This window comes from Canis lupus, chromosome 5 (genome assembly GCF_048164855.1).
Source record: "Canis lupus baileyi chromosome 5, mCanLup2.hap1, whole genome shotgun sequence".
Lineage (NCBI taxonomy): Eukaryota > Metazoa > Chordata > Mammalia > Carnivora > Canidae > Canis > Canis lupus.
This window is the reverse complement of record NC_132842.1, coordinates 48,148,103-48,436,460: the sequence shown is the minus strand read 5'-3', so window position 1 is coordinate 48,436,460 and position 288,358 is coordinate 48,148,103. Positions and strand designations below refer to the sequence as shown.

General features: G+C 36.8%; 3 protein-coding genes, 2 long non-coding RNA genes, 1 other non-coding gene and 1 pseudogene across 17 annotated transcripts; 4 read left to right on the top strand and 3 right to left on the bottom strand.

Annotated features, from left to right (window-relative positions):
- The first annotated feature begins 47,861 nt into the window (after window positions 1-47,861).
- On the top strand, window positions 47,862-53,552 carry SMIM15 (small integral membrane protein 15). 5 transcript variants are annotated; one of them, XM_072826593.1, is made up of 3 exons: window positions 47,862-48,007; window positions 49,480-49,606; window positions 50,480-53,552. In XM_072826593.1, the coding sequence occupies exons 2-3, from the start codon at window positions 49,505-49,507 to the stop codon at window positions 50,714-50,716; spliced, it is 339 nt and encodes a 112-aa protein (XP_072682694.1). In that variant the 5' UTR covers window positions 47,862-48,007; window positions 49,480-49,504; the 3' UTR covers window positions 50,717-53,552. The 5 variants fall into 5 exon arrangements, with proteins under 5 accessions (XP_072682694.1, XP_072682695.1, XP_072682693.1 ...); XM_072826594.1 differs by having other exon boundaries at window positions 47,999-48,198; XM_072826592.1 differs by lacking the exon at window positions 47,862-48,007 and adding an exon at window positions 48,189-48,330.
- Window positions 53,553-57,306: 3,754 nt separating this feature from the next.
- NDUFAF2 (NADH:ubiquinone oxidoreductase complex assembly factor 2) lies at window positions 57,307-213,235 on the bottom strand. Its single transcript, XM_072826588.1, has 4 exons — window positions 213,021-213,235; window positions 115,523-115,612; window positions 96,945-96,985; window positions 57,307-57,619 (listed from the first exon to the last, which is right to left on the bottom strand). The coding sequence occupies exons 1-4, from the start codon at window positions 213,145-213,147 to the stop codon at window positions 57,368-57,370; spliced, it is 510 nt and encodes a 169-aa protein (XP_072682689.1). The 5' UTR covers window positions 213,148-213,235; the 3' UTR covers window positions 57,307-57,367.
- LOC140633675 (uncharacterized) lies at window positions 91,924-95,216 on the top strand. Its single transcript, XR_012031256.1, has 3 exons — window positions 91,924-92,434; window positions 92,562-92,621; window positions 94,034-95,216. It is a non-coding gene; the product is annotated as an uncharacterized lncRNA (long non-coding RNA).
- LOC140634542 (small nucleolar RNA SNORA23) lies at window positions 108,246-108,381 on the top strand. Its single transcript, XR_012031982.1, has one exon. It is a non-coding gene; the product is annotated as a small nucleolar RNA SNORA23 (small nucleolar RNA).
- LOC140633100 (PRELI domain-containing protein 1, mitochondrial pseudogene) lies at window positions 128,568-136,526 on the bottom strand (annotated as a pseudogene).
- LOC140633676 (uncharacterized) lies at window positions 168,638-196,802 on the bottom strand. The gene is made up of 3 exons (XR_012031257.1): window positions 196,576-196,802; window positions 176,912-176,950; window positions 168,638-169,819 (listed from the first exon to the last, which is right to left on the bottom strand). It is a non-coding gene; the product is annotated as an uncharacterized lncRNA (long non-coding RNA).
- Window positions 213,013-270,197, top strand: ERCC8 (ERCC excision repair 8, CSA ubiquitin ligase complex subunit). 8 transcript variants are annotated; one of them, XM_072826586.1, is made up of 14 exons: window positions 213,429-213,445; window positions 223,303-223,398; window positions 224,636-224,660; window positions 228,447-228,548; window positions 232,692-232,815; window positions 243,694-243,775; window positions 244,815-244,883; window positions 246,046-246,124; window positions 247,837-247,937; window positions 249,025-249,149; window positions 249,458-249,514; window positions 257,544-257,741; window positions 262,334-262,414; window positions 268,592-270,197. In XM_072826586.1, exons 4-14 carry the CDS (start codon window positions 228,448-228,450, stop codon window positions 268,658-268,660), a joined length of 1,086 nt encoding a protein of 361 aa, XP_072682687.1. In that variant the 5' UTR covers window positions 213,429-213,445; window positions 223,303-223,398; window positions 224,636-224,660; window position 228,447; the 3' UTR covers window positions 268,661-270,197. The 8 variants fall into 8 exon arrangements, with proteins under 8 accessions (XP_072682686.1, XP_072682685.1, XP_072682680.1 ...); XM_072826579.1 differs by lacking the exon at window positions 224,636-224,660 and having other exon boundaries at window positions 213,022-213,445; XM_072826580.1 differs by lacking the exon at window positions 224,636-224,660 and having other exon boundaries at window positions 213,034-213,445; window positions 246,058-246,124.
- Window positions 270,198-288,358: the final 18,161 nt, after the last annotated feature.

Genomic DNA, 288,358 nt, shown 5'->3' with positions numbered 1-288,358 from the left:
TTATTTTTTTAAAAAACTGTTTTTTAAAAAGATTTTATTTATTTATTCATGAGAGACACAGAGAGAGAGAGAGAGGAAGAGACACAGGCAGAAGGAGAAGCAGGCTCCATGCAAGGAGCCGACGTGGGACTCGATCCTGGGTCCCCAGGATCACACCCTGGGCTGTAGGCAGTGCTAAACCGCTGCACCACCGGGGCTGCCTGAGAACATCAGTTTTAGCTGACTCTTTCATTGCAGCCTGTGGGACCCTAAGCAGAGGACTTCGTTAAACTGTGCCCAGACTTCTCACCCAATAGGTGTATTGGGCATATTTTAATCTAATAGGTAATTTGTTCTGCAGCAACAGAATACTCATATACTTACCCTTCTAACTTCTTTCTTAATGCCCTCTCAGGCTCAAAGTTACCTGTCACTCACTCTTCTCTTCCATCAGATACCAAGATTTGTCATTTATTCTTGACCAAAATCTACTGAATTAAACTACATCCCTCTATTTTATTCAATCTCCTCATTTATTCAGCAAATATTTGCTGGACAGCGTGTCTATCTCTGGATATATAATGATGAACAGCACAGGAATGGTTCCTGCCCCTATGCAAAGTAATGTTTAGTGGATAAAATGAACACTGAACATATAATTGCAAGATGCTTTGAGCCTTCTGTGGGGGACTCTAACCTAGTTTGTTTGGGGGAGGAAGCAGGGAAGGGCTTACTACCTCAAGTCTGATTATTCTGTCAGCCTTTTAGTCTGTCTCTCTCCTCACTCTTCCAGGCAGTACACACAGTGTTACTGGGTTCACCTTTCTCAAAGGTTCTGTAAACCAAATGCCCTCTGTTTGAGGACTTTCAATGGCTCCTTATAAATAGAATAAGCAAAATATTAAGGTTGTTAATTATCCCTTATCTAACAAGAACCCAGAGAGGTTTAAAGACTTGGCTGAAGCCACAGAAGTGGTAGAAACAGGACTAAATTCCCTGAGAGCTAGCTCTGAATCAAATTTTCTTTTTATACTGTTATTACTCCTTTTATATTTTAAAAATCATCTTGTTCTAAGTATGGAGCTTACAATGCTATAATCAGGTATAGTCCCTAAAGGCAAAGCACATTACCCATTTGTGGTCTCCATGCTTGAAGCTAATCTAAGATCAATATTTGGTTAGTAGGGCTGGCCTCACAAGCCTGCGACTAGACATTTTACATTTACATCTTGATTACAATGACTTGGAGACCCCCACCTGTGAAAGAGGAACACAGCTGCGGTAATGAAGCTCCACCCAGCTCCCTTTTACAGGCCATGCACCCACTACTCTAGTTTGGATTTTAATAAGGCACAGCTTCCTTTTTCTCCAAAGAATTACCCTCAGGAGCCTCTTCATTTGGAAGGCTAGTCCAAGCCTCCTCAGCCAATGACTGGCTCGTACAAAATTACAGAAGACCAACTCCTCTTGCCTCAGGGGCCAGTTGTGAGATACAATCTACCCTCCAGAGCTTTTGTGTCAGGTCTGATTGAAGCTAACCTCCCTCTAAGACCTCACTTTCGGGTAGCTGTCTTCCCCTACTCTATCTTGCTTCTCTCATGCCCTTCTCTTGAGAACTGTTCTCAAAGGAATCACTTGAATAAGAATTTCCACCTCAGGCTCTGACTTTTAGGGCACTAATTCCCAAACAATAAGTGGACTCAAAGCATCCTTCATTTGTTTCCATCAGCCACCACAGGAAGACTCTTGTGTCTACTACCTATTCTAGCTTGGCAGTCTTATGTGGGTCCACCACCTTCTCTTCTTCCATTCAGATGTCCTCATTACTGCTCAGGAATCTAGTTGAATGAACCCCACTGAGGTCTTTGCAGAAGGCTCACACTCTGAGAACAAGGATGTCCAGGCCAAGGATGCTGCTTTTCGATGTTCCTCTAGTTGCCAGGCCTCAACATGCTACAGCTGACCTGATTTCCATACTAGTTAGCAGAATAGCCCCCACCTTCACTTTCTGCACACTGGGACATGTAAGCCCCACAGCAGTTCAGCTGGTGCCAGGAGGTCTACTTTCTGACCTTTACTTCTCTAATCCTGAGGGACCAAACCCATGCTATGGGCAGGTATCATCATCACTTCACAATCATCTTGAGCCTCTGCCCCAACACATCCCTCGTGCCAGAGCTGAAAAACAAAACCCTATCATGGGCATGAGTATGTGGGAAAGGAACTGTCTACACCAGTATCTTCAGTATCTTCTGGCACCAGTTAAAAAACTTAATTTTAAATTTGATTTTTATTTTAAGCCTGTATCAAGGAAACTTCCTTCCTGAAGCCATTTTGGATAGAGAACTTCCACGAAGGAGAACAGATACAACCTGTTTTTTTTGTTTGTTTTTTTTAGATACAACCTGTTTTAAAGAAATTTTTCCATCATACAAGTTACTAAAATGTGCTTAAATACACACAGAAGAAACTTTCAAAGTGTAATTCTTCTAGCTCTTACAAACTTTGTTTAGTTTTAAATAAGGAAATTCTAGAATGAGATCCCAGGTGTCTTCCACTTCACTTTCATAGACATTTAATATTTATGATGATATTTTCTCTAATATTTTATTACCTTTTCAAGCATACAGGAAAATTGAGAGAATTTTACAGTAAATGTATCTATATTCATCATCTAGGTTTTACCATTAACTTTTTTCTATACTTACTTCACAATGTATATAATCATCTATTTTTTCTAATCATCAATCTTATGACAGCATTTAAATAATTTTTTCTAAGACATTTTATACTTTGATTTATACAATAAAGTCTAAGTGAAAATAAATTCTACTGAATATTATCTCTTCAATAAAAATATGTGAAGTGTAACCTGTTATAGTCTTAAGAGGTGATACTTGACAGAGTGGCCTACTAAAGAAATCTTAAATTATCTTAAAAAGCTGGTAGTTCTGAATGAAAATTGTTGTATTTATTTTTAAAATTATTTATTTTTAAGCATACCCCCAACATGGTCCTGAACTCACAAACCCAAGATCAAGAGCATCATGCTCTACCGACTGAGCCAGCCAGGCAGCCAAGGGAGGGAAATTGTTTTAAAGCCACTGGTATATCAGTCATGATATAAATCACATGGAAAGTTGAGCAGATTGCCAGGTAAAAGTTTAAAGTAATAATTTTCTTTTTTTTTTTTTATAGATTTTTTTTTAATTTTTATTTATTTATGATAGTCACACAGAGAGAGAGAGAGGCAGAGACACAGGCAGAGGGAGAAGCAGGCTCCATGCACCGGGAGCCCGATGTGGGATTCGATCCCGGGTCTCCAGGATCGCGCCCTGGGCCAAAGGCAGGCGCTAAACCGCAGCGCCACCCAGGGATCCCTAAAGTAATAATTTTCTAAAGCCCTGGTCTGTTAAGCCATCAATGTGGGAAGCTGTTTATATTTAATCAGTAGGTAAATGTGTCCATTCATTAACACTTGTGTATGAAGTCAGAAACTGAACTTCACTTACAATATTAATGCACTAATGGAAAATGTACTTTAACACAATGATTTACAAAGATCTCAACACTTCTCTAACATTTCCATTTATATGATCTAATCACCCCAAAAGTGTTAAAGTAGGAACAAGATATTCCATTCTGTGATGTCATTTTTGATAGGGCTCCAAGAGAAGAGACACAGAAGTATGGTTTAAAAGAAAGCAGACATGCATTTTGTTTGACTCTTGTAAAAATAAAATTTGATCATGTTGACACACCCAAGGTAGTTTTATCATTTCCAATAGAATAACTATATAGTTGATTCAAAGAGAGATTTGGCTGACTTATTTTCTGCTTAAAATTACCAGTTTCTTGAGAATGCTATAGGAGGATGGAGTGGTAGTAGAAACCAAATCCCTACATTAAAATGCAAGCCAGTCGACAGCAAAACTCAAAAGCAATGGACTACATTTACAACCAAACTTGGTGACAAAGTACCATCTCTATAAAACCCAAAATATGTGAGTGGGGACAAATCACTAATAACTGTAAGATCTGTTTGTATCTGCATCTGTGCAAGGGGAAGCATAGATAAGCTATAGGGTATCTGCCAGATATAAGAAAAGATATCAAAATTGCCTCTAGGAATTCACTGAAAGCACAGCAGGCCAACTACAAGATAGCAGCTAGAAGCGGTCTATATCCACAGTGTATGAATGCCAAGTGCACAATAGCCTCTGAAGGGGTTAGAGTCTATGAACTTTTGAAAATGACCAGCCAGAGTTCCCTTCCAGGCTAGAGCCCCACACTGTAGCAAAATGGCCGTTAATAGAATCAAACTTGAGAAGAATGTAGATGACAGAGACCATGGAAAGAGATAGTCCAGATACAAGTAGGAGAGGGAAACAAAACCAGGAAGTTTAAGAACACAAGCCCTCATATTTTGTTAATACTTTATGAAAGCTACATGAACCAAGCCTCCTAAGTTCAGGAAAACTAATTTCACATAAAAATAAGCAATATATATATATAAAAAAAAAGCAATATGAAAGTACTGAAGTCAAAGCCCACACTAAGTTATTATTTTTAAGAAGAGACTAAGAGCAGAATAACATCCCTATAGTCAATGAGAGCATGCCAGAAAGAGATGTCCACAAAACACATAGACTTTAATCTGCTATTTCAAAATGATCTACAAGAGCATCTAAAAAGTAAGAAATAAAAGAATAACATAAATCAAAATTAGAAAATGAGATGAAAGAATTCAAGAAAGAAGTAGACATAAAAGGAGAAATAATTTTAGACATGAAGGCTAAACTAGGAGCATAAGAAAGAAAAAATACGAAAAAAATGCCTTAAGTAAAAAAGAGAGACAAAAAGTATGAAAAAAAAGTAACAAATATTAGAAACAATCAAAGAAGATCTACTATATAAATAATAGAAGTTCTTAAAGAAGAAAAGCAGACAAAATAACAAATGCTAAAAACTGTAACTTAAAAAAATTCATAAAATAAACATATTTAAAGCTACATTTCAAAATCAATGGATTTTAAATAAAAACTTATTTAGGCCTCCAGACCAAAAGGAAAAGAAAATTACATTACAATCAGACATTTTGACAGTAGTGCTTAATGGCAGGAGCAAATGAAGTTCACATATATAAGACACTCAAGAAAATACATTGCTCAAAGGTATACATTGAGCAAAACCTATCTTCAGGAACCAAGGGCACAAACTACTAACGGTACATGAGAACTCAAGGTATGTTGTTCCCATGAGCGCTTCTTCAGGAATCTACTAGAGTGTAAGCTTCAAACAACAGAAATGACTCGGGAGATAGCTAAAAAAAGACTGAGAGTCAGCATTAAATATACAATTACATACAGAACTGAATACAGGTTAAAAAATATGTAACAGTTATATCCTCTGACAACAGTAAAGTGCAAGCATAAAAAAATGGGGATACTATATGCCAAAAAAGAATTGTAATTGCTTCTAGTAATCCTAATTGTTGGTGGTATTATTAGTAATATTAGTATTAATATTACTAATAAGTATCATTTATTAGCATTACTAATATTAGTAATTAGTGATATCAGTATTATTAGCATTGTTCCTCTGAGACTTTTGTATGTGCATTTGGGATAAAACAAAGGCATTATAATGGGATATTCTAATACTAGCATCTCTTATGCCCTTGAGAAGCAAAATTCATGGCGTGGAAGAAAGGAGATACCGATAAAACATAGAAGAGGGTAAGACAAACCCTTATAGTCATGAATATGAATTAAACATAGCGGTACAAAAGCAGTATCTCAAGAGATATTTTATGATTAAAAAAATACATATTTTTCCTAGCTCCCCTGAAGAGCCTAGAAACAATGACCAATCCCCCAGACTGTGGTCTTGATATACCACTTTCTACTGAAGGAAACGAGAGCTTCTTGGAAAAATGGCTGATGTCAACTGCAATAGTGTGATTTATAATAAGAAATATATATTTGGTCTTTGTCCCTGTTTCTAGTACAGAGCTTCTAAGGCCCTTGGAATTTCCTAAGTGGTAAGAGATAAAGGTGCCTTTGTTATGTTAATAAGGTGACTTTTTAGAGTGCTGCCAGGTCACCTAAAGATGGGGCTGGTTGCCAGGGGAACCAGCTCAATAACTGGAGTTGAAACTTTCAGTCCCAGCCCTCAACCTCTAGAGAGGGGAGAGGGGCTGGAGGTTGGATTGAGTGCCAATGGCTAACAATTTAATCAATCATACCTATGAAATGAAGCCTTCATAAAATCCAAAAGGAAAAGGTTTGGAGAACTTCTGGGTCTGTGAACATGTGAATGTATGAACATGGTGTGCTCCCATGGAAGCTCCCCATCCTTTTTTCATACCTTGTCCTATGTAGCTCTCTATCTGGCTGTTGATTTGTATCCTTCAGTATCTTTAGTAACAAATCAGTAAACTGGTAAATGGGTTTACCGAACTCTGTGAGCTACTCTTGCAAATTAAGTGAGCCTGCAGAAATGGTCATGGAAACCTCTGATTTATAGCCAGTTGGATCAGACACACAGCTAACAACTTGAGCTTGCTACTGGCATCTGAAGGTAGGCAAGGCAGTCTTGTGGAATCTGCTGCTATCTCTGAGCAGATATTGTCAGAGTTGAGTTGAATTATAGGACATCCAGCTAGTGTCTAGACACTTGTTTGCTGGTGTGGGGAAACCCATCCCGCACTTGCCTTGGAAATGGGTGATCAGAACACTCTACCAAGTCTGGGGCAAGAAATGTTAAAGATGAACCTGGTACATCTTGTCATACCAGAGTAAGAAAGCTAACAACACTGAGGTCATATCTAAAGGACTCAGGAGGCAACTTAAAGAGGCTTCTATTGCCTCAAATGGGACACTTTGAGATTCAATAGATATAAGAATTGCAGTGGATTAAAATCTACCAAATGCATATAAACTCATTTGCTTATAATAATATAATTATCTCCTCCAGAGGATGACAGGGAACCAATTCATTATCTTGAAAACTGATAATTTAAGGAAAATCATTTAACCTTGCCTTTCCTATATAAACTATGCTACTGAATTATCAAATAGTAGATAAAAGCATCTCTTTAAAAAAATATTCCAGATAATAAAATGAAAATGGCTAAAGTAGGATATCACCAATTTATAACCCTATGACTTAACATACCTAGACAATGACATTATTACAAAAGAGAGACAAGCAAACCAGCTGCAATCTTACTAAAGGGATCTAACCTGAGTTTGATCAAATATCTGGACCCAATTTACAAGAAATAAAGAAGAAAAAGAACATGATAAACAGCACCATGAAAAAAATCTAGACTGCTAAGAACACTGTAGCTGAAAATTGCCCAGGTCCTTCAAATTGTAAGGAAATACAAAAATATTTCATTTTTTTTTTTAATTTTTATTTATTTATGATAGTCACAGAGAGAGAAAGAGAGAGAGGCAGAGACAGGCAGAGGGAGAAGCAGGCTCCATGCACCGGGAGCCCGACGTGGGATTCGATCCCGGGTCTCCAGGATCGCGCCCTGGGCCAAAGGCAGGCGCCAAACCGCTGCGCCACCCAGGGATCCCGGAAATACAAAAATATTTCAAAAAATTCAGGCAGGTATAACCAACAGAGTCTAAAGATGAACACTTGGGTGATAACATCATAAAAACATGAGGTTACTATAAAGTCAGGAGAGTGATAACTTTTGGAGGAGAATATGGAGGCATGATAGGGTTGGAGAAACACAGTAAGGTCTATTTCTTGATATGGATAATGATTACAAGGGTATTAATGTTACAATAATTCCCTAAATGATGAGATGGAATGAGACAAGCACATAATTAAATACACCAGTCTGAAGTTCTAGGGCTCGATTTGGAAGTCAAATAAATGATATTTACATTTATGGGGATGAATAAGGTCACCTAGAAAGTGCTTCGATTTTTAAAATACCAGCAACTCCAGTATAGAGCCATGGGGAATGTCAACATTAGGATGTGAAGTAGAGAAATCAGAAAATAAGATGGACAGGTACTTGATAAGTGTGGTGTCAGGAAGCTTATGACTCCTTTACATCTTCTCAGCCCCAATGTTGACTTAAATCACTGCTGCAATGACAAGTCCCATGAGAGCTTTTTTTTAAAGATTGTTTATTTTTTCAGAGAGAGAGAATGTGGGGGGTCAGGGAGAAGGGCAGAGGGAGACAGTCTTGTGTGTGTGTATGTGTATTTCGTTTTTTTAAAATAATTTTTAAAATTATTTATTTATTTATTCATGAGAGACACACAGAGAGAGAGAGAGGCAGAGACACAGGCAGAGGGAGAAGCAGGCTCCATGCAGGGAGCCTGACGTGGGACTTGATCCCGAGTCCCCAGGATCACGCCCTGGGCCGAAGGCGGCACTAAACCGCTGAGCCACCCAGGCTGCCTGGAAGACAGTCTTAAGCAGACTCTACTGAGGAGAGCTGACATGTAGCTCGATCTCACAACCCTGAGATCATGATTTGAGCTGAAACCAAGAGCTGGATGCTTAACTGACTGCACTGCCCAGGTGTGCCCCAAGAAAGCAGTAAAGCCTTTGCAACCAGACAGGTACATCAGGTGGAAACCAGGTACCTCCCTCTTCCTACCTTGGAGCTTCTCTAGCCCATAGAATAGGAACCCATTTGGCACTTTGTGGGGACTGGTAAGATAACACATGTGAGGTCCCACCCCTGAGCTGGAGGGGAAGAGATGTGAGACACATGCTTCCTCTCTCATCCCTGAAGCAGACAGTTCTGAGGCATATTTTATAAGACTCTTCAAGGTTTTATAAATCAGAGTCTTCTAAATCAAGCACTGGCTGCATCAGTCATCTATAGCCATGGCCAACCCCAGAACACAATGTTGTTTGCTTTTTCTCCTTGTCTGTCATCCACCATGTGAGCTCCCTGGAATCTTCCCCCAAATTAACAAGTCTGCATATAAGTCTTTGTCTCAAGCTCTGCTTTTGGGAGAAGCAGTTTTTAAGGAGAAGATTCAGTTGTACTGAACACTGCCAAGAAGGTAAAGGTACACGGGATGTGACAGATGGGGTTCTTGGGGACCCTTACAAGAGCAGTTTCAAGGGAAGTGATGGTGCAGAAGACTGGTGAGGGGAGGCTGAAGCCAACAGGAGATGTGGAAATGGAGCCAGTAAAACTGTGGACCCTGGACTCTTCAGCAGCTTTCAACACAACTGACTACTCTTTCCTATTTTCAATACATCCTATTTGCCAGTGACTGGGAAGAAGAGGAACGGGCGAGGAGCTGGAGTGATATGTAGGGTCAGGGAAAGGCTTCTGAAAAACCAGGAGAGAGCAGACCATGGGGATGATGAAAATGTCCAGCAGGCAGGGAAAGAAGGGAAAGCTGCAAATGAGAATGAGGAGGATCTTGAGCCCAAGTATCAGGTTGGCCGTTAGCCAGAATAGGTACGCTTCATTCAGGGAGGTGGAAGAAAAGACAAATTTGGAGGCAGATAAGTTTGGTGGTTTAGATGGTGAGGAAATAATGGAATTCATGTCTGGTTGCTTCAAGTTCCTCAATGAATTATACTGTCAGGTCAAAAGCTGAAGGAGAGTAGAAGGGGGTTGTAGCAACTTTGAGGAAAAAAAGGGGAGTGAAATGATTTTGGCAACTAAGAACACAAACATATTAGGCAAGCGATAGCTGAGCTATACTGGGTGTCCGTTTATTTATTTCACTGAAAAGATTGCCAACTTATCTCTATAATTTGAGGGTAGTAGGCCCAGGGCTATACCCAGGTACTGTTTATTTCTAAAAACTTTTTTTTTCTTTTTAACTACTGTAATGGAATTTGAAAGAAGATTACAGGAAGAAGATCATGATAGAGATCCAGCTTCTCAAAACAAAAGTAAGGTGGTAGGTAAAGAATGGTGGCCAATGGAAGTAAATGTCAGTGGAAGGACAACTGCTCAAAGGAACATGGTCAGGGGAGGGGAGGACACATCAATTTGGGTCACACAATTGGCTGATGTTATCAACATCTATTAAAAAACATTTGCTGCCAATGCCAGATGATTTTTCAGAAACAGGATACTTTAGAATACATATACTCTTTCAAACAATACTTATACAGAATGATTCTGCTTTCCTTACTTTCTCCTCAGAAAAATAAAAGTTGCATGAATTTATTACAGAGGTGGAGGTGAGACTTATTAAATAACTGCAGGCTTCCCAAATCATGAGCCCAAATAGGGAAGTTACTAAGTACCACTCTGAGCAATGACATCATTGTTTCCCTAGTTACCCAATGTGGAGGCAGAAATGAATAAGCTAGATATAAATGCAATATCTAATAGGGTGGGAGTGTTAGAACTTTTTATGGCCATGAGGTTCGTTAGCCTTGTAATTCAAAATGTGGTCACTCAAAACATGTAACCAAAAAATGTCATGGGGCTTGTCAACTCATTGCTTATGACACTGGCAAAATATGTCCTATATTCATTTACTTTGGCGGAAGCTAAATGTAGCTAGCTGTTTCTTTGGCTATACTTAAAATCCTGAATTAGGGCTTTGTGGATATGTCAACACAAAAACATACAGATACTTTGTATTTTACACAGAGCTAGTAGATAACAAATATCTAGTAAATATCACAAGACTTGAAAATATGTAAAAGCTTATATATATAAGACACATGGTTCATTCCTTTTCCTTAAATAATACCTACTCATGTAGACACTGAAAAGTGGATACAATCCTGTTATTACCTTGAAATGAAATTCAATGTCACTTTTCCTTTGTGCTTATACTATCTCACAATCAAATAGTCCTTCTTTTGTGTTTTTCTTTTTTAAGGTGATGTCTTTGACAACCGATCACCTTAATTCCTTTTTGGAGCAACCCTAACAGGTGAGCCAGAATAATTATTCCCATTTTAGAGTTGGCAAAACAAAAGTATAAAAAGATTGAAGTTCTGTACAAACTGAATTTTTACTGTTTGTTATAAACACTTTTGTTTCAGATTGGATGTAAGATCAGTGGCCAAAGAAGGATTCTGAGTTGTGCTGTGCCTCATCCTCAGGTCTAAAATCTAGAAAGCTTTATTTCAGTGCCAAGCTTGATACATAGTAACTAGAAGACAAAACACACAGTCTATGACTAACAGACAGAACCAAAAATTCAGCCTAGGCAACTAATAAACATGCCTGAACAAAAGTACATTTTTTGTTAGAAGTGTAGAGCAGGATTTAAAAAAAAAATTTTTTTTTACAGTTTTGCAGAAATCCTCATCTTTCACAGTATTTAAGTCACATCATTTGGACAATAATTATTCTAGTTTTCAGTTTATCAAATAATATGCTTTTTAACCTTTTTTATGTAGCTTTCCCTTTTAATTAGTACAATAGCTAAGCCATCCTTTCAGCTCATAATTTCCAAATAAAAGTTTAGCCTTTTTTAGAATTTTAGTACTATGCACATATAGCCATCAATCTATAAAAATCCTTGCAGATGGACAGCACACACTTTTTAAAGTTTTTATTTTTCTCTTTCTTTCCTTGTCTTTTTCAAAATTAAAAGCAGGCACACTATGCCTTTCCCATGTGGAAAATGGCAAAGGAATTGGATGAAAGCCAAATGGTTGAAATAATAAATCAAATGATATGGTAAATATTAGGCAAAATATCTTCAAGTATTCCATTTTTCTACTATACATTTCTGATATTTTAAATTAGCTCTGATAGCTTTTAAAAACATTTAATTTTAATAAAGTTACAGATTTTATTAACAAAGGGCCAACTAGCTCTAAAAACCTAGTAATAAATATCAACTTGATTTCTCACTCCCAATCCAACACACCTCCAGTCAACCATGTTGGATTCTTGCAGCAGATTGCTATTTACTTTCTTTTCTTTTTTTTTTTTTTTTTTTGGTTTTATTTATTTATTCATGAGAGACAGAGAGAGAGAGGCAGAGACATAGGCAGAGGGAGGAGCAGGCTCCATGCAGGGAGCCTGATGTGGGACTCCATCCCGGGTCTCCAGGATCACGCCCTGGGCTGAAGGTGGCGCTAAACCTCTGAGCCACTGGGGCTGTCCCTGCTATTTACTTTCTTAGTTCCAAATATCATTTTGTGACTTTTTCACTTTAGGCATTATGCACTAATTTCCTGACATAGAAGTTGAAGATATACTTATTTATTTCCTGCTCCACTGCACAAATACACACTTTTTAAAAACAGATTGTATTTATTTATTTTAGATAGAGAGAGGGAGAGCATGAGTGGGGAGAGGGGTAGTGGGAGAGAGAGAATCTCAAACACTCACCATGCTGGGTGCAAAGCCCAACGCAGGGCTTGATCCCACACCCTGAGATCATGAACTGAGCTGAAATCAAGAGTCTGATGCTCAACCAACTGAGCCACCCAAGCGCCCCTCAAAAATATACTTTTAATCTCCAAGTTTAGCCTATCATAATTTTAGTGAGGTCATTATTCAATATTTAGATTATCCTCACCTGTGCCACACTAATAAACTATGATTATATTTCCTTTCCTACATAATTTTCTTTGTTATTGAAGCTGAGGTATACAGAATAGGATTAATGGTAATTCATGATACATGCTTCACTGGGCTATGCATGACCCTTTTTTATTTATTCAATTAGCTGTTTTTAATAATGTGATTAGCTCCCTTGAACTGACACCTGAAAAAGGAGCTTTATCTAACAATGTTCTCCACATTTACAACCAATTCATTTTTCAGTATTCCTTTATCTCAATGAACCATAGTTCTGAATCTTGTGTTGGTCATTTCCTTATTTTCATTTTTATATAATTTTGTTGCATCTACATGTATTCCTACATAGTTCATTTTAGAGGTAAATTTTGTAATCTGGACCAGTCCTTTCACTGAAAACAAGTTGAAATGCTAGAGAAAAAAACGATATATATAATATACTTAAAATTATCAGAAAGATAACAAAACAGTAAGGAATTGTGAGTTCAGGATCAGGGACAAGAAACCTTGAGAGGTGAGGCAGAAATTGGAGTTGTCTTCACCTTAGTCATCTGCTGACTTTGGAAGAGGTGATGAAGAGATTAACAAAGCTGCTGGTAGACTCATAGGGCCAAGGAGACAAAACTGAAGTTCAGTGTTCAGCAAGGAGGAGGATGTCACTCCCAGGTTTTAGATTGAGATAATTAAAACCTAAACCCTAGGGGTAAAGAGTGGACTAGAAATAGAAGATCCCTTACAGAGAATGAAGCTCACTTGAGATTTTCTCGATCCTTTAAGGGATTAAGGTGATCTAATATTGCTGATGCCTTTACAAGTCTTCTGGATACAAACTCAAATCTTCACTGGAGTGAGATGACCTTATCTTAGACCTCAAAGTATCTGTACATGCTTTCATTTAAAATGCCTGGCATTCAATCAAGGATAATCAAGTATATGACAACATAATGAAAAACCAAGATAAATAACAGACAGTAGAGGATCAAGATAAGGGAGTTACCAGATATAGACTTTAAAATAATTATGCTTAATATGTTCAAAGAAATAAAGCAAGATGGAGAATTTTGGTAAACAAATGAAGCTATCAGAAAGAATAAAAAAATTCTAAAACTTAAAAACAGTATTTTATTAAGACCCCAATGAACAAATCTAAAACAGATTAAACAAAGCTGAAAAGAGAATTAGTGAATTGAAAGAAAACTCAGATAAAAATATCCTAAATGAAATAAGGAAAAGAAAAATGAATACAATATTTTCTGCTCTTTCTTGTAAATTTCTTTTTGTAGGAAATACAGAGGACACAAGGGGGAGAAGGAAAATTGGATAGCAATAATATTTAAGTAGGTAATTATTTAAATTTTTCTAACACTAAGGACAAAGAGCAAGAGAAAAATGAAAAAAATGTCTTTAAAGGAATATTCAATAAAACAGGAGTGATGGAAGCTGTAAGACAACGAAACAACACTTTTGAAGTGCAAAAAGAAAATAAATCTCTGGGATGCCTGAGTGGCTCAGTGGTTGGGCATCTGCCTTTAGCTCAGGACGTGATCCCAGTCTGGGGATTGGTTCCCCCCCATGCCCCCTCATCGGACTCCCTGCAGGGGGCCTGGTTCTCCCTCAGCCTGTGTCTCTGCTTCTCTGTCTCTCATGAATAAATAAAATCTTAAAAAAAAAAAAGTGAGAGAAGAAAAGAAATCTCAACCTAGAATTTTATTCCCAGAAGAAAGTAATGATCAAGAAAGTAAGTAAAATAAATGTATTTCAGACAAAAACTAAGAGAATTAAAGTGTGCTCATCCCGAAGGAAAATTATTTCAGGGAAATTAGGAAATGTAAAGAGGCATGAAGAACAAAAAAAACCCCAGATAAATATGTAAGTAAACTAAGTCAATACTGATTGCCGAAAATAACATTAATGTTTCGCGGGATTAAAAACATAAAATTAAAATATATGACAACAGGGGTAAATAAGTAGGAAGGGTGATAAATGGGATTTAAGTATTCTAAAGTCTTTGAATTGCTCAGGAAAACATGAAAATCCTAATTTGTCAAGTATACAAGGTATAATCTCTAGGATAACCAGAAGAAGAAAAGTAAAAGAATATATTGAGTAATAAATAAACAGAAAGCAAGAGGATTTTTTTTTAAAGATTTGATTTATTTATTCATGAGAGACACAGAGAGAGAGAGAGAGAGGCAGAGACACAGGCAGAGGGAGAAGCAGGCTCCATGTTAGGGGCCTGACATGGGACTCCATCCTGGGTCTCCAGGATCAGGCCCTGGGCTGAAGGCAGCGCTAAACCGCTGAGCCACTGAGGCTGCCCAAAAGCAAGAGGATTTTTAAAAAATTAAAATTTTATATAAAGTACATTATGATGTATATATTTGAAAATTACTAAATTACTTTTTCATTTATGATAAAATCTTTTTTAATAAATTTTTAAAAGATTTTTTATTTTTAAGTAATCTCTACACCCAAGATGGGGCTCAAACTCAACCCTGAGATGAAGAGTCACACATTCTACTGAACCAGCCAAGTACCGCATTACTTTTTCACTTATGATGAAATCTCAGGATAAAGTTTCATTCATACATTTATTTGTTTTGACTGCTGTAAATTGTTATTCACTCTCTCACCGAAAGGCAGCTTTTGGATTATTTTGCTGAAGAGGGCTATCATGAAACTTCTTGTGCATTTCTCTTATTTTATATATTCTAACTTTCTTTTTCCACTTGAAAGAAGATTGCTGGGTCACAAAGTTTTTTTTTTTTTTTTTCTCCAACTATGGAAGGTAATGCTAAAGCATTTTAATTTTTTTAATCTCACCAGCAACACGAAAAAGATTTTATGAGTCTACATCTTATCCAACACTCGGTATTATCAGTCTTTTTTTTTTAAAGATTTTATTTATTTATTCATGAAAGACATACAGAGACAGAGAGAGAGGCAGAGACACAGGCAGAGGGAGAAGCCCAGGCTCTCTGCAAGGAGCCTGACGTGGGACTCAATCCTGGGTCTCCAGGATCACACATTGAGCTGAATGCAGCGCTGAACCACTGAGCCAACCAGGCTGCAGGTATTATCAGTCTTTTGAATTTTCATCAATGAAATGGCTGTATCATAACGGTCTTCATTTGCATTTTCCTTCTCATCAATAAGGCTGACCATCTCTTTGCATTTATTGGCTATATGAATTTCTTCTTCTGTGAAATACTTCTTCAGATTTCCTGCCCACTTTTTATTGGGTTGTTTGTAGTCTTCTTCTTTTTTTTTTTTTTTTAAATTTTTATTTATTTATGATAGTTACAGAGAGAGAGAGAGGCAGAGACACAGGCAGAGGGAGAAGCAGGCTCCATGCACCGGGAGCCCGATGTGGGATTCGATCCCGGGTCTCCAGGATCGCGCCCTGGGCCAAAGGCAGGCGCCAAACCGCTGCGCCACCCAGGGATCCCTGTTTGTAGTCTTCTTATTGATTTTTAGGAGTTCATTATATATTCTCAGTATTTGTCATTTATGTTTATTATGAATACCTCCTCAAGATTTTCACTTGTTTTTGATGAGTACAAATGCTTAATTTTATTTTATTTTATTTTTTTTAATTTTTTTTATTTATTTATGATAGTCATACAGAGAGAGAGAGAGAGGCAGAGACATAGGCAGAGGGAGAAGCAGGCTCCATGCACCGGGAGCCGGACGTGGGATTCGATCCCGGGTATCCAGGATCGCGCCCTGGGCCAAAGGCAGGCGCTAAACCGCTGCGCCACCCAGGGATCCCTTTTATTTATTTTTTTTTTAATTTTTTTTATTTATTTAAAATGCTTAATTTTAATAGGCCCTGCATAACTTTTTAGTTTTCTCTTAATTTGACAATGGTCTTTTCATAGATTTCCTTACTTCTTGATGGGCTTGTTGCTTATTTAATCCAAATCCTTCCCAAAGAGTTCAGGTTTTCTCTTGAGATACTCAAATTAGGCAATCCATCAATTTTGACTTCCTGAAGAAGTCCTTCTTGGAAACTTGTGATGTGCTTCATCCTGGACATGTCACTTTCTAGGCACAGCTGTCACCTTGAGGTCTTCAATCAATCCATCCTACAGACTCTCTTTTCTGTTTCTTGGATCCTAGGTTTTACTCCTTGTTTTGGTGGGACACATTCCCCTGTTAGCTTCCTGAGAAGGGATGCAAGGGAAATAGATTTTTGGAGATCTTCATTCTCCCCTCACACTTTGGATGGGAATGGAATTGAAATTAGAATGACTTTCCTTCAGAAGTTTGAAGACATTGTTACATTTCTTGCAGCTTCTACTGTTATATTTTGAGGAGTTTGGTGCCATTCTGATTCTTGATCTCTTTCCCCTTCCCCCTCTGGAGATTGTAGGATTTTTCTCTTTTTCCCCAGTGCTTTGAAACACCACGATAGGAGATAATGTGGGTCTATTTTAGACCACTGTGCTGGGTAAGTATGCCCAGTTCCAAGAAATTTTTTTGAATTACTTTCTATATTACTTTCTTTAATTTCCTGCCCTCTATTTTCTCTGTGTCCTCTTTCTGGAAACCCTATTATTTAGGTATTGAATTTTCTGGATTGGTTGTCTTATTTTCTTATTTTTTTCTCTTCTACTTCCTGACACATTTCCTAAATTCTACCTTCTGTATTGATCTTCTAGTTCATTCAAACTTCCTTTATATCTGCTATCTTCATTTCTAAATGCTTATTTCTTTGCTCTTTAAGTTTCTTTTTTAAACATAATACCTTGTTCTTCTTTTATCAATGTAACAACTTCTCTTATTTTCTCAACATTTCACTCACTCACAGCAGAGGCTTTCCTTGTTCTTTTGGTATTCCCTGGCTGCTTGCTCAAACCAAAAGCTGTCCACCAGTAAGCAGATTAGAAACTCTGTGCATGGGGATCCCTGGGTGGCGCAGCGGTTTAGCGCCTGCCTTTGGCCCAGGGCGCGATCCTGGAGACCCGGGATCGAATCCCACGTCGGGCTCCCGGTGCATGGAGCCTGCTTCTCCCTCTGCCTGTGTCTCTGCCTCTCTCTCTCTCTCTGTGACTATTATAAATAAATAAAAATTAAAAAAAAAAAAAAAAGAAACTCTGTGCATGTATGTGTAGCTTGTTTACTGTAGTCTTCATTATAGGGCAATCTAGCTGGGCCTATTCCTTGGGAGACTCTCAATGTCAAGATCTTAGTTCTCTTCCTTGGGGACTTCCTGATGTCAGGATCTTAGTTCTTTTCTCTCCCCCAGAGAAGATTTCTATTTTTCTGTCAGCTGCATGTTGGTTGACAGCCAGCAGTCTGAGAGCTGAGAAGGTCAGGGGAAGTTGCTGTGCAAAGTGGGAAAGGAATAAAAGAATAATTGCTTCATTAACACACTGTTAGAGAAGCCTTAACCCCATATTCACCCTTGCCTTCCAGAGATACCTGTGTCTTAGGGGATTTTGCAATGTAAATTAAGTTTCTGTTCAGCTTTCCTTACTGCCAGTTTAGGATTGCTTTCTCTAGTCTGCTAAATCAGTAACTATATGTTTTCCAGCCTTCAAAATTTGGAGGCTGTTTTCTTCCTTTTCCTCTTTATTTTAGATTTGTGCCTTTAACTGGAAATCCAACTTAAGCTTTTAAAGGATTGTCAAATCAATTCAACAAGCATACACCGAGCACCTATCATGTGCCAAGTTCACAGATTCATCACAACATTAATGGATCCATGGGCTTAGGGCTGTTATTAAATGCTGAACTGGAATGATAGATGCTTGTCAAGTCTTTATTGTTCTCTTTGCATCCACTGGGCCACTTTCTCCAGCTCTGATGTCCTTGGTTTATTCTTTTATCTCTAGGGTACCATTAATTCCCTTTCTCATCCTCTATTGACTGGAAACATCTTTTCTCATCTGAAATTTCCTTTTAGATTTAAGCACATAACCTATATCTGAGTCTGTGTCTTCTTTCTACATAAAAATGTCTCCTTTACCAATCCAAAATAAATAGAGAGGATTTTAAACTCTGCCTAGTAAGAAAAATTACTTCTAATTTGTATTCAAGCTAAAAACACATCATCATCTTTCCCACTCTTATTGGGCAGTATCATGACTCTATGCCACAGATCTGGCAATAGTGATTCAGATTATTATAGTTAATCACTTTGCACATCAAAATGGATTATTATTTACTGTGGCTCACTACGTATTAGAAATTTTCATATGTCTTGGCACTATTGCTTTCTGGAAGCACAGTAGCTAAATTCCATCTCCACCAGTTATTAGCTACATGACTTTGTATGAATTTTCTGTGTGTGCACTTCATTTCCTCATGTGTAAAATGAGGAAGATAATGGCACCTCCCTAAATACTAACACCTTTTTTAGAGTGTTGATATACCATGTGTCCACTTAAAAATGTAATTCTTTTTAGTATTATTAAGTATTTATTAATTGTCAATTATGTATTAGACAACATGGAAATTAAATGGAATAAAATGGACTCAGTCGGCGGGAACAATTTCACAAGTAAATGAGAAGAGAAAGTAGGAAATGTCCAAGTTGGGATCCCTGGATGGCTCAGTGGTTTAGTACCTGCCTTCGGTCCAGGGGGTGATTCTGGGATCCTGGGATCAAGTCCCATTTTAGGCTCCCTGCATGGAGCCTGCTTCTCCCTTTGCCTGTGTCTTTGCCTCTTTCTTTCTCTCTTTCATGAATAAATAAATAAAATCTTTAAAAAAAAAAAAAAAAGGAAATGTCCAAGTAATGGAGAAGTCTGGCACAGGCATCAAAGCCTAGGTGGGTTGAGGACGGCATCCAAAGGAGGTGTGGAGGGGTGCTGGGGAGAAGGTAGCAGCTGCAACCCGTAGTACGGTGACAGAACCCAAGTGGGATGAAGAAGGCATTCATATGGGGAAGGGGGCAAAACTGGCAAAAGAGATTGGTTACTACATAGAGGGGAGTTAATCAAATAAATAAATATAGTAAAGATAATAGGAGGCAGATTTTTCAGTGTCAGAGAAGGGGGTTATAAAATATGGAAAAGATGAAAACTAAAATCGACTTTATGGCATTGGAATTATAATAATCAGTTACTGGAATAATCAATTACTGGAATTGAGGGTAATGATGTAAACTGTAATCTGTTCAGGAAATAGTAGTTTACAACTTTCCAGAAAAGACAATCCCAAGCCCAGATGGCTTCAGGGTAAATTCTCATAAGCACTTAATGAAGAACTAATAATTCTACACAAACTACTCTAAAAAACAGAGGAGGAAATACTTCTAACTCATTCTATTAGGCCAGCAATACAATGACATCAAAAATCAAACAAAGATATTACTGTAAGAGAAAGTTAAAAACTGGGGGGCCTGAGTGGTGCAGTTAGGCATCCAACTCTCAGTTTCAGCTGAGGTTGTGATCTTGGAGTAGTGAGATCACACCCCAAGTTGGGCTCTGTGCTCAGCCAGGAGTCTGCTTGAGATTCTCTCTCCCTCTCCCTCTGTCCCTCCTGCTTGTGCTTGCTCTCTCTCTCTCTCTGAGACCAACTTTAAAGAAAAAAGAGAGAAACTTAAAAACTGATATCCCTCATGAACATAGAAACAAAAATTCTAAATAAAAAATTCTAGCAAATCAAGTCTTAAATTAAAAGGATATTAAAGGGATAGTATTAAAAGGATATTAAAAGGATATTTTAATATTAAAAGGATAGTACAGGGATCCCTGGGTGGCGCAGTGGTTTGGCGCCTGCCTTTGGCCCAGGGCGCTGATCCTGGAGACCCGGGATTGAATTCCACGTCGGGCTCCCGGTTCATGGAGCCTGCTTCTCCCTCTGCCTGTGTCTCTGCCTCTCTCTCTCTCTCTGTGACTATCATAAATAAATAAAAATTAAAAAAAAATAAAATAAAAGGATAGTACATCATAACCAAGTGGGATTTATCTCAGAAATGTAGGGTTGGCTTAACATCATAAAACCTATCACTGGAATTCATTATGTTAACAAACTCATAAAAGAAAACCATAATCATCTCAACAGATGCAGAAAAAACAGTTGACAAAATCCAACTGAGACTCTACTACCACCTTGTCAAGGGAAGCCTCTGTTGAGAATCAGTTTTAGAGGGAGTAAAATATAGATAACTGTGTTCTGTTTTTGAGGATATGCAAAAGTAGACTCATACTTATTCTTGTTACACACTGCTGGTGTATGTTCTAACTTTCAATTATCTCTAACCTAAATACATTACGCTATAGTTTAACTCAATATTTCTCAAACTCTGTTCCGTAAAACCTTAGCATCCTTTGAAATATAAGGCTCTTCCTGTACTCTCAAAATGTACATTAACATATTAAAAGTTCTAACTCCAGGGAAGAAACCATATCCAAGATTTTTTTTTCATGTGAATTTTGATCATTGCTTTTCTATCAGTAAATTATTCTATATTTGCTGCTAAAAGCATTTTATTTTGACCCACTCATCCATTCTTGCTTATATACTGTGTAATTATTCACAGAGGCTGGAAATCAGCAAGATTATAGCAGTCTGGAACAACTTCACAAAAGGGCAGATGTTCCTGACTTTGACCTGTGGCTGGACGGTCTCCTTTAAATTCCTTTAAATACCACTTTTATTATTGCATTCCTCTACTCACAGACCTCCCTACACATGCTATACCACCACAACTCTGTAACACCAACACAGACACTGGCAACTTTTAACAACTTTCCTAATTCTTTGATTTTAGAATCTTTTAATTTCATAAAATGAAATCTTACATTTGTTTTATCCCAGACGAATAAAAACAGTAAATTGTCAAAAAAATTTTGACATCACAAAGATATCAATTAAAGCCATTTTCACTTGACTCATAGGAGCACTTTAACAAAGCTTGTCCTCACATACCAGGAGAAAGCCAAGTAGTAAAAATAAAATTTTTACTGGTGTTTGCTAGCTGCTATGGTCTGAATGGTTGTATCTCCCAAATTTTGTATTTTGAAATCTTAACCCCTAAGAAGATGGTATTGGGAAGTAAGGCCTTTGGGAGGTGAGCAGGTCATGAGAGTAGAACCATATGAATGGGATTAGTGCCCTTGAGAGACCCATCTTTCTCTTTCTTTCTTTCTTTCTTTCTTTCTTTCTTTCTTTCTTTCTTTCTTTCTTTCTTTCTTTCCTTTCTTTCTTTTCCTTTCTTCTTTCTTCTTTTTTTTTAATATTTTATTTATTTATTCATGAGAGACACACAGAGAGAGAAAGAGAGAGGGAGAGACACAGGCAGAGGGAGAAGCAGGCTCCATGCAGGGAGCCCGACGTGGGACTCCATCCTGGGTCTCCAGGATCACACCCTGGGCTGAAGGCGGCGCTAAACTGCTGAGCCCCCTGGGCTGCCCAAGACCCACTTTTCTGCCACGAGAGGTGATAGCAAAAAGAAAACTGTTTATGAATGAGGAAGGAGTCCCTCACCAGACAGTGAAACTGCCAGAGCCTTGATCTTGGACTTCCCAGCCTCCAGAACTGTGAGGAGTAAATCTCTGCTGTTTATACACCTAGTTTATGATATTTCATTATAAGTAACCTGGACAGACTAAGATACTAACACACTGTTTCTTTCCATAAGCATGGAAAACACATTAAAGGGAACTGTGTCCTGTGAGAGGTGAATCTATAAAAAATCTGGGCATCAAGTCATAAACCTACCACAGAAAAACAAAATAAAACAGGAAACTCAGCAGAGCATTTTCCTTTTGTGCGCCCAGGGGATTGGTGACTTATTCTTTGTGCAAAGTACTGCACATCTTGGAAGCAAATAGTTTAAATAAGGTAGTAATATATTTAAGAGCGCCTTTTGAAAGTTACAATCCCTAAGGAAGACAAAAGAATCTTTTCATTGCAAGAAAGAATTCAAACACATCTGTTGTAGCAAAGAAGAAAAATGAATTGTGGTGTGGATTGGATGCTGAATTCACAAGCAGCAGTGTTTTCCCCCAGCCTGAACCTGGATAAGTAATTTTTAAATTAAACTGCCTTTTCCTCACCACTTAGAATAGTTCTTGGATGAGTTATAAAGTGTTTGTACTAACTGCATTAGACCAATGGTCATTTCCTATAAACAGGAACAAGACTTCAGCTAACCAAGAATAGTGTGACAAACATTTTGACTCTTCCGCTGAAGCTTTAGAATGAAACCCATAAAAACAGGAAGATACTGAAATCAATCTACCATAATCTGACCTTACTGGTGAAATCAGGACAAGCCCTAAAAGACATGCTCTGAAACTTAGGACTATCACAAGTGATTCAGTTGCATCATACTGTACTGTCTATTTTGTCTTCCATTTCGAAAGGCAAACAAAGGAACCATATTATCATTTTTAAAAAATTACCTCAGGGGATCCCTGGGTGGCTCAGTGGTTTGGCACCTGCCTTTGGCCCAGGGCACGATCCTGGAGTCCTGGGATTGAGTCCTGTGTCGGGCTCCTGGCATGGAGCCTGCTTCTCCCTCTGCCTGTGTCTCTGCCTCTCTCTCTCTCTCTCTCTCTCTCTGTCTATCATGAATGAATGAATAAATAAATAAATCTTTTAAAAAATTACCTCAGAAGTACACTAATATTAGTTGTACTTAGGACAAGTGAAGAATATAGTAGGAAAAACTATGGAGAAAGCACATTATTGCACTGACTCATCCAAACTATTATTTTCTGTTTCAGGAAAAAGGCTTTCAAAACAGAAGCAGTTTTAAGTAAAACCAACCTACTCCTGCCTCCTTTTTAGGGGCCTGTACCTTGCAAATTATACCCATTTATACAAATAATTTTACTCCAAAGACTACTTACTGAGGAAATACATATTTTGTGGGGACTTAACACCTTTTTAGCAGTGTCATGGTCTTCGTGAAGAACATAGAAGAAAGTAAGATACATTCTCTGTTCTGTTTCACCCTATTAATTTTATTATTTATTTATTTATTTTAAAGATTTTATTTATTTATTCATGATAGAGAGAGAGAGGGAGAGACACAGGCAGAGGGATAAGAAGGCTCCATGCAGGGAGCCCAATGTGGGACTCGATCCTGGGACTCCAGGATCATGACCTGGGCTGAAGGCAGGCGCCAAACCACTGAGCCACCCAGTGATCTCCACCGTGTTAATTTTAGAATCCTAGAAATAATACTAGAGGTTGTTTAAAAGCTAAAATGTTTTATTTTCTCGATGAAACATGCTTGCAGATATGAATCTTAAACAAAGGTAAAATCCTGGATACTTTATTTTTTATTTACCTGGATGGAAGTGGCCATCACTTTGTCTAGACAGTACCTACCACCCTAAAATAACCAAGTGTTTTTTTTCCTTCATTAAATTACTGGCTAGGGATCCCTGGGTGGCGCAGCGGTTTGGCGCCTGCCTTTGGCTCAGGGCGTGATCCTGGAGACCCAGGATCGAATCCCACATCGGGCTCCTGGTGCATGGAGCCTGCTTCTCCCTCTGCCTGTGTCTCTGCCTCTCTTTCTCTCTCTGTGACTATCATAAATAAATAAAAATTAAAAAAAAAAAAAAGGGTCATGTCCCCATTAAAAATAAATAAATAAATAAATAAATTACTGGCGCATTAAATTGCATTCAGAAAAAGGTAGTTTAGTTGTCCACTGTCACATCATTAATATTTACTAACTAGGACTATATCCAACAGAAATACATGTCCTATGTGCACCAAAAGATAGCCTAAGAATAGTTATATCAACACTATCTGTAGTAGGTACAAGTGCAGACAACCCAGACATCCAACACAACAGAAGAGATAAATAAACTGTGGTATGTTTACATAACAGAATACTACAAAGCAATGAAGATTAACAAACTGTAGCTACATTCAACCACATGGATAACAAATGGAAGAAGCACCAATGGAAGTATGATTCCATTTATAAAAAAGTTGCTAAACATACACTAAACTATTTAGATGTATCTAGTGCATACAGCTGCACACTCAAGTGGTAAGACTATATAGAAAAGCAAGGAAATGATTACCTAAAAAGTAAAGCTAGAGCTTTCTCAGAAGAGACAGGACAAGTATGGGGAGAAGGTTGTGACTACCAAGGGACCCACCCACAAGACCTTTAACATGCTAGTCAAATTCTTCCACTTTTTTTTTTTTTTAAACTCGTGGGTAGCAGTTGCAAGGGATGTTTATTCGTACAACCATTTATAAATTGTAGATGTCACGTTACCATTTTTAAAATAAGAATATTATACTTCATGGGGCACTTGGGTGGCTCAGTCGGTTAAGCATCTGCCTTTGGCTCAGATCATGATTGAGTCCCACATTGGGCTCCCTGCTCAGTGGGGAGCCTGATTCTCCCTCTCCATCTCCCTCTCCCTCTGCCCTCCACTTGTGCTTGCTCTCTCTCTAGGGCTCTCTCTCAAATGAATAAATAAAATCTTAAAAAAAATAAATAAAACTTATGGGATCCCTGGGTGGCTCAGCGGTTTAGCACCTGCCTTTGGCCCAGGGTGTGATCCTGGAGTCCCCGGATCAAGTTCCATGTCAGGCTCCCTGCATGGAGCCTGCTTCTCCCTCTGCCTGTGTTTCTGCTTCTCTTCCTCTGTGTGTCTCTCATGAATAAATAAATAAAATCTTTTAAAAAAGATAAATAAAACTTTAAAAAAACCCATGGAGTACTATCCTAAATATTAAATACATACAACATATGCATATATGTGCATGTATAATACACACAATACACACACTAAAGCCTATTGGTATCGAGGGGAAAAAAGCACAGTGATTCTATATGAGACTTCTCTTGTTTCCATCCTCTTCTGCTGAGCAAGTATTAAAAGAGCAAATGAACTTAGAAAATGAAAGAGACAAGGTTGAGGAGTACAGTAAAGAATACTATTCCCTATCATGAATGTTATTTGAGAATGTGAAAGACTTATGTGGTTTTTTGGCTGATGGTGGAATTGCATGCATATATTCTTAGTCTCTCCTTTGTTGATATAACTTGCTGATACAACTATGCAGAAGCAGTACCTGAGAAAAAATGAGCACCATTCTGTCCTGATAGCTCTGACAACAGAAGCAGCTGTATTTTGATCTTACACCTAATGGCCTACTCCTAAGTTTCCTGCTTCCACTAGTAATGTTGATTCTAATCTTAGAAAGTCTGCTTCTTTGAAAAACAAAAACAAAAAAACCCACACTGAATGAACTCAGCCATGTCTGCCTATAAGTTATTTGACCTGAGTTTGGCCCAAATCAACCTATTTTTCCATCATGTTCCTGAATTTGTTGAGCAATAGGTTGTTGTGCCTCTTCATCTGGCCTGGAGAAAACTTGCAACATCTAAATACTGGTGATATGATGATATCCTCAAAGCACTGATCCCAATATAAATCTTGGTTAACAGACTGACATTCTCAAACTCTGATACATCACACAAGAAAGAAAATGGTTTGATCAACTGCCCACCTCTATGCTACAGATGAATTTCCTAAAAGGAACACAGAACAACAAATAGGGCAAGTTTATTCTTCCATTTGTGATCATTATTTTTCTGTACCTCTTGGGTAGGTCAAAACTAGTTTTATATTTAAGAATACATGAATCTGATCTGTGCTCTTAGAAGTTAAATTACATTTTTCAAAGTCAAGACCACCAAGTAATGTTGTGGTAGAAACAATGTAGAGTGCAATACAGGTCACCGTTGATCTACCTAAGGTTTATCCACAGCATAGCTTTCTTCAAGCAAACAGTGAAACAAAGCTTGGTAAAATAACCAACAAAACTGCTTAAGTCACATGTGGTCAACAATCTGTCTATTTAATCTAACACTCAGAATCAATGCCTTAAAGGCAAAATAATTATTTGTCTCTCTTTCCCTGGCAAAGATAAACACGGAAGGAAAATGGGCATCTCTTTTTTGCCTAGTGCTTTATTTCCTCCTGAGTTAATACTTCCTTTCGTATGAGGCATAAATTCTGCAAGGAGGAAAGGATAAAGAGCGATAAAAGCAATCTTGTAATGAAGTTGCATTATTCTATCTAAATAGTATCTACATTATAGCCCATTACATGGCTCAAAAATAGTATGAGTCTAAGCATATCTCCCCAAATACAACTAAATACTATAAGAACATGATATAACAGAGTTATAGACCATAACTCCTGTTCCCCAACATCACTATTATGATAGAATTAGAATTCCCCAAAACCACTCATATTCAAATATAAATTCTAAAGACTTATTGCAAAACCAAATCTCATTGCGTTGCAATTCGCTAACACTTGTCTTATGTAATACCATGCTGTCCTCATTTACAATGAAATAAAAACTGATAGTACAGGATATAACTTTTTTGTGATATAGGAGAAAATATGTTCTAGGACAAAATGTAAACTTCATATATCAAGAAAGCATTTTAAAAGAGGAGGGATAAAAATATTACCTTTGTGAGTAACGAGAATTCAAATTCAGGCCTTCCGATCTCATGGCTGGTGTGCTTTCAATACAACACAGGTGTCCTTGGCTTCCTTAATAATGACTTATCCAAAATCTCCCTATAAAAAAAAATGATTTTAGAAAGTAACTGCAACAGTTCCGTCTTTTGTTTTTAATGACACACACATGTTCTCATTTATTTCTACCACCTCTCCCAAACGATTCTTTATAGAAAAATCTGAGGGGGCGCTGGATGGCTCAGTAGGTTAAGCATCTGACTTCTGATTTCGGTTCAAGTCATAATCTCAGGGTTGTGAGATGGAGTCCTATGTTGGGCTCCGTGCTGGGCATGAAGCCTGCTTAAGATTCTCTCTTTCTCTCCCTCTCTCCCCCTCTGTCCCTTCCCCAACCTCTCTTTCCCATGCTGTCTAAAAAAATAAAAATAAAATCTAAGGGGAAAAACCATGCATTTTCTTTTTTTAAAAAATTATTTATTTGACACAGAGGGAGGCAGGGAGAGATACAGAGAGTGAGTGCACAAGCAGAGGGAGCAGAAGAAGAAAGAAGAAGGAAAACCAGCTCCCCACTGAGCAGGGAGCCTGATGTGGGGCTTGATCCCAGGACTCTGGGATCATGACCTGAGCTAAAGGCAGACCTCAAATCATGCATTTTCTAAGCAAACTTTTCACCTGAAGATTTCCCTGTGGCATATGAGAAATTATTTTTATTTTTAAAAGATTTTATTTATTTATTCATTAGAAACACAGAGAGGAGAGAGAGGAAGAGACACAGGCAGAGGGAGAAGCAGACTCCATGCAGGGAGCCTCATGCGGGACTCGATCCCAGGACTCCAGGATCACGCCCTGAGCCGAAGGCGGCACTAAACCGCTGAGCCACCTGGGCTGCCCGGCATATGAGAAATTAGAAGATAACAGCCATATGCCTTCTTTTCCCACTGCACAGCAGCAGTCAGTGACCAAGCAGCAAGATAACCAAAGCAAGAATAGGATCTAGAGACTGCAGATAACATTACAGACGATTTTAATTGAACACTAGACCAGAAATTAAGTATAAACGGTTTCTAAATCAAATATGGTTTAAAATTAATTAAATACTTATAGCAAGAAGCTTACTTGTTAATTCATTAAAGTCAAGATCACACTTATTCAGATAATTTCAACCATCCAGCAGCTTCAATTGCAATTTTATTTCCTTTAATTAATCTCTCTCAAGATACATATAGGCATACAGCATAATCATTATTTTATTGGGTTACGATATTACTTTAAAATTTTATAGGCCAGCATGGTGATTTTTGTACAATTGCTGGAGTTCTGAGTTTTGTTTTTTTTTTTTGAGTTCTGAGTTTTGATAAAGAGTGTCAACCATGTAAATTCACCACTGATGAGTAAACAGTTGTTGCTATATTTAAAATTAAACTTCTCTTAGTTTTTGGACAGCCAGTGATTGCTTATACAAATAAGTAATGTGCTGTGTGTACACAGAAAATAAAATTTTAAATGCTTATCTTTATGTCAAACTCTGTCTCTTTAAGCAAGGAAAATAGATAATCATCAATGCATCCTAATTCCGCGTTAGACATTTTAAAGTTGATTAACTCAAAGAAGAAACTGTAAAGCATTCACCTAAAGCATGAAAAAATGCCACCCTGACAGACCAGAGTTTCATTAAACTAAGTGCCTAAGAAACTGTGTCTGAAAATGGAATAGAGAAATCTGACACACAAAACTCATGTTATTAAGAAACATTACAACAAATAAAAATAACTTTAAAAAATTGCAATCAGCTATTTCAAACCATCTGTGGTTTTTGATTAGTTGATTGTTGCCTTTCAATGATTGACTTCCTTCTCATTCAGTGCCTCTGCTTAAGTTCAAAGTTGACAATACTGATCGAGAACTTGGTCAGCAGAGAATCTCTCACCAACAGCTAGGAGATGAGTCTAAGGAGAAGATGCCACAGCTGTGTTTTCTTGCAATCATGTGGAAACAGACTTGTCTAGATTAGTGATTTCCAAGTTTGTCTGTACATTGGAGTCACTTGAGGAGTCAAGACACCACTGGTGCCTGTATCCCATCGCTAAAAAGTGTTATTTATCTGTGGCCTGGACTTTGGAATTTTATTTTATTTTTTAATTTTAATTTTTTTTGGACTTTGGAATTTTATTTTATTTATATTTATTTTTAAAGATTTTATTTATTTATTCATGAGAGACACAGAGAGAGACATAGACAGAGGGAAAAGCAGGCTCCCTGAAGGGAGCCCAATGCGGGACTCGATCCTGGGATGGGGATCATGCCCTGAGCCAAAGGCAGATGCTCAACCACTGAGCCACCCAGGCGTCCCTGGACTTTGGAATTTTAAAGAAATCTCTAGGTGGTGATTCTAACATGTAGACAAATTTGGAAAGAAAAAAATGGTCTATAGCCTTTTATATTTCTTTTTTTTTTAAAGATTTTATTTATTTATTCATGAGAAACACAGAGAGGGGAGAGAGAGAGGCAGAGACACAGGCAGAGGGAGAAGCAGGCTCCATGCAGGGAGCCCAATGTGGGACTTGATCCCGGGTCTCCAGGATCACGCCCTGAGCTGAAGGCAGCACTAAATCGCTGAGCCACCTGGGCTGCCCTCCTTTTATATTTCTATCTTAAAATTTTTTGACTCATTAGGTTCACGTCTTTTTTAGGATCCTTTCTTTATTAGTCTTATGCCATTTTGAGAAATCTACCAAAGCACAACTTTTTCTGGAATATTGTCAAAAGGAGAATAAAAGGAAGCGTAAGAGCAGGAATAAGCTAAATTTTATAAAATCCTTCTTCACGACAATAATTACTAGTGTATCGTTTTTTTCAAATCCAAGCCCTAAAAACTTTGTTTGCCATCCTCAAACCAGACAGAAGAATTACAGAACACTGCCTACCATAATCTGGGGTTTAAGTCACAATCTGGATTTGTATGACCTATTCCAGCTTTCTACGTTATCAGATGGAGCACCAGCAGCTGCTAGAACAAGGAAGAGGAATAAGGAATTGGGTCTTACACATGAATAAACCTGTGGAGATACTAAGTTCATTAATGTTCTTGTTGGCAGGAATCAGAATGGCTTAGAGGCAGCCAAGTTGAATTACAGGTTTGATTTACTTAAGAGATACATGTTATGTGGGCATCAGCAAATTTTTTTTTTTTTTGAACCAGCCTCAAGGCAGGCTTGAGATGAGACAAAAGTACAACCCTTCCTTTCAGAGTAAGTAAGATTCAGTAGTATTTCCCTGTGGCTTCTCTGCCTCCTGTGGGGGTATATGAGCTGTCTAGACTAGAGAAGAAAGATAATAGCTTTAAAAGTTCAAAAGTGTCAGTTTATCACTAGCAAACGGGCATAACTAGATATTTCTGCTCCTAAAAAAAAAAAAAAAAAAAAGTACCCACAACACATGAGTAGATTGAAACTGGAAAGCACGTATCACAATGTCAGGTATTCCAAATAACATGTAACTTCATTCTGATATGCGGGGTTAACATGCTTTGAGGTACTGAGCCACATACATTACTCCTTTGAACAAATGACCAATATGGTCAACTAATATTTGACAAGGAGCCAAGAGTACTCAATAGAGAAAAGACAGCTTGCTTAGAAAATGCATGATTTTTCTCTTCAATAAATGATGCTGGGATAATTGGATGTTTACATGTAAATGAACAAAACTGGACCTGTATCTTACACCACTCACAAAAATTAACTTAGAATGGATTAAAAACTTAAATGTGAGACCCAGAGCAGGGGCAGCTAGGAAACTAGTTGAAACTCCTAGAAAAAAACATAGGAATAAAGCTTTTTGGCATGGGTTTTAGTAATGATTTTTTGGATATGACACCTAAAGCACGAGCAACAGGGATCCCTGGGTGGCGCAGCGGTTTGGCGCCTGCCTTTGGCCCAGGGCGCGATCCTGGAGACCTGGGATCGAATCCCACGTCGGGCTCCCGGTGCATGGAGCCTGCTTCTCCCTCTGCCTGTGTCTCTGCCTCTCTCTCTCTCTCTGTGTGACTATCATAAGTAAATGAAAAAAAAAAAAAAAAATAAAGCACGAGCAACAAAATAAAAACAAGTGGGACTACATCAAATCAAAAAGCTTCTGCACAAAGAAACTATCAATAAAGTGAAGAGACTGGGAAAAAAATATTTGCAAACCATCTAGTTGCTAATGGGTTAATAGCCCCCAAAACTCATACAACTCAACAGCAAAAAGACCCCCAATAAACCAATTAAAACATGGGCAAAAGACCTGAATAGACTTTTCACCGAAGGAGATATATAAACGGCCAACAGGTACATGAAGAGATGCTCAACATCACTACTCATCAAGGAAATGCAAATTAAAACTACACTGAGATAGCACCTCATGCCTTTTGAGAATGTCCATCATCAGAAAATAAAAAGATAACAGGGACACCTGGGTGGCTCAGTTGGTTAAGCATCTGCCTTCAGCTCAGATCATGATCCCAGAGTCCTGGGATCAAGCCCAGCATTGGGCGCCCTGCATTGGGCTCCCTGCTCAGCAGGGAGTCTGCTTTTCTCTCTCTCACTTGTTCACTCCCTCTCTCAAATAAATAATCTTTTTTTTTTTTTTTTTTTAAAGAGAGAGATAACAAAACCTGGCATGTTTGTGAAAAAAAGGGAACCCATGTGCACTGTTGGTGGATTCTTAGTTGTTACAGCCTTGATGGAAAATATGTAGGATTAAAATTAGAACTACAACATCTGTCAGTTCCACTTGAGAATATATTCAAAAGAAACAAAAACACTAACTCAAAAAGATATTCATAGCAGTGTTATTTACAACAGCCAAGAATTGGGAACAACTTAAATGTCCATCAATGGATGAGTGGATAAAGAAGTTGTGGTATATACATACAACAGAATATTATTCAGCCATAAAAAATGGAAATCCTACCATTTTTCAGACAACACCAACAGACCTTGAATGCATTATGGTAAGTGAAATAAGTCAGAGAAAGACAAATGCTATAGGAGTTCAACTTGTAGGTGGAACCTAAAAAATAAAAACAAAACAAAACATGGAAAGAGAGATCAGATTTGTGCTTATCAGATGCAGTGGGTAGGAGGAGGGGAAAGTAGAGGAAGGTGGTCAAGATGTACAAACTTCCAGTTATAAGATAAATAAGTACTAGGGATGTACAGCATGATGGCTGTGGCTAACACTGCTGTATGAAAAATAAAGCAGTTGTTGAGAGAAAATCCCATGAGTTTTCATCACAAGAGGAAAATTTTATTTTTATTTATTTATTTATTTTTTACAAGAGGAAAACTTTAATTTTTCCTTTCTTTTCTTTATCTATAAAAGATGGGTTACCTGGACCTATTGTGGTAATCATTTCACAAAATATGTATATCAAACCATCCTATCAGCCTCAAACTTACGCAGTGATATATGTCAATCATTTCTCAATAAAACTGTGAAAAAATAACCATATCATAATGAGGATGGGACATATCACCATCCAAATCTTTCCACTTCAGGACATAATGCAACCTGATGTCAGTTCAAAATTCTAATAGTTGGGTGAACCACGGCACTCCTAACTTAAGTGGGAAGAGGGGCAAAGGCACATAGGAGAGGAGTGTGCTGTGAGGGAACTGTAGTCAGTGGACACAGATGGTGAAAAACAGCTTATGCAGGCCAATTTTAAAGGTTTCTTTAGTGAAATAGAAAACTTTCTAAAAGTCAACATAGCTAATTCTCAAGATCATTTCTGTCTTTGTGAGAGCAGACTGCATCAAAACACATGAAGACAAAACAGAAGCTATGTTCTCGATTATTTCCAAATACACGAAATAATCCCCAAGATGTGTTCTTTTGGCAAGTGACATGGCAATTTCGTTTTCATTTCTAGTGCCAACTGCAACCAGTTGTTTCTTCTGAGCTTTCAACTGAGGTCTAACACTGTTCATTTCCTTCTGTCTTCTGCTTCTGCTTCCCCCATATCTGTTGCCAAAGTTACAGTCTACCACCCACACAATTGCCAAGCCAGAACCCAGGAGTCGTCATGGGCTCCTCCCTTTGCATTTCTGTACATGCTCCCCAGTCTTACACATTATATATTCTGGTTAGCAAATTAATCCTCCCTTCTCCCCTCCATCCCATCCACCACCATTGCAGGTCACATCATCATCCTAACTGGTCTCCATAACCCTAATTTTGTGGTCTGTCAACACTCTCCCTACTCTTCCGGATCTTTCCAGCCCTGTTACTCAAATATGAACACACCACCACTCTTATTCTCTAAAAACTGTTCTTTTACTCTGGTACTCCTTTGCCTGCAATGTTTATCTCTCCACGTTTTTATTCCAGATAGTCTTTTACATTTAGCTTCAGAATAACATTTTCTTTTCAAACCTTTTCTGACTATCAGGCTGTGTTGGTGTTTCCTCTTCTGTGTTTATACCACCTTGTACTTAACTTTATTGGAATATTTGCCACATTGTTGTCATGGTTTGTTTACATGTTTGTCTTCTCTTCTGACCTATGAATGAAAAGTGAGCTCCACTTCCCATTCAATGTTACAGTTTCTTATATCTGGTACTCAAAAGGAGTTTATTAAACCAATTTACGCTGAAATCAGTGATTCTTCATCTACTCACTGGAATTACCTAGGGAACTTTTTTATTTTTTTTATTTATTTTTATTTTTATTTTTTTTTTTTTACCTAGGGAACTTTTAAGAATATGGAGGCCTGGATCCATCCCAGACCAATTCAAATTGAATCTGGGGGGTGAAGCCCAGGCACTTGTAGTTTTTAAAACTTTACTAAGTAGGGGATCCCTGGGTGGCTCAGCGGTTTAGCGCCTGCCTGTGGCCCAGGGCGCAATCCTGGAGTCCCGGGATCGAGTCCCGGGATCGAGTCCCGTGTCGGGCTCCCGGCATGGAGCCTGCTTCTCCCTCTGCCTGTGTTTCTGCCTCTCTCTCTCTCATGAATAAATAAATCTTAAATATTTTATTTATTTATTCATGAGACACACACACACACACGCACAGGCAGAGGCAGAGGCAGAAGCAGGCTCCACGCAAGGACCCCGATGCGGGACTTGATCCCCGGTCTCCAGGATCACACCCCGGGCTGCAGGCGGCACTAAACATTGTGCCACCGGGGCTGCCCTAAATAAGTAAATCTTAAAAAAAAAACTTACTAGGTAAACCTATACCAAGAAACACAAAGCTTGAGGGGCTTTTGTGATTTAATTTTTACACTGTATTAGTTACCCCTGGCTGAGTAACAAATGATCCCAATATTTAGCGACTAAAACAACCAACATTTATTATCACACACTTTCTCGTGGTCAGGAATCTGGTAGTGGGCTGAGGGCTTCTCACAAGGCTGCTTTCACAGGGTCAGCCGGACTGTCATCATCAAGGCTTGACAGAGAGGAAGAGCTTGCAGCCAAGCTCATGCACATAGTTATGGTAAGATTCAGTTCTTCACTCATTGTAGGGTAGAATCCCGCTCCAATTCTCCTGCCTCTCCATATGGTAGCTCACAACATGGCAACTGGCTTCCATTAAAGTGAGTGAGAGAGCAAGATAGGGTGAGCCAGACAGAAGCCAGAATCTTTCTGTAATCTAACCTAGAAGTCACATCTTATCACTTTTACCATGTTCTATTAATCAGAAGTATGCTATTAGATCTAGCTAAACTAAATGAGAAGGAATAAAACAAGGGTATGGATAACAGCAAGTGGGTATCACTGGGAGCCATCTTTAAAGCTGCCTACTACAGATGTTTAGTGATACTTGACTTTAAAATTAACCCACTTTAAAGGAATCTCAATCAGATTGTCTTAACATTTTGGAGAAGGCATATCATTGATTTCTTTGTAAAACCAATTGAACCTGCTTTGACAGAGATGAACCAAAAGCAAACTGAAAGGTGTACTTTATAATAAATTTATATTTTTTGTTTCATTATCTAAGTATAGATGCATTAAATTAAAGCCATTTACACAAAATAATGTCAAGGTGAGTCAGCTTGCATAACTCCAGCCTTCCCATGGCCTTACGAATTTGGCCAGTGTGCTTTTCAAAGAAGAAAAAGTGCCCCTTTCTTTTCCCAAACATTGCACCAGTTATTCAAGTTTACAAAAAAACAGGCCACTTTAAGGATTTTTTAAAAAAGATTTTATTTATTTATCTGACAGAAAGAGAGGCACAAGGACAGGGAGCAGGAGGGAGAGAAGCAGGTTCCCTGCTGAGCAGGGACGCCCCTCCCACTGCCCGCCCCCCATGCAGGCTCAATCCCAGGACCCAATCATGACCTGAGCCGAAGGCAGACACTTAACCAACTGAGACACCCAGGTGCTTCTACTTTAAGGATTTAACATATAATTTCTCTTTGGTGAAGGACAGTCAACAGCAAATCTAAAGGCAAAAAAACCAAGCAAAAGAGACAAATTTATGTATGGACCACGTTAAGGTGAAGAGACTAATAAACTTTAAGTTTACCTCTCATTTTAGAGGAAAAAGCCAATGCACTGCACAACACTAAACTCTGATCTTAATAACCAAAATTTAAGACTTCCTCAAAGATACTAGCAATACAAAAGGATCCATTTATCTTTGGACTGCTTAACCATTCAATGCTAAGGTAGAAAGCTGAAGTTGCTTGATGATATTTACCAAAACTACAAAAGTAGTAAAAGCAAAAAGAAATTGATGTTAAAGCACAAATGGCTTGCACACTTGATGTCTGAGGCTGACAGCACATTTACACAAAATCTTAAGCTCTTAGTAAGAGCTTATATTCCAATTACAAAATGTCATTTCCGCCAAATCAATCAGGTTTTGGTGTAGAAAGTGCTAGCCTCCAGATTAAGAGTACTGCATTTAATAACACCCTTTTCCTTCTATCATTTCCTAAAAAAATTTTTTTTTAAAGATTTTATTTATTTATGCATGAGAGACATACAGGCAGAGACACAGGCAGAGGGAGAAGCAGACTCCATGCAGGGAACCCAACGTGGGACTCGATCCTGGGACTCCAGGATCACGCCTTGGGCTGAAGGTGGCGCTAAACTGCTGAGCCCCCTAAAAATAGTTCTTAAAAATACTAGTAGGTCATAAAACTGGATGCAAATTTTTAAAGGATATATGTTAATACAAGGTTATAAAAGAGGTCACTGAGAAATTGTGCTTTATGTATGGGCAGAAAAAGCCTAACAATCTACTGTAGTTTGCTTTTAATAAAAGATTAAACTGCACCATCAAGGGAGATCCTTTCCTTCAGCTAAGGTGCCAGTTCTTAGTGTGATGATTATACTTGCCAAGACCTGGTGGTTAATGCCATGATCAACTACTATTACCCATCATAACAATTTCTGTGTCACCTATTGTGTTATGGTCAATATGAAGTTTGAAGCTACTACCCTGGACTGTAGCTCTAGGGCCCTTTAACAACCCCCTGGGCCATCCACGTTTCCTGGCCTATACACACTTACTTGGGGCTTTAGCTTGAATTTATTAACCTTACTTAAGAGATGACTTTCAGCTGCCAAACTGAGGGCTGGAAATGGATGGGTCACCTAAAAATTTATACATCTTCTTTTCAAAATACAATGAATTAGCAATTCTCAAACTACCTTCCATGTATTTCAGCCTTAAGCAAATTAATAAATATATTAACGATAATGGCAGCCAGGATTATTTCTGTCAAGGGAATTGCAAATAAGGAAAAGGGAAAGAATAGAAAGTAGTGACAGACTGCAACTGAAGGTATCAAAATAAACTCATGGCTTTTAATAGGTAAAAATATACAAATCTGTATATGTGTCTCTGCTGAGAGGGACTACAGCCAATGAAACACTAGCAGTATGAGCAAACCTAGCACTCGGATCCTGGTTCCTATGTATCACTGTCCATGAAAAGAAAGCAGGGCTCCTTAATGAAATGGCTGATTCCAGGGAAAGTACAAGATGAGCCTGGAATATCTGATTGTACCAAAAAATAAGAAAGGGCTCAAATTATGTTGAGTACATGACACATCTGAGACTTCTGATATACACAGGGAACATTCTGGGACTCCACTGGTCAAATATGAGGCAATTAGAACATCAAAATAAGTAATAATAGTAATGGATTTAATCTGTTAGCTAAGACTCCATCTGTTAAAAATAAATGAACAGTTAAAACACTTGCTTTTATTACGATGGCAACTAATAAATATAGATGGATTGATGGATTTAGAAAATCATTTACTCCAATAGGGACTTGGAGGAAGGGCAGGTTTAATCGTTCCATGGCCAGACATTGTCTCTACTCAGCCCAGTGACATGCCAAGAGCTGTTTCTCAATAGTTATACAATTACCTGCTGCAGATGGCATGACCTTACTCCAGAATCCCAGGGGCCTGTATTATGATTCTCCCATTGAACTTGCCATAAATTCCACACTGCATTTTTCCCCACCGACACCCCTAAAGTTTGCTGGATCACAAGGTCCAAGTGTCTGTCAAGGCTGCTTGCTCGAAACTGTCACAGAGAACTTTCCCGCTCTGGGCCCTATTCAGAGTTGGCAGCCTTCCACATTTCTTGGTATACAAGCCAGCATTATTCCTGGTTGTGGGATGCCTTGTCTCCAAAAGAAAAAGAGACCAACAAAACATTCTACTTCTTTGTGGAAGGGGCAGCAAGAGGCAGTAATTTGACTTTCACTTTGGAGGAGCTATCCTGCATTTCCATGATGATTGGATCTCCAAACTTTACTGAAGTGACTGGTCTTCTTAGTGTTTATCTCCCATCCTCTGGGGTACATGTATCCAACCAAAAACTTCAGCATAGTAGCCACTTCTTGCTCAACTGTCCAACCACATGACATTGTCAACAAAATGGGCCAGTGTAGTGTCATGAGAGGGCTATTTAGGTGGTCCCTATGTCCATATTATGACTAGATGGGAAAGTTTACATAGCCCTGAGGAAAAACTGTCTAAATGGACAGTACTGACTGCTTTTTGTGAAGGCGAACTCTTTTTTCTAATTGGACTGGATAAAACCTTTGCCAAATTAGTAACACATCATGTATCTGAGGACTTACTAATCTGTTCTAGCAATGAGTCCAGCAAAGAACAGCAGTAGTCCTAATAACTCTCCATGATCTATCCAGTTTATTTAGGAGTTGGACTGGTATATTAAACAGAATTGGGACCAGCACCCCTGTATCTTTTAGGTCTTAAATGGTGGCACTAATCTTCATTATTCCCCCCAAATACAATATTATGCCTGATTTACTATCTTGGGGGGCGGCAGTTTCAGAGGGTTCCATTTGGCAATCCCTGCTATAACTCTGACTCCACAGACCAGGGACCCAATGTGGCAGTTACTAAAATTGTCACATAAATTCTAATCATGTACTTGAGGCCACTATGAGACTAACTTGAGTCAGAATAGCTAGTCTGGTAGATGCTCATTTTAACAGGAAGGCTGTGATGTTGCTTTAAATTTCCAGATACCAACATCAACTCAAATCCTATGACCAGTAGTCCTCAAAATACCTGACTACCCTTTCTCTAGTGTAGTCATTCAGAGAGATGGCCACAAAGCCCTTCTGAAGAAACGTCATGTATTTATTTACTTTGCGGTAGGGTTCTTCTTCCTGGGACTCATCCACACACTCAGTTCTAGATCTGGAAACTATTTTAGGCCTGGAAACAAAACAAGGGATCATGCCTTTTTACTGCTGTCACTGCCTGCCATCAGCCTCCTGCTCCTCCATTCTTGCTTTTTTAGGGTAAAAGATGTTAATCAGCACCTTCACTGGACTGCCCATCTATGTTGCCTCTAGGGAGACCATGCTGTATTAACAGACACTAGAACTCCTTGTGGGTCAAGCTCTTTTGGATGCAAGAATGACCTCGCCAGTCATTATGATAATTGCAGTCTTCTAGCTTCTGGCAGTTAAGCAACACCACCTGGCTTCCCTACTTCAGAGCTCTATTATTCCCTTGGATGTTAATGAGCCAGCTTTGTCACAGCTTCTCTTACCTCCATCCCAGGCTTGCAGAGGAGAGCTACCACCCAACTTCTAAGTGATGCTGATGCCTCGCTCAACTGTGCTCTCCTGATGGTCTTGGGTGAACCATGTAGACTGTAGGCCATCTCAGGGAGTACAATCCTCCAGTGAATCTTCTGGCCTTATGCAACATATCCATTCTAGCATGGCCATTTGCTCAGCCTCTTTATTCCCTCCTCCACAGTGGGCCAGTGCAATTCAGATATTTTTCACATCACTGAGATTTAAACCAGTTATTGCCCTGGTTACTGGTTAGCTATTCACTTGGCAACTAGGAAAGGAGAAAGAGGGTAGAGGAGGGGGGCTACTGCCTTGTAAGCAAGAGGCATCTGCAGGATCTCCAGCAGAGCAAACATGCTAGTTTTTACTAAAGAACGGTTACCTTTGCAAGCCCTGAGGGTCCAAAGGGAGGGCAGGGGAGTCCATTGAGATGACTCCATCCTCTGGGGCGCCTGGGTGGTTCATCAGTTGAGTGTTCGACTCTTGATTTCAGCTCAGATCATGATTTGAGGCTTGTAGGATGGAGTCCTGATGTTGGGCTCTGTGCTTAGTGGAGATGTCTACTTTCTCCCTCCGTCCCTCCCCCTGCTGATGCTCCCTCCTTCTCTCTCTCAAATAACTAAATAAATCTTTAAAAAATGACTTCATCCCATGTTTAGGACCCTATATTTCCTCACCTTCACATTAGCAGAGCCATATTACCATTTGAAGGCTCAAATGTCTCTGGAGCTCCGTCATGCCAACATTGGCTAGTTCTCCAGCATGTGGCTCAACTGACTCTGACTTTCTGGGTGATAAAGGCTCCAGCTCTAACACTGAGCTATTCACGACTTGTTAACAGCTATCTTCTATGTTCCTTCTGTAGTACTTCAATACAGTTTAACAGTAACCAGCCTACTCTATTGTCTTTGTAGATGTTATTCCTCCCATATTTTTCAAATGTCTGCATACTGCCACAATTCTCCTTCACTGGAGATATGGACATTGTCCCAGGTCAACACTAGTGAAATCTTTAATAATTAATCTGTAGGCTATGCCAGGGGCAATGAATGCCCTACCTACCAATCACTGTGGCATCTTTAGGCCAGGACATGGATGAGCTACTTCTAAATCTAAATTTTACCACCTCATAAACCAAGATGGAATTATTCTACCATTTTTATCAGGGAAAATATGTGTGAGAGAAAATGGGGAGGGAGCCGGGAAGACTGGGTGGACTGTCACACCACAATATAAGTTTGACCCTAAATGAAAGAGAGAGGGTAGGTTGGGTGTAAGTGTTGTAGATGGACATGAAGCCTAAGGAAGGCTTGGCAAGGCAAGGGGGAAGTTCTTGAGCCCCTGATAGCTATCAGGGTAGCCATATGTCTATCAAAAACAGGCCTTAATATTTCTGCCATGCTCAGTGAGCTGCAAAAGAAACCAGTATTCACATAAACATAGTGATGGATTTCAGAACACAGCAGCTGGGATCCTTGTAGTGGGGGTCTGTGAGGTGCATTCTCATAGAAGTCTCATCATCCTAGCAAGAGAAGAGCTGGAATTCAAATTAGGTAGTTTGGTTCCAGAGCCTATACTGCAACTACTACGTTAAGAAGGCATCTCTTAGAGCTGCAGAGGACTGAAATAAATGATCTTCTATCATGCTAGAAGATTGATATGGCAGGCTGGGCCAGATTGGTAAGAATCATTAGGCTTCTCTAAAGAGTTTGCACTTTATTCTACAGACAATAGAATGGGGAGAGGGGAACATCACAGACTAATGTATATGAATATATTCCATATGCCTTGCATACACATATGAATAATTTACAGACCCATATGTAGCTTCAATTTCCTATGGTATAAAAGGGTCACCAGACTTGAAAACAGTTGCAACAAACAATGATTCCTAGACTACATATACAGTAAGATGTATCACTCTGCATATGTGGTAAGATGGTCAGAAAGTGTTGACAAATCATTCATACCATACCTTCTAGGACGTAAAAATCTGGAAGAAAAAATGGACTCAGATAAATTTATTTTCCAACACTTGCTATAAGATCCTACTATTGCACAAAGCTATCAAAAATTCATCTAATTTTTACTACTTTATTAACAGTTTTGAAGATTATATTCTACCATTTTTATGCAAAGGCACTTTTTCCACTTATACTGTGTGTCAAATAGGCATTTACAGGCTGAATGAAGAATGTAACCACTATTTATAACATAATTCCCTGGGAATCTGTGTAAGCTTTCAACAATCAATTTACAAACAAATTCTATAAAATATAACCTTCTATAAAAAGGAGACCACACAATTATTCATTAGCTAGTCAATGTTGCAAAAAAACAGGTATTCTTAATTATATTTTATGGACATGGGAATCTGGTACAGAAATAGTAAATGATTTTTTTGCTCCATCATGAAGTCAAATATGTACCTAGAACTAGAGACTAAATCAGATTCTTATATACCTATATTCATTAATAATACAAGTGTACAGCTGCAGCACAGTCCTGCAATAGAATATTAAAACCTAGAGATGAAAACAATCTCAAGAGAACTTTGGTCCGACTTTCTGTATAACGGCAGGTATGACTATTATCTCCTCATTACAAAGAATAGGAAATTAGTTGATCAAGGTCAAACCTAAAAATTAAGTCAAGCTCCAAATTCAAAGCCTCTAGAAACTCATCATACACGCCATGATTATTACTTCAAGAATACATATGTGAATCAGAATGGAGTTTTTAGATTTCAGACAGTTTCACTTCCTGACTTAAAGCCTAAAAACATAAACTGTAAACTCAGCAAGAGCAATTTATGAATTTGGGAGTAGGATATGTCTCTAAGTGATGGTTTAAGGAGCATAAACCATATATATTTATAGCCTGGCGCAAGTAAATTTTGTTGATTTTTAAAACTAGGTTCCAAATATACACATTATATTCCAAGGCCTATTAAAGGCACAAACTAGCTTTTAGCATTAGACTTTGGAATGCAGTTCCCAACAATGATTTCCTATGTTCCCTAGTTTTAAATGATACAGTTATAATACAAGATTTTAAAATAGACATAAAAATTAGAATCAGTGGAAGAATTTTACTAGCAAATAACTACTTGTTACATATCAAAAGTAAACTCTGAGTTTCAAACACCTGATAAACAGGCAACTATACAGTCCCTTATTTCACCAAGGACTTATCTTACTATATTAACATATATGATAATTACAGATAGACAATACCTGTCCTAGGAAAAATGTATTTAAAAAGAAATCCAAGTATGCAGGTCAGAATAGATGTGAAACATGAACTTCAAATTTCGTTCTTGAGCTTCCTTACAATCAAACCAAAAAGAGGCAAAACTCTCATTACCAAAAGGGGTTTCCGAAAGTTTTTTAGAATCACATTCTGAAATACCTTACATGGGAAGGCTATAAAGGGTACTCTATGACATGGAGAACAATGTCTCTGACAAGATCACTGAACATGTTTTATACAGTTAAAATGTTTTTTTTTTTAAAGATTTTTATTTTATTTACTCATGAGAGATACAAAGCAGGAGAGAGGCAGAGACACAGGCAGAGGGAGAAGCAGGCTCCATGCAGGGAGCCCGATACAGGACTCGATCCCGGATCTCCAGGATCACGCCCTGGGCTGCAGGCGGCGCCAAACCGCTATGCCATCCGGGCTGCCCCCAGTTAAAATGTTTTATACGGTTTATATGTTTAGGTGAAGGCATCAAATTAAAATTCTACCCAGTGACGGTGATATTGCTAGGGGGGTGCTTTTGCAATACACATCATTTTTACACTGAAGGATTCTTACATGGATTAGTTTTCCCAATTGGGATAGCAATTCTTATTTAATGGCTAAGAGACTCTAGCATAGAAATAAAAAGTAACTCGACATGGTTAATATAATTTCATTATTTAGGGGCAAGCCTAAAATTTGAACCTCTAGATTCAGCAGGGAAGTTTAGTATCTCACAACTTCAAAAGCACTGACTGCAACGCAAGGCTTCAGAAAGTTTCACTAATGATGCTCTCTACCTACAGGGAATTTAGTTTGCTGCATGTGCATGTACAGTACATTCTGAAGATAAAGAATTGTAAACAGTTTCAGTATTGAAAGAGCAGAAACACCTAATTTTCAGTATTTTGTGAAAAAAATTCTATAAACTAGCCAAAGCAGCTATATGTAACCACATGCAGTGACTGTACTCAATGTTTCTAAATGTATACAAGAAGCCATGAGTAGCAAGGAATAATCAATGAGAGACGTATCTGCTATTCAATCTAAGTATTTCTCCTGCAACCTGCACTGGGAATAATGAAGCTGGAAAATATCAAGAGAGCATCTAGTCTGCACATACACTTTTGCCCCATTTTCAATGATCTCTACAGAGATATCTACTCCAGGCTGTTCTTATTGTAAATCTTAGCACCCATAGTCTATGTTCCTTGTACATACTTGGAAATTATTAAGTAACTAGTATTCTTTAATTAACAAGATTATCATAATTACTTTACCTTTCTCTAAACACCTTACCTACTCATCTTCAGACCTCTTCTTATGGGCATCCATTATTACCCTGAAAACATACTACAACTGTTTGGTACTTTATTTATTTATTTGACAGAGAGACAGTGGGAGCATGAGTGGGGGAAGGAGGAGAGGGTGAGAAAGAAGCAGACTCCCTTCTGAGTAGGAAGCCCAACATGGGACTCCATCCCAGGATCCTGAGATCATGACCTGAGATGAATGCAGATGCTTAACCAACTGAGCACCACTCAGGTGCCCATTTGGTATTTTAATACAAACTTCACAAGATTTAGGTTATTTCATGATTTGTTCATACTACAAATTAAAATAAAACTAACAGTTTTATTTGTAAGTAGCAATGCTACTACATTTTGGAATCAACTATTCAAAACAATATTTTCAGGTACTGGGGTAACTGATCACATACAGCTTATCTTTTAGCAGGAAAAACAGATAACAAACTGGCAAACAAGTTCAGACTGGAGTGCTATGAAAAAAAAAATTAAGTGATGGGGTAGAGAGAGTTTTTGTGAGGAAGTAGCATCTGCCCTACAAAGGTGAAAATAATGTTCCAAGCAATTTTTAGCTAAAATTGGTTTAACTAGTTATTCTGCTACATATGCATTCCTTCTGAATTGTACAACCTTGCCCTGCTCCCTCCTGAATGTTCTTGTTCTTAATTTGAAGATTCATTCTATCTTTTAAAAGCTTTTCATGGCCTCCTTAATTGGTATATCCTATATGTTTAAGAAGCATGCTATCTAATTTAAACAAGTATTTTATAAGATTAGCTCATTGTTTTAGTATAGGTTTCTTCTAAATTATATTTAACAATGGGTGAAAATTAACAATATTTGAAAAAAATTTTTTGTGTTACTGGATAGGTCTACATAAATATCCTAAAAAACAGTAATTTTGTGATGCTTTCTAAGTAAAATAAGCTAAAAGCAAAGTAGCAGGGTAGGACCCATTCAGAAGATGAGGCTGATGGGAGAATGGAAACCACATTTAGTCACTGATGGCTTGGTCTAATAGTAGCGAAAGCCCAACAGAGAAGTTAGTTGACAGAGATCCCATATGAGGAGGCAAATCAACTGGCAAAGTTGGAGAGAATCTTTTGCACCATACTAGCTCTTTGAGACATGCTGCCACCACCTGGGCAATAGTAAATTCTAAAGTATGGAAAAATTTCAGTTGTGATTATTAGTTAATTAACAATTATAGAATAAAAAATATGCTTTCATTTTATGAAATCAGCCTTTTTCGGACAAATCTTTGGATATTAAGGAAGAACAGGGATTTTGGCCGGGTGTGTTTAGAATTCTGCTCTATTTTTCAAGTTTCTGATTCCTTATCTGTAAAATGGGTATAAGAACACTATCATTTGGGATTGTTTAGTCTCGAGATAACAGATCTGAGGCATCTAGCCCAGTATCTGGTGCATAATGAGTACTAATAGTTTTTAAGAAATTATTATTCTTTAATATGATCTTGCAAATACCAGTAAAACCTGATTATTACTTTTTAAATCAACAATTGTAATTATTAAGAAATGCATTTTTGGGGCACCTGCGTTGCTCGCTCAGTTAATCGTTCTTGATTTCGGCTCAGGTCATGATCTCAAGGTCTTGAGATAAAGCCCCATGTCCGACTCCATATCAGAGGGGAGGATGCTTCTCTCTTTCCTTCGACCCCCCCTTCCTCCAAACAATAAAATCTTTAAAAAAAAAACAAGAAATATATTTTCATTATGTTTCAATGAAAGGAAAAAAATAAAACTTAAAGAAAGCAATTTTGTCAAATAAAGTCAAATATGTGAAGTGTTAACTGCAGAGAAATAAACACAAAATCTTGAGTAGGTAGGAAAGTTCTCAAGATCATTAGTCAAGTCTAGATTTTAATAACAGAATCTTACTCTGGTTTTACTCATTCATGATGTTTTCTTTTTCATTCACAATTTTGAAGAGTCAAGGTGAAATCTAACTTTGTACCATCAGGAGAAAAATACTTTTTGAACAAATGACAGAGTAGGGCTTACCTTCTTAAGAGAGAAAAAAAGATTAAAATTTTGTAATGTTCTTTTTTTCAAGATAACTAGGGTGAATGGGGAGGGTGGTGTGATACACTACCAAGGAATTATGCCAAGATAAACTGTTCTTAATAGTGTAGGGTTCTGATAACTGGTTCAAGTTACATGAATAAGATTTCTTAATAAATACAAGCCGAGCTTATTTCCTTGTTATCCTAAGTTGGCATTCTAAAGGACATTTGTGAAAGAAAAAAAACCCAAAAGAATCTTTTCAAATAAAGAATAAGACCTTAAGAAAATTGGCTATGTTTCCACTGAGTTCCCGGTTCTGCTGCCACTTACGAAACATAAGTTAGAAAAATGGCCAAACCCAGTCCAACTGACATAATTTTAAAGCTGAAAGAACACCAGAGATAACCTGTGTACATTCCACATAAGGAAGAGGAAACAGGCTCAGAGTGACTTACCAGTGTATACAGATATACCAGTGTATACAGCAGAGACAAGGCCTGGGAACCTCAACTCACAAGCTAGGACTCCTGACTACAGAAAACAGCGCACAGTACCTGAACCTTCACACCACCTTTCTTTCTTTCTTTTTCTTTTCTTTTTCTTTTTTTAATATTTATTTATTTATTCATGAGAGACACACAGAAAGGCAGAGGCAGAGACACAAGCAGAGGGAGAAGCAGGCTCCATGCAGGGAGCCCGATGTGGGACTCGACCCCGGGTCTCCAGGATCACTCCCTGGGCCGAAGGCAGACACCTGCTGAGCCACCCAGGCGTCCCCTTCACACCACGTTTCATTAAGGCACTGCAGGTTGCATTAAGGGGCTCATCCCTGGCAACCCCTATGCTATTCCTGGGCTTGCATCCTGGCGCTGAAAACTAGGTAAGTAGTATTAGGCTGTGAAGGCAAGGTCTAGACTACAACCAGCTATAGAGCTTACTTCTTATGCATCTTTTCTTGCAGCCCAAGACTCCAATGCATTTAACAGGAGAAGCAGCAGAGCAAACTACTGGGAAGGCGGTAATTGGGTATACTGCGGATCCAAGATTAAAAAAAAATCACGCACACCTTGCCTCTGCACTGAAGGACGTTAAAATGCATTCTGACCCTGCCTGGAACTACTATTTGAGCAAGTTTTTAGAAATCACATAGTCAGTGATTTCTAGCAAGTAAAGTTTTCTGTATACACAATCCAGTGGCTGAGTCTGCTCCTTCCAGCTACTACAGGTACAGGCGGGGTCCAAGCAGCATAAGCTCTGAAACCATCACCCACGTTTCCAAACAAGAATGAGTAAGAAAACAACTGCTGCTAACACAACACACAAACATTAACGTATGCCCGACGGACAGTAGTTTAGTTTTTTTTGCCAAAAAGCCTGTTGCCTGGTAAATAATAGTTACTGCTGTTCCATCTAAACTAGTTATGCATGTCACAGCTTGCTCCTCAAAGAGAACGTTCTATAGTCTTTCAAGAATAAAAACCTGCTTTACTTGGCACATGAAAGTGAAGAGGTCTTGCAACACTCGCGAGCAAGCGGCAGAGAGAGCGAGCAGCTCAGTGCAAGCAATCACAAAACCTGGTCACCAACCAAACCAGAGTTAATCCCTCAGTTTCCTGTAGATTAGAAGACAGTGTTAAAGTGGCTCTTTCTGCTGGTTGACTTTTGCATCCCTGGATTCGTGTACTGAAAGAGCAAGCATCTCTGCCGGAACTCTACGCCCAGACGGTTCATTGGCCGAGTTCACTTTGGGGCAAGCACGGAGCATTTCGTGTGTGTGTGTGTGTGTGTGTGGTGTGAGAGGAGTTAGGGTCTCAAATTCAAAACAAACCACAAAAACCCCCTCTTCGCACAGCCTGCTTGCATTTCCCCTCAGGAACAAGGTCCAGGGGATCCACCACGGTCGGGCTCCCGGCCTGCGGTCCTGTCCAACCAGAAGAGGCAGGGGCTGGGGCGGGGTGGCCCGGGAGGACGGGCTCGCCCGGATCCTCCGACGGTCGCTCGGTGACCCTCACCTGGGCTCGGGGCGGCTTGTGGAGACCAAGCGCTACCGGTCCGGGGGGTGTTTCCAGGGGCTCCAGACCTCACCCGTCGGGGCCCTGCACCAACCGCCGGCTCCTGGCTGACCTCGGGGGCAGAGACGGACGCCCCGCGGCGCCCCGGCGCGGCTCCCGGCGTCCTCCCGCGCCTCCACCTCGCCCCTGGGCCCCCGCAGGAGGCGCCGGACTCGGGCTCCCCGCAGAGGCCTCACCCGCCGCTCGCGGCCCCGGGCGCCGCCCCGCCCCCGCGAGCCCCGCAGGCCGGGGTCCCGGGACCCGCACCGCAATGGCGCCGCCGGAAACTGGCCCCTCGACTTCCTCGGGCCCCCTGCGGGCTGGGGCCGGCCGGGGGGCGGGACGCGCCAGCCGCGGCTTCCGCCTTCCTGCTTCCGGCCTGGAGGTGAGTTGGGAGTCGGGGTCTGAGCCCGCGGTCGCGGCCGTGAGGGGGGCGCCGGGCCAGCCCGCGCGCCCGGAGGAGGCCCGAGCTGCGGCGGGACCACGCCCGGATGCCCGGGACCCGCCCGCTCTCGGATTCCCGCCGAGGCCGCTGGGCGAGCTAACGTGGCCCCCTGGGGCGGGCGGCCGGATGGGGTGAGGGAACTAGAGGGAGAAAGGACCCCACCGAGGATGGACGCGACGTGCTGACGGCGGCCACGCACCGTCAGGGCCGCGCGGGGCTGGGCGGACGTGAAGCCGGGCTCGACCCCTCACGGGGGGAGGAGAGTATGACTGACTTCTCCGAGGCGGGGGCCTCGCGGGTTTGGGTCGCGTGCAAGCGCCCGGGAGCCGTGGCGGCCTCTGGGCCGTGGCTTTTCTGTCTTAGTGGCTAGAACTTTGCCACGAGCCCGGCCCTTCACTTCCGCGTTACTCTTTTATTTTTCTTCTTCTCAAAGTTTCTTCGATTGTCACTGAATTTTGCCTTAGTCAGTTCGTGAGCGTGCTGGAGAAGTTGTGAACCAACAGATGGACCTCCGTGTGGGCCCGAGAATCCCAGGCAGGGGGCGGAGGCCAGGCCCGTTAACAGGGCCCTACCGGCACTTGAACGTTTGAGTATGAAGCGACCGGTGGAGGGATGGTAAAGCCTGTGGCACATGAGAGACAGAGAGAGAGGGGCAGAGACACAGGCTGAGGGGGAAGCAGGCTCCACGCAGGGAGCCCGATGTGGGACTCGATCCTGGGTCTCCAGGGTCACGCCCTGGGCCGAAGGCGGCGCCAAACCGCTCAGCCACCCCGGCTGCCCCTGTGGTACTTTTTTGGAGGTGAAGGGATTGTGGGTGATGATGTGTATTTTCCTTTGGTTTCTGTGAAGAACACGAATTGTGTAGTAGAGTGACCAAAAAAAAAAAGTTCAAAACCTGGGAACGGATATGCTGTAACTTATCAGTGAACTCATTTTTCTCTTTATATGTCAGTGAGCCTCATAGTTTTATTTTGAAGTAATTTAGTAAAATAGTTGTAATTATACCAGTAATTAGGATTTTCTTAGAGGGCATTTGCAGTTGTCATGGATTCTTTCTTCAAATTAGGAAGAGGGGACCCCTGGGTGCCTCAGAGGTTGGGCGTCTGCATTCAGCCCAGGGCTTGATCCTGGAGACCCGGGATCGAGCCCCATGTCGGGCTCCCTTCATGGAGCCTGCTGCTCCCTCTGCCTGTGCCTCTGCCTCTCTCTTTCTCTCTCTGTGTCTCTCGTGAATAAATAAATAAAACCTAAAAAAAAATTAGGAAAGAATAGGTTCTAATGTGTATAGTGTGCTAGGCAATTTTACATGTCATTTATAGGTTGCATAGGTAGGATTTCAAAATAGTCTATTTGAAATTTTCACAATTATCCTAAAAGTTGACTTTTTTCCCTCTTATCTGTTTTCAATACAGAATTTAAACTTTCTCTCACAAGTGTATGGTAGAACTAAAGACGACAGACAAGCAAGAGTCATCTGACACTGTAATTGGCTCACCAGTAATTCCAGGACATAGTTGGAAAGAACTACTCAAGCATAAGGTAGATGGCTTTTTATATCCCAGCCAAAATTGTGCATGTATGTACACCCATTCCTACCCAAGTATTCTTAATTTTCACCTTTGAATAGAGGTTGACCCAAACACGAAAGGTTGAAAATCAGCCTCTAGGGCAAAATAGAAAATGTCACTCAGATCCACACCATCCGTATTTACCAGATGGCCGTCCCATACCAACTCAGAGTGGAACAAAATGCTTGGCACCTGTTATGGGTAATTTTTTCATTTATTCAATTATGTCCTCAAGTAGGAATCTTTAGAGAGGAAAGAGGGCATAAGATAGCATGTCCTTTTTTTTGCTTATGTCTCTTTGCACACGAATGTGGATATTAATCATGCCTCCCATACCATCTCTCCTTTTCATCCCTGGAAACAGCCATGCATTCATTACCTTCCTCTCAACCTTTTCATGTATTCTGTGGCTTGTCCTTTTCAAACACCAAATTTGGTGAATCGTATTTTTTTGTTAATTAGTACTTAATAATACTAAGTCTGTGTCAAAAAATACCAAACACGATTCAGCTGTTTCCTGGAAGGAGCGCTTAAGACTCAGGACTCTTTTTAAAAAGTCTGTTGCTAAAGAAAATTGGCCGTTTCTGAACACAGATTCCACAAGGTTTTTACTTTTTATCTTCTATACCTTTACACTTTTAAGTGTTACCCTAGTTGAATTATTTTTCTTAACTGGAGATAACAGTCCGTATTAAAATAGTACTAATGGATGGTTTTTCAAAAACAAAAACCTAATGAGTTACAACAGAATTCTGAGTTAACTGAGTGTATGATGTAACTTTTTCAAAATTTGATTAACCACATAGTCTTTTCTCTTGTTGCCCCCCTCTTCCCTTTTCTGAAGACGGCCACAAAGATGTTTGATATAAAGGCTTGGGCTGAGTATGTTGTGGAATGGGCTGCAAAGGACCCGTATGGCTTCCTTACAACGGTTATCTTGGCCCTTACTCCATTGTTTCTAGCAAGTGCAGTACTGTCCTGGAAATTGGCCAAGATGATTGAGGCCAGGGAAAAGGAGCAAAAGAAGAAACAAAAACGTCAAGAAAATATTGCAAAAGCTAAACGACTAAAAAAGGATTGAAGGAATGAACAGGCTGTATAACCAGAGGAAAATCATTTTGAAAATTATGCAGCATTGGAAGGGCCCACAAAGGTTTCTTTTCTGGTTTTTATGGCTATAATTTGTTGTAAACAAAGTCTGAGTTCATGGAAGAATCATGTTGTCACCTCTACTGCAGCAACTTTTAGGTTTTGGTGTAGAAGTCTGATGACAGTTACTGTAAATTGGCATTTATTATGCTATAAATTCTTTATAATTGACTTAGTCACTTGCCATTTGGCAGCTTATGTTCTGAAATGAAAACATCCGGTGGTGAAGAATGACTATACATTATGAACTCTATTCAAATAATGGCTTAGAACAGGGTTCTGTTCTGGGCGAAGGGAATTGAGGATGTAATAGTCAAAACTGTCCTGAGGTGAAAAGTGTGCTTTGGCTTAAAAGCCATATATTAATTACATCTTTTATCATTATTGCTTACTTCCTGGAATAGAATCATTTCTGGCTTTCTCAAAGCCACATATTAACCAATGACTCTTTGTGTTCTGCATTTTCTCATTTTAGCCTTTGAGATAATTATCAGACATTTTGCATTTTTTAAAAATCTCATTTTATAAAGAATTCTCTTATTGGCTATGTAGAATTACCACCTACCAAGTAGAAGAATTTTTGTACTTATGAACACTGCCATTTTCGCAGAGCTGTCTTGTTGAGTAGAATAACACTTTGATTTAAAGCTTGCAGTAAAAATGCCAAAGCTTGTGGTACCTTGGAAGCAGTTTAATCTTTACTGTGCTGTGTAGAAATGTGTAGTTAATATGTCTTACTATATAACTTGCTCATTATGTAGATGCCACTTGTGTGTTTTTATTCCATTCTTCATTTTAATTTATCTAGTAGTGATGTTCTGTACTTTCTGATCAAGCAGGTTCATGGTGAAAATTAAACTTTCAGACTTCTTTTAAGGAATTTTGAAAAAGTAATAGTTAAGTCCTATTTCATAAGTGGTAAAAGTTTAACATTTGGAAAAATTTTGTTCCTCATACTAGTAATTGGGTGAAAAAGATAAATTATGTCAAAATGAGAATGTGTTAAAATTAGAAATAAAGAGCTAAAAAGATACTTCCTTCAATTAAGTAGCATAACTGGAACTTTTTACTATTAAACATGGCTTTTATAAATGCAGAGTCCAATAATTTTGTTAACTGTCAGTATCTAATAGCTTATTAACATTTTCCTCACCTCTGATAATGAATTTTAAATTACAAATAATTGTCCACCAGCTTTAATTTAAAAATGAAACTAGATATTGAAATAAATCTGATACTTTTTTATAAAGAGGTCCTGGGTTTTTTGTTTTTGTTTTTTTTAAACGGAGGGTTAGATATGTTACTGAAGTTAGACTTTTCAAAGGGTTCTGAATTTATTTATAGCTACAAGCCTACTTGTAAAAGTTCAGGGCAATGTTTCTCAACTATGAAAACCTAAGGACTCATGAGAATGCTTATAGACTGGTCTCCAGGCACTGAAATAATTCAGTGTTTTGTTAGGTTACTTACGTGATTTAGGATATCTTTATTGTCACTGAGGTTTTAATAGTTGAAATTAAAACGTAAACTGCTTCTGTGTATCTCCTAGTCCTCCTGGGTCTGCAGAGCACAGTTTAAGAAAAATTAGGCTAAGATACATGTAAAATTTGTCAATTATCTACTAAAGCTGTGCTTTCATTGATTTCTTGTATTGAAATCTGTTTTTCTATAATTTCTTTTCGAGTCTTAACACATGCCAATTTTGAATTTGTTTGACATAGGCAGTTTCTTCAGCTTTAGTTTTTTCCCAACATCTATGGAGCCTTTTTATATATGTGAGATCGACAGATTTTATAATATGTATGTCTTTACGTTTGTGTTTATGTGGGGGAAATGGGGAATGCAAAATAGAGTATTGTGAGGGTTGAGATTCTTCAGAAAAATCAGTCTTTTCTCTGCAACAAATAATACTATTGATGAAAGAATATCATTCTTACTATGCCTAATAAGGCATAAAATTTCTTTTAAAAATTGCCTTTTTATGTTGCTTCTGAAGTTTTGAGGATATAATCAATTACCTTTTTTTATTTAAAGATTTTATTTATTTATTAGAGACACGGGAGGGGGCGGCGAGAGAGAGAGAGAGAGAGAGAGAGACAGAGAGAAGAGAGATAGAGACAGGCAGAGGGAGAAGCAGGCTCCATGCAGGGAGCCTGATGCAGGACTCGATCCCGGGTCCCCAGGATCACGTCCTGGGCTGAAGGCGGCCCTAAACCACTGAGCCACCCAGGCTGCCCATCAATTAGCCTTTTATGCCTGGTTTTGGGAACAACACAGGCTGCCTATAATAGATATTTTACCCAAAAAAGAAAAAAAGGTTTGTGTGTCAAAATTTGATCCATACTATCCACGTGATAAACTTCAGCATGGTATTGCTACATCAGATACACTTTTTAGTATAGCATTTTTAACTTTTATTTCTTGAGGTTATAGTAAGCAAAGTAAGCTTTCCAAGCTGTGAGCTTGAAAACCAATGTTGAGATAAATTATAATTAACAGCTCCTGACTCATTCCTTCTTTGCTTACACATAATGTAAAGGAAAGGGGTAAGGGGCACTTTACACCTCATCTGGTATTACGTTAGAGGTAATCTGTGTCCTGTTAATGATTGTTTTTATGTTTGGAATTGGTTATAACATAACTCTGATTTACTTTATATCTGAAATATATACGTATGTATATGTATGTGCTTCTCAAATGTATTAAAATAGATTCCATGTTCAAATACCACAAGTTTGGGAAATATAAAAAACACGGGATTATTCCTATGTGATTTCTTGGAGTCTTTTAACTGTATTTAATTATTACAGACTCTTCTCACTTCTGGTTTTTCCCCCAAAGAACATAGACACCGTTTGAGAAAGCCTGTTCTATGTAAATTCCAGTTACATTTATTTTTGTTTTTGTGTTTTATTTTTTGTTTGGTGAGATCAGATCACATTTTAAATAGTGTGGTTAATGAGATAGCATTAAAAATATAATGGTATTGGTTCAGGCTGATTAAATGATAGAAATCAGTAAAAGTAGGAATGGAAAAGAATAACATAATGGGAAAAATTTTTTCCTCCATTTTTGTTGATTTTCAACTTCATATATCCAAGGCATAGCTAATAGGCTAGATTTATAGAATTAAACCCAATAGCCAACACATTTTCTGTACTTGAGCAGTCAGAAATCTGCTACATGCATGTATAGCACAGGCATGGGAAATCAAGAACAGTTTACCTCTGAGAAAGTACTTAAGGTATATATGATACTTTAATTACTTTGAAATGAACATTTTTATTTTTGGAATTAAACCTTTGCTTAGGTTTAAAGTCTGTCTTGAAAAAAATAAAGACATTTTCATTTAAAAATTTTTAAAAATTTATTTATTCATGAAAGACACAGAGGGAGAGGCAGAGACATAGGCAGAGGGAAAAGCAGGCTCTTCCCAGGAAGCCTGATGCAGGACTGGATCCCAGGACCTCGACCATGCCCTGCGCTAAAGGCAGACACACTCAACCACTGAGCCACCAACGCATCCCAAGACCTTTTCATTTTTAAAAAAAACTTGTAACTGTCCAAAATATAACTATTTAAGATATGACATATGGTGGACAAACTAATACTTTGATACTTTAATTGTGTTTGGCACGTGTCTGGCATAAAAGCCAAATATAAAAAAAGATTGCTTAGAAAGGTAAATTGAATTAGGGCAAGGTTATATAGTTCATTTTTATGTAGGACATTTAACTCTGTTCCCGTACCACCTAACAGTGCCACCAGTCATCCAAAAAATGTTAGTCTTGAGGAAAGGAGTGTGGATGAATTACTAGAAATGTCATTTTCACTTCTTGAAATCACTTTTTTAAAAAAAGATTTTATTTATTTATTAGAGCACAAGCAGGGGGAGCAGCAGAGAGAGAGGGAAAAGCAGGCTTCCTGCTGAGGGGGGAGCTTGACCTGGGGCTCAACCCCCAAGTCCCTGGGATCATGGCCTGAGCCGAAGGCAGATACCAACTGAGCCACCCAGGCACCCCTTGAAATCACTTTAAAACTTCATGCTCTAGGGGCATCTGGCTAGAGTGTACAACTCTTGATCTCAGAGTTGTAAGTTTGAGCCCCATGGTGGGTATAGAGATTACTTAAAAATAAAATCTTTTTTGAAAAAAGTGTATGCTCTACTAATAATGGTGGGCCAGTATCATAATCTTACTTCAGGTATTCTCCCACAAGGACTTCTGGTTAAGACTTCTGGTTAAGATTTTCTTTTCTGGTTATGTAAAACAGCTATTTTCATTTTATTTTTTATGCCTCATCTACTTAGTATTTATTTTTTAAGTTTTTACTTAAATTCCAGTTAGTGAACATACAGTGTAACATTAGTTTCAGGTGTAAATTTAGTGATTCAGCACTTCAATACGACACCCAGTCCTCATCACAAGTGTCCCTATAATCTCCATCACTGATTTCACCTATCCTCCCATCCTCCTCCCCACTCTGGTAGCCATCAGTTTATTCTATGTAGTTAATAAAACAAGTATTTTAAAAGGAAAACAAATTAAAAATGTAAATTGTCATGTTAAGATATTTATAGACTAAAAGGCAAACATTTATAAAAAGATATGTATAGATTTCATTTAATCTAATAGAAATATTTTAGCATGTTAGAACATTTGTATTTTTTCTCATAAACCAAGATTCAAGAAATCTTAACTTATAATCAATTGCACTATTTTATCAATTTTACCTCTTTTTCTATTGCCTAGTGGCTAGTTCCTTTTTTTGCGTGTATGGTAAAATGTAATATTCTGTAATGATACAGAGACTCAACGGTTGACCTCATATTAACAGGTGCTGGAATGATAGTATTTTCACCAAGGGTCTTTTTTTTTGTCATTCAATAAGTATGTTATGGAAATAACGTTTGATTATTTGTTTTAATATTCTGTTTTACAAAGTTGTATTTTTCTGTAATTTATTTCTTAAGCAATTAAAATTTTTACCTTCTATTAAGTAAAAATGTTAACCTATGTGTTTTTAAGAATTCAGTATTAAAACATGTAACTGGGACGCCTGGCTCAGTGGTTGAGCATCTGGTTTCTGCTCAGGGCATGAGTGAGTCCCGCACTGGGCTTCCTGCAGGGAGCCTGCGTCCCCTCTGTGTCTCTGCCTCCCTTCTGTATCTCATGAATAAATAAAAAAGGTCTTAAAAAAAAAAAAAAGAACCAAGGATTTCCTATAGAGCATTAAAATTTGAATCACTCCGTAAATATTTATTGAGCACCTATTATAATGCCATAACACTGTGAGCAGTATGTATTAGCAACAAAAACTTAGTTGTATACTTCAGAAAACATATGACCCTTCAAAAATACTTTAGTATAATAATGAGTGTTTTAACATCACCCATCTTATGTTTTTCTTAAATATACAAGTCACTGGAATTCCCATTGTCAGTGGAATTGGTGAGAGCCCTCGCCTATATTTCATTTTCCCAAAATACTGTTTTTTTTTTTTAAGGGGGGGGGAGGGGCAGAGAGAATTCCAAGCATGCTTCACACCCAGCATGGAGCCCAATTTCACAGACCTGAGATCATGACCTGAGCACAGGAGTTGAAATCAGGAGTCGGATGCTTAACTGAGCCACCCAGGTGCCTCTCTCAAAATAATTTTTTATCTTAGGGAACTCCAGTTAACATACCATTTCTCTTTACTGTCCCTTCAGACTTTGTGATGATTATCTTCTATTGGTCCTACTAATTTCTCTTTTCAAACTCCAGGCTTTTGTGGCTTTTTTTGATTTATCAACTACATTTTCTTCACCTCCACATGTTTTAATAAGAGCATGTTTAATAAGTTCATGCTTATTAATCCTTCAGAATCTTAACAGAATGCTTCTCCAGAAATGGCAGTCTTCTCATTTTTCTCTTCACTGGGTACTTTAGTAGGAGACAGCACTAATTACCATTATCTTTCATGATATACATTGGAGTTCCTAAATGATCATAAGGATTCAAAATGTACTGAGCGCATAAAGCTATAAGATACTTCACGAGGGAGAAATCCTAAAAGGGAAAACCTAAGCAAGTTCATAAATAGGATGATGACTAAAGCAAATGAAGGAGTTATACCTAAAAGAAGTTGGATTTTGAGGTGCCTGGCTCAGTTGGTAGAGTGTGCGACTCTTGATCTCAGTTGTAAGTTTGAACTCCATGTTTGGTATAGATTACTTAAAAATCTTTAAAAAATAGGCTTCTATATATAGTTCATAACCTCACATTTCTTATGCATACTAAAAATGAATTCTTGGGTAGCCCGGGTGGCTCAGCGGTTTAGCGCTGCCTTCAGCGTAGGGTGTGATCTTGGAGACCCTGGATCAGAGTCTCACATCAGGCTCCCTGCATGGAGCCTGCTGCTCCCTCTGCCTGTGTCTCTCTCTCTACTCTGTGTCTCTCATGAATAAATAAATAATAAAATCTTAAAAAAAAAAAAGCTTAATGGAACTGAGAATTACTGTATATTCAGAAAATAACAAAATAATTTTTACTTCTTTTATTGTTAAAAAAAGTTACACAAATGAAATACTACCACAGCGCATTCATTGATTTGGGTTCTTGCTGCCTTGTGGCATCCAGGATCCCGGTTGAAAGATTTTACCAGTGCTGGTGGGAGCCACGGAAGGTTCTTCCTTTCCAAAGTATGGAGCCGAGGCATGCCCTTTGATCTGAGTTTGAACTGGTTGAGCCAAGAGTTCTTCCTTGCTCCCTTTGCTAAGGAGTTTTTCTTCTTCATAAAGATGTTGACTTTTAATTTTAATATCTTCTCTTTTTTTTTCATTCTTTAGTATTTCCTGCATGTATATACAAATGGAAGACATTACTAAATTTGAGTTAGATTAAACCCAAGCTCTATTGGTTTTGTGAAAGTAAAATAAATAAATAAATATATATATATACACACACACACACATGATACTTGCTTTCAATTAAAATAAAACATAGATATGCACAGGACAAGCTTAAAAAAGTTATCTGATACTGTACCATTATAATTTGAATTAAACAGCTCTGCTGTCAATACTGTAGTAAGACGTGAAGGACCACAAAGCAAAACTATTCAATTACCCAAGAAATGAAACAAACTACTTAACATGAAACATTACACAAGAGCATAAGTCACTGTCAAAGATTTCCTAAGCTTAGCTATTTTTTGGCTCGAAATTGATCATCGGTGGTACTAGAGAGGAAGTGAAGGGTTGAGGGCCTCAGCAAGCTGCTCCCACCAGTCTAATTTTCTGTGGGAATGAAAGCATGGATGCTGCTGCCACCCCCTATAGCACCAGAACCAAGTCCCATCTACGTCCCTTTCTCTCCTGGAGTCGTGGGTGTGGCGGTGAGGAGGAGGATGAGGAGGGAATCAGTTCAGCATGCCCTGGGCGCCAGTGGCAGAGGCACTTTGCTTTTGGAAATGCTTCCTCAGATTAGTACAAGCTATTTGTGCAATGCAGTTCTGTCCCTCAGAATTGCTATTCAACCCATAAGGATCTATACTCCAAATTACTTTATTTCACTGATTACAGTGGAAACATCGAATTTAAGATGTAAGAAGCATCACTGTTACACAGTTACACAGACCACTACAAAAGGCAAACTCCACACATCCTCATTTCAGTGATGTTAAAATTTGAAAAGATGTGCACCTTAAAAACATGAAATAAAGTCATTACATCTTTTATCTTTATTGATCCCTTCTTCCTCTTTCTTTTTTTTTTTTAATTTTTATTTATTTATGATAGTCATACAGAGAGAGAGAGAGAGGCAGAGACACAGGCAGAGGGAGAAGCAGGCTCCATGCATCGGGACCCGACATGGGATTCGATCCCGGGTCTCCAGGATCGCGCCCTGGGCCAAAGGCAGGCGCCAAACCACTGCGCCACCCAGGGATCCCTTCCTCTTACTTTCAAGCAGGTAATATTTTTAAATATTTTTTGCTTGTATTTTTAAATTTTTCCTTAACATATCATTTATAATATTAAAAAAGTTGAATGTTAATGTAACTAATATTGGACAACACTGACAAGAACAAGTTCTTCCAAGTCACGTGTTTTAATTTCAACACTAAAAAAACGACCCTTAAAAGCAACCTCTACGTATCTAAATGTATGATGCAACCTTCCTGTTTCTAAAGTGGATTTCAAGTAGTATTAGCCCTTAGAAGGTAAACACTGATAATTAAAATTACATTTGATTTGAATGGTTTTTACTTAAAAAGTTTTTGGGGGGCACAGAGTGTTAATGGAATTAGTTTTAAGCACAAAGAAGGGCCCATCTAGTGCAACTTCCCCTTCAAAGCAAACATGTTTGGGAAAGACTAAATATTCATGTGATTTCTACAACAGACCAATTCCCCATGAATAGTTTAATAACCACAGTAACTGGGTTCAAGGCCAGCTATTATGAGCGAGGGTGAGACTAGTGAGGCTTTTAGGCACCCTGTAGAGTTGTCAGGTGAAGTGACCATGTGTCACAAAGGAAATCTTTGTCAATACAATACAGGAAACAGTGGAAGTAGAAAAAAATACGTTTTCCATATCCCTATACTCTTCAATACCCTCTATGCCCTTCTGTGTCTTCATGGAAGCCCTGGAGCAGAATGAAAGCTACGGAACTTTCATTGAGTTGAACTCAATGAAACTTGAGTTTCAGTTGAACTTGCAGTGGTAAACCACCCCAGGTAGCAAGATGCTACTGAGAAGTTGGTATGCACCTTGTTTGGTGTTGGTGTCAGGGGATCAGTCACATCACAACCCCTGAAGCTCCCATTCCTGCTTTATTTACCTCAGCTCTTCTGCAGTCTTACAGCTGGTGTAAACCTCTAGCTGCTGCATAAAGACAGGTGAAGGCAGAGAGCTGTTCTTTCTTTTGTTCTGTCTTCACATAAGTTCTCTATTCACCATCACTCTGCCAAATCAGTTTCTTACAACAGCCATTTAGGCAAATGAAAAACTCAATCTTCTGAATATGTTAATTATTTTAACATGAAGACTGATTAAAAATTTCAAGAGTTGAAAAACATGGAGATTATCATTTTACCTAGGAAAGAATTTCCCTTGTCTTTTCTTTTAAACTGTTACCAGACCCCTCCTAACAGCCTCCAAAAAAATTAAACAGAACATAAATCATGTATGAAAGGAAATCTAGTTTTGTAAATATTTAGAATAGATAAGATGAAAGTTAGATGGAAAAAACATGAATCTGGAGAGTTAAGTCATTTTGTAACAAAGCCTATTTTACAGTAGAAATTACCGTAAAATAAGAATTTTTCCTTTCATTTCCTTTGAACACCACCACCTTCAGTCTCAGTACGTTCATCAATAAAACTAGTATGTTTGTTTCAATGTGTAGAAATAAACTAAGAGCAAGCAAGTGGGCCTTCCTTCATATAAAATGTTTATATGTTTAATATAAATATCCTTTCATATGCTGCTTTTCTCCCTGAAAATATTCAACATAAAAAAAGAAGGTTGTATGATTTAGCATTGTACCACAATTTACTGAGTGAACACCCCTACTGTTATTTCCAAAAAGACACATTTTCTTTTTTCTTTTCTTTTTTTTTTTTAAAGATTTTATTTATTTATTCATGAAAGACACAGAGGAGAGAGGCAGAAACACAGGCAGAGGAAGAAGCAGGCTCCATGCAGGGAGCCTGATGTGGGACTCGATCCTGGGTCTCCAGGATCACACCCCAGGCCACAGGCGGCGCTAAACCGCTGCGCCACTGGGGCTGCCCCTAAAGTGACACATTTTCATTCAAAAAAAATGGCACTGTGATGATCATCCACATATTTCCTTGACTCAAACATAGTTTTTTTTTTTTTTTTTTTTTTTTAAGATTTTCTTTATTCATGAGAGACAGAGGCAGAGACACAGGCAGAGGGAGAAGCAGGCTCCATGCAGGGAGCCTGATGTGGGGCTCGATCCCGGGACTCCAGGATCACGCCCCTGGGACAAAGGCAGGTGCTAAATCACTGAGCCACCAAGGGATCCCCCAGACATAGTTTTAATGCCAAACTACCTCTTACTAGCTGTGATACCAAGAAGGTCACTTAAGTTTTTTTCAAGCTCAGTTTATCTGAAAATGGGAATAATGTGACTGTGTATGTATGAATATTTATACCTCAAATACTCACATGTATACTTGTTCACATTGTTAGGGCTTCTGAAAGTCTGTGATTAAAACCATGGGCTCTGAAGCAGGACTATCTGCATACAAATCCCAGTTTGGACATGTACCAGCTCTGTGACCCTGTCAAGAGTTGCTGAACCTCTCTGTATCTCAATTTTCTTGTGTAACGTGGAGGAAACCATGCTGTTTTCTTCCACAGGCTGTTTTGAGGACTGGGAAAGAACTAGCTGCTGGGCAGTGGTTAAGACAATAGAAGAGAGTACAGGTGAATATTTAAATAGTGGACAAACATTGAATAACTATTTGTTGTGAAAACCTTGTAAATAGCAGAATCCCCATATCAATGGCTACTCTAATGAAGAATAAAGACAAAGTTCGTGATTTTGCTGGACTGAAAAATCTTCAATATTTTAATGTGCTACAGCCTTCAATAAAGCAGCACCCATTGCCACTTGATTGAGAATAGAGGTGTTAGTAAAATAAATCTACTGGCTTGAGACCAAGATGGAGTAACTGGCACTACACTAGTCTTTCTGCCATAACAACTAGAAAGCTGGACAAAAAATACTAAACTTTTCAGGTATTAAATATTAAGTAGTGCAGCACACAAATGAAATGAGCCCTGTATTACCTCAGCTTTCTGCCTGGAGGCATAATATGGGCTGCTGCATAGGGTGGGGGAACCCAAGCAGAAGTTGTGCTAAAGAGATAGAGACATTGGTTACCAAGGCTGAGGAAGCTAGAATTTGTGGGGCAGGATACCAGAATATGCAGAAAAAAAAGTCCCAGAAATCTGCTTAGGGGACCACTTGAGTATTCAGCTGAGTATTAAGCTTATGTTGCTAGGGTGAGATGCTACAGGGCCAGGAATAACTACCAAGGAGCTGTAAACTGAACAACTGCTGGAGCGTGCATGAAGCTACAAGACATTCAAGTTCTAGTCAGCCAGAGATGCCTCACCGAATACACAAGGCATTCAGTATAAATACTTCAGAAAGATCACTCTTTAGGAGTAAGGATAAACTGGCATAAGAGTAGACGTAACTCTAGGCATGCATTGTCCAATATAGTAGCCACTAGCCACACATTTTAAATTAATTAGAATAAATTAAAAATTCAGTTTCAGGAAACTGAAACATTAAAGAAAGTACTTCAGGCTGAAAGAAAATGATACAAGATGAAAACTTGAATCTACATAACGGAAGGGCTAGTGACAGAAGGATGAGAATGGAGGACATCACTGCATAGAAAATGCTAGATTTGCAGGCACTCTGTTATGTGCCTGATGCTCTGGAACTTTATGTCACTCACTGTACGTTCCTTGAGCACATGAGTATCATCATATTGTCTATGGAAACTACTGCTATGGATTTTGAGGCTTATCATGATTGTACCCCCACCAAAAGGACTTCATAAGGTTTGCAAAGATATCAGTTATTTTGATGACAAGTATAGCCTGAAAGCAAGGGGACTGTTGGGATTATATGCAGCCCTCAAATTAATAGCACTAGCTGGGAGTCAGACAGTGCCTCACTCCCTCCCTACTCCTACCCAACACAGAGCCTCAGCCCACCAAGCCTTCCATGTCCTACACCATTGTCCTGGCTTCCCTGGCCGGACATTTGAAGCAGCAATGTCAGCAACGGTCTTTTTTTTTAAAGATTTTATTTGGGATCCCTGGGTGGCTCAGTGGTTGAACATCTGCCTTTGGCTCAGGGCATGATCCTGGAGTTCTAGGATCGAGTCCTGCATCAGGCTCTCTGCAGGGAGCCTGCTTCTACCTCTACCTATAAAAATCTTTTTTTTTTTTTTTTTTAATAAAGAGTTTATTTACTTATTCATGAGAGACACACAGAGAGAGGCAGAGACAGGCAGAGGGAGAAGCAGGCTCCTGATAAAGAGCCTGATGTGGGACTCCATCCTGGGACTCTGGGATCATGCCCTGAGCCAAAGGCAGATGCTCAAGGGAGCCACCCAGGCGTCCTAACAATGGTCTTTCTCCATCTGAGGCTGAGCCCAGTGAAGCTGACCTTCATGCATGAGGTCAATGCCATTCTAAGAAGGTCACATCCAAGAGACCCTGGGAGTGAAGTACTGAAGGATATCATTTTTAACTAAAGCTCAAGCAAGAAGAGAAAGAAACCATACTCAAAACAGAGAAAGCATGAGCTATAGCAAAATCTGTTATTTCAGAACTTTCCCTAAATATACTGTTAATGAATGACTATTCTGTGACAATCTCCCTCATTTCAACAGGCAGCAGAGTGTTCAGTTGGAGCAAATTAGCTTAGACTTTTTTTATGGAGCCTTGACACTGGGAAAAAAGACAAATTCAGTTGTAAAAAGTACTATGTTGCTATTAAATGTTTGAATTTATGTATTTTCTGTGTCATATTATACATGACCATTGTTTGTGAAGGATTACAGTGAAGACTTTTTTTTTTTAAAAAAGGAAAAGTTCTGGATGCCTTTAAAAAGCTCACCCCTGTTTTTAGCACAGTCAAGTTAATGGTTATTTATTGTATATAATTCATGAATTTGACAGTGTGAACTCAAGCCTCAAAAGGTGTAGCTCAAGCCCCTTCCAGGGCCACTTCTTGGCTGAACTCTGCTTAAGAGCCCTTTTGGTGCTGCAGTACTCTACTCAGTGTTGCAAACTAAGTGTAATGCGAAAAGACTGAAAGGTTTTTTTAGATTAATAAGATACAGACAAAAAGCTTGAAAATACAATCTTCTTCTTCTTTTTTTTTTAATATTTTATTAATTTATTTGAAAGAGAGAACAGAGGGACCGGGAGAGGGAGAAGGAGAAGCAGGCTCCCCAGTGAGCAGAGAGCCTGATGCAGGGCTTAATCCCAGGACCCTGAGATCATGACCTGAGCTGCAGGCAGATGCTCAACTGACTGAGCCACCCAGGAACCCTGAAAATGCAATCTTCTAACTTGTTGACTTATAGCACATTTGTAGACTTTAGCCATGATATAATCCCACTCGAATCATATGGTCCCTCATGCAAATTCTAGAATACAGGAATTTTTCAAGATGGTGTAGAAATCAGCTCTAATATAAGTTATACCTGTGGGAGATGCTGGGTAACAGACTGAATACTGGAAATATAAAAAGAGGTAAAACAAATGGCAGGATAGGACTAGAAATCTGTGTAATGAGGCAGAAGAGATTACAGAAGAGATTACAGAAACCGAGGCAATGTAAACTTGAACCTTGGAACTCAGTTCTAGTATCCGAGAGAAGGGAGAGAGCTGCCTACAAGTGCTCTTGACGAAGTTATCCTGGCTGCAAGAAAGTTTAGATTACTCAACAAGTACTGGAGTGAGAAGGGCTGAGAAACATCTAAGTGAGTCAAAAAAGGTTATTCAGGGGACGCTTGGGTGGCTCACAGTTGAGCGTCTGTCTTTGATTCAGGGTGTGATCCTGGAGTCCGGGGATAGAGTCCCGCATTGGGCTCCCTGCATGGAGCCTGCTTCTCTCTCTGCCTGTATCTCTTCCTCTCTCTCTCTCTCTGCCTCTCATGAATAAATAAAATCTTAAAAAAAAAATTTTTTTTTAAAAGGTTACTCAAGATTTTTCAGGTATCCACTGCATTCTGCATCTTTGGGGCCACGCGTGGACCAGACATATGGGAATGAACAATTTGGAGTCTATTTTATTAAATAGAATTGAATATTTGGATACAGATCTAAGCATATACAAAAACATCTTGGAAGTATCGTGTTTTTACACATATATCTAGTAAACAAGGTAAATACAAATTACCCATTATTACAAATTTAAGATACATAAAATGCCACGAGTATTTTTTTAAAGATTTTATTAACCTATTTGAGAGAGAAAGTGAGAGAGAGCACAAGCAGGGGGAGTGGCAGGCAGAGGGAGCAGAGGGAGAGAGAGAGAAGCAGGGCTCCTGGGATCATGACCTGAGCCAAAGGCAGATGCTTAACTGACTGAGCCACCAAGCTGCCCCTCACTAGTACTTTTAAATTTCTTTGTAGTGCCATATGTATAAATAAAAGCAAATGATGGTTTCACAATATAATTCAAGATCCTAATCCCCTAACCCTATTTCAAATGAGAATTCTTCTATCAAGGAGTATTTCAGTAGTACTCTCTTATATACATATATATGATGATGATGGTGTGACATGCATGTTAAACATGAAATTCCATGATAATACATTTTAAAATTATTTGATAATTTTCATATAAATGGATCTAGAAATGGAACAGAGCTAATGGTATGTCCTTTATTAGGGAATTATAATGATTGTTTTAAAAGTGCTATGAATCCAGCTAGGAAAAAAGGCAGGCACGATACACATGTACATATATATTACAACCCAATGCTTCTTTGATGTTCTGGTTCCATGCTTCTTTGGAGTTTAGCATTTATAAATGGTCTCCATTTGGTTTTAAGTACTTGTGAATTCCAAGTACACCATACATAACTATGTTCAAACAAGTACAAAACACATCTCAAGATAAAATCTAAATATGGTTTGAAGAAAATTAAACAGTTCTTTACTGTTAGAAAGTTTATTAAATTCAAGAGCAAGCAAAGATGTAGGAGTCAGTCTTATGCATAATGATAAAATTGGCCATGTCAGTAGATTTTTTTTTGAAAGTCTGTGGGAATAAAACCATGGCCATTTCATAATGATCAAGTTATACTACATATGAAAAAGAAAGACACTGAAGTCTTTACAAGTTTTAATTTGAAATTATAAATTAGCAACATATTTGTGGCAAAAGCTTAATGTAAATCTAACTTTAATAACTACTGGATCTAGATATATGCTTTTCAAAGTGCATGTAAGATAAAGATACGATGAAAGTTTTGGTCTTAAAGATCAATTTTCTAAAATAATTAAATTACTAAGTACATTTCCCCACTTCATACATTTTTTCACCTTTTGTCACACTTGTGCTATATTTATTATAAATACATTTGACTTTGATAGCTCCATGAATTTCTTTCCATAATTTAAACTATACATACTATTTTTTATTTTAATGAATATTAAAAGTCTTAAAGAATGAGCATACTGCCTTTGGTCAATTTAAGAAAAAAGATTCTCAAAAAAAAAAAAAAAAGAAAAAGAAAAAAAACATTCTCTGAAGAATACAAAAGATTTAGTAAATACATTGTAAGTGAAAATTTGGCAGAAAGCATGTTCCAGGTCCCCAAATCATACACATTTGGTTACTATACAATGGTCTCATCCAGAAAGTAGCCTTCCAGAATATACCCTGGCCCCCCACCCCACAATCAACATTGCTATAATGGGAATTTGGTGTACAACTATTTCAAAATGTTCTAAGTCGGATATGCTTTTTACATTGTCATTTTTGTAACATACCAAAAAATGATTCTAGGCCTAACAAATAACGATAGCAATGCTTAAGTTTGAAAATGTTGCCAAATTGTTGCTTTAAACTATATTTTCTAGTTGGATAAGTTGAACTGCCAGGATGAAATAAAATTAATAGATCACCTTTTTTCAATATATGAAAGAGAGGGGAGGAAAAGCAGGGAGATGCATAGGTCACCAAAAGGTACTCTGTGTTCAGATCCAAGGCAATGCCTGCTAGATTGTAATCAAAAACGAACTCAATCTTGGCTGGATGGGATACGAAACCAAAAGAGTAAATAAATGACAACGCTTAGGTTAGTAAAACAGCACCAGGTTGCTAAGAAATCTATTAGAATGAGACAACGAGCAAGCAAGTTCTCCAGCAGTAGAAGCTGCTCTTGCTATGTACTCTTGCCAATCACTAGTGTGCCTCTGCCAAATCAATGTCACATTTAATTTATTCACATTCGAATCTATTGCAAACAGACTTTGATCAATTACAATCATGAAAATGCAGACTGAGTTTTGTTGTTTTGACATGCTTTCTTGAACTTCTCTCCTGCATTTTTAAAAAACATAATTGCAAGAAGTTGATCTCAATGATTTTTGTTATTTGAGGGGACAATTGTTAAGATTTGTTTATATTCCTTGCTGGCTAGGAATTTCTGGCATTGAGTTTTCTGTCTTTGAACTTGAGCCAGATTAATTATTACATCTCAAAATGTTACTAAAATGAACTAATCACAGAGCTCAAGTCATTAACAGTTTTGCAGGTGGTATTTCTTTTAATAAAATAAATGAACTTCCATCTATATGAAAAAAAAAGACCTTTGAGCATAAAGATACAATTACTTAATTGAAAAAGAAATATGGCAGTTAAACATTAATAAAAAAATAATTAGAGTCATTTAACTTTAGTCCTATTTAATTGCACTGCCCTGGTGGGAGACAAAGAAAACCTTGCTCCCCTGTGGGAGAAGTGGGGAAGCCCATTATCCCTGGGAGAGAAGCGATGTCAGGTCCCTGTGGCTTTTCAGGCCTGGGCTCCTAGAGTGGGAAAGAAAGGGCAGAGGCTGGAGCCCTGGAGGAAGAAGGAGGCTCCATCTGTGAATGACTGCTAACACTTAAAGAGCTGTTACATGCCAGCTGCTGTAGGGAGAAAACAGTTCTCTCGTAGGTTGAGAGAGGGAAGGAAAGGAGCTGGGAGGAACAATCAAACTTGTTGTGGTCATGGAGGGAGGTTACCTTCCCAGGTCCTAATGCAGAGGCCCTGTCCTTTGATGCAAGGAACAATAAACTTGTGGCCCTGCATACTCATTCATTCATGCATTTTTCGTTCTTTCTTTCATTGAATGAATTTACACAAGCACCTCCAATTCAGGGGCCTGGGGATTCAGAGAACAAAACCTGGCTTCCACTCTAGGAGCTTCCTTGGGGGTTGAGGGGAAAACAAACAAAGGAGGTTCCTGCTGCGACGCAGACTTATCCAGGAGTCAAGGCAGGGAAGAGCTCCGTGAACACCAATGATCACTTTTGCGGCTGCTGCTTATAGGGCTCTTTTCTACTTTCTCATTTGCTCATTCACTGGTTCATTTAGATACTGAGAGCCCACACAGTGAGAAGACACAGCCTTTCGCCTAAACTCCAGGAACTCACAATCTCAGGAAGAGAGACAGGTTAAAAAATTAATCAAATTACAAGATGACAGATTCTGAAATAATATTAAGCAAAGAATGTTTTGAGACTGCAGGAGAAAAGCTGGCGTTTCTATTATTATCCACGGAGTGGGCAGGAGGGGGTCAGAAATGACTTCCCCGAGGGAGTGAGGTCTAAGTCTTAACAACAGAAATGACTTCCCTGAGGGGATGAGGTCTGAGTCTTGACAAGAGAGAACTGAGAAGAGAAGACGCATGCTGGGAAGGGGTGAGGACTTGCAGGGGTGAGAACGTGCTAAATCTTACAATGCAATGTTAGGACATTAAGCTTTTATCCTGAAAGCCATGGTGAAATATTTTGACTGTGAAGCAAGAGTAGGATTTCCGTATAAAAGAGAAGAATGCTTAGTTAATTTGGATTTCAAATAAACAAATTGTTTTGTATACGTGGTTCTTCTATATTGTATGGTATATACTTACCCTTATAATTATCCATTGTTTGTGTGAAACTTGAATTTAACTAGGTGCTCTGTATTTTTATTTGCAAAATCTGGCAACCATTAGCAGGAGACTTATGTGTTTATACCACATTAAGAAAAAATGATTTTGGCAACTGTAAAAATTAGATTGGAGGAGAGTGAGACTGGAATAGAGAAATCAGATAGGATGCTACTACAGAAATGGAAGTGAGACGTTATTAGGGCAGGAACCAAGACAGGTAGTGAGATGGAGAGGAAAAGACAGATTGTGATGATAGTCAAGATGAGAAAGGTCTTGGTCACCAAATGTGGAGGTGAACCAGACCAGAACAATCCCCAAGTCTCTGATGATGACGATGGAGTGATGATGGGTAACGCTATGAACCATGGGAGGAAACAGGGAAGAAGAATTCTTTTGGAGACACACTGAATTTGAGATGTCTATAACAGACCCAAATACTATGCATCAAACTGTTAGTTCCTTCTTAGCTGAACCTCCAAATAACTGAAGTGCTTCAGGACTCTCTTCGAGGTCCTCCCCTTTTTCTATATACTCTTTGCCTAAGTAAGCATTTCCAATCTTACGAGTTTAAACACTGTCTATATATGCTGAAAAATCTCAAATTTATACTTTTTTTTTAAAAAAAGATTTTATTTATTTATTCATGAGAGACACAGAAAGAGAGAGAGGCAGAGGGAGAAGCAGGCTCCATGCAGGGAACCCGATGTGGGACTCGATCCCAGGTCTCCAGGATCATGCCCTGGGCCGAAGGCAGGCGCTAAACCACTGGGCCACCGGGGCTGCCCTCAAATTTATACTTTTTGATCTGACTGCTTTCCAAGCTCCAGAATTATATGCTATCCAACTATCTTAACTGATGTTTTAACTTGGACATTTTAACTTAAGCACCTCCAAGACCAATGAGGCTCAGAGGGCCAGCTCAGGGTCACACAATTAGCCTAGACTTAAGGCAGAAGCACCTGCTTCCACCACATTCCTTCCACACTCATTACTGCCCTACAGTTCTCAGCAAGCCCCACACCAGGCTCCGCATACCGCTGGCCTCAGGATAGTGCTGCCTGACTAAGGTGTTGCCTTGAGCTCCTGCAGCTTTGCTTTGCTTAGCTTCAGTTGGGCCTCATCCTGTTTCCCTTTCTTCATATGCTAAGACAAGACAAACCCCAAGGATACACTACCGCACTGCACATGTACCTAGAGAGGAAGCCAGCTACCTAGGTGGTGGCCCATGCTCTCCAAGTAGCCTCCATGACATACCGAATGCACACCAGTGGGCAGGATCTGGAGAGGATGAGGAGGCTACTGGGAGGTCCTTGTGCTGGGAAGTAGCGCGCACATCAGCCAGCAGCAGCTGAATTGGCCTCCCTTATACGGTTGTGCACGTTTAGTATAACTATTCCTATGCTCCCCTTGCCTCTTACCTCCACCCAGCCCTACATCTTATCAATTCTTTCTCCAAAGTGTATCTTGAGCCATGCAGATGTGGCTCTCCACATCCCTTACCAAAAGCATTTCTTGCCTAGATCAGTCTCCTAACTGGTGTCCTTGGTCCTCTAGGATTCAGTGTCCAGAGCAACCACTGACCTTTCAGGTCACTTCCTGCTAACAACACTTGAATGTGTCCTTAGGACAAAACCCGAACTTGCCCATGGCAGCTTTGGAGATACCCTAACCAGTTCCCACTTCAAGACAAGATTTGCTTCCCAGCTACAGAGAATGTGCTGAGCAGACTACCTCCATTGAGCGGCATATTATGGCTTATTATTATTATTAAGATTTTATTTTTATTTATTCATGACAGACACAGAGAGAGAAAGAGAGAGAGAGGGGCAGAGACACAGGCAGAGGGAGAAGCAGGCTCCATGCAGGGAGCCCGACATGGGACTTGATCCCGGGTCTCCAGGATCACACCTCGGGCTAAAGGTGGCGCTAAACCGCTGAGCCACCTGGGCTGCTCCATATTATAGCTTATTAACAGACAGTGGATTCTTTCTACCCTTTCGATATGCCATATTCATTACTGCTATTACAAATAGCCCTGTGAATTATGATAAATTACTTATTTCACCAGATAATTTTGAGTAGATTTCTAGAAGTTAGATTGCTACAGCAGAGGGCAAATGCATTTATATTTTGCTGTCTGTAAGGGAATGGGTTTTTGACTGTCCTTTACCTCCCTTCTCCCCTCTTTCTCCCACACTCAGTGACTAAAATGATGCCTAGTATGCAATAGATGCTCAATATCTATCTGTGGAATGAATCAATTTGGCTCTGTATATGCACTTTATTCACTAATGAATAAACAGATTAACTGCAATTTGTAACTGTCTTATAAAGTCAAATCTAAATTTAAATAGCTAGGAATCAAAGATAAACCATGTTCCATTATTAATAAAATAAATTTTTATTTGGACTTAAAGCCCTTCTCTTCATAATGTTGCAGAAGCCTCAGTAACTTCAAAAGTGAGAAAAGACAGGTACACATTTATTTATATCCTAGGAAGCTTATACTAGTTTTTAAAAAATCAACATGAGGGCACTAGCTCTCAGTTTGACTATCGCGGCGTTCTATCGTCAGGCGGCATTGGAGATGCCCTGAGCCAGCAATGTTGGGCCCCAAGGGGACCTAGGCATGATGGTGAAGATGGGTGCAGAAGACAAGGATGATGGCTTTGGAGAAGCAGAACTCCACGTTGGACCAGGTCAGCTCCGGACTACCTGGAGAATAACGCCCACCTCCAGGAGCTGCTTGAGTACATCTGGCAGGCATACCTTGAGTTCCAGCAGCTCGAGGAGGCCCTTAGTGATGCTAGTCCCTAGGCTCTTGGAGCCCCCAGCTAGCCCCAACCCTGCCTCCCTGAGCTAGGCTTTGACCTGAGTACTTACCACCTGGTTTAGATACCTTTTCAAAGGCTGGCCTACAGGTCCCTCTGATGGGTCTGCCTGCCTGGCCACCCTTCTGGTACCCTCCTTGGTGTACCTGGGCCAGCCCCTGCTCCTCGACATCCTCTCCAGGATTCAGGTGTGGGCCTACAAACCACCCACCTTACCTGCCTGCCCAATTCCAGGACACTCCTCACTCTGCCCAGGCCTTGAGCAGCCACATTAAACAGGCCAATAAATGAATAAATGAATGAATGAATAAAACCAATGTGGTAAAGATAACTCAGTCTGCCTGTTTCTTTTTTTTTTTTTTAAAGATTTATTTATTTATTTGAGAGAGAGTGTATAAGCAAGCATGGTGTGGGGAGGGCCAGAGCGGGGGAGAGAGTCCTAAGCAGATTTGGCGCTGAGCTTGGAGCCCTACGCAGGGCTCCATCTCACCACCCTGAGAGCATAACCTGAGCTGAAGCCAAGAGTCAGATGCTTAACCAACTGTGCCATCCAGGTGCCCCTCAGTCTGTCCTTTTGAAAATTCAGAAAAAATGATTTTTCCTTTGTGTACCTTTCACTTGTCAACCACTAAGAATTTGACTTAAAATATATCACTACCCAAATACAAAAATCCCTAACTTTGGAAGGCATCCAGGTAAGAAAATTTCATAATGAATCAGTTATTTTGGAACTAAAATATCCCCCCCCCCCAAGAAATAGTATTACAGTGATATTTGTATTCCTTGCCTAGGATACAATTTAGCCACAGTGTAACACATATGCAATAAAAATATGGGGTAGAACTGCAATACGTCATCCATAGCATCTGTGACTAAAACTTGAAAACAGACTGCTGGCATCTCAGTGGGGCTGCTGGTGCTGCCTCCCAAAAAAGACAAAGGTACTATGGGAAGGCAGATGGGTAAGCAACCCTCAGATACTTCAAATGGAACCCAGGGCTCTACTCTTCCCAAATCCAAAGATAAAGATAGTCTAAGCACTTCCCTTCCCATTATGGGATGGGAGAAGGTAGAGGAAATAGGAAGATGGGCTTGGGAAAGGATGGGTAGGGGTGGAAAGAGGTGACCATGTGGCCAACTAGAATTGCACACTCACATAAACCACCACTACACCAGCAGTCACAGTAACATCCACTTCACACAGTTTGAGTAACACCAACAGACAGGACTGGCTACAGCAATTCTACTGGGAGGGGCGTAGAATTCTCCAGACAGTAGTAGGTGATGAAACTAACCAAAATGACACTGAGAGAGGGAGGGACAGTAAAAGGGAGGAACCACAGTAACATCTTTTGTCCTAAGAGTAAATAAATGAAAAGGCTAGACTATTAATTAGGGTTGCAGAGTGAGTTTTAAAGGTCAGGCAATCGGGTGAGCTAGCAAATGTAAGCTCACGTGGGCATCTGTGGTGGCCTGGGAGCCAGGCTTCCTTTAGGTTTGGTGCCAGGAGAAAAAGAGAGGCTCAGGGATCTCCAGCAGTGGTGGGGACAGGACAATGAAGAAATAAGGCGAGAGAATTCTCATGGGAACTACCGGTGGGGGGAGAGCAGCGAAACGATCACTAAGAAATTAGACCAAAGGCAAAAGGAAATCAAGAACGGACAGAGGAGGAACTGGGCTTCCCAAGGCTCTCCGCAAGAGACAGGCTAGAGCCCTCTCTTTGACTTTTTCACATAGTTATTCGATACTATTGAGCATCTACTCTGTGCCAGGCACTGTTCTAGATAAAACAGGGAACAAAACTTAGTCCCTGCTCCCATGAGGCTTGACTTCTAGTAGGAAGAGACAAATGACAGACCAACAAATAACACCGCTACTGGATGTAAGTGAACGGGTGACTGCCTATTGCTATATCCTCCTCATTTAATCAGCTGGCCCTTTTGGATTTACTAAGAAACAGGAGACTTGAACCAGTGTGGGAGTATTTGCAAAGGAGTAAACAGAACTTTCTTAGCTCCTTTCAAATGTTACTTTCTCAAAATGAATTTTTTTTTTCCTACAAAAGTAATGCATCTGGAAACAAACACGGAAATTTAAACAGAAATCCATAAAGTTGAAAAATGTAAATCTCTCATAATTTCATATCCAGTGTTAAAACATCTGGAGTATATTATTACAGACTTCTCTTTAAACATACAAACACATTTATAATATGAGTATAATGTATCTCATTTACAAATCCATGCTTATAATTATCAGTAAGGTATAAGAAGGTATGTATAATGCATATTGTTCCATAAAATGCTTTTCACTTAATATTTTCCAGACATCTTTCTGTGTGAATATATAGATGTATATTATCCTTTTTAATGGCTGAAAGTAGCTAGTATTCCATTACACAAAGGTAACCTAATTTATTCACTCAATTCCCTACAGATGGATGTTTAGTGTGCATCATATTTTACAATACTACAAACATCCTTGTATAAAATTTTTACAGATTTGCCAATCAGTCCTTAAGATATCTTCTTAGAAGTGGGTAGGAAATATCAGAAAGGGAAACAGAACATAAAGACTCCTAACTCTGGGAAATGAACTAGGGGTGGTGGAAGGGGAGGAGGGCAGGCGGTGGGGGTGAATGGGTGACAGGCACTGAAGGGGACACTTGATGGGATGAGCACTGGGTGTTATTCTGTATGTTGGCAAATTGAACACCAATAAAAAAATAAATTTATTATTAAAAAATAAAAAAGATATCTTCTTAGAACCGCAATCAAAAGGTTCCCATATATTTGGAAAACTGCTCTCTAAAAGTAACCATCACCCTGCACCCGTACCTATGGTGAATGAGAATAGGTGTTTTCCCACATGTCAATACAACAACAACAAAAAACCCTTAGTTGTCTTATATTTTAACACCTCCCCCCAGTCTTTAGTTTCTCTTTTAACTTTTTTTTTTTTTTTTAGTTTCTCTTTTAACTTTGTCTAGGGTTTTGTTTTTACAAAAAAGTAAAAACTTCTTATGCTGTTAAATTTGTCAATTTTTCCATTATGGTATCTGGTTTAAGTGTCATATCCTTCATTCTTTGGCTTCCCTGTTCCTTTTTATCCTTCAGGTGTCAGCCTAAATATTACCTCCACAGAGTAGCTTCTCTAAATGTTCATTTAAAGAAAGCTGTCCCTGTTATGTTTTCCTAGAATCTTTTATTCCTTCGGAGTTCTTTTCACAACTTGTAATGGTCCATTTTTGGCATTTGTAACGTGTCTGTCTTTCCCACTAGAGTATAAACTCCATGAGATCTACAATGTCCCTGGGTCATCTGCCTATCTTCCACACCTCCAACATCTGCCATAGATTAGATACTCCTAGATTATTTTGTGAACAAATTTTAGTTTCTTCCTTTCTGGGGCGTATTGTTAGTTTTCTCTTGACAGTGTTCCTTCTAAACGATTAAATGAATAGTTAAGGCTGTCAAACTAACCCTTCACTAAAAAGTAATTTAGAAAATCTCATTCACCACTTTCTCAAAAAGAAATGCGTCAAGATCAGACATCACTGTACCCAGACTGGTCAGGAAATCTTGGACTGGGATTAACTGAACACTATAGTGTGGCTCAAGGACATGCAATATTGCTTTCATGACATCCAAGGGTGAATCCACATACTGTATCTTGAGGATTTTGATGGTTTCAAAATCTATTAGTTTACCTTGAAAACGAAGACATGTTATGTTACTAATTTAGTATAAAAGGGAAGAGTCTTATGATGCCAGAGCACCCAAAAAGTTAGGAAGTTTGTAACTTAGTTTCTATAGATATCCTCCATGACAGCAATTAATCACTTATTTTTATTTTTTCTTTAAATATCTTATTTATTTATTCATGAGACAGAAAGAGAGAGAGAGAGAGAGAGAGAGAGAGAGAGAAAGAGAGAAAGAGAGAGAGAGGCAGAGACACAGGCAGAAGGAGAAGCAGGCTCTACGCAGGGAGCCTGATGCAGGACTCGATTTCGGGATTCCAGGATCACGCCCTGAGCCAAAGGCAGACACTCAACCGCTGAGGCACCCAGGCGTCCCTAAGCACTTATTTTTAAAAAGTAGTATTTAGGCACAAGCTTCAGCAGTAGTGACAGTCAATTCCTTGAATAGTGTCAGTTAATAAGTACACAAACTGAAGGGTTAGGATAGCATGTTTTGCCACCTGCTAGATAAGAGAGTTCACTTTAGAGGTATCAGGGTTGGTCCCTTTTCATTCTCACAATAAAAAGCTCTGTGATATTCAGATTAGACGAGCACTTTTTTGGGGGTAATTCTTAGGAATGCCTCCTTTTTAGAGGAAGGTATCTTTTAAATTGTGTTAGAAATTAGGAAAGTTTCTATCTGGGAATTTTTCTTACAAATACCTGTAAATAAGGATTTTTAAGTCTAATAAATTTAAGCGGAACAAAAGCTGAGTTCTATTTTCATTGTATAGGTAAAAATATTTACATTCTACCATATCATCTACTTGTAAATACTTTTCCTTCTTAAATTGAGAGGCAATGTGATGTTTTCTTAGGTGAAGCCATGCAATGTACTAACCTTCACTGAATATATCACTGGGACTTATTACATGCAAAATATTTTTGCAATACACAAATGAATCTTGTTAACAAATAACACTCTAGTGTGATAATATGCCAGGGCTTTTAGAATTATTGTATTTAAATTACTATGCAGTTTAGGGTGCCTGGGCTGATTAGTCAGTTAAGTGTCTGCCTTCATCTCAGGTCATGATCCTGGGGCTTGGGGATCGAGCCCCACCTCGGGCTCCTTGCTTGGCGGGGGAGCTTGCTTCTTCCATTGCCTGCTGCTCCCCCCTTCTCTGTGTCAAATAAATAAATAAAATAGTAAAAAAAATAGTATGTAATGTAAATTTCTTGGCAAAAATATCTACCTGGTGATGAAAAGTTGGAATTCATTCAATAGAAAATCTTATTAATAAGGTTATTTTCAACAAACATGTGATAAACTATCTTGTAAATTGGTGACTGTAGATAATGCAATTAGTCTAACTTTGTGGGGGGACAATTACTAAACTGTTATGTTTATCAGTCCTCGCTAATACCATTTCTCTGTGTAAAGAAGAGAAACTATCAAAACAGATAATTCTAGAAAAGCTAGAAACAGTTTGAAAGAAGACAGGATAAACCCTTATTCTTCAGCATTTCACCTTATATCTACTCAGAAACATTCAGAATACATTTATTACTATGTATCAAGAACTTCATACATGAAAGATGAAAAGCAATTATTTAACCTAATGTTTTCCATAATTTGATACAAATAAAACAGAAACACATGACTTTTTAATAAAAAAGAAATTTATTTTAGTTAATTCAAATTATAATAGCCGCACGGTACTAAATTGCTACTGTATTAGACTAAAGACAGTCTACATTGATAGGTCTAGACCGTCTAAATCAAAGATAGGGAATATTACTAATTATTTAGAGAAAATTAAGAGTGAAAGATTTATAAATTCTAACAATAAAAACAAAAATTGAAAACCATCACAAGAGAGTAATATGTCCAAAATAGAAATTTTTTGATAATTTGACATTTGAATAAAAATCTTCAGAAACTAGAAACAAGTCATTCAAAGACATAGATACAGAAAAATAAGTATATAAAAAGATAATGCAAGAAAAAGTAAAAGTTAATTTATATAAACAGTTTTGCTAGATTAACACAGGAAAAATGTTAACCACCTGATAAAGAGAATATGGTGGCACTTTATAAATATTTGTTGAACTGAAATGACTTTAGTGGTGGTACCAAAGAGTACTTGTTACCTGAGGCTACAAATAAAACAACCTCACGATTTTAGGTAAATAACGCATGAGAGACAAGTATTAAGTTAAGGAAGTCAAGGCACAATCCCAGTGGTCAAAGGTGGGTATTATGGTGGGCTCTTCCTTATTGTATTTTGTACCACCTGCCAAATCACTGGAAACCACTGAGCTAGCATTCTTAATTTTCTTTTTAAAAGTTAAATATTTTCTGATTATAGAGAAATATTTCCTTTATGTAGCAAATACATAAAATACATAAAGGCATAAAGAAGAAAATCATTTCATCATCCAAGTAATTTGTATTTACATTATTTACATTTCCTTTTTTCTCTCCCCCTGCCCCCCACCCCCCAGACTCTCTTACTTAAAAGATAACAGGGTCTGGAAGATATGGTATATTTTATAGTTTTCTTTTTTAAAAAGGTTTTATTTATTTGACAGAGAGAGAGATAGAGTGAGCACAAGCAGGGGGAATGGCAGGCAGAGGGAGGGGAGAAGCAGGCTTCCCGCTGCGAAGAGAGCCCCCGTGGGAGGATCAATCCCAGGATTCTGGGATCATGACCTGAGCCAAAGGCAGACGCTTAACTGACTGAGCCACCCAGGTGCCCCTATAATTTTCTTTTTAAAATTAATTCTCATACAATGTGTTTATAAAGGCAAAGTATATGAACATCACATTGAGAAAAAGGCTAACTGACTAATTAGATTCACATTTACACCTTCATTGCTAATTGTGATAACCTGTTTGAAGTAAGGTCTCCAATGGTTAATTAGCCAGCAGCATTTATCAGTAAAAGATAGTATACTTAAATTTTACAAATATGCGCAAATTTGTAAGTCTTTCATTTCCCAATAAGAATCTGAACTCCAGAAAAATATTCTCATATTGGTAGTTGTATTAAAGACTAGAATCCTACTTAAGTTGAGAAATAATTGTCTTGGAAAACAGAGGTACAAATAAAACATCAATTAATGTGCTAATTGTTGTTTCTTGTTTAAGGAAATTCTATATGGTAAAATATGCCAATAACTAGAAAAAAAAACAGAATAAAAGACTGATTCAAATTATCATGGCCCAAATAGTAGTACCTAAACGACTAATCATATTCTTGTGAGTAGAATTTTTTTCACTGGGTCATAGTCATACTTTCTTGGCAAGGAATTTAAAGATCAAAATTCCTGAGCATCCAAAATCCAGTGTTTTTTTTTTTTTTTAATTTTTTACTTAGATAAATTTATTTCAAAAGAAAGTTTACTTAAACATTTCTCTTTACTTGAATGTAGCTGACACGCAATGTTACATTAGTTTCAGGTAAAAATCCAATGGATTTTTTTTTTTTTTTGCTTTTATTTTTTTAATTTTTTATTTAAAAAAATTTATTTACATTCAACTTGCTAACATATGTAACCCAATGGATTTTAAACAAAAGATACAACTGAAAACTAGTTATCAAAATATAAGCACTAATTATCGTCTGTGATAGTATTTTTTTTTAATTTTTATTTATTTGTTCATGAGAGACACAGGGAGAGAGGAAGAGACATAGGCAGAAGGAGAAGCAGGCTCCCTGCGGGGAGCCCGACTGATGCAGGACTCAATCCCAGGATCACGACTTGAGCCAAAGGCAGATGCTCAACCACTGAGCCACCCAGGTGCCCCGTGATGGTTTTATGTGTCAATTTGACTAAGCCACAGGACCCGGTTATTCGATTAAACACTAACTTAGATGTTGCTGTGAAGATATTTTGTAAAAGCAGTCAACATCTATGATCCATGATTCTAGGTAAAGGAGCTACCCTTTGTAATTTGGGTGACTCTCAACTATTCACTTGAGAGGCCTTAAAAGCAAAACTGAGAGTCTTTTGAGGAAGAAGAATTTGTGTCTCAAGACTGCAGGATGAGCTCTTGCTCAAGAATTTTCAACCTGCCTTATAAATATCCGACTTGCCAGCTCCTACAATCATGTAAGCCAACTCTCTGAAATAAATAAATCTCTTAATAAAGAATCTTCATCTATCCTCTTTTGTTCCTCCCTTCCCTCCCTCTCTCCCATCACTTCGACAGAGAAATGCCTCCTGCCTTTTTCTGTGAGTAATCTCTATGCTCTATGGCTCCCTACTATCACTGGAAAGTCAAGTCCATTGCAACTATGCCACTGTAGTCCTGAAATCTGCATACTGACCATCTGAAAAGTACCACAGATTAGCACATTTAACAGAGTAAACTCATACATTTCTCTCCCTAGCCAGAATGTATTCAGTCAGGGAATCTATGGATTCTGTTTTTAAGGAGTAAAAGAAAGTTGTTAAGGAGATGTTAAAAAAAAAAAAAGTAAAAGAAGTAAAAGAAAGTTGTTAAGAAAGTCCAACCATGGGGAAAAGGATAAAAGATATGTGGTGTTATATTAACAAGTGTTCATATAGTTGCTGGGATTTAGCAATTACCTTTTAGTCCCAACTTCCTAATAGGCAGGGCAAAAAGTTAAATTATATAATTCTTTTTACTTAATAAAAGGAAACATTTATTTATTTATTTATTTAATTTTTAAAAAGAGTTTTTATTTATTTATTCATGAGAGACACACACAGAGAGAGAGAGGCAGAGACACAGACAGAGGGAGAAGCAGGCTCCATGCAGAGAGCCCGACGTGGGACTTGATCCCAGGTCTCCAGGATTAGGCCCTGGGCTGAAGGTGGCACTAAACCGCTGAGCCACCTGGGCTGCCCAACATTTATTCTTTTAGAGAGAAAAAACTTTTTTTGGTAGACACCTCTACGAAGAATTTGTTTTTGGGGCTCCTGAGTGGCTTAGTCAGTTAAGCATCTGTCTTTGGCTCAGGTCCTGATACCAGGGTCCTGGGATGGAGCCCCACGTCTGGTTCCCTGCTCAGTGGGGAGTCTGCCTCTCCCTCTGCTCCTCCCCACCACTCATGTGTGCATGCTCGAGCTCTCTCTCAAATAAATACAATCTTAAGAAAAAAATTTGTTTTCAAGAATTTTTAAATAAGAGATAAAGAGCAAAATAACCTACATCTTCAGTAATCGCTTTCAAACAGATGCAGAAGTGATTCTCTTCTAGGCTTTTCACTTGCTAATCAAAGGCCCAAAACATAAAAGCTAGAACTTAATGAGGGAGGAGCTATATGTCTGATGATCTCACTTGATACAGTAGGTGGCTAGTATATCCCTTAGATCTTCATTGTTCAATGCGGTCACTGGCCACAGGAGGCTTTGACAGCCTGAAATATGGCTAGTCTGAATTAAGATATGCTATAAGATGGGGCTCCTGGGAGGCCCAGTCGTTTAAGCATCTGACTCTTGGTTTCAACTCAGGTCATGATCTCAGGGTCCTGAAATTGAGCCTCACATGTTGGGGGGGTGGGGGTGTCTCCACTCAGCATGGAGGCTGCTTGTCTCCCTCCCTCACTGCCCCTCCCCTCCTCCTGAGCACATGTGTGTGGCACATGCAGGGGCTCTCGCGCACTCCCTCTCAAATAAATAAATAAATCTTTAAAAAAAAGATCTGCTGGGGATCCCTGGGTGGCGCAGCGGTTTGGCGCCTGCCTTTGGCCCAGGGCGCGATCCTGGAGACCCGGGATCAATCCCACGTCGGGCTCCCGGTGCATGGAGCCTGCTTCTCCCTCTGCCTAGGTCTCTGCCCCTCTCTCTCTCTCTCTCTGTGACTATCATAAATAAATAAAAATTAAAAAAAATAAAAAAAATAAAAAAGATATGCTGTAAGTATAAAATAAACACTGGATTTCAAAGATTAGTAATAAAAATATAAAATACGTCCATAATTTTTACATGACTTACATGCTGAAATAATATTTTGATATGCTAGGTTAAATATAATACATTATTAAAATTAATTTCACCTATTTCTTTTTACTTTTTCTAGTGGGACTCCTAGAAAATTTCTACTGCGCACCATTTTTTTCCAACAGGAAGCAAGTGGCCAATGGAGGACTAACAGCATCAATATTGTGAGAACATCATTATATGGCTCTGGCTCACCAGCAGGGTAGCTAGCTCTACCCTAGATCTTCTTTATTTTTTATTTTATTTATTTATTTATTTTTTCCTAGATCTTCTTTAGATATAATTTCCCTAAGCCACACTTTTGAAAGGATCAAGCTGTTAGACAGCCTAAGGCATACTTCTGCAAAATGTCAGTTTCTTAGCAGTGTTCCATGTAGAGAGGAGGTGCCTGCTTCTAAACTCCGATGGGCAGCAGTAAAATAGCCACTCTATTATCAAACTACAAAAGTACAATCAGGATTCTTACTAGGAAGCAAAATCACTGGACTCCTGCATGAGTTAAGCTTCAGTTATGGGTATAGACCAAGTCAAAGTGTTCTTGAAAAATTCTTAGGATCTCTCAAGTACCTGGGCAAGAACTGAGTGACACCCCAGAATTTTATCCCACTAAGATGATTCTGGTCACAAAATTTTCAAGTACATCTGATGGACCTACACACACACATTTTCTTTTTAATATTTCTTTTTTTTTCTCTTTAATATTTCTAAGGAACCTATCATTTTGTGCCAACAGAACCAATGTGCACTTAAGTTACAAAATCAGTTGGCCTGATTAATTTAATTACTAGGTACTGACCATTTCCATTTTGGGCTCAATTTTGTCTACTAAAGATAACAATTTTAATTCTGATAAATCTGATGCTGAACAAGTGATCCCAGGGAAAAGGATCAAGATACTGGAAAGAGTGAAAACAGGGTAGAAAGCCAAATCAGAGGTATGCTTTGGACCTGGTCAGTGCTCTGGACACTGGGCCCAATTCCTGTGGAACCTTTTGAATGTGTTGCATTGTCTTAATATGCTTGACCTGTCTGCCCAAAGGGCAGAAAGGGAGCATTTATCCATTAGCTTATAATTAGGATTATAAATAATTAGGATTTAACTCATCCCCCATGGATCAAGGGTTACCTGGTGTGATTATTCCTCTCACATTTCCAGGTTGATTCCCCTCTGGTGTCCCATGCTACAATGTCAAAGCAGGAAGCTAAAGCTAGTCAGCAGAGCCTTAGTAAGGTGTCACATATGATAGATGGTAGCTGCAGCTAGGCTGGAGTAAAGTAGGACAAGAGGATGTGACGGAGGGTTCAAGAGGCATGTGATACTAGGTTCTTTTATGCCCGTCCCTTATTGCTTTGAGATTAAGAATTTAAATCACCTTGAACTACGGAGAAGCAGTATCTTTTCAAAAATTCAAATATATTAAACTGTTCTGAATATTATGGTGAAAAAAATGCAGGCAGCTCTTAGGCCATAAAAATGGGGAGAGGGAAACAAAGCAGAAAATTTCACAATAATTTCTATAAAGCAAACATTCAAAATACCACAACATTATTCTCAAACAGATTAATCTCTTTAAAAAGATAGTTTAAATAAGTATAGAACTTAGAAATATAGTTCTATGTAACTTCATATCAAATTAGGATTCTTATGGACCATTTTTTTCTTAAGATTTTATTTATTTATTTATTCATGAGAGACACACACACACACACAGAGGCAGAAACACAGGCAGAGAGAGAAGCAGGCTCCATGCAGGCAGCCCGATGTGGCACTCGATCCTGGGTCTCCAGGATCACGCCCTAGGCTGAAGGCGGCGCTAAACTGCTGAGCCACCTGGGCTGCCCTCTTATGGACTTTAAATAATAATGAGTAGAAATAATAAAACAATAGCAGCTATCACTTGTTTAATACCTATTTTGAGCTAGGCATTGGCTAAGCATTTTGCATATACCAGTTCACTAGGTTAAAAAACTACTCTCAGGATTAATGATTTTCAACTTTTTATACTATGACCTTTAGTATGTATATTAGGTTTCTCAGAAGAAACAGAACCAATAAGATGTGTATGAATGGGTATGTAATTTTACACACATATATATGTATATATGTATAGTAGGAATATATATATATATAGGAACTGATTAATTTTAAGGAATTGACTCACATAATTGTGGAGGTTTGAAGTCCAAATCTTCATGGTAGACTAGCAGGTTGGAGATCAGGGAAAAGTTGATGCTGCCTGAGTCTAAAAGGAATCTACAGGAAGAATCCACTCTTCCTCAGAGGATGTCCATCTTTTTTCTCTTATGGTTTTCAACTAATTGGAAGAGGCTCAGCCATATTATGGAGGGTAGTCTGCTCTACTCAAAGTCTACTGATTTAAATGTCCTTATTACCTAAAAAATTCCTTCACAGCAGAATCTACAGTGTTTGACCAAATATCTGGGGTTATGGCCTAGTCGATACATAAAAATTAACCATCACAGTAACACATTTTACATTACAACCGGCACACAAACATATATATGTATGTATGTATGTGAAACAAGAATTTCAGAAAACAATACCCATGTTAGTTAGTAAGGTTTTATATGCTGGTATTTCCTACGCCATTTCCCCCCCTATTTTATTAAAAAGAAAAAATACTTATAACTGACTAAATTGATTTCACAACACTCTAATGTAGCACATAAATTGAAAAACCCTGCCCTAGATGACACATTCATTTGCTCATGTTTTAGAATACTGGTAAAAAAAAATGCATCACAGTGGCAACAGAATGTGATATTTGAGAAGGAAATTAAGTATATTTGAATACATAAAGCACAATGAACATATGTATATCAGAAAAATTATATAAAATGCCCAATTTCTTATTACCATAGCAATAACATACACATAGCAAATTAGTGTAGTATTTTATCACTGTCATAATAAATATTTGAGAATAAAATCTGGCATACCTAACTGTGACAGTCAACTGTGGCTTGGTATCCTGGAGGGTACATCACTAATCCAGTCTTCCTAAACCCCATTATTCTCCCCATTTAAAGAAATCTAGTCACATCTGATAAAAGTGATCAGTCGCAATTTTTTTTTGAAATCTGGATTGTGAAAAAAATCATTACTTCTTCAATGTGGAAGAATAAGAGGAAAATCACAAGAAATTGTTTTTGTAAGATAACAGAAAGAGTGTGGATTTAAAAGAAAACCCTGACCTCATTTTAACTCCCTTAACCTTTTTCATTCTGGATGTAAGCCCAGTTTTAAAACCTAAATGGGACTTGTCTTAGTGACTGATGATATGACTCAGAAGGTTAACTATTCAGAACTAATTCCATATATTTTTTAATATGCACCTAGTAAGTTATGATGAATCTCAGAAGAAACTGCATATGCACATCTAAAAATAACAAATAATAGCACTTTATATACATATTTAAAAAAAACCTTTTATGTTCTGCTCCTTAAAAATCAGACAAAAGATCAAAATAGAAGAAAAAATGTGCTAAGGATAAACTAAGCTCAAACTCAAATCTCAGTTTTGTATACAGGCATATAAGAAGTAATCCTTTTCAAATGAGAAAGGTGGAATGCTTGAAATTTGAGATATTTTTTTAGCAAGACCTACCTAAAATCAGAAAGACAACATAAAGTAGTATAAAAATTTCTTGCATAATAGATAAATACCTACAGTTAGGGAGACAGAGTAGCTTATGGTTGAGTATAGACCCTGAGGAGCTCAAAATGCTCAAGTAATTTACTTTCATACCCTACCACAGTTTTCTATAAAAGCATGGCAATTTTTTAAAAAAGATTTTATTTATTTATTCATGAGAGACACAGAGAGAGAGAGAGAGATAGAGAGAGAGAGAGAGGCAGAGACACAGAAAGAGGGAGAAGCAGGCTCCATTGAGGGAGCCTGACGTGGGACTCGATCCCAGATCTCCAGGATCATGCCCTGGACTGAAGGCAGCGCTAAACCACTGAGCCACCCGGGCTGCCCAAGCATGGCAAATTTTATATCATCTTAGCTTTTACAAAGCTTGTGGTCAATATCAAAAAAGGTATGTAAATGTTATGCTATTGTGTTTCAAGTGTTTGTTTTTATTCTTTTATTATAATAGTTAAGTGAAAACATCAGAATACAAAATAATAAAAGTATATCAAATTACAGTAATATACCAATATATGAATAATTTGTTAAAGTGGCTTGTGCAATCAGCCATAGGATTTGGGATAATTTACTATTTCTGTTTTTAAAATTGTTATATTAATTTTTTAATCAAACAAAGGAAAAAAAAAACAAGTAAAATCATAGCTCTGGCCACACCAGGGTCACAGAAGTGCCAGTAATTACACTGGCAGAGATAAACTGCAGAGCTTCAGGTGCTCCTGAATGGGGAGAAGCCGCCGGCCACTTTGCCTGGTCAAATACAGACATAACGGGTCAGGCATCAGGCAGGTCAAATGACTGGTATAACTCCACCAACAGGAACTTTTCATTGTGGACGGTGGCAAACCCATCCAGACACATCTCCTTTGCGGAGGAAGAAATGCTAGTAGGTGAATAAAGAATGGGATGTTGATCAAGCTCAAGAATATATCCTTTCAAAAAAAAAAAAAGAATAAGAATATATCCTTTCTAGTCTTAGAAACCGGAGATCCCAGAATGACTGCATAACAGAAGACATAATGCTCCTATGTAAACTTTCAATAAGATCTAATTTCTGAAAGCAATATGTGAATGTTTTTCCCTTGCAATCTTAAAGATTAATCAGACTAATTTGCTTTCACAGAGGAAAAAGAAGAGATACTAAAAAACAGAATATACACATAATTTAACAGAATTATGCTATCTAGGACAGGTTGGTATGTACAAAAGAAATCTACAAGGAAATTATGTTAGCTATTAAGCACATACCAGGTGCTTGATAAGTAACTGAATGAATAATAGAAATATATAAACATTAAGGCTTTAACAAGGAATTCTAAAAACAAAGCCATGCTGATTTTCTTTTAAGATTTTATTTATTTGAGAGAGAATGAGAGAGATAGCACAAAAGGGAGGACAGGGGAGAGGGACAGAGGGGGAGAGAGAAACGGATGCCCCGTTGAGCAGGGAGCCTGATACAGGGCTCAATACCAGGAGCCAGGCATCATGATCCAAGCTGAAGGCTGATGCTTAACCAAGTGAGCCTCCCAGGCACCCCAACACACTGATTATTTCTTATGCATATTGCTATGATAATTATTAAGTGCCTTTGGTATTTTAGAATTTCAAGGATTTCAGTTTTCAGTTTATTTTAAATATCTTATTTTTGTATTAGGGACCCAACAGGTTCTCTTAAAAAATATGATTACAAGGTTTCTTTGGATTTTTGTTTAATATTTCAAGTGTATAAATATAGTTAATAATATTATAGACACCCATGTTACCACCATCCAGCTTAAGAAACAAAACACTAAAACAAATAAGCAAAAGAAACAAAAACACTACAACTATAACCAACTTAAATAAAACACTACAGATAAGACCGTCAACCCGCTTAAGAAATAGAACACCACAGATATGATCAATAAAATACTGTGACCCCTGGGCAGCCCCCGTGGCGCAGTGGTTTGGCGCCGCCTGCAGCCTGGGGTGTGATCCTGAGACTCAGGATCGAGTCCCACATCGGGCTCCCTGCATGGAGCCTGCTTCTCCCTCTGTCTGTATCTCTGCCTCCCTCTCTCTCTCTCTCTCTCTCTGTCATGAATAAATAAAATCTTTAAAAAAAAAAAACCACTGTGACCTCTCCCCCCAACATTCTCCTTCCTCAGAGGTAATAGCTACCCTTGATTTCTTGTCTCTCATTTTCATGGATGCTTTTAATATTTACTATATCTTTATACATCCATAGACAACAGTAGTAGTGATTTCCTAAATTTTTTTGCACACATATCTCTTAAGACTTCTGAAAACTATGTACTCATCTTGCACTTTTAAGTTCACACTTAAATAATGGCAAAGGATGTATTTTCCAGTTTGTTGCATACTGAATGCATCCTTTAAGCACACTTTTGCCAAAGCTTTGGAACTGCAGTTTAACTTATTCAATCTGGGGAAAATACAACGATATAACTTAATTGACAAAGCCGGTCTTCATTGTCAAACCCAATCAGCCATATCTGATTTACTCTTTGTCACAGAAAGTCTAACTTAATTTTTAAATTCGAATAAATGTATCATCATGGGTCCCCATGACAATTTTCTCACTTGTGGATTTTAATTTCAAGAGAGATAAATGGCTAGCTCGCTAGGTAGACAGAGAAACAATAAGGTGTGGATCCTTGCCATGAGTTTATCACCTGGCTGAAATAATGTGTTGTCCCTTCAGTAATTTTTACGGAAGCTTTCTCTGCTTTAGTCTCAAGAGATTGTCCCTCAGGAGATATTCATTCTCCACTTGTCTCTGTTCGGTGTCCTGGAGATTTTTAAACCCCAAGGCAATGCACCCTAGTAAGAGTTAGCTTGGACAGACAGGGGTAAGCTTTTCTTTTGAAAAGTGGGAGACAGATGATTATGAAAGACGTCAGAAAGGAGAACTGGCAGGCCAGAAAGAGTTCTCAGGCAGATCAGTTTTTGGAAAGATGACATATGGAAAGAGAGAATATGGAAATTAATTTCCTTAAAGCTGTCCTACCTGCATATCCCACCGAAAGTCTTGGTGTTCTCAGAGGTACAGGGATCCCAATTTGGAAACCACTAATCAACAGCAAGGCTTGGCAAACCAGGATCAACCCGCCACCTGTTTTGTAACCAGAGTTATGCCGCCCGGCCCTGCTCGCTCATTCTGTAACTGCTGTCATGCGACCACCGCAGAGTTCAACAGGAGCAATGAGACTGGGGCTCACAACACCTGAAATATTTACTCTCTGGCACTCTGAGGGAGACTTAGCTACCTCTCATCTGAGCCCGGGTGGCTCAGTGGTTGAGCGCTTGCCTTTCGGCCCAGGGCATGACCCTGGAGGCCTGGGATTGAGTCCCACGTCGGGCTCCCTGCATGGAGCCTGCTTCTCCCTCTGCCTGTGTCTCTGCCTCTCTGTGTGTGTCTCTCATGAATAAATAAATAAAATCTTAAAAAAAATAAAAAATGTTTCTCTTTAAATCAAAATTATATATTCACATAATTTGTACAGCCACATTGTTCTATAAAGCTTATTATGAAAAACAGCTCTCTACTCAAAAAACTACTTAAATGTTTTCACCTGACGTTTATGGTTATGGCAGAGGCCAAACACGGGAGTCACGAAAATGTCTGACAGCCATAAAGGAGACTCTGCTCCTAACCCCTCCATAATATCTAAATAATATTTGTATGTTATTACTTCTTTATTTTTTCAATTTTAAGCACTGTATATAAACTTGTTATTGAAAATGAGGATTTACCTATCCTTCTTGAGACTTAATACTCTCAATACAGTTGTATATCAATATTCAATAATTATATGATTATGAATATACTCTATAACAAGTTAGTTATCTACTGTACCAGGATTATTTTTCTTTTTCCTATCTAAGCTTTGTTTTCCTTGGAAATAATAAGTTAATTATTTGCATTTTCCATGTACTTATCTATAATTCCACCTCACTGTTAAGTTCAGTAAACGTATGTCCATTTAGTCACTCTATTTTCAGACTGGTACCTCTTCCCTCAAATTTGTCTGGATATTATTTTCCCTTTTCCACATGTAAACTCCCAGTTCTCATTTGGGTAGAGAAGTTGCTGGGTTTTCAGACTCTCACAAAGAGAATTTAAGAGCATCCTTCTCTTTTCTTCAGGAAACTTAACCCCGAGATAGTACTATTATTAAATATATGGTTCATGTTCAAGCTTTACTAATTACCCCAATACTGTCCTTTATAGCTAAGTTTTCCCCCCAAATCCAGGGTCCCATATTACATTTAGTTGTCATGTTGATCAGTCTTTCTTTGTTGTTTGTAACACTGACCTCACCTGTCTGGTGTTTAATGAAATATGTTCCAATTTAGGTTTTCTCATTCTTTCCTCATGATCAGATAAAGATTGTGCATTTTAAGAAATATGACATGAATAATGCTGTCAGATTCTCAGTGCATCTTACAAGGACACACACATGATGTCAAGTCTGTTCTGTGTGGTACAACTTTTGACCACTCAGTTAAGGTGGTATCCATTAGATTTATCTATTATAAATGCATCTTTTCCCCTCCTTTGTAATTAATAAGTATTCTCCAGGGAAATACCTTGAGATCATGTAAATATCCTGTTTCCCAACAAAATCTGTCCCAATAGTTTTAGTATACACTAATGATTTCCCCCTGAATAAGCTATTATAATGATCACTGAAAAATGTTGATTTTTCCAACTCTACTATTTTACCACAATTTATTGGCTAGCATTTAATTGCTTCTTAAGCAGATTTTCAACCAGGTTATTGTTTTTAGCACCAGCCTCAGCTCCACTTTTAGAATTTCCTGGTACTGCCAAATACTGAGCATTCTGGGGTTCTGTGATGTAAACCTGGTTGCTTCTGGGCTTTCTTCTCTGCCAGATTAGAAGACATTCTCAATTTTGCTAAATCTGTTACCACCTGTTCATCTGCTTTCTAGCTTCCAAAACAATGTTGCAGTTTTTGCCTCTTTTAATTTCTTTGACCTTGTAGAATTATGTTTTTTAAAATAAATCCCTTGGCTGTCCTTTTTTTTAAGCTTGAAAAGAAAAAGTAAATTCATAGTTTAACATGCTAATAACTTTGCTTGAAGGTCCGTTCATCTTTCCTTGCTTTCAAACTTTATATAAATGGTATCATACTGTATGAAATTTTCTGTAACTTGCTCTTTTTGTTTGACATCATGTTTCCGAGATATATCCCCACTGTTACATGCAGCTCTAGGTCATTCACTTTTAATGAATGATGCTGCAAACTCCATAGGAGCATGCTGCAATTTTCTTATCCGTTTCCACTGTATAATCAGAAGTGATAGTGTGAGGTTTGAGGTAGGGGTCTGTTTTTTGCTAGAACATACACTCCATCTTTGCAATTTAAAGCAAAAGGAAAGTGAGGTTATGTATGCAAAAATATCCATTTTAAGACATTTCAGTTCTGTAACTTATAAAATGAAGTTAATAATACTGGGCACTGAGAACTCAATCAGTAAGTGTCGGTTACTTGGAGACAATGGTGAAATGGGCCTCAAGAATTGAGAAATAAGATTCCTCACTGCAAGTTAAACTGTAAGATCAACACATTAAAGGCCAGAACAGAGATGTGAAAAGAATAAATGAAAGAACAGAAAAGAATAAATGAAAGAACAGCAACATTTGATCATAATATAACCACTGAAAGAGCCAAAGAAATAATATGTCAGTCAGAATGGGGAAGCAAAGAAAAAAAGACAATCATAGAGACAAATGCTGGCAATCCATACAAATAGTGTGTCCCTGAAAGCAAAAGCCTCAACCAGCATGTAGCAATTTTTTCTATTCTAAATCATAAGGTTACTCCTAGGATGGAGACAGATGCTGGGAACTGTGGCCAATTCTATTTAAATATTTCCATTCCTGGGATCCCTAGGTGGCGCAGCGGTTTGGCGCCTGCCTTTGGCCTAGGGCGCGATCCTGGAGACCCAGGATCGAATCCCACATCGGGCTCCCGGTGCATGGAGCCCGCTTCTCCCTCTGCCTGTGTCTCTGCCTCTCTCTCTCTCTCTCTCTCTGTGACTATCATAAATAAATAAAATTTAAAAAAAAAAAAAATAAATAAATATTTCCATTCCTATGGGTCAGATTATCCCTATTGTGAGATGGACAGAACAGGCGGTTTTAGGCCTGATGCAATTAAACATTTATTTTTCTTAATTCCCCTTATATAATGCTATACTCAACCAGGTAACCTACTGCTTTTTTCCTGCGCCAGCTGAATTTCTATTGTAAATTAAAAAACTGAAATTCTGGCAACTCTTTCAAACTCACATGTTTTTTAGTCAGTGTGATACCTTTTAGAGCCAAATTATCTTGGACGTGGACAAAAGTGAGTTTATAGCTTCTAGCTCAGATCTAAGAACACGGTCAAGTAAACAAGTTACTGTGAAGTATTATCCTACCTAGCTACCCAAATCTTTTGTTTGACTACAGCATCACCATCTCCAACTCCATTTTCTACTGGTTTCTAGAATTTCCTCTTGCTATCTTATGGAGCATATGTATTAAAAATGAAGTAGGTGAGGTCTATTATTACAGCATTCTTCATATGTATTAAAAATGAAGTAGGTGAGGTCTATTATTACAGCATTCTTCTACTGTCTGTAAACCTATCGCTGAATCATGTATTTTGTGAAAACTTGGCAATATGTTTATACATTTTTTTTAAATGGAAAACTTTATTTTGTTTTCTACAGTTTTGTCAGTATGAAGGGAGAAGCAATATTTAAAAATATTTGCTATATGTGATTTCTAGTGGAATATAGTCACCACTAGGAAAAGTCTACCTCATTAATTTTTTATTTATTTATTTATTTTTTTTAAATTAATTTTTTTTTTTAAATTTTTATTTATTTATGATAGTCACACAGAGAGAGAGAGAGAGGCAGAGACATAGGCAGAGGGAGAAGCAGGCTCCATGCTCCGGGAGCCCGACGTGGGATTCGATCCCGGGTCTCCAGGATCGCGCCCTGGGCCAAAGGCAGGCACCAAACCGCTGCGCCACCCAGGGATCCCTACCTCATTAATTTTGTGAAACGTTAATTCAACTTGTACCATGCTGATGAACAGGTGCTGTACTATACTGGAAACCTGCAGTGAAATGTGGATTGCTAGCATAGCAGTACAGGCAATGCTCACCTTCATAATATGTTCAATTTTATAGGATCATTTTATAGTTGGTTGTCAGAAACTCGAACTCTGTCATGGAAACCATGTAGTACACTGACATGGCACTGAGAGTTCTAATTCTGTCAACAAAAGCCTATCTAATAATGAATCAGGCTCTGTGTTAGGTGCCGATGACATACAAATGAATGAGACATTATCCTTGTGCCACAGAGCTCACAATATAGTCAGAAAGATGGACAACTAAAACAAAGATACAATACAGAATTCAAAGGGTATACAGCTGTACAAGGCAGTAATTAACTCTATGAGATAAAAAGTTGAGAAAACAGTTGAGGAAAGCATCAAAGAATTTTAAAGGTAATTAAGCATGAGCAGAACTGTGCCAGCTGATGAGAAAGGGAAAAGACAGTAAACCTGAGAAACAGCAAGGTGTAATAAGCAGAAGGAAGAAAGTAAGAAAATTGGACTGGGCACATATCAGGAGGCCTTGCCATGGCCTGCCAAGCAATTAGACCTTCTTTTGGATAGAGCTTCCCAAGAAGTATGCCTAAAACTTTATTCCTTCAAGGCTTCAAAGAGACCAGGAGAAAAAAAATGTGGGGTCACAGGGTAGGTATGTATTTGATTTTGTAATAAACAGTCAGTTTTTGAATGTGGCTGTATTATTTTCACAACAACCAGCACTGCATGAAAAGTATGGGTGCTTTAGTTACAGTTATTGTTAATCTTTTGAATTTTAGCTTTTCATGGGTGTGCAGTGTTGTGGCATCTCATTGTGGTTTCCCTGATGACTAGAGATGGTGAGTATCTTTTCATATGCTTAGTGATCATTCTTGTATCTTATGAAGTGACTGTTTAAGATTTTTACCCAAATTTATTAGCTTTGTCTTTTTTTTTCTTTCAAATCATTGAGTTGAGGTGTTCTTTATGTAGTCTAGATACAAGTCCTTTGTCAAATACATGGACTGTGATTATTGCATCCTAGTTTACTGCTTTCCTAATGTTCCCTTTTGATAAGCAGAGTTTTTAACTTTGGTTAAGTTTAATTTGTCAATGTTTCTCCCTTCTGGATAGTGATTTCTATGTTCTGCCTATCGCAAAGTTGTGAAGGTATTCCACTATGTTTCCTTCTAGAGGCATTATAAGTTTTAGCCTTTATGCTCAGTCTATGCTCCATCTTGCATTAATACTGACACATGATGTCAGGTAGGGATCAACGTTTATTTTGTTCCAAATGGACATTATTATTCTAGCACCATCTGTTGAAAAGACTTTCCTTTAAAAAACAAAACAAAACAAAACAAAAAACTTTCCATTTATAATTGTGTTCCTTTGGTGCTACTGTCAAAAGCCAACTGGCTGTATAGTGCCTACTTCTGGATTCTCTATTCTTTTCCATTCACTTATTTATATATCCTTATGCCACTACCACACTGTCTTATTATAGTAATTACTACAGAGTAACTCCTTTTTTTTTTTTTTTTTTTACTTTTTTTTTTACAGAGTAACTCCTAATGCCAGACAGTGTAAGCCCTCTAACTTTTGTCTCCTTTTTCATGTTTGCTTTCGGCTACTTTGGAGCCTCTGCATCTTCCAATACAGTTTAGAATTCATATATATCTTGATTTCTACAAGTCTGATGGGATTTTAATTGGATTTTATATTTGATTGACTCTCTACATCAGTGGTTCACGAAGTATGGACCAGTAGCATCAGCACAACCAAGGAACTTGTTCTAAATGAAAATATTCAGGCCTTATCCCAGACCTAGTGGATCAAAAACTCCAGGGCTGGGACCCTGCAGCCTGTGTTTTAACAAGTCTTCCTAGTGATTCTGATGCATGATAAAGTATAAGAATTACTGCTGTGGATCAATTTGGAAGAATTAACATTTCAGCAATATTAAATATTCCAACTCATGAACAGATATTTCTCTCCATTAATTTAGGTCTTCTTCAATTTCTCTCACCAGCACTCTGTAGTTTTAAGTGTACATGTCTTGCATATATTTTGCTTAATTTATATCAGGGTATTTTATGTTTTCTGATGCTACTGTAAATGGCATTTTAACCATTACTGGCTGGCCTTTAGCCATAGTGTAAAGGTGAAAGGGACAAGAGTCTCTTTGGGGTGGGAGCTCACTAAGAGACGTGAAAAAAAGTAGAGAGCTCGAATGATTGGTAATGTCTTGAAAACTAACTACTTTTAACAGGCATGCAAGATTAGGAGGTTGTTTCCGATGAATTGATACAGGCATTAAGCAAAAGCAACTGTGAAGATCACAAAAAGAGAGAAAACCAGGTGTGTTCTGCCATAGTCTTGTCAAACATTTTCTACAGTCTTGACAAAAAGATCAAACATGAGTGTCCAGCCTCTAGGTCCAGCTGCCTAATGGAAAGACAGAAGAGATAGGAACCTACTGAACTAGATGAGGAACACAAAATTGACAAAATCTAAACTGTGGCAAGCTCTATAGGTCAAATGGGCTGGGTTTTTCAACAGACAAATTGAGAAGAAAAAAAAAGAGGAGGAGAACCACACAGATTGACAGAGATTTAAATCAAATATGAATTTTTAATAAAATGGACAACTCTAAACTATAATGGACATTGGGCGGTCAAATTATTTAAAACTGTGAGAAAATGAAAACCTGTAAAGTCAGGTTCAGGGTTTCTTTTGGAGGAGGTTGTATTGAGACAGGGCATATGATTCTGGAGCAGCTGACAAAGTTGTTTCTGACCTGTGTGGAATTCACCTTATAATAATCCATTAAGCTATACATTTAATTCTTGTGGTTTTCTGTATACTTGTCTTATTTTACATTAAGTAGATTTTATTCTCTTAATATGACATGTAGAATCTGGAACTTAAGAGTTTACAAGTTTTAGTGGTAGAATGGTGTTTGGTGATAAGAACTAAGGTGTGGCTGTGGAAGTGGTTGTTCACTTGAGGTAGGGATATTTAGTGTGGAAGAAATTATAAAAAAAACAACACAAAACTGAATGGGAAGATTTGGGAAGGCCTGAAGGAGAAATCTGTTTAGTTCTTTTTTTTTCTTTAAGATTTTTAACTTATTTATTCATGAGAGACACAGAGAGAGAGAGAGAGGCAGAGACATAGGCAGAGAGAGAAGCAGGCTCCATGCAGGGGGACCGATGTGGGACTCGATCCCAGGTCTCCAGGATCATGCCCTGGGCCAAAGGCAGGCGCTCAACCACTGAGCCACCCAGGGATCCCTCTAAGTTTGGTTCTCATCTCTACCATCACTGTGGGGAGTGGCCCAGAGGTTGGTGAGGCAAAAAGTATAAACAGGTGGATAAAAGTATACTTAGATTGCAAAGTTACTTACTATGCTCCCCTGGGCCCACAAAGTAAAAGAATATTTTTGGACATGATTAGGGACAGAAAGAGGTACTTTTTTATTAAACCCACTTTCTTTTTGCGGGTTGTGGTAAAATGAGCATGAAGAGGCTCACTATCTTTCAGACCGCAGGCAGATTTCAGTTGAGGCTTTGTGGTAGGGAAAGTTCCTAATATTAAAGGTGAAGGGTAATTTGCTAACAAAGAAAGAAATTCCTGAAACACAATGGAAAAGATCAGAGGGAGGGAAAGGTGTATGTGTGTATGTGTGTGTGTGTGTGTGTGTATGCTGGGAGGGTACAGAAGAGCATAAAGAAGGATAAGACTGATAGAACTTCAGAAAAGAGGCAAGGGAAGGCTCCTTTTTAGATACTCAAGAATGTGAGCACCATGGACAGAATGACTTGGTCTCATTGTTCTGATTCGAGCTTGTTTGAAATGTTGGGATTACCTGAAATTTACAGGGGTGCTGTTTTAGGCCTGATTGTTGCAGGTTTCTCCATCTAATTACTTTGCATATCAATGTTTCCATGGAATTAGACTTTGAAAGTTCTAAGGATAGAAGAAACATTTTTAGTTTTGAGAACAGGAGCTCTTATTATGGCCAAGAGAAGGGGACTTTGGAGGGCTCCTTAATGATACTTATACTGTAAACCACTGGGGATGCTTCTGAATCTTGGATCACAATGACTTTTCTTCCTTTTTATTCCAAGGTTCACTGATATTAGAAAGAAGGATCTGAGAAGAGTAGGGCAGGGCCAAAGTGGAAGCAACACGCACAGTTGAAATGGGCTTAGGGATGCACTCATTCAGACCCTGGCCTGACAAACACTGATGGAGTCAGTAAAGGAGAAATGGAGCATAAGTATGCTAATTTATGGGTCATCGTGAATTCTGCCCTAGAGTACCCTACCTCTCAACAAATAGGGCTTGAGTATTGGAGCTCATTTCTGTCGTCAGCAGGGTTATAGTAATGATGGAAGAGGGAAAAGAAAACAGGAAGGGAGTCTTAAATAGAAGAAAAGGAAATGACGGTACACTAATGAATTTGGAAATTCTCCTCTTACGAAATACATTTCTTACAAAATAATTTAGAACACTTTATACTGTTGTTTTAAAATAAAAATTATGAAATAACCATGTTTTAAAAATACATACACTGCAGCATTGCTATACTTTTTATTCTGCATACTACCAAAACTGTTTTTAAAGTATAAAATAAAAATTCAACTATTAATTACTGAGTGTTACATGTCATATGCTAATTATATATTTTAAAGTTTCTTCAGATATTTGATAGAGTTAAATATATGTAAAATTATAAAATTTTACATTTGCCATAAAGTTAAGGGCAAAATAAGCAGACATGACTTGGACGGGACCATGAGATTCAGTGTTTCTCAGATTTTCCACCAAACACCCATATCAGAACACAGTTCCCAGGAACCAGGCCAAACATCCTGATGCAAGTTGCTCTAAGTCTAAACTTTCTAAAATGTATTTTTATTTTGTATTGCATTTTTCTTATTTCATTTAAACATGAAATACGAATTTCACGTTATATTCCATAACTTGTGCATTTATTTTATTATAAAGATGTTTTAAATTGTTTTCTGTGGAGTAAAATAAACACTCTGGGAAGATGCATAATATTTTTTTTTAAGATGCATAATATTTATTCCAATGCTTTATGTAAACTCTCAGTTGAGAAACACAGTAGTATAAAAACATGCTATTTGAATACTTTGATTGTGTATTCTTACCTCCATAGTAGGTGGAGTCTTTCTTGTTTTTCTAATCCAAGCTAGAAAGAAAAATGATACTAAATGTAAGTTTCTGATAATTTGCACAAACATTTTATTCATTCACGCATGAAACAAATACTTATTAGCACCTGTTTGTGAGACCCAGGAAATTTAACAAAAATCCCCTACCCCTGGACAAGCAGAGCAGGACTAACTCCATTTTGTGCTGCACCCACCACTTCCTGTATGATCCCCACATGACCTGCTTATTGCTTAAGGCGCTGCCCCCCCCTAGTCAAGCCGCTGGGCACACCCTAATCGGAAATCGGCTCATAACAATATAACCCCACCTTGTGCCCGCCAAAACTGCTCGCCAATTCTGACCAAAATAATAGGCCAGCTCAAATGGATACTATAGGGTAAGATGTAATTCAATTGGCCACCTGCGTGTGGACTGACATGACTGTGCAACTTTCTGCGTATGTTACAATCCCATTGGCCACTGGCCCCTATAAAGCTCCTACGCCTCTTAGCCTCGGGGTCCAAGTCCCTGCTCTGCTGTGTCGGGTACACTTGGACCCAAGCTCGAGCTTGTAAATAAACCCTCGTGTGTTTGCATCAATGTCGGCTCCTTGGTGGTTGGTGGTTTCTTGGATTCGCAATCGGGCACAACACCGTTACATGTTGTTTTAGGTGCTGGGCATACAAGAAGGAACCAAACATGAATTTCTTCCTCTCCTGCAGCATTCATACTAGTGAAGGGGAACAGAAAACAAACACACAAACATATGATGTCAGGCGCAGCCCAGGTGACTCAACGGGTTTAGCGCTGCCTTCAGCCCAGGGCCTGATCCTGGAGACCCGGGACTGAGTCCCACATTGGGCTCCCTGCATGGAGCCTGCTTCTCCCTCTGCCTGTGTCTCTGCCTCTCTCTCATGAATAAATAAATAAAATCTTAAAAAAAAAATGATGTCATGATTTGTGTACTAAAAAAAATACAATGGCATAGGGAGCTTATTAAAGAATGGAGAGTTCCTTATCTAAAATCAGACCTCATAATCGTCTGAATTCAAGTGAGTACCTGATGCTTTACAGCAATAGGAAGTCAGGCAGGTGCCTCTAGGGAAGTGCATCAGAATCACATGGAAGACATACACTACGATGTTTAGGAGAATACAATCAGATGTTCTGGGTTCAAATCCCAACTTCATAGCTTACTAGCTATGTCACCTGGGGGAAGCTATTTAATTTCCTACAAATCAGATTTCCCATCTGTAAAATACAAATTATAACAGTATCTACATTTTAGAGTTGTTGTGAAAGTTATATGAAATGGTATCTATAAATTCTTACATACAGTAGGCATACAGAAAGCATTAAGTCTAATTTAATACTATCATTACCACTGTTATTCCAGAAACCTATACGTCTTTTATAACAGACAAAAAAAAAAAAAAAAAAAAAAAACCCCACAAAAAACTAAGACCAATAATAGCTACTTGGCCAATGGGGATAGAAAGATTACTGTGAAAAAATATACTTTATGAATTTGGTCTTTAAAATGTAGAAAACTGTTCAATTGCTTTAGTTGATTTAAGTTTTCATTACAAAATTATGAAGTATCCTTATTTAATAGAGAAATCAAATAACTTTTTCAAATTTATACATTAAGTGGTAATGGTGGCATTTGAGTCCAGATTTGACCTTGTCTCTAGCTCCAAAAGCTATCCATGTTCTACTAAGCAGCCTCTCAAATTTCAGTAAGCAACAAGCAAAGAACACAAAACTAGAAAGAGGAAGAGGTTGTAACATGTCAGAAAATAAGATTTTTTGACCCCATTTCACCGATTGGGAACCTGAGGTTCACAAAGGTGAAGCAATCTACCTAAACTCAGATAATTATTAAGTAATATCCTGGGAATCAAACCCTTGTTCAACTGGCTTTAAAACCTGACCTCTGTCTGGTTACCAGCTATTTTCTCTTCAGATCAGCTCCACCACCTTGCCTTCTGTCATCCAAGCCATAGCACCAGGAACTGTCCTTGTGACAAGGCCAGTACTGAATGGCTGTTGGGGTACAGATGGCAACATTCAACTGTATGCCTTGCACTAATCACACAGATGTATTTTTAATACAGTCCCAGCATTTTAAACTTATCTACTCCTACTTCTGAGTTGCTACCCTTGTTGCTCTTTCCTGCATTCTGTTTCTCCTTGGCTTCTACTCCCATTTGGTCCATTTCTAGCCACAACTTGTACAGATTTTATATTCCTTGTTAGGCTTGTAATGTTGTCAGGGGCAAGATACATCTATGGGATATTTATGTGTCTATTGCCTAAATGCCTCCAAACAGCAGGTATTTAATACAGTTGTTGAATGAATACATCCACTATGAAATACTTCCAATATATGAATATTTGTCATAATGAGACTGCCTGTGTTAGAAAATCCAGCTTAGCAATAGACTCCTCTGTGCAATCAAGGAAATAAGTGCTTTATGGAATTTTCAACTGCCTCTTTATGGTTAAAATAAAAGTTACTTAACTTTATTTATGGACTTTTTTTCTAGGACAGAGACTTTTTTAAAAATAATTCAACACAAGCCATATATCTCTAAAAGGTTTTAAGCAGTAAATCTTTATTTTTAAATTAGATTAGAAAACTAATTCAGAAAAATCAACTGTGAGGGTGAGGTCGGAAAACTACACAGCCTGCAAGCCAAATTCAACCCACAGCTTGTTTTTACATTTTTAAATGGTTGAAAAAAAAATAGCAAATGAAGAACAATATTTTATGACACATGAAAATTACATAGAATTCAAATTTCAGTGTCAGTAAATAAGGTTTTATTGGAACACAGCCACACTTAGTTGTTTACATATCATCTATGGCTGCTCTTGTGCTACACCAGCAGTGTTGAGTAATTGTAACAGAAACAGTAGAACCCACAAAGCCCAAAATATTTATCATTTGGCCCTTTAAAGAAAGTTTGCCAACCCTTGTACTAGGGCTACCAAGAAGTAAAGCCTTGTAGCAAGATATCCACTTTGATTCAAAAACACTTTCATATTATCTGAAATAAAAATCATTATTAACTATTATACTTTTTACTAATGAATACCATGTATTTGAGAGTCTGTGAACACATACTACTGGCATGAGATCAAGCTGAAATATATAAGAGCACAAGGCATACTTACTATTACCATGAGAAAAACAACTTAACAACCCATCTTATCGATGAGTCTATAAAACAGCATTTTCAGCTTTTTGGTAAGGTTAGAAAAATACTTCAATAGAATCTAAATAATTTTTTTAAATACTAAGGTAAATTAATAGATTGAGTAAACTCTGATTATGTGTTTTCTGAAGTTTACTGGTTTTGTATAAGTTTATAAAATTCACGCACGGAAGAATGCAAAATAACTCAGATAATGTATTAAGAACTGCCTAGAATAGTGACCCTCAGGGGACACACTACTCTCTCAGGAAAGATATAGGACTCCTTAGCTTTGTTTTAAATGGCTCAAGGAAAAAGATCTCTGTTTTATATAGATAAATAAATGCAATTGCTGAGATAAATTTGTATAATTCTACAATAACCAGATACTTGAAATGTTCTTGAGATGATGGTTGATGCCCATATACTGCTATGTATCCAATAACGGTTACAGCTGGAAATATTCAGTGTGATCACTCATTTATATAATCATCCCTAACTTTCCCAATCACTCTACGCAACAAAGGAAATATCCTACTGAAGGTTGGCAAAGGTTAGGAAGAGGAAGGAATAAAAATAAGCATTAATATCAAACCATTACATTTCTTTTTTTTATCCTCATAACAATCTGGAACTGAACCTCTATCCAATTATGAATTATATAATGATTTTGCCATTGCTAATTATATCTGTACGGTGGATTCTGTATCAGTCTTCATTATAATGTAACCATTGTTTGAATAGAATTTAGCAAGATAACTGGACAGTTTATGCTTTAAGATCCTAGCATTCTTTCATCAGTGTTCATTTGCATTCTCATCAGTATGCATGAGATTTTCATTGAACTTTAATACTCTTATTGGAACATAACACACTATAATAAGCGTAAAAGTGAGCATGCAAATTAAAGTTCCCATTAATCACTGAAAGAGACTAGAAGAAGCAGGCAAGAAAATACTTCATGAAGCATAGATTCTTCATATTTCCATAAACACTGAAAATGACTAATACACTTTTAGAAGCATGCCAATAGGGGTTAAGATAAATGAGACATTTATCACTAGATCCAGTAAGGTGACCATTCAGAACTAAAATTATGGAAAGCTGGTCAGAAATCTGCATCCAAAAGATATTATATTAGAAATATGTGTTGTTTACTTCACTCAAGGAAAAGACAACACTATAATAAAGCATCATCTTTCAAAAAATGATCTTTGCCATTTTTGGGTGTGTATACATTATTAAAAAAACTATAAAAATAATCCATATTTTTAATTGTGAAAATTCTTCAAATGATACATAATGAAATGAGTCACTTTCTGATTACTGACCCTTGGGTATATCTTAAGGATTTTATTAGATTTAGTTGGCACATTTAAGATAAATATTTTGAGATGCTCATGATTATTACCTCTCTTTTTTTTCTTAGTCCACTTTATTGATATAATTTATAAACAATATAGTGACACCATTTCAAGTGTGCAATTCCATTAATTCCGAAAAATGTATACAATCTTCTAATCAGCACCCAATCAGTATAGAACATTGTTCTATATATAGAACATTTCCATCACTCCCATAAATTGCCTAATGTCTAGCCACATGCAAACCCCCACCGAAATCCATCTACAGCCCCTAATTAGTGCTACACTTTCTGTCCCCGTTGATTAGCCCCGCCTTATCTACAATTTCATATAAATGGAATTTTACAGTATGTACTCTTTTGTATCCAACTTATTTTACTCAATATAATGTTGTTAAAGTTCATCCACATAACTGTGTCTGGAGAACACAGTCCTCCAGATAGGCTCCACAACCCCCATCTCTTGAGGTCCACACCTATGGGGTGGGTCTCTTCCCCTTGAGTGAAGGGGAAGGTCTCTTCCCCTTGAGTAAAGGCAGGCCCTGTGACTCACTTCTATGATAGCAGGGCAAAGGTGATGGGAGGTCTACGAATTAATGATTACATGAAGTAAGATTTCAGCAACTATTTTGCTGGAGTCTCTCCCTTGCTGGCTTTAAGGGAAAAGGTGACCATGTTGGAGGATCCCATATGGCAAGAAACTGCCAGTGGCCTCTGGGAGCTTAGGGTGGCCTCTGGACAGCATCAAGTAAAGAGCTGAAGCTCACAATCCTACAATTGCAAAGAAATGAATGCTGCAAATAACCACAAATATGGGAAAGTGTATCCTTCCACAATCACACTTTCAGATGAGAAAGCAGCCCTGGCTGACAGCTTGATTGCAGCCTTGTGAGACCCTCAGTAGAGAACTCATCTAGGCTGTGCCTGGATTTGTGACCACAGGAAATGGGAGATGATAAATATGCAATGTTTTAAACTAAGTGTGTGGTAATACTGATACGGAGCAATAAAAAGCAAATACAGTAAGCATAGCAGCAGCTCATTCTTTTTTATTGCTGCATAGTATTCTACTGTCTAGAAAAAAAAATGAGTGTGTTTATCCACTCACTTTTTGTCGGGTGTTTGGGCAACTCTGAATTTCGGGTTTTTATACATAAAACTGCTATGTAAACTTGGGGTACAAGTGTTTGGGTAGACCTATGTTTTATATCTCTGGCTTAATATCCAGCAGAATTTCTAGATTATAGGGTATGTGTACATTTAAATTGATAAAGAATAAACTATTTTCCAAAGTAGTTGTACCATTTACATGAGCCAAATATTTATGAAAGTTTCAGGTACTTTACATCCTCATTGACACTTTGTATCATCATTCTTTTAAATTCTAATTAGTCAGTGTTATGTAGTGGTATTTCACTATAATTTTAATTTGTATCCCTTGATAACTACTGATGTTACATATACTTTTTAAATCCTGATGTTTGTCCTATTATTGGGTTGTGAGAGTTTTTTACATATTCTGGATACAAGGTCTATGTCAGATATGCATTACAAATTTTCTATTCACCTTTCTTTTCATTTGCTAAATGTTATCTTTAAAAAAGAGAACTTAAAAATTTTGGTGGAGTCCAATTTATCATTTTTTCTTTTACATTTCTTTTCTTTTTTTTTTTTTTTTTTTTTTTTTAAATATTTTTTTTTTTAATTTTTATTTATTTATGATAGTCACACAGAGAGAGAGAGAGAGGCAGAGACATAGGCAGAGGGAGAAGCAGGCTCCATGCACCGGGAGCCCGACGTGGGATTCGATCCCGGGTCTCCAGGATCGCGCCCTGGGCCAAAGGCAGGCACCAAACCGCTGCGCCACCCAGGGATCCCTACATTTCTTTTCTTTTACATCTAATTCTATGACTATCTCATGATAGAAAGATTTTGTCCAATGTTTCTTCTAAAAGTTTTAACTTTCACATTTAGGTCTGAGATCAGTTTCAAGTTGAGTTTTTGGAGAAGATGTGAGGTAAAGATCATACAGATATATAACTATTTAACACTAGTTGTTGAAAAGAATTTCCTTTTTCCATTGAAAACTTAACAGACCATATAAGGGTAGGAATACTTCTGAACTCTCAGTCTGATTCCATCCTTATATGGGTATTAAACTTTCTTGAAAGAATGTAGCTTTTCATTTTATTTATTTTTAAAAAAATATTTAATTTATTTATTCATGAGAAACACACAGAGAGAGAAAGAGGCAGAGACACAGGCAGGGGCAGAAGCAGGCTCCACGTAGGGAGCCTGATGCGGGACTCGATCCTGGGACTCCAGGGCTGAAGGCAGGTGCTAAACCGCTGAGCCACACAGGAATCCCTGAAAAATGTAGCTTTTTAAAGTTAAAATCCTCCAACCTTGTTCTTCTTTCTAAAAATTGTTTTAGACAGTATGGAGTTTCCTCAAAAAGCTAAAAAAAGAACTACCCTATGATTTGGCAATTGCACTGCTGCATATTTACCGAACGGATATAAAAACAGTGATTCAAAGGGACACATGTATCCCAAATGTTTATGGCAGTATTAACAAAATAGCCAAATTATAGAAGGAGCCCAAATGTCCACTGACGGATAAGATGTGGAATATATATACGTAGCGGAATATTACTCAGCCATAAAAAGAATGAAATCTTGACATTTGCCACAACGTGAATGAAGCTACAGAGGATTATGCTAAGTAAAATAAGTCAGTCAGAGGAAGACAAATACTATATGATTTCATTCATATGTGAAATTTAGGAAACAAACAAAGGGAAAAAAAATAGAAAGACAAACCAAGAAAGAGATTTTTTTTTCCCCAAGAGATTCTTAACCACAGAGAACAAACTGATGGTTATTGGAAGGGAGGTGGGTAGGGGGATGGATCAAATAGTTGATGGGGGGACGCCTGGGTGGCTTAGTGGTTGAGCATCTGCCTTTGACTCAGGGCCTGATCCCAGGGTTGGGGATCAAGTCCCACATCAGGCTCCTGCAGAGAGCCTGCTTCTTCCTCTGCCTGTGTCTCTGCCTCTCTCTCCGTCTCTCATGAATAAATAAATAAAATCTTAAAAAAAAAAAAAACAAAAAAACAAATAGTTGATGGGGATTAAGGAGTGCTCTTGCTGTGATGAGCACCTGATGCTGATGTTGTATGTAAGTGATGAATCACTAAATTCTATACCTGAAACTAATATTACACTGAATGCTAACTAACTGGAATTTATTTATTTATTTAAAAAGATTTTATTATTTATTTATTCATGAGAGACACAGAGAGAGAGAGAGAGAGGCAGAGGGAGAAGCAGGCTCCATGCAGGGAGCCTGACATGGGACTCGATCCCGGGTCTCCAGGATCATGCCCTGGGCTGAAGGCGGCGCTAAACCGCTGAGCCACCTGGGCTGCCCCTAACTGGAATTTAAATGAAAACTTGTAAAGAAAAAAAGAAGTGTTTTAGATATCCTAGATCCTTTGTATTTTAATATAAAATTTAGGATAATTATAAAAAGGAAAAGCCCACTAGTATTTTGACTGGGGGATGCATTAAATCTACAGATCAATTTGAGGTAAATAACTTATTTATTTATTTATTTATTTAAGATACAGAGAGAGCACAAGCAGGGGAGGGGCAGAGGGAGAAGCAGGCTTCCCACTGAGCAGGGAGCCGGATGTGGGGCTGGATTCCGGGACCCCGGGATCATGACCCGAGGCAAAGGCAGAAGCTTAACCCACTGAGCCACCCAGGCGCCCCAATAACATCTTTTAAATATTGACTTCTGAACCATGAAAATTATATATCTCTCCATTTATCTGGGGTTCCTTTAATTTCTCTTAGGAATTTCTCTTTACATTTTTCAAGGTACAGGTTGTAGAGACATATTTTTGTAAATTTATTCCTAAATTTTTAATGCTTTGATTGGTATTTTAAAAATTTTATTTAGCAACTGTTTGGCAGGAGAATATAGATAAATGACTTCAGCATATTGCCCAGATATCTTGAAAACTTACTAAATTCATTCCTTAATTTTGTAGATTTTTTTTGTAGATTGTTTACATGTACAATTATGTCATCTATGAAAAGAATTTTGTCTCATCTGTATTTATTTTATTTCTTCTTTTTTTCCTTATTGCACATACTTGAATATTCCAGGATAATATGAAATAAAAACTAGTGAGAGGATATTCTTATTTTCTCTATTTTAGGGGGAAAGTGTTCTTTCACCATTGAATATGAGGTTACACATAAGGTTTTTTTTTTCCCCTCTTAATGCTCTTATTAGTTAAAGGAACTCTATTATTAAAGTGTGCAGGCAGTTTTTAATTATGAATGTATGATGAATTTTGTTAAGTATTTTTTCTGTACCAATTGGAATTAGCCTATGGTTTTTCTCCTTTGTTAAAAATTGAATATAAATGCAAATGAAATCCACATTTAGATACCATCTCATACCTGTTAGGACAGTTATTATAAAAAAGACAAAGGGTAACAAGTGTTGGTGAGGATATGGAGTAGAGGGAACCATCACATACTGTTGTTGGAATATAAATTGACATAGCCAGTATGGAAAACAGTATGGAGGTACCTCAAAAAATTAAAAACTAGAACTACCATATGTTCTAGCAATCCCTCTTCTGGGTATATATCCACAGGAAATGAAATCACTATCTCGAAGAGATATCTGTACTCCCGTGTTCTCTGCAGCATTACTGACAATAGCCAAGATATGGAAAACAACATAAGTGTCCATTCACAGATGAAATGAATAAGGAAATTGTGGTACACACACACACATACACACACACACACACACACACACACACACGTATTTACAATGGAATATTATTCAACCTTAAAAAGAAGAAAATCCTGCTATTTGTGACAATATCAGATGATCCTGGAAGATATGGTAAATGAAATACACTAGACACAGAAAGCAAATACTGCATAATTTATTTTTATGTGGAATATAAAACAGTTGCATTCATAGAAGCACAAAGTAGAATAGTGGTTACCACGTGTGGGAGGTGGGGAACATGGGGAGATGTTGATCTTTAAATATTAAACCAACCTGTATTACCGGGATAAATCTCACATGGTCATGGTATATTGCCCTTTTTATATTTTGCTGGATGCAGTTTGTTGTGGATATCTGTCAATGATTTCTATTATTTTGTGGGCTATTGGTTTATAGTATTCTTTATTGTCTCTGACAAGAGTTGGTATCAGGTAAACTTGGCCTCACACATTAAGTATATAAGGAAGTATTTCCTCCTTTGACATTTTTGGCTAGAGTGTGTGGCCCATCCAGGTAAATAAAATGAAAAAAAAAATCTGTATTCTGCAATTTCTCAGTGTAATGTTCTATAACTGTCAGCTAGGTTAAATTGTTTGACATACATAGCTTTTGGGGCACCTTGGTGGCTCAGTCAGTTAAGTATCTGACTTTCAATCTTAGCTCAGGTCTTGATCTCAAGGTTGTGGGCTCAAACTCCATGATGAGCTCCACACTAGGCATGGAGCCTATTTAAAACAAAACAAAAACAAGATATAAATACTTGTCTTCTATATCATTCTGACAATTTCTACCCTTTACATGGAGTTTTAAAACCACTTATGTTTACCACAATTATTTATACAATTAGGTTGAAACCTATAAATATTTGTACAGCCATGTTCACAACATTATTTAACAGCTATAAAGTGGAAACAACCCAAATGTCCACTGATGAATAGATAAATAAATGTGGTATATACAGGAAATAGAACATTATCCATCTTGAAAAAAGAATGAAATTCTGATATGTGGTATAGCATGAATAAACCTTGAAGGCATTGTTAAGTGAAATAAGCCAGATACAAAACAGTAAGTACTGTATGATTCTATTTAGATGAGAGACCTAGAATAGTCCAGTTCATAGACACAGAAAGTAGAATAGTGTTGTCAGGCATTGTGGTGGGAGGGAGGAGGCAATGGGAAGTTACTGTTTCATGGGTAAGGAATTTCAGTTTTAGGAAGATGGGAAAAGTGCTGGAGGTGGTGTTGATATTATACAACACTGCAAATGTGCCTAATGCCATTGACTTGTGCACTTAAAAAAGGAGTTTTTTATGTTATATATCTTTTATCACAATAAAAAATGAGAGTTAATAAAGAGAAATTCAATCAATGTAATCAACAATATTAAAAGAATGAAGGAGAATAGCCCTAAAAATCAGCTCAATAAATGCAGAAAAGACATGACAAAATCCAACATCATTCATGATACAAACTCCCAGCAATCTAGGAAGAAAAGAGAGCTCTATTGGTCTAATGGAAGGCAACTACATAAAAACCTACAGCTAACATCAAATTTAGTAGTGAGAAACTGAATGTTTCCCCCTAAGATTGAGAACAAGGCAAGACTGTTCACTTTCAGTATTTCTCATCATCTATGTCATGGAGGTCTTTGCCAGGACAGGAAGGCAAGAAAAAAAACAACAACAACAGTGGAATAGAGGAAAGAAAGAATAAAAATTGTTTATGTAGACAACATCCCAAAATCTACATTAAACCGAAGTTAATAAGTGAGTTTATTAGCAAAGTTGTAAAAAGTACATGGTTGATACAAAAATAAATTCTATTTCTATGTGCTACCAATGAATAATTTGAAATTGAAATAAAAAACAATTAGCAATAGCCCCTAAAAATTAACAAACTTTTAGGAATACTGCTATGATGTGTGCAGCTTTCATCTGTGTCTGATAGCAGTGTTTATGTTTTGCAATCAGATCTTGCTACTCCCATAAACATGCAGCCAAAGAGTAAGTTGGAATAATAGTGTAGTGTTATTTTATTTGAAATAAAGTGATTTCCTATGTGCTTTAGTGAATGTTAAGTTTTCTAGTATCAAAAAGAAACACTCAAGTTGTGTTTCAAAAGGATTTATTTAGTTTAGAGAGAAAGAGAAGGGAGAGAAAGTATGGAGGGAGGGGAAGAGGGAGAAAATCCTCAAACAGACTCTCTGCTAAATGAGGAGCCCCATGTGGGGCTTGATCCCATAACCTAGAGGTCATGATGTGAGCTGAAATCAAGAGCTGGCCACTTAACAGACTAAGCCACCCAGGTGACCCAATACTTAGATTTTAAATTAATAAAATATAGCCTGATCTGTAAGCTAAAAACTATAGATGAAAAAATGAAGGAAAGACCTAAGAAAATGGAGAGAATATGGTGTGTTCAAAGAAAACTCAATACTCTTTAAACTGATCTATAAATTCAATGCATTCCCAAAGTCCTGAAAGAGTTTTTTGGTAATAACTGATAAGCAGATACTAAAAATCATATATAATGACAAAAGGCTTGAATTAATTAAGGTTTTTTAAAAGATATTATTTATTTATTCATGAGAGACACAGAGACACAGAGAAAGGTTGAGACATAGGCAGAGGGAGAAGCAGGCTCCCTGTGGGGAGCCTGATATGAGATTTGTTCCTAGGACCCCAGGATCATGACCAGAGCCAAAGACAGATGCTCAACCACTGTGCCACCCAGGTGCCCCAGGCCTGAATTAAAACAACTGTGAAAAAGATTGGAGGATTCAAATTACCTATTTCAAGACTTAGTACAAAGTATCAGTAATCAAGGAAGTATGGCATAGGGAAAAGGACAGACAGATCCACAGGGAGAATAGAGAACACAGACATAGCCACACCTATATGGCCAAGTGATGTTTCACAAAGGTGCAAAAACCGAGAGAAACATATGGTCATTTCAAGATTTTATCTATTTATTCATAAGAGACACAGAGAAAGAGGCAGAGACATAGGCAAAGGGAGAAGCAGGCTCCATGCAGGGAGCCCGATGCGGGACTTGATCCCAGGACTCCAGGATTACACTCTGAGCCCAAGACAGATGCTCAACTGCTGAGCCACCCAGGCATCCCCGAATGATCATCTCAGAAATAGTTCTGGGAGAGTAGTCAAAATCATAAAGACAAAGTATAATGATGGGATGCCAGGGCATGGGAAAGGGTAAGGAAAAATGGAGAATTATTATTTAATGTTTTGCAAGATGAAAAGACTTAAAGGGATAGATGGTAGGGATGACTACACAATAAAGTCAATGTATTTAATGCCACTGAACTGTACACTTACATATGGTTAAGACAGTAAATTTTATCTTATGTGTATTTTAACACAATACAAAAATAGTACTAGAAAAAACTGGATATTCAAATAAATGACATGGTACCTACACTATACATAAAAATAGATTAAAAATGGATCATAGATATAAATCTACAATCTCAAACTGTAAAATTTCTAAAAGAAATCATAGGAGAAAATTTTCATGACCTTGGGTTAAGCAAAAATTTCTTACAACACCAAGATCATGATACGTAAGAGAAAAAAAAATGATAAATTGGACTTCATTAAAATCATAGATGTGTGCTCTCCAAGAGGCACCGTCAAAAGAATGGAAAAATTAGCCATAGACTGGGGGAAAAAAGTTGCAAATCACATATATGGTAGAGGAACTGTACTGAACATAAATAAGGAACCCTCAAAAATAAACAATTTGGGAAAAACCCCAACCAAATAAAAAGCTTCTGGGCAAAAAGAGAAGAATAGACAATAGAGTTAAGAAGATATAAAAATGGCAAATAAGGTCATGAAAAGATGATCAGCATGACTAAGCACTAGAGAAATAAAAATCAAAACTACATTGAGACACTATAACATATTTATTCCAATGGATCTAATTGACATTGACAACCCCAACAGCTAGTGAAGACAAGGAGCAGCTTTAACTCTCCATATAGTACTAATGGGAAAGCTAAATCGTAGAGACATGTTAAAAACCAGTTTAGCAGTTTAAGTTGAATCTCTTCTTACCACATGATCTAGAAATGCTGCTTCAAGATAGTTACCAGAAGGAAATGAAATTTTATGTTCATATATTTATACCTGAAGAGAAATACGGATTTATAGAGTGGCTCCACCTATAAGTGCTATAAAGTGTAAATAAGCCAAATGTTCTGCAGCTGGTGAATGGACAAACTGGTATATCAGTATGATAAAATCCTACTCAGCAATAAAAAAGGAATAAACTGATTCATGCAAACACAAAAATGAATTTCAAATGCATTAAACAAATTGAAAGAAAGCTGCTTTCTTCTAGCCAACATGCAGCAACATGGACAAATTACATGAAACAATTATTTTCAAGATAGTGGACATCAAGTAGAGAAATACAGTGATCCCTTCAGAATGGTAAAACCAAAACCAAAACCAAAACAATGCCTCACTTAGTGCTTTGAGAGTTTCCAGACTTTGACATGGGGAGAGGATACTGCTAAAGTCCACCATATGGAGCTGGGAGTCTAGGGAGACCAAGGTGACTAAAATTCACAGAACAGACTATCAGACATGAGACAGCTACAAAGACAGAAAACTGTGGAGATTGGCAGGAGGCTGCTATCAAGTATTCAGCAGAGCACTAATGAGTTCATGTAAGTAAGAAACTCTTAAGACCAGGAAAAGAATCACCTGAAAGGGTCAGAAGGAACAGTCCTCACATTTTACATAGGGGCAAGAGTAATATTAATTTCCACCACCCACAATTGAAAACCTCATGACTGATGGAACAGAGGAGAGTACTCAGCCATGATTTGAATCAGCCGTGCAGAATTATTCTAAATTAAACTCTGTTCCAGTCCCAACTAACAAATCTTAAAAGCAATCCCTGAAAGGATCAAAGTGTTCCCAAGTCATTTAGCTGTGTCTCAGAACAAAGCTTAACAATATAAAAATATCCAGTATCCAACTAGGCAATAATTTAAAACGTCTGACATCCAATCAGAAATTGTGAAGGCAACAAAGAAGCAAAAAAATACTTCCCATATTCAGGAGAAAAAAAAATCAACTAACCAAAATCAACTAAAAACAGACACAGATGGTAGAATTAACAGATAAGAACATTAAAACAGTTATAACTATACTCCATATGTTCAGAAAGCTAGAGGACAGATTGAACAGGTTAGGCAGAGGCATGGAAGATATAAAACAGATGAAAGCTACAATGTCTGAAATGAGGTATACTCTGGATGGACTGGTAGGAATTTGACACTGTAAAAGAAAACATTACTGAACTTGAAAATACAGCAAGAAAAACTATACAGAATGAAACTCAAAGAGAATAAACTTCACAAATGAACAGAGTGTTAGTGAACTGTGAGACAACTTCAAACAGCCTAAAATTGTAAATGTAATTACTAAAAGGAAGGACAGAAAGGGACTCAGAGAAAAGTATTTGAAGAAACAACGTCCAAAATATTTCTAAAACTGATTGAAACTATAAATCCAAAGGTCTAAGAAACTTCCAGCACAAGAGACTATATGATGGTACATCATGATCAAATTGCTGAAGACCAGTTAAAAAAAAATAACTTTAAAATAGCCAAAAGAAAAATATATACATTACATAAAAAGGGACAGAGCAAAGCATGACAATAGATTTCCTGAGAGAAACCATGTAAAGTATCTTTAAAGTACTGAAAGGGAAAAAACCAAACTCTACAAACCTAGAATACTCTAGCCAGAGAAATATCTTTATATTTCAGACAGGGGTGCCTGGGTGGCTTGGTCATTTAAGGGTCTTATTCTTGATTTTGGCTCAGGTCATCATCTCAGGATTGTGAGACTGAGCCATGGTTGGTGTCTGTGGTGGGTGTGAAACCTGCTTTAGATTCTTTCCCTCCCTCTCCTTCTGCCCCTCACCAAGGGACAGATATATTTCAGACATATCAAAGCTGAAAAGTACAATGCCAACAGACTCACGTTTAAAGAAATGTTAAAGGAAGTCTTAGACACTAAAGGAAAATGATCATAGATGGAAATCTAGATCTACAAAAAGGAATGAAGAGCATTATATATGGTAACAATCTGAATAAATATGTCATATATTCTTATTGATTAAACCTCTCTAGGGCAGCCAGGGTGGCTCAGCGGTTTAGCACCGCCTTCCAACTGTGGCGTGATCCTGGAATCCGGGGATTGAGTCCCACATCGAGCTCCCTGCATGGAGCCTGCTTTTCCCTCTGCCTGTGTGTCTGCCTCTCTCCCTGTGTTTCTCATGAATAAATAAGTAAATTTTTTTAAAAAAAATAAACCTCTCTAAATCCTAGCTCGCTATTTAAGTAAAAGTAATGATACAGAGTATATTGTAACAAATACAACTAAAATATATGACAATAACAGAAATGTTAAGAGGAAAAAATGGAAGTACACCTTTGTAAGGTTCTTGTATCTATATGAAGTGGAAACATCACAGAAATAAAGAGTTTGATATGTTGAAGATGTAGTTTATAAAAACAAAAACACTCAATGGAGATACACCTGATAACTGACAATAGGAAATAAAACTGAATCATAAACAATACTCAATACTAATGTATTAGTTTGCTAAGGCTGCTATAATAAAGTAAGGTGCCAAACATTCAGTGGTTTAAACAACAGAAGTTAATTTTTTACAATTCTGGAAGGTAGAAGTCTAAGATCAAAAACAGATGAAACAGATGAAAGCTACCTTGTTGGCAAGGTCCATTTCTTCTAAGATTTCTCACCTCAGCTGGTAGACGGTTGTGTTCTCCCTGTGTCTTCTTCCTTCTGTGTCCTAATCTCCTCTTTTTATAAGGACACCAGTCATACTAGATTAAGACCCATCCTAATAATCTTATTTTAACTTGATTACTTCTTTAAAGATCCAATTTTCAAATACAGTCTCCAAATTCAGAGGTGCTAAGGTAAAGAAGACTTCAACATAGATTTTGGGGGAACACAACTCAGTCATAAAAACTAGTAATGAGAGAGGTGATATCACTACAGATCCTAAAGATATTAAGATGATAATAAGAAAATATTATGATCAGTATCATGCAAAAAAATTTGGAAACTTGGGGCACCTGGGTGGTGGGCACCTCAGTGGTTGGGCTTCTGCCTTTGGCTCAAGGCATGATCCCAGAGTCTTGGGATCAAGTCCTGCATCAGGCTCCCAAGGGGGAGCCTATTTCTCCCTCTGCCTATGTCTCTGCCTCTCTCTCTCTCTGTGTCTCTCATGAATAAATAAATAATATCTTAAAATAAATTGGAAACTTAGATGAAATGGACAGACTCTTTGAAATGAACAAGCTACCAAAGGTCACTCAAGAAGATATAGATAACCTGAGTATCCTAAATCTTTTTTTTTTTTTTTTGAGAATCCTAAATCTAATAAAGAAATTTAATTTGTAGTTCAAAACTCCAGGCCCAGATGGCTTCACTAGTAAAGTCTATCAAATATTAAAAAAGTAATTTTACTTCTACATAAAGTTTTACAGGATATCAAAAAAGGAATATACCCAAATTCATTTAATGAGGTGAGCTTACACTGACATGAAACCCAAGCAAAGACATTGTAAGAAAAAGAAGCTACTAACCAATATACCTCAAGATAAAAATATTAAATAAAATTTTAGATAAGCCAATTAACAATGTACAGAAAGAGTAATACATCAGGACAAGGCAACGATGTTCATTCTCATTTCTTCCAATCAACAATATACTGTAAGTTCTAGTCCATGCAAACAGGTAAGATTAAAAAAGCTAAGGGCATCCAGGTTGGAAAGAAGAAAATGTCGGTTCAAAGACAACATGATCTTCTAAGAAAAAGAAAAAAATCTGATGAAATTGACAAAAAAGCTACTATAATTAACAACTGAGCTCAGCAGAGTCATAGCATATAAGATCAATATGCAAATACCTACTACATATTTATGATAGTAATGAATAAAAAATTAACACTGAAAAAATTATCATTTACAGTAGCATCAAAAATATGACTACTTATGAATCATTCTGACAAAAGATGTGCAACATCTGTATGATGAAAATTACAAACTTTGGTAAGATAAATTAAAGGCTTAAATTAGATAAAGTGAAATATAACGTCCGAGGGTCAGAAAATACTTATTGTTAGGATGTCAGTTCTTGCAAAGTGATTTATATGCTCACCACAATCCCACCAAAAATTCCAGGAGGCACTTTTTGTAAAAATTAACATTATTCTAAAATCCATTTAAAAGTGCTGGATTTCATGTATTCACTATATACTTACTGAGCACTTAGTATGTGCCAGGTGCGAGGCAAAGAACTGATAAGGAAAAGGGAAATTTATAACAAGGATATGGGGTGGCACTAGCACTCAATGGCAGATATGCATCTGAACTTCATTAAGAAAGAAATGGAACAGAGAACAAGAAACTTCCTGGAAATCTAGGAAATATTTTGTCTCACTATATACTTATTGCAGACTGGTTTCCATTTTCTTTTTAGTAGATCAGCTTTTTCTGCAACAAAGCTTAGACAGCTGATTGAAGATAACTACCCACAATCATATGTCATTGTTCCAGCCATACTGAAAGACTGACTGCTACTGTTTTATCTCACTTTGATCTCTAACCTTAATTCCAAAGTCCTGATAGGGATCAAGTGTCCATCCTTGTCTTAACAGGGGGTCAGCCACTGGGGTCATTTTAAGTTGAGCAAATATTCCAGATGGTTACAGCAAGTACTGTCTGCAATTTGTACTGAGAAGTATGAATTTACTTTCCCAAGTTCATGTGGGTAGTTAGTGCCAGAAATGACATTTAAACTCTGGTTTAATGCAACTATGCAGTCAGCGTATGAAAGTGAGTGCCTCCTTCAATCTGTATTGTAGGAGCTCCCCTCTGCTCACTCTCGTGCCAGCTCTGCTAATGTTTAAAAGTTCCTCTCACTATACATATGTTCCTGTACTAAAGTGTGACATCTTCACAACTTTCAAAGAAATGCAACTTTAAAAAAAATTTCTTAGATTCAGATTACCAAAGTTTTCGTAAGAAGAATAAACACCTAATTATACCTGCTCCTGTTAATTTTGTATAAACAATTTGGCTTCCAGAAGAGATATTACTAAAAACACAAACTTACCTTCCCATTCTGATGGAATATCTCCGACTTCATAGTCAACTTCTTTTTTATTTGCTGCTTCTACAATTCTTTTCTCTCGAATAGTTTGTCCTATAAGACAAAAGCAATTATTTTATTTTTAAATAAAGTTATGACACTACAAGAGTAATATTTTCTTTTTGGATATTGCACATCTTCTCATATGGTCAAAGAATTATCAGGAGAAAGAACAGATTCCATTAGAATTAGGTAAGTTACAAAAAGCAAATTCTAAACTTACTACAAAAATTTAAAATTTCCTGCCATAGTATGCGAACTTAATTTTGGTAGGAAAAAAAAAATCTAGATGCTGTGAAAAAAAAAAAAAGGCAACCAATTAGTCTTAGGGCACCAATGGCAAGAAAAAAATACATAAAATAACCAACTGCCACCCCCCCATTTTAATAATCAAGTGTTCAATACTGCAAATATGGATATTAGAGGTTCCTGTGGCTGCTGCTGTTGCCCAAGGAAATCGTTATTCATGGCCTCTACTAAGTAGGTAATGGACTACAAGATCCTACTGCCATTCTGTCTTCACATTACATTGGCAAACCCAAGGGAACCAAATAATGGGTTGGATTCTATGATCCATCTGAGTGACTACCTCTCCCTTGATCTAAAGGTTGAGGGCAAACACTGGTGAGTTATGGGTACTATGCTTCAGGTGTGAGATCAACACTGGTGCAGGATGGTAGCATTGTAGAAACATGAAAGCAGAGGTAGCAGTAAAGAAACAGGTGTAGCTGGGTTGGGGATGGGATGGGAACACAATAGGCTTACTTTTTCAATAATAAAAAATATTGATTAGCCGGTATTTTAAGTTCATATAAAAGACATAAAACTATTTGGTATTTTCTTCTGTTTCCACAAAGTCTCAATCATTTCCTTCAAAGCAACTTTGTCAAAATGGTGGTTTCAAAACAGAATCCTTTGTCATTGAGCCTGTGAGCCTGGGAAAACCAGGTAAGCTTACTACTTCCCAAAAGTCAGCAAGTGTGCCTGCCTACTCAGAGAATGCAAGCTGAGAAAAGAAGACAGTGGTGAAAAACTATGAGGGGAGGAGAGTGGCTTAACAATGATCACACCAGTCAGTGAGAGAAATTTGGGCCTTACAAAATACTACTACTCTTCCCACTCCTGGACCAAACTTATACCATGCTAAATAGACTGAGTGACATAATTAAACAAAATGACCTTGTTGCAAATCTCTCTCTCACATTTCCTGAAATTCTACCATCTAAAATTTCCTTCAACTGCAGACCAAGGTAATTTCTGGGGTCATTATGTAAGAGAAAGGAAGCCACACAAGGGCAGTCCAGGAAGAATGAGTGGCTGGTTTTATTTCCTTTGCTTTAGTAAGAAAAAGTGAAAGGTTGGGATTTCATGGACAAGCCATCAATGGTTAGGGAAATTCTGCATTTCATTATGGACTCAATGAATCAAGCTCATTTAATCCACACAGAGGTTTCCCAAGTTTTAAAAAGAGGAGTTACCCTTTGCTTATCTTCTCCAAATAAATTTACAGTAGGTCAAGGTATTAGTAGTAAAGTCCCTAGGTTGTAGGGATGATTCAGGGTAAAAGGAGCCTATAACAATGACAGCTATGTTAGTCTCATAGCAGAGGCTCAAAATATATATGTGTCTTTACTAGAATACTACTTATATCCACATACATAAATTCATCATAACAAATGTTATAAAGTTACCATATACTAAACTATGTTTACATGAAAATTTTATAAATGTTTGAAAGAATCAAAATACTTGTGCCTTCTTATCTAAATGCCAAGATGTATGCCCTTTTAGTAATAACAAGTACAGAAATGAAAACTATCATCTAAAACACAAAATGCTAACAAATGGGCTTCTGAAAGTAGGTGTATGTTCTCTAAGCTTTTAAATGGAGATTAAAAATGTGAGTATGGGAATTTGAGAGAAACATCTATCAATCCCAGTAGCACCAAATATATATTACATGTATATTTAAATGTCTGTGACACAAAAATTAGCATCTTATTCCTACCCTTAAGTCTATAAAATTAATTTAAGGCCTCCCAAGATTTTTAAAAATAAAAAAATCATACCTATTTGTGTAAAAATGAAAAGACAGAAAGGGTAATACATGACTTAGTTTAAATAATTCTTTCGACAATCACTGAAAAAAATCTTGTTTACAAATAGATGACATCAAAGATGTATAAAAAGTGTACACATACAGAATAAGGCAATTAGTTTACTGAATAAATTTTTTATAATCAGATATAGGTTCCTCCCCCCAAATAAATTGTTTTAAAACTACTCCATTCTTTGTTATAAGTTCTACTTGTATAATTTTTAAGAACTGGGAATAAAGTCTATTCTTCCCATTGAGTAAGAAATTATGAACAAACTGTACACTTACTCATACTAATATGCTTCCATACAATAGTTGTAAAGACAATCCTACTTATCATAGCAAAAAATTTCCATCCTTGCAAATAGAGCAAATTTAAGTACCTACTTAGGTGTCAAAAATTTAGGGTCGAATTTACATTTAAAAATTATTTTGATAACAAAAAAATTAAGCTAACATATATATAGGCTTAATAAGTCCTAATACAACAATAAACAATTGACATTGGTGTACCCAATGAGCATTATTATGTAAAACAATGCACAGTTTTTTCATTTAATAGTAAAACAACAGTAGATGTAGTTAAAACAGTCAAAACAAAAAGTTTGAACTCAAGTAGATCAATGGTATATGGATTTAAAGACTGCAGAAGTAACAATATTATTTTACTATTTAAAAAACTTTAAAGCTACTGCCCTGGATTTAAAGCTAATTGCCCTAGGATAGCAGATTTCCTAGTCCCTGTTTAGAAAAATATAAAACCTAGTTAGTTAAAACAAAAGAAAAAAATGGGAGATCCCCAGGTATTAGATGGCTGACAGGCTTAGGTAAAAGAAAGATTTCATCTGTTGTGCTTTTAGAATAGGATATGGGAACCCAGGACACAAAAAGGGCAGGAATAATCTAGATTAGAGAGCCTCAAATGTCAGACATTCAATTTTCATTCAATCCAGCTTTGTTTTTTGTCACACTTCATAGCATTATATTCTTAATATTTTTCTTTAATTTGGCTTGTTTTTTTTTTCCTTTCAATATTCACTTTTACTTTACCTTTAAAAATATCATGAAATGCTTGACTTGATATACTATAGTTGACCCCTGAACAAGGTGGGCGGTAGAGTCACCAACCCCTCCCGTCAAAAACCTAATGTTAACTCCACTGAAATTAAAATAAAATGATAATTAAAAAAAAGAAAGAAAATCCACCTAAAACTTTCAGCTAACTCCTAATAGCGTACTGTAAAAACTTAACTTCTAATAACATAAACAGCCAATTAACATGCATTTTATATGCTATATGTATTTTATATTGTATTCTTACAATAAGATAAGCCAAAAAAGAGAATGCTATTAAGAAAATCATAAGGAAGAAAAAGACACTTATAGTACTGTATTTATTTATTCAAAAAAGTCCATGAATAAGTAGACCTGTAAAGTTCAAACCTGTGCTGTTCAAGTATCAATAGCAGTTGTATTTTTTTGTTTAAACATACATAAAATAAATACATATCTTATAATTTTAATGGATTGTCTTTGTATCACCTAAAGTCATCTTGCAGCTCACACTTGGGAAACCACACTGTTCTACAGAGACAGGCCCAGCAATATACATGGTGATACAGGGCACAGGAACCAACATAAACAATAAGAAATTAATGGATGGGAAATGGCTGATAAATACCAAGTCTAGCCAGGAGAAACTTCATGTCTTTTCCTTGTTCTACTAGGAGCCAGAGAAAAGGGCTAACTCTAGGCCTAGAGCAGAATGGGTTCAAGATGAGTCTGGAACATCTTGGTATGCCAGAAAGTCAAAAGTTCCCCAAAAGATAAATGAGTAAAAGCGGGGCTTTTCACGAGGACTTAAGAGCCTGCTCACAAGGGCCAATAGTTGCCAAATCTGGGATAAATCTGAACACCAAAATAACTAAGGAATTACAGACCAGCTATTCTCAAATTCTTATGGGGAACTCTGTAGGGTGCCTATAATCCTTTTAAGGGGACCGCGAGGCCAACCCTATTTTAATAATAATACTAAGAATGTTATCTGCCTTTTTCATTTCCATTCTTTCATGAATGTACAGTGAAGTTTTCCAGAGGCTACATGTGATACAGCAACAGACTGAATAAGGAAGCAGATATGAAGAACTCCAGCTGTCTTTTATTAAGCTAGACATCAGGGAGATTTGTAAAACATAAAGCAACGCTACTCTTTTCTCTAAATGTTTCTGTTTGGGAAAGTATAGTTATTTCTGATAAAAAAAAATATACTCTTTATGTAAACAACAAAAATATTTTATGTGATTGTTTTACTAGTTTTATTTTTTTTAAAGATTTATTTTTGAGAGAGAGGGAGAACGAGTGGGAGGACAGGCAGAAGGAGAGAATCTTTAAGCAGATTTCCCGCTGTGCGTGCAGCCTGACACTAGGGCTTGATCTCATGACCTATGAAAGCATGACCTGAGCTGAAACTAGGAGTTGGGTGCTCAACCGAATGAGCTACTTAGGTGTCTTGTACTAGTTTTATTTTTAAAGAATTAATAAGCATTTAAAATTTGGTTTTAGTTTCAAAATGATAAATATAAATGCATATCTCATAAACAAAGCTCTTTCAATACTTGTGAGAAGTTTAAAGAGATCCTGAAACTAAAATGCTTGAGAACTAAATATGCTACTAGAAGAAAGAAAAAAAGGAATCCATAAAGGCAAACTGCTAAAAGACAGAGATAAATAGATGGATAAATAAATTGGGGAGATAAAAGGGCTCTTGCTTACCACAGTAGCGAACAGTAACTGTGGAAGAAGTGCCAGAGCTGAAATACCATCATTTTTTAACGGTTATGATAAAGACCAGTTCTGTAAGAATCAATAATGGAAGGGGATTTTGTTTTTGTTTTTATTTGGAAGTAATTTCCCTTTCCTCTGAATATAGGGTGTTCTTACATATTTGAAAGGTGAATAAAGCTTACATACTGAAAGATGGTTGGGTTAGGAACTGTGAAGTTTCTAATTTGGTACCTATAAATACTGCCTTCCTGTGGTCTTAGTAACCCCATAGTTAAGACCTTTGAGAGGCACCGGTCATAGGCAGGTGACATCAACAGTTCTGAAAAATGAGACAGCAGACTTATGCATCTCTCCTTCTCTAGGCACTGCTCCTTCCCTAATCCAAGGAAGAAGTTTGGGCAGCCTTTAATCTTTAAATTTTGGACCTTCGGAACTCACAAGGTATCTATCACAGTGAAGGAGGGATTTTCTTCCACCATTACTAAATCAAAGCTGGAGGCCTACATTGGTTGTGATCTATCGGGACATATAATCCTTGGTGATGTTTCCAACCAGCTGCCTACTTCCAGCCCAAAATTTCTCACTGGTGGGGTAGTGTGAGGGGTGAATACATTGGGAGGTGACTTTAGGGTGGAAAAAGAGTTTGGGTTGAGTGAGGTGACACATTTCTAAGATATCTATGGCCCTGTAAATAAGCAAGATTGATGCCTGACAGGAACCCCTGGTTTGGAGAAATGGTGGTAGAATGGCCAGGGTTAAGGTCCTTTCTGTCTGGCTGATATCTGGCCTTTACCCCACTGGCAGGGATCAGTGCAACCAGGTGATAATTTTATTTTATTTATTTATTTATTTTTTAAAATTTTTATTTATTTATGATAGTCACAGAGAGAGAGAGAGGCAGAGACACAGGCAGAGGGAGAAGCAGGCTCCATGCACCGGGAGCCTGACGTGGGATTCGATCCTGGGTCTCCAGGATCGCGCCCTGGGCCAAAGGCAGGCGCCAAACCGCTGCGCCACCCAGGGATCCCCAGGTGATAATTTTAAATCAGTTTGTCTGGTGATATATAAAAGACTGAATTTTGCATACGAAAGGAGGCTTGGAAGTGTTGGTGCATAATACATGAAAATAAGGACTACTGAAAGCCAAGACCCGCACAGTTCATCCATTGGTTAGATTTGGAGACTTTTTTAAAAAAAATATTTTATTTATTTATTCATGAGCAACAGAGAGAGGCAGACACAGGCGGAGGGAGAAGCAGGCTCCATGCAGGGAGCCCGATGTGGGACTCGATCCTGGGACTCCAGGATCACACCCTGGGCAGAAGGCAGGTGCTAAACCGCTGAGCCACCCGGGCTGCCCAGATTTGGAGACTTTTAATCTTGTTATAGTGAAGTATCATAAATTTAAAAAAAGAACATTAAGAGTACTAAAATAAGAATTCTTATACTGAAAGCCATTTCCACATATGACTTAAAGGATAATTTGATTGAAGTTACTCAGATGTAATGTCTATTTATTAACAGCCTGCTATGTAGCAGGCAGTGTTTAGGTGTTTTCCATATATCATCTCTTGTCTTTAAAACATCTTTTATAGATGAGGAAAAAAAGGCATAGGATGATCAGCTTATCCAAATGTGCATAGCCAAGTAATACAGCCAGCATTTGAACCTAAGCATTTTTATTGACTTCCACCCCTAAGCACTTCCCATTTAAGATTTTAAAATTAGCATTTACAAAGTTTGCATACAGTATCATTACAGATATCCAATTAAAAACTAACATTTTATTTATAGTTATAAACTATTATTTTCCCATAGTGATCAGATGAGGCATATCTGCTTGAAAATGTGATGGTTTTATAATTTGACATATTCTACATATATTTATATGAGCATGGATGACTATCTCAGCAGGTCTCAGCAGGTAGTACCTTTTTTATAAAGCAATTAAAGAGGCCATCCAGATAAGCTTTCAGAATTTTTAAGATGGCCAATGAGTTCAATGGATTACCTAAAATCTTATTAGTTTCTTCATACTTATAGGTTTCCCATAAGGAATCTCTGCGTCTATCTTACAAAATCCAAAATTAACTCTGTTTAAATCATTAATTTTTTAAAAGCCATAAATATAATTTGCAAAACTAAAGTCTGAAAGAACATGTGAAGAATATCATAATTTAAGAAAAAAGATGAATGTACTACAAATTTGTGCCTGTGGTTTCCACTTGGACAATAAACTCTTATTCATTGTTTATTTTTTAAGTTCATAGTAATCTTAAATGCAAACAAAAACTTAAAGTTCTAAAAATATGTTATTTAGCCAACAAATATGTATTGAATAGTCCATTATATTAATCCAGGAAGATTTATAGTCAAAAGTTATATAGGTTTTCTGAATGCATTTCCAAATCAAGGATGGGGGTCCTAGAAATGTCTAGTATTTTACTGCATTTGTTTCCTGTTTCTATAGAAATCAAACATTTTTTGTGTAAAAATCATTTATTTTCCAAACTGCAAGGAATTTTCAACCCTTAGAAAAAGTATAATTACACTTGCTCCCCCACTCCCAAAAGGAGGTAAACATGAAAGACTCATTGCTATTTAGTCCATGTAATAATGTGTTCACTCTAAAGAAATAAAACAGAAGCAGCCATTTCAGGTTTTGATTGACACGCAGGTAATCAGTTATTGGAAGTACTTTTATTCATCTAATACATTCTACAATTCTTTGTTAGGCTAAATTGCCTCCAATGTATAAAATATATTTATAATTGAGATCTGAACATTTAAGAAAACAACACAAGAAAACTAACATTCAGTGATCCTGCTATGACTATATCTGAATCATGACATAGGAGTTAAAATGTTTTAAATATGTATACTAAGGAAAGGAATAAAAGGTGCTAAATTTTTTTAGCTAAATTAAATAGGCTTTAAGTTATGCAATCCTAGGTTTTAAAAAGGGTATTGGGGATCCCTGGGTGGTTCACTGGTTTAGAGCCTGCCTTTGGCCCAGGGTGTGATCCTGGAGTCTCAAGATCAAGTCCCACATTGGGCTCCCTGCATGAAGCCTGCTTCTCTGCCTCTCTCTCTCTGTGTCTCTCGTGAATAAATAAATAAAATCTTTAAAAAAAAAATACTAAAAAGGGTATTTTACAGTAAGGAAATTTATGACTGAAAAATCTACATTTTATTTTTAGTGACAATCACAAGCAAATTCCAATCCTTAATATAAAAAGGAATATTTTCCCCTCTCAAAATAGTATAGTATCAACTAATATAATCAAGATTTTGATTTTTCACTTTGGGAGTCTAACTTGAACAATCGGGGCTATCAAGAGAGAAGTAAAGAGAGTAACTGGAGGAATAAAGAAACAGTAGCAAATACTACCAGAATTTAGAGAATTAGAAAATAATGCCATTTTTCAGCTTGGACTTTGCCCAAACTTTATTTTCAGATTTGAAATGTAGAAGATATGGCTGACTATTTGATTGATTTCTAGATCCAAATAGCTTTATAAAAATCGAGAAGTGGGACGCCTGGGTGGCTCAGTGGTTAAGCATCTGGCTTTGGCTCAGGTCGTGATCCTGGAGTCCTGGGATCGAGTCCCACATCAGGCTCCCTTCATGGAGCCTGCTTCTCCCTCTGCCTATGTCTCTGCCTCTCTCTCTCTGTGTCTCTCATGAATAAATAAAATAAAATTAAAAAAAAATCGAGAAGTACTTGGTCATTTTACCAAAGATCAAAGAAGAGTTGAAGACTGCACTATTAGCTACCGTTATTAATTCACAGAATATATGACAGTTTTAAATGTGAATAATTTAGTGAAAATAAATAGAGTACATTTTGTGGTGCATTAGTCTTAATTTTTAAAAATATATATTTATTTATTTATCCATGAAATTACTAATACCCTTCATTAATCTATTTAATTTAGTTACCATCAGGCACTACTTATCATTAATGAATAGAAATCTATTTTGATATAGAAAGAAATCACATAATCATCTAATGAACTGTGATAGTCGTCAGCTTAAAAGGAACTATTCTAGTATTTGTGAACCAGATGCCTGAGTATAATATCGGGCTCAGCTGTTAAAAGGTTGAGGTGTCAATAATTTTCAAACTCTTTTCTTTGAAAACATCTTCAATAGGGGTTGAATTTATGAAACCGTTCAAAGCAGAGCTTCCAGAGTTGAGGCAGGGGTCCACAACACCACTTCACCTTTTGCCCCCCCCTTCCCTGGAGGCAACCTTCTCACACTCTGGAGCTCCAACAAGCCCTGTGAATATCACAGATTCAAATCAAGTATCGTATTTTCCAGACTGCAAAACACATTCAAGAACAGGTGTTGGTTCCCTACACAAAATCAAGATCTTGTGAATGGCAGAAAGAGCATCATGTATTTTCCTCCTCCCTACCTTTCACAGACTTCTTCAAGCAATCTGACAGACTCCTGAGTAATCAGGTGGAAGACAAAGAAGGGTTTCCCCAGCAGTCCCACAGTTCAAGGCAATACAAGGTCTACTGAAGACATGGAGCTGTGATTTAAGGCTGAGGCATGGCTGCAGGCCTGCTTCTGGTGTTTAGACCAGAAGAGTTCCATGAGAAATCATTCTCTCACTTGGGAGCAAGAAGTCCTTAGGAAGAGATAAAAACATCCAGATAGCAAAGACGGAGAAATGACTCTTGGGTTCCCAAGGAAGCAGGCCTTCACTGGAGAGGCATTGGCAACATTTCCTTCAGCACCTCAGACCTAGAGGATCTAGTGAAGAGGAAGAAAATGGGGGTAGTCTAAGGCCAACCGGAGTGATGAAAAGACAGGAAAGGAAAGAAACTCTAGGAAGAGTAATTTATTTATAGTATCTCATTATTTTAGTCATTAGTTTTAACTTTCTCTACAATAAAATTTTACCTTGGCTAATAACTAATAAAACTGGAAAACATAAATCTTACTACATTCTCTACTCTAGTTCACCGGCAGAGAGCAAGGCTAATTAATTAATAAATTGTGACTTCACCAAAAGGAAGCCTGTGGAGGCATGAAAAGTAAAGGCTAGTTCCACGTTGCTTGTGAAGTTTGCAATAAAGAGCATTCATCCTGCTATTTTTCCCTACTTATTAACTATTTTCCATTGATGTTCAAAAAGTTTAAGACAATAGTCACAAATAGTGAAGGTCTGTAAAACAGTTAATATTACTTTAAGACAAGTATCTCCAAATATATTCTGCACAAATGCAGACTACCTCTACTAAAGGGTGTACTTGGTAATGCATAGCAGGATATTTACCTACAAAAGAATCAAATAATGAGTCTTAAGAATTCATTCTTAGTAATATATATTAAAGCTTAACATTTTTCCTACTTCTTGCTACTTCTTTATAAGATTCCAGGGTCCAGAGATCATGTATTTTAGCTTAATTTTGCAAAATAACAATAACATTAGGTTAATGTAGTTTATTAATTTTATCTAATTCAGGAGATGAAGATAATCATATTTTAAAAAAAGATTATTTATTTATTTATTCATGTGAGACCAAGAGAGAGAGGCAGAAACACAGGCTAAGGGAGAAGCAGGCCCCATGCTGGAAGCCCAATGTGGGACTCGATCCCAGGACCTCAGGACCATGGCCCCGGCCAAAGGCAGGCGCCAAACCCTGAGCCACACAGGGATCCCCCAAACATAATTATATTTATTGACCAACAATTATGTGTGTGGTACCTAATAGGCACTTTTTATTTTCTTGTTTAATTCTCACAACAATCTTATTTTATAATTGAGTAAAGCTCAAAGAAAATGGATGAGAAAATGTATGTTTTCAATTCTCTAATTTTTACACAGAGATTTAAGAAAATGTACTAGTACAGTCATCTCCTCTGCTACAAAACCTGATGTATCAACATCATCCACACATAATCAAGCTCATACCGCCTCACTTATTTTTTTCTGTCCTTCTTTTACAACCCAGTTTAAAACCACTTTGCATATACTTCCCACATCCTCCCTTTGTTTTGAGAACTGAGAGCAACCTAACTATTGTATGACAACGGCACCACCTATCGGCTGCAAAGGGACAGGGATAATGTAAAATAGCACCTGCTTCTGTACCCTTCAGAAAGACTAATGTGTTGTAATTTGAGTTCTCCTTATCTTCTGCCTTTTATTACACCAATTTGAAAAAAGATTCAGCTGAGTTAAGCCCACTTGAAAACAAATTTTTCCTCATGTATGTTCATTTTTTTCTCCATCTCTTCTTTTAAAAACCTGCAGACTTATTGTGTCTCTCTTGATTCTGATGTTATCCAGTATGTGCTTTTGCTAATATGCAGCAATTCAGATGAACTGTGGATTAAAAGGAATGTGAATTATTCTGGAAATTGAACTACCATTTATAACACAATTTCAATGGAAAAATGCGTTGAATTTAAACAAGCTGCTTACATGTAATTTTTGGCATTCAAGTAATTTGTAGGTTGGAAACTTGTTATAATACTAAAACATGTAAAAGTGTGAAGTCTTTTACTGAGGTTTCCAAGGCAAATAAAGGAATAGGGTTGTAAAACAAAGCAGTACTGCATATATTCCACTCCCCTCTTCAGAGTTGATAAACATCTGCTTTGTCCTGTGGAATTTGAATCTTGCAATACACAGAGTGGAACACTGAAATATTTGTTGATAATGATGAGGTCCACTGCTATTTTGCAGTGGCTCATTAAAGTTACACCAATGATACAGGGGGAAACAGCTCTCAATATTCTGACTTTTATCTCTGTGATGAAAACTACCAGGATAACATATTTCACTCTAATCACTTAATGAGCTCTCATCATGAACTTTTGTTTAAAGCAATGCTCTACTTGGAAGACCCTACATTTCTGTGACAGAGAGTTCTATATCTTCCATGTCTTAAGTATCTAATCCTTGAAGTCCTATCTTTATGGTAAACCCCGTGAATTCCCATCTGAGGACATTCTGTGCTGAAACAGGAGAAACATGTAAGATTGCTCAAGCAAATTGGTTATTATGAAGTCACTTTCATTGCTGGTACCAATCAAGTAGCAACGCATTTTTGTCCCTTTGTCTATGTCCTGCATCCCAGTCCTGGAAACCTCCTGAAATTCTAATTTGAGTTCAATTCTTTTAAGCAGGAAAATTCTGCCACTGCCCATAAATATTATAACCCCAAGTGTTCTCATCTGCCTAGACAGAGCCTATTCCCTTACACTGAGACCTGCCTATGGCCTAATCCTGATGTCCAATGCCCAGGTGTATGGCCTTCTGCTTCCTGTAAGCTATATTCCTGCCTTGCAAATCACCTGCCCAGCATCATTTTATTGGCTCCCCAAAACTCTGGAAACCTATGGTGTTGGCTGTTTCATCAGTAATTATGACATCCATCCCACCCTAATTTCCCATTGCTTTTCTTTTTTAAAATCAAAGTTTTTTTTTTTTTAAAGATTTTATTTATTCACGACACACACACATACACACATGCAGAGACACAGGCAGAGGGAGAAACAGGCTCCATGCAGGGAGCCTGACGTGGGACTCAATCTCGGGTCTCTAGGACCAGGCCCTGGGCTGAAGGCGGCGGCACTAAACCACTGAGCCACCCAGGCTGCCCCTCCCCACTGCTTTTCCTTTCAAATATCTCAAATCCTTTGATAGCACTATCATTTTCCTCATTTCCTAATTCAAAAACTTCAGTTGTTCTTATAATATGAATATACTTAACACTACATTTTTATAGTTAGGTTGACAAATACTGTTATTATTTTATTTTATTTTATTTTATTTTATTTTATTTTATTTTATTTTTTTAAAGATTTTATTTATTTATTCATAGAGACAGAGAGGGAGAGGCAGAGACACAGGCAGAGGGAGAAGCAGGCATCATACAAAGAGCCTGATGCGGGACTCGATCCAGGGTTTCCAGGATCACACCCTGGGCTGTAGGCGGCGCTAAACCGCTGCGCCACCGGGGCTGCCCTGTTATTATTTTTTAACCACAAGTGAAATTTTGTTTGGAAGTTGACTTTTAATAATAAAGTACAAGGTGTAAAGGGCAGAAGGATTTGAGCCAAGTGGTCAGGTGTCCTACACCACACCGGGGCCTGGGTGAGCTACATAAACTGCTACTGTTGCTGCTGCTTGCTGGCTGGTCTCCCTTGCTGGCAAGGTCCTTGGCCTTCTCTGAGGCTGCCAATGCCTTCTCCTTTGCCTTCTCTGTGGCTTCCTGGGCTTTCTCAACAAGAGTTTTGGAAAGGTCCCTCACCTTGCAGCTTTGCCAAGATGTATTCAAAGGCCTTCATAGTCTTGGTCAAACTGCTTTGAACAGGGTGAGGCCAAACTTCAGGACAGGACACAAAATAAGCTAGAGGAGACCCAGGCTTCCTGGTGTATTTCCGCCCTACTGCTGTTGCCAGAGTTCACACAGTAAATGCATCGTTCCTCCACCATCATCAGCTGGGTGGGGTTGATGTTTCAGGTGAAGGTGGTCATGGTCTGCTTCTGGTGGGTCCAGAATGAAATCCTCTAGGATGTGCACTGACTGAACCACAATGGCAGGAAACAGTGGTTAGGCCTCACAGGGCACCCTGCTGGTCTTGGTCAGGAGACCTCAGATAGGAGCTTCTGGTGAGGGGTCACCTTTCAGTGCACTGTGTCTTCTGTCAAGATACATTGCTATAGGGATCTGGGCACCAAGACCTGGTCCCAGGCACTCGGGAGCACGCTCAGGCCCAGGAAATACTTCACCTCCAGCAGGGCATTGGGCTTAATGCAGCAGCATGTGGTGGGGGTGGGAAATGGGGGGTGGGAAGTGGGGGATATGGATGGGGGGTTAGGGGTGCGCCTGCCAGGCAGCAGCTTACTCCCCTCTGTGCCACACCGATGCAGCTGCCACCACCCTGAGGATAGTTGTTGGCTACAACTAAAAATTTTAAAACCTTTTTTTAAAAACATCAATTGATTTTACTACTAGATTTTTTACCCTCCCCAATAAGGCCAACCTTTCAACAACAAAAATAAAATAATGTAAAAAAAAAAAATATATATATATATATAATGTTCCTCTGACTTATTCCTTTTATTTTATTTTATTTTTTAATTTTTTAAAATTTTTTATTTATTTATGATAGTCACACACACAGAGAGAGAGAGAGAGAGGCAGAGACATAGGCAGAGGGAGAAGCAGGCTCCACGCACCGGAAGCCCGACGTGGGATTCGATTCCTGGTCTCCAGGATCGCGCCCTGGGCCAAAGGCAGGCACTAAACTGCTGCGCCACCCAGGGATCCCTGTTCCTTTTATTTTAATGTTTTACATCACCACTCTCATCCAGGCTCCTCTTATTTCATGCTCATATTAATTGAAAAACCTTTCTAACCATACTGCATTCTGGTTGTCTATTCTTTATTGTTCAGAAGTCCTTTCTTAAAAAAAAAAAAAAAAAAAAAAAAAAAGTCCTTTCTTTAGGGAACCATTCACTATTTCATTCCTTTTTTATTTATTTTATTTTTATGTTATGTTATTTATTTATTTATTTATTTATTATTTATTATTTATTTTTGTTTTATTTCATTCCTTTTGATCCTGCTCTGTCCACTGAGGTTGGGGGGGAGGCTATTACCCCTCTATCCAAGAGGGAGGATTGTGAACTAAATTTGGCCATAGTATTACAAACCTTTAGCCACAAAAACTATTTCAGGGATGGACATATGACACCAGCTTGGCCAATCAGCATTTCCTTAAAAATTTTGCTGGAGCATCCAGGAAAGACTTATAACCTCTATGATCATGAGTTATAAAGACCACAGAGATCTGAAACTGCTGGGGCCATGTATCTCACATTGCAGAGAAAAACCTAACTATGAATGAAACTAATTTGGAGGAAGATACAGCCATGTGATAGTGAAAACATATCCTCATGATATTGAGCTCTTGAATCTAGTTCAACTTCTGTTCAGTTATATTTTCTAAAATACTCTATTAGTTATGGTGGGCTAAGCTGTGGTTAGCAAATGGACTCTAAAAATAAAGTAGCTTAAATAAGAAGTATATCTCTTTCTTATGTAACTGTCCTGGGTGGATGTTCAGGTAGGCCAGCTAGTCATTTAAGGATCCACGTAGTCATTTAAGGATCCAGACTGATGGCTATCCAGCCATCTTCAACACATGATTTCCAAGGTTTCCCTGAGCACTGCTATTTCATTCAGCCAGAAAGAACAAAGAGCACTGAGAAACAAAGGGAGATTGTTAATGGTGAGGCCAGGAAGTGACTCAGTTCACTTCCAGTTACAATGCACTAGAGAAAACTTGGTCATCTAACCATACCTAGTTTTAAAGGAAACTGGTAAATATTGTCTACCTGTATGTCCAGGAAGAAGAAGAAAGTGGATTTTGGTGGAAAAATTAGTGGTCTTTACAAATATACTCCTGATTAATCTAAATCAACAAAGACACTGAATACCAGGCCATATCAACATTGCCCCAGAAAGACTGTTACTGAAATAAAAAGTCTGGTAAAATATTATTAGCCATATTTCAGTGCTATAATAAAAAATACTTGAAACATAACAAATCTATCAAAAGATGTTGTCAAGGATACTCGTTCATTACACTGCCTAAAGTCTACTTATTAAAAGCATGAGAAAAGCTCATATTAAATATCAGTACTAAATGATAGAAAAATAATATCATTTTTCTCTTGTAGGACTAAGATTAGCAACACTGACCCAATGTTACTGAGGGTACAGAAAATTAGCAAGTTTTTATACTGTTTGGAATGTAAATTAGTCAGTATGAATTATGTTACCAAATGTTTCCTTTTCTGGACTACTAAGAAGTTAGGAGTGTGGCCAAAAATTATCTCTAGTGGGGGTATTTACACGAGGTTTTGTACTTTCTTTATTGGTTGATTTTTTAATAAGAAATGTGTACTTTTTTTCAGAATAAAAGCAAAATGAGGTTATGTTTATTTTTGGAAGACAAAAAAATAATCATAGTCTTTCAAAATAGTTGTTTAGATGACTGATGTCATACCCATTGTGAAGTTCTGACCAGAAACCTGACCCTTTTTGAGTTGGTTGCTATGAAGCTCAGAGATGCATTTGCAGTTCTGAGAAAATGTGCAGGTAACTGGAGTTTATATTACAGCCTCATATCTGGCTCCACTTTTTTTTTTTCCTTCACCCTGATTTTACTTTCTCCCTTCAATGCAATGTTATAGCTCTATCTTTGAGTCTTTAATCTCGTATTTCTTCTGGAATGAAGAGAGATTCTATAACACACTTTTATTGTATCACAACTCTATCACTCCTCCTATACAAATCTTAAAATTCCACAATTCATATATTTTTCTTAAAATGAAAATCCAGTTTCTTCACCGTAGTGTTTATTCATTTTAAAAAATACAAAATCTGGGGATCCCTGGGTGGCGCAGCGGTTTGGCGCCTGCCTTTGGCCCAGGGCGCGATCCTAGAGACCTGGGATCGAGTCCCACGTTGGGCTCAAGGTGCATGGAGCCTGCTTCTCCCTCTGCCTGTGTCTCTGCCTCTCTCTCTCTCTCTGTGACTATCATAAATTAAAAAAAAAAATCTTAAAACACATTTTAAAAATACAGTAAGTATTTATTTACATAAACTCATACATAAACACGTACACTGAACACCTAGGTCTAACACTGTTCTATACATGGGAGAAAGAGTAAGAAGGCTCAAGTCACTCACAGTCTGGTTCAATGGTCCCAGTATCCTTTTTTTTTTTTTTCCAGGATGACTCATATCAGAAAACCTAATGGCCTCACATTCCCAGAGGCATACCAACATGTATGTACAAATATTTAAAGATTCCCAAGGCCAAGGGCTACCGCACCAAGAGTTGTGGCTAGTCTCAGCCACTGACTGCATTAAAACCTCAGACAAGTTTGACAACATAAAAATGAATAAAATACTAAAATAACTCTTTAAATGTGGTGTTATAAGAAAAGTACTTTATGGTTACACTAAGGCAGGAGATTATGTGCAGGATATATTTTACTACAACCAGCACCATAGATTAAAATCATATATAAAAGGCAACAAGCCTGTGATTCAGGGCTCCTCTCACCTGGCAAACAATTACTTACTTACCAGGCCTGCAAGGTCAAAGAGATTAGAGAGATGGTGGAATCAGATCTCAGAAAGCCCAAGAACACCAAGACAAGGTGCTTGGACTTTTTCCTTGGCACAATAGGGAATCACTGGCAAGTTGAATAGAGCAGGACACTAACAGGTTCAAAGATATGTTTTATTTATATATTAAAAAATTTTTTAAGACCTTATTTATTTATTTGAGAGAGAAAGAGACAGAGACAGAGCATGAACAGGGAGGAGGAGGCAGACGGAGAGGGAGAAGCAGACTCCCCACCAAGCAGGGAGCCTAACGTGGGGTTCGATCCCAGGACCCTGAGATCATGACCCGAGCTGAAGGCAGACATGTAACCAAATGAGCTACCCCAGATGTCCCCAAAGATGTGTTTTAAAAGTAACACTTTGGTGACCACTTTGAGGATGAACTGAAAGACAAGACTGGAATACCAGACTACCACAATAATCCAGAGAGAGGTTTATAAAGTGGAATAGATCAAATTTTGGGATTAAAGAGATAGAGTTTAAGACATAGTACTAGGGGCGTTTCTTAAATTATTCCCTTTAATCTCCACTTTGAAACCTAGTACTATTATTTGCATTTTACAGAATAACAAACAGAGGCTTGTCCCAAAATAAACTTGGGTCAAGGTGACACAATTACTTGGTAGAGAAAGTGAAATTTAAATTTCGGTCTATATGATTTCAAAGCCTGTGCATTTTCTACTACCCTGTCATGCCAACCAATATACAACCAAAAATACTTAAATTGCTTTATATAACAAAAATGGTAGTCTGGGGTGAGGGACAGGCTAAATAGGGGTCCTGGTGATGAGCACTGTGTTGTAAGTGATAAATTACTGATTACTACTCCAGAAACCAATACTAACTACACTGTATGTTAACTAACAAAATTTAAATAAAAAAAAAATAAGTTTGGGTATAGTATTTTTCATCAACAGTATATGGAAGATAAAAATCCATGTCTTATTCCTTAAATAACTTTTTAGTACTTGATGAGATCTTAAATTACATGCACTAAAACCAATTTTTACCTGGAAGTATTTTTTTTTTTAATATGGTCTTATTAAAGGAAACTTTTTATACCAAGTAAGGCTGAGCTTATAAAAAAATTACTGTGTCCTTTTGTAATCTATTTATATCACTTTTAATAAAAGGTTACATGACTCTATTGACTCAAATAGCATGTAATTAGAGGCCAAAATCCACATGGATATATTCGATTTTTAAAGTTGCCATGTTAAAATTATATATATATATATATATATATATATATATATATATATATATATATGGCATACACACACACATATTACAAGAATACAAAACTGATGTAAATACAAGATATGTAATTTAGGAGGTTAATGTATATTGGTTTTTAATATACTTTGGCTTCCACAGAGAGATGATAGAGATGAATGGTTTTACCATGTATGTTGTGTCAAAAACAACTTGAAACACATCCACAAAGCTTGACAAAACAGCCCCAATTGTTAGTGTTCTTCTGCCACTATTCACCTCTCACATCACCCATTTTAATTCACTATGGTCAAACTTTATCTCAAAGATAATATTCTGTACTGCCTGATTGCTTCTAACAAAAAGATGAGAGTAATGTATAACTCACAAAGAAGAATAAGGAATGACACTTCTCTATTATAATCTCATCAAGAATAAAAAAATAAAGGTTATGGGGAAAATTCTTATTGAGGGGTTAAGATTAAGATCAACTTTGCTGAGATTGGGAAATAAGGTGATCAGCCCAGGTATAATGGCTTCAAGAGAGTTAGCCACCTAGGGAATAGCTTTTGACAACTCTATCCTCTCAGTGCAAATTATTAAGTATTTCCATTACCCCTATCCTTAGGCAAACTTGCTTATTCAACAAGAATCTTAATTTTATAACTCTGATGCTTCATTCATCACTTCCCATAAAAACAAAAACTATCCATGCCTTTGAAACTATTCGAGGTAACCTATCTGATTAAAGACCATCCACATTTTAAACTCAATCTCCTCTTCAAAAAGTTTAATCTGAGTAAGCACCAACCCCAGGATACAAAAATAATTTGACAACGGAGTTATTTGCCAAGAAATGATATGAATATTTATCTGTTTTTTTTCTTGATTTAAAATGGATAAACAAGCAAACATAACTCCTCAGTGAAAGCTTTATCCAAATGTAATTGTAAAACTCTCCAAATTGCAAAAAGAAGGAAGAGCCAAGGGAATGAAATTTTTTTTGAGGGGGGGTGAATTTTTAAACTTTGTTCCAGTATATATTAGCACTTAAAAAAATTAGACATTGGGTCTTATTCAGAGATACACTTTGAATTCCTGATTTGAAAGAGAAACGAATTCATTTGTCAAAAATAAGAAGGCAATTTTAAAGGGAAAAATATGATACGAAACAAGACTCTCTTGATTTTCCTCACTTTATGTTTAATAAATTGCTCTGGAAATAAACTTTCTTTGTTCCTTTACTCCATCTGCCATGAAGTAAAGATGATAAAATCATTGACCCATGGCTAGGAAGGCTTTCTTTTCACCATAGTGACAGTGTATACCCTTAGATGAAGGCCACTTAAGCTAATTCTAGCATTCATGGCATCACCCAAATACTCTATTTTACTTCTTTTATTTTTCCCAGTTTTAAATATCTCAGCAAGAAACCCTACCTGGATAAGATGTTATTCTGGGATGAATTGGGTTGATTCATATCTAGGTGGTGGGCTCTGTGGTAGGTTATAATCCTACTGACAAAGACAGGATTCTTGTATTTAAACATGAAACATCAGAGAGGAAAATGGTTACTGCCCAACACTAAGGTCCATAAGCAGTGTGCACCTAGGGTAAACCATGAGATGGTTCAGAAATGGCTGAGGTCAACTCAACCTCCAAGAGTTAAGGTACTGTCTTGCTTCACATGTCACTACAAACAGGTGAGATTATCCTGGAATCCTATGCCACCAGCTAAGTGGAAAAACAAATGTTGAATAAACTTCAGATATTTTTTTAACTGCATAGGCAATTAGTTAAGAGCACAGACTATGGAAGGAGACCCCCTGAGTCTGAACTTTACTGGCTTATATTCTTTAGTATTATATAACTTCCTTGTACTCCTATTTCCCTACCTATAAAATAGGGATAATAAAATATCATCATTGGATAAACTTAGTTACTGCATGTAAACTGCTAATAGTGCCTACCACTTACTCAGTATTACATATATTAGCTGTTACTATTATTATAAACTATTCTGTTGGTTGACTACCATTTAAAAGTCATACTACAGGGACGCCTGGGTGGCTCAGTGGTTGAGCATCTGCCTTTGTCTCCCGGTGTGATCCTGGAGTCCCGGGATCCGGTCCCACATCGGGCTTCCTACATGGAGCCTGCTTTTCCCTCTGCCTATGTATGTCTCTACCTCTCTCTCTCTATGTGTGTGTCTCTCGTGAATGAATAAATAGAATCTTAAAAAAAAAAAAGTCATACTACAACTAAACAGAGTATTTAATACTGAACTTAAAGAGAGAACACTCAGGTTATCACATGAAGCATTAAAACAAAAGCAACACAGCAATTTGTACACTGTTCTCCCTTGGGTTCTATGAAGCTAGTGGGAGTTGAAGAGTTATCATATGTCAGGTTTTGATCACAGAGTATAAGATTATGTTTCAGAACTGGCAGTTTTGCTGCTGGCAGGAGAGGGTGGGCAAAGGCAACTCCTGCTACTCAATGTCCAGATTAGCCTGGCACCCTGCACTGAAGTCATACTTCTGCCTGCAAAGCTCTAGTGACTTCAGGATCAAAGGAAGAGCTCAAAAAAGTTGGTAGGAAAGTCAAAGGGGAAATAATTGTGGAGGTAGGGAGAGGGAAATGAATGCAATTTAGGGCTAATTAACTTTGGCAACACTATTACCTTCCCAAGCATGGCGAGTGCTCTCTTACCTGGGATGCAATTAAAGTGCAAAGCAGAATAGAGAAGACCGTTATGTTGTTCACTCTCGATGACCAAAGCACAGCCCAAATATGAATGGTGTATTTTGCCAGGTGTGCTGCAGGGATGCTCACTTCACTTTGGTTTTATAAATTATTTAGCCAAAAGGTGATCTTGAATTGTGGTAAATTCTAGTTCCTTCACAAAACACACATCCAGATTATGTCTTCCAGAAGAGATGTTATAATAGGTAAGAAAACAAATAGCAAAATGGCTATCAGAGACTATGGTTAAATAGCAAGTGTGAGAAGTCACAATGTGCAAAGGAACCCACAAAACAATATAAGCAACTCTTATGTTCTTGGGATGTTTTATTTGAACTTTAAAATTCAGATATAAAGTGACAGGAGTGGATTATAAAAATAATCCTAAGGCCTTTCTATAGATGATAGGAAACCCAGAAACTTTAAAGAAAAGGGTTTTTTTTTTTTTTAAAGAAAAGGGTTTTATAATTTTCTTCATAAAAGTAAAATCAAGGGGAGCAAAAAAAAAATATCATTAAACAAAGTCAAAAGACCAAGTGAAAAAACTGCAGAAAAAAAAGATGTTTAGCCAAATGAAAGGCAAAGGGCTGAATGTTCCTAATATACAAACAGGTTGAACAAAAAGTGAGAACCAATGAAACAATGGATGAAGGCTGTTAATGCTTTTTATATAGGAGAGAAATATATAAATAGGCAAAAAAAGAGATGCACAACCTCACTAATAATTAAAGAAATGTACATTAAAAAGACTTGCTGATCTGTTAGATGAAAATACAGAGCACAGTACAAAAAGAAAACCAGGCAATAATACTGTGATAGGGATTCCTATGGTTCATCCATAGTATGTGCTCTTCTCTACTTCCTCGTACCCTTGAAGATGGGCCTCTGGCAATGGGCTGTGAACTGAAGTAAAACATCTCAGTGCTATTCCAAAATATGTCATTGCTAGTAAAAATAAGCTCTTAAAGCTCTTCTCCTCTATCAAAGTAAAAATGAGGCCACATGTTGCTGTTACAACAGGGTGGAATCTCTCCATCAGTCTGAAACTGTCAACACCCCCACCCTTAACCTGCAGCAGACAAGTGAGAAAGAAACTTGTCATGTTAATCCACCGGAATTTCATGGTTATTTTGTTATCACAGTCCAGCTACCCATCCTGACTCATAAATATACTCCCATTTGCAAAGTGGTTATTTCAGGAGGGGTGAGTAAGTATTATGGTGGACTTCGGCTGTCTGTGTAAAATATTTCTATAATCTTGTATTACTTTTATGACTAGGAAAAAAATTAAAAGGTAAAAAAAATAAGAATAAAATGCTGACATCCAAAGTATAAACACTGGTAACCATTTCCCCAGATTTGCACTACTAGACTTGCAGAAATATTCATTTAGGTTAATATATCAGTCCCTGAAGATTACGCACAGGGAAGCCATATTCCCATTCATAAATGGCTTTTAGTTGGGCCATTTTGAATTTATTATTAATATTCAGGCCCCAAGAAAATTATTACCACACAACACACAGAATTGGGATAGGATACAGGAATAATGTTAAAAAATCAAAAAGAAAGGCCACATGTTTTAGTAGACAAGGAGATAACCTTCATAAGGAAAATAAGTTCAGATAAAAAAATTTCCAAATTGCTGGTAATCAAAATTACTATCCTAAAAAGGTAAAAAGCTCTACAACGATCCTCCTAATAAGGTTTTCTAGAGTCAACCTAACTTCTATCAATTTCATTTTTCTGAAAATAATAATGGAAGTCAAATTAAACCTAAAGCATTCCATGAAAATAGTCTAAGGAATGCCTTGGGAGGGACAAGGTTCCAGGGAAACCCCTTCCTTCTTCCATCAAACCCTGCAATTCAACCTAAAGAGCTTCACTTTTATTATTTTTATTTTTTTATTGGAGTTCAATTTGCCAACATATAGCATAACACCCAGTGCTCATCTCGCCAAGTGCCCCCCTCAGTGCCCATCACCCAGTCGCTCCAACCCCCCTCACCTCCCCTTCCACTACCCCTTGTTCATTTCCCAGAACAAAACGTTTTGTCACCCTCACTGATATTTTCACTCATTTTCTCTACTTTCCCTTTATTCTCTTTCACTAATTTTTATATTCCCCAAATGAATGAGACTATATAATGTTTGTCCTTTTCCGACTGACTTATTTCACTCAGCATAATACCCTCCAGGTCCATCCACGTCGAAGCAAATGGTGGGTATTTGTCATTTCTAATGGCTGAGTAATATTCCATTGTCACTTTTAGGTTTTTGCCACTGTTATTGTCAAATGATATTTTTTGTTAGATTTGTTTATTTTAGAGAGAGAGAGAGAGAGTTTGCAAGCAGGGATGGGGCAGAGGGAGAGAGAATCCTGAAGCCGAGTCCTGGCTGAGCATGAAACCCTAAGATTCAGGGCTTTATCCCAGGACCCTGAGATTGTGACCTGAGCCACCTAGGCATCCCTCACATGAGATTTTGTGTGAAAAAATGACCTGGAGCTGAAAGATAGAAAAACTTTCACCTACAATTGTGATTGTAGGAAGATATAAAGTATTAAACCCCACGAAAGAAAGAAGTTATCACATTAGGGTGTCTGCCTTTTGAATAGCTAGTGGTTAAAATCTAGAAAAGGACTCTAATCACTGCAAAGCATACATCATTGTAAAAGGTCAAACAAATAAGTACATGAACATACTACCTATGACATATCTGCATCCAAGCCTCTGAAATAGAGTGGTATATCTGCTGAGACAAGGTCATTTAATCTATAAGTCTATCTAACTACTTCACAACAGGGAAATCTAGACGTTTTATGGCTCAATTCATCTGCATTTGAGGGTAGAAAATCAGATTTACAGATGAACTCAGAATGGAACTCAAAGACAGATGCTGGGAAGAAAGAAATTGCTAGAAGGTCGTGTGTTTCAGATAGGAAAGGGTTACATAGGAGGTATATTTTATCAAATCTCACAATAAAATAGATCCCATTGTGGAAAAACAGCCTCAGGGAACAGGTGAGCAAATCTTCTGGAATAAAACCCCCACCCTGTAGGGCAGTGATCTACTTAGAATATTTCCAGCCCAATGGCAGAGCAGCAAGTTTAAATGGTTGGTAGCTTTCAGTAGTTTGACAAAATTATCCCAAATGCTAATAAAATTGTAACCAGAGCTAATCACACCAATTTAGAGCATTCATTTTCATATCTGAGCTTGAGTTTTTACAAAGCACAACAATAATTAAAGAACAACTGGAGAAAGGTAACTAGGAAACTAGGATGATATGAAACTTACAAGCTACACCTTCTTCAAAAAAGTTGGAAGAAGCACAAAATTAATTTACTAACTAGAAGACTCTGAAATGAAATTAGTCATATCATGATTCAAAGAGACAGTACATAGAGCCCTCTTGTAAAATGAGTTATGTTTTTGTAATGTAACTACTACAGACTTTTAGGAGGCTGTCATTTTGTCCTTAAACTTTTTTTGGTGGCTTCAGGAATGTCCAGTGTGGCAAGTTACACGTAACAGTTGCTCTACATATTTTCTTGATTAATTCCTATCAATCCCTAAATGTAACTGTTTTTAAAGTTGGTTTCCACTTGCTGGGTTTTTCTTAAAGCAGAATTCACCAGCATTCTTTTAAAAACACAATATTTTTCCTATCTATCTGGCTTATTCATATGGTTCAAACATAAAGTATAAAATGGTATACAATGAAAAAACTCCCTTCAATGCCTATGTGCTTTCTGCTGAGTTCCTATCTCTGCACCCACATACAACTGGTAACCCTTCTTGATTAGTTTATCCTTCCAGAAATTATTATGCGCAAGGAAGTCAATATAAATGTATGTACATACACACAGACATATAATTTCCCCTTTTGTTTTTCCACAAATCACTTACTCTATAAACTGTTTTTGCGATTTTCCTTTGTATTTAGTAATATATATTAGATTTTTTCATATTAATAAATAAAGCAAATCATTATTTTTTATAGATGATCTGTTGTGTATATATATGTACCATACATCCATACTTGGTACTCTATTAATGAGCACTTGAAGAGAAACTTAAATCACAATCATGGAATTATTTGTTTATAAAGGACCAACAAATTTCAAACAAAAGATAGATAATCTCCTATAGGTAAAAGACTGTTACCATGTTTACTGGGCTCATTTGGGGTATCTAGAATAATAAGTCTAAAAGTCCAAATACAGGGGCACCTACCTGGGTGTTGGTTAAGCTTGACTCTTGGTTTCAGCTCAGGTCATGATCTCAGGGTCATGGCAGGGAGACTGCTGTCAGGCTCTGTGCTCAGTGCCCTTAGTCTGTTTGAGATTCCCTATCTTCCTTTCCCTCTGTCCTTCCCCTCCCTAGTGCTCTCTGTCTCTTAAATAAAATAAATTTTATTAAATAAATCTCTCTCAAACAAGTCAAATATATATTTTTTTAAAGTCCAAATACATTTACAAAAAAAGATTTCAGCACATAAGTGGCAAATGTACGTGCTCATACCTGGATTTTTAATTGAGTTTATTATGGATAATTTTACCCATATGATTTACTCATCTGATATGTCAGGAAAACTGTCAGGCTTCAAGAAGCATATGTGGTTTGCCCATGGCTGCCACAGGGATTTTAATTTAGATTCATGGCATGTGAAAAAATTTTTTTTGGAAAGCAGAAAAAAAATAATTATCAAGTAGCCTTTAAAATCATCACTTTCCTCTAGGACACAATGTAAACAAAAGTCTGGAAAGGATGTCCTCTACTAACAAAAAGCAATGATTCTTTCCTCCTTACTAGTAGAAGATAATCTGAATATCTGACCACGGACATATAAAGACTTAACCATTACAAATGAAGTTTATTCACCTGGTTGGATAAACTAAAATGAGCTTATAATGCATAATTCATGAGTTTATGTAACTAAAAGAGTCATATATTTAAGTCTTCACCATGTTTTAAATCTGGCATTCTCTTATTCTGGTACTGGTCCATTTCCCATAATAAGTTAAATGATTAATATTTCTTCCCTACAGTCTAAGAAGGGGGAGAACTTCATATACAAAGATGGGGAATCTTTGTATATTAAAATTCAGGAAAAAAGCTGGAAAAGGTGAAAACAATCTACAATGACCTCAAATAGTCATTAATGCTTTTATTGGCAATATTTCAACTCATGGGTAAGAAATATTCAAAGGCACAATTTAAAACCTCTTCTAATTAAAGAGAGATAAAAATACGAGTAAATGGAGAATATATTTAAACTGAGACACAGGAATGCCATTTAATGATTATTTTTCATAGTTCTGAAATTTAGGCTATAATTTTTCTTTAAGATTTAAGATGTAAATTTTTATATATCCACTTAGATGTTATTTTTGAGCATCAATTCTTCATAAAACACCGTTACCTTAAATTACATTTTTAGTCTTTTTACAAAAATGTTCATCTTTATAAATGATCTGTGCTTTAGACAGAATTTTGAAACTTAAGCAATCATTTATTTTCAGCTGTGCTCTATAACGTCAGAGCAAAATTGTGACAAACTGAATATTCTATACAGAATTCAGATGGGAAGGCCTTTAGAAATTTCGTTTACTTTAAAACTCACTTCAGATCCTATCTTTCACACAAATCAGATATAAAAGTGGTAGTAATAATGTAATATTATACTGTATGTTAATTAACTGAAATTTAAACAAAAACTTAAAAAAATAAAAACTTTGTTTTATATATTATACATTAATAAACATATGCATTTCAATCTTGAATCACTTTTGTACTCAATAATTTTGGCCTTCAGATATGTGTGAGTATACAAATACATCTATAATAGTTTTATTTTAATTATGACTTCATTTTTGTAAGTGTTCATATGGAATATCATTGATAACTACTTTTATTTTAGCATTGATGTACAATATTAATTTCCTATGTCTTTTTTTAATGACACAGAATAACATCCAATGTTGAAAAGTGATTTAAATTACTTAAATATAGTATTACTAAGAGGTACCTAGATGGCTTAGTCAGTTTAGCAGCTAACTCTTGGCTTCAGCTTGGGTCATGGTCTTGGGGTCCTGGGATCAAGCCATGAGTTGGGCTCTGAGCACAGCAGGGAGTCTGTTTGAGGAACCTCCCTCTCGCTATCCCTCTGCCCTCCCCTCCTTACCCACCACCCCCATTCATGTAGGCATGCTCTCACTGAAATAAATATATCCTTAAAAATACATACATACATATATACAGTATGACTAAAACAAAAAGTGGTGGTGATAGTTAACATATCTTGCTAACCTAAGCCTAGTAATTATCTATAATCTTTCTATATGGAATATCCTTAAGGTTATTTATATTCTATTATTCCTCAAATATGCAAATTTAATAAAAACTAACATGTTTGTTCATGAAGAACACATCTGGGAACCTTAAAAAATAAGTGTGTTCACAGTTATTTGATAATAAATATTTGGGGGATACTAAAGATTGTTTACTATGGATGAGTATGATGTGGTTCTGCCCCTGAGGACTTCACAGTTTGGTGGATAAAACAATATGTCAAAATAAGATGTAGTACATAAGTTTATGGAAGAATGTTTAGGAATACTGACTCTCTTGGTTTCCTAGGGCTGCCATAACAAAGTACCACAAACTGGGTAGCCGAAAACAATAGAAATTTATTCTCTCGCAGTTCTGTAGAATTCCATAATCAAGGTATAGGCCATGCTTCCTTTGACGACTCCAGGGGACACCCTGTCTTTGTGTCTTCCAGTGGTGCTGGCAGTCCTTCGTGTTCCTAAGCTTGGAGCTGTATCACTCCAATCTCGGTGTTCATCTTCCTGTGGCCTTCTTCCCTGTGACTCTGTCTTCTCTTCTTGTAAAGACACTAGTCATTGGATTTTGGGACTATTCTAATCCAATAGCATTCTATTCTAACTAATCACTTATGCAAAGAGCCTAATTCCAAAAGGTTCTGAGATGCTGAGCAGACATGAACTTTTGGGAGACATATGCAATCTACTATATTGACCATGTATGAAGAAAAAAAGCAGAAAAAAAGCAAAACAAAACAAACAAAACTTGTCAGACTATAAACTTCAGATTGAAGTGTTTTACAACTTGTGTTTTATCATTAAAGCCAGAGGAAGGGCACAACTTAGCCACTTCTAAATGGTCTTGAAGTATTCAGTTAGGGGTTGTACAAATCCTCAGTTCTGAAATGATTTAACAGAATGTCCTCAAAGATCAAAAAAGTTATTTTGTATTTTTTAAAAAAAGATTTTATTTATTTATTCATGAGACAGAGAGACAGAGATATAGGCAGAGGGAGAAGCAGGCTCCCCATAAGGAGCCCAATGTAGGACTCGATCCTGAACCATGGGATCATGCCCTGAGCCAAAGGCACTGGTGAGCCACCCAGGCGTCCCAGGAGTTATTGTATCTTGTATATCAGTGTATGAAATTTCACCCATGTACTATTAAAAATAACAAACTAAAGAGGACTGTTCTTCACTCCTGCTTGTAGCAGATCTCGAGATACTCTTTTCTTATTAAATAAAGTTATTCATACTTGCGAAAAAGAACAGAAATACAGCTATAATCACTAAAATCAAAGACAGTTATCCCACCTGAGGGCTTCTTAAAGACACCAGACATCTCCCAAATCACAATCTGACAATTAATGATCTGAGTTAATTGGCAGAACAAAGATGAAATAGACACCTTTACCTATAGTGTTTACCAAACAGTATTTCTCTGGCATAAAATGGTAAAATTATTCACCAACATTTGGTTTGAAATTTGGCTTTAATTACTAATTTCTAGGAAGCAGATATATTTTAGTTTTAGGATATATATAAAAAAAAAGATTTATAACATAACATTCAGTTTCCAGTTCTTCTTGAGAAGAACTTTTATGTATTTTTTTTGTGTGCTTTACAAAATGTCTGATAGCTGTTATACCTTCTTCAAAAACCTGATTCTTCAGAAAATGAATTTTTTAATATGCTTTGCTACAAATATGGTCTCCTTATCTCTTTCTTCAACAGTACCTTAAATAATGCAAGTACAAATGCCACTTCTTTAAATATCTGATGGGTCCTCAGCACCCTGGCATGTGGTAGCTTTGTCCCCAAGCCTTTTTTTTTTTTTTTGGCCTGTCAGCTGTGAGAAACAGTTTTCTACCAATTACTGTCACAATATGAATAAATTCAAAACTGAAAATATAAGCACTGAATATTTTCAGTACATTTATCCTCAAACCACATTAAAATAGGAATTTAGCATGTAAACAAGGAATTTAGCAAGTAATAAAGAAGCATCACACTGTACTTTGTCTTCTATAAATAAAAACACAATATAAGAAGATAAAGAAAAAAGCATTCATGCACAGAAGAGAAATGGGCAAACGACAGCAAGCTTATGAAATGAAAAGAAAAAAAAGTTACAGCTGCAATGAGAATACCAATTAAGATATATGAGTCCCCAAAATAATGTTACAGAGTTGTTGCTGGGCTTTTCCCTTTCAAAAGATTAATTTTGACTTAATAACAAATATCTTTTGAAGATTTATATAATATTCCTCTTCGTCCAACACCAGTTGTTTCCTTTAGGATGTGGCTCCAAATACACATTAGGCCAGGAGCTGGCTGCTAATATGATTTTGGTTTGAAGCATATTAAGAACATGCGATAAGAATGAGCAATGTTCTTAGGTAATTACTGTTAATACAACCTCAAATAAACAAGATACAGTTGGCTCTTACCCTAAACTGGTTCTGTGCCAAAATCCTTTTTCAGGGGGAAGGGAATGAAAAAATTATAAATTTATAGGTATGACCAATAAATACACAGTATAAACTGGCTATGTATATATACTCCCTGTGGTCTGGTCCATCAACCTTGTTTGGCCAGAACTCTGCTCTCTGAATCACAATCGGTTTTGACACCATGCTGATGATACTCAATTATTTCTAGGACACATTCTTTTAAACTCATTTCCAGAAAAGGCATTATGTTGCCCTGTATGTACTGTCACTCAAACTTCTCAAATGCCTTTTTTATACCTTATTCTTAATGTCCTGTGTACATTATTGAGTGCAGTTTAACCAACACACAGTATGGGAATATATGGGCCTAAAAGTCCTAGTTTGTGTCATTTGTGACACCTGCTGCCCTTCCTCCCTCCTCTGCATGACTTTCCCTTCCCTCCTGCTTATCACCCATATTGGTTCAGTCACCTAGTCAATTCTTTCCTAACGCCCCTCCCAAGTGTGCATTTTTTACAGCCCACTATCACCCCTGACTTCAGATTAGCAAGCACTATGTGCCTGCATTATTGCAGGAGCAGTAGGCTTCACATCATCCTCTTCCATCTGCACTCCAATCCATCACTGCCAGGTGAATCTCCCTAAAATATCCTTTTGTTCATGTCATAAGTCTTACAACTATTCAAAGGCTTCCCATTACCTATGAAAGCATTTCCCAGATCATGGTTCCTAGAATACTAGAGTTTCACAAATTTTAAAATATTTTAGTTAAAAAAAAAAAAAAGGAAGAGGGTAGATTTTCTTGTCAAACATGGCTTAACAGAAAAAGAGGGTCTCCGTACAGCAAGATTTTTTAGATCTATTAATATGTTAAACACATGTTATACATATCCAACGGTGGGAAAGTACACATTTCCCAAATTTATTTCACTGCAGAATCCTTTAACCACAAAACACCTTGTAACCTCTCCCAGAAAACTATGATTTTAAAAAGCACAAATTCTTCAGTTTGCTCTTCATGATTTTCTAAAGTCTGACCTCAAACTATCTCTGAACTTGTCTTTAACTTTTCTATGAATTGCCACCTTCGACTACACTCTACTCTCACCGTACCTTGAGCAAGTTATGTTTATGTATTACTTTGTCCTTCCTCTTGTCTATAAAAACTCTGTCAACCCATTCATAGCCAAATTATGGTTCCTTCAAAAGCCTTCCTTAACCATTCAAGAGCGCAAAAATCTCTTCCTCTTCTGAACTACACCACTAATGCCTCATCGAATGCTCCATGTGGCACTCAATCACAGCTTGAACACAGATCTTCTGGAGACTGGCCATTCCACCTTCCTACCTTGTTAGAAGCGGAAAACCCTTCTCTCTGTAGTGTTCCAGCTGTTCTCTCTTTAAATCTCAGGTCAAATTTGTAGGTTTTCAGGATGATATGAAAGTAATCTAGGTAAGTTGGCGGGGCCAGGTTGAGTTGAGGCACCTACTCCTCTGCCATCCTGCCTCCCACCCCCCGGAGACTTGTCTTTGAATTTAGTTTTTGTTTGTGATTTCTTCTCCCTTACTAGATAGCAAGGTCCTTGAAGGAAAAGGTATGTCTTTTGTATATACCTTATACTACTTACAACTTTGCAGTAATAGGGCCTCAAAAATACTCGCCAAAGAGATAAAAAAATCTTTTTTCGGATAGTGTGCTTTTTACCCTCCAAATGTCTCCACCTTTCTGTCATCTGCCCCATAAAACTGACCTCTATCAATACATAAACAGGTTCCTTGCTCTCTGGCTTCCACTGGAATTCAGAGAATAATAGGGAATACCAATGGGAGACTAGAAGGAAGGAAAAGAATAAGGTCAGAGAACTATTTTGCTGGCTCACTCCTTGTGAGGTCAAATGGGCTGGCTGTCTCCCTTAGCTCGAGGTCACAACTTGAGGTCTCAGACACCACTTCTTCCCCTCGCCCTTTCAGGCTTGGAGGTGGGAGACCTCTGCTGTTAGACCTCCAGTATTGGACTTGTGGTTTCCTACACCATGAGATTTCTCTCTGAGACCCTGCCCACACAATCATACAGTACCTTTATTACCTAATTGGAATATACCATCTGTTTCTTACCTGAGTCCTAACAGATACAGATGGTAGATACAACTCATTTGGCTGTTTTAAAAATATTTATTAGTCTCATAATACTAAGAATAAGCAATGGATTTGTTTTGAGAATATGAAACTAAAAACAAGCAGTAGTCCACAATAAGTCTTGGATTATGATCCACTGGAGAGAAGAAATCATGACTTACTCATCTTTCTATCTACCGCTGTGACTGGAAAAGCCACAGGCACACTGTTTGCAATAAACATCATCTAATCTAATTGAATCTAATCATCTGTGGCAGACACAGTTACTGCTCACCAAACCTGCATGAACTCCTCTACATCTTCTAGGATCCCTTGCAGTTAGGGGGCAGCCATATGGCTAGGTTGCGGTCATTGGAATATGGGTGGAAGTGATATATGCCTCTTCAAGGTCTTGCCCTTAAAATTATCCCAAGCGAGACTTCAGCTCTTTTTTCCCTTAGTCAACCTTGAAGATTTTTTCCAAGTGACAAAATATAAATGAGAGTTACCTGATTCAGAAATCAACATTCATGTTAACCCACTGAATTTTATGGTTTATTTATTAAATACTTATTACAGAATATAAGTATTTCCCACATATAAAAACTTTGCATTTTAAATAATACTTCCGATTTTTAATGCCTATTTAGATATTGTAGCTTTCTTATGCAAACTTTCAATATTTCAAGTTCTGGACTATATAAGGAGTGAAAATACATGTCTTAACAATAACATTATTGACAAACAGAAAAAAAAAAACACCTAAAGGCATCCTTTTTATTTATTTAGCACTAATCTGAGGAGTTCCACCTCCAGACAAGATCCTAGCAGCAGGCTCATGTCTTGTGCCTCTTGCTGCAGCAGTAAGGACAAGGAGAGAAGGGGCTATCATGTGGTTGAAAAAACAAGATAGAAAAAATGTTGTGCCCAGAAATTTAGGCCATTTTTAGATTTGCTGAGTATTTTGTGTCCCCTCTTGCCCGAGCTTATTTTAGATTTTCAGCTTAAAAGCATTTCTCTTCAAAAAGTAAGAGTAAAAGAAAGGAATACAGATGTCATACTCTGTTGTCCATTAAAAATATACTGTCTTCTCAAGCAGTGGATTAAGCTTTTGAAATTTTTAAAGATTTATTTATTTGAGGTAAGTGTAGAGGGACAGAAAGAGTCTTGAGCAGACTCCCTCCTGAGCACATAGCCTAATGTGGGGCTCAATCTCACAATCCTGAGATCAAGACCTGAGCGGAAACCAAGCATTGGATGTTTACCCCAACTATGCCACCTGGGCAACCCAATCTTTTGAAATTTTTATGCTTCAAATATTTTTAGCCTTTTTGTGGATATTTAATACTGATATTTACACTGTGGCATATTACCAAATAAGAACATATTTGATATCTACAAATATTTACTTAGGAAAAATCAAATATACACACACATATAAATTCCTACACAAAGGTAGACAGCTATTTTGTATTCTTTGAGAGTTTTAAAAATCTCATCTCCCTTTTTTGAGATTTAGTCTTTTTAGTATATGTTGTACTGAGTTGAGCAATGTCCTCGGCTTTTTGTTCCATTCACAGTTTAAATATGCCATTTTGTTAGAACTTGTTTTTAAATGCCTTAGACAATTATTATGTACATAATGTGTCACAAAATTGGTATGTGTTTAATGACTATGTGGGAACACATCAGGCCCCTATCTTGCTGCCATCACATTTCTTGTGGCTATAGTTACAGATATTTTTTGTAGTTGCCCTTTTAAAACTCTAGTTATAACACTCCTTATGAGAGAGTTTCTATCCTTTCATCAGCACCATTAACAGATACAGTGTCAGAACTGTTTTTGTATTGTTCTGTTGATCTTTCTATTCTCCTTAAAACAAAACCTATTTTTCCGGCAGTATTCTGAAGCTTCTAAACTTCTAATGCATACAACAGGATACATATGTAACTCACCAAACACTACTTTCCTCGGCTATCATAAACCCTAAAATTATATATTGAATGCTCTCTAGTTTCTATTTTACTAATAAATTTTCTCCTTGATGATCGGGATTAGGGGAGAAGGCTCACTCTCTGTTTTATACAACAAATGAGAACCTACACCGTTGATTTAAAATATGAAACAGGTGTCTGTATGTGTGTGCATATGTGTACACATTTATGTATTGTTTTTCCCCATAGAGTTAAATATAAAAGCATTCTTTCTGTATAATCTCTGTTTATTTCTTTTTTGCAGGAAGTTACAACTCCATCTAAGTGGTCTTAGTATAGCTCTGATATATATCTGCTCTGACTTTTAAAAATATATATGAACCCAAACACTTCCCAAGAAAGAATGAATTCTATCAAACAAGAGTTTAGGATAATCATGGCCAGAACATGAATTTCCATTGAACAAATATGGACATAAATGTATTTGTATGTATAAAGGAATTTTCCATACTTATCATACAAGAAGTGTCCTATCTAGTTCTAGGTTTACTAATTACAGGTCTCAGTAAATGAAAATGTAAACAATTCTATGATAAAAACTAAATATCACAAAGTATGTATTATATGGAATAATATAAAACAGATTTATATCATGAGGGGTTACATATAATAAAGCCTCTACCTTCAATGATCCCTTTAATATTTTCCACATTAAAAAATATATTTTCCACAGTAAAATAACTTATTATGTACTGGCATAGAAAGATGACATTAAAAAATCTGTATGACTATCTTCACATACTATAACCAGTAAGGTGAAAAAAGAAACCCTATATAAACCTAATATCTGGGACACCAGGGAGGCTCAGCGGCTGAGCATCTGCCTTTGGCTCAGGGCATAATCCCGGGTCCTGGGTTCAAGTCCTGCATCAGGCTCCCTGCAAGGAGCCTGCTTCTCCCTCTGTCTGTGTCTCTGCCTAGCTCTGTGTCTCATATGAATAAATAAATCTTAAAAAAAATAAACCTAATATCTTACAAGTTATCTATGTGAAAATATAGTGGCAATTTGATGGATGTTGAGTGCCAAAGAACTTGCAACCCATATCCTAGATTGTTACATGAGATGATGGAGATTTTAAAGGAGTTGATACAAAACTAAGTTTAAAAGAGCAGCCAAAGGAACTAACCAGAAGAGCTGATGGTGATATGGTAGGGCAGTCAGGGAAAGGACTTAAGGAGATAGAGAAATGGTAATACCTAAGGTAAAAAACTATGGTAACTAAAGATAAAAGGGGTATTTGATAGAAGTAGGTTCAGGGAAAATCTTAATGTTCTAGTTTAAAATAAAAAGGTTATATTATGTAAACTGCTTGGCCTTTTGCTACAATAAGAGACTCATCAGTTATCTGGGGAATTAGAAGTAATCCTCAAATATGGTATAAGTATTAAAGAAAAAAAGGAAAAGAGGAGGAGAAGAAAAAATACAAAATAACCTGTTAAACCATCTAAATGTCATACGATATTCTTTACTTCTGAATTTTATCTCTTAGGCTTTCAATAAAATAGACTGAGAAACACTTCAAGATTTGAAAATCCTAAGAAAGAAAACAGTTAAGGTAAAACAAAACTAATTGGAGACCATAATTTTACTTTACACATAGAAAAATCTAAATTAAGAAGTTGGAATCTTAAGAAGAAAACTGGTCCAACATAAATGGTAAGACTCAATAAAGGATCTAAGAGCTGAGGTCTGTTATTGACATCAGAACTTGGAAGAGTTTGATTCCAGGTTTCAGTCTCTAAAGCAAAATATGAATCTCTACCAGTAGAAGAGCAGTACTTACTCAGATCATATTAAAATGGTAAGAACGAATAAGACAGGGAACGGGAAAAGAGGGAATAGGAAAGTGAAACAGAATTGGCAACTCTGTATAAAACAACTCCAGGCTTAGTTTGAAGAAGTGATAAAAGTTCCCTACTTGTCATTTCCATTCTGCCTATATTCTCAAAACTTTGTGAGAAGTCCCTTGAGTTAATCAATATGCTCTCCCTAATTACTTACCAGTAACTGTATGGCATATCCCCTAAGATTCCTATATATGCCAAATTACTAAAACCATCTCCTTAGGCCTTCACGCTTGTCTTACATTAAGACCTTGAAATACCGTCTGGCTCTTTGCACTTGTGAAGAATGAATAATCTTTTAGATTCACCATTTAAAGGCATGATCTCTGTGTCAAGCAGGGCTTAATCAGGATCACACGTTCCCTTTTCTCTAGGGACCAGCTGCTAAGGCAGACGACATTTATGGTCACTCATGCTCTTGCTGGGTCGCCATAGCTCCCAGCTCTCATGAAGAATAAATAACGGCAGAAACCAAGATATACTATAAACATTACCTTTTGGATTGGTGGCTGTGAAAAAAAGGTTGGGTTAGCTGATAGCAAAGGGACATTTCAACATTAAGATTCTAAAATAGAGAGAGTGGTTGAGTTTAGGGATGAACTTTGTTTACACTTTAAATCTGAAAATCTGAATATACTTTTAAATGGTTGTAACAAACAGCTCGGTAAATGACAAACAGCTTTTGCCTTGCCTGACCTCAGTTCATTGGTACACAGCACATACCAGGGTAAAAACACTTGCCCAGTAAAATGTCAACAATGTTATTTCAAAAAATCTCAGAGGACAGGCCTAAAATATGTATATGATTTCAGATCCAGAAAAAAGGCAGAGAAGCCAGCAACAATTTGACAGATATAATAACTATGCCCCAATCAAGTGATGTAAAATATAAGAAAACTACATGCTTAAATCCCAAATAGTATATAAAAAAAATAGTATGTTTGACTTTTCCAGTAATAACTTTTATTTTATTATTTTTTTTTTTATTGGTGTTCAATTTACTAACATACAGAATAACACCCAGTGCCCGTCACCCATTCACTCCCACCCCCCGCCCTCCTCCCCTTCTACCACCCCTAGTTCGTTTCCCAGAGTTAGCAGTCTTTACGTTCTGTCTCCCTTTCTGATATTTCCCACACATTTCTTCTCCCTTCCCTTATTTTCCCTTTCACTATTATTTATATTCCCCAAATGAATGAGAACATATAATGTTTGTCCTTCTCCGACTGACTTACTTCACTCAGCATAATACCCTCCAGTTCCATCCACGTTGAAGCAAATGGTGGGTATTTGTCATTTCTAATAGCTGAGTAATATTCCATTGTATACATAAACCACATCTTCTTTATCCATTCATCTTTCGTTGGACACCGAGGCTCCTTCCACAGTTTGGCTATAGTGGCCATTGCTGCTAGAAACATCGGGGTGCAGGTGTCCCGGCGTTTCATTGCATTTGTATCTTTGGGGTAAATCCCCAACGGTGCAATTGCTGGGTCGTAGGGCAGGTATATTTTTAACTGTTTGAGGAACCTCCACACAGTTTTCCAGAGTGGCTGCACCAGTTCACATTCCCACCAACAGTGTAGGAGGGTTCCCTTTTCTCCGCATCCTCTCCAACATTTGTGGTTTCCTGCCTTGTTAATTTTCCCCATTCTCACTGGTGTGAGGTGGTATCTCATTGTAGTTTTGATTTGTATTTCCCTGATGGCAAGTGATGCAGAGCATTTTCTCATATGCATGTTGGCCATGTCTATGTCTTCCTCTGTGAGATTTCTGTTCATGTCTTTTGCCCATTTCATGATTGGATTGTTTGTTTCTTTGGTGTTGAGTTTAAGAAGTTCTTTATAGATCTTGGAAACTAGCCCTTTATCTGATATGTCATTTGCAAATATCTTCTCCCATTCTGTAGGTTGTCTTTGAGTTTTGTTGACTGTATCCTTTGCTGTGCAAAAGCTTCTTATCTTGATGAAGTCCCAATAGTTCATTTTTGCTTTTGTTTCTTTTGCCTTCGTGGATGTATCTTGCAAGAAGTTACTATGGCCGAGTTCAAAAAGGGTGTTGCCTGTGTTCTTCTCTAGGATTTTGATGGAATCTTGTCTCACATTTAGATCTTTCATCCATTTTGAGTTTATCTTTGTGTATGGTGAAAGAGAGTGGTCTAGTTTCATTCTTCTGCATGTGGATGTCCAATTTTCCCAGCACCATTTATTGAAGAGACTGTCTTTCTTCCAATGGATAGTCTTTCCTCCTTTATAGAATATTAGTTGCCCATAAAGTTCAGGGTCCACTTCTGGATTCTCTATTCTGTTCCACTGATCTATGTGTCTGTTTTTGTGCCAGTACCACACTGTCTTGATGACCACAGCTTTGTAGTACAACCTGAAATCTGGCATTGTGATGCCCCCAGATATGGTTTTCTTTTTTAAAATTCCCCTGGATATTCGGGGTCTTTTCTGATTCCACACAAATCTTAAAATAATTTGTTCTAACTCTCTGAAGAAAGTCCATGGTATTTTGATAGGGATTGCATTAAACGTGTATATTGCCCTGGGTAACATTGACATTTTCACAATATTAATTCTGCCAATCCATGAGCATGGAATATTTTTCCATCTCTTTGTGTCTTCCTCAATTTCTTTCAGAAGTGTTCTATAGTTTTGAGGGTATAGATCCTTTACATCTTTGGTGAGGTTTATTCCTAGGTATCTTATGCTTTTGGGTGCAATTGTAAATGGGATTGACTCCTTAATTTCTCTTTCTTCAGTCTCATTGTTAGTGTATAGAAATGCCACTGACTTCTGGGCATTGATTTTGTATCCTGCCACGCTACCGAATTGCTGTATGAGTTCTAGCAATCTTGGGGTGGAGACTTTTGGGTTTTCTATGTAGAGTATCATGTCATCGGCGAAGAGAGAGAGTTTGACTTCTTCTTTGCCAATTTGAATGCCTTTAATGTCTTTTTGTTGTCTGATTGCTGAGGCTAGGACTTCCAGTACTATGTTGAACAGCAGTGGTGAGAGTGGACATCCCTGTCTTGTTCCTGATCTTAGGGGAAAGGCTCCCAGTGCTTCCCCATTGAGAATGATATTTGCTGTGGGCTTTTCATAGATGGCTTTTAAGATGTCGAGGAATGTTCCCTCTATCCCTACACTCTGAAGAGTTTTAATCAGGAATGGATGCTGTATTTTGTCAAATGCTTTCTCTGCATCCAATGAGAGGATCATATGGTTCTTGGTTTTTCTCTTGCTGATATGATGAATCACATTGATTGTTTTACGGGTGTTGAACCAGCCTTGTGTCCCAGGGATAAATCCTACTTGGTCATGGTGAATAATTTTCTTAATGTACTCTTGGATCCTATTGGCCAGTATCTTGTTGAGAATTTTTGCATCCATGTTCATCAGGGATATTGGTCTGTAATTCTCCTTTTTGGCGGGGTCTTTGTCTGGCTTTGGAATTAAGGTGATGCTGGCTTCATAGAACGAATTTGGAAGTACTCCATCTCTTTCTATCTTTCCAAACAGCTTTAGGAGAATAGGTATGATTTCTTCTTTAAACGTTTGATAAAATTCTCCTGGGAAGCCATCTGGCCCTGGACTCTTGTGTCTTGGGAGGTTTTTGATGACTGCTTCAATTTCCTCCCTGGTTATTGGCCTGTTCAGGTTTTCTATTTCTTCCTGTTCCAGTTTTGGTAGTTTGTGGCTTTCCAGGAATGCGTCCATTTCTTCTAGATTGCCTAATTTATTGGCGTATAGCTGTTCATAATATGTTTTTAAAATCGTTTGTATTTCCTTGGTGTTGGTAGTGATCTCTCCTTTCTCATTCATGATTTTATTAATTTGAGTCTTCTCTCTCTTCTTTTTAATAAGGCTGGCTAATGGTTTATCTATCTTATTAATTCTTTCAAAGAACCAACTCCTGGTTCTGTTGATCTGTTCCACAGTTCTTCTGGTCTCGATTTCGTTGAGTTCTGCTCGAATCTTTATTAACTCCCTTCTTCTCTTGGGTGTAGGATCTATTTGCTGTTTTTTCTCTAGCTCCTTTATGTGTAAGGTTAGCTTTTGTATTTGAGTTCTTTCCAGTTTTTGAATGGATGCTTGTATTGCGATGTATTTCCCCCTTAGGACTGCTTTTGCTGCATCCCAAAGATTTTGAACGGTTGTATCTTCATTCTCATTAGTTTCCATGAATCTTTTTAATTCTTCCTTAATTTCCTGGTTGACCCTTTTATCTTTTAGCAGGATGGTCCTTAACCTCCATGTGTTTGAGGTCCTTCCAAACTTCTTGTTGTGATTTAGTTCTAATTTCAAGGCATTATGGTCCGAGAATATGCAGGGGACAATCCCAATCTTTTGGTATCGGTTCAGACCCGATTTGTGACCCAATATGTGGTCTATTCTGGAGAAAGTTCCATGTGCGCTTGAGAAGAATGTGTATTCAGTTGAGTTTGGATGTAAAGTTCTGTAGATATCTGTGAAATCCATCTGGTCCAGTGTATCATTTAAAGCTCTCGTTTCTTTGGAGATGTTTTGCTTAGAAGACCTATCGAGTATAGAAAGAGCTAGATTGAAGTCACCAAGTATAAGTGTATTATTATCTAAGTATTTCTTCACTTTGGTTAATAATTGATTTATATATTTGGCAGCTCCCACATTCGGAGCATATATATTGAGGATTGTTAAGTCCTCTTGTTGAATAGATCCTTTAAGTATGATATAGTGTCCCTCTTCATCTCTCACTACAGTCTTTGGGGTAAATTTTAGTTTATCTGATATAAGGATGGCTACCCCTGCTTTCTTTTGAGGACCATTCGAATGGTAAATGGTTCTCCAACCTTTTATTTTCAGGCTGTAGGTGTCCTTCTGTCTAAAATGAGTCTCTTGTAGACAGCAAATAGATGGGTCCTGCTTTTTTATCCAGTCTGAAACCCTGCGCCTTTTGATGGGGTCATTAAGCCCGTTCACATTCAGAGTTACTATTGAGAGATATGAGTTTAGTGTCATCATGATATCTATTCAGTCTTTGTTTTTGTGGACTGTTCCACTGAACTTCTTCTTAAAGGGGAATTTTAAGAGGCCCCCTTAAAATTTCTTGCAGAGCTGGTTTGGAGGTCACATATTCTTTTAGTTGCTGCCTGTCTTGGAAGCTCTTTATCTCTCCTTCCATTTTGAATGAGAGCCTTGCTGGATAAAGTATTCTTGGTTGCATGTTCTTCTCATTTAGGACCCTGAATATATCCTGCCAGCCCTTTCTGGCCTGCCAGGTCTCTGTGGAGAGGTCTGCTGTTACCCTAATACTCCTCCCCATAAAAGTCAGGGATTTCTTGTCTCTTGCTGCTTTAAGGATCTTCTCCTTATCTTTGGAATTTGCAAGCTTCACAATTAAATGTCGAGGTGTTGAACGGTTTTTATTGATTTTAGGGGGGGATCTCTCTATTTCCTGGATCTGAATGCCTGTTTCCCTTCCCAGATTAGGAAAGTTTTCAGCTAGAATTTGTTCAAATACATATTCTGGCCCTCTGTCCCTTTCGGCGCCCTCGGGAACCCCAATTAAACGTAGGTTTTTCTTCCTCAGGCTGTCGTTTATTTCCCTTAATCTATCTTCATGGTCTTTTAATTGTTTGTCTCTTTTTTCCTCAGTTTCCCTCTTTGCTATCAACTTGTCTTCTAGGTCACTCACTCGTTCTTCCACCTCGTTAACCCTCGTCGTTAGGACTTCTAGTTTGGATTGCATCTCATTCAATTGATTTTTAATTTCTGCCTGATTAGCTCTAAATTCTGCAGTCATGAAGTCTCTTGAGTCCTTTATACTTTTTTCTAGAGCCACCAGTAGCTGTATAATAGTGCTTCTGAATTGGCTTTCTGACATTGAATTGTAATCCAGATTTTGTAACTCTGTGGGAGAGAGGACTGTTTCTGATTCTTTCTTTTGAGGTGAGGTTTTCCTTCTAGTCATTTTGCTCAGTGCAGAGTGGCCAAAAGCAAGTTGTATTGGGAAAAAGAGAAAAAGAGAGGAGAGAAAGATGGAAAGAAAAGAGAAAGAGAAAAAAAAAGGGAAGAAAAAGAAAAAAAAAAAGAAAAAAAAAAAAAGAAGAAAAAGAGAAAGAAAAAGAAAGGAGAAAAAAAAGGGGGTGGGGGAAGGAAACCAATCAAAAAGCAAAACAAAACAAAAACAAAAACAAAAACAAAAACAAACAAACAAAAAAAGAACCACCGGGGAGTATCTTCTGATTCTGTGTACTTTAAGTCCCTTGGCTTCTCCTGGAAGTTGTCAGTCTAGCTGGTCTTCTGGGGGAGGGGCCTGTTGTGCTGATTTTCAGGTGTTAGCAGTTGGGGGAGCTGCTGTGCCCCTGCCTGGTGCAGGGCTCGGTGGGTGTTGTTTACCCCGTGAGGCCGCAGGAGGAACAGCCCCAGTGGCGGGGCAGCTCTGGAGCCCTGGATTCAGCTCCGGCAGTAACTCCGTCTGCAGGGCCTGGAGGCTCCGGGCGGGGCCGCTGATCTGCTCAGCTGGGGCAGGAGCGTCCTCGCTGTCCTGGGCCCTCCCGGCCTCTGCCTGTCCCGGGGGAGGCCGGATCCTGGGCTGTGTCCCGGCGCCCTGTGCTCCGGGGCCTGCGCTGGTGGATTCGCGCTCCCGGGCCGCGCAGCCCCCTCCGCGGAGCCGCCGCCCGAGCCCCTCCGAGCTGCTCCTGGAACCGCGCAGCCCCCTCCGCACGGAGCCTCTTCCTCTGCCCGAGCCCCTCCGAGCTGCTCCCGGGGCCGCGCAGCCCCCTCCGCGGAGCCGCCGCCCGAGCCCCTTCAGCTGCTCCGGGTCCCGCTGGGTCCCGCCGTGCGCGCTGCAGCCCTTAGGGAGCTCGGCGCACTCTCCTGGGCGCGCAGTTGCTGTTACTGTCCCCGGGAGCCCGAGGGCATCCCCGCCCTCCTGGGTCCTGCTCCAGCTCCCCGCGAGCCCCTTTCCGCCCGGGAAGGTCGGTGCAGCTCCTGCGTCTCCGGGACGGGGCTCTCCTGTCCTGGGGACTCTCGCCCCGGCCTCAGCCCGGCTCCTCGCGGGGCCCCTCCCCCTTGGAGGCCTTTGTGTCTTTATTTCTTTTTCCCCGTCTTCCTACCTTGATAGAAGCGCGAACTCTTCTCACTGTAGCGTTCCAGCTGGTCTCTCTTTAAATCTCAGGCCGAATTCATAGATTTTCAGGATAATTTGAAGGTTTTCTAGGTAGTTTGGTGGAGACAGGTGATTTGGAGACCCTACTCCTCCGCCATCTTGCTCCTCCCCCCAGTAATAACTTTTAAATGTAATGAACTCTTACCTGCCCCCTGATAAATCAATGGTACAGGTAATCCAACATGCCTGGCAACCAAAATATCTTGTATATTTGGTTTTGAAAGCAAGTATTTACCCAGACTGCCCTCCTACAGTGTGCCAGGCCTTGTGTTACTAAAGTTTTAGGGGTCAGAGGGTCAGAGGAACCCTTAACCATGCATTAAAACAAAGCCTGGTAAATTGCTAAAAAACTGGTCTATATGTTTTTTTTCTTTTTTTAAAAGATTTTATTTATTCCTGAGAGACACAGAGAGAGAGGCAGAGACATAGGCAGAGGGAGAAGCAGGCTCCATGCAGGAAGCCCGATGCAGGACTCGATCCCAGGACCCCAGGGTCACGAGCTGAGCCAAAGGCAAGATGCTCAACCCCTAAGGCACTCAGGCATCCCTTTATGTTCTCTTAAGAGCAGTGTTTCATTGTTCCAAAGTGCATAGATTCACAAACTGAACCTCAGAGAGAGATGACAGATGGTTTAAAAATGGTGAAGAAAGAATTAAAAACAGAAGAATCAACCGAATAACTACTTGAAAAGTATTTAGAGCTCCAAATCACCTCATTGCTTCAGCTCAGTAGCTGGCTGCCATGTCTATTCTCACCCTAGCAGAAGTTTGGGGTTTTCCTCTCTGGAGAGGTCTCTGAACTCAGAATGCCAGGTACATACCCTAAATCTATCACTAACCCTAACTTTACCACTAACCCCTAAACTTAACTCTAATCCTAACCCTCTGCAGAGGTCATTGAACTGCAGGATATCAAGTTCATACCCTAACCCTAACTATAGCCCTAACCTTAGATCTGAGGGAGAAAAAAAAAAAAGATGTGGTATAATATATAAAACTGAATATTACTCAGCCATTAAAAAGAATGAAATCTTGCCATTTGCAAGGACATGGATGGAGCTACAGAGTATTACGCTAAGTGAAATAACTATGTCAGAGAAAGACGAATACCCTAAGATTTCACTCATGTATGCAATTTAAGAAACAAAACAAACTAGGGGCTCCTGGGTGGCTTACTCGGTTAAGCATCTGCCTTTGGCTCAGGTCATGATCACAGGGTCCTGGGATCAAGTCCTGCATCGGGCTCCATGGGGAGCCTGCCTCTCCCTCTCCCTCTGCTTCCCACTCCCCTACCTGCCACTCCCCCTGCTTGTGCTCTCTCTGTCAAATAAATAAGTAAAATCTAAAAAAAACAAAACAAATGAGCAAAGGGAAAAAAAGGAAAAGGCAAAGCAAGAAATAGACTCTTCACTAGAGAGAAATGATGATTATGGGGGTGGTGGGGGAGATGGGTGAACTAGATGATGGGGATTAAGGAGGGTACTGGCTGATTTATGTATGGAAGCACTAAAACACTACACTGTACACTTGAAACTACTATTATGCTGTATATTAACTAACTTAACTAACTTAACTTTAAAAAATCAGCCAAAGGAAACAGACAAACATACTACAAAGTTGCCCGGTGCTAGTAAGACTGTGAAGAAGAGGAAACTCACCTACATTGCCGGTGACCATATAAAGTGTTAAGACCTTCTCAGTAAGTACTCTGATAGTATTTATTAATGAAAAATTGCACATACCCTTTGCCACAGCAATGACATTTCTGGGAATGTATCTTAAAGATGTAGAAGCATGAGTAGGAAAGTATATTTGTATAGGATGTTTACTGGAGCGTTTTTAGTGGTTAGCAGGAAAGAAACTGCTAGCAACTCAAATCCCATCAGTGTATTAATCAAAGGTTAAACAAACTGTGGTATATCCATATTACAGAAATATTCAACTAATTAAAGAAGTGCATTAGGTCTGTCTTCTAACTAAATGATGATCTTCATTTACTGTTTTTTTTTTTAAAGATTTTATTTATTTATTCATGAGAGACACAGAGAGAGAGGCAGAGACATAGGCAGAGGGAGAAGCAGGCACTCCATGGGGAGTCTTATGCGGGACTTGATCCCAGGCCCCTGGGATCACAACCTGAGCCAAAGGCAGACACTCAATCACTGAGCTACACAGGTGCCCTCTTCATTTACTGTTAAGTAAGAAGGACAAGTGGCAGGGAAAGGTAAATATAACAGTGCCACTTTTGTAAAAAAATAAAATAAACAATACTCCCGTGCAATTTGGGTCATGCTGTATAAAGAAAAATTAAGTAGAACTCTTTTAATCTGCTCATTCCCTCACTTAATTGTTTTTTTCAAATGGCACATTCTCAGAGAGATCTTTCTGGAACTTACTAAATTGTCACCCTATCCCCATTCTGTAATATTCTTGCCCATTACCTGGCTTTATAGTTTTTCATATTTCTACATGACATTATATTACATATTCATTTATTTATTATCTATATCTCTCTAAAATAAAAACTCCATGCAGGTGGAAAAGGAGCTTTGTGTTGTTTGCTATTGTGTCCCTAGCGCCTAAAATAGTCTCTGAACCATAGATATTAGTCAATATATATTTGCTGAATAAAGAATAGATTACACCTCATGTATAAAAACTGAAAATACACATGGGCAGGGACAAGAAACTAAAATAGCAAATAAAAATATTGATTTGATTGGGTGATGGAACTGACAGCAACTTAAAACAAACAAACAAAAGCTTCCTTTTAATAAGCGGTAATTTGTTAAGCTCCTCTACTGTTGAACACTGGGAATAGTAAGTCCTCAAATCCGGAAGACAGAGAGGGAGAGGAAGAAAGACAGGGAAGTCTAAACTGTGTATGCCTGAGTGATGCTATGAAGAAACGGCACAAATGAGAAAATAGTTTTTCCAAATACCTATAAACTACATATGTTGGATATAGTGGTATTTCACAAAATAGCTTTGCCTTGGTATGTAAACAAATGCACAAGAAATGAAAATATATTTCAATGGCAGATTCTGGTAACAGAATAAAATAATTGCAAGTGATGTTGGAAAAGGCAAGCATCACAGACTCCTAGCAGAGTAAGAACACTCTTGTGATCTAACCTGAAGATGCTTATTTAACCCATAACTCAAATTCTTTAACTCTGAAAAATGTCTATGTGCATATTTAAAGCACAGATACCAGACATACATACTGTTCTTCTAAAACTAGGATAGTTAACAGGATAGATATATTAAAGGTTCTCAAAAATAATTACATATAACAAAACTAATTGGAATCCATTTCTATGTTCTTATACTCTTAGAAAATCTTATATGTTAAAAAAATAAAGGCTAACAATTATGTATATATTTTCTGGATAATAGTCTCACTTTTTATATTTAACTGTATAATGTTTAACAAAATGTAATTTTTTTTCTCAGTAAGGGCACTGTTTTTACATACAGTTGTGCAAATATTAATTTTCAAATAAAGCCATCTGAGGGTATCCTGTTAAAGGATAAAGCACACACCATCCACAGAGACAAAGAATTCTGTAAGAACAATGAACACGTTCTTAATCCTTTAGTTCACCCACAATCCATGAATATTTTAAAATCATATACAATATGAAATCTCTACAAGATAAGCATTAAACAAAAGAAATAACTTTTGTCGATTTTGCTCAAAAAACACTTTAAAATGAGAATAAAATAATTTCCGTGAAAAAGCAACTTGTTATCTGTGACTGTTACTTGGTTGTTCACTCAAGAAATATTTTAATACTGTAAATAATGAGCTAGTATTCCCAAAAAGTGAATTGTAGGTTATTTGCAAAAACATGAAATGATTTTTCAATATTACAGAAAACAAGCTTGTATTGTGTTCCTATAACACTCATCTTCCATCCTGAGAGGCTCTTATGAAAATAACCTACACGATAAAACCTATAACCTCACGAGCTACCTTCTTTTTCTTGTTTAAATAGTAAAGATGAATAAACTGACTTTTAGGTACATATTACATTTTCTACATATGACTAAACACATATTTAGATATCAAATGTAGACATATTTAGTTAAAATCAATTAAACTGAGAAGTCCTTCCCTTCTGGCTGTCTATATTTTTCTTTAATCCTGGTCAGTGTAAACCCTTATTACCAGTAATTTGCCACTATAACGCTGAGGAAAAATGCTAGCCTCACGATTTTTGTCATTTTTCCCCCCTCTTCCCCTGCAGGCTGCTACTGTTGATGGCCTTTATGGAAATATAAATTCAATCAGCAGCTGCAAATTTCATGAGACGTCCATCTTCATGCTGAATTTCTAACTGAGTGTCAAAACAATCTGTGGATTTCTCCCTGATGAAACACACATTGAATTGTAAATTTCTGCAATTTCCTCATGTTTGAATTTCAGCTGCAGTAAAATAGTGCTAGCCTAGATACATTGCCTATCAGACTGAAATAAGTAATTTTCTCTTCTTATCCCCTTCATGCCATTTAAAGAGTTAAATTTTTAAACCCATGGAAGAAAATATTTCCTCCAAATTAAACAATTACATTTTCAACACAATTATAAGAAAATTAGGATATAAAAACCAGTAATATATTTGATATGTTTTTAAAAGACTTTTGCTCTAAGAGACTTACTTGTTCTATATGGTTATCTGATTAATTACTTATTCATTTTGTATTTGGGGGTGAATAATGCTAAGAGCTTTTATAAAATTAATATTTCTATATATAATGTCAAGACAGTATATAAATGAAATGCAGCCACAAAATAATTACTAGTAACTCAAGTTAAATGAGATAGATTTTCATTAAGTATCGCCAAAAGTAAAAATATTGAAACAAAAAAATTACAGCAGCTAGACTAGGCATTTTTCATCATACTTAAAACTTAGTTAATTTTTTCACCAAAGAATCACCTTTAACTGAATAGCCAACAGAACTGCTTTTAAATAAAGCACTTTTATGAAGCCTATGGTAATTTTATAACTAAATAAGCAAAACTATTGTGTTAAAAAGGATACCTTAAGAAACTAAGTGACTTGCATTCTTGTTCTTACAAACATCTTTTCATTAATGTTGCTTACAAAATAATTCTGAATGCTATTTAAAAATTCACCAGCACACTGTACTAAGCAAACCTTACAGATGGTTTGTAAAACAAGTCATGAGGGGTACCTGGGTGGCTCAGTGGTTGGTTGAGCATCTGCCTTTGGCTCAGGTCATGATCCCAGAGTCCTGGGATCAAGTCCCATATCAGGCTTCCCACAGGGAGCCTGCTTCTCCCTCTGCTTCTCTCTCTGTTTCTCATGAATAAATAAATAAAATCTTGGGGGAAAAAAAAGTCATGAAATGACAATAATTCATTCAACAAACATTTTTTGAGTATCTCCTATATATCAGGTAGTTTTAACGAGGCCATAGGGAAACAAAACTGTACAGAACACAGACCTTTACCTCAGGAAAGTAGACTAGTTGAGAGCAAAGAAAATAATTTTTTAAAACTTAGTGAAATAAGTGCTATACATGGGTACATTAAAGGAGGACAAATTTAGGAGAGTACTAAGAGAGACTATTATCTCATGAGCAGTATAGAAGCTTTCCAAAAGAGTCCTAGTTTCTAAGCTTTGTTTCTGCTATAGACATATAGAAATGATAGATAAAATACCTTTAAAAATAATACATTGCTAATCTTTTTAAAAGGAAAATTCTTCAAGTGCTAGAAACAAACAGACATCAAAGCCAGAACCCTAAGCTTGAGCTTGACAATGGCAATACATATGGTTTCAGAACCATCTCTAGGCCCTAAGGGCTGAGGCCATGGAAGTATAATTTTAAAATCCCTTATCTGGGAAAAACCACACCTTTAGCTGGTGAGCATCTGTATAAAACTCACAGTACCAGAGAAACGAGCTACTAATGAAAAAGTAAAAGTAGAAAAACTGTGCCCAAAAACTCTGCAAAGGAGCAAAGAAGGCAATCATTCGTTTAAGGACTGGAATGGGATTGGAGAAATCTCACCAGTAAAAAATAATTCTAGAGGAGTATCCTATATATATGAAGTTTTCAAATTTATACAGTTTACATGATGTGAACATCATAAATTTAAAAATAAGATAAAATCTGACTGGACCTCTGAAATCCTTAAGGACCCAGAAGACATAAATGTAAATAGCCCTGGAAGAATAATCACATACTACATTGGACTGCCAGAGAGGGAATAATCCCTACCAAAGAGAAGTTCATAATAAAAAAGTGACAACTTCCAAGAAGTCACCATGAGGGGAGAGTTTTAGCTGATGCAATAAACAAATTAGCCTCCAGAAACTTACAAATACAGTAATCTGAAAGTGGCTATAGCCACAAGATTTTAAAAAGGAGAAAAAGAAGTCACAATGTAAAACGTGGTCATATGATATATGAACTAAAATATTCTTAAAAGAACTAAAGACAGGGGCACCTGGGTGACTCAGTGGTTGAGCAACTGCCTGTGGCTCAGGCCATGATCCCAGGGTCCTGGGATCAAGTCCTGCATCAGGCTCCCTGCAGGTAGCCTGCTTCTCCCTCTGCCTAGGACTCTGCTTCCCTCTCTGTGTCTCTCATGAATAAATTAAAAAATCTAAAAAATTAAATTAAATTAAAAAATAAAAGAACCAAAGAGAAACTCAATAGTCACTGAGGAATAAAAGAAAACCTCAAGGGATATGGAGAGAATGACCTATATCTCTCTTTTTTTTTATTTCTTTTTTTTTTAAGATTTTATTTATTTATTCATGAGAGACACAGAGACAGAGAGAGAGGCAGAGACAGAAGCAGACTCCATACAGGGAGCCTGATGTGGGACTCGATCCCGGGTCTCCAGGATCACGCCCTGGGCTGAAGGCAGCGCTAAACCGCTAAGTCACCAGGGCTGCCCGACAATCTATATCTCTACTAATAGACATTCCAGAAGGAAACGGAAAGAAGGGGTAAAGGCACAATATTTGAAAAGATAGTAATAGCAGATAGTTTTCCAAAACTGATGAGCCACAGGAACCCTTTCCCAGATGCAGGAAAAACAAAAATCAGGAAAAATTAAAAAACCTATAGCTATATAAACTGCAATGAAAACACAGAAATCAAAGACAGAGGATTCTAAAAAGCAATCAGCAAAAAAAGAGCAAGAGAAGGAGGAAGAGAAACAACATATAATGCTGAAAACAGTAAAGGGGTTACAGAAGGCTAGGGAAGGGGTTATAAGTTTATCAATCAGAACTGGTAGAGATAGAAAAAGGTAAAAGTATGATTAAGAGAAAATGTGAATAAAGTGATAGAAATAAGTCCAAATATATCATAAAATTTGAAATAATAAATAATAAAAAGATTATACTCATCTCTCAAAGGGCTGAATACTCTCAGAATGTTTTAAAAATCCACAGGTTTTAGAGGGTTTTTTTTCTTCTAAGTTTTACATAAATTCTAGTTAGTTAACATACAGTGTAATATTAGTCTCAGGTATACAATTCAGTGATTCGACAAATCCATACAATGTCTGGTACTTATCACAAATGCACTCCTTAATCTCCATCACCTATTTAACCATCATCCTTCCACCCACCTCCTTTCTGGTAACCCTAAGTTTGTTCTCTACAGTGAAGAGTCTGTTTCTTGGTTTGCCTCTCTCTTTCCCTTATGATCATTTGTTTTGTTTCATAAATTTCACATATGAGTGAAATCATATGGTATTTCTTTCTCTGACTTATTTTTCACTTAACATGTTTTCTAGCTCCATTCATGTCATGGCTAATGCCAAGATTTCATTCACTTTTTTAATGGCTGAGCAATATATCATTGCATATAGATACCACATCTTCTTTATCCAATTCATCAGTCAAGGGACATTTGAGTTCTTTCCATAATTTGGCTATTGTTGATAATGCTGCTATAAACATCAGGGTTCGTGTATCCCTTGGAATCAGTATTTTTGTATCCTTTGGCTAAATACCTAGTAGTGCAATTACCCCATCACAGGGTAGTTATGTTTTTAACTTTTTGAGGAACCTCCATACTGTTTTCCAGAGTGGATGCATCAGTTTGCATTCCTGCCAACAATGTGGAAGTTTCTCCTTTCTTCACATCCTCACCAACACCTGTTGTTTCCTGTGTTTTTTATTTTAGCCATTCTGACTGGTATGAGGTAGTATCTCATTATACCTTTGATTTGTATTTCCCCAACGGTGAGTAATGTTGAGTATCTTTTCTTTTTTTTTTTTTTTTAAAGATTTTTATTTATTTATTCATGAGAGACACACACACACACAGAGGCAGAGACATAGGCAGAGGGAGAGAAGCAGGCTCCATGCAGGGAGCCCGATGTGTTGAGCATCTTTTCATGTCTATTTGCCATCTGCACATAGAAGCAGAGGTTTGAGAGCCAAAGAGACCTGAAGATGGAGGAAGGAGTCACAAGTCAAGAAACACAAGTGGTCACTAGAAGCTAGAAAACAGAAGAAAACAGATTCTCCTCTAGATCTTCTAAAAGGAACAAAGCCTAACACCTTGATTTTAGCCCAGAGAGAATAATTCTGGACCTGACACTAAGAACTATAAAATAATAAATTTGTTTTAAGTCACTAAATTTGTGGTAATTTATTACAACAGGTATAGGAAACTATACTTGCCATAAAGTTAGAAATAAGAAAATTCATAGAAGGAATACCAAACCAAGTTTCCTAATATATTTAGGAATTCTTTAAAAAGCTCAAAATAATTCATAGGTCAAAGAAGAATTTATAGTGGAAATTATAAGGTAGTTAAAACTTTATCAGATCCAATATATGAAGTACTGAGAGAAGTATCCTAATTATTATTTGTGGGGAAAAAAATCTATCCCAAATATCAGGAAAGAACACTAAAAGTTAATTAACATTTAATTTAATTAATTCTGAAAACAATACCAATAGGAGGGAAAAACAAAAGAAAGCAAAATACATGAAATAACAAGAGGAGAATTAATGTTTAATGAAATAGAATAAGAAGAAACTACAAAATTAAAAGCTGGATCTTTCTTATTAATTGGTTAAGTTTTAAAGATTTTATTTATCTATTTATTTATTTAGGGAGAGAGCATGAGTGAGAGCCAACAGAGGGAGAGGTACAAGCCGACTCTGAGCATGATGTAGGAGTCAATCTCCTGACCCTGAGAAAGAAGATGTGGTGCATATATATACAAAGGAATATTACTCAGCCATCAGAAGAGATGAATACCCAACATTTGCTTCAACGTAGATGCAACTGGAGGGTATTATGCTGAGTGAAATAAGTCAATTGGAGATGGAAAATCATCATATGGTTTCACTCATATATGGAATATAAGAAGTAGTGAAAGAGATTATAAGAGAAAGGAGGGGAACTGAGTGGGAAAAATTAGGAGGGAAACAAACCATGAGAGACTCCTAACTGTAGGAACCGAAGTGTTGTGGAAGGGGAGGTGGATGGGGGGATGGGGTAACTGGGCGATGGGCAACGAGGAGAGCACTTGATGGAATCAGCACTGGGTGTTATACAATATGTTGGCAAATTGAATTTAAATTTTAAAAATGCAAAAAAAAAAAAAAGTCACTTAAAAAGAAAAAGAGAATCAGAGGCTTAACTGACCAAGCCATCAGGTGCCCCTGTTGGTTAAGTTTTAAAAGGCTAGGGCAGCCCCGGTGGCGCAGCAGTTTAGCACCGCCTGCAGCCCAGGGCATGATCCTGGAGACCCTGGATTGAGTCCCACGTCAGGCTCTCTGTATGATGCCTGCTTCTTCCTCTGCCTGTGTCTCTGCCTCTCTCTCTCTCTCTCTGTCTCTATGAATAAATAAATAAAATCTTAAAAAAATAATTAAAAAAATACTTTAAAAAAAGTTTTAAAAGGCTAGTATAAACAATATTGAAAATCTACAAATATATGTAGAAGTATCAGAATACTATGAACAATTTTATGTCAATAAAGGTGAAAATTTAAGCCAAACATTTTCCCAACACACAGAAATTATAAAAATGGATCAAAGAAGAACTAGAGATACTAAATAGAAGCTGCAACTATCAAAGAAATTGAATTAATAGTCAAAAATCTTACTGCAAAAAACACCACTGAGCCCCAAAAGTCTACCAAGTACATTTTCCAGGATGCACAGGGATAGATAATCCATTTTACAATCTATTCAAGAGAACACAGAAAGAGGAAAATGCCTCCGTTCTTTTTAAGAGGCTAGCATAATCTGATAACAAAATCAGAGGAGGTCAGTTCAAGAAAGGAGAAAAAGCCAACCTCATTTAAGATATGTAAAAATCGTTTATTAAAAAAACAACAAAAACAAAACAAAACAAAAAAAACATTGGTGTCGGTATCCTCTCTGGTATTTTCCTTACTCTCTTGATAGATAAGGCAGACTTTTTTTAAGAAGTTATATTTTATTCAGCACTACTGAATTTTTGTAGCAGGAGACTTTTTGAGGTTTTAGTCTGTCTTGTTGCTGGAAAAAGGCATCTAAGAGACTTTAAAGCTCTTCTTAATTTGCTATAAACTTACTAAAGTGTATTGCACCTTTAAACTTACTGAAGTAAACACCTATAAACTTACTGAAGTGTACTGCTATTCTACTTGTTCAGAAGAAAAATGGTGGCCGTTTGGTAGGAACTGGGTATACCTTCACCATCAACCCTCCGGGGAAAGAAAAGAGACAAAAGGAAGAGCAAGGTAGGGTAAGGAAGAAAGTGGACGTAAGAAAAAGGTGGGGTAAAGGGGATGAGAATAGAATAGCAGCTAATATTTATACAGCTCGAACTTTGTCCCAGAAATTCTCTTAAACACTATCAAATTTACTTCCTGGATCTCCAAAAATAACAGTATGAGGACAGGTACTATCATTATCCCCATTGCACAGAGAAAGAAACGAGTAAAAGAGATCAACTACAATCATTGCAATTTTCTTTGTGGGATTAGGTAACTAAGAGGACTCATAAACAGCAGTGAAAAATAAATCTCTATGAAGGAAAGGTAATGTTTTGATCAATCATCTTTTCCACCTTAAAGATTATGTAGTATAATCTCCTTATTTTATGGATGAGAAAATGGAGACTTTTTAAGGGAAAGAGAATTACACAGGCAAGGTAACCAAACCCTAAAGTTACAGAGTCAGGACAAGAAAACCAATCTTCATACTCTTTTCATTTGTATTGATACTTTCTTTGGATAAAATTTAGTGACAAATTAGGGGAACTTGGCTGGCTTAGTCAGTGGAGCACATGACTTTCGATCTTGGAATTGTTGGTTTGAGTCCCACATTGGGTGAAGAGATTCCTTAAAAATAAAAAAAAAATGTATATTAAAAAAAAAACTTAGTGATGAACTAAAAATACTTTCACAGTATACTGCTCATGATATTCTAACCAGACAACATGAGATATGCAATAGTGTCATTAAACTCAATAGATAAACACCATGTAGTTTGCTGAAGTTCCTTCTTTTTTATTTTACTTGTTCCAAGTAAAAGGTCTTAAAGTATTCCAAAAGGCACTGGAAATTATGTCATACAGTAATTCTTAGGCCTGGCTGATGATTAGTACCAACAGGGAAGATTGATAAAATGCTGGTTCTTAAGCCATCCAAAAATCGAAGGAATCACAATCTCTAGCACACAGCTTATGTTTTTGATGTCATTGTTTTTAAGGTTTCTGTTACTCTGATCAGTCATTTAGAGAACTTCTACTAAGAACAACGAGAGGCTGACAGGATATTAAAATTAAAAAAAACTACAAGTTAGCTTTTATTGTAAATAAAATTTAAGAAAAAAAGGTAGTTTTCTTTTTATAAATGCATAAGTATATCTCATGTTCTGGTAAGCAACTGATACTGGATTAATAAAAATACATTTTATTGCTACTTATGTAACCTTAATTTAAAGCACTTAGGTTAAATCCTGATTTAACAAAAAAATTAATGAGGTTTGATGAATTTAAACCTGCAGTCTGCTGGTAAATGTTTATCAACTGGCTCTCTGAGTGTAATTCCATGAATGTTGACTGGATTATAGTTTTTGAATCTTGAAAGAATATTTCCTCAATTTTTGTGCCATTCAAAATACAGTGACTATAGATACAATGTGCATTATTAAAATTTTCTCCATCACTTTAAGTGCAATCAATAAAATAATATATCAAGCCCTCATGTGTAGCATTTGTCAATTTCTCTGGAATTAATACTCCACCATGACCAAGTTCAAGCCACTAACATGATATCACTGAAAGCAGACTTAGGAAGAGATGCACAGTAGCCCACCACTGTATAGGATTTCAACCATATAGATACAACAGGCATAAATAATATCAGGAGCATAGAAAATAGTAAACCGTAGTCAATTAGTTAGTAATGAATTTTGAGTATTTGTTTTTAATATAAGTTAATTATAAGTTCATATGATTTAATTTTGAATAAGTTTGTATTGAACCAGCATGTGAAATTCCTAAAATGTTAAAATCCCTTTCATAAGCCAATGAAAGCTTGCTCCAGTACACCCCTGAAAACCCTGTAAATACTATGGCTGTTTCTGAAACTTCACATAAAATCACACATCTATTTTAGTCTAAGAAATTCTACAGTTTTTGCTTTAGCAAAAGTCAATCATAACAAATTTCCAATATGCTCAAAGAAAATACAAATCAATAATCTATTCAATTACATTTTAATTCAAAATTTCTACAAAGATTTTTATTTTATATTATGTTCATACAGAAAGGACTCCCAAGTTTAACTCTCTGGGTATGAGGTTTTTATTTTGCCCCAAAACACACTGTCAATATAACATTAATATGAATTTGTGCTATTCCAAATTAAGTTTATTAGGACATAATCAATTCTTAGTGAACCTACTATTTTATTATAGGTTATTTCATACACCCTACACCTTACTGAAAAGTAAAAAAGGAAGGGCTACAAATAGAGAAAAGATACTGATGATCTAAGGCAAATATTGATCTCTAAACAACAAAAGGGGGACATAGAGGAGAAAATTAAGTACTTTCTTTGGGATAATCCTGACTCTTATCAAGAGTGGCCAGGCACTCAGGTGCTAGACATCCCAGATACATTAGAGGTGTACTAAGAGGTACAGGCTATCCAGGCACAGGCAACCTACCAACTTTTTAAAAGACATACAGCTAAGAGCCAACATCATTCTTTACCTTTCCAACACAATATTGGCCCCTAAACTCAAACCCCCTTATTACAATATGGGCTCATAAGTCACTGTTCAAATCTAAAACTGTAAGCTTCAGCCACATAGGTGATATTTAGATGATTAAAAATCAAAATAACATTTGTCTTGGGATCCTTTGGCTTTGGGGTAAGAAATGTCCCAGAGACTCCTACCATGATAGCTGGGGAAACCATGGTAACGGTTGAAACATTTATCTCCACCATAAGAAATACACCACACATCAAGACAGAATGTTTCAATGTGGCAGAATGCAAAATGAGCCAAAAAAGAACAAAGCTTCAAACTCCCTCCTGACAGTTAATCTATAGTTTTCCCACCACATAGTTATTTGCTTCTAGCTTTCATGCTACTTGGCTGCCACCTACCAGAAATGTCATTATATAATTTCAATATGCATGCAACCACAGCAATCAGAATTCTGTTGAAATCGGTTCTTTTCCCCCAAAAGATAGTTATGTAATTCTAGACTTTTCCTTCTCCAACCTGCGTAACATCTCACTCTCTACCTTTGCTGCCTTTTGTCTTTTTCTACCTTTTAAAAAAGATTTTATTTATTTACGAGAGAGAGAGAGAGAGAGAGCGCACATGTTGAAGGAGGGGCAGAGAGAGAGGGAGAGAGAAATCTCAAACAGATTCCATACTGAGTGCAGAGCTAGATCCCGACCGGATCATGACCTGAGTCAAAACCACGAGTCAGACGCTTAACTGACTGAGCAACTCAAGTGCCCCTGTATTTTTCTACCTCAGTGTAAAAAAGAGAACCTTATTGAATCCCCAAAGTGAATTATTTTTACCTTTGTATGAATCATTAAAAAAAGTACTGTTAGCGATATATTTAATTATTAAAATATAATCCATAGTTACTGTAGTTGTTTAACCCCTCAGATTTTAAATCTTTTAAATAAAGCTTAGAAATTTATAGCACACTGACTGCTAGTCTGACATGTAGAATTTGCTGTATGGTAATGTGGAAAGATTTCCAAGTTACCTGAGAAGGCAAAAAAAAATTAAATAATCATCTTGTTTCCATGACTCTCCTGTTAAATATAGAAATACAAGAAATTGGGTGTCATATTTAGTAACATTTTAAAGTCATTAAAAGTAAAAATGTCAGGTAAGTATATATTGGTTCAGTCAATTTTAAAAAAAAATTCTATCATTAGTAATTACATACGTCAAGTTCACACCTGAGCATATTTATGTAGAACAAAGTCAGAAAATGTCCTAAAAATCAGCCTTGTTTGGGGCACCTGGGTGGCTCAATCAGTTAAACATCTGCCTTCAGCTCTGGTCATGATCCCAAGGTCCTGGGATTGAACCCCATGGTGGGCTCCCTGCTTAGCGGGGAGTCTGCTTCTCCCTCTCCCTCAGCCCCTCGCCCCTGCTGGTGCTCTCTCTCACTCTCTTTTGATACCTATATATAAAATTATATATATACATATATATATATAAAATATAAACAAAATATTATATATATATGAATATTTTTTAAAAAAACAGCCTTGTATGTGATATAGTTCTTCTCTTTTACTTCAATTTGGTTTCAGTAGGTAATGAACAAGAAACTCAAGACAAAGAATCTGCAGTCTTATTTATTTATTTTTAAAGATTTTATTTATTTATTCATGAGAAATACAGGGAGAGAAGCAGAGACATAGACAGAGAAGCAGGCTCCCTATAGAGAGTCCAATGCAGGACTTGATCCCAGGATCCTGGGAGCATGTCCCGGGGCCAAAGGCAGATGCTCAACCAGTGAGCCACCTAGGAGTCCCTGTAGTCTTATTTAATATCTATATCATGGATGTTCAATAAATATAAAACACATGCAAAAAAAAGTTCTCCCTGTAGATGTTTAACATTACCCTAAAACTGATAAAACCTAAGTTCTGTTATATGGGTAATTAACAGTGGTAGGAAGTATATCAGCTTTGACATTTCCAAAATAGACTCAATTAAGAATGACAATTGCGCCAAATAAAGATTGAAAAATGGCCTACAATCAAATTGACCAATCTCCATTTGCAAGGGTCGCAAAGTCAGGTGTATAAAACAGAATACCTAATAAAGATGCTTTGTACATGACATACATATAAATTATACAAATAGCATAGAAACTTCTAGGTATATTTTCAAATTTCTAGTTTTCTTTTTTTTTTTTTTAAGATTTTATTTATTTATTCATGAGAGACACACAGAGGAAGAGACATAGGCAGAGAGAAGCAGGCTCCATGCAGGGAGCCCGACGTGGGACTCAATCCCGGGTCTCCAGGATCACGCCCTGGGCCGAAGGCAGGCGCTAAACTGCTGAGCTACCCGGGCTGCCCGGATTTTATTTTCTTTAAACTACTCCTGTGAATGCTGATTTTACCCTCATGAAATCCTAATTCTACAAAAGGAGGAGATACACTTGGGAACAATCAAGAACAAAAGATACCTTCACTGGGTGATGTACAAGCAACAGTCCATAGAATACACGACTATACAAGGATATTCAATGTCATGATATTCACAGCAATGAATTTAAAAACTGGCTTCATTCAGAATCTTCAAATATTCAAGGAGATTTACAATAGAAAAGAATAACTAGTTAGACCAGTTAGAAATAAATCCATTAGTTTTAATATAATCCAAGTTACAAGGCACACAGCATTATATCAATATATCAACAAAGGGAACTCTTAGAATAACTTATTTTAAGAGAGTTGAAAGAAATTATTATAAAGGGAAAAATTTCTTTTTATGTACCTTTGAACAAAAGTCATTAAACAAAATTAAAATCCAAAAACACTATTGTTCTTCCATAAATTAAATGTTTGAAAAAAATCTAATTAAGCTTAAGGGTTTCAAATGAATGAAATTACACTAACATATTTTTATGCATTAGTTATTTTCCTGGGTTATTAATTATAAAAAGCTACCTAGTAAATTTCAATAATTTTAACAACTTCCCTGTGTGAATGTTTGTAACATTAACAACCAATTTTTATTTGTTTATGCAGCTTAATAATTTTCCAGTATGAAGATGTTTTTCTTACAAGGTAACTGAATTGCTGAAGAAGCTTCTAACTGAAACTGCCCTGTCACACTATTTACAAAATTGTTACTCAGAGAATTCAAGGAAAATACAAATTTGGTTAAAGCAAATTACTGTTATGACTTTCAAAACACTTAATTGAAAATGTCAAAATGAATTAAGCCATATTATAGGTGAAATTTTAACATAAAAAATAAATATGACTAAGTTTGACTATTTTTTCAATTATGTTCCATTTCTTTTTATGTTTTGTATCACATTTTTCTGAAAACTAAATCTTTTCAAAGTAGAATAAGTATCTTAAAGTTCTATTAAATAAAAATGGTTAATTAAAATTGCTTAAATGTAATTAAAATGATTTATCAAGGTAGACAAATACAGATGGCAAATGTATTCTACAACTTATGTCTATTCAACATGCAATATTAATATATATTATTTTTGTGTCTATATTCAATATTAAAGTCCTGGTACTAAATAGAATTTTGGAAGTTATAAACAGTCTTATTTGTACAATAATATAAAAATAGAAAGTACTAGGCTAAGGAAAAAATCTGAGAACAAATTTTAACTGTGAATTTATACATGCATATTAACTTAATTTCAACTAATTTGCTGAGAATTAGATTAAACAAATGATTTAGATAATAACCGTATCTATAATACCCATCTACAAAGGAGGTACAACAACATTTGTTTAATTTCAGACATGTAGGGCACATTGGATTTGAGAAGTTTGTGGGACACCCAAACAGAGAGATCCTGAATAGGCAGATGGATATAGTGTTTGAAGCTCAAAAGGTTAAGGTTTGGAAATCATCATCATCAGGTATAGTAATTGATTCCATAGAAGTAGGTGAGCTCAAGAAAGAATTCTAGGGGAACCACAGGATATAAGAGCTGGCAGATAAAAAGAAATAGCTTCAGAAACCTGAAGAAAAATAGTCAGAAGGATAAATGAGAACCAGCAAGGAATACTGTGATCAAGTCTTTAAAGAAGTTAATCAAGCTAGAGTGAAAAAAGTATCCAATGGATTTGCAAAATAGAATACCCGAAGTCTTCTGACAAATAGTGATTTCAGTCGATTAATGGAGCTAAAGTGAAATTGCTAGGGTAGTAAGAAAGTTAAGATCAGAGGCATGGATTCCTCATTTATTAAAAAAAAAAAAAAAATCCTGAGCACCAATTTAATATGCCAGGAAGTAAGCTGGGATATATTGAGATGGTAGGTACTGTGAGGATATGCTGATGTGAAGACTGCTGTCACAGCATTTACAATCCACTAGGAAAGACGAATCATGACTCCTTCAGTCAAGGATATTAACATGCAATATAAACCTTTACTTAAACCTGAAAGAAAATGTTAGATAGTTCACAGAATTGCTGGGAAGCTGAAGAAATGGGCTCAAAAACTCTGTAATGAGGGAAGAAACCAGAGAAAGTGATGTCACGGAACTAGTCCAGTGAAAAAGACCTCCAGGCTGCCACCAGCAAGCATTAACTGTGACAATTGGCAGTACCTATCTCACTGATACTAAACAAGAGATGGCACCTCCAGCCTGAATGGTCTATTGCTACTTGCCTCCAAAAGTCCTATCTAACCATGACCATTACCAGCAAGGATTTGCTGCTGTCTCTATTTGTTGGCATCACTTATTCATACATTCAAAAGTGGGGAAAATGCTTTGCACTGGTTGAATCATGGTCATACATCCATAGTCCAGCTATGAGGGAAGCTGTAGCGGTGAGTACAAAGCTCTCCTACTGTAAAAGGGCTCTGCCTCTTAGTAAGGCTTATAAGGTACAGAACTATCCAAATACAAGAAGTTCATGTGAAGAATAGCTATATCAGAGAGTAAAAACACATACAGAAGTTAAGTAAATAACACTAGCTTACACAAGATGGAGCATATTTTTCTCTCACACAAAGTCAACGTGGAAGCCAGGAGTCCAGGGCTGATGATGGTAATAAAGTGCAGTCATAAGGAGGTCAGGCCTCTTCTATGTGGCTGCTCTTTTGTCTTCAGTGCCATCTCATGATGCAGTATGGCTACTCAAGGGGCCAGTCAGCACATTCACATGTTAGTCAATGGAAAAAGAAAGGGCGGGGGGCATCTTCCCTTTAAGTTACATTCAACTTACATCTCATTTCTCAAGACTTCATCACAAGGCCAAACTTGTCTGTAAAAGGAAAAGAGAGAATGTAGTTGTTTGCTGTGTAGCAATGTGCCCAGTTAAAAATGAGAGCTTTTGCTCTAAGAAAGAAGGGATCAATGTATACGGAAGGTAAATAGCAGTATCAACTATAATGAAAAGCAATCACTATAACAAAATAGGTGATAACAATGAAGAGTGGTGAGGGAAATACAAAAAAGATACAGCATAAGATTCTTACCTGATCTAGAAAGTAAGGAAGATCTCCTTGGGGAACATGTATTTGAACAGAAAGTAAACAATGAGTAGTCAACTAGATGGAAAGTGTAGAAGGAGAAAGGACAGAAGGGGAGGAAGGCAGTGAGAGGCAAGAGAAACATGTCTAAAGGCTTGGCATGATCCACAGAGAAGGAATGCAAAAATTTCAAGTGTAGAAATCAGAGAGCAAGGGAACGAGTGGCATGAGCTAATGCTCATCAGGGAGGCAGGGCCCTGATCCTAGGACATGCCTCTTAAACCAGGCAGGTTGGATTTAATCCTAAGGGTGGTATGAAGTCACCAATTAAAACACAGTGATACATTTGAAGCTTGGAAATATCAGAAAGACTGTAGTATGGAGCTGGGATTAGAGAAGAACAAGGTTAGAGGTAGAAAATCAAAAGGCAATTGCAGTTTATGAGAGAAGGGACAGAGGGCTAGACTAGGTTAGAGGTATTAGTGATAGAACTGGAAGGATTCAAGAGCCAATCAGAAAATATAATTGGTTTGTAACTGAAGGGGATATTGGGAGTAAGGTAGCAGAGTTATGCCTGATTCTTAGGTTTCTGATTTGAACATCTAGGTCCGGGATAGGCCTCACTTACTAACACAAGGTTCATGAAAGAAGCAGAAGGGGTTTTCTCATTTTTTTTTTCTTTTGAAGAAGGGAATAATTAGTTTCAGTTTTACCATGGGAAGTCTGAGGTCTCATGAAACATCTGATTGGAGTTGTTAAAAAACCTATTATTTCTAAGCATCTAGAATGAGAAAATAGGAGGAATGAACTGAGTATGTTTCAGAGCAATGGAGCACTTACAGCATGGGAGTGAATGCCAGAATTTTAAGATGATGTATAGTAAGACTAGTAGATAGTTAAGAACAGAGCTCCAATTAGCTCAACTGTTGATGAGATGGGAAAAGAAAAACTAAGAGATGTTTTATACCACTTCCCCAAAATTTTGTTTAAGAAGACAGAGGGATGACCTAGGAATCTTGGAATTTAAAGCACCCTAACAAATACTGATATAATAGGTCCAGAGTTTTCAGATAATCATTGCTGTAGATATCTTTATTTCAAAAAAATTAATCTCTATGGACAGAGGGAAAGGACTCTTTGGTTAAATTAGTTGAGGGGAATATATATATATATATATATATATATATATATATATATATATATATATATATCCTGCCCACTTTACACAAACTTCCCTCTTGGAGATTCCCAGTGTGCAATGGCAGTAAAAAGCTTCAAGAAATTCTGCATTTTGCTAGATAATTTAAGTAACCCTATTGAACAAATTGTTCCCCAAATTTATTGGCTTCAGAATACAACTATATTATAACACCCAAAAATATATCACAATCTAAGGGTGCCTGGGTGGCTCAGTTAGTTAAGAGTCTGGTTTTGGCTCATAGGTCATGAGATCAAGCCCTGTGCTGGGCTCCATGCTCAGTGGGGAGTCTGCTTGAGGATTCTCTCTCTCCCTCTCCCTCTGCCCCTCCCCCCATGCTCATTTGCTCTCTCTGTTTCTATCTAAAATAAATATTTTTTAAAGGATTTTATTTATTTGAGAAAGACAAAGAGAGAGAGAGAGAGCATGAGGGGTGGGGGGGATGCACAAAAGGAGATGGAAAAGCATCGCTTCTTGGCCTTTTGGCTAAGATCAAGTGTGGAGATGGAGAAGCAGGCTTCCTGCTGAGCAGGGGGCCCAACATGGGGCTCAATCCCAGGACCCCGCAGATGCTTAACCAACTGAGCCATCTAGGTGCCCCAAATAAACAGATCTTGAAAAAACATTGGTTTAAATAAAATAAATCTGAACTGCTAGAAACTATTAACAAAATATAAGGATTTACTATAAGCCACAATGATAATGATAATAGACACAGATAACCAGTAAAAACCAGAGTAAAAGATAAATATGATACCTAGAAATTATAATGTATAAAGACACAGCTTTAAGATAGGTGGAATCATCCACATTTTATAGATAATGAAACAAGGCTCAGTGAATTTGGCAATTTTTCTAAGATCTTGAGAGGTTGTTTTGAACATCAAGAGGAATAAGGCTAAAGGAAGTATTCCAAAGGCTAGAAAGCACCATACAAACTTAAGGTGTCATCAAATAAAAGCATATATAAATACCTCTGCTATCTGTAAAAACATGTTAATTTTTCTTAGTTTTCTAGAAGGTCAGACAGAAAATACACTTAGAAAAATAAGTAATAAAATTGGAAAAACTGATGAGAAACACGGAAAACAGTTCACATAAAAAATATTATATGTTACAAATGCAACCCATCTTTCAATGCTATTTTCATGGCTATTTTCTTTACAGTTTGTTTGTTTATTTATTTAAAAGATTTTATTTATTTATTCACGAGAGACACACACAGAGAGAGGCAGAGACACATGCAGAGGGAGAAGCAAGCTCCATGCAAGGAGCCTGATGTGGGACTTGATCCCGGGTCTCCAGGATCCCGGGTCTCCCAGGGCTGCCCCTTTACAGAGTTTATAATATGATTTGCCTCTATGGAAGTGTTAACAGTAGAGAGACTAACATGAATTCTGGAATTAGAAAGATGCACATTCACATGCTGATTGTGTTACTTACTAGCTAAGGCAGCAAGCCAATATGTGCCTCAAATGTTTGATAATCATAATTATGAAGGTGATAATAATCATACTGACTACCATTTATTGGTCACTTGCTACATACTAAGCCCTTTACATACTCCCTTACTGCTCACAATGTTTCCAGAAAGGTGGAATCATACTCATTACTCAGAATCAGGTAATGAAAAAAAGGTTCAATTTAAAAAAAATTAAAATTTAAGTAATTTTTCTGATTTTAAGAAATCATTCTGAACATTAGGAGGAATAAGGTTTGAATGAAGTATTCTGAAAGCCATAAAGTGTCATACAAATTTTAGAGTTAACTAAAAAATGTATATAAATCTTTCTTACAAAGACTGCTCTTAGTAGTACCAGTTATTAAGGTATGAAAAATGAAAACATCAATTCCTTAGGAACTAAACACTGATTGACAGCTTTTTTTACTGTATTGTTTGAAAATGAGAGAATTAGTGTTTTTAGTATTTTTGGAAGCTCTGATGAGTCAAATGCTTTGACCAAAATAATCACTGAATTGAATAGTAGGTCATGATTCTATTAAAATGCTAACTAACTAGATGGTAATACCTATACCCTAGTAAATTCTCTAGACATATCCCTAGCAATGATCAAATATGTGTTAAATACAGTTTTCTAATGAAAAGAATAAAATGTACAAGGCTACTGGATGCAAAGGACATTTTATAGCCATATGGGAGTAGTATTCTAGTGTCTGGAATGAGGCTGACATAGGGGCTTAACTGGACTATTTTCAGTTTAGTGATATGGGTAATACATATCAGAAAATCTTTAAGTTCTTATATATGTGTCATTGGTTCAAAACGGCTCTTTGCATATCATGTCTCCATGACCAGTGGTATCTGATTGCTCAGACCCTATGTGATCTTTGGTAGGCATAGTTATTCACCCATAAAACTGCCAGTTACCAAGCTCAAGTACTGGGGATACAAAGAAAATTACATGTAACATCTATCTTCAAGGAACACTCAGTCCATTATGGAAGTCACTATCACCACTGAGATTAGTAGTCAGTATCAATTTTATTTTGTTTTTACTTGTCTAAATTAAACAAAAAAGTCAAATAGTATATAACTCATTCCCTACTTCCAGTTTGGACATCAAATTTTACAAAACAAAAAGCCTATTTCTAAAAGATTAAAAAGCTTAAAGATAAATCATAATCAGATATCCCTGCTTCTTTTCTTTTCAGATTTTATTTATTTATTTATTTATTTATTTATTTGAGAGAGAGAACAAGCAATGGGAAGGAGCAGAGGGAGAGAGAAAGAGACAGGGAAGTAGACTCCCCATTGAACAGGAAGCCTGATGCAATGCTCAATTCCAGGACCCAGGATCATGGCCTGAGATGAAGGCAGATGCTTAACCAACTGAGCCACACACGTGCCCCAGGTCCCCCTGCTTAAAATAGCTTTGAAATATATTGAGAATGAAAATCAAATTTGTGACCATAATCAATGAGTTCTTCTTGATTTGGCCTCAGACTACCTCTGACTTCACTGAATATGACTCTCCCCTTAGCTCACTAGAATCCAGCTATAAGTCTTTTTTCTTTCTAAAAACAGAAAACTATTCATGTCTAAGTGCCCTTTCTGATCATTCAACCAAAAGCAAAATTCACATGGCCCTGTTCCTCCCTTATTTATCACATATTTCAGGTTATGGCATTTCTCATTATCTGACAAAATATTATTCATATAATTATTTTCTGTCTCTTTCTACTAAAATTAGAATGCTATGACACCTCATACCTGTTAGAATGGGTATTATCAAAATGATAAGAAATAACAAGTTTTGGCAAGGATGTGGAGAAAAAGGAAGACTCATGCACTGTTGGTAAAAACTTAAATTGGTGCAGCTACTGTGGAAACTAGTATGGAAGCTTCTCAAAAAATTAAAACTAGAACTACCGTAAGATCTGGCACTCCCACTTCGAGTATATACCCGAAGGAAATAAAATCAGTGCTGCAAAGAGCTATCAATTATTCATAATTGCCAAAATATGGAAACAACTGAAGTGTCCATTGACAGATAAAGGGATAAAGCACATTGATATATATACTCAATGGAATACTAGAAAGCCATGAGAAAGAAAGAAATCTTGCCACTGGAAACAACATGGATGGACCTTGAGGGCATTGTCTAAGTGAAATAAGTCAGACAGAGAGAGACAAATACTGCATGATCTCATTTATATGTAGAATTTAAAAAAGCTGAACTCATAGGAATAGCAGAATGGCAGTTGCCAGGGAGTAGGGGATGGGGGAAATGTTGGTTAGAGGGTACTAATTTCCTGTTACAAAATGAGGAAGTTCTGCGAGTCTAATGTACCACATGGTGACTACAATTAACAATACGGTATTATATACATGAAAATTCCTAAGACAATAGATCTTCGATGTTCTCACCACATACAAAAATAAAAAGGTAATTATGTGAGGTGATGGAAGTGTTAACTAACCCTACTGAAGTAATAATTTCCTAATACATATGGGTATCAAATTATCATGTTGTACATATTAAGTTTATACAATGTTGGATGTCAATTATATCACAATTGAAGTAAGGGAAATACTAGAATGCCAGGAGAGAACATGTACCTTTTATATTTTTATCACAGTATCCCAACACTTAGAATAATACCTGGCATGTAGGAGATGCTCCATAATTATTTGTGAGTCAACCAAAGAAACAATTAGTGGTTGAGCTAAGATTCAAATCCAGGTCTGACGGGCTACTCACCCTTAGGATTTGTCAGCTATGTCACTCAGCTTGTGAGGGCAGAGTTGAATTTGACTTCCTTTTGTATTCCCCATATTCACTGCTATATGTAAAATGTTAGCAACACATACTTACTGAATAGAAAAACATTTTAGACTTCATACTAAAAGGTTTTAGGTACGGGATAACAAAAAACAGTATATGACTATCTGTAAGTACAGAACCAATTCATGCCATTCCTTCTTCTAAAATACTTCCACAAGGCCACTCTCCTTCTTCTGTTTAAAAAATTCCTCCCTTGCTTTCAAGAACAAGACCTTGTTTATGTTATTGTTTTCCTCAGCACTGAAGGAAATGGTTCATACAACTTCTGAACTCTCCTAGCACTTCCTTCTTACCCTTACCATACAACCGATTTTTTCCCAAAGACTGTGAGCTAAAGCAGGAACTGGCCTCCAACTTTTCCCTCCTTCTTTACTTTCTTCCTTTTCCCCCTCTTTTTCTCTCTCCCTCTCTCTCTCTACTTCTTCCCTCCTTTCCTTTCTGTTCTTTTTTAGGTGATTAAGGAGAGAAGTGTAAAATGGTTTCAAATAGGGGTGCCTGGGTGGCTCAGTCGGTTAAGTGTCCAAATCTTGATTTCGGCTCAGGTCATGACCTCAGGGTCCTGGAATGGAGCCCAGCATCAGGCTCCATGCTCAGTGGGGAGTCTGCTTTTTCCTCTCCTTCTGCCTTCCCCCGCTCATGTTATCTCTCAAATAAATAACTAAAATCTTTAAAATAAATACATAAATAAAATAAAATGCTTTTATAACATAAGCATCTGTAGTCCTGGGATTATAATAAATTTGAATCCCTTAAACAATGTGAGTATGCTTCAAATGTTATCTAGTTACATGTCCCCAAGAAAACTGTGTGTAGGGGCAAACTATGACAAGTTAGAGCACTCCAATGAAGCTCAGACACGAATAGCAATTTAACAGGAGAATTTCTAAGATTAAGTGATCTCATATACTTCAAATATGAGATTTAAATTTACTCAGCCTGCCACAAAGTATACAAATGTGTATTTTCTTATTAATACAGCTAAAACACTTTTAAGACCTGGAATCTTTTAGTTCTGATGTTTAACACTCTCAAGAGTGCTCTTTACTCCCATATGTGATATTCCAATGGATCTCACAATCACAGCTTTTGAAATACTCCATATATTGAGTGGTCTATAGTTGGTCATCCGTTATATCAAAGACTACATATCATTAAAAAAAATCAGTTTCAGTTTTAAAGTATTATTCTTTACAATGGGTAGCATACAATATTATTAAAATGTAATTCTCTAACTTACTGATTTGATACAAAGGAATTCATGTTTGCCATAGGAAGGTACATAAAACATACATAGGTGAAAAATATACCTGTAAGCCACCAGAAGAAAAGGGAAAAACAAAACACAATAAGGACACAAAACCTCAGTGAGCACAGACATTTAAGAAAAATAATATAGATGCAACTAGCCTAGTATACCTCAAAAAGGCTACAAAGGCATAAATATTTTGCTTTTCTTATAGAGAGGGAGAGAGGGAGAGGAGGGACTGAGGGAAAGGCAAAGAGCAAATCCTAAATAGGCTCTATGCCCAGCACAGGGCCCAATGTGGGGCTCAAACTCACAACACCCTGAGATTATGACCTGAACCAAAATCAAGAGACAGATGCTTAACCTGGCACAAATATTATACAGGATACAAAAATGATGGTCATTACTGTAATGTAACTATCATATAATCTCTTCAAGAGAACAAGAAAGGGTACAGGATATCAGAGATTTTTATTACAAGTGTAGACATTTCAAAGAAATCCAGTAATCTACAATAATATTTTTTGTGGGTGTAGCATAGCTAAAGTTTTAGTATATAGCTATGTCTTTTTTCCATTGCTATGAAAATCAGTCAGTTTAATCTATCATGCTGCTCCAAGGATATAACCCTTCATTTGAGGGATAGGGCTTTGTTTAATTTGTTGTCCTAAAATTCTTACCTGGCCCAAAAATAGAAAGGTGGTGTTGGTTTTTGTTTTTTTTTCTAATTTAAGTTAGAGTATAAACAAAAAGAAAGAAAGAGAAAGAAAGAAAGAAAGAAAGAAAGAAAGAAAGAAAGAAAGAAAGAAAGGAAGGAAGGAAGGAAGGAAGGAAGGAAGGAAGGAAGGAATCTTTCTGCCATTTCAGCAACAAAATCTATTTAAGGTAATATTCTTAGTTCTTTAAATAGTTAAAAACTTTAGAGACAGTATATTCCAAAGGCCTCCTTAGCCACTTTTCTAAAGTACAGAATGATCAATAAAAATCAGCCTGTAACTGTACCTTCCAAACGTCAATTGGAAAGAGTCTGCATTCAATGGAATGCCAAATAGTACTGGCAGACATTTACTCTTATAGAAAGAGAATGCTATGTTTGCATTGTTCTGTTAATAGCATACTAACAAGTATGTTTCCTGTAGGGTCACTAATGGATAGAAAAAAATACACAATAAAGCAGTGAATAGTGGACAGCCATTCACGCTCTATTGGTCTACAGTTACTAGAGAGAAGAAAGAGTAAGTTCTATAATCTTAGGCAGCTCTAAAAAAGAATACTCTCTTGTTAAAGCTCAAGAGAATATGAAGAGGAAATAAAAGAGAAAAAAGTCAGACAGATTATGCTGTCAATTTTAGTTGTCATAATGTGCTTCAGAGATAAAACATTCCTCTGAATGGCAATTGAACAGATGGAAATTTTCATTTTTGGTTAACTGGATGGAAGAATTGGACCAGTACCTAAAATGACATTGAAATGAAGCTCAAACCCCCTCCCACAAGAAAGAAACAGATGCATCACTCCAGATACAAAATAAATTATTGAACAGTGCATATATTATATTGGCATCATTGTATCCAACTGTACATCTGCACAATGTTTTAGTCTCCTGGTGAGAGAACAGACATTTCTGAAAGGGAAAATAGGCAACTATTGAAGTGAATCAGATAACTATACCATTTGGGTAAGAAAAGCCAAACAACACTTCACTGAATTTGAAGTTATTCACGCTGAGATGAAAAGAGAACCATAAATTATACTGATTCCAATGCCCTTGAACTTACACATTGATTTAAATGTGGTAGATTCTGAAATATAAAACCACATTTTCAAGATTTTTGTAATCTTAAATAAGAGTGAACAAAAAAATATGACTACTTAGGACTCTGAAGGAGTTAGGGTTGAATAGCCTCTTTGCTTGAGCTGACAGAGGAGTGAGTGATATATTAAACTAAAACTACATTCCTCAGCTTATGCTATGATTGGAGAGGACTCATAAAATAGGTAACTAAAAGGAAACCTATTTGATAGCTTAAAGTTAATAATTGATCTTATGAGTTGTGAACTAAGGAAATGGGGCTGAGATGAACTCCTTTTTAAAAGTAAGTTCCAATCCACTTGCTGACAATACGGTCCTGGTGGGTACTTTGCCATGGCTCTCCTAGCCAGCTCTAGCTCACTGCTGAGCTGATCCATTATATCATAATATACTTCTACCTCAAGTCTTCCTAGTAACCCTTTCAACTCTTTCCCAACTCACTAAATCCTTAGTCTAGCTGCAGAGAAAGCATGAAGATACCAGCCCTAGACAGTCAGTAAACAAGCAGGGTTTGTATTTTGTTTTGTTTTAAGCCATCATCTTGGTTTGCATTGGGCCAGCAATACCCCTGTGGTACAAGGTAACTGCATAAGATGTAAGAATATGATGTCTGAGGATGTCAGCAGAATAAATTCTGAGGTTAGTACCTAACAGAGAAATATCTCTTACATAAAGAGATTTTATAGTCAAATAATAGAAATTCTGATTTTTAAATTCATCACAATGTAATGAGATTTTAGTAAATATCTCAAGTGACAGAATATTTTATCAGATATGACTTCCAATCAAACCATACTTAATAAGGATTCATTATTTTGAAGACCAACTGAATTGTCTCATAAGACTATTAGAACAGCACAGGTGGGAAATCTATGTTCACTGAAACCCTACAAAATATTAATGGAGAGTGAATATCATGGGCACAATGAATTACTAGTCCATACTGGTGCAGTCTTCACAATGGTATTCCCTTCAGAAATAAAGTTGCATGGGGAAGTCATTCTTTGCATTCTCCCTATCATTTTTAAACACAGGCAAATGTGAAACAGAGCTCATTAAAGATATAGAAAGACAAATATAACCTAAAAGTAAAAGTATAAGGAGGTTGGGCCCATCTGGACTTATTAGACAGAGAAAAGCCTTGAGGGGAATAGCTAGGAATGTGGGATAGGAGAAATAGTTAGAAGGTAATTGGGAAAGGGGAACTCGAGTTGGCTCCCTCCCTGGGGTGTTTCTGCCAAGGAAGGAGAATAAGAATAGAACCTTCAGGAATAGTATCATGTGGTGGCTGGATGCCCAAAGAGAGTCTGTTGCTAGAAAAAGGCCATGGTATATAATATGGTAATGATTCACAGAAAAATAAGAGAAAGAAGTGGACCAGAAATCATATTTTGTCCCTCTGACTCATTCTGATGCTCTCTCTTATTTAAACATAAGCTGTTCTATGGTTTCCAGCCACTTTATTACCCACTCTTTGCTGGTGGTATTTCTCATTGTCATTCTGTAATCATTCCTATATTAACTAGTGTAAATTTAATTTATTAGGTAACCTAAAACAAATGATTTAACAAAACATTTTATGTATTCAGGTGTTTCATCTCCAGGGGTCACGGGTATCAGGTTCAACAGAGGAAGCTGATGCACCATCACCAAGGAGTCAGGTGAAAATTTCTAATCTACAAGACAAGAAAGCAGGTAGGAGTCCCAAATCTTCCTAAGTGAGGACAGAAAGAGAGTAAAAAAAGAGTATCCTGAAAGAAACAGTGTGTTTTCCTTTAGGTACACCTTTAACAGTGTATTTTCCTGTTAGGTACACCTTTAACTGCATTTTTAAAAAGTAGGCTCCAAGCTCAACATGGAACTTGAACTCATGATCCCAAGCTCAAGAGTCACATGCTCTACAAATAAGCCAGCCAAGCACTGCCCCACCCTTTTAAAAAAAAGTACACCTCTAATTGCATTTCATTTTCATCTGAGATAGTTAAGATTCTTATTTTGATATCTTTATGTTTTCTTATCAAACACAACACCAGCAAAACATTTATTAACTTTAATTATGAAATAACCTACTTTATGAATAAAGCATTTCTTCACCTGTTTTAGGTTTAGAAGGTGTTGAAAGATAACCTTAGACAGTACATGTGGAAACTGGCAAGTCTGATGGGAGGCTGGATTCACCTCCCTAAGTGTAAAGCCTCAAATGGGCAGAGAAAAGCTGAATTGCTATTAATGAAACCATATGTGGCAAATGAACTTTAAATCTACTCAGCCCGCATTGAAAAGGACCACTAGAGACTAAAGCTTTTAATCCCTTTGTTCATCGTTGAGCAGATGATTAGCACACTTTCAAGGCTGACACATTACATACTCTTTTAAGCATTGGATTCTTCAACACTATGAAGATTTTATTATACTCTTAGTAATCATTTATAACAATTTAAATATTTTCTTCTATCATGTTGTCTTCTAACATTTTTAATTTCCTATCAAAATAATTATGCAAATGCCAGCCAAAAAAGGAAAACAATTCTTTCATGGGGTGCCTTGGTGACTCAGTCAGTTAAGCAAGCATGTCTGCCTTCAGCTCAGGTCATGATCCCAGGGTCCTAGGATGCAGCCCCACAACCAGCTCCCTGCTCAGCAGGAAGCATGCTTCTCCCTCTCCCCTTGCTTGCCCCTCTGTCTGCCACTCTGCCTACTTGTACACACATGCTCTGACAAATAAATAAATAAAATCTTTATTAAAAAAGTTAGTTCTTTCAATACGGAATTCTAAACAGTTTTTCTGATTTGTAAAAGGTAAAAAAACAAAACCAAACCCCACACACTACAATAGAATAGGACATCTAGTTTTTTGAGTAATTTCTCCAAATAGTTTCAGAATAAAGTACTCTGACTCCACAGAAAACATTTTCCAAAATGCACTGCATATGAAGATGCTGATGTTGATAACATTCTCTCTGCATACTAGTGCAAGTAGTTATACTTTTTTAAAAAATAGAGGTGAAATTCACATAAGATAAACACTTTAAAGTCCAAAATTCAATGGCTTTAAGTACGTTTGAAAGATTGTGGGACCACCCTCTCCATCTACTTTCAAAATATTTCATCGTCCCAAAGAAATACCCCATAGCCATCACTTACTTGCTGTCCTCTCTTCTTCCTAGCCCCAGCAATCTTCAATGGATTTATCTATTCTGGTTACTTCATATAAATGGAACCATACAATATGTGAACTTTCATGTCTGCCTTCTTTTATATAGCATATTAATATGTTCACAGGTTTATCCACGTTGTAGGAAGTATCAGGACTTCGTTCCTTTACATGGCTGAGTAATATTCCATTGTGTGGATATACCACAATTTGTTTCTTTTTCATTCATTTCCTGATGAACATTTGGGTTGTTTTCGCCTTTTAGTTAGTGTGAATAGTGCTATTAACACTCATGTGCAAGTATTTGAGTATCAGTTGTTTTGGTTATATACTTTAGGAATAGAATTGCTGGGTCATATGGTAATTTTATATTTAGCTTTTTGAGGAACCACTAAACTCTTTTCCAGAGCAGCTGTACCCTTTTACATACCCACCAGCAATGTAGGAGGGTTCTACTTCTTCCTATCTTTGCCATCACTTTTTCTTTTTTCTTTTGCTTATAGCCATCCTTGTGGGTGTGAAGTGGTAACTCATTGTTTTATTCGCACTTCTCAATGACTAATGATGTTAGGCATCCATTCATGTGCCTGTTAGTCATTTGTATATCTTCTTTGGAGGAATGTCTACTATTCAAATCACTTGACCATTTTAAAATTCAGTTATTATGTTTTTGTCATCTCTTTTGGATACTAGACCCTTATTAGATACGTGACTTGCAAATATTTTCTTCCATTCTGTAGGTTGCCTTTTCACTTTGATAATATCACTTAATAAACAAAGTTTATAATTTTGATGATGTCCAATTTATTTTTTTCTTTTTGTTAACTATGCTTTTGATGTCACATCTTAGAATCCACTGCCAAATCCAACAGCATGATTTATCCCTGTTTTCTTCCAGGAATTTTCTATTTTAGTTCTTATATATAGATGGCCAATCCATTTTGAGTTAATTTTTGTATGTGGGATGAGGTGGCAGTCCAATTGCATTTTTTGCACGTGGACAGCTAATTGTCTCAGGACGCTTTGTTGAAGAGACTCTGTTTCCCTCACTGAATCGTTTTAGCACCTCTGTTGAAAACCAATTGGCCAATGGATGTACGAAATTATTTCTGAACTCCCAGTTTTGTTCAGTTGGTCTACAGTTATTCATTTAAACTATATATTTTTTTAAGTGCTGAAAGCAGGAGTGCAAAGGAGTTTGGGTAAGAAACACTAAGATCTTTAGTTTGATCTAATGGTTCCCACTAGACTAGTGATATGCTTTCTCAATAGCAACCACATCACCACTGGGAGCAGAAGGGCAGTAAAGGAAGAAAAAAGTGAGAAGAAGGCAGTATAGGCTTCTATTCTCAGGAGATCTTTATTACTTGTTAGCAATATCTAATAAACTTGAGCCAAGTGACCAAGAAACCAGTTTACCACATCCACAAAGACATCTGCAATCAGTACTAGTAACCCAACAGATGCGAAGGCTGCCAAGATTTCATCAGAAATTGTCTGGGGGCACCTGGGTGCTCCAGGTGGTTAAGTGTCTGACTCTTGATTTTAGCACATGTCATGATCTCAGGGTCATGAGATGGAGCCCTGCATGAGGCTCCATGCTCAGCGTGGAGTCTGCTTGTTTCCCTCTCTCTCTCTCTCTCAAATAAATAAATAAATAAATAAATAAATAAATAAATAAAATCTTAAAGAAGTTATAATAACACTTGGTGTTTTCTGCAAATGACATTCATGTACTCTGATTTATTAATTCAGGAAATAGTGCATGGAAATGGACAAATGAAAGAAGGGATAGGATAGAGTACCATTTTATGTTAGTTCCAAAGACGTTTTTTTGAAGCTATTTGCAAGATTCATTTTCAAGATAGTTTTAAAAAAGAAAACTCTTAGGAATTATTTTTTATACCCATATTTCAAAAAGATTAGGAAATTATTTTTTCCTTGTTTTAGTTTACTTTCAGTAATCTTCTAGTAGCTGAAATATAACCTAGCTAGCCCTCACCTACCAGGTCCACTGTTCTCAACAACAAACACCATTAATGGATTTATTTGCAACTTACAGTATAGTGACATTAAAAGGTAGGCAAGGGTCATAAATTTTAAGTGTGGTATGATCATGAAAATATCCATCATTTTTACTTTTAAGAGGGAGGGGACAGCCTCTTTGGTGCCAAAAATGCCATTAGAATTAGATGCTGCTTGAAATTTACTCATGAGATATCAGATGTCTGCTTCTTTCCTCATATCAGCCAGAGAAGCAGAACACTTAACCACAGAAGAATTAGTCATCTGGCTGAAAGCTGCCAGCCCTTCTATTAGGTACTGTAAGAATAGTATCAGGCAAATGCTTTGCCCCAGAGTGTCCCAGGATCCAATAATTTCACTTCCTTACATGAGAGGCCCTCTAAGGTTATGAAGAATATCTTCTGAAGGATGTATATAAGAAAATCTGCCATCTGATAAATCATAAGGTAGATGATGAGGGTCCTGTAAGAGGGAAACTTGACTTACTTCACCAACCTCTTTTTAGTGGTACACTACTTAGCACAACTTCTTTTCTTTTTCTTCATGTCTCAACAGGGAAGTATCAATAGTATACAACACTGAGCTGAAAAACAGTCCAGAGTAGCTGAGATCAAGTTAAAGGAATGAAGGGAGTAAGGGAGGGACGGGAGAAGGAGAAGGAGGGTAATGTGGGGAGTAGAAGGGCTGCTACCTAAACTAACCAAGCCTGCTGAACTCATATATCAGTCACTTGCAACAGTGATTCCCAAACTGTAATGTGCCACTGAAAGGCCTGTGGATCTTGTGAAAATGGAAGCTCTGACACAGTAGGTCCAAGATGGGCCCTGGGACCCTGTGAGGACATGTAGAAGATTGTTTGTTAAAGAGAAAGGTGATTGTCAGGATGACACCACTAGGATTCTGAACAAAACTGAAAGGTCTACCTTGAACATTCCCCTTCCTTTTCCCAAATGCCTCCTTAATTTTATAGCTCCTCATTCCATTAACAAGTTTTCTACCTCATAGAGGTTAAGCCTCAAGAGCAAGAAAAGAAGCTCTCTCCTCTGCCCTTAATCTTCTAAATCAACTCTCTATCTTAACTGCACTTTAATACTGTTAAAGTGGTTAATGGTTAAAGTGATCTAGACTAAAGTGAGAATGAACAAAGCTTTACTCCTTCAAAGGGACACTGTATTTTACAAGATCATTTCATCAATCTACATTATTATCTACTGGGGTCCACACAGACTGCCATTTGAAAAATATTTTTGAGATCCTCTGTTCCTTACCCATATGCCATTATTCTACTCAACTTCAATCTGTCTACTAGCATTTTATTTATTTAAAACTTTTTTTCTTTTAAGATTTTATTTATTTGAGAGAGAGAGAGAGATTGAGAAAAAGCAGATGGAGAGGGAGAGGGACAAGCCAATTCCCTGATGAGTGCAGAACCCAATGCAGGCTTGATCCCAGGGCCCTGAAATCATGACCTGGGCTGAAATCTGATGCTTAGCCAACTGAGCCACCCGGGGATCCCTAGAGTTTTAAATACATAGAATCTATATTAAGAACATGTAGCCTTAAAGCCACCAATTCCACTTCTTCTACCATGATAAGTAGCTTTGAACTTTAGAGTATGCTGAAAACATAAGTTGATATAGTGTACTTAAATATTTAAAATGTTAAATCATAAATATCTGAATACTGGAAATCTCATCTTAACAATAAATTATCTAGCAAAAAGAGAAAATCAAGAGACTTATGAAGGTTTGTCAGGTTATGCTATGGGAAGGAAGCCAGGGAAGGGTGTAACCTATTACGTGGAATACTACTAGAAGGAGAGAAAAATGGGATCACAGAGATGAGGTTTGAGTCACAGAATCCTCTACCTTGGACGGAACTCATGACTCAAACATTGTCAAATTTTTATGGTTTACTCATTAATAGACAAAGCCTCTGTGAAGTCTCTGATTCCAACATTCACGCCTATTCATAGGGCAAAAATGTTTTCAGCATATTGAGAGAAAACAAAATTTTATGTCTATTCCGCATATTTATTAAGCAAAAGAAACATTTTTTTTAAAGGTCACCAAACTACTAAAAGTACCAAAACAGCAATGATTTCTTATTGCTAAAACAACTTATTTGGAGGTTTTGCATATCCTATTTCATTATTGTCAGTCAATAGATATAAGAATAATCCTCCAAAATGATATATACTAGAAATAAAAAAAAGATCATTTAATTGTTTTGTTCCTTCAGTATCAGTTTCTTAAATGTTACTGTAAAATGTTAATGATTACAATTGCCCTTATTAAAATTAAAACTTTAGATTTGTTGGTTTATTTCTTCATTCATCCAAGTTTATAGTTGCCCAAAATATTCCTGTATATCTTTTTGACAAATTAAGCAGTAGCTACACATATAATTCTGCTGGCTCCAAATCTGACCCAGGCTCATTGCTGAGACTCCTAGAGTTAGAAAATTTGACAATTTTATATTCCCAAAAAAGATACGGATGGGTGCCATTTATTGACTGAAAATCATATTAAGTACTTGATTGCCAATAATTTAGTAGGAGACTTGGCAGGTGGCCAGAAAACAAACCTTTCTCCAAGATGCTAATACCTAATTTAGAGGCTGCTATTTCAGACATTTTCAAAATTTTGTTCCTACATGGGCATGCAATTAAAAAACATAAGGAGGAAGGAATCCAAGAACAATAAAGGTTAGAATGGAAAAGGAGATCCTGAAAATATTTTATTTACTAATAGGTGTAAAATAGTGCCCATTAAAATAATTCTGAAAAAGGAAAAATAAAATCTTATTAGTTATAAATAATTGTGCTTAATTCTTTATTTTCTAATTAAACTCTAATGTCATATCAGCAGATTTATCAAGATTTATCATCAAGCTTATGAAACAAAAGTAAGTTACCCAAGTAGAGCTCAATTAAGTTTTTTAACTCCTATGTTGGCAGCCCTTTCATCATATACAATCTAAACAGGACAAATGGGCTACACAGCTGACAAAAATGTGACACTGGCTTTGACCCATTTTCCTTTCTTACAGCTTAACCAATTGTTTTTACAGTATTTCCAGTGTTTCAGTTATTTTTCTCATTTGGCTATCCTGCCTAAATGAAAACAGCTTAGTGAAGTCATACACAATTCTAGAAATACTGCACATCAGGACCATACACACTTTTTATGAGTTTCAAAGAGATTGATTGGAAACTATATACTGCAATCACCAATCCTTTGTGCTGATGAACATGTGCCACATAGTTACAACACAGTACTGGGCTACAACTGCTGGTGTGTGTCAATGCTTCCATCATAAAACCTTGCTGCTTTCATGATTTCATGAACTAGCTATAAAGCTTGATTTGGTTCTGATAAAGAGAAGATTATTTTCAAAAGAAAGATAAAAAGCTATAAATTTGCAGACACATGAAATATGTGTACACATGTGTATACACAATGTAAATTTATATATATTTATATTTCATACACAAATATGTTTTATAAATATACACACACACACACGATGGCACTAAAAGTTTAACTGGTATAGAGACTAAAAGTATTTATTGTGTGGTGCACACTGATAAAAAGTTGGCATACTACAAAATCAGTTTAAAGATCATTTTTGTTAAACTATACTGGAAAAATACAGTCTGTGTTCTTAGGAGCTCTGGACTAGTAACAATCTGTTTCAGTCCCCAGTTCCTTCATCTATAAATGAATAAAAGTAGCCATTCAAAAGGCCCTCCATTTACAATTCGTATCTGGAAGGAAATTACAGTGTCTTTCAGTCAGACTCACATACACAGAGACAAACAAGGTTAAAAATTCAAATGACTTAATGATTTCTTTATCCTTCTTATTCAAGTTGCTCATGTGGTTTCTGATATAATAAAATTAGAATAAAAACATTTTGACTCCAATTTACTACTAGAGTAACTTTCAATGTTTAACAAAGATAGAAATGAAATTATTTAACTTAAAAATATTTTTTGATAATAAATTATGCTAGATTATTTTTATTTTATTTATTCTTTGAATGCCAGATTTTTTAAAAAGTTGCTCTTTGGAAATTACAAATGCAAAGTCAATGCTTTCATGTGGAAAACTTAGAGATCAAGCAAGTGAATCTAAGATTCAGAGGGAAAAAATACTTATGTAAGAGTCATAGAGGAAAAATATAACGTGTCTCCAATAAGAATGGATTTAGAGATGAGTATGCCATTTTACCAGCAACCACTCTTTTGTTCAGATGGTTAAGTGGTCAAAAGAAGTTGTGAGAGCAAGAGTATTTCAGGAAATATAAAAAATACATGAGAGATAAACGCTTACTGATTATGTGTTCCAAGTATCATTTGTAAGGCATCATTCCATAATTCATATAATTAACAAATTACAATTACCTGAGAAAGTCTGCTTAACAAAAGCACATCTCCTGCATCTGCATAAGTTTTACTATAGATTTGAAGTATTTTGCATGTATTTTCGCTTTGATAAAACTTGGTTATTTTATTTTATTTTATTTTATTTATTTATTTATTTTTTTAAATTTATTTATTCATGATAGTCACACGGAGAGAAAGAGAGAGGCAGAGACACAGGCAGAGGGAGAAGCAGGCTCCAAGCACCGGGAGCCCGATGTGGGATTCAATCCCAGGTCTCCAGGATCGCGCCCTGGGCCAAAGGCAGGCGCCAAACCGCTGCGCCACCCAGGGATCCCAAACTTGGTTATTTTAAAAGTTAAAGTGTACATAACATTTAAGTACCCCACTTCTACACTGAATATCTTCTCAATGGTTCATAATGTTACTTTTGACCTTCAATGACAATATGTACTAATCTCTAATAACACAGGAAAAGTATTTTCAACTTCAAAAATGCCTGTATTTGATTAAATTATACTGTTTTATTTATTGTGATCTTGATCATTAACTAAAGTACTTGGCATATTTCATTCAATAATTTGTGAAAATATTTCTGAAAAATAAAGTCTATTAATTTTAAAAACACACATACTTCTAGCACACAATGTTCAACAACTATTAAAGAGATGGCTGAAAGTGGCAGAAAGGGGTCCTACTTATGATGCATTGTCCATTTCTTCTTCTCTTATACCATCTGCCTCCCTAGATACAGCACACAGGCTTAAAACAATAAATCTGATTCCTAAAAAAACAGAAATGAAAAGAAAAAAAAAAGGCACTGCTGGAAACAGTCACTAAATGTAGGTTCACTTCAGATTCCAAAAGGAAGGTCTCAGAAATAACATCTTAAAAAAAGAAAGTCAAATTTTAGAGGTAAAATGACAAGGAAATCTTTTAGATTTAAAGTGAAACCATCTCAAGGGCTTTTATATTCTCAAAGGGACTATGTTTCTCTTTATTCTTCTGCTACTTAACAGAGAGAAGCATCAGAAGCACTGCAAGAAAGGAAATGAGATAAGGTAAGCCAAAGTCTACCCCTGTGGAGTCTATTTCCTTCAATTTAACAGACACTAATGAAATATCTAGTGTATGTTAGGCACTAGCACAAGTGCTGAGGATAACTCCCTATTTCATTCAGAGTAAAAGCTAATCTACACTGCTACTCCATCTGGCCAGTATGCTCCGTCACAAATATCCACTGGGCTAATTTCCTCACTCCCTTCAAGCCTTTGTTCATAATGTTACCTTCTCAAGGGGTGCCTGGGTGGCTGCCTTGGGCTCTGGTCACGATCTCAGGGTCTTGGGATTGAGCCTGGTGTAGGGCTCTCTGCTCAGTGGGGAGTTGGCTTCTCCCTCTGCCTTTGTGATCTCTCTCTCTGTCTCTCAAATTAAGGAAAAAAGTTTTTTAAAAAACCAACCAAACAAAATGTTACCTTCTCTATGAAGATATCCTACCCATTCCATTTAAAATTTCAACCCACTCCCTACCAGTACTCCCGATTCCTTTCATCTGATTTACTTTCTTTTTCCCTAAGCACTTACCACACTGGAACAATTATGTAATTCGATCACTATATATGTTTTTGTCATCTGATGCCCTTAGCTACAAAGTAAAATCAATTATGGGCATGGATTTTTTAGTATTGTATTTATTGATATATCTCTAATGTCTAGAACTGTGCCTGCCACATAGCAGATATTCAATAACTGACCATCTAATGGGTAAATTCACTTTTCTGAACATCTGATACAATCTGGACACAGTCCAGAAAACCAGAGAGTCAGGGACACAGCTACAAAAATGATCACCTACAACACAGTGGGGGCACAAAGTACAAAAGTAAACACCTAGAGAACAGTGAATTCTAGATTACAGGTAAAGTAAGTACATTGTGTTTTCAAAAATCTTGCCAGTGAGGGGAAAGCAAACTGCAGAAGTATTTCAGTCCCAGAGTTGCTCAGTGATTGTATATTTATTAACAAAGTAACTACAGTTTCCAGTACACGTAAGAAAGCAAAAGTTACATAAATAAAAATCCTCACTATAAAACTTATAATGTTGGTCCACATTTAAAGAACTACTCAATATTTGAATTTCTATTCACCCTCCAAGGCAACCTCTTCACTTGTATGTTGATTTCTCTAATTTTCCAATGTTTACAAATACGTTAGTTGAATTCAAAAGGAAACTGCAAATCTTGAACCAGTTTCATGAAGTCTATGAAAGTGATATAAAATCACAAAAAAATAATTTCTAATTGAAGGTGGCCGAAGTAGACTAGAAAGGATTACAACATTAAAGGCGATTCAAAAGATAATGAGTATTAATCAAAGATTAATAAGAATCCTTAGAAAATTTGATTGAGACCTCAAATTTTGCAAAAAGAATACTTTTCTTAATCCTATTAGAAGAGACACATGTGAAATGAAAGCTATCACAATTTCTTCAGAAAAACCTTGTTAAAAAATCAGTATTGATGACTTATCAATTCCATTAATTAGCTTACAGTTGAAATTATATAGTAAATTTTGTTGAAGAATTTAGATTTCATTTTTCAACATAAAAGGCTAATCAAACTTTTCCCTGTCTCGTACCCACACATACCACCACTACCACCATCACAATAGCTCTTTTCCTACAACATTTCATTTTTAAACAGGTCATTTCAAGTGGTTTCTTTTGAGTGCCTTTTGTCTCCTTTAGGGTAAAAATAAATAAATAAATAGAAAGATGGAAGATCCATGGAGAGAGAAAATAATTTTCAGAGCAAAGCCCTAGAGGGAAAACTGGATCAATGTCTTTTTAATAAAAGTCATGCTTTTAGGAACGCACTGATAATAATATAATAATAGTAGGGGACTTTAACACCCCACTTAAATCAATGGACAGATCATCTAAGCAAAAAATCAACGAGGAAACAATGGCTTTGAATGACATACTAGACCAGATGGACTTAACAGATATATTCAGAACATTTCATCCTACGGCAGCACAATACATTCTTTTCAAGTCCACATGGAACATTCTCCAGAATAGATCACATTCTAGGTCACAAATCAGGCCTCAACAAGTACAAAAAGATTGAGATCATAGCAGGCATATTTTCCGACCACAATGCTATGAAACTTGTAATCAACCCCAAGAAAAAATTTGGAAAGATCGCAAATACATGGAGGTTAAAGAACATGCTACTTAAAGAAAGAATGGGTCAACCAGGAAATTTAAAAAGAAATAAAAAAATACATGGAAACAAATAAAAATGAAAACATGATGGTACTAAATCTTTGGGATGCAGCAAAAGCAGTCGTAAGAGGGAAGTATATAGCAATACAGGCCTATCCCAAGAAGCAAAAAACAAAACAAAAAAAACCTCAAACAAACAACCTAACCTTACACCTAAAGGAGCTAGAAAAATTAGAACAAACAAAGCCTAAAGCCAGCAAAAGAGGGGAAATAATAAAGATTAGAGCAGAAATAAATGATACAGAAACTTAAAAATGAGTAGAGCAGATCAATGAAACCAGGAGCTGGTTCTTGGAAAAAATGAATAAAACTGATACACTCCTAGACAGACTTTTTTTTTTTATCAAAAAGAAAAGAGAAAGGACTCATATAAATAAAATCACAAATGAGAGAGGAGAAATAACAACCAAAACCACAAGAATACAATTATAAGAGAATATTAAGAAAAATTATATGACAACAAATTGGACAATCTGAAAGAAAATGGATCAATTCCTAGAAACATATACACGACCAAAACTGAAATAGGAAGAAACAGAAAACTTGAACATAACTAGCAAAAAACTTCAATTGGTAATCAAAAATCTCCCAAGAAACAAAAGTTGAGGGCCAATGGCTTCTTGGGGGAACTTCTTGTTTCTTGTTTTTATTATTATCAAAACATTTAAAGAAGAGTTAATATCTATTCTTCTCAAATCATTCCAAAAAAATATAAATGGAAGGAAAACTTCTAAACTCATTCTATGAGGCCAACATTAACCTGATCTCAAAACCAGACAAAGATTCCACTAAAAAAGAGAACTACAGGCCAATATCCCAGATGAATACTGTTGCAAAAATTCTCAACAAAATATTGGCAAATCGAATCCAACAGTATATTAAAAGAATCATTCACCACAATCAAGTGGGATTTATTCCTGGGTTGCAAGAGTGGTTCAATATTTGTAAATCAATCAACATGATAGAAAATATTAATAAAAGAAGAATAAGAACCATATGATCCTCTCAAAAATGAAGAAAAAGCATTTGACAAAGTACAACATCTATTCATGATAAAAACCCTCAACAACGTAGATTTAGGGGGAACATACCTCAACCTCAAAAAGGCCATATATGAAAAACCCACAGCTAATATCATCCTCAATGGGAAAAAACTTAAGAGCTTTTCTGCTATGATCAGGAACAAGACAGGGATGTCCACTCTCACTATTATTTAACATTGTACTGGAAGTCCTAACCTCAGCAATCAGAAAACCTAAAGAAATAAAATGCTTCCAAATCAGCAAGGAAGAAGTCAAACTTTCACTCTTCACAGATGACATCATATTCTATGTAGAAAACCCAAAAGACTCCACCAAAAAATTATTAGAACTGAAACATGAACTCAGTAAAGTTGTAGGATACAAAATCAACATACATAAATCTGTGGCATTTCTATTCACCAATAATGAAGCAGCAGAACAAGAGATCAGGAATCGATTCCACTTACAGTTACACCAAAAACAGTAAGATGCCTAGAAATAAGCTTAACCAAAGAGGTAAAATATCTGTACTCTGAAAATTAAAGAACATTTATGAAAGAGACTGAAGATGACACAAGAAATGAGAAAACATTCCATGCCCGTGGATTAGAATAATATTGTTAAAATGTCTATATTACCCAAAGCAATCTACAAATTTCATGCAATCCCTATCAAAAAAACACCAGTATTTTTCACAGAGCTAGAACACAACAATCCTAAAATTTGTATGGAACCACAAAAGACCCTGACTAGCCAAAGCGATCTTCAAAAAGAAAAGCAAAGCTGGAGGCATCATGATTCCTGACTTCAAGTTACATTACAAAGCAGTAGTGATCAAGACAGTATGGTACTGGCACAAAAACAGACACAAAGATCAAGGGAACAGAATAGAAAACTCAGAAATGAACCCACAATTCTATGGTCAGCTAATCTTCGACAAAGCAGGAAAGAATATCCAATGGAAAAAAGATAGTCTCTTTAACAAATGGTATTGGAAAAACTGGACAGCAACATGCAGAATGAAAGTGGACCACTTTCTTACCCTATAATACAAAGATAAATTCAAAATGGATGAAAGACCTAAATGTGAGATAAGAAACCATCAAAATCCTAGAGGAGAACACAGCAACCTCTTTAAAAGTTTTTTTTTTTTAATTTTTATTTATTTATGATAGTCACAGAGAGAGAGAGAGAGAGAGAGAGAGAGAGAGAGAGGCAGAGACACAGGCAGAGGGAGAAGCAGGCTCCATGCACCGGGAGCCCGACGTGGGATTCGATCCCGGGTCTCCAGGATCGCGCCCTGGGCCAAAGGCAGGCGCTAAACCACTGCGCCACCCAGGGATCCCCCAGCAACCTCTTTAACATCGGCTGTTGCAACTTCTTACTAGATATGTCTCCAGAAGCAAAGGAAACAAAAGCCAAAATGAACTATTGGGACTTCATCAAGATAAAAAGTTTTGCACAGCAAAGGAAACAATCAAACAGAACTAAAAGGCAACCTTTGGAATGGGAGAAGATATTTGCAAATGACATATCTGACAAAGTGTTTCTATAAAAAATCTATAAAGAACTTACCAAACTCAATACCCCAAAAAACAAGTAATCCAGGTAAAAAACGGGTAGAAGAGATGAACAGACATTTTTCCAAAGACATCCAGATGGCTAACAGAGACATGAAATGATGCTCAACATCACTCACCATTGGTAAAATACAATGAGATACTACCTCAAATCTGTCAGAATAGCTAAAATTAACAACACAGGAAACAACAGATGTTAGTGAGGATGCAGCAAAAGGGGAATCTTCCTACACTGTTGGTGGAAATGCAAACTGGTGTACCCACTCTGAAAAACAATATGAGGGTTCCTCAAAAAATTAAAAATAGAACTACCTTATGATTGGGTGCCTGGATGGCTCAGTGGGTTAAGTGTCTGTCTTTGACTCTGGTCATGATCCCAAGGTCCTGGGATTGAGTCCCGCACTGGGCTCCCTGCTCAAAAGGGAGTCTTCCTCTCCCTCTACCCCTGCCCCCCACTTCTGATCTTTCTTTCTCCCTCAAATAAATATGGAATATTACTCAGCCATAAAAAAGAATGAAATCTTGCCATTTGCAACAATATGCATGGAGCTAGAGAGCATTATGCTAAGTGAAATAAGTCTGTCAGAGAAAGACAAATACCATATGATTTCACTCTTATGTGGAATTTAGGAAATGAAACAGATGAACATGGGAGGGAGGAGAGGCAAAGCAGAAAAATAAGATAAAAATAGAAAGGAGGCAAATCATAAGACTGCTAACTACAGAAAATGAACTGAGAGTTGCTGGAGGGAAGGAGAGATGGGGGATGGGCTAAATGGGTGATGGGTGTTAAGGAGGGCACTTACTGAGTGGAGAACTGTGTTTTATGTGTAATTGATGAATCACTAAATTTTGCTTCTGAAATCAGTCTTACACTATCTGTTAACTAACTGGAATTTAAATAAAAGCTTGAAAAAAAAGAGTTATACTCTTAATAAACAAAGCACAGAAAATAACTTTAAAAGATATACTCAAGTGAGGGGGGGAAAAAGCTTAATGAGAATCTCTGGCAAAGGGTGCAATTTGTCACTTTGACCACAAGATGGAGGCACCAGTCAACTCAAAGGCAATAAAGATGAAAGAAATATTTTCCTCTGTGTTAAAATTACAAAACTACTATTTATTTATCTATTTATTAAAATATTTTATTTTTCATGAGAGACACACACAGAGAGGCAGAAACATAGGCAGAAGGAGAAGCAGGCTTCTTTCCACAAGGAGCCAGATGTGGGACTCGATCCCCCATCCAGAGATCACGCCCTGAGCCAAAGGCAGATGCTCAACCACTGAGCCACCCAGGTGTCCCCAAAACTACTTTTTAGACAAAGTTATATATATATTCCTAAGTCATTTTTTAAAAATGCAAATTTATTCTAACAATGATATAATGAAGTCTGTACTATGATTCTGAAAATAACTATACAATCCTATTGTCAACTCTCAAAAGCAAGCGTGTCAACTCAATTTTATAATTAATTCTTGCAGAGAAACTCTTAGAAAGTTTTAAAATAGCTGAAATGGGGATCCCTGGGTGGCGCAGTGGTTTAGCGCCTGCCTTTGGCCCAGGGCGCGATCCTGGAGACCCGGGATCGAATCCCACATCGGGCTCCCGGTGCATGGAGCCTGCTTCTCCCTCTGCCTGTGTCTCTGCCTCTCTCGCTCTCTCTGTGTAACTATCATAAATAAATAAAAATTTAAAAAATAAATAAATAAAATAGCTGAAATGAATTGAACTGAGTAGCACTCTGAAAAGGGAGAGGCCCAAGTAAGAAAAGTAACAGTTCCATCTGATTTACAGATACAGAGAAATTGAATTCAACACAAATATGTTAATACGATTGGAGTTTATCACTAAATACCTTAACAAATCAACAAAAGATGTATTATTTTTCTTATGTGTTATAATTCTTCCACAAGTACAGTGAATCATCACAAGTGCAAGAAATAGTACCTAACTCACAGTATTCAATACTAATTATCATTATTGTCATTACTGTAAAGCAATTATAAAATCCTCAAAGCAAAAAAGGGCAAGTGATTCTTTTACATATTTTCAGCTTCACTTAGAAACAGATATAATATAGCCTAGTCACTCTTTTATTATTAGTTTCCATTTTGATTAAAAAAATACTGTATTTCCCTGTCAGGGAAAAGAAAAATTCAAGATTAAGGACACTTAAGTTCATTTTAAAGCCAGTATAAAGGATTGACAGGTAATCACTGTGACATTTCATCCTCCTGGTCTTCTTTTAGATGAAAGTATGACACAGATGTGGTTTACTGGTATGAGATGGGGATGCAATCAAATACTACAGGGAAAATATTGGAATTCTCTATTCACCAAAATACAATTCAGTGTTCAAGTACATGCATGCATACATGTGCAAAAGTAGGGAATTCGGTAAGCATCTGAAATCATTTCAGAAGAAAACAGAATTAAGAAGTGTAATATTGGGGCACCTGAGTGACTCAGTGGTTGAGTGCCTGCCTTTGGCTCAGGTCATGATCCCGGGGTCCTGGTATTGAGTCCCACGTTGGGCTCCCCATGGGGAGCCTGCGTCTCTGGGCTGCCTGTGCCTCTGCCTCTCTATCTCTCTCTCTCATGAATAAATAAATAAAATCTTTCTTAAAAAAAAAAAAGAGTGAAATATCAAAATGAAGATCAGAGGGGGACCTGGGTGGATCAGTTGGTTAAGCATCTGCCTTCAGCTCAAGTCATGATCCCGGAGTCCTGGGATCAAGCCCCTCTCCCTTTGCCGCTCCCCCTGCTTATGTTCTTCTGCACTCTCTTTTTCTTAAAAATAAATTCTTAAAAAAATAAAATAAAATGAAGATCAGAAAATTAAAAATACAACCTTCAGACCACCCGAAACAATCTATATAAAAGTTTATAATTATTATTTTGTATTTGACAAAGTTTTTTAAAATAAGTTCAACTTCTTCTAGATATCCCCAAATGAAAAGCTTATTTTAGCTAAGACCATTTTAGGATATTCTGTCAATTTGATAATGTCCATGGTAATGATTACATTGTGATCTCTGACAACTCAAGACACAATATTGCCTACTGTTCTAAAAATTACATGTATTATGTTTTTAATTTTTGGTCAATTCTTCAAAATATAATTGCCACTTATATCATTGTTCATTACTGACTAGGGAAGATCCATAGTGTCATTTAAGAATCTTTGTCTGAGGAGTTAGCAGTTTATTTTTTTAAGATTTTATGTATTTATTTGGGAGTGAGAGAGAGCACGAGCTTGGGGGAGAAGCAGAGAGAGAGGGAGAAAGAGGCCCCACTGAGCAAGGAGCCCCAGGAGGGCTTGATCCCAAGACCCTGGGATCATGACCCAAGCAGAAGGCAGACACCCAACTGACTGAGCCCCCGCCCCCCAGGTGCCTCTTAAGAGTTAGCAATTTATAAAGCAGTAGTGCAGGGTTTATTCTGAGGGAAAAATATAAACCCAATTATTTTTTTTAAAGACAGATTATCTATCTATCTATCTATCTATCTATCTATCTATCTATCTATCTATCTATCTATGACAGGGGGAATAGTGAGGAGGAGAGGGACAAGCAAGCTCCCTGAGAGCACAGAGCCAGACACAGGGCTCCATCCCAGTACCCTGAGATCATGATCTGAGATGAAATCAAGAGTCAGATGCTTAACCCACTGAGGAGCCAGGTACCCCTAAATCCAATTATTTTAGAGAAAAGATTCTTCTTTCAAATCAGCGCAAAAAATGTTTAATAAACTGGCAACCTACAATTATTTTAAACAATGCTGCCACCTGCTGGAAAAATCTGAAATGTCTTCATTATTTCCCAAATGTCAGATTATCAGAGTAAAGAGCTGTATCATGATCTTCCAATTACCTATTGAATCAAGACCCATCTCATTTAATAATTCTGACCATGTGATTTGTCTGGTTCTTAATAACAACATCTTAATCAAATATTAATTTATTATAGTTTTTAGTATATTTAAATACTAAGTACAAACAAGTTGAGAAAACATCATCGGAAACAATACAACTTTATAATTATAGATAACAGCAGATGATGCAGGTTTTGGATTATCAGATGATGCTATATTCACCCTTGAAGGAATAAAATAAGACTGGTATCTTAATAGAAGTTTGAGTCAACAATAAAACTAAGTTCTGAAGGTCACTGACTAAGCTAAGCCCAAATTGGAGCCACAGTAGAAAAGTTATGGAAAAGATACTCGTTCTAATTAGAGCATCAAAGACCCTGAAGAATAACTTGACAATTTATCATAAATAAAAAAACATAGATACTTCAATCACCTGTTTTAAGATTTTGTAAAACTTCATTATTTTCTGTGGTTTTTAAAATCTTGCTTTGTTTTTCTAATTCTGGATCCATAAATATCTCAATTCACTGAACGGCTGTTTTGTGAGTACCTACTATGTACCTAGGCATGTATACATGAAGCTTATTTAAGTATTCAGAAATGAAACAATCACCTTATGTTTAAAACGAGGATAATCCCTAGTTATATGGGCGTTGTAAAGATATGAAATAGAGTTGCCACTTGACAAATGGTAGTTATTAATGTGACCATTACTAAAATGACTGGAGGCTATGGTAAGTTGAAAACAAAATAGAGGGAAAAACTTTAGTTTAAAATAGCCTTTGATTGGGGTACCTGATTGGCTCAGTCAGTGGAGTGTGCCACTCTTAATCTTGGGGTTGTAGTTTATAGTCCCACATTGGGTGTAGATTAGTTAAAAATAAAATCTGCAAAAAATAATAATAAAGTGGCCATTGATTTATGTTTGTTTACCTCATTTATCTTTCAAAATATAAGCGGGGAATGAAGCTACACTGGAAAACAGCAGAAGCTACCATTTAAAGGCCACAAACCGAGGCAAATAGATCTGAAATATATAAAACAGGTATGTTTTGCATAAAGCAATGCTGAACAAATATTTACTACATGAGAAATTAATGAATGGTACAGGATTAGTTGGAAGGCAAATTTAGGAATGCTGACTTGCCTATGAACTAGCAGACATACAGGCTACACTGGGAGAATTTCTATGAGTTTTCCCAAAAAAGAAGCTCTGAGAGAATCCCAAACTTAGAGCAACAGGACTGAGAGTACAGGGGAAAAAATGGTTTAAAAAAAAATAGTAAGCAGCAGGCCTGAGATCAAAGTCAAAGGTCAAAAAGAAAATCTAACCTGATATTGGCATTCTTAAGATTCCTACTTGCAGAGGCTAAAAGTGAAGCATCCTAAGTAATGAGTATAGTTCTCCCAGAAAAATTTGGCCAGAGTCCTACAGAAAGCCACACGCATATTGCATTCATACAGTTATCTCTTGGTACAATCACTTTCAAGTAAAATGAAGTATATGTTGCAAAAGTCATCTAAGGAGGGTACTCAGGAATAAGAAAATATAACCAACAGAAAGCATAAAAATTAAGATGACTAAAGTAAAATTAAATAAACTATTTACTACAACAAATATAAATGGATTAATACCATCATTTTAAAAAGTTACTTTTTTTTCAACATCCACTCCCCAAAAAAGTAGGGGTCTATATGTGAAAAGGGGGGGGGAACAACATAAAAAGAGAACCTACAAATTTCAAGAGACTTAAAAACATATTAGCAATCATAAAGATTTTGTTTGGAGCTCAATTTATACAGACTGCAAAAATAAGCCAACAAATCAATCAATAAGTAAGATCAGGGCAATCAGAGAAATGTGACAAAAAGGCTATTTGATGATGTTAAGAAATTGTTGATTTTTTTTGAAATTGTGGATTTCTATATGAGATGATCACTGTCACATTTAAAAAGAAGAGTTTTGTGTTTCAGAGACATATACTAAGATGTTTACAAGTAAACTGACATCATAGTATTTACTTAGTATTTACATAGTATTTACTTCAAAATAAGAGGAAAGATTAATGGAGTCCAGATAAATAAAATATTTTTTTAAAAAGCTTGAAATATAAAATTCAGGAAATATTATTATAAATAAATATAAATATTATAAATAATGTGTTGGCACACTGATAATCCAAATACATGTGAGTCTAAATATACTCATATAAATTAGAAAGTATACAAGATATAATCTGGCAGTAAGTGCTTTCATGAAAACAGCACAGATTTTTCTTTGCTCACAATTCTTATAAATGTACAAATAATGCTTCATTAAAAGACTGAGAACAAAATGAAAAAATCCTTTAGAATATAAGATTTTTTTTTTTCAATTTTTATTTATTTATGATGGTCACAGAGAGAGAGAGAGAGAGAGAGAGAGAGAGGCAGAGACATAGGCAGAGGGAGAAGCAGGCTCCATGCACCGGGAGCCCGATGTGGGATTTGATCCCCGGTCTCCAGGATCGCGCCCTGGGCCAAAGGCAGGCGCCAAACCGCTGTGCCACCCAGGGATCCCTAGAATATAAGATTTTCTAATAAAATGTTGGAACAGATTTATTTCATAATTATTTAAAACATGACAATTTGAAAATCATTGCTAGTAGCCTAGTATAAACAATTCACTATACAAAAAGCCTTAATGAGGGTTACATAGTTTTAAAAAATGTATTCCAAAAATAAATCTACCATGTTTGTTTGTTTGTTTTTTAAAGATACTATTGATTCATTCATGAGAGACAAAGAGAGAGCATCAGAGACATAAGCACAGACATAAGCTCCTGTAGGGAGCCTGATGCAGGACTCAGTTCTAGGACCCCGGAATCACAACCTGAGCCAAAGGCTGACGCTTAACCACTGAGCCACCGAGGCATCCCTATCTACCATGTTTGATGAAACATTTATCCTGGATTCTAAAAGAAGGCGTCACTGTTATTTACTGTCCGTTGCTGTCCCTACCTTGTCCCCAACCAATTGTTTTGGGAATATCACCTGAAGCTCAGTATCATGAAAAGCAAAAGTCTAGATACAACTCCTAAATAGCTGCATCCAATCAATCTTTATTTTTTTTCTGAATGCTGAAAATTAAATAACTAGTATCTCTGGTAAAAATCATGTAAGCTTTCAAGTTCAATTTCTAATAGCATAAATATGCTTTTTACAAATTAATCTAAAGATTATATTATAAACAAGTAACACTTTCAGGATGGACTCAAAGGTCATGAATGTTAGTTAGCCAGGTAGTTTGGATTTATGCATCCTTGAATGAGAAGCCACTGAAATGACAGGGCTCCTATATCTCTGCCTCTTAATCTCATCTTACCATTACTCTTCCCTACTTGAATTCAAATATTCCTACAGCTTTACGGATCACCTACATAAAGGTGGCTTCCAAATTTGTATTTTAACCACTAACATCTTTGGAACTGCAGATCTGAGTATACAATTGCCTGGTTATACAATTGTCCTATTATAACAAATTCCACTTACTCTTTACCAACTCACCCTAAAGCCTACTTCTCTATTTGCATTTGTCCCTCTTAGCCTTTATTTGCATGAATCTATACTCAATCCACTGGCTCTCCAGAATAGAAACAAAATCACCTTTGGCCTCTCATCTTTTCTTTCCCCTTCCACCAATCTAATTATCAAGTTCAAAAATTTTGCTAAACCAAACTTTTCTCTCCATTCCCATCACTTGAGTCTATCATCTCTTTCCAGGATAGCAGTTAATCTAGCAATGCTTTCACCAAGTACTATTTCAGCTCCTCCCTCTCCTAGCTAGCTCACCTTCTACAAGTGCTTCCTGAACCATTTCTTTAACAGTTTTGATCATGTTACAAGCTTTTCAACCACTACCTACCTGGTAGAGAATAAAGTGCAAACTTCTAACTTAACGGTATTCAAGGCCCTTTAGCATCTGACTCTATCCATTCTCTCACTAAAACAGCATTCTCTAGCTCTTCTCAACTAAAGCCCACCAGCATGGGACTACCCTCTAATCTTTGTGGTATTTCCTACTTCTTCCTAGCCCTGTTCAGGAATGCTCTTCAATCACTCTTTCTGAAATCATATTTATCATTCAAGGTGCTGATCAAACATGTCCAGCTCCTTACCTCCCTAAATTCTCTTGGTTACAATTAAACACAAGGCACTCTCTTCCTTTTCTAGCACAGTTCTAACAGTCTGAAAGTGGTTTCTTTAAAAAAGGTAAACATTTCCCCTCTGACCTAAGTTCTGATTTGAAGGGCTGCATATGTGAACCTAATGCTTTTCTATACAACAATCTTCCCAATACCTGAAGCTGCCCACATTTGTACATTCACAATGTCTATTAGGAAATTAACAACTCCTAATAGTCTATTAGTAATAAACGTGTTAGCTTTAACTGGGTGTAGTGGTTAAACGAATGTGCAAAAAATAAAGGTGAAAATAATAAAATACAGTTCAAAGAAGTTCTAGTCAGAATCAAGTATACACGAATTTACCTTAGAAATGAAGGGAACTTGTTTTGAAACATGAGATAAGTGAAACCAGATGGATAAAAACTCAGAGATACTATAAATAAGAAGGGTGCAATATCAGAGGAAATTTCTGGACAGTTTATTTGGGGAATCTTTTATTAAGTAATTTTCCATTAAAAAAAGTAATCTTCCATAGAGCAAGCAAACTTTCAATAATAATATGGTGACTAACACCTTTTCATTAAAAAAGCCAACTAGGGGTGCCTGGGTGGCTCAGTTGGTTAAGGTTAGGTGGCTGCCTTCAGCTCAGATCATGATCCAGACCCTGGGATCGAGCCCCGCTCTGGCTCCCTACTTCTCCTTCTCCCTCTGCCCTCCTACTTGTGCTTGCTCTATCTCTCTAGTGCTTTATCTCAAATAAATAAATAAAATCTTTAAAAAACTAAAAATAAAAACGCCAACTAATGCTATATTCACAATCTTCTTATCCTGAAATACCATTATTTTTTTTTAAAGTCAAAATTTCAACAATCTTAAACTTAAATTCAGCTGAATGGACAATACTCCAAAGATCTATTTTAAATTGCATAACTATCTTTGCTGTCATTAAATAATATCCTATGTGGAAAGTATAGTAGTTCATTAATGACCCGCGCCACACTAATTAACTGAATTAAAAGAAAAATTCATTTCCTCTAAAGAGTTCTTAAAAACTCTTCAATGATGGTGTTAAATGCTCAACAATTCATTCAATTCAAAGAAAACTCAAGGAGATCTCTAAAGAACCACGTACTAAGGAAATAAAGTTAGAGGACTCATTTTTGGAAATCTTGCATTAAAACAAACTAAAGATATTTCCCCTATACATGGTGAAAGGCTTAGGAAATGTGTAAGAGCATTTACAGGATGTAATATGTATCTGTGCCACAGGCTTCAATTATCTAAGAACTGAGCAATACAGGTGTATTATATAGCAGCATACAATGATTCTCCTACATCATCAATAAAAGGTTCATTTTCTCACAGCCAAGAGTAGATAAATTCCAAATATCAAGCTGATAGAAGTATAGACTTATAATCATTTTGGAAAACAATTTGGTATTATAATAAGATTAAAGACTAACATATCCTTTGACTCACAAATTATGTTGTTTTAGAATACACATGATTTTGTTAATATAAATCTTTCTTCGATCATACTATATTTTATTGAAATGATACAATAAAGTTGGTCCAAAGTTATATATATTTTTAAAGATTTTATTTATTTATTCATGAGAGACAGAGAGAGAGAGAGAGATGCAGAGACACAGGCAGAGGGAGAAGCAGGCTCCCTGCAGGTAGCCTGATGTGGGACTGGATCCTGGATCTCCAGGATGAGGCCCTGGGCTGAAGGCAGGTGCTAAACCGCTGAGCCACCCAGACTGCCCCAAAATTATTTTTAATGGTTGAAAGTTTTGGATAGATATTTCACCAAAAATTTGTGGATGGCCAATAAGCACATAAAAAGATTCTCAACATTCTCAGTCATTAGCAAAGTGAAAATCAAAACCACCACGAGACACCACTATACAACTAAAGGAATGGCTAAAATCAACAACTGCAACAACAACAACAACAACAACAAAAAACAAGAACCTGACAACACCAAGTGCTGGGGAGGATGTGTAATTAGAAATTTTCTTAACATTTCTGGCAGGAATGCAAAATGGCATAGCCAATCTGGAAGTGTGGGGTAATTTCTTATAAAGTTACAATACATATGTACATAGCCCAGCAATCTCACTCCTAAGAATTTACCCAAGAGAAATGGAAAAAGATGCACACAAAATCCTGCATGGGAATGTTTGCAGAAGCTTTCTTCACAATCACTAAAAACTAGAAACAACCCAAAGCTCTTCAGCTAGTGAATGGATAAGCTGTGGTAAAGGCATAAATGAAATACTACCTAGCAATAAAAAGGAACAACTACAGACACATAGATGAATCTTAACTGCATTATGCTGTGCAAAATAAGCCTTACCTTAAAGACTGAATCCTCTATAATTTCATAGATATTGTATTTTGGAAAAGGCAAGATTGTAGGGATCACTGGCTGCCAATGCCTAGTTATGACGTAAGGGAGCGAGCTACTAAGGGGGTAGAGGGAATTTTGGGAGTGATGGAACCTTTCTGTTATCTGGATTGTGTGGTATTTACAGGACTATGCATTTGTAAAAAATCATAAAACTATACACCAAAAAGGATATGTGTTACTGTATGTAAGTTATACTTCAATAATAATAATAAGAAGAAGTCAAATGACATTTTGCATATTTTTGATTGCTACTGACAACTTATGGAAAAGAAACAACCTTCCTTCTGGTTGCGATTTGTGAAGAAGCACCATCTACATGCTAGATTCTTTGTGGGCTTTAAAAAAAAAAAAAAAAAAAAAGGACATATTCCCGGCCCTGACAAGAGTTTAGAAGCTCATTTCAATGGAAACAAGTCTTAGATACTAAGTTACAGGAAAAGGCGAGGCAAAACAATTTTCAGTTAAAAGCGTATAAATAAATAATACGCCGGTAAATCACTGGATACACTTTACATGCGCTCCAAGTAAGAGTCCTTCTCTTTGACTAGAGCTGCCGGAAATGATTTCCACGATTTTGGAAAGATCTCGGTGCTTCTCAATATAACTTATTATCATCATCTCTGACTTCCAAGTCAGCAGACCTTGAGACTCGGGAGGGCTAATACGTTGTCAAGTTTTCCCCTCATCTGTTGGATGTCAGAGCTGAAATTCCAACGCAACCCCTTTCTGATCCCAAAGCCTGAGACCTTTTGCATCGCGGCGGTGGGACGACATCCGAGGGGTTAGGACGGCGGCTGCCACGTGCTGCGACTTCAAGGGACAGGCACGCCCCCCACGTCCCCGGACGCCACTACCTCGCGGGGAGCTCGGGCGACGCCGCGACGGCAGCGAGGGTCTTCCAAGCGCGCCCCGCGGGGTCCGGGCGAGCCAATTCGTGGCAGAGGGAACGTCAAGCCTGGGGAGGGTCTCTCCTCCCCCCCGGTGCACCCCTCCATCTAACAGCGGGACGAAGGGGACCCGCGCGGCCAGCGCCGGAGCTCAAACACCCAGAAAGAGCCAAGCGGAGGCGCTCCCCAGCCCGCTCACTGCCTCCGCAGTCCCCCAAAGGAGGGCACCTCCCGGGGGTCCCTGTCGGTGTCGCCCGATGCCCAGGACCAGCGCCGACGCCGCGTCCTCCCGCCGGCCCCGGACGCGGGGGGCGGAGGGAGCGCTGCGGGGGCGGGTCGCTGCAGCCCCGGGCCCGGCCGCCGCGCACGAAGTCCGCTCGCCGCCCGCCCCTCCCCCCGGTGACGTCACCGCCGTCGCACCCCGCGTCGGCTCACGCCGCGCTCTCCCTTCCCTCTTCTTCCCTGACGCCGCCGCCGCTGCGCTCGCGGTCGCCTCACCTCTCCAATTCTTGTATTCCGGGACAGAGTAGTAGTTGTTCCCAAAGCGGTCCGTGCCCACGTGCTGCTTCGCTTCCTTTGACAGCGCCCTCCGCAAGGCGCCGACCAAACCCCGAGCCCAAGCCATGCGCGCCGCCCGGGTTCGCAGCGCGAATCGCAGCGGGATCCGCCACCACCGCTATACACACGCTCTCCAGCCGCGGGCCCCGCCCACTACCCCCTAGTAACGGCGCTCACCATTGGTCGGATGGCATCCGGCTCAACCAATGGGAGGCTCCGCTGTTGCTGCCCGGCCTCCGAGCTCTGTCATGGCGGCGCCCTGTTTCCCGGCCGGCGTGAAGTGACGGGATGTTAGGATTTTTGTCAGCGAGACAAGCCGGCTTGGACCACCCTCTTCGCCTCCGGAGGGCGGAGTCCACGCGGAGGTAAAGAAGTAGATTACCTTTTTTTTTTTTTCTTTCTCAAACAGGCCGAATATTAAAACTGGACCAGCGTCTGTATCGGTCTTGCTTCCCACTTTCCCGCTTCGTTTTCACTTTACTTCCACCAAACTGGACTTCAATTTTTTTCTACTTTGTGGGTCACGAAAATAAGATCCTTTTACATACGTGTAGGCCGGTGGGTGCTCAGGCGGTTTCTGGTGTGGATACCTTGGTTTTGCCGTATTCCTTCTCCCTCCCCACTCCCCAGTGATCACTGCTCTTCAAGAGCTCCTTCATTCAGCCGACAGATTTAGTGAGCTCCTCCTGGTTGCCAAGCATTGTGATACGGGCAGGGCATAGGCCAGGAATTTTTTTTTTTTAAGATTTCATTTATTTTTATTCACGAGACCTAGGCAGAGAGAGGAGACTCCCCGCTGGGAGTCAATGCCAAGACCCCAGTCGAGTTGGACTCGATGCCAAGACCCCAGGATGACGACCTGAGCCAAAGGCAGATGCTCAGTCGCTGAGCCACCCGGGGGCCCCAGAGGCCAGGCATTGACCAAGGTTTAGCATGACCGGAACAGACCAGGGGGCCGTTGACAAGAGATGAAGCTGGAGATGTAGTTCCCGGGTAGGAGAGGAACAGCTCGTGTATGCTTGGTGAAGAGATACGAAGATGAGAATAAGGTGATGACCATTGGATTTTGTCATCTGCTTGGAGAATGGACTGAAGTTCAGAGCAAGAGAGCCAAGGGGTCAAGTTAGGTAACTGTGGCAGTTGTCTAGAAGAGAGAAGATGGAAGCCTGGACCAGGGCAATAAATGGTGGTTGGGCCGGAAAGAGTGAAGATAACTAAAAAAGTATTTAAGAAACAGAATCAGCCATCTATGTAAATTGTTTGAATACAGTGAATGATGGAAAGAGAGGAGTCCACAATGATTCTCCGATAATGTGCTTTGTATAGAGCAAGGTGAATGATAGGGATGTTCTTTTAGACAAAGTTTTCCAAAGAGGGAACAAGTTGTACCACAATTTTGCCCATACTGAATTACTCCATATTACTTTGTCCCCCCCCCCCTTTTTTTCCCCTAAGATTTTATGTACCCATTTGAGAGAGAAAGAGCAGGAACAGGGAGGAGGGCCAGATGGAGAAGGACAAGCGGACTTCCCGGGGTGCAGGGAGCCTTACCCTGGGCTGGATCCTAAGACCTTGAGATCATGACCTGAGCCGAAGTCAGAGGCTTCGCCGGCTGAGCCACCCAGGTGCCCCTTCCCATATTGCTTTCAAAGAACCTGTAAAGATTTTCACTTGGAGAGAGGAGGCTGCCGTTGAATTTACATATTTGATGTTCAGAAGAAACTGAGATATCTTTAATGGGAAATGATATGTGAAGTGAGGTGGAGATGAGATCATCCAGGCACTATGTGTAGAGTAAGAAAAGCAGTTCAATGACCAAAAAAATCTGAGAAATATCAACATTTAAAGTTAGACAGAAAAAGAGACTACAAATGAACCGAAAAGGAGTTACCAGAGAGATTGCAGGAAAACCAGAGCAACGAAGCATCTCATATACTGAAAGAAGACTATTTAAGGAGGAAGCCATCATATCTGTCATTTGTTGGCCCCAGCCTGCTTCTTTGCTCTCAGTGGTTTTCCCTCCTATTACTCTGCTTTATTTTCTGTATTCAGTTTATTACTATCGAAATAGCATTGTATATGTATTTTCTTATTAGTTTATTCATAACCCCTATGAGAAAAGAGACCTAGGAGAGTTTCTGTTAAGTGAATGGCATACATTCAAGAAGTATGAGGAATAAAGGAAGAATTAAAAGCATGCATTCTATTTAACCAACAGGATGATCACTGATGGCCTTGGGAAGAGCATTTTCAGGAGAATCATGGAAATAAAAATAAGATTTCAGTGAGTTGGAGAATGACAGAGAGGAAAGGAAGTAGGAACTGCCAGCCTTGATGGCTTTTTAGAGAAACTTAAGAAGAGGAAAGCAGAGTACAGTTGCTTATTGAAAAACTTACGGGGAAGCCTGGGTGGCTCAGCGGTTGAGTGCCTGCCTTCAGCTCAGGTCATGATCCCAGAGTCGGAGGATCAAGTCCCCACATCAGGCTCCCTGAATGGAGGCTGCTTCTCCCTCTTGCCTGTGTCTCTGCCTCTGTGTGTGTGTGTCTAATAAATAAATAAATAAAATATTAAAGAAAAGCTTATGGAAATTATTTTTTCTATTATCCCAAAAGAAGAACTCACCTGTATTACTTATTACTGGATGGGTAACAAAGTACCTCAAGCATAAGTTATCAGTGAATGGGTAACAAAGTACCCCCCAAAACCTAGCAGCTTAAAACAACAGAAGATTTATTATCTCACAGATTCTAGAGCTCAGGGATCTGTGTGTCTTAACTGGCTCTTCTGGCTCAGAGTTTCTCAGAAAGCTGCAATAAAGATAGTGGCTGGGACTATAGTCATTTCAATACTTGACTCTGGAAAGATCCACTTCCAAGCTCTTGTAAGACAGTATTTAGTTCTTCCCTGACTTTGGTCCAGAGGTCTCCTTCATTTCCGGTTATTTTTCACATAGGCCTCTTGAATCGCAACATGACAACTGGCTTCCATTAAAGCAAGAAAGTAAGCAAGAGAGGGCAAGCAAGATGGAAGCTAGACTCCTCATAATCTGATCTCAGAAATGATATCTCATTAGTTTTGTTGTATTCTGTTCATGAGAAGTGAGTCATTGGGTCTAGCTTACTCTCAAGGAAAGGAAATTACCTACAGGTGTGAATACCAGGAGGTAGAGACAGTGGATGTCCCCTTCTAGGCTCCCTACCACAATTACAAATAGACAAAAATAGTAAATTATTGTAATCTCTTTTCAGCAAGCATTATGTGTTATTTTGTGTTCTAAAATGTTGCATCAGTTTTACATTTAGTAATACTAAATGGGCAAATATGTTGCAGATCTTGCATTTAATTTTAATTAAATAGTAAACATTAAATTTTTTAAACTGCATTTTGATCAGTTTTAAACATGGTTAGGTGTGCATCTACTGTTGTCCCCCCGTCCCCACCTCCAGTCATTGCGGAGTTGGCAGTAATTCCCATTCAGCTTAGTGATCCACTCCAATAAAAGCATAAGGGCATATCCAGAGGTTTTTATTTCAATGATTGCAAAAACTCAAAATTTATTTTTATCAAAATTTACCTCCTCTGATAATTTGGCTTGTTTCCACCAAGTAGTTCTGCAGTTCTTCCATTATGATCAGCAAATTACACGGTGGAAAGTGAATGAACTTGCCTGTGAGACCTCTAATTTTAGTGAAAATAGCTGTACTTCTTTTTAAAAGAATCAGGTTTATTTTTTCTCTAGTAAATTCAGAAGTCTTATGATATCAGTAATAGTTTAAATTATGTGAGCTACTAATGGCCTAAAACACTGGATTTCTCCAGACTCTTTTAATTCCAAATACTCCTTGATCTGAGAAAGCAACTAAATTTTGCTCTTTGTTAAAATGCAATGACCTAAACCTCTTTGTTAGGAAAAAGTAAAGATTTGAAATAGTGTCTCCTGACTAGATCACCAGATTAATCCATCTAGGAACGGATTTCATTTCCTGTGATGCTGGTTCTCCCATCATACTTAACACTTGTGGCTAAAAACCTGTAATGTAGTAATCCCATGCACATCTCTCCTACCAGTTGCTGTATATGCTTATCAAAAATTAGTATTTGTCCCTAATCCTGATAAGGCCAGTTTTATTATTCTGATTATGCCATTTTAATAAGAGCTAATGAAGTACAAAATCAAAAAGAATTATTCTTAGAAAAACTAAATGGGCCATTTTGAAGTAATCCAAACAAATGGCTTAAAATAAAATGCTGTTCAGTGAGGTATGATTGAGAAAATCATTATGAAAGACTGGAGGAAAATAAAAAAAAAGAACAGGTTTCCACAACTTTGCCATTATATTGGAATAATATAAGGTGATTTGGAAAAAACACTGTGGAAAAAGTATTCATGCCAAAGTTCCAACTCCAGAGATTCTGATTTAATTGGTCAAGGACACTGGAAATTCTGTATTAAGTTCTCTAGGTGATTATAATGTGGAGCCAGGGATGACAACCTTTGCTTGAGAAAGATTCCACCTTCATTTGCTTTTCATGTCTGAGATTCCATATTCATTTGCTTGGCATATGCATTAATTGTTTACTCCACTAAAAAAGTTAAATAAAACATTTTTATTTAATTTAATTTAATTTAATTTTTTTTTATTGAGAGAGAGTATGCACTCACGCACACACACTTGCAAGCAGGGGAGGGGCAGGAGGAGAGGGAGAGAATCTTAAACAGAATCTGTGCCCAGCACAGAGCCTGACACAGGGCTCCATCTCCCGACCCTGAGATCATGATGTAGGTCAAAATCAAGAATCAGATACTCAGCTACCTTAGTCACCCCAGCTCCTCAAATAAAACATTTTTGAAAATCCCTGAAAATCATAGAATACATATAGTTATTGTTATGGTTTGTAAAAGAAAAATGATTTGGCACTCTCTTCAGCACATTTAATTCTACTTCAAGCAATTGTCATATAAACATTCGGACAGTCCTTGCTTTGTGTAATATTACACATCTATAAAACTAATTGTGCCAGCCAAAATCTATGGAAAGTAATTTTAATTATCACTGTAGAAAATTATCATTGTTCTGTGATATTTAATATTTCTTTGTCAAACAGTAAACCTTTATTGTTAGTCGTCAATATACAAGAAATGAAAAAATAGGGATGCCTCGGTAGCTCAGCAGTTGGGCATCTGCCTTCGGCTCAGGGCATGATCCTGGGATGCCTGGGTCCGGTCCCCTGTCGGGCTGTCTGCATAGACCCTGCTTCTCCTCCCTCTTCCTATGTCTCTGCCTCTCTCTGTGTGTCTCTCATGAATAAATAAATAAAATCTAAAAAAAAAATTGAAAAAATAATAAAGCTAATATTTAGTACACTGTAATGTAAATGTACTTTCCAATGTAAAACATTGGAAATGATAACTACAGTTATTTCTTTGTTTTAAAAAACCCAACAAATCAAGAGTAGTTTGAGTGGCACTGATCTTCTCTCGTATAACTTCTAATGCAAGTTGAGTATATCTTCTATATTCTGGCTAATTATCATTCTCCTTTCTCTATGTCATTCAATTATCATTCTCTCTTATTCTCTATGTCTGAATCTGATTCCAGCATTTTATCCTTTGCATTTAAATGTCATGAAATATTTCTGAGTTTTTTTAATGTGAAGGTTTTTGCCAGTGTCATTTCCTCTGAGACATCTTGAGCCTTTTCATCACGACCACTTTTCCTCATTTATTTGGGTAAGTTTACTCACCTGCATTGATTTCCTCACTCTGCATCTCTAGAGATTCTCAAATGGCCACAGTATCACATTTCTACAGTCAGCTATTCCTTCTGTAATCCCGTTTACATTCCATTTTAGTTTTACTTCAGCATTATTACTTAGCATATTTTTGGTGCACTTCCATTTTGTTGTCCAATTCCTTCTTTTAATTATCCATTTTTCTAGAATTTCTTACAGGTTTATCTCAGAAGCACAGAACTTTGCAGGCTGTACATAAATGAATAACAAATTCCAGTAACCAATCATCTATAAAATTTGAAAGAAGTCATGTAAATTGGTCACAAAATATGATGTATGTGTTAATTTTATAGTGATTTGAGGACCCAAAAAGTAGTAGCCAGCTTTGTGCTTTATGCTACTAGTCACAGTTAATATACCATGGAAACTGAATTTTGAACCATATTATTGGGAGGTCTGGCATTTAACTAAATCACGGTAACTTGCATTCTGTGTTTAGTTTGCAAACTGCAAAGTGAGGACTGTTTATATTTAATTTAAAGTATTTAAGGTAGTGTTCCTTTTTTTTTTTTTTTAATTTTTTTTTTTTATTTATTTATGATAGTCACAGAGAGAGAGAGAGAGAGAGAGGCAGAGACATAGGCAGAGGGAGAAGCAGGCTCCATGCGCCGGGAGCCTGATGTGGGATTCGATCCCGGGTCTCCAGGATCGCGCCCTGGGCCAAAGGCAGGCGCCAAACTGCTGCACCACCCAGGGATCCCCTGTTCCTTTTTTTTAAAGATTCACTGCATTAAGTGATATCTTTGCTTAACTAAACAACTACACAGTCCTGTTTTATTTAAGGAAGATGTCTACTCAATAGTTTGCCCCAAGTCCCTCCTTGTCAGTGATTAAGGCAAAAGCATAAACACTGATAGGCAAAGTTTACAATTCTTACCCCTTCTTTTTACAGCTTTCTTGAGGTGCTATTGACATATAATACGTTGCACATTAAACAGTTGGATGAGTTTTGACATTCATAAATGCTTTTAAAACCATCACCATCGAAATAACAAATATCCATAAGCCAAAAATTTCATCCTAACTCTTTGTAATCCTTCTTTTCTTCCCCTGCTTTATCCTGTTTTACTCCAGGAAACAACTCCTCTGCTTTCTGCCAGCACAGATTACTTGCATATTCCAGAATTTTGTGTAAATAAAATCATGCTTTGTCTGGCTCTTTTCATTCAGCGTAATTATTTTTGAAATTTCTCCTCTTGATTCTTTTTTACTGCTGAGGAATTTTCTATTCTGTGGATATATCACAATTTATTCATCCATTCACTTGTTGATGGACTTTTAAATCTTTCTAATTTTAGGCTATTACGTATGAACGTTCATGTACAAGTCTTTGTGTGGATATGTGCTTTCCTTTCTCTTGGCTGCACGCCTAACAGTGGAATAAGTAGAGCCTGTGTTTCACTTTCTAAGACTGGTAGTTTTCTAGAAGCTTACCATTCCCACCAGTGATGGATGAGAGTGCTGGTTGCTCTATGTTTTTGTTTTCTTTTTTTTTTTTTCCCTTTCAAGCTTATTTGAAAAGTTATATCCCATGTTAATTTATCTCTTGTGACATCTCATTATATGTTTTTGGTGGTTACTCTAGGAATTATAAAATACCCATTTTTCATTTTCTGCTTAGAAATCATTATTTTCATTTGGCACATAGAAACTTTTATCTTTACGCTCCATGGTACACATTGTCCCACATGTTACATTTACATCATTGTAAACTCCATCAGATAATGTTTTCATTTTGTTTTCAGCTATCAAGCATACTTGAATGAGAAGAATTGTCAATTATATTTGCCTAGATATTTACCATTTCCATTGCTCTCTCTTTAATCCTAATATCCTAAGTTTTCTTCTTATATCATTTCCCTTCCATCTGAAGGACTTTGTTTATCTCTTCTTTCAGTGCATGAACCATAACTTGTAGCATGCACACGTATGTACATAACATGTACCAAAATTCCAGACTCCCAGAAGGAAAGCAGGTATTTATCACAAAGCACCTTGTTTGCTCCACATAGTTTAAGCACAGTGAACTATTTTTATCCAGGAATGATAGCGACCCTCCTGAAATCGCAGAAGCAGACAAAGGCCAATCTTACAAGTGGGCCTTTCCACGGATAACAGTCTCTGACCTGCTATATTAACTCATTTTTGCACATGTTGCCTCCTTCCACACACACCCTGCCCTTGTTTCCCTATCCTATTACCCTCCTACTTTCCTTCACTTAGCCCCTCTTAGTTCCCCTAAATATTCAGTCCTAAAGTCTTTAGGTTGGGCAAGGTAGGCTTCCATACACAGGCTGGGATTAGATTGGCTTAGAGTGATATCGCAGACCTTGAGCAGGTTGAGGTAGTCTACTTGGGACTGACAAGCCTAGATGACAGGGGTGTTAGGGGAGGCAAAAACCAAAGGCCGAGCCTGGTGAGCAATTTTCTTGTTGGTGATGGGGATGATGTTGGTGATGGGAGATTGGTTACATAGAGTCGTGATCAAAAATAAACATATTAATGATAATGGTAACCATATTCTCACTATTTAGAGAAAGAAACTGAAGGAAGGGGTGATTACCTTTGTCCATGTTTGTATGATATTTTACTGGTTACAAGAAGCCCACATTACTATTTGAAAAATCATCAAGTAGGGGTGCCTTGGTGGCTCAGGTAAGCGTCTGACTCTTGATTTCACCTCAGGTCAGGGTCTCAGAGTTGTGAGATCCATCCCCATGTTGGGGCTTACAGTTCTCACTCTCCTTCTCCCTCAGCCTCTCCTCACTTGCTCATGCATGCTCTTTCTCTTTCTCAAAAAAGTAAAGTAAAATAAAATAAAAATGAAAAATCATGAAATAGAAAACTATTTTAAGAAGAAAAAATGGAATTTCACTGGAAAATGTGAAAAATTATTTTCTGGTGAAATACTGAAGCTCAGAGATGGCAGAAGAGCCTGATAGTCTGGAGTGAAAGTATGAGAGTTCAGATCCAAGTTCAGCCAATTGTTAGATATGTGACCCTGGACAGATTACTTACGTCTTAGTTTTATAATCAGGAAAAGCAGTTACTAATATAACCTAACACCTAGGAAATCCACCACTTCGGATGACCACTCATACACTTATCACCACTAATTACAGTGTCGGCAAATAGTAGGCCCTTAATACTAGCTGTTACTGTTCTTGATCAAGGTCAGAAAAGGAGTTAGGGGTTAGACTAGATATTTGAACCTAAGGCTAAACTGTTCAAGAAGACAAAGGCACGTGTATATCTTTAAATCAAACATTTGAAGGACACCTGGGTGGCTCAGTGATGGAGCACCTGCCTTTGGCTCAGGGGGATGGGGTCCCCCATCAGGCTCCCTGCATGGAGCCTGCTTCTCCCTCTGCCTGTGTCTCTGCCTCTCTCTCTCTCTCTCTCTCTCATGAATAAATAAATAAAATCTTTAAAATAAATAAACATTTGATATGCTAAAATGATTACTAAAACATTTATAATTACTAATACTGCTACCGTGAGTACATTAGAAGTATCAGTTTGTGTCTTTTCTAGCACTATGCATTGTTATTTTTTAAAAATAAAACTGACAAATAGGCTAAAAATTTTCCTATAGATTAGCATCATGTTGGTCAGTATTGAATTTAGAAATTATTTTAGTTAAATTAATTTCAATGCTCTTTAACATCCAACAAATGAAGAAAAATTCTTTTTTTTAAAATTCTTATAGTTAACATTCAGTGGGCACTTAGTATGTGCTAATCATTGTAATGAGCATTTTTCATGTATTAAATCATTTAATCTTAATATCCTCTCCAGAATAATGATGGTTTACAGTTATGCAATATCAGAAATATCATTCATCTTATTTTAAGAGTGCTTGTTAATCATTTTTTTATATATACTTAATTAGCTTTTTAAAAATGTGCTTAATTTTTTTTTCTTTAAATGTGCTTAATTGTTAAATTGAACGTACTCCTTGTGTTTCTACCTAAGGTATAAGAAACACTAAAGGGAAATTTTTTTTGGGGGGGTGGGGGGGCGGGGATTTTTTTAAGTACTGTAATTTAAGCTTTTGTCCACTAGGTGTCCTCAGTTGAGTTTAAGATAGAAGAATTTAACCTTTGGTTCATGAAATTTATTTCAGTCTCTAAATATCTTAATAAAAACTTAATAAACTACCTCTTTCAAAGGAAGTTTAAGATAATGCTTCAAAGAAATTCTTTACATGTAATTGTTAGTATTGTTGGTATTTTTGAAATTCATATAAGATCTTTAAAAATTTATAAATACCTCTGAATGTATGGTAGAAGATTTAAGTGTTACTTGTAATTTTTCTACTAAATGTAATTTTGGTGAAGTAAGGATGTTTTTAATGCTTAAATTGCTTTTTTATTGTTTAGTTTTATCTTTATTTTCCTCCCTTTCCATTTTTAAATTTTTTTCAAGGGTTTTGGGACTAGAGTTAAACAAAGACAGAGATGTTGAAAGGATCCATGGCAGTGGAGTTAACACCCTGGACATTGAACCTGTTGAAGCAAGATAGTAAGTTCATTATACAGTCTTTTTTTTTTCAAAATGATATGCAGTAAAATCTTGCTTTCAGATTACTTATGTAAAAGTTCATAAAAAGTAGTAAAAGTTCTAAATTGTAGCATTTTAAATCTGACATTACTAATTTAAATAAATACATAACATCACACTCTTAAAATATTGCCAGGCAAACATTTCCCAACTACTATATATAAATATATTCCTTGTGAAATCAGCAGACATTGAACCTCTTTGGATGCAGAGGGCTTTTAAGTGCTGGGGTGTGTGCTTTTTAGCTATCATTTTAACACAGAGTTGCTACTCTGAAGGAGTCTAATGGGAATATAGATAGAATATAAAAAGTAATGGTATATGTTGGAGAATTCAGTTGAAGAAGTCCAGACCACTATTTGAGCTCTTCCTAGGCTTTACCACTTAACAGCTAAGTGACCTTGAGCAGATGACCTAACCCTTTTTTAATTCTCCGTTACCTTAGCTTTGCAATGCCAGCAATAACAGCTACCTGACAAGTTTGTTGTAATTTGAGATTATACGTGTAATGTATAATTAGCATAGGACCTGGCATATCATAAATGGTTGCCCTCACTCCTGTTAATCCAAAGCATTATCACCTATACTTTTACTCCTTTCAGTCCATTCTCCATACAACAGTTCGAGTGTTTTGAAAATTGTGAATATGAACATGCCTCACACCCACTTAAAATATCTTGATCGGGATCCCTGGGTGGTACAGCGGTTTGGCGCCTGCCTTTGGCCCAGGGCGTGATCCTGGAGACCCGGGATCGAATCCCACATCGGGCTCCCGGTGCGTGGAGCCTGCTTCTCCCTCTGCCTATGTCTCTGCCTCTCTCTCTCTCTCTCTCTCTGTGACTATCATTAAAAAAAAAAAAAAAAAAAAAAAAAATCTTGATCCCGTATTACTCTTACAAGAAAGTTCAAAAAGCTCCATGTGGTTTGTGGTTAGAACAAGTATAGAAGTAACTAAAGTTTATTGTATCATGTATGTTTAGCAGAGTTTTTGTATTATAATAAAGAGTTATTATTATTTACATTAAAATAAACCAGACAGGTTTGATAGAATTGTGTTTTTAATTTTCAGCCACTGTCATAGTCCCACGTAGCAGTATATAGGAAACATATACAGTGAACACATTCTCACTTCAACACATGGTCATATCTAAAAGGTGATTAGTGATATAATTCTTTTCTGTGTTCTGAACTTTTCCAGATGCAACATAGCACCTCCCATTCAGGTCAGCTGTGGTCCATTTGCCTGTAAAATAATGACATGAACAGGAAGGAATAGCTGATTTCTTTTACTCATGGGTGCTTATGGAAAAGATAATCAGTACTGCTTCTCCAGCCAGCCATTTGGAATAGAGATCATTTGTCTAACCTGTGAAATACATGAAGCCAGTAAGCTACCAGTTGTCAGAGTCAATGAAAAATATGAGAAATCACAGATTATATGTGAATAAAATATGTGTGAGAAATACAGGCTGAGGAGTCTTTTCGCAGAGCATACTGAGAAATGTCGATTCTTACTATGGTGGTTTCCTCCATTGCATGGTAAAATCTGTAACTATTTCACTTGTTTGCCAAAACTTGCATTTTGCATTTGGCAGCAAAGAGAGTAATAAAAAGAAAAATAGATGTTTAATGGAAAAGTAAATATTAATGTTTTTCTTAAGAAAATAAGTGGCCATATAATTTGCTCAAAATACTTTTTAATATTTATCAACCACCATGAGAGTTATAGTGATATCACTGAAATCATAATAGAAGCTAGAATGTGCACATCTGGTAATGAAGCACTTATTTCCAAAGTTAGAATTTTTATTAAGTAGTCTCCCTGAAAATAATATTTTAACAAGTGCATTTTCATAAAGTACATTTGCATATCATTCTGTGAAGCTTGAATTTTCTTTGATATCTTTTAAATTCTTCTAAGTTAATGTTATTCATCTTTAATACCAGGTTTTCTTGTTCATATAAAAACATGAAACTATATCTCTTACTGTCATTACTCTATGAGCGGAATAATAACCTCACAGTTAAATAATGTCATTGTCAACAGATCCTTCGAAAACAAAATCATTTAATTCCAATAGTGGTTCAATTGTTTCAACCAATTAATAGAATCCAAGGAAATCTTTTGGAAATCATTCTGGCAAAGATGAAACGTCTGACATAACTGCAAATACAATTTAAATTCAGTTAAAATGTTTACCTTTGAATATAATTTTTTGTTTTTGCATTGAGAATACATGTAGTGCCATGTGTAAAAAAAAAAAGTATTTCACAAAATTCAAATAGGAAGCAAAAATATTTTCAGAATTGATTTTGGTGTCCAGGTAACTCACAGGTGTGTCCAAACAAGCTGCAAGATTCTGTCAATGAAAATAAGAATTGTAGTTGTTAAAATTTCTAAATATTTTCCTATGTACACTTAGTTAACTACAAAAGTTAACTAAAAAAAATGAACACTTTAGCATGGCATTACTTGCTATCTTTCTTTACTACCCATCATCAATCAGATTCAGCAAAGAACTTTGGAGAGCTACTTTTAAATTAACCTTATTGTTCTACAAATTGGTATTGAATTTTTCTTAAAACAAGTCTATAAAAAAAAAAAAAAACAAGTCTATAAATCAGTGCTACTTGGACATGCTGCTGGTTCATGAACCCTTTGTAACTGGTTAACAACAAGATAAGGAGCTTGTGCCAGAATGTAAGTCTAGTCCATCACTAAGCACACAATTTAGATGAACTGAGATTTTTTTTATAGACAAGACTTTCTCAGTAAAGAATTGTTTTCATTTCTGGCAGAAGCTCTTTATCTTGCATTTTGAATAACAAAAAAACTAAAGAGGGTGATTATAAAAAATGAATGTATAACACTTATAACAAGTGTAAGTGATCACATATCACACAAACCACAAAATATGGTTGAGTGGGAACAAATCACGATAATTACAAGATATATGTGGTATCAGCGTCTGTATCAGAAGAGGCAATGGAAACCAGTGGAGCATTCTAGTAGACCTTCTAACTCTGAAATAATCGTTACTTGAAAGTTCAGCAAGCTAACCTGACAACAGTGGATGTCTCTTGGGAGAGGATGACATGCTCCCAATTATTGAGGTATTTACAGTAAGATTGAAAGGGTCTGGAGCAGTCTAGATCCTATAATCTCTCCAGCTAATCAACTTAAGATCTCCCAAAAGCAAAGCCCTATAATGAGGAGAAACTACTTGGAATAGAATCCAAATTGAGCAGTATAGGAACAATAGAAATAAAGGAAAAAAATGGCCCAGAAAAAAATTGGGGAGCTGAACAGAACCAAGAAAAATCTCTGAAAGTGAGCTTCCATAGTATTAAACATCTTATGAAAAAAAAAAGATATTCTAGAGATACAAAATTTAAATATTATTCTAAACCAAGACTCCTTTTTAAAGTTTAAGAAAATTAATTTTATAGAAATATGAGCAAAATAATAGAATTAAAATCAGAGTCCATTCAAAATTAGTATAAGAACAAAGAGACTAAGTAATGCCCCTTTAGACAGTGTAGCTGTGCCAAAAAGACATACCCACAAAATAGTTGAGAACTCTATATCTAATATTTCAAAACCTAGCTAAAGGTTATTTTAAAAAGATACAAGATCTAGAAGAATAACAGAAGTTGAAATTAAGAAAACTCAGAAATGAGATGAGCAAACTCAAGAAAAGATTAGAAAAAAAAAAAGATTAGAAATAAAAGGCAGGTGTAAGGAATAAAGCAAATGAATATAAGAGGTAATACCTTAGAAATAGAAGGTAGAAAGGAGAAAATTTTAAAAAAAGAAATGGAGAAAGGTAAGGAATTCAAGATACAGAGACATACGTCAAAGATATATGCAAAGAAGATTCAGCATACATTTAATAGGAATTCCCAAACAAGAAACCCAAAGGAGCAGAACAGAGTCAATATTAAAGCTATAATTCAAGAAAAGTTGCCTAATATAAGTGAGATCTGAAACTATATATAAGGCAAAGGAAATCCTATTTTAACTAAACTTATTTGGGAGTTTATTCCCAAAGAAAGGATGTTTCTTATCTCAGATGTTCAAGGAATTAAAATATGAGTCAAGGATTATATATATATATCCAGACTGATTTTCAAGTACAAAAGAACAGGCAAATTGTCAATAGCACATAAGAATTCAGGGACTGTTTCTCTCATTAGCCCTTCCTTAGGAATTTACCGAAGAATAAAATCAGAGAACCCGAATGAGTTGAGAGACAGCAACATGAGGTTTGACTATGAGCAGTAAGACTAACAAATAGCAATACTTCATCTAGATATAAATTCATAGATCTGTTTTTCTTTCCTGCCAGATTGTAGACTTGGAAAGACAGGAACTATGCCAGTCTTGTTCACAGAGTTTTATTAGCAGAGTACATAGCACATTTCTGGTGCTCAAAGTTAAAATGAGTAAATGTGGTTTTAATAATGGAAGGAATCTAACGTTTATTGATCCCTTTTTTTGTATGAGGCAGTATAAAACTCACTTGCATATAACTTTTATCTTTACATCATCTTTATGATTTAGGAAAATGTACCCTTTTTCACAAATGTTTAAAGGCTTAGGCAGGTGAAGTAACTTGCCCAGAGTCAGATAGCAGGCTAACATCAGTAGCAGCTGGTCTGTCTGATTCCATTTTCATTTAGCACAATTTTTATTAGGACATTAAGAATGATTTCATAATATTTTACTTTCTTAATGAACATAGATATTTTGCCATCTTGTTTCTACTGTCCTTTTTGGAATTATAAAGGTAAACTTTAAATGGTCACAGATTGAATCTTTATATATTATTCTGCAAATATTAGATTGAGAAATTTTAGTTTATTAAAAATCTATATTATTGAAGATTTACTGTGTATTTGTGGGCATAATACATTTGGGTATTTGTAGATGAGTAATTTTCAGAAATATGTAATAAGTAAATGAAGTACATAAAACGATAAATTAATGTGAACTTTTTTATTATTAGCATGTTATCAGGTGGTTCAGATGGTGTGATTGTACTTTATGATCTTGAGAACTCCAGCAGACAACCTTATTACACATGTAAAGCAGTGTGTTCCGTTGGCAGGTGTGTATTAAAAATGTAATTCATGAATTTATAAACATTTTAGTACTTTTTGTGTCAGATGCAAAATATGAAAATAGCAGTCATATGATGATCTCAAGTAAATTGTTCAGATGTCACATTTCACGTGGATATCCCTTGACATTTTCTTGAAAATAAAAACCTTTGGTTATGTCCTTTTTGTTGTTCACCTACATAGCACACCACAGTAACTAATTATAGTTTTTAGTACCACTTAGTATAAGATTTATTTATAAGCCTTTCAGCTAATTATAAGCACAAATTATATTTTTAACCGATATTAATATAACAGAAAGATTAATGGCTAGAAGCAGTAAATGTACTGACAATCCCTCACCAAACACACACACGTAACATACCGACACACAACCATCTTATCTCTCTACTTACTCAAACTGCCTAACTTAACATACCTCTGTCTTGTCTCCAGTTTTTTTTGCATTTTTTTAAGTTTAAATTCAGTTAATTAACATATAGTATATTAACTAGTTTCAGAGGTAGAAGTCAGTGATTCATCAGTCTTCTATAATACCCAGTGCTCATTGTATCCTGTGCCCTCTTTGATGTTCACTTACCCCATCCCATCACATACCCCATCTCCAGCAACCCTCAGTTTGTTTCCTATGACTAAGAGTCTCTTCTGGTTTTTCTCCCTCTCTGATTTTATCTTATTTTTTTCTTCCTTTTTCCAATTATCCTCTGTTTTGTCTCTTAAATTCTGTATATGAATGAGATCATATGATAATTGTCTTTCTCTGATTGACTTATTTTGCATAGCATAATATCCTCTAGTTCCATCCATATTATTACAAATGGCAAGATTTAATTTTTTTTTTTTTTTTGGTGACTGAGTAATATTCCATTGTATATATGCACCACATCTTCTTTATCCATTCATCTGTTGATGGACATCTGAGCTCTTTCCATAGTTTGGTTTCTGTGGACACAGGTGCAGGTGCCTGTTCAGATCACTACATTTGTATCTTTGGGGCAAATCCCTAGTAGTACAATTGCTGGAATGTAGGGTAGCTCTATTTTCAACTCTTTGAGGAACCTCCATACTGTTTTCCAGAGTGGCTGCACCAGCTTGCATTTCTACCAACAGTGTGAGAGTTCCCCTTTCTTACATCCTTGCCAACATTCATCTCCTGACTATTCTCTACCAGCTTTCTAGTCTTGTGAGAATTTTTTTTAAGAGTCTAGAAAGATGTTCTTTGATTGTTGTAGTTTGTCTGTAATGTCTACTTAATTCTTGTCACCTGTATCCAATCCAATACTGAGCGCAGCTTTGAATTAACAGTGGAAAAGGGTTATGGGAAAATGCTTTCAAGAGGAAAAACTTCATACTATTAATGTCAACAACCACTCTATATTAAAGCTGTTCCCAAAGCACTAGAATAGGTACTAAGTCCATGGAATATTTAGGAGGAGATTTGTGATTGTTTCTTGGCTCTGGTAAGTCTTAAATGAAATATTATCTTTTAAAAAGCATGTTAAAAACTGTAAGTCCACTCACTGTAAAGCAATATAATTATAGGGACATTTGGTACAAAATAAGATAACACTTCAAATAGTTTGAAACTTGGTTTCTAACGGCTTGCACCATTTTGTATTCTCACTCCACTTGTACCAAAAAAAAAACCCCTAAATTCTAAAGTGTAAGGTAGTCTATTCATTTTCTTTTATCTTAGTTAACATTTTAAGTTGTTTAATTCGTTATATATCAAAATAGTATGTTCATATATAGCACATGCTATCTAACATTATTCCTGAGGAACTGTGATCTGCTTCTGTGGTATGTTAAGTAAATGCTTAGTATGTCAGTCCTTTGTTTTACCATGATGTTCTTCTTGGATTCTCTCTCTGTCTTTAAAAGCACAACTTTAGATGTAAATGATCATACACTGAGCATGTTTGCAAAATTAGTTAAGGTGCATTTTTATATCTGACGACTTTATAATATAACTTGACAAAATAACCACTAAAAATTTTTATTAAGTTAATATGGCTTAGACTTTGCCGATATTTATTTTTGCCTTACTTAATGTGTATGTTCTTAGACACCAAAAAGATTGCCTTTCTATACCAAAATTCTCCTTAAAATGTGAATGAGAATAACAGGTCAAACATAAAAGATAATAGTATAATATTTTGTCCTATTCTGAACTTTAAATTTAAAATATAAATCAGCTTTTATTTTTAATTACGACATTAAAAATTTGTTTTATTATAACTGGAAAATCTTGGTATACATCAAGATTCTTAGAAGCAAATAGAAATCAGTTTTCCTTGTTTTAAGCAGAAATTTATTGGAAAGATATTTAGTTTCTCATATAACTGGCAGGAAGATAAGAGAAAGGTGTAGAAATGAGCAGAAAGTTAAAAGAAACTAAGACAAAGACACACCACTGGAACAGTTTTGTTTGGATTCTGCAAACATGTCACCAACACAGACTTTTAACTCCATGACTATGAATAATGTTAAATATCCCTGGGTTTTGCATTACTAGCTAGAATTTTAAGAGTTCCAGACAGGTTTGAGGAGGCGTAGGACATAGGTCCATGCCCTTACTGCCAAGGGAGAGGGAAGGAGAATGTCTGGAGTCCCTAGCTTTCTGTAACAAGAGGCAATTAAATAAAGGAGTTGTTCCCCAAATGGGAGGAGTTTGGATCCAACTTAAAAAAAAAAAAGTTCATAGTATCCAAACCACAACCAAAAAGGATGTATTCACGATACAACCAAAATATAATCATTCCTTTCCCAAAAGTCTACTTTGTTACCACATCCAGCTCTGGGTCAAGATAATGTCCATGTTTCTACTTAGTTTACAAAGATCTTCGATCAAATTATGCAACCTGTGGACTCAAATTTGTAGTTAACCTGTATAAAATAAGGGAGGGAAGAGAGATGAAAGAAAAGGGAAATCAGTTAAAATATGTAAATTATACATGACATAGAAAGGAATTAGGGGTAGACACTATAGTCCTTTTTGCAGCCAGAACTAACACTTTAAGGCTTTCCTTCATGTTCTCATTCATTCATTCGCTTAATGTCCTTCACCCTGTATTGTGATCCACACCTTCACCTTAAGGAATTAGAACTCATGCTCGTCCTATCTAGGTAGGATTCTAGTAGTCTTCTGTTAAATTTTGTTATGGAAAATTTTCAGCATAGACAAAAGAAGAGAATAGTATAATGAACTATGTACCCATCACCTAGCTTCAGCAACTATCAATCATAACCAATCTTGTTTAATATCTAACTCTGCTTCTCCCCCTGAAGATTATTTTGAAGCAAATCCCCAAAGTATTTTATTCATTATTGTTTATATGACTAAAAAATAAAGATTTTATAAACTTAACCATGGTACTATTATCTCACACAGTACTTCCTAATATTAAATATCCACTCGGTGTTCAAATTTCCATCTTCTTCTCATAAACGTTACTTAATAGCCAGTTTGTGTGATTTAAGATTTAGTAAAGTGACACATATACTATATTTATCACTGGTTCAGAGTATATACTGCTTCCTTTAGGACAGCATATCTCCCTTACAAGGTAGTGTATTATAGCTGATAACATAACTGAGTCTTCAACAGATCATGTTTCTATAGGTGGTGGGTTACATAAGTATGGTGCCTTGGACATCTACCGATTGCATTCTTTTGTCATTGAGTAAGTTCCTTGATCAGAAACAATATTGTGTGGGATACCCTGCAACTATGTGAGGCATTCAACAATTTTCAGAATGATTATACTGTTAAAATGGTATTTGGGAAAAACAAATCCAAAACCAGAAAAGATATCTCTTACAGTAAGGAAAAATCATTGCCCCCCTCTATTAACAGGTCCACTGTAGCTGGCTAATTCCTCCAGGTTCAAATGTAGAAATAGGAAGTTTCCCATTCTATGAGCCTTGGTAGGAAGCAGGCCTCCATATTAGCTACAGAAACCTGAAACTAAAGGTGCCTGGACTTTCTCCTCTGGCCAGCTGGGATGCAGGCCTGTGATCTAGGTTTAACCATTCATATTCTGCTGCTTGAGAGTGCTACTTATTAATATGGTATCCATTTTGAAACTCACATAAGTCAAGTATTTCTAAATACGATTGCTGTTTTGTAGAAACCATCCTGATGTTCACAAATATAGTGTGGAGACTGTACAGTGGTATCCTCATGACACTGGCATGTTCACATCAAGCTCATTTGATAAAACTCTGAAGGTGTGGGATACAAATACATTACAAGTAAGTATATTAAAACCTTTCCAAATAGCACTATAGGGTGAAGAAGAAGTACCCTAAGGTATTTTAGTATGATCATTTGCTAAGATGTTATATATGTGGTGGTTGAGGAGAGCTAGACTGCTGGAGTCCCTGTCTTGGCTCTGCTGCTCACTAGCTCTGTGACATTATAGAAGTGCCTGCACTTCTGTATGTTTCAGTTTCCTCACTTGAAAATGGGGGTAGTGATTTTACCCTATAGAATGACTAAATATGTTGATACACGTAAAGTACCTAGAATAGTGGTTAGCATATGGTAAGTGTTCAAAAAACATTAGTTATTATTATCTTTATTATTTGAAACTTATTGTCTAGTGATTTAAGGAAAAAATTACATTTGTCTTCTATTGACTTAAAATCTTAAAGGAAAAGAAAGCTACTAATATTGCTTAGTATAGGTAGATACTAAATAACAAAGATAGATAATAAAAGATAGTTTTTATGATATTTGGTTAAATTTATATTTCTAGTGCTAATCCTTTCTCTGAGCTTAGTCCCATATTTCCTTACCTGTCTACTGAACCTCTCTTACTTTTAAAGTAGGGTAATCTCCTCAAATATAACATGTTCCAAACGGAACATGACCACTCCTCACATCCATTTAGTCCTCAAATCTTAGCAATTCTTTTTTTAAACTCTCCCATATTTTCTCTTCAATTTCTCTCTCCAACAGTGTACATCTAGACTATTACTAAAAACTTTTAAGTGCTATTCTTGCATTACTTTGCTTCCTATATTTTCCATAGTAAGTTCTACTCCAGAATAAAATTTATATAAAGTGGTTTCATTTTGTCTCTACCCAAAACCTCTAGGGACTTCCATTGTCTAAATTCAGCCTGGTGTTCTAATTCTCCCAACCTTAAGCCTTACTCCCTCAACCTTAGCTTCTAACTCTTTTCCACCTAAATTATTTGCTGTCTCTAATTTGACCTCCTTTTGTCTTCTGATCACATCTTGATTGTATTATATTTCTTGTCTCAAGTTGCTTTCCCTGCATAATTTTTTTCTTCTCTTAATTGTCTAAGTTTTGTACCCTTTAACCAACATCTCCACATTCTGCATTCCCCCTCACCCCACATTTTGCGTTCCCCCTCACCCCACCAGCCCCTGGTAACCATTTTATTCTGTTTATTCTGTTTCTATGAGTTTGACTTTTGTAGATTTCACATATAAAGTGATATCATACAATAGTTGTCATCTCTGACTTGTTTCACTTAGTGTAATGCCCATGGGGTCTATCCATGTTGTCAGAAGTGACAAGATATCCTCCTGTCTTGTGGCTGAATACTATTTCATTGTGCAAAAATACCTCATCTTCTTTGTCTCTTCATATAGTTATGGATACTTAGATTGTTTCTGCAACTTGGCTATAATAAAAATAAAATAAATAATGATGCAATGAACAAGGGGGTGAAGATATCTCTCCAAGATAGTGATTTCATTTCCCTTGGTTATATATCCAGAAGTGGGGTTGCTGGATCATAAGGTAGTTCTGTTTTTAATTTTTTGGGAAACCTCTATACCAGTTTCCACAGTGGCTATACCAATTCACATTCCCACCAACAGTGCACAAGGGTTCTCTTTTCTCCACATCCTCACCAATACCTGTTATCTCTTGTCTTTTTTTAAATTAGCCATTCTAATAGGTGCGAGGTAATAGCTCACTGTGGTTCTATTTGCATTTTCCTGATGATTAGTGATACTGAACACTTTTTCACGGACCTGTTGGCCATTTGTATGTCTTCTTTGGAAAAATGCCTATTCACTTCCTCTGCCCACTTTTGAATTAGATTGTTTGTGGTCTTTGGCTGTTGAGTTGTATGTGTTCTTTATGTATTTTTAGGTATTAACCTCCTATCAGGTAAATGATTTGCAAATTTTTTCTTCCATTTAGTAAGTTGTCTTTTTGTCTTGATGGTTTCCTTTGCTGTGCAGAAGATTTTGAGTTTGATGTGTAGTTCTACTTTTTTTTTTTTTTTTTTTTTTTTTTTTTAAGATTTTATCTATTTATTCATGAGAGACACAGAGAGAGAGGCAGAGAAGCAGGATCCATGCCGGGAGCCCAACATGGGACTCGATCCCGGGTCTCCAGGTGCAGGCCCTGGGCTGAAGGTGGCGCTAAACCACTTAGCCACCGGGCTGCCCTAGTTCTACTTGTTTATTTTTGCTTTTGTTCCCTTTGTTTTTGGAGTCAAATCCAAAAAATCATCACCCGAAGAAGATTGGTAATAGGGAGCTTACTGCTTTTGTTTTCTTTTAGGAGTCTTATGGTTTCAGGTCTTCCATTCAAATCTTTAATCCAGCTTTTTTTTTTAAAAGATTTTATTTATTTATTCATGAGAGAGAGAGAGAGGCAGAGACACAGGGAGAGGGAGAGAAGCAGGCTCCATGCAGGGAGCCTGACGCGGGGACTTGATCCCAGGTCTCCAGGATCACACCCCGGGCCAAAGGCAGCGCCAAACCGCTGGGCCACCAGGGCTTCCCTAATCCAGCTTTTAATGAATTATTTGGAGCCCACTGTGGGCCTTGAACTCACAACCATGAGATCAAGAGTTGGACACTTCACCAAATGAGCTACCCAAGCACTCCTCATGTCTTTAATCTATTTTGTAATTTATTTTTGCATATGGTGTAAGAAAATGGTCCAATTTGCTTGTTGCTCTCTAGTTTTCCCAATATCCTTTCATGAAGAGACTATCCTTTCCGCGTTTTATATTCTTGGCTCCTCTTTCACAAATTTATTCACCATATATGCATGGGTTTGTTTCTGGGCTCTCCATTCTGTTCTTTTGATTAGTGTGTCTGTTTTTATGCCAATGCCATATTGTTTTGATTACTATAGCTTTGTGAGATAGTTTGAAATCAGGAAGTATGATACCTATAGCTTTTCTTCTTTCTCAAGATTGCTTTAGCTATTTGGAATTTTGTGGTTCCATACAAATTTTAAGATTTTTCTTCTATTTTGTAAAAATGCCATTGGAATTTTTATAGTACTTGCACTGAATCTGCAGATGACTTTGGGTGGAATGTAAATTTTAAGTGTTTGCTTTCTACCCCTGAGCATGGAATATCCTTTCGTTTATTTGTATCTTCAGTTTCTTTCATGAACATCTGATAGTTTACAGTTTACATATCATTTACCTACTTCGTTCATTTTATTTCTTGGTATTCTATTCTTTTTGATGCAGCTGTAAATAGAATTATTTTCTTAATCTCTCTGATAGTTCATTATTAGTATATAGAAACACAACATATTTTTATAGCCTTCAACTTTATTGAATTTGTTTATTCAAAGAATTTTTTGGTGGAGCCTTTGGGGTTTTCTGCATATAATATGTAATCCGCAAATAGAGACAGTTTAAATTCTTCCTTTCCAATTTTTGTACTTTTTCCCTTTTTTCCCTTGTTTCATCACCCTGGCTAGGGCTCTTTTTTTTTTTTTTTTTTTTTTTTTTAAAGATTTACTTACTTATTTTAGAGAGTGAGAGAGCATGAATGGAAGGGCCAGAGGAAGGGAAGAGAGAATCTTCAAGCAGACTGCACACTGATCACAGAGCCCAGTGCAGGGCTCCACCCCACCACCCTGAAATCATGACCTGAGCCAAAACCTAGAGTTGCACATTTAACCAACTATGCCACCCAGGCACCCCCAGCTAGGACTTATAATACTGTGTTGAATAAGCCTGGTAAGATTAGTCAACCTTCTCTTGTTCCTGATTTTAGAGGAAAAACTTTCAGCTTTTCATTGTTGAACATGAGATTAGCTGGTAGGCTTATTATTTATCTGTGTGTGTGTGTGTGTGTGTGTGTGTGTGTGTGTGTGTATTCTTTATTATGTTGAGATACTTTGCCTCTATATTTGGTTTGTTGAAAAAAATGCATCATACTTTATGGTAAAACTCAATCTTCTTTCCTGATTGTTTAAAAAATCTTAACATACTAGGAATAGAAGGGAAATTCCTTAATTTGGTAAGGAGTATTTTTTTTAAACATACCTTAAGCAAACATTTTAGTTGTTGGTAAATTGTTGAAAGCTTTCCCTTTGAGTTAACTCTGTTATTCCCTCTGTTCAATATTACAGTGGAAGTCCTAGCTAGTACAATAAGACAAAAAAAAAAAAAAAAAAAAAAAAGAAATGAAAGGAATTTAAATTATTATTCGCGGATGATATTGTGAGTATAGAAAATCCAAAAGAATCTCTAGCCAATTATTAAAATTAATATGAGTAAACTTAGGGTTACTGGATATAAGATCATTTTTGTTTCTGATTTTTAAGTACTATGAATTTTGAAAGTAGTATCATTGACAATTGCATCATATTCCTAGTAAGAAATTGTAAAGTGTACAAGACCACTCAACAAGACACAAAAAATTATAGAATATTAATGACACAAATTAAGATTTAAATAAATGGTGGGATATACCATATTCAAGAATTAGAAGGCTCAGTTTTGTCAAGTTACTAGTTTTACCCAGAGTAATCTGTAGAATCAATATATTTCTAATCAAAAGTTGACTGGCTAAGACTTACTATACATTAATTACACTAATTAAGGAGGTGTGAGATCAGTACAAGTTAAAAAAAAAAAAAAACAGTGGAACAGGATAATCAAGAAACACACCCATACATGTACCATCATTTGAGTTATGACATAAGTAACAATGCAGTGCTTTGGGGAAATGATAGCTTTTTCTATATTGTGCTAGATCAGCTAGGTTTCCCTATTAAAAAAAAATTACCCCACAATAGACAGAAAAGAAATCTACCAATTTCAGTTAGATTACAGATATAAAAATATAAATGAAAGTAATAAAGCGTATCAGAAAAAAACAGGAGAATATTTTCATGGCTCGAGATAGGTAAAAGCACAAAAGTTTAAACCAAAAAGAGAAAGATTGAACTACATTAAGGTTAGGAAGCTCTATTCATCAAAAAACATTTAAGAGTAAAAGAGTAAGCCGTGAAGTGGGAAATAATATAGGTGACACATGCATACATTTGAAAAAAGAAATACACAAATTATATTAAAAAAATTAAAAGATTGAAATGAAAGCCCTATAGAGAACTATGCAAAACTTTTTTAAAAAGATTTTATTTATTTATTTATTTATTTATTTATTTATTTATTTGAGAAAGAGACAGAGAGCAAGAGGTGCAGAGGGAAAAGGACAACCAGACTCCAGGCTGAGCCCTGACCCCAAAGCAGGGCTCAATCCCAAGACCCTGAGATCATGACCTAAGCCGAAATCAAGAACAGATGCTCAACTGACTAAGCCACTGAGGCACCCTGCAGCAAAACATTTGCTTAGACACTTAACAAAAGAGGATATCTAAATAGCCAATAAATAAATGCATTCAGTGTTATTAATTGAGAGCCTGGGTATTAAGTCCACAATGAGGTACCTCTCTATATCCTCCGGAATGGCTAAAATTAAAAGGTCTGATAACAATAACAAGTGTATCTGTTGCTGATAAAATTACAGTTGATACACATATTTGATATTAACTGAGGCCAAATATGTGGATTCTTATTACCCAGAAGATACACTTTAGAGTATGTAAATGCATACATATATGTACCAAGGGATGTTTACAAGAATGTTCTTAGCAGCACTATTTATGATAACCAAAAACTAGAAATATCCCAAATGTCCATTAACAGTCAAAGAAATCTGGCAAATTTTACATTGAAATACTATCCAGCAATGACAAAGGAGCACTTCTATGTCAACAAAATGTATGAATTTTACATAATATAGAAAATAACCAGACACAAGTACTTAATATCTAATTCCTCTTCAAAAATAGACAAAACTAGGGACATCTGGGTGGCTTAGTTGGTTAAGCCTCTACCTTCAGCTCAGGTCATAATCCCAGGGTCCTGGGATCAAGCCACACATCCATCTCCCTACTCAGTGGGGAATCTGCTTCTCCCTCTCCCTCTGCCATTCCCCCTGCTTTTGCCTTTGGCTCTATCTCTTTATCAAATAAGTAAATAAAATCTTTTAAATATATGTATACATAGAAGTAACCTAGAATGATAGAGGTCTTTATGGTGGTTATCTTTCTTAGTGACGGTTGAAAGGGGACCTAGGAAGCTTTCTGGGAGTTAGTAATGTGATGTTTATAATGTTCTATATTATAATGAAGGTGGTGGTTACTTTGTGAAAATTCTTTGAACTGTACACTTTTCTATGTTTGTTACTTATACTTAAAAGTCTAGTTTAAAAATTAATAAGCCATACATTTGCATTTTCTCTCATTAACTGATCTCCTTTTAAGACTATAAGAAAAGACATCTTGATTTTAAATTTTCTTTAGAACATAAATGTTTGGAGCAACTGGGTAGCTTAGTCATGAGGCATCTGCCTTCAGCTTAGGTCATGATCCCAGGGTCCTGGAATTGAACCCTGCATTGGGCTCCCTGCTTATTGGGGAGCTCCTCCCACTCCCTTGCTCCCTCTGCTGTCTAGTTCTCTCTCTCTGTCAAATAAATAAATAAAATCTTTAAGGAAAAAAAAAAGAACATAAATGTTTTTGCCAACCCAAAATAGTATTTTGCGAGGGCATCTGGCTGGCTCAGCTGGTAAAGCATGCTGCTTTCAATCTTGGAGTTGTGAGTTTGAGCCCCAGGTTGGGTGGAGAGATTACTTTAAAAAAAATAGTATTTAATGAATTCATAATTCTACCTGAAATAGAACATTTTATTGATAAGAACTTTGAAAGTATTCAATACGAAATGATTGCTTGTGCATCTGTTAGATACAAAGAAAAATAAGGAAAGATATTGTCCTTTTCCACATCCTCTATCCCTGTCACTAATTTTTCCTATTAGTGTACATATTATATATCTCTCATACTTTTACTTCATCTAAGTTTTCATAAGTATGTTTTTATAGCTTGAGCATATGATATGGCTTTGGCTTAAAGGAGTATCTTCTCTAGAGACTTCTGTTACACTTTAGGGTAAAGAACAACCTTTTCTCCTTCTGAGTGTTCTTAGAATTTTGCATAATGAAACATAAATCAGAAAATACAAATATTGGTATCCAGGCCACGTTCTTTAGAAACGAATAAGATTCTTGAATATATTCAACAGTATGTACTCAATTTTTGTTACACGTTAAAACTTGGGATTCAATGGCAAGCAAAATAAGCATCGTCCCTACCTTATGGCAAGGAGTTTCAGTTTAGCAAGAAAAACAAATGATTAAACAAGAAATAACAGTAAAGTCTAAAAGGGACTATAATAGTCAAAGTGTACAGTGTCTTTAGCATGGTCACCTAACCTATGGAGAATTCAGGAAAGGCTTTCCAGAACAAGTAGTGCTCTGGCTTTTGGCTGAGATGAAGGGTGAGGAGTAGAAATTGGCCAAATCCATAGGAGGATGAGAGTTCTAGTTAGAGGGAACAACATGAGAAAACTCTTGGTGGTAACGCCACATTTAAAAAACTGAAAAGCACTCCGTATGGCTAGAGTGCCAAAGGACAGTAGCCAGAGATAAAGGCAGAAAGGTAAGCAGTATCTGTATCATGAGAGATCTTGTCAAGTTTATTAAGTAGGTTGAATATTTTCCTAGGAGAAAAAGCAAGCTTTTGAAGAATCTAAGCAGTGGCCCAAAATGAAAACATCAAATTGCCATTTTAGACAAAATAGTCTAGATATGTTGCCAATAGGTTGGAAGGTGGCAAGAAGAGAGTCAAAGCGATTAGAGAGGAGGTTGTAGTAATCCAGGCAGGAGTCAGTAGATCCTGGCTTTTCTGGAGTAATGGCAATGGGATAAATAGATATGAGAGGATAACAGAGGAGTTGCAAGTTGATTAACTGTCGGGAATAGTGAAAAATCAAGAATTTCAGGGAAATGCAAGTCAAAACCACTGTGAGATAACCATTCGTACTTACTAGGATTGCTATAATGAAAAAGAAAACAAATGTAGAGTAGGATGCAGATAAACTGGAACCCTCATAAATTATTGGTGGGGATGTAAAATGGTACAGCTGTTTTGGAAAACAGTTTCTGAAAAGTTAAACATAGATTTAGTATATGACCCAGCAGTTCCACTCCTGTGTATATACCCTAAGCAAAGTGAAAACATAACTTTACACAAACGTTGTACACAAAAGTTCATAGTGGCATTATTCAAAATAACCAAAAGGTGAAAACAAATGAAATGTTCATTAATTAATGAAAGGGTAGCCATAAAATGGACTGTTACTCAGCCATAAAAAGAAGTGAAGTACTGATACTTGCTCCAGGTAGATGAACCTTAAAAACATGTTAAATGAAGTGAAAAAAAGGAAGAAAAAATATGATATTAAATGAAAGACTGAAAAGATGATAGAGTATAATTCCATCTCTATGAAATATCAAGAAGTAGACTAATCTATAGAGACAGAAAGTAGATTAGTGGTTTCCCAGAGAGGATAGGGGAAAATGGGGAGTACTTGCTGATGGGAATGGGCTTTCTTTTTTCGGGTAATAAATATGTTCTAAAATTGATTTTAGTGATGATTGCACAACTCTATGAATATACTAGAAACCATTGAAGTACATACTTTGAATAAGTGAATTGTATGGTAGGTCAACTATAGCTCAATAAAGCTATTACTTAAAAAGAACAAGAATTATTCCCACGTTCTCTAATTTGGGCAGTTGAGGAGAATATATTGTTATTTGCTAAGATAGGGAAAGGTTAGGGGGGTATTGAGTCCAGTTTTAGATTTGTTACATTTGAAGGATTCATAGGAAATCTAAATGAAGATAATCCAGGAATTGAGCTATACATATCTGGTATTGAGGAATGTTGTCTACACAGATAATACAGGCTTGTGTCATTACCATGTAAGTGGCAGTTGAAGAGAAGGGTGCATAGAACAGAACCGTGAGGTGGACCAAGATTAATAGGACAGGAAAAGGAACAACAAAGCCTGCAAAAGACAACAATGAGAAATAGAATAAGAGGAAAATCAAGACTATGCAATGTAGAGGAAGCCAGTGAAAGAGATTGTTTTAAGGAAGATGGAGTAATCAGCTGTGTTGAGTGTTCTGAAAATTTAGGTAGATGACGATTATACTTGATGACAGCCAGTGTCAGTGATACTGGAAGAGTAGTGTGAATGGGAGTAGTGGAGATAAAAATTTGTGGTGAGTTGAGAAATATGTGGATTTGAAGAGGAAGAAAGATTAATTAGGAATATAGGATGAAAGGTTTTTGTTTTCTTGTCTTGAGAGGGTTGCTGTTATAAGATGAAAGAAACATGAACATTTTTTAATGCTGATGGGAATGAGCCAGTAGGGAGGGGGACTTTGTAGGTATCCTGGAGTTAGAGGAGATAATGTGTGGCGTGAGATTTTTGACAGTGCTTAGGAGGATCTGAACACAGGTAGGGATATTAACTTTAAATATGAGGAAGGATGATTTTTCCATGATTACAGGAAGGAAGAAGGAAGAAGGATAAATGGAAGCAAATGTGTTTGTAGGTTTGTTGATAAGACATTCAGGGAATTCTCATTGAATGACTTCCTGGTTTCTCTTTGTAATAAAAGATCAAAACGCCCATTATGATCAAGTGGCAATGTTTGTAGAGAGTGGAAAAGTTTGAAATAGCTGTGAATATTGCAGAGAATAATAGTAAAATATAATAGGACTGGCACTCAATACTGAAAGCCCATTTGGGATGAATGATCTTTCATAGTGATGCCAGTTTGCCTTACTGCAAGATTTTCTTTTGGGTAGAGCAGAGATCAGCTTACTAAGCAGTCCATAGGCTAAGTCTGGGCCCATGGTCTCTTTTCGCAAATACAATGTTATTTCTTGTCTGTGGCTGCTGTGACACTACAGTGGCAGAAATAAGTAGTTGGAAATGACAGAAATGAGTAGTAGTCCTCAAAGCCTAAAATATTTATAGTCTTACCCATCACAGAAAAAGTTGGCTGACCTCTAGTGTAGATCAACCTGGATACAGGTGCAGAGAAGGCAGACACTTGGAGTTATCCAGTGTTGAAGTCTTGACAGAGTCAAGGATTAATGACAAAATAGTTGAAGATACTGGGGGATGAAGTATTGAACCTCGGAATCCAGGCTGAAGAAAGGGGAAAAGAAAAAAAAAAAACAGAAACAGGAGGAACTAATAGGAGTTCCAGATTTTATTTGGATGTTTTGGAAGTAGTTGGGGAAAACTATGCTGAAAATGGTAGGAGATTGTGGTTATGGATTACATACATGAATTCTATGATTTTGAAGGAAGAGCAAGTCTGGGTGATGAGAGTGCTGGAATGTGGTAGCTGAAGTTGAATGGGACCAAGAGGCAGACTGCTGGCTAGATCACCTTTGTAGATGGTGAAGTTCCTCCAGTCTGGAGTGGAAAGAAAGATGGTGAGCCAGGTGGTTGTCTTTTATTTATCTGTAATTTATTAGGGAAAAGTTATTCCTCTTACAAAAGGGACAAGAGTGTTAAAACTAACAAAGGATTTGAGGTGCCTCCATGGCTCAGTCAGTTAAGTGTCTGCCTTCTGCTCAGGTCATGACCTCAATGTCCTGGGATCTAGCCCCAGTTCGGCCTTTCTGCTCAGCAAGGAGCCTGCTTCTCCTTCTCACTTTCCCTCTGAGCTCTCCCTCCCTCTTTCTCTCTCAAATAAATAAATATAATTTTTTAAAAATTAACTCCGAATTTAAAATTAAGAAGTTTTTGAGGATATCACATTCCCATGTATCAGTCAAATAAATTGTTAACAGTCATTTAAAAATTGGTAACAATGTGGAGATAAGTAAATAGAAAGTTTACTGCTTTTGTGATTATAATTAGAACTTATACTTTTTAAATGTCTTTTGATTATCAGACTGCAGATGTATTTAATTTTGAAGAAACCGTTTATAGTCATCATATGTCTCCAGTTGCCACCAAGCACTGTTTGGTAGCAGGTTTGTACCTGTACTCTTTTGCTTTTCAACATATTGAAACTTGCTCCCTTTTAATACCTAGTTAGTTTTGATAGACATTTTAACCCAGATCAATATCACAATTCCTTTAAAAAAAAAAAAAGCTCAACTGTATACTACTATTTAAAACATCCAGTTTTATTGGTATTGTGCAAGTCGAGCACTGCCTAGTGGCTAGGATTCAAAGATTAAAAAAGTGCATTTCTGTTCCCTAGGGAGTTAATTTTCAGCCACCAAAATTTCAGAGATTTTACATGAACCAAATTTGGCAACTTTTTCAATTCAACACAGTAAAAAAATGGAAATTATTTCCTTTTCTCTAAGATTGTATTATTCAAATTAAACATTTTTATGAAAGCATCTGCAACAAGAGTTTTCATATGTGAAGAAAAAAAAAATGTTTTCCTGGTATCAGGTCCCTATGATTCCATTATTTGAGTGGCACTGCAATGAACATCTTCACCTCCAGATACTAGTCAGCTGCATCATCTGTAAGAAGAGTTGGCCACTAACTTGCCCTTGAAGTCCACTCATTCTGTGTCCAGAGTCTTTGATTGGAAGTTTATCATTAGTATGGAAAGGCTGAGGTATTAAATAAAATCATTTGCTGTAATAAAATAGCAGAGAATTATGCATACACATTGCAGCAGTACAGATTTCCTGGTTTTGGTACTGTGGTATAGTTACTTAACCTAACAACCATTAGGACAACATGGGTGAAAGGTGCACAGGGTCTTTCTGTACTATCTTTGCAACTTTGGGTGAATCTATAATTATTTCAAAATTAAATGTTAAAAAGTAATGCAATAATAGACCTCTCTTAGTACTAAGGTATGACTGCAATTAAATTTTCTACTTATAACATTAAAAATGATTTGAAGTATATTTTTGGCATACGTTTTTTATATTTCTACATGGATGCAGAGAAGATACCATGAATCATAAAGATAGTTTCTTGTTTCCTTTTGGTGATGATTCATAATAAAATTATCTTAAACCATTTTTGTTTTTGTTTTTACAGTCGGTACTAGAGGGCCCAAAGTACAGCTTTGTGACTTAAAGTCTGGATCCTGCTCCCACATTTTACAGGGTATTTTTTTTTTATTTGAAACAACAACTACTTTGAGTGAACCATTCAATAAAAAGAAACGTTACTAACAATGTATTCTTTGTAACTGACATGACTGATGTATTTTGTGCTAGTTGTTAAAAGTCAACAGGGAAATAAAGATCCTTCTGTGCATTATTCTTATAAAACTGAACTATTGAGCAGGCATTTATATAAACAATAGCCATAGGATAAACTCAAAGGATATGGAAAGTCTAGCTGAACACCTCTTATTTCTACATTTAAAAAAAGTTTTTTATGAAACTTAACATTGATTCACTTGTCTTACAAACATTGTTTAATATTGTTCTGGCTAAGTAAACATTCTTAATATTTAGGTGCTTTTTTTTCCCTGAGTGCAAATATTTTAGAAAAAGGTACTAGAATAATATTTTAGCTAAGATATGTTAATTTAAGTATTTTTGCTACTTTGTTATCAGTATTAGGCCATCCGATTCGAGACAATGGAAAGATGGGTTATAATCCAGAAATTTACATTTTTATTCATTTCTGAGAAACACATAATATATGGAGAGAACTTGGTGAAATGGATAGCATTTGTTTTACATTGTCATGAATCTCTAATAACATAAGTTACATAGATGAAAATATCTAAATAATCCATTTAGGCAAAAGTGAATTAAAATGCTGAATTATCTATGAACTTATATAAACCTGTGCTTTGTAGAAAAAAATGTATCCAAATGCTTTCTATAATCATGAATTTTAAGACAGTTTTTATTATAACTTTCTAAAAAGTTAGAAACCATTTTTATTCTATACAATGTTTCACTTGTATGATTTGTTGCAGTGGGTTTTTTGTGGTAGATGTAGGTAAATGAGATTGAACTATATTACTTCAATGGATTGACTTTTTCATCTAACAGCTTTATTAAAAAAGAAAGACTCACTTGCTCTGACCATTCTTTCCAAGGCAAAACCAGGCCATTTATAATAAGATAACATGTGGGAGAAATGCACCACAGACTTCATACTATATTTAAACATAGATTATTATAAATGTGAAAAGGGGATGATTATATCAATTTATTTTTTAATATTTAGTCTTCACTTTCTTCAAAATGTTATGTTTAATTACATTGTATCTTTTTATTTTTCAAGTATTTTACAAGACTTCATACAGTTATATTTGCAGGTCACAGACAAGAAATATTGGCAGTTTCCTGGTCACCACGTTGTGAATATGTCTTGGCAACTGCAAGGTAACATGCAAATTATTTGGTTTTCAAGTTAATAATTAATGGTAAAAATTTGGAAAGCACTATTTTTATAAGATGCATATTTAGTTATTAATTAGGCCATTTAAATAATTGAGTTACAGTTTTTAAGTCCTATCATCAAAAGAAATCTTTCTTTGTATCATAATCCTAATCCTGACTATATATCTTGAAAGTGCTCACCTTTTAAAACAGAGAAAACAAGACAATCTCTGTAGCAATGCAAATCTGCTAGTACTACCCATTGAAAAAACTGTCTTGTGTCTTTTTTTCTACCCAAGTATAAGACTTAATTTTAAAATAGTAGCATTTCTTTTTGTTTTCTTTAATACAGAGGTTCTGAATCTAATTCAACATTTATTCATTGATTCAATTTACTAATATTTAATGACTGCCTACCATGAGCCAAGCAGTTTAGTCCTCAGAGAAGCTTCTGTTAATAGTTTACAGAATGTGATATTGAGATCTGTGCTTTCTGGAGTAGAACAAGTCTAGAATGTAGCTGTAGGAAGGCTGGCGAAAGAAGTGTGAAGGTGAGAAGCTGAGTGCTGGTTGTGTGTCCATGATAGGGCATATTTTATTGTTCATGCCTAACTTGGTTTTCCTCAAATCATGGGGGAGCTAAGAGGTTTTAGTTCTCAGAGTACCCTAGGAATTTGAATCAATATAAGAATGGATCTAGTAATCAACGTTAGGAATCAGATATGTCCAAATCTTATGTTTCAGAAAGTACTTAAGTCCTCAGACTCATGCCATTGGAAACTTCTTCCCCAGCTGGAAAGAAAGAAGATCATTTTGAAAATAGGAAATGCTAGCTTTTTGCTTGCTATTCTAATTAACTGGGCTTGATAGTGACCTGTGAAAAGAATCAAGATTATAGGAAGAGATAAGTCCTGTATCTATGTAAAAGATATGTAAGTTAGAAATGGGCTTATAAAAATGCATTGTATTGCTTTTTCTAATTAAAGGGGCTTAGATAAACCCAATGTGTTAGAATATTGTTAAGACCCTTTTTGAGAATGTGATAGCATCAATTAAACTGATTTATATTTTCTTTAGGAGTAGTTTAGAAGCTGGAACTGATATGTGGTCATGGGTTTTTTGTGGGTTTTTTTGCCTTTATTTTTTTCACTTACTTGAGATAAAATAAAAATAAATGTCAGATTTCCAAGAAACATTAAATTTATTAAATTTAGTTCTTGTATATCTGGCAAAGATTGATTTGAATATAGGAAACCTAATATAAATGTATTGTCCTCATTATTCACCTTAATTTTTTCATATTAAAAGAAATACCAAATTCATGCCAAATGAATTCTTAAAGTAAAATTAACTGCTTGATTGTCTAGAAAACATTTGAATAACAAACAATAGAAACGATGTAGTAACAAACTTGCTCTTGAGCAAGTGCCAAAGCTAACTAGTTTTGGGGAAGGAACGTGCTAATGTTATTAAGAACCAGCAGAATTCTGTCCATATGATCTAAAAATGGTTACCTTTTTTTCAATTATTTTCACTGCTTTTTGCTACTGACTTTGAATATTTGATGAAAAGGCAAAAGTACAATGACCCAAATGTACAAATATATTTACACTAATATACTAAGACCTCTGTGTGCTATAATACTGGAAAGGTAGGTGAAGAGTACAGTCACGGTCATAGCTATATATGTCAGTGTAATATTTATTTCTTCTTAGTGCTGACAGTAGAGTAAAATTATGGGATGTGAGAAGAGCATCAGGATGTTTAATTACTCTTGATCAGCATAATGGAAAAAAGTCACAAGCTGTTGAATCAGGTAATGAAGAATACATTACTATGGAAATATGCCAACAATAGTATTTTTTTATATTGAAAATTTTTAATTGAAACCCAGTAATTAATGTATATTGACAAGTGGCAAATTTTATGATTTAAAAAATGACATTTATAATAAATTGATTTCTAAACATACATACCATATTGTGGTCATATTATGAAAATGTGCAAGTTGTCTTAAATGTCTCAGCTGCTATCCAGGTGACAAAGTACCTCAGTTGCATTTTTAAATAGAATTTATTTTTTTTTAAGATTTTATTTATGTATTTGAGAGAGAGAACACGTGAGCACATGCATATACATGCAGATATTGGTCAGAGGGAAAGAGGAAATCCTAAGCAGACTCCAGGCTGATGGCAGAGCCTGAAGCAGAGCTCCATAGCAGGACCCTGAGATCATGACCTGAGTGAAATCAAGAGTCAGATGCTTAACTGACTGAGCCATCTGGACACCCCTAGAATTTAAGTTCTGTATAGGCTAAGATTCTGATTTATAATTAATTGTGGACCAGAAAAATCTTAGGATGAACTACATACAGTTTTATTACTGTTTTAATCATCTGTTTAAATTAATCCGGCTTTTTGAAAATTATACTTTCTCAAACTTGATCGTTTTGAAAATAATACAAATTTTGATTGAAACTAGAACAGTTATTCTTTCCCTATTGAAGGTTTTTTTTAATACTGAATAATAGTATTACTGATTTTTAATAGTCCATAGAATGGTTTTTAGATTAAAGATAGAAATAGTATATGAGAAATTTGGAAGGTATTTATTAATTTAAAATTTTAGTGGACATGCATTCAATTGAGTTTGATTGCACAGCTTACTCTGAAAACTTGTATTTAGCAAAATTTCTTTCTCTTTTATTTTTCTGTTTTTCTCTATTTTTATGGTTCTAATATATATAGCTTATTATATTCAAATAATCCAAATATAATCAACTTGTTTATTTTAAGTAATTCAGATAGTTGTCCTTAATAAAGTAAGTTTAAATAACTATTATCAAGCATTAAGTGTGTGCTGAATACAAGAGTAGATTAACTGAATTGTATTTTTCATTGCAGCAAACACTGCTCATAATGGGAAAGTTAATGGCTTATGTTTTACAAATGATGGGCTTCATCTCCTTACTGTTGGTACGGATAATCGGATGAGGCTCTGGAATAGTTCCAGTGGAGAAAATACACTAGTAAGAAATTTTAAGTATCTCCATTTTTTTTTAAGTAATCTACACCCAGTGTGAGGCTTGAACTTACAACCCCAAGATCAAAAGTCACATATTCTACCAATTGAACCAGCCAGGTGGCCCTCTAACCTTTTGAATATATATTTAAAAAATGGATCTATAAAATACACTTGGTGTTCTTCTGTAGATTTAACTCTTTTCTTTTGTCTGTATCCCAGTTTTCTTTTTGTATTTTTCCATTATGTGAAGTAATAACTCTCAGCATAGGACAACCTACCCTACTGTACCCCCACCACATTCTCCCCACTTAGGAGAATTACTGCTCTACTGAGCCACTGTGCATGATGCGAGTGTACCATATCTCTCAGGTATGTTGATTATAAAGTTAAATAGTTAAATTTTATACTATATATGACTTATAAACAAAATCTAAGATGAATGTTACAATACCAGAATATAGTACTTTAATACTGGAATAAATGTGTTTTAAATGTACTAGATTCTAATGTATTTAATTTCTAACACTTTAAAAATTTACGTGATGGTCTTTACCAGCCATACCTGTGGTTTAGGAACATTCAGAATAAGCTAGTAAGTTTGTAATTTGGTGGTAATAGTAATAGCTAATATTTATTAAGAGCTTATGTATCAGATACTGTTTTAATAAAAATTAACATATAACATGTGCCAAAGCATATAGAGTCTTATTTAATCATCAAATCAATACTGTGAAAGTAGTTACTGTTACAATACCAATTTAACATATGAGGAAATAAGAAAATGGTTAATTTGCCTGAGTTAAAACAGCTGAAAAGCAACTATAGATTCCACTTTTTGACTATAGATTCCACTTTAACCACAATGGTAATTATACCAAACCCCTTATAGCATTTATTTAATGCTTTAAAGTAGGTATTGATATTAATCATCTTTCTTTTTTTTTTTTTAAGATTTCATTTATTTATTCATGAGAGACACAGAGAGAGAGAGAGAGAGAGAGAGGAGGGAAAGGTAGAGACACAGGCAGAGGGAGAAGCAGGCTCCATGCAGTGAGCCTGATGTGGGACTTGATCTCGGAACTCCAGGATCACACCCTGGACCAAAGGCAGGAGCTAAACCGCTGAGCCACCCAGGGATCCCCTCTTCTTTTTTTTTTTAAGTTTATTTATTTATTAACTTAAGTAATCTCTATACCCAGCATGGGCCTCAAACTCAAAATGCCTAGATCAAGAATTGCTATCTCTTCTGACTAAGCCAGCCAGGTGCCCCATTTCATATTCCTTTCTTTAACCTCCTTTCTAGCTAATTCTCTTTTAGGTACTTTAAATATCACTTCTTTTATTAAATTCTAATATTACTGTAAGGCCAAAATTGTTTATACTAGATTACTTTAGAGTTGCTAATCTTTTATGTATTTTATGAAGTGCTTCTCCATCATATCTCAGACTAGAAACTCAGGCATTGCAAACTAATTTAGAATCTTCCATTCATTATATTGGTATCATGTTTCTAATCAGGTCACACCTTTCTTTTCTCATTTCATTCATTTGTCAAATAAGTATTTATTGAGCACTTCCTGTTTTCCAGACAGTATTATATAGCAGCAGACAAAACAGATAAGTCCTCTCTTCACATTACCTCCCTAGAATGTAAGTGAATGTACTTACATTCTAGGGAGAGGAAGAAAGCCATCCATCCATCAGTCAATAAATAGATGGATGGATAAAATTTATTTTATTTTATTTTATTTTATTTTGTTTTGTTTTGTTTTGTTTTGTTTTATTTTATTTTATTTTATTATTTTATTTTAAGATTTCATTTATTTTTATTCATGAGGGACACAGAAAGAGAGAGAGAGAGATAGGCAGAGGGAGAAGCAGGCTTTCTGCAGGGAGCCCAATGCAGGATTCGATCGCAGGATCCCGGGATCACAACGTGACCAAAGGCAGATCCTCAACCACTGAGCCACCAGGTCCTCTGATAAAATATATTTTAGATGTAGCAAGTGCTATGAAGAAAAGTAAGGAAAGTAGCGTAGAAAATATTGGGAAGTTGGAATTGCATTTTTGCATAGGGCTGTCAGGGTATGTTTCATTGAGAAGACGATATTTGGCCTGAAGGAAATGAAGGAGAGGGCCATCAGGTATCTGGAAAGGGGAGCATTCCAGGCAGAGGAAGGAAGCAGAAAGATCCTGAGGCAGGATCTTGGGATATCCAGGGAATATCCAAGAGGCTCTTATGTTGAAATAGAAGAAGCAAGGGAGAGAGAAATAGGAGGTGAGGAACAGAAGGAAAGGACAACAGAGGATACAGGCTAGGCCTCTGTGTAAGGGCTTAGGCTTTTTCTCTGGGTGAAATGGAAAACCGCTAAAGGCCTTTGAGTAGTAATATGACAGGGTCACTTTGGAAAGGTAGGTTGGCATGTGCATCAAAGGTGAATGTGATAAGTATAAACAGTATTGACTTAAAAAAAATTAACAGTATTGACTATATATATAAATTGTTAGTGTGATTTTCCATTTTTCTCTCCTTGAAGGTGATACTCATACCTTATGGGTTTGTGTTAGTAGTAAGTCCATTTCTTGAATAGTGTGTTTAGAACAGATAATACATTTTAAAATTGACTTTATCTAAGTAAAAGTCATTCATGTAAAGATGACTAGAGTAGCCCAGAAACTCACCTCCAGAGGACACTTAAAAGAACTGGAGACATCAATCCCAGAAAAAGAAACTCTCAGTGGAAACACACAGTCTTCAAATACCTAGAGCACTGTCAGAATTGGAAACTGATTCCAGTCCTGCCATTTATTAATTTGCGACCTTAGTCAGTTTATTTAAGATGACATTATGAAGGACTATGGTAGGAGTTTTAATGTCTCCATCTTTATAAATTGGGGTTATTATGTACCTAAACAGTAATTTTAAGGATATAATGGAAGTATGAAAAGGGTAGTAAATAATTAAATACCTGTTAAATAATAGGTGTACCATAAATAACTTTTTATTGTGTGACGTTGCCTTATTGGTAGCACCCTTGTTAGTTTTTTTTTTTTTTTTTTTTAAGATTTTATTTATTTGAGATGGAGAGAGAAAGAGCGCATGTTCATGCTTGAGTGGTAGGGGGTGGGGGGTAGAGAGAGAAGGCAAAGTAGGCTCCCCACTGAGTGGGGAGCCTGATGCAGGCGAGATCCCAGGACCTTGAGACCATGACCTGAGCCAAAGGCAGACGCTTAACCAACTGAGCCTCCCAGGCACCCCTAGTTAGTTTTAAAAAGGTGTGTATGGAGGGTGTCCATTGGCAACAATAGAATTTGTACCATTGACTTACTTTGATAGTACTCTGTGGTATAACCTTTTCTCCCATTTTATGCTTCTCTTACTGTTTTTTCTTATGCTTCCTTTTTGCTTTTAAGAGGGCTTCATCTAAAAAAAAAAAAAAAAAAAAAAAAAAAAAAAAAAAAAAAAAAAAAAAAAAAAAAAGAGGGCTTCATCTTTTACATCTCCTTTTCCTCTTCAGTAGAAACTTCTAAATTTTAAAAACAAGTATCAAGAAAAATACATAAGTTAAATAAGAAAACTTTAATCCTAACCTTAAAGTTGTAAATATATTTGTTTTCTTTGCAAATTCTGAAGCCTTTTTATTATGTTCTCTTTGAGTAATTTTCTTTTTGTTTGATCTGGTAGTTAGATATTCTCGTTCTTCAGAGATACTTCTCTTTCTCTTCCTTATTTTAAACTAACGGTTCTGGACCTACCTCAGTAGCTTTTGCTGCTTGTTGTTTTGTAATGTGGTTGCTTGGTTGGTTGGTTTGTTGGTTTATTTATGTATTTATTTATAAAAAAGATTTTATTTATTCATTAAAGACACAGAGGAGAGAGAGACCGAGACACAGGCAGAGGGAGAAGCATGTAATGTGGTATATTTATAAAAGCAACATTGCCACATTTCCCAAACACTCTTTCAATCCAGCTATGATTAACATTTTGGAGAAGTAATTCCTGTGATAAATTAGAAGCAGTATTAAATGTAAGGATTTTAAGAAAGTAAATAAATTTTTACTTGGAATATTAAAAATAAAATTAAATAAATTTTAAAAAGTGTAAGTGCATACTTCTAATGGGTGTATAATTATTTGTAAGTTATATACAAATACTGTTGTGAACCTATGTGTAAAGATTAATTTCTTATTTTTTAAGTAAAAATGAGATCAAAAAATAGAATTCTTATGTTTTCTTCTCACACCTTACTAGATTATCTTGCAGGGTCCTCGTGGTGTGTGAACTGCACTCTAGGGACCATTACCTTAGAGAACATAACAAGTACGTGCAGGAAAAATGCACAGAGAGACAGCTTTTGGTACAACAAAAGAACAAAAAAATTATAGTACCTATTCTGGTGTTGGTTGTTTTAGTTACTGCTGTTATCATTCACTGTGACTGATATCTAGAAATTGGAAGTTTATCCTTTATTCTTCCTTGCCCCTTATCCCTTGTATTAAATGAATTACACGTCCTCTTAATTCTTTCTTAATTTTTTTCATATCCGTCTTCCCTTCCAGCCTCACTCTGGGTTCTCATGATCTATTTAATTAGTTTAATATTCTAACTTTTCCTAAACTGATCTCCCAGTGGAAGTCTCTCACTGTTTCCTCAACACTTCTAGGTAATTAAAACCAATGCTTTTGCCTATTGCACACTGAGCCTTCATAAGCTGTATCTTATAATTCACCGGCTTTATGTCTTGTCACTTTACCTTATTTTTCTCTGTCATTACTGAACTACTTAGAGGTTTTGAAAAATACTGTGCTCTCTTGCCCTTCCTTTTGCTGCACAGACTCCTGCCTTTGCTTTGAAATAGTGTAGTTCTCCTTCCTGTCCTAGATGCTTCTCAGCTTTCAAGGTTCATCTCAGACACAACCTCTGTAATTCCTCTCGTCTGGCTTAAATGCTTCCAAGTACCCAGTGCTTACTTGGAGAAGAATGTCCTGTGATCATCAGGTCATGGAATGAAGGAAAAATCATTTGCCACAATGTAGCATTGTGGTTTTTGATTAGTACAGTTGAGATTTAGCTTTTCATTCTGTCATTTGCTACCCCAAAGACCTCAACTAAAATACTTAACCTTTCTAAATGTTTTCTTTTTGCATAATAATGCTATCTCATAGCACTGTTTTAAGTATTACATGAAATAACCCTTGTAAAACATTAAGCACTTTGATATTTACAGCAAATGTTGTCAGTAAATGCTACCTGTCTTTATTATCATTATGCTGATCATTGTTTGACAATAAAATAAGCTGCCTTGTGATGGAATCTCTGTCACTGTAGGTATTCATTTGGTGATTAAATGTATGTATTTCCTGGAAAAATAAAGGGATTCATCCTATCCAAAGTCTCATATCTTCCTCTCCTATCAAAATCTTTTTTTTTTTTAAGGTTTTATGTATTTATTTATTCATGAGAGACACAGAGGGAGAGGCAGACATGGGGAGAGGGAGAAGCAGGCCCCCTGCCGGGAGCCTGATGCAGGACTCAATCCCAGATCACAACCTGAGATGAAGGCAGTTGCTCAACCACTGGGCCCCCCAGGTGCCCCTCAAAACCTTTTAAAAGCCTGTACATGCCACCTTTAAGACATCATAGCCAAAAGGAGCCTCCCCTCTACAGTACTTTTATAATAATACACATCATGCTATTTATCATACATTGGTAAGCATACATTGTCATAAAATGGGAACCTTAAACAATCATCTAGTATAATGTATGACACATAGTGAGCATTGGTGAATGATCCTTCCTTTCCTTAATCCATTATTAGAACTTTATTCCATAGGTATTGAAAAGATACTGATGATTTTGAGTCCACGAGTGATTTGATCACAGCAGTGATTTACAAAGATTAATAGGACCATAAGTTGCAGGATGGTTTGGACTAGGGGTGCCTAAGGACAAAAACAAGAGTTAGATAACTAGTTCAATATTCGTACCTCATCTAACACTTTCCAGTTCATATTTGGGAAAGAATGTAGTAGAGTGGGAAGAACTCAGGCCTTATAGCTAGATCCTCTGATAAATGTAAATAAGGCCATCACAGGGATCCCTGGGTGGCGTAGCGGTTTAGCGCCTGCCCTTGGCCCAGGGCGCGATCCTGAAGACCCGGGATCAAATCCCACGTCGGGCATGGAGCCTGCTTCTCCCTCTACCTATGTCTCTGCCTCTCTCTCTCTCTCTCTCTCTGTGACTATCATAAATAAATAAAAATTAAAAAAAAAAATAAGGCCATCACAGTCTAGCAGTTCAAAATTTTTCTAGCAGGAGCAGGGAATTTCTAGTTGACATGTGTGTTTTTTTCTCCATTCTCCTTCCCCACTGTTCTACAAATATTTACACATACAGGATCAAAAGATGCAAATGAATTATACTTTTAAATATATATAGGAATTAATAAATCTAGTGACATACTGAATACCTTTATGTTCTGGGTCTCTCATACACATTATTTCATCTGATTTTTCACATTAACTGTTAAATGATCCTATTTCTATTTAACAGATTAGAAAAATGAAACTCAGAGGCTAAGTCATTCAGTACTTATAAGAGGTAAAAGAAAAGAAAAAGGTGGGTGGGGAGTAGAATGGATTTCTACAAACCAAGTCTACTGAATGTTAGTTTAATATTTTAATGTTTCATTCTACCCCTGCTGCAGTGGGATAACTGAATACATATTCCCATTTCAGTCAGATGTTAACCTGAAGGGTGGGTAAGGCAAGCGTAGTATCCATAGATTATCAGTATATGTCCATTTGGGCCTCAGTATTTATTATATATCTTTAAAATATATACAAATGTATATATACATTTGTATATATTTTAAAGATTTCATTTATTTTAGCGAGATGACACAAACAGGGAAAGGAAGAGAGAATCTTTTTTTTTTTTTTTTTTTAAGAGAGAGAGAATCTTAAGCCGACTCTGCTGAGTGCAGAGCCCAGTGCAGGCCACTGAGATCACGACCTGAGCCAAAATCAAGAGTCAGGTGCTTAACCAACTGAGCCACCCAGGCACCCCTGTTTCTATGTATTTATACATACACACACACACACACACACTCTCTCTCTCTCTCCTCCCTCTCCCAACTAACCTTTACAAAAAGAGGAAAAGATAAATCACTGTCAAAACTCTAGTGTTAGCCATAGTATTGGGAGTCTTTGGTGATCTCCATGCTCATAATTCTCAAATGTTTAGCTACTGGTTTTACACCTACCCTAAACCACTTAATCTAAATTATCAGCAGGAAATAAACCTCACTGTCCATTTCTTTAGCCCAAAGCTTCTCAACTTTGATGAGCCTTTAGATAACCTAGGGATCTGGTTAAAATGTAGATTCTAGTTGAGTGGGATTGGGATAGAACCTGGAATTTTGCTTTTTGAACTGCTGAGACGATGCTGACGTTGGGCTTGTGCCTTTGGCATACAGGCACAGAATTTTTATTTTTGTCCTAAATATGTAGTTATATAAAGTTGCAGTTATATACACACTATTTGTGTTCTCTGCTTTTTTTATACTTAGTTTTTAATCCTTATTTCCTGCATAGTTTTCATAATTATGATTTTTAATTACTATATAAACTAAGTTGTAACATTATTAGGAATTTACATCTATTTTTAGTTATTTTGCCATTCTAGATAATGCTTCATCAAATTCCTCTGGGCATACAGCTTTTTGCTGTTTAATTCCCTAAGATAAATTCTCAGGAGTAATTAGTAGGTCAAGGAGTAAGAATAACTTTCTTGTGTAGTAGGTACAGAGTTTCAGTTCTTCAGGATGAAGAGAGTTCTAGAGGTTGATGATGATGGCACAACAATGTGAATATGATGTCACTTAATGGTACACTTAAATATAGTTAAGATGGCAAATTTTATGCTGTATGTATTTTACCACAATTAAAAATGTTTTAAAATAAAAAGTTATACACCCCCCCCAAAAAAGAACGTCTTTGTATTTTGTTGCATAATAAATCATTTGGCCTTTTAGAAGCAATGACCAAATTACAGTGTCACCAACATGTTACTTCACTTGTAGCAGTATTCACTGTCCCAGGGTTTCTTGAAATTTTTGCTAAATGGTCTAAAGCAATAATTTAAGTTACCTTAATTCGCATTTTATTTCTACTTTAAATGTAAACATTTGCTTTTGTGAATTTTTTTGTACTATTTGTATTTTCCTCTTATGTGAAATTAATTCTTTCTATTAGGACCTTGATCATTTTCTTTAGACTTGGTACAGCCCTTTCCATAGTATGATGCAATATTTTAAGTAAATGTTTTTTCTAGTCTTTGTTGTCTTTTTAATTCAGATTTAAGAAATGAGTAATGTTACAATTTTACATCCTACAGGTAAACTATGGAAAAGTTTGTAATGACAGCAGAAAAGGATTGAAATTCACTGTCTCCTATGGCTGCAGTTCAGAATTTGTTTTTGTACCATATGGTAGCACCATTGCTGTTTATACAATTTACTCAGGAGAACAGATAACTATGCTTAAGGGACATTATAAAAGTGTTGACTGCTGTGTGTTCCAGTCTAATTTCCAGGTAAGAATGATCCTTAAAGGAATTGAAAATGTTCAGGTAGCTAGCTTGTCAGAGTAGTTGTATATGAAAGAGTAAATTGTGATTTCAGTCTGAGGAATTATACTTTTAATCCACATTTGAGCTAGGATTTCTTAAATAGAGGATTATACAGTATAGAGTTTTAGATAGTATAGAATATTTGTATGAATCAATATAATACTGTGCAACTTGACTGAGATAAATTCTTTCTTTTGCATATGGGCTTCATTTATTTACCAGATGAAAATCTCTAGCAAATTAAAATGATGTCTTGTAGTCAATATTTTGGGAAAAGTTGGAATACATGTGTCTAATCTCAAAGTACAGTTTTTGTTGATTTATGTATGTGCAAGTCTGTCTCATTTTGATTCCTCTCTGTTTTCTGCCAGTGGCTGATCAGTTTAATTTTGAGTGTTGTAACTTACATGATTTCTTAAATACTTACGGTTTTTGTTCGTTTGTTTGTTTTTTATAGAGGCACTTTGGGACTCTGTGACTATCCCACTCCTCGTTTTACCAACAGAGCAGATTATTTTTTTTTTCAGAGAATATTGGCACAAATTACCTCATGTATTCCTTTAAATAAATCTCTAATATAGCAAGACTGTTGGTATTTTCTGTATTTTGTAGGTAAAGAAAATGAGGCTCATAAGACTTAAATACTGATAGGATGAAAATTCCATATTATAAGAACTAGGAAGGAGTTCATCACCTGGTGAAGTTCTTTATCATTTATTCGTTAATGCTAATTACTTAATTTGTGTCTGATACTACAGTAAGATATACAGCGCTTATTTTTCAGCCAGCACACATCTGTATGGCAATAGCTATTATTAAAATATTCAAATACATATATTACTGTTTGTTAAATAGGTGTTGCACTACGGCCCTTAAGTGACCTGTAGCTTCACCCCCTTTTCTGAGGCTTCCTAGATTATACCTCAACCCAGGACCTAGGAGGGACCTTCTTGATCCTGCTCCCACTCTATGGCTATTACCTCTTCTGATTGGTCAGTATCCTGATGTACTAGTTGTTAAATATTTTTAGAATAACTTCTGGGCAAAGAAGACTAAAACATCAGAGAAGTGACATCATGTGGTTTGTACAGAGCGTGGTTATCTATTCAAAGAAATTCTTGAAATATTTCATCTCTTATGCAGAGTCACTCAGAGACACAGCCAAGATTTTAAACCAGATATCCCGACTATAAATTACTGCTTTCCACCAAATCAGAACTTTGTAACAGGTGTGCCGAGAGGAGATTAAAAGAATGCCAAGATACTGATTTCCATCGGTCCCTGGAATAGTTGAGACAAGCCAACCACAGCCAGAAACCTGAGCCAGTTGCCTCCTGACTAATACCAGATCTGTAGGTGCTACGTACTTGGATTTTGAATCACTGCACAACATCAGACAGCTTCCAACTCTTATCCCATTAGATCCATTATGATTTTTTTTTAAAGATTTTGTTTATTCATGAGAGACAGAGAGAGAGAGAGAGGCAGAGACATAGGCAGAGGGAGAAGGAGAAGCAGGCTCCATGCAGGGAGCCTGATGTGGGACCCAATCCCGGGTCTCCAGGATCACACCCTGGGCTGAAGGCAGCGCTAAACCACTGAGCCACCGGGGCTGCCCCCATTATGATTTTTAAAAAGGGAAAATAATTCTAAGTCTCAAAAGTGAAATAGAATAGTACTTTGCATCCACTTACCGGTAGAACCCTTTTCCAAATTAAATATTATATAGAATTCACAATCTGAAAACAAAATTGATAGTTATGGTAATTTTAAGTATAAAAATCTAACAAGATAACCTACCATAGAAATAAATAATGAAAAAAAAAGAAATAAATGATGATAATAATGGATTATAACCCACTGACTAAAATAGGGATCCATGAATCCATTCAGGTATAAGTAAATAAACTAATAAATTGTAAGTCTAATGAGGAGTGGGTTATTTACAGAGTCCCAAAGTGCGTCTCTACAAAACACTAATTATAAATGTAAAATGTGTAATTTTTCCTTGAAGAAGCCTGGCATACATCACTTTAATCAAATGATCAAAGTTAACATCCAGTTATGTGATATTCCTTCAGTGATAGTCGTGGCACAGATGCATCACCTGAGTTTAATCATGAAGAAATAGGAAAATTTGAAGGACATTCTACAAAATAACTGGTGTGTATCTTCAAATTGTCATGGTTCCAGATTGAAGGAAGTTAGGAGACATGGCAACTAAATGCAGCTGTATGATTTTAATCTGGACGCTTTTGCTGTAAAAGACATTTATTCAGAACAGTTTGTGAAACTTCAATGGAATTTAAGAATTAGCAATTAGCTGAAAGTAGTATATCATTGTGAATTTTTTTATTATGTTGGATGCACCATAATTGTATGAGAATGTCCTAGGTCAAAGGAAGTATACACTCAACCATTAAAGAGTAACAGGACTCATGATGTCAACTTATCAACTTAGTCTCCTATGTTGAAATTTTTAAAGTCTAATTTCCTAAATGAACACTTACACTTAACCCCAAGACTTTATTTATTATTTTTTTTTAAATTTTTATTTATTTATGATAGTCACAGAGAGAGAGAGAGGCAGAGACACAGGCAGAGGGAGAAGCAGGCTCCATGCACCAGGAGCCCGACATGGGATTTGATCCCGAGTCTCCAGGATCGCGCCCTGGGCCAAAGGCAGGCACCAAACCGCTGCGCCACCCAGGGATCCAACCCCAAGACTTTAATACTCAATTCAGAACCCTCCATTTACCTGAAGTCCTTATTAGTTGTTGTAATTTAAGTGCTGTCTCTTGTAAGTTCTCTTTGTTGAACGTCTGCAGAATTTCCTTTGTCCCCATCAGTGTGGCAATACTTAACCATAAATTGCCTTGTAAGCTTGTCTGACCAAGCTGTCTTGGAGGTAGGTGTGTAGGTGTGTGTGTGTGTGTGTGTATCTTAAGAAATTCAATTACTCAAATGCACTGAACATTTGAAAATATCTTTGCATCATCCACAGTTAGCATAACTATATATTCAACATTAAACAATACAGTCTATAGAATTTTGTTCCCTACAGAAACTTTGATAATGTATAACTAAATCAAGTTTACTTTAATATTTTTATATCTATGTTTCCTATAAATAACTTTATAATCTTAATTCCCCTTTATCTAGAACTCTTTTTTTAAAAAAAAATACTAATTGTACCATACTTCAAACTTTTTGAGATGAACAATAATAAAAAATAAATAATTGCAAAGCAGAGCAAGAAAAACATTCACTATTAGAAATGTTTGGGGGCTCCTGGGTGGCTCAGTCAGCTCAACTCTTGATCTGGGCTCAGGTCTTAATCTCAGGGTTGTACATTGAAGCCCCATGTTGAACATGTTGAAAAAAAAATATTTGTGTAGAAATACAGAAATAAATTTGTGTAAAAAAACTACTTAGTCATTCAGAGTTTTATAACCACTTAACATTTTGCTGGTTTTTTCTTCTTTTTTCTTTTTAGACCTTTTTCCATTACATAACTTTTTTTTTTTTTTAACCTAGGATTTTACATCCTGCTTTTTTCCCTTCGCATGATGACTTTGATTTATAGCCTTCTCTTTTCTCTTGACAATGAATATTTTCCCATATCATTAAATATTCTTTAAAAACAAATTTAATCGTTATCTTATGCTGTGAATGGCACATAAATTTACATGTAAATCATTATCCTCCTTTTGGACAATTATTTCCATATTTTGTTATTTTAAATATAAGACTGCTGATATCCTTGAATTTCATGTCTTTGGCATGATTTAGGAATGTTTACAAAAACTTTTGACCTGTATTGAGATTCTATTCTGTAAAAAGATTATACCAATTTTTATACCCTTTTTATGTGAGAGTATCTATTTCACTGACCCATAGGAATGTTTTTAATACTAGACAGTATAACATATTCCTTAAGTTTTATTGAGGACAGAAATGAACATTGTTCATCTGTGTGTAAACAGCATATTCATAAAGACTTTGACATAGATTGTGCATCAACCCAAGCTTCCCCTTATTAAATAAACTTCTCAGTAGGCATGGCATATGGGTCTTAATGCTCTTCTGTTGAATAGCAGCCAGTTAGACAGCTGTGAGCTAAATAATATTTTTTGTGAAGTTCTGGCCTATTTTAGCTAGAAATTAATGTTTTCTTTATTGATGTCTTTATTACAACTCAGTTATTGACAGAGAAGGACAGACTCTTGATCCCATTTTTTTCTCTGCTCTGACATTTAAATTAAATGGATACCATGATTAATTTAAAAAAACCACTAAGTTGTTGAATCTTTCTTTAAAACTTTCAGGTTAGCAAGCTCTGATATATCCTAATGATATTTTAAAATACAAAACAAAACTTTACTGCATCTTAAACAAGCAAACAAAAAGCATCAGCTCAGTTTCTTTGGGGAATAGAAATAGAATTAATCTAATTGATCTAGCCTAAGAATTAGTCCTTTAAATGCTGTATTCATTTCAAACTGACATCAGCTTTAAATTGACCCACAATCACATCTCTATTTTCTGTGTTATAGGAACTTTATAGTGGCAGCAGAGACTGCAATATACTTGCTTGGGTACCATCCTTATATGAACCAGTTCCAGATGATGATGAGGTAAATATTACTTAAACAAATTATATAGTGACTTCTAAATCATAAAGAAAATAGTTTTATTAATGTACTTCATATGAGACCTTTTTTTTTTTTCAAAGATTTTATTTATTCATTTGAGAGAGAGAAAGAGAGAGCACTAGTGGTGGAGTACAGAGAGGGAGAGGGAGACCCCACTGAGCAGGGAGCCTGATTCACGGCTTGATCCCAGGACTCAGAGATCATGACTTGAGCTGGAGGCAGACGCTTAACTATCTGAGCAAACCATCAGGCACCCCATGAGAGAGACTTTTAAAACATGTCTTGCTGTTTCCATATTTTGAAAATAATTTGCCTGTTATAACACATTTGGAAAATCCAGAAAAATATTGAAAGAACAACATAAATTTTTAAAGTTGAATTACTTTTTTTTTTAATTTTTATTTATTTATGATAATCACAGAGAGAGAGAGAGAGAGGCAGAGACATAGGCAGAGGAAGAAGCAGGCTCCATGCACCGGGAGCCCGACATGGGATTCGATTCCGGGTCTCCAGGATCGCGCCCTGGGCCAAAGGCGCCAAACCGCTGCGCCACCCAGGGATCCCAAGTTGAATTACTATTAACACTTTAATTTACTTCATGTTTTTTCTTATGTATATATGGTTGTTTAAACATAGTTAATATATGCTGAGACACATAACTTGGCATCCTACTTTATTAACTTAATAAATTTTTTTCACTGGTTTAATAATTTTGTAAATTTGTTTTTAACAACATAGCATGCTATCATTTATGTATCACAATTTAGTTAAATATATACCTATTTGGAGACATTTCTTTTGATTACTATAACCAAATCAAGGTAAATACCTGTTTATAAGTTGTTTATGTTTCTGATTGCTTATTTGGATAGATTCCTAGAAGTAGATTTTATCCCTTGAATTGTCATGTCTGACATATCTAAGGTTTTTATTCACACTCTCAAATTTTACCAATTTACATTCCTACCAGCAGTCTGTTAGTGCCTATCTTAGAGCATAAATTGATACAAATATGACCTATGGCAATGGGAATAAAGAGCCTTAAAAATGTGGTAGGTAAACAAAGATGAGTAAGACATGCCCCCTGGCCTTAAGTAGTAGCCTCTATATTTTTTTTTACTTCTATGTTACACTGTCTAAAGGTGCTATCATTCCCACCAAAAATTATTTTACTAAACACTGTTAATCATCCCTGTTTATCTTAATTTCTAGGATATGAAAAGTCAAATGTCTAAAACCCAATGTTTATATATAATGTTTTAAAGTTGGAAATAAAATAATGCAGTTAGAAACACAAGTTAATCTTACCCAAGTCTTGGTATAAAAATGAGTTAATCTCACCCAAGTCTTGGTATAAAACAAAGCATCTTAAATGGAGATAAAAAGTATTAGTAGAGCAAGTTTAAAATTCTAAAAACATTTCTCACGTATTTAGTTCCTTTGTGAAAACATGACTGTCCAAAACCACATAGAAATGAGTTTTTATGGGGGTGGTTGGTACCGTTTAGCAGTTATGACAAAATCTATTTCATACCTACATTCGCAACTGCTGTGATTTACTATAGTATAAAGCCTATCACTTACTTTCTTTTGCCCCAATCCAAATAAAAGAGAGAAAAAACACAGTGGTAAATTTTCAAGCAGCTAGCCAACCGCTGTATGAAGATTTTCAGATTTCATCATATGTCTAATTTAGTTTATTATGGTTTTGATTAGTTTTAGTGTACAGCTGCTTTAAATGATTGAATATATTCTTTTATAGAAAGCTTAGTATGAAAAAAAAAAAAGAAAGCTTAGTATGGCCAAATACCTCGGCTCAGCCATTTTTTTGCATTATTTAATTACTGTGTCCTCCTGTTTAGGAATTATTATATGCAGTAAATCCAAGTTAAAACTATAAAAAAAGAAACCCCCCAAAAAGAGAAAATACCAGTCGAGTCTATGTTAGAAGGTAAAGCAATAACTTACCAAATGAAAACAATAAAAATAAAAGTAAATCTATGATTTACATATGGAAAAAGGATAGAGAAAAACTAAATTGCTTAACTTATATAGTCTGTAACTGATACTTTATTTTGTACAATGTTGTTACAGTCATAGTTTGAGCTTCTCATCTAGAAGAATTTTTGCAAATGGGAAATTAAACTGAACAAGTAGAAAAGCAAATAGAGATATGCAAAAAACAAGTTAGCTTTATATTTAAATTTTAGAGCTAAAAAACCTTATATTTTAAAATATACTGTTTATACACCACTTTAAGATAGCATCATTTTCATAAAATGGTATGTGCTAAAATTTTCACAAAACTGTAGTTTGAAAGATTCCTGTGAATGTAGGTAGAACATGAATGTGATCATGGTATAGATCTGAGGAGAGAAGTCTATCTGCACCAGACCCTACTCTTTGCATGCATGTACATTTACTATTTAACTCATATTTAAAAGTGTTTTTCTCTCACTTGTCAAATAAATGATGCTGCAGTTTCCCAGAAATAACACACTTAAAACAAAACATGCACATTTATATACACTTATTCAGTCTTCAGTTTCAGATAAACTAAATAATAATCATAATGGTAACTGGGTTTGAATCCCTGTTCTGCCATCCTTTATGGACTGAGGACAAGTTTATGATATCTCCAAATATCAGAACCGTCAAGCTAAATTGTTCTTTAGTCTCCTTTCAAATCCACCATTGAGATAAGATTACTTCCCCATCAACCAAAATATAATCTTTTAGTGGTATTTCCTCTGGTATCCAAGACAGAGGGGGAATTTAGTTCTACTTTAAGAAATTGAAGGGCATTGAGTGATAAGAAAAAGTTTTATGGTCTTTAGCATAAATCTATGTATTCCTTAATTGGCAGTCTGTTTTATTATTATTCTGAGGACTCTGCCTTCCTTTTCCCCTCTTTTCCTAAAACTTGGTCATGGTCAAGGCGAGCCTATATAACTCTAATCATTTTTTCCTTCCTAAATCTATAGGGCAGCTACATTATAGTTTAAATCTGACCTGTCACCAAGAATCATACTTTATTTTGATAGTCACACAATACATAGCTGTTTTATTTATCACTGGGTAGATACGTACAGTTGACCCTTAAAAATGAAGAGGGTTGGGATGCTGACACCTACCCCCATGCAATCAAAAATCTTTGTGTAATTTTCAACTCCTCTGTAACTACTCATAGTCTACTATTGACAGGAAGCCTTACCCATAACATAGCCAATTAACATCTATTCTGTATATGTGTCATGTACTGTATTTTATAATAAATTTTTTATAATAAATAATAAAGTAAGCTAGAGAAAAGAAATGTTATTAAAATCATAAGGAAAAGAAAATAAATTTATAATACCGTACTATATTTATCAAAAAAAAGAAATTGCATATAAGTGGATCCATGTAGTTCAAAGCCCTGTTTGAGGCCAGCTGTAATCATTTGCCAACACAGACAGCCCTATATTGCGCCCGTAGAGACTTTCCAATAATACCAGTAAGAAATTTAGAATATACCAAGATGTATATGTGGTAGATATGAGGGTTGGTTTTGTTCTTCCATTATTTGGACTTGAACTAGATCCCTTCTAAATCATGCTTCTCTATCTCCATAACATTTACAACTGTCTGTCAATAGAACAGGCAGCCTGGTGAGGTTCAAGCATAAAAAGGATGTCCACTAGGAGGAGTCGTTATGGAGAAAAGTAATAGATGGTAGTTAAACTTCATCAATGGGTCTCAAACAGTAATGTGGGTACTACATCCATATACAACATTCTTACTATAGCTTTTAATTACAAGTAGGTTTTATTTGTGATTTTTTTAGCAATAAAATCTAACTGTAAGAATAGTACTATAATGCATTTATATTGTTATCCTTTATTACTATAAACACTAAAATTTATAGTATTTGTGTATTAGTATAGTATTTATCAAAATTTATGAATATTTCATTTCAATTTTCACAATCTTGATTTATTTACTCATAACAATAATTTACAATAAAATATAATTTTGCTTTTCTCTTGAGTTTTCAAATGAAATTTAAATGTTTAATATTGGACTTCCAGGGAAGCCCCAGTGGCTCAGCGGTTTAGCCCCTCCTTCAGCCCAGGGTGTGATCCTGGAGACCCAGGATCGAGTCCTTTGTTGGGCTCCCTGCCTGGAGCCTGCTTCTCCCTCTGCCTGTGTCTCTGCCTCTCTCTCTCTCTCTCTGTCTGTCATGAATAAATAAATAAAATCTTAAAAAAAAATAATGATTGGACTTCCATAGTGAAGTTAGGAAGCGTGACCTTTGTGTGGCTTATCCACTGAGGGACATTTTTGAGAGATTTCTAAGGCAGAGTTAAAGGCTTCTAAAGGTAGAGTAGGAGAGAGGACTCACCTAATCCCCAGGGACAAAACATCTTTATTTATTTTTTTAGTTTGAATTCCAGTATAATTAACATACAGTGTTATGGTAGTTTTAGGTGAACAGTATAGTGATTCAGTAATTCTGTGCATTACTCAGTACTCAGCAGATGGTGTACTTTAATCCCCTTCACCTATTTCACCCGTGTTCATCCCAACCCTATAACCATCAGTTTGTTCTCTATGGTTAAGAAATACACATCTTTCAATAAACTCTCACTAAATAACCTAATTTAGTAGTTAAATTATAAACCCAGGAAGACAGGAAATTCAGTAAACATTTGGATGAAAAAATAAACTTTAGTATGGTACAAAAAATCAGTAGACTGCTAGAAAGAAGTGAATAATTAGCTGAGGTTTGGTAATAGTTTTTTTTTTAATCTGGACATTTGAGATATCATAGAATTTGGTTTGTACAACTAAGTGATGATAGTCAACATTAAGTTTAATAATGGTGCCAGTAGTGGGCATTAGGCTTAAGTGATAGATTCTGATCTGTAGCTTTAACAGCCATGAAGAATACTTAAATTATTATGTCTTTTTCCAACTATCCTGGATGATATTGGGGAATTTACTAGAAGTTCACACTTTCTCTTACTGTTACCACTGTTTAAATTTTAAGATTCTAAGTCATATCAAAAAGCAGTGAACATGCATAGACATGTTAAGGGGTTCCTCTTAACATAAAACATTGCTGTGTAGTGTAAAAGGCAGTACCTAAGATAATAAAGGAGTACTTTTGATGCTAATACGTTGTTGGATTTGAGGTCTGAACACACTTGTAGTAAATGTAAAAGCTTAGAATAAGAAGCAAACCTGGCTCATAATGACCAGATACTCAAAAAAATGAGTCCATCTTTAAAGTCCTTTAGTCATTTGCCAGAGAATAAGAAGGTAGCCATCCAAAAAGTTTTCTCAGAAAGTAAATTGATTTGAAATGCCACAGATCATTAAAATTCCTCAAGTTGCTGATTATTTTTATTAGGGGGGGGCTCTAAAGTTGTAAGAATACTGTGATGTTTTGTTGTTTTAAATAAACACCATCCAAATGCATGATATCTTTCAAAGAAATCTCCCTGGAAAACCTATGAGCTAATGACAAACCTGTTACCAGTTTTGACGAATTATTCATGCACTTGAGAACTGTCTTACCAGCTATGAAAAAAATAAGTAAATCTCAGTACTTAATGACCCATATTAGTTTTTGGACCAAAAATGGTGTTACTCAGTTTGATTGAACACTTTATCCCCACATATGGTGTTTGTGTATTTGTAAAGTCTGGTCCATCGAAACAATAAAAAGTTGCCAACATTAATATCTTGGGCTGTCAGGTCAGATTATAGACCTGAGTCCAATCTTAGCCACATGTATGTTAATGTGCAACCTTCTCCAGATAATTCATCAGTGTTGCAGAAATGCCATAAGCAATAGCAACATCATAGCGTGTGCACGCACACAAGTGTGTGTGTGTGTGTGTGTGTGTGTGTGTGTATGTAGATGAATTTATATATACGTTTTGAGGTAATAACTTTGAAGGAAATATTGGTAATTTAGATAAATTCTGGCTTGTCTATTTAAAATGAAGTTACATTGCCTTACATTGTATGTGGGATATTACGTTACTTTAACTTTGAATTAACAATTATTATTTTCAAAATAATGTAATTGCTCTTCATTTGATATGTAACTATATTGTGAACCTAAAATTATGAGTTAAAACAATCAAATTTTCCTTTTTTCTTTTTTAGCCTACAACCAAATCACAGTTAAATCCAGCATTTGAAGACGCATGGAGTAGCAGTGATGAGGAAGGATGACTCTCAATCCTGAGTACTTTTGTGTCTCTATTGATGAAACTTTTTGTTTTGTTTGAAAGATTTTATTTATTTGAGAGAGAGAGACAAAGATAGCAAAGGAGAGAGCAGGAGCTGGAGGAGAGGGAGAATCAGGCTCCCCGGCTGAGCAGGGGCTTGATCCCTGGACCCTGGGATCATGGCCTGAGCTGAAGGCCACCCAAGTGCCCCTGTATTGATGAAATTTTTAAAATAGGACTGTTTTTGTTGCTATTGTTTTCCTCCTATATGGTGACAGCTAAATTAGCCCTGAATTTGGGTGATTTTTTCACCCATATTTTAAAGTGAGGGTAGTATTTGCATGAAATCCTGAAGCCAACTTTTATGTAGTTTATATAATCAAAACGTATTTCCTTGATCCCTGTTGCTATGGCCTGGGGCAGCCCTTGTTGTTATAGTATACTCTCTATACTGAATCCTCTCTGTTGAGACACATCCTGGCAATCCCCAGGCCCTCATGTGGGACTTTGAGCACATTGTGTGAAGTATAAGATGCAGTGTCAGAGGATGAGCAAGTAAAGATTATCAGCACTGATTTTCTCCTACTAACTGTACCATCACCTTGTTCATTTTCACTTCCAATGATGCTTTTACTGCAGACAATCATAACAAAAATGATAGTTGAAAAGTTAACATCCAGTTCTTTAATCTTTTTTTTTCATACATTCAGTTTTTACAACGATTTCATTTAATCAACCATTGTATAGCTTTTAGTTAAATATTTTTGGACTCAGTCCAAAAAGTATGCATCACAGAAGGTTTTTAACTTGGAGGAAATCCCATGTTTCCTTTATTTTAATGTACACCTTGTACTCATGCTTGAACTCCCTTTCTGTGAATCTCATTAAGCGTGACCAAGTCCTGTTTCATTCATTAAAGCAGGAAATGCCCTGGTGGGAAATCTGGCTCAACATGAAATATTGTCATAAAATTTTTATTTTCTATTCTTCTTTTGTTTGATTCTTCTTTTGTAATAACCCACAAGTGATTATCATGAAGTTAATCTTACTCTCCTTGTTTCTGATTCTTAACAGCAGGAGACTAGGAAAAGGGGTTTTTATAGCTTGAATAACAATTGTACAGTCATTGAGTTTTTAAGTGTGGATTAGGCCTCATATCAGACCTTCCTGGCCAAATGTTTAACATATATTTACTTTATAGTTGATTTTCTCAAGCTCTGACCATTATACTATCACTTTTCCTCCTCTTGGAAAGAGGATGGTGAGGATGCTTATGACTTTGAGAATGTTATTGAAACTGGAAATGTTTTTTTAAACTTAAAAAGAAGTCTTCCGGGGGGATCCCTGGGTGGCTCAGAGGTTTAGCGCCTGCCTTCGGCCCAGGACATGATCCTGGAGTCCCAGGATTTAGTCCCACATTGGGCTCCCTGCATGGAACCTGCTTCTCCCTCTGCCTGTGTCTCTGCCTCTCTCTCTCTCTCTCTCTGTCTCTCATGAATAAATAAAATATTTTTAAAAAAGGTCTTCCTTTAAGCTGCAAATGACTATATTTCTTCTTTCTAGTTATATAAATATATATAGTGATTGTAAATAATTCAAATAACATTAAAGCTTACAATAGTCACTTGAAATCATATCACCCTAAGGTAACTGCTGCTATCATTTTGGTGGCCATTCTTCCATGCATCTTTTTATGGCACATATATAATTTTACATAATAGGATGTTTGGCATGCTGCTGCTGTCATGAAAATTCCTCTCCCCCCACATCAGCACCTCCCGCCCCATCCGACAATCCACATTACTAACCACATATGCAACAATCCACATTATTAACCAAGTATGTATTCCTTCACATTACAATCCTATATGGACCTACGTAGATGTCGATGGAGAAGTATTTTTATTTTGCAAATATGAGATATATCCAGTTCTTTCTTGATTTTTTTTCCAGTTATAGTTCATAGGAATCTCTGTCATTTGGTATAAGTGTGCTGTCTATACTTTTATTTTTGTATTCTTGATACTCTGGCCTTTGGAGTCTTGATCATGGTGACACTGCCCCCTCCTAGAACTAGCTAATTCCTGAGGTAACAGAAGACTCCCTTGGGAGCATACATTTGATATACAAACCAACCAATCCAGAGTCCATACCCCCAATCCTCATACACCAAGGCAATATTCCCCCTGCCCTGCCCTAACTCACCCCAGAGCTACCCCTATATGCCAGAGTTTACTGGAATTATTCAAACTATCCAGTGCTAAAATAACTTAGTGTACTTACCTTGCTGCCTCACTCAATCCTTCCCATAAAAACTCCAATAAAGGCTCTGGGCCATGCTCTGCCCTTTCCTTTGAGAGGTAGTGTTCTGACCAACCATGGTCCTTCCCCTGTGGCCCTGAATAGCATGATATGCCATGTCTTCTGGTTTTAGGAATTTGTGAGTATAAACTTATTCCTTCATGACAATCATTTCTGTGTCTGCATGTCTTACTGTACCTGATGAGAACAATTCCAGTTGAAAATCTTAACACAGTTGGCACAGCAAGCTGGGTGGTTTAACACCAAATGGAAATGGTATGTCCTTAAACTTCTCTTAGTGTACTAACTCTGTCTTAATAGTCAGTGGCCACTGCCTGAAAGAGCATCCCTGATTTTGGTACACTTGGTCTTCGGCGACTACTGCACTGTGTTGTTTTGTTGTTGCTGTTGTTGAGTATTGCCTTGATTTCCTGATCTAAAGGGGGCAGTTGACATATTTCCCCGCAATGATGGACCACCCAGCGTCCAGAACAGAACCTGTGGGGGTGTATAGGTAATTGGCTACATCTTGAAAAGTTCCCTCCAAAGTGGATGAGAAGTGACTACCCTCCTAGTGCATGGGAGTTGAATCCACTAACTGGTAGCAGTGACAAGCGGGGAGGCTATCTGAGTCATGGAGATGAAAGTACCTACTGTCTGGGACATTACAGGCTGTTTCTGCTTGCTACTGTCTCAAGTGACTTGTTCCCCAAACAACTGGGGTCTAAGAAGTCCCATCTCTGGAGATCAGTGGCACAGTGTTTAATGAAAAGGAGAAGAAAGGAGCATCTGGTTCTAGCTCCCACTGAAAATCCTGAAGAGGTGATCCAATTAATGTTTAAAAATGTGGAACACCTAAGCAGCTCTCTTAAGAGCTGCTGCTTATCACCATGCAAAGGGTCTCATGCTCAGGAGAAAAAAAATGTGAAACATAAATCTGATACCACCATTGCTCTCCCAAATGTGGAATGTAGCTCATCTAAGGTTGATTGGGACATCCTAGAAAAGGATGTGTGGTTCTCCTGTGAGCAACAGACACCACTCAGGACCATTAGGAGCTTATTAGGCAAACATCTAAAAGATTTTTAAAAAGAAGACGAAAAGGAAAAAGTTCAGCTGCCCAGAAATACAAGCCCTTCTAAAAGATTCTGTTCTTTAGAAAGCAGGAGTATGAGAAAGGGACTGAATATTTTGTGGACTGGGCCATCCCAGGGAGAGATTGCCTGGAGTCATCTGGACCTCTGCTTTCCTCTTACCAGCCAGAAAAAGAAAGTAAAGACTGAGCCTTCAAGGGGTAAAAGCCTGAAACAGGGAGAAAACGAGGAAAAAGGACTGCCACCATCACTAGCCACAAGCCCAGGGGGAAAAACAGAGCTTTAAATCTTAGATACTAACCAGATACCACTCTAGCAAACAGAGTGCTGGTCCTAGATTATTTACTGATTTAAAAATAAAAACAAAAAGAGAAAGACTTTAGATATAGGGGGAGAAAGTAAAAGATAATTAAGTAATATATACATATATAACATAATATATACATATGTGTAACACATATAATATTAAAGTTTTATAATCTAACTGGAAATTAGATTTATATACTAAATTTATATACTAGGGCAGCCCCGGTGGCGCAGTGGTTTAGCGCCGCCTGCAGCCCAAGGTGTGATCCTGGAGACCCTGGATCGAGTCCCACGTCAGGCTCTGCATGGTGCCTGCTTCTCCCTCTGCCTCTCTCTCTCTCTCTGGGTCTCTATGAATAAAAAAAATAAATGAATAACCTTATTTTAAAAAAATAAAAAATAAAAATTTATATACTAAATTTGTTTATAATTTAGTATATGATTTATATACTAAATAATATATACTAATATTATATACTAAGTAATATATGCTAGTTATATACTAAATATATACTAATTATATGCTAAATAATATATACTAATATAATTTATATACTAAAATTAATATACTAAAGAATTTATATAACAAAAGTATAAAGGGGGCACTTTATGGTGGATTACTACAAACATTAATGCCGTGGTCCCATCCATTAGCTTCCCCATACCCAATATCAAATATTAGGATTACTGATTCTGTTCAAACAACTGGTAAATATTTTGCTGCTGTAGCTATGGCTCATGTGTTCTGTTTAGTGCCTATTTCAGCAGCCTCTCAGCTGCAGTTTGCTGTAACCTCACAGGGACACAGGTATGACATTACATTGATGACATCCTTTTCCAAGGAGACTCATTTGATAATACTCATTTAGGATAAACAGTTCCAACATCTTTTAGTACTTTTGAGTTTCTGATAGCAACATATTCTTTATTTATGAATTTTACTTCCAAATTAAAATCAACAGGGACTCCCATTAGTGCCATCAAGGACTCCATTTAAGAGACTTTGACAACCTCTTCTGATGCATCCTGGAGTCTCTGGACCTTTAGGATAGCCATAAGTTGCCCAAGGGCTTCTGATACAAGAAACTGCCACCCTCAGCTTTGTACTATACCCCATTAAGACAACAAGTAAAATATATGTGAGGCTCTCTGGAAATAGAGGCTCTCACAGAGTCTGTGACCTTTCATACCCGGTACCCTATTAAGTTTTAGGTCACGAAAATAGCCCAATCGGACTCAGTCCAACTACCAACGCCTCCTTGAGATAGAATGGAGCCAAACCTGGGCTCTCTGTTATATTGCACCTGCAGGAGGAAGTGGCTTCCTCTATCCTCAGTCCTTTGCTGGATGCCATGGTGCTAGGGGATGTCACCCTTCCCCTTAATCATTTGGCTGCCTGGGAAGACTCCTGGAATTAACGGAATGAACAGCAATGAGAATACCCAGACTATGCAAATGGCACTGCTAGCCATCATACATGATGGAGCTCAGTGGAAGGTTGCTGCTTTCCACCTCTTACTAAGATGTTCCTAATGAAGGACAGGACCCAAGAAACAATGCACTTGGCCAAAATTTATGCAGTTATCCTAGTGCTCCATGCCCTAGCCAGTAAGTAGCTTCATCTTTACATTAATTATAAGCTATTGGGCCATTGCCTAAAAATTGGCCTTTTCAGGGAGAAACAAATGAGCAAACTGGGACTCTCTTTCCTCACAGATACCCCAAATCTAAATCAAAATTACACATCTCCAGCTATATTAAGGTCACAATACAATACCTTGCCTGGACAATTCATACTACTTTCGGAGTTATAGACTTGTAATAAGCAAGACACACATTTTACTTCTCAAAATACACAGTGCTAATCTTTTGGAAAAAGTAGTCAATAGAACTTTCATGTCTCTATTTGGTCCCAAATAACTAGTTCAATTGATATAATAGCCTTCTCAAAGAACTCGTTTTTGAGTTCTTTTCAGATAAATGGACCCCTGAAGGGTCTCTTGTTATACACCTTTTCTTAATTCAAGGCCCTTTTGCCAAATTACACCTCACATCAATTTTAAAGCTTTTCCATTGCCCTTTCCTATATTTAAAGGGAGAATGTATATAAACATTATTTATAGGACCCTTTTTATAATGCTTTTCCCTGTCTTTATAAATTGTTTATCATTCCTCGATTCCAGAAGGGCTGGAGGCCATACCAAGGGTACATACTCTTCTGGAACCTTTTATCCAGATTGTCCATGGATCAGACAGCTATTCATCTAACATACGACTCATTTGAGCCTAAACTTCCATCAAAAAACAAAAACCCTATCAGATACAGCCACATAACTTTCTGTTGACTGTTGGTCTTATTACCACTGGTCTGCATAATTCCATTAATTTACAATCTGGAGACCCAAACCCTCTAAATAAGCCATTGTTTCAACCAAACATGGCAAATGCTGAGACGCATGTCATCTCAAGTGGGTACCCCTTGGAAAGGATACTCCAGTTCCACATCCCAGATGGCACTGCCCCAGGCCAAGACCACACCATTTGGAGGTGACTTAACGTCAGATGCTAAAACCTGAACCCCACAGGTGCCTATGAGCTGCTTCTCCTAAAGCACAAATTGGATACAGGACATTTTTGCTTTTCTTTGATAGTAGAAATCCCATTATGTTTTTTTTTTTTCCCATTATGTTTTTGAGCTTACTGTCTGCTTAGCCCGTGATCCAGCTACAGTCTTTATTCCCTGCCAAAAGGCACACTCCTACCCTCCCATGCCCATACATATATCTCATAGAAGTTACTTCGATCTGCCATTCTAAATATTAATGGAGATTATTGCTTTTTCCTGAGGCACCTGCTTCATATCAGTAAAATCCTTCAACCCTCTGGGAAGAGAACAATATACTTCCCAAGATGTTTTCCTCCTCTCATTTTGATCTCCCACCATGACCACCACAACCATTCTTTTCCTCTTGGTTATACATGATGTCACTAATCTTTACATACACTTTACTAACTTACCACACTACATACCCTACAACAAAATAACCGCTGGACCTGCCACCTTGATATATACATATACTCTCATACTTTTAATATACTTTACAACTCCATGATACTGTTAAAGACCCTAAGAAGTTCAGATCTATTTCCCTGGCTAATCCCACATAAATTGAAAATCTAGTTAATAGCTGACCTATAAGAACTCCTTATACCTCTATTTATGTTCTTTTATACAAGCATGGTAAAGTGTTTTCTACACTGGTCAGAGTATCTTATGCCATTCTCCCCACTAGCTTCACCTTGAAGTTCCTTGATATGATGTAATAGTATTGATTACATTTTCTTATTTTCTGTATTCTTGATACTCTGGCATTTGTGGCTTTCATCCTGGCAATACTGCCCCTTCCAGGACTAATTCCCAGAGATAGCAAATAACTCCCCTGGAAGTGAGTCTTTGATATACAAACCAATCAATCCAGAGTCTACACCTGCAGCCATCTCCTTTATCAAACTCATTGTGATCAAACTCGTGGCAACGCAGTATTCCTACTGCTCTAAATCACCTCGGCCAGGAACCAGACAACTAGAGACCACCCCAATAGCCCAGAGACCACCAAAACTATTCAAACTGTCCAAACCTAAATTTATTTAGTGTACCTACCTGCTTCATCCATTCCTTGCCACAAAACCCCAGCAAAGGCACTGGGCCATGCTCTGTCCTCCCTTTCTACCTCCTAACTAGCCATGGTCCTACTCCATGTGGCCCTGTATGGCATGGTGTGCCCTGACTCCTGGTTCTGGGGATTTGTGGGTATAAACTTTCTCCGGCATGACAATCATTTCCCTGTCTTTGTGTCTTAGAACAAATCCTATGTACAAAATTGAATGCACTAAGTCGTTCTTTTTATTAACTGCTCAATATTCCATCTAGTGAATGTTCCACAATTTCTTTAGCCAGTCCCCTGTTTAGGGCCACATGTACAGTTGCAAAGACTGTGAACTATCTATTTTCCTTAGGTAACGTACTTGGGTGATATCTGTAGTTATTAAATATCTTATTTTCCTCTGGGAGAGGAAATGATCATTTTGCTGGGTGTACGACTGTTGGGTTGCAGGCCTTTCTTAGTGTGTAACGATTATGTCTACTTTCTTCTGGACTCTTTTATTGCAAATGAGAACTCCAAAACCGCTTTGATTTTTTCCCTTTCTTGGGAACTCATTCTTTATAGCTGGAAGCTTGTCATCTGTGAGATTTTTTTCCTCCTTATCCTTAGAGTGCCATCATTTTATCAAAATTTCTGATAAGTCTTCCCCCACCTTTGTCTAAGTTATAAGTTTTGTAAACAAATACATTGATTACTTTCTATTTAAAATTTTTTTCTCTATATTGAGATGCTATATACTGAGCCTGAATTTAAAAAACTTTTGAGTATCATTAGAGCAATCAACTTAAAAATCAGCTGAACCATGCCAGAAATGAAACTGGTAAAAAGCCTGGCCAGCTTACTGTTTTGCCTTTCAAAAAGTATAGCAGGGAAAGATAATTACACAAAGGAAAATAATCACTTTGCTTTGTATTGTGATGAAGTTTCCAGGGGATCCCTGGGTGCCTTATCGGTTTAGCACCTGCCTGCAGCCTGGGCGTGATCTTGGGAGTCCCAGATCGAGTCCCACATCAGGCTCCCTGCATGGAGCCTGCTTCTCCCTCTGCCTGTGTCTCTGCTTCTCTCTCTCTCTTTCTCTCTGTCTCTGTCTCTCATGAATAAATAAATAGAATCTTAAAAAAAAAAGTTTCCGGTTATCTGAAGATTAATTCCAGTGCTAGGATAGAATTGGTTCTTCTGTTTTAACTCTGGAAAAATACTAAATTCAGGAGACCTATCTAACAAAGCTCAGTCATGAATATGGCTTTTCATTTTTGCAAAGAAATATATACAGTCCTGTGCTGCCTAAAATCATGGTACTAAACATTGGGGCCTGGAATTTATTACAAGTCATTTATTGTAATACAAGCTTGTTTGTCTTATTAGCTATATCAGCAACATCTTCACATACAAGAGGTGTATCCCCAGGGTCTTAGGATCAAGCCCTTCCCCTGGCTTCCTGCTTAGTGGGGAATATATTTGTCCCTCTCCCTCTTTCTCCCCCTCTCCCCCTCATGCACGTATACTTTCTGTCTCTGAAATAAGTAAATAGAGTCTTAAAAAAAAAAAAAAAACTAAGGGAAATAAGACAACAAACAATTGTATTGTGACTCCTCTTAATTTTCCATGCTTGAGAGTCTGCAAATGGCCTGTATACTCCTGACTAACCATTTCTGCTTATCCTCACCAGGGTACTGGCAAACTTTGTGCTAGTAGGTTAATAACGGCTCTCCCAAGGCTTTTTAAGAAATAAAATGTCACAATCCTAAGCTGATTTTTTTTTCTTTTCTAAGCTGATTTTTTATTTTGTCACCAAAACACAAGGGAGTGTAAAACCAGCTTCCTCAAGCTTATGTTTTTTTGTTCTCACCGTCTGTCAGTGGTTATTGCTAGGCCTGGCCAGTGACTTGTTTCCTCGGCATTGGTGGTCAGCTTTTGAAGGCAACAAATGATTGGCTCAAGAGATTGGTGCCAATTCTCTTTTGTTCATCTCATTCTTTGTGGCAAGAGTAGCAACATCACTAAATAAGGGCCTCTTAACACCTTCCTGTTCAAACAGCCACAGGAGCTAGAGAGCTACTACTTCACAGGTGGCTCACGTGTAAACCCAGCTTCTCTTCACCCTGTACAGTAACATCATCCACTGGCGTGTGACTCTGTATTTTCTATATAAATATACTGTTAAAGTTATGCTAACGTGAGGCATAATCCTAAGTCTTTGATCATTGAATTATTAACTTTTATGTACCATTTTAGTGTTACATATATTATATATGCAAAATTTTTTAAAATTTCAATAAGAACTGTGAAAAAAAAGTATTCCAAATAACTCAGTGGTGATTACTATGAACATTAAAGAATGGTAAGATTATAAAAAAAACTGTAATAGTTTCATAAAGAAATAAATAAAAATAAATGGACTGGAAATCAGAAGCCCAGATCTTTAATCTTAGTTTTATTACCAAGTAAACAGATGAATTTGAATAATATTTTTACTTCCTTTTTCTCATTAGTTAAAAAAGAGAAAATTTGGGCAGCCCAGGTAGCTCAGCAGTTTAGCGCTGCCTTCAGCCCAGGGCGTGATCCTGGAGACCCGGGATCAAGTCCCATGTTGGGTTCCTACATGGAGCCTGCTTCTCCCTCTGTCTGTGTTTCTGCCTCTCTCTCTCTGTGTCTCTCATGACTAAATAAATAAATTTAAAAAAAAATTGGAAGAGAAAATTTTTAAATTCATTTCTGCTCCAAAAAAATCACACACTGTAATATTTAGAAAGCATTTTAAAATGGTATTTACTGTATGAAATATGTAAGGAGAGGGTTTTATTCAAGATTAAATGAAGCTCATTGAAGGCAAAGGTGGAGTGTCTTTATATAAAAGTTTCATAAAGGGATGCCTGGTTGGCTCAGTGGTTGAGCATCTGCCTTCACCTCAGGGCATGATCCCAGAGGCCTGGGATTGAGTCCCACATCGGGCTCTGCATGGACCTTGCTTCTCCCTCTGCATATGTTTCTGCTTCTCTCTCTGTGTGTGTCTTATAAGTAAAGTCTTAAAAAAAAAAAAAGTTTAAATAACAGATTCTAATGGAATGAACATGTTGTTTTGCCTAAATTAAAACTTTAGTTCCCATTTTTATTATTATGGAACTGCCACTGATTAGCTGATAGATTAAGCAAGTTCATTAGCATTCCTGAGCTAGCTTCTTCATTTGTGAAAAAGGAATATAATATACCTTATAGAGTTGTAAAAGTAAATGAAATAAAGTCCTGATATATGAGAGTTGTTGAGCTAATAGAATTCTAAAATCTCTAGATTATTGGGCTGTGAGCTCTTGTCAAAATTCTCTCAAATTTCACCTCAGAACATGGTCTGCTTATTTATTTTGCCTTTCTCTGCACTTCTAGAACTTATACTCCACGAGGTCAGGGGTTTTATCTGTTTTGTTTATTGCTGTATCCTCAGCACCTAGTACACTGCTTGACAAATAGAAGATGCAGAAAATGTATATATGTGCATTGAAGTAATTAGCAAATAATACCATTACCAATTACCTAACTACTAAACAATTCCACTAGCAATCTGTAAATGATAAAGTGTTTAAATGAGAGTGCCATTCTTATAATGTATGAAATTTTAAGTATTATTAGGTATTAGTTAATAGCTTGGGCATTATATTAATCTTGCAGTCTTCCTACAGAGTGGCAAAGAGCCCTTTTCTCAAGGTTTTTATTGGCCTGTACACCCAACATAGATCCTCCCTGAATCGATGACTGCTATATACTGCGGACTTGCTTTGTGAATCTCAATAGCTAAACAAGATTAGAAGAGCTTAATGAAGCCTTGAGTTCAGATTTCTTTATGTGGTCCCCTCCAACTCAAGCCCATTCCCACCTGTTAGTTATCATTATGGTTAGATGGAACTTCCCTATTGCCTTTGACTCTAAAGTTCTGGGCCTTCTCTTGTTTGCCCTCATTATGGAAAAATGACATAAATCTTTATGCTCAGAAGGAATGCAAGAAAGGCAAGATGGAAGCTCACAGTCTCACATGATTACAAAGGTCAGGAGAATATGGTAAACAAGTGAACGGGTGGGAGTAACAAAAATCAAATATGAAAGGTATAATCATATCCTTTATTTTTATTGTGCTTTGGTACAAGCAAATAACATAAACATATTAGAGACTAAATTTTCTGATAACAATATTCAAACACCCAATTAGATATTTTGGTTATTATTATTTTTGTCTAATCCATTATTTTTAATTATCTTGAACCAGAGAAATGTGACATTTTTCTTCTGCTTCATCTGGAAGGAATACTAATTTTCTTCAAATTAATAATGTGTAAATTTTTCACAGATAGTATTGTTTTTTAATTTGTTTTTTTTTTAAGATTTTATTTATTCATTCATGAGAGACACAGAGAGAGAGAGGCAGAGACACAGGCAGAGGGAGAGGCAGGCTCCATGCGGGGAGCCCAATGTGGGACTCAATCTTGGGACTCCAGGATCAGGCCCTGGACTGCAGGCGGCGCTAAACCGCTGTGCCACCGGGGCTACCCTGTTTTTTAATTTGAATTCAAGTTAGTTAACATCTAGTGTAGTACTGGTTTCAGGAGTAGAATTTAGTGACTCATTACTTACATATAACAGCCAGTGCTCATCCCACCAAGTGTCCTCCTTAATGCCCATCACCCATTTAGGGCATCTCCCTTCTCATATCCCTCCAGCAATCCTCAGTTTGTTCTTATGGTTAAGAGTCTCTTATGCCTTCTTCTCTATTTTAATCTTACTTCATTTTTCCTTCCCTTCTCACTGATAGGGTTTTCTAAAACAGATTCCTTGCTCAGTTCATTTGAATTTAAAATATCTGAGTTATTTATAGAATTCAGTTCCTGGTTATTTTTTAGAGCTGCACTTCAAAACACTAACTTTTTTTTTTTTTTTTAGCTTTTTATGTACATTAGTATTAGCTAAGAAAAGGCAAGCTGATACAAGTTCATTTTTATAAATTTTTAAATCAAATAACTTTTTTAGAATCAATTCTTAAGTCCACAGGGGTAATCATCATTTAAATTTCTGAAAAAAATCTGCATACAAAAGTAGACCAGATGTTTCCTGGTGAAGTGAGTTTCCCAAAGGCACAATTTAGTTAGAAATAAGATGAATAAAATGAATGATTTGTTTGTGTAACTGGTTGTAAACACACTTGCAGAGAAATAGAGTATGTATGATGTCAACTAAAGGCCCAGTCTTTGACTAAATCTTCATTAATGCGTTTAGCTGATACTTTCTTTAGATAACACAAACCATATTCTTACAAATACCCGCCCTCTCCACTCCCCAAAAAACCTCAGTCTCATACCACATCTACTGTGCCTACAATTCATCAAGAAAACATTGACATGTGTCCTGTAGTTCAAACCCTGGTTGTACATCCATTTCATGTAGTATTCATGGCTGTATTCAAGACATGTTCTCCTTTTCTAATTTAAATGTAACCTCCAACTGAATTATGAAATATGTGTATGTTGTATGCAAACTGTCAGCATGTATTTAAGTTCAGTAAAGCAAGTCCAGTGTTAGCACTGACTTGCCAGAGTACCACCTGCATCCCTGTACTCACCTCACTCAACACAAAAATAATTTCCTGATATGCCTATTACTGGCATGATACCCAAAAGCTCTTCAAACACTTAGAACCTTCCAGATATCACAAATGAATAGCTAATAGCTATATATATATTTTATATATAGATATAAAAGATAAATATCTATATTGTCATTGGGAGTGCAGGGAATTTTAAATGATATAATCTTTTTGTGTAACTTTGTGCTTTTACCCCCAGCTTTAACATGCTAAGAAATGTTATGTTAGACTTATATTTGCAAATGGAAGTTTCTGTTCAGGATGCAATTTCTGCCGTAGTCAACCTTTTTATCAACCCCACCCTGGCAAGAGCTTTTCATGCCAAGATTTTTTTTTTTTTTTACTTAATACATTTTACACCATTAACACTGTAATTCCAGCCCTTGTTTGCAGTCCATTAAGTTTTTCATCAAGTGAACTTTGCCATTAACATGTCTTTGTTATTCTGGTCATACTTCTTACTGTGGTTCGTCTCATAATAGCTTCTTTTAAGTCATGTAAATTTAATACAGTGTGCATTAATATTTGGTGTGCAGTATTTGCCACATAGGAATAGACTACTTCCACAATGACATGTGCTCTTCAACTAATCCTGAAATACGTGGCTATATTAATCTGTCATTTTCTCCTTTTCAGTGCAGGGAAAAACAGTGTGATGTGATGATAAATGGCCAACTCCCAGGCAACGTTAGGAAGACATCCAGTAGTGGTGGCAACAGTGATAAACCTGGGAACACCTGCCCAATGGCAGCGTTTACGAGTTAGGGTTAGATTTACCTGACAGCCCAAAATAACAGAGGTGAAATAAAACATAAAAGCATTTCTCTTGATAAAAGGAAAGCATCCTCAGCCAGTATGGTGGTTCCAAGGTCATCAGGAACCTTGGCACTTTCTATCTTATTGCTCTCACGCCCTCTATCAGCAGCTTACCCCTTATGATTCAACATGATTGCTCTAGCCATTATATCCGCGTTCCACCCAACAAAAAAAAAAAAAAAAAAAGGAAAAGGAAGAAGATGGCGTGCTCCCTCCCTTTGAGGGAGAAGTTTCTAAGAAGTTTCACACTACTTTCACTGACATCCTCTTGGCCAGAATTTCTGGCCACACCCAACTGAAAAGGAAGCTGGGTCTTTAAGTGTCTATGTGCTCAGCCAAAAACTGGAGATCAATTACTGTTAACAAAAAGGTAAACAGATACTAGAAAATACCAAACTGCCTATGCCACATGACTGCTTGGCTCCAGCTAGTTTAGGCCATGGGCAGATGTAGACCTATTGAAACAAAATGCTCATTACTAAAGAGAGGTGAAAATCCATATTTTTATGTGAAATTGTACAATTTTTGATGTTGAAAAGTGATTAAAAATGCTCATAGCTTGAGAATCAAAATATCTGTGGTCTACATCCTATCTAAGTAGATTACCTGTGACTATGTAGATAAGAGTATAGAAAATCATGAAAAAGATCTGCTATATGTCTTCATGTTGCAACATTTAGGCAAAAAGGTTTATCATGGTAGGAGGAAGTTCTAGGTACTAACAAATATTAATCCTCAGATTAATCCTCAGCAGATACTCACCTGCTCCTTAACTAGGTATTGACACAGTAAAGAATTATATCCATATTAACTTGTGGCAGGGTGGGGGGGAAGGGGACAGAGGACAGAGAGATGGGAGAGAGAGAATCTTAAGCAGGCTCCATGCCCCATGTGGAGCCTCATGCAGGACTCAGTCTCATGACCCTGAGATCATGACAAGCCAAAATCAGGAAGCAGCCACCTAACCAACTGAGCCACCCAGATACCCTGAATAGTTCTGAATATATTTTGAAGGTAGAATTGGTAGAAAGGAAGAGAAGAGTCAAAGAGGGCCCCCAGATTTTGGGCCTGAGCTACCAAAAGAATAGAGTTGCTACTGAATGAGACAGGGAACACAAAAGAAGGGAGGAAATATCAGGGACTCTATTGTGGACATTTACATTTGAGATACTTACTAGACATCCAAAAGGAGAGGCCCAGTAGGCACCCAGATATACAGGTCTGGAGGTCAGGAAAGAGTTATGAGCTGGAGATACACATTTGGGTATCATGAGTAGTCAGATGGCATTTAAAGCCCTGAGACTGGTTCAAATCACCTGTGATTTGAATGAGTGTACAGAGATGAGAAAAGGATCATGTCCTGAAGCCCAGGCACTCTAGCATTTAAAGGTCAGAAGATGAGAAGGAACCTGCTGAAAACCTAAAAAGGAATGGGCAGGAAAGTAGGAAAAGAGGCAGTCAAGTGTGGTACCCTGGAAATCAAGTGAAGAAAGCATTTTTGAGAAGATAGTAATCAACTGTGTCAAGTGATGTTAGGTCAGCTAAGATGAGAGCTAAAAATGGATCATTGGCTCATGCTCTCAACGACATCGGCTTCCAGTCCTGAAAGAGGAGTAAGATTCTCCAGAAAATTTTTCCCTGCCAGATTATAGTCTGAATTAGGAGTTTCTCTTTAGTGCTCCTTTGGCATACTACACTTATCTTTTTAATAGCATTTGAGCATCCAACAAAAATTTATTATTTATTATTCCCCAAATACTACTCAAGGCTGGCAATCCAACAAAAAGTCAAAAATCCTTTCTCCTGGAGCTTTCATTTTAATGGGGATGGGGAGGGCACAGACAATAATATTAAAAAGAAAATTTGGGAGCACCTGGGTGGCTCAGCAAGTTAAGTGTCTACCTTTGGCTCAGGTCATGATGCTAGGTCCTGAGGTCTTACAGCGTCAGGCTCCCTGCTCTGTCAGAAGCCTCTTTCTCCCTCTCCCTCTGCCCCTTGCATGTATGCTTACTCGTGCGCTCTCTCTCTGTCAAATAAATCTTTGAAAAAAAAAAACTTTGTATAGCATGTTGAAGGTACTAAGTACTATGGAGAAAAGTAATACAGAGGAGGGGTATAAGAAATGTAAGGAGTTGTAATTTTAAATAATGTGCTTAGAAAAGGTCTCTCTGAGCAAAGATGCAAAGAGCAAGCCCCGTAGGTACCTGGGAGAAGAACATTCCGGGCAGAGGGAACAAAACAAAAGCCCTGAGGCAAGAACATACTGGCCACATTCAAGAAATAGCAAGGATATGTGTGTGGTTAGATCAGAATAAGCAAAAAGGAGAGTGTTAGGACAGGAGGAGAAGTGGCATATTGCCAAAGAAGTTGTCAGGTCTTATCCAGCAAATACCAAAGAGAGGCTAAAGGAAAGGTAACCGTTTCCTGGAGTTCTCACTAAATCCATCTTTAAATTTTAAAGCAATTTAAATCAAAATCCTATCATAGATTTTCACTGAGGGGGAAAAAAGCTGCTTTTAAAATGTACAGATGTTAATCTATGTAAACAATACTTACAACAGTACCTGGCAAATACTGTGCATGTGTTAGCTATTGATATTAACACCACAAGACTGCAAATAACCTAATGTTTATTGATGGGGAACTGGGGTTAAATAAATTATGGCTGAGTCATACTATATAGGAGTACGAGATGAAAAAGTTTTTTATGAGACTATCTCAAGATACATTGTTTAGTGAAAAAAAAATAGGTACACAGCAATGTGTATGGTATTTAGTATCTGTATTCAAAAAGAAACAAGAAGAATACACTTTTTTAAACAATTCCTTTTAAATCTCTAGAAGTATATGAGATAGGCATGGAGGGGCACCTGGGTGGCTCACTTGGTTAAGCAGCTGATGATTTTTTTTTTTTAAGATTTTATTTATTTATTCATGACAGACACAGAAAGAGAGAGAGGCAGGAGGCAGAGACAGGCAGAGGGAGAAGCAGGCTCCATGCAGGGAGCCCGACGTGGGACTCGATCCCAGGGTCTCCAGGATCACACCCTGGGCCGAAGGCGGCGCCAAACTGCTGGGCCATCGGGGCTGCCCAAGCAGCTGATTCTTGATTTCAGTTCAGGTCCTGATCTCAGGATCCTGGGGACTGAGTCCGGCTTTGGGCTCCATGTTTGGTACATAGTTTGCTTGAGACACTCTCTCTTTCCCTCTCTCTCTGCCCCTTTCCTCCTCTCTCTTTCAAATAAATAAATTTTTATTTTAAAAAAAGGCATGAATGAAAGAAGAAGTGAAGAGAGATTTTTCACTATATGCCTTTTTGATACAAAAGGCACGTGAATGTATTACCTGTTCAAAAATAATTCTTTCTTAAGATTTTATTTATTTATTCATGAGAGACACAGAGAGAGAGAGAGAGAAAGGCAGAAACACAGGCAGAGGGAGAAGCAGGCTCCATGCAGGGAGCCCAACGTGGGACTCCATCCCAGGTCTCCAGGATCACACCCTGGACTGAAGGTGGCGCTAAACTACTGAGCCACCTGGGCTGCCCTGTTCAAAAATAATTTTAAAGCAATTTCAGACATGTTAAAGATCTAAACTTAATAAGAAAAGATCCTAAATTTTAGAAAACAAAGGTGAGTATATTTATGACTTAAGAAAAAGGAAATAATTCTAGTATAAGAGGCAGAATGCACAAAATATAGGGGAAATATTGATCAGTTTAACTACATTAAAAATTTTTAAACTTATGAACAAAAATCCTCATAAAATTAAAATATAACTTTAGATTGAGAAAAGATATTGTAAAACCTATAACTGATAAAATAAGCACAAATTATCAAGAACAAACTGAGTGGGAAAAATTAGGGAAAGAAACCATGAGAGACTCCTAATTCTGGGAAACAAACAAAGGGTTGCTGAAAGGGAGGTAGGTGGGGAGATGGCGTAGCTGAGTGATGGACATTGAGGAGGGCACTTGATGGGATGAGCACTGGGTGTTATACTATATGTTGGCAAATTGAATTTAAATTTAAAAAATGTAAAAAGAATTGATCATACTTCAAAAAAATCATCACGAACAATATAACTGTAAAAATAAGCAAATGACATGAAAAAGCAATTCAGAGAAGACCTCTCAATGGCTAAAAAAAAATATGAAAAGATATTTAGACCATTAGTAATCCTAAAAATATATATTAAAACAACAGCAGGAAAATGTTTTACACCCATCAGACTGGCAAAAATATAAGGTTTAAGAATGTTATGGAATGGAATGTTGACAAGAATTTGGGGAAATGTGAACTATTCTATAATGTTGTGGGAGTGTAAATTAGCACCACTCAGTCAGGGTCGTCAAATGTAAGCGAAAAAAACTAAATGACTAAACAGAAAAGGTGTTTATGTTTATTGAAAAAATACTGAGAAGCTTACAGACTTCCACAGAGCCTGGATAACAGGCTTGAAAAAAAGAACAAAGGAATGCTCTGCTGACAAACCAGAGTTAATTTTATGCCAGTGAACCAGTGTGGGGAGCCATCCATGCCTCTAGCAAGCACAATTTCTTGTGTCATTAGCTTCCATATCAGCATCCTGAGTGGGGGAGGGGAGCGGGGAGTATCTCTTTTTGGTCCAGCTTCAGTCATAGCCCTATGCTCCTGCTGCCCAAGGGGCTAGCGAAGTATCATACACTCCAGCTTCTACAATGGGAGGTGAGCTCTGATCCTAGGAAGTCTTATAATAGCAACTTCCTCAAATATAGGAAGAGGGTTCAGATTCAGAGCAGTGAAAAAATACCAAATGTCCTTAGAAGAGAACAATGTATTCCATGACCAGCAATTCCATTTCTGAGTGTAAACCCTAGACATTTTCCTACATGTGTACAGAAAATATTCACTCATATATCTATTGCCACATCATCTCCATAAGGGAAAAATTGGAAGTTACCCAAATTCATTCATTAGCAGGCAAATGGATAAACGGTTTTACTCATACAATAGAATACTATATTGTAATTAAATAAACAAGATCTATATGTATCAACATGAACAAATCCTCAAAGACAGTGGTGTCAAAAGAACACAGTTGCAGAAGAATACACAGTATGATAGTACTTATATAAAATTTAACCATAAATAAATTATAGTACATAGATATATAAGTAGTAAAATAATTATAAACACACGCATGGAAATGACACATAGCTACTTTAGGATGCCTCTGGAAAAAGAGAGGGGTTAGGGTAGTTTTACCTGTAACATTTTATTTATTTAAATAAAGGAAAATTTGGAAAATATTAATATTTGCATAGTTGACAATGTCAGTTTCACCCAGATCCCCTTGTATTCCTATTTAATGGCCTCAATAAATCTCATATACAATTTTCTCTCAGGTTTGTTTCTGGGGAATTTGATAAGACTATTAACACAAGCTCCTACTTCCCCAAACACATGCCCACAACTCTGCCTTCCCTCCGTTACCTCTGGGTGAATGTGCATGTTGAGATCTAAGGTCAAATTCTCTATGTACCAAGTCCCACCCTTCTCACATACTTGAGGACATCACTACGAGAGCTGTCTTCTTTCTAGCCTTACAGTTTTTGCTTCTTTACTAATTTTCCCCAAAGCATACAAACATACTATAAATGCCACCATCTTTAACAACAATGGCAAAACACCAAAAACTCTCTAGGTCCAATTCCCCTTCCTGCCATAACCGCATAATACCATAGAAGTCTTTGATAGAATTGCCCAAGCTTGTTTTCCCCAATTTCTGTCTTCCCACTGACTCTTGAAACTCACTCAAGTCCCTTTTTCATTCCTTCCACTCCTCCAAACTTGTTCTTGTCATAATCAACCCATGGTTTCCATATTGCTCAACAGTCAATTTCTGATCCTCAA

Coding starts and splice junctions, on each gene's coding strand:
- SMIM15 (XM_072826593.1), top strand. CDS start 49,505: ATGGTAGAACTAAAGACGACAGACAAGCAAGAGTCATCTGACACTGTA. Junction 49,607..50,479: donor AAGAACTACTCAAGCATAAG/GTAGATGGCTTT, acceptor CCTTTTCTGAAG/ACGGCCACAAAGATGTTTGA.
- ERCC8 (XM_072826579.1), top strand. CDS start 213,369: ATGTTAGGATTTTTGTCAGCGAGACAAGCCGGCTTGGACCACCCTCTT. Junction 213,446..223,302: donor AGGGCGGAGTCCACGCGGAG/GTAAAGAAGTAG, acceptor ATTTTTTTCAAG/GGTTTTGGGACTAGAGTTAA. Junction 244,884..246,045: donor CTGCTCCCACATTTTACAGG/GTATTTTTTTTT, acceptor GACTTCATACAG/TTATATTTGCAGGTCACAGA.
- NDUFAF2 (XM_072826588.1), bottom strand. CDS start 213,147: ATGGCTTGGGCTCGGGGTTTGGTCGGCGCCTTGCGGAGGGCGCTGTCA. Junction 96,986..115,522: donor TATTCCATCAGAATGGGAAG/GTAAGTTTGTGT, acceptor TTTTCTTTCTAG/CTTGGATTAGAAAAACAAGA. Junction 57,620..96,944: donor AGACTCCACCTACTATGGAG/GTAAGAATACAC, acceptor ATATACATGCAG/GAAATACTAAAGAATGAAAA.